This window comes from Oncorhynchus mykiss, chromosome 20, assembly GCF_013265735.2.
Source record: "Oncorhynchus mykiss isolate Arlee chromosome 20, USDA_OmykA_1.1, whole genome shotgun sequence".
Lineage (NCBI taxonomy): Eukaryota > Metazoa > Chordata > Actinopteri > Salmoniformes > Salmonidae > Oncorhynchus > Oncorhynchus mykiss.
Genome location: NC_048584.1, coordinates 35,828,177 through 36,116,534, shown reverse-complemented (window position 1 = coordinate 36,116,534; position 288,358 = coordinate 35,828,177). Strand labels below are relative to the sequence as shown.

General features: G+C 43.8%; 8 protein-coding genes, 3 long non-coding RNA genes, 3 other non-coding genes and 1 pseudogene across 26 annotated transcripts in view; 10 read left to right on the top strand and 5 right to left on the bottom strand.

Moving 5' to 3' along the window:
* LOC118942067 overlaps window positions 1-957 on the top strand; it is a 1,840-nt gene extending 883 nt beyond the window's left edge. The window contains exon 2 of the long non-coding RNA XR_005037993.1: window positions 1-957. This exon is cut by the window's left edge and continues 51 nt beyond it. This is a non-coding gene — a long non-coding RNA (uncharacterized LOC118942067).
* Window positions 958-6,694: 5,737 nt separating this feature from the next.
* LOC110499425 (alpha-N-acetylgalactosaminide alpha-2,6-sialyltransferase 2) lies at window positions 6,695-31,597 on the top strand. Its single transcript, XM_021576564.2, has 9 exons — window positions 6,695-6,984; window positions 8,066-8,426; window positions 8,598-8,763; window positions 17,223-17,382; window positions 27,633-27,771; window positions 29,800-29,903; window positions 29,996-30,079; window positions 30,598-30,697; window positions 31,020-31,597. Exons 1-9 carry the CDS (start codon window positions 6,881-6,883, stop codon window positions 31,230-31,232), a joined length of 1,431 nt encoding a protein of 476 aa, XP_021432239.2. The 5' UTR covers window positions 6,695-6,880; the 3' UTR covers window positions 31,233-31,597.
* LOC118942477 lies at window positions 30,155-30,282 on the top strand. The gene has a single exon (XR_005038413.1). It is a non-coding gene; the product is annotated as a U6atac minor spliceosomal RNA (small nuclear RNA).
* A 5,967-nt stretch (window positions 31,598-37,564) lies between the features above and the next one.
* LOC118942465 lies at window positions 37,565-37,680 on the top strand. Its single transcript, XR_005038402.1, has one exon. It is a non-coding gene; the product is annotated as a U5 spliceosomal RNA (small nuclear RNA).
* A 2,666-nt stretch (window positions 37,681-40,346) lies between these two features.
* Window positions 40,347-40,417, top strand: LOC118942470 (annotated as a pseudogene).
* Window positions 40,418-43,408: 2,991 nt separating this feature from the next.
* LOC110499424 (probable E3 ubiquitin-protein ligase TRIM8) lies at window positions 43,409-69,458 on the top strand. Of its 2 annotated transcripts, XR_005037992.1 has the most exons (6): window positions 43,409-46,235; window positions 60,589-60,684; window positions 66,258-66,523; window positions 66,941-67,056; window positions 67,190-67,908; window positions 67,983-69,458. XR_005037992.1 is itself a non-coding variant. In XM_036956270.1 (5 exons), the coding sequence occupies exons 1-5, from the start codon at window positions 45,615-45,617 to the stop codon at window positions 67,852-67,854; spliced, it is 1,764 nt and encodes a 587-aa protein (XP_036812165.1). In that variant the 5' UTR covers window positions 43,410-45,614; the 3' UTR covers window positions 67,855-69,454. The 2 variants fall into 2 exon arrangements, 1 of the variants encoding a protein (XP_036812165.1); XM_036956270.1 differs by having other exon boundaries at window positions 43,410-46,235; window positions 67,190-69,454.
* Window positions 69,459-70,457: 999 nt separating this feature from the next.
* LOC110499422 (ADP-ribosylation factor-like protein 3) lies at window positions 70,458-78,813 on the bottom strand. The gene is made up of 6 exons (XM_021576562.2): window positions 78,683-78,813; window positions 78,010-78,153; window positions 77,798-77,914; window positions 74,372-74,422; window positions 74,086-74,271; window positions 70,458-73,999 (listed from the first exon to the last, which is right to left on the bottom strand). Exons 1-6 carry the CDS (start codon window positions 78,683-78,685, stop codon window positions 73,952-73,954), a joined length of 549 nt encoding a protein of 182 aa, XP_021432237.1. The 5' UTR covers window positions 78,686-78,813; the 3' UTR covers window positions 70,458-73,951.
* Window positions 78,814-78,823: 10 nt separating this feature from the next.
* LOC110499423 lies at window positions 78,824-85,104 on the top strand. Of its 5 annotated transcripts, none has more exons than XR_002469953.2 (7): window positions 78,824-78,936; window positions 79,070-79,141; window positions 81,247-81,548; window positions 82,699-82,774; window positions 83,029-83,728; window positions 83,970-84,017; window positions 84,629-85,104. It is a non-coding gene; the product is annotated as an uncharacterized LOC110499423 (long non-coding RNA). The 5 variants fall into 5 exon arrangements; XR_002469950.2 differs by having other exon boundaries at window positions 79,070-79,146; XR_002469948.2 differs by having other exon boundaries at window positions 78,908-79,146; window positions 83,029-83,089; window positions 83,679-83,728.
* Window positions 85,105-88,288: 3,184 nt separating this feature from the next.
* On the bottom strand, window positions 88,289-95,436 carry LOC110499421 (metalloproteinase inhibitor 2). 2 transcript variants are annotated; one of them, XM_021576561.2, is made up of 5 exons: window positions 94,918-95,436; window positions 92,022-92,122; window positions 91,811-91,919; window positions 91,104-91,228; window positions 88,289-90,998 (listed from the first exon to the last, which is right to left on the bottom strand). In XM_021576561.2, exons 1-5 carry the CDS (start codon window positions 95,045-95,047, stop codon window positions 90,801-90,803), a joined length of 663 nt encoding a protein of 220 aa, XP_021432236.1. In that variant the 5' UTR covers window positions 95,048-95,436; the 3' UTR covers window positions 88,289-90,800. The 2 variants fall into 2 exon arrangements, with proteins under 2 accessions (XP_021432236.1, XP_021432235.2); XM_021576560.2 differs by lacking the exon at window positions 94,918-95,436 and adding an exon at window positions 94,306-94,507.
* Window positions 95,437-122,912: 27,476 nt separating this feature from the next.
* LOC110499420 lies at window positions 122,913-130,024 on the top strand. The gene is made up of 3 exons (XM_021576559.2): window positions 122,913-123,039; window positions 129,289-129,582; window positions 129,870-130,024. The coding sequence occupies exons 1-3, from the start codon at window positions 123,033-123,035 to the stop codon at window positions 129,884-129,886; spliced, it is 318 nt and encodes a 105-aa protein (XP_021432234.2). The 5' UTR covers window positions 122,913-123,032; the 3' UTR covers window positions 129,887-130,024.
* A 1,287-nt stretch (window positions 130,025-131,311) lies between these two features.
* On the top strand, window positions 131,312-164,962 carry LOC110499419 (cytohesin-1). Of its 6 annotated transcripts, none has more exons than XM_036956267.1 (13): window positions 131,312-131,466; window positions 145,063-145,145; window positions 151,410-151,474; window positions 159,192-159,258; window positions 159,363-159,481; window positions 160,269-160,349; window positions 160,434-160,546; window positions 160,644-160,792; window positions 161,883-161,994; window positions 162,967-163,043; window positions 163,127-163,198; window positions 163,313-163,467; window positions 163,769-164,962. In XM_036956267.1, exons 1-13 carry the CDS (start codon window positions 131,436-131,438, stop codon window positions 163,845-163,847), a joined length of 1,203 nt encoding a protein of 400 aa, XP_036812162.1. In that variant the 5' UTR covers window positions 131,312-131,435; the 3' UTR covers window positions 163,848-164,962. The 6 variants fall into 6 exon arrangements, with proteins under 6 accessions (XP_036812162.1, XP_036812163.1, XP_021432229.2 ...); XM_021576554.2 differs by lacking the exon at window positions 131,312-131,466 and adding an exon at window positions 136,664-137,169 and having other exon boundaries at window positions 161,883-161,995; window positions 162,965-163,043; XM_021576556.2 differs by lacking the exon at window positions 131,312-131,466 and adding an exon at window positions 137,191-137,343 and having other exon boundaries at window positions 161,883-161,995; window positions 162,965-163,043.
* Window positions 141,115-145,311, bottom strand: LOC118942065. Its single transcript, XR_005037991.1, has 3 exons — window positions 144,094-145,311; window positions 143,165-143,970; window positions 141,115-142,957 (listed from the first exon to the last, which is right to left on the bottom strand). It is a non-coding gene; the product is annotated as an uncharacterized LOC118942065 (long non-coding RNA).
* A 157-nt stretch (window positions 164,963-165,119) lies between the features above and the next one.
* Window positions 165,120-251,884, top strand: LOC110499416 (dynein heavy chain 17, axonemal). The gene is made up of 77 exons (XM_021576549.2): window positions 165,120-165,739; window positions 166,419-166,609; window positions 166,703-166,895; window positions 170,879-170,978; window positions 171,077-171,162; window positions 171,253-171,378; window positions 171,578-171,730; window positions 171,850-171,936; window positions 172,023-172,190; window positions 172,633-172,749; window positions 172,842-173,110; window positions 173,323-173,518; window positions 173,743-173,889; window positions 174,018-174,126; window positions 174,211-174,314; window positions 174,405-174,542; window positions 175,156-175,299; window positions 175,392-175,577; window positions 175,707-175,961; window positions 176,332-176,501; window positions 176,645-176,867; window positions 177,066-177,182; window positions 177,302-177,388; window positions 177,477-177,629; window positions 177,865-178,113; window positions 178,363-178,485; window positions 178,613-178,735; window positions 178,968-179,284; window positions 179,396-179,522; window positions 179,621-179,773; window positions 179,893-180,018; window positions 180,986-181,225; window positions 186,862-187,022; window positions 187,226-187,382; window positions 187,495-187,599; window positions 187,741-187,898; window positions 188,080-188,218; window positions 188,372-188,599; window positions 189,065-189,202; window positions 189,398-189,530; window positions 199,206-199,333; window positions 199,477-199,625; window positions 201,498-201,780; window positions 202,170-202,343; window positions 203,491-203,864; window positions 203,984-204,086; window positions 204,258-204,405; window positions 204,606-204,697; window positions 204,911-205,072; window positions 205,206-205,370; window positions 205,549-205,740; window positions 205,856-206,122; window positions 213,009-213,170; window positions 213,293-213,526; window positions 218,359-218,619; window positions 219,042-219,259; window positions 219,416-219,623; window positions 223,082-223,197; window positions 223,452-223,644; window positions 223,753-223,988; window positions 224,088-224,210; window positions 224,575-224,779; window positions 229,837-230,001; window positions 230,091-230,231; window positions 230,353-230,523; window positions 230,749-230,871; window positions 233,613-233,806; window positions 233,891-234,039; window positions 234,145-234,272; window positions 240,596-240,823; window positions 242,002-242,193; window positions 242,557-242,736; window positions 242,819-243,001; window positions 243,109-243,291; window positions 245,760-245,903; window positions 249,376-249,601; window positions 250,600-251,884. Exons 1-77 carry the CDS (start codon window positions 165,401-165,403, stop codon window positions 250,845-250,847), a joined length of 13,383 nt encoding a protein of 4,460 aa, XP_021432224.1. The 5' UTR covers window positions 165,120-165,400; the 3' UTR covers window positions 250,848-251,884.
* LOC118942471 lies at window positions 232,302-232,355 on the bottom strand. Its single transcript, XR_005038407.1, has one exon. It is a non-coding gene; the product is annotated as a U7 small nuclear RNA (small nuclear RNA).
* On the bottom strand, window positions 249,686-279,212 carry LOC110499417 (CDP-diacylglycerol--glycerol-3-phosphate 3-phosphatidyltransferase, mitochondrial). Of its 2 annotated transcripts, none has more exons than XM_021576550.2 (10): window positions 279,057-279,212; window positions 270,789-270,999; window positions 270,444-270,618; window positions 270,159-270,348; window positions 269,862-270,040; window positions 266,567-266,772; window positions 266,056-266,347; window positions 264,710-264,858; window positions 264,314-264,452; window positions 249,686-250,832 (listed from the first exon to the last, which is right to left on the bottom strand). In XM_021576550.2, the coding sequence occupies exons 1-9, from the start codon at window positions 279,170-279,172 to the stop codon at window positions 264,333-264,335; spliced, it is 1,638 nt and encodes a 545-aa protein (XP_021432225.2). In that variant the 5' UTR covers window positions 279,173-279,212; the 3' UTR covers window positions 249,686-250,832; window positions 264,314-264,332. The 2 variants fall into 2 exon arrangements, with proteins under 2 accessions (XP_021432225.2, XP_021432226.2); XM_021576551.2 differs by lacking the exon at window positions 249,686-250,832 and adding an exon at window positions 262,614-264,192.
* Between the last annotated feature and the right edge of the window lie 9,146 nt (window positions 279,213-288,358).

Sequence of the window (288,358 nt, the reverse complement as noted above, 5' to 3'; positions counted from 1 at the left end):
GGAGACGTTTGGGGAGGTGTCAGAGAGAGACGTGGAGGATCAACTCTACTCCATCTAAACCCCTAGTCTACTCACAGTCGACTGTACTACGTCTAACTCTACTTTCCCCAAACTCTACTCTATGTTAATCCCACATAAAGCTCACAGTCAAGATTAAGGTGCATTCACATGGTCCACTGGGTTTCAAAGGGGGTGTTGTTTCAAAGGTCCACTCTGTTTTGAGGCACATACTCTTCTCTAAAGATTCTGGGGTGATGGCAAATCAGGCTTTGGATAGTTGGGCCTGAGTGATTTGATTGGTCTGATAAAATACGAGGTTCTTATATCGTACACACCCATGAAAGCCAACAGTTTCAGCAAGCCTCACATCAAACTCTTATCTGAACAGATCTTTATCCTTTCAGCTATTCCCTGCCTTGCCTCGGCCGTATCCTTATCTTGTCCATTGCTATCTCTCCTCACCCTTTCCCACGGAGCACCCTTTCCCACGGAGCACCCTTTCCCACGGAGCACCCTTTCCCACGGAGCACCCTTTCCCACGGAGCACCCTTTCCCACGGAGCACCCTTTCCCACGGAGCACCCTTTCCCACGGAGCACCCTTTCCCACGGAGCACCCTTTCCCACGGAGCACCCTTTCCCACGGAGCACCCTTTTCCACGGAGCACCCTTTCCCACGGAGCACCCTTTCCCACGGAGCACCCTTTCCCACGGAGCACCCTTTCCCACGGAGCACCCTTTCCCACGGAGCACCCTTTCCCACGGAGCACCCTTTCCCACGGAGCACCCTTTCCCATGGAGCACCCTTTCCCTCTAGACGCCTCTGTTTGAACAAACACATCATTGGTGCGAACACAAACATGTACATTAGATACTCCAACACGGCGTCTGCTGTTTATTACTTTTATATACCATTCAAAGCAATAAACACTGTGTATTTGATACAAGTAATGGCATCATCGTTGTGTCAAGTCTGGATTTTGTTGTCTCCCCTGTGTGTGCAAGTGTGGCTGGCAATGTAATCTGACTAAATGTCTGTAATAATAATAATAATAATGAATAATAGATTTTATTTGTAGAGACCTTTTCGTTTACAGACAGAAATCAAAGCTGTGCAGAGTTGCACACTTACTGCATTCATACTGCATGCTTTTTACACCAAGTTTGAAACGGTTTTTGAAGAAGCAACGGATGACATCAGCCATCCATTCCATGAAGGATTGTGCAACATCTTCTCCAAAGACAATAAGACGCATCTACAGTAAGGCTTTATTGAGCTTACACATTAAATGTATTGCTAACGCTTTTGGGATTTTAAATGTTTCTCCTAAAATGTCTTTACATGTCACATGCCTATGCATTTATTTATTAGTGGTGTACAGTACTTAAGTAGTTTTTTGGGGCATCTTTACTATTTATATTTTTGACAACTTTTACTTCACTACATTCCTAAAGAAAATTATGTACTTTTTATTCCATACATTTTTCCCTGACACCCAAAAGGACTCATTACATTTTGAATGCTTAGCAGGACAGGAATATTGTCTAATTCACACTCTTATCAAGAGAACGTCCCTGGTCATCCCTACTACCTCTGATCTGGCGGACTCACTAAACACATGCTTCGCTTGTAAATTATCAAATAAATAAAAAATTGTCACCTGCGCCGAATACAACAGTGAAATGCTTACTTACAAGCCCTTAACCAACAATGGGGCTATATACAGGGGGTACCGGTGTCGAAGTAATTGAGGTAATATGTACATCTAGGTAGAGTTATTAAAGTGACTATGCACAGATAATAATAGGGAGTAGCAGCAGCGTAGAAGAGGTGGTGGCAAGGCAATTAGTCTGGGAAGCCATTTGATTATCTGTTCAGGAGTCTTATGGCTTGGGGTAGAAGCTGTTCAGAAGCCTCTTGGACCTAGACTTAGCGCTCCGGTACCGCTTGTTGTGCGGTAGCAGAGAGAACAGTCTATGGCTAGGATGGCTGCAGTCTTTGACAATTTTTAGGGCCTTCCTCTGACACCACCTGGTATAGAGGTCCTGGATGGCAGGAAGCTTGACCCCAGTGATGTACTGGGCCATACTCGCTACCCTCTGTAGTGCCTTGCGGTCGGAGGCCGAGCAGTTGCCGTACCAGGCAGTGATGCAACCCGTCAGGATGCTTTCGATGGTGCAGCTGTAAAACCTTTTGAGGATCTGAGAACCCGTGTCAAATCTTTTCAGTCTCCTGGGGGGGAATAGGTTTTGTCGTGCCCTCTTCACGACTGTCTTGGTGTGCTTGGACCATGTTAGTTTGTTGGTGATGTGGATGCCAAGGAACTTGAATCTCTCAACCTGCTCCACTACAGCCCAGTCGATGAGAATGGGGCGTGCTTGGTCCTCCTTTTCCTGAAGTCCACAATCATCTCCTTTGTCTTGATCACGTTGAGGGAAAGGTTGTTATCCTGGCACAACACAGCCAGGTCTCTGACCTCCCTATAGGCTGTCTCATCGTTTTCGGTGATCAGGCCTATTGTGTCATCAGCCAACTTAATGATAGTGTTGGAGTCGTGCCTGGCCATGCAGTCATGAGTGAACAAGGAGTACAGGAGGGGACTGAGCACGCACCCCTGAGGGGCCCCTGTGTTGAGGATCAGCGTGGAGGATGTGTTGTTACCTACCCTTTCCACTTGAGGGCGGCCCGTCAGGAAGTCCAGGATCCAGTTGCAGAGGGAGGTGTTTAGTCCCAGGGTCCTTGGTTTAGTGATGAGGTTTGAGGGCACTTTGGTGTTGAACGCTGAGCTGTAGTCAATGAATAGCATTCTCACATTGTTGTTCCTTTTGTCCAGGTGTGAAAGGGCAGTGTGGAGTGCAATAGCGATTGCAGCATCTGTGGATCTGTTGGTGTGGTATGCAAATTGGAGTGGGTCTCGGGTCCCTGGCATAATGGTGTTGATGTGAGCCATGACCAGCCTTTCAAAGCATTTCCTGGCTACAGACGTGAGTGCTATGGGTCGGTAGCCATTTAGGCAAGTTACCTTAGTGTTCTTGGGCACAGGGACTATGATGGTCTGCTTGAAACATGTTGGTATTACAGATTCAGGCAGGGAGAGGTTGAAAATGTCAGTGAAGACACTTGCCAGTTGGTCAGCACATGCTTGGACTACACATCCTGGTAATCTGTCTGGCCCTGCGGCTTTGTGAATGTTGACCTGTTTAAAGGTCTTACTCACATCGGCTGTGGAGAGTGTGATCACACAGTCATCTGGAACAGCTGATGCTCTCATGCATGTTTCAGTGTTACTTGCCTCGAAGCGAGCATAGAAGTTATTTAGCTCATCTGGTAGGCTTGTGTCACTGGGCAGCTCTCGTCTGTGCTTCCCTTTGTAGTCTGTAATAGTTTGCAAGCCCTGCCACATCGACACGCATCGGAGCTGGCAAGTTGGAGGGCATAGCGGGATTTCTTATAAGCTTCTTGAAAGCAGCAGCTCTACTCTTTGGCTCAGTGCGGATGTTGCCTGTAATCCGTGGCTTCTAGTTGGGGTATGTACATTCTGTCACTTTGGGGACGAAGTCCTCGATGCGCTTATTGATAAAGCCAGTGACTGATGTGGTGTACTACTCAATGCCATCAGAAGAATCCTGGGAACATTTTCCAGTCTGTGCTTGCAAAACAATCCTGTAGTTTAGCATCTGCTTCATCTGACCACTTTTTTTATTGACTTGAGTCATTGGTGCTTCCTGCTTTAACCTCTACAGGATCGGTGGGGTCCCCCGCAGGACGGTTGAGCTAAGGTAGGCTAATGCGATTAGTATGAGATTGTAAGTAACAAGAACATTTCCCAGGACATAGACATATTGGATATTGGCAGAAAACTTCCATTTGTGTTAATCTAACTACACTGTCCAATTTACAGTAGCTGTAGTGGAATAATACCATTCTATTGTTTGAGGAGAGTGCACAATTATGAACTTGAAAATGTATTAATAAACCAATTAGGAACATTCGGGCAGTCTTGATACAACATTTTGAACAGAAATGCAATGATCCATTGGATCAGTCTAAAAATTTGCACATACACTGCTCTAGTGGCCAAAATCTAAATTGCACCTGGGCTGGAATTTTTAATTTAATTTTATTTCACCATTATTTAACCAGGTAGGCTAGTTGAGAATAAGTTCTCATTTGCAACTGCGACCTGGCTAAGATAAAGCAAAGCAGTTTGACACATACAACAACACAGAGTTACACATGGAATAAACAAACATACAAACAATAATACAGTAGAAAAATCTATATACAGCATGTGCAAATGAGGTAGGATAAGAGAGGTAAGGCAATAAATAGGCCATGGTGGCGAAGTAATTAAAATATAGCAATTAAGCACTGGACTGGTAGAATGTGCAGAAGATGTATATGCAAGTAGAGATACTGGGGTGCAAAGGAGCAAGATAAATAAACAAATACGGTATGTGGATGAGGTCAATTGGATGGGCTAATTTACAGATGAGCTATGTACAGGTGCAGTGATCTGTGAGCTGCTCTGACAGCTGGTGCTTAAAGCTAGTGAGGGAGGTAAGAGTCTCCAGCTTCAGTGATTTTTGCAGTTCGTTCCAGTCATTGGCAGCAGAGAACTGGAAGGAAAGGCGGCCAAAGGAAGAATTGGCTTTGGGGGTGACCAGTGAGATATACCTGCTACAGCGTGTGCTACGGCTGGGTGCTGCTATGGTGACCAGTGAGCTAACATAAGGTGGGGCTAGCAGAGACTTGTAGATGACCTGGAGCCAGTGAGTTTGGCGACGAGTATGAAGCGAGGGCCAGCCAATAGAGAGTGTACAGGTCGCAGTGGTGGGTAGTATATGGGACTTTGGTGACAAAACAGATGGCACTGTGATAGACTGCATCCAATTTGTTGAGTAGAGTGTTGGAGGCTATTTTGTAAATGACATCGCTGAAGTCGAGGATCGGTAGGATGGTCAGTTTTACGAGGGTATGTTTGGCTGCATGAGTGAAGGATGCTTTGTTGCGAAATAGGAAGCCAATTCTAGATTTCATTTTGGATTGGAGATGTTTAATGTGAGTCTGGAAGGAGAGTTTACAGTCTAACCAGACACCTATGTATTTGTAGTTGTTCACATATTCTAAGTCAGAACCGTCCAGAGTAGTGATGCTGGACGGGCTGGCAGTTGCGGGCAGCAATTGGTTGAAGAGCATGCATTTAGTTTTACTAGCATTTAAGAGCAGTTGGAGGCCACGGAAGGAGAGTTGTGTGGCATTGAAGCTCATCTGGAGGTTTGTTAACACAGTGTCCAAAGAAGGGCCAGAAGTATACAGAATGGTGTCGTCTGCGTTGAGGTGGATCAGAGAATCACCAGCAGCAAGAGCGACATCATTGATGTATACAGAAGAGAGTCGGCCCGAGAATTGAACCCTGTGGCACCCCCATAGAGACTGCCAGAGGTCCGAACCACAGGCCCTCCGATTTGACATACTGAACTCTATCAGAGAAGTAGTTGGTGAACCAAGCGAGGCAGTCATTTGAGAAACCAAGTCTGTTGAGTCTGCCAATAAGAATGTTGTGAATAATTATGGCCTTTCTCTTGTATTTCAAAGATGATGGTACAAAAAATATACAAAAAAAATCATGTTTTTTTCTAAGTATTATCTTTTACCAGATCTAATGTGTTATATTCTCCTACATTAATTTCACATTTCCACAAACTTCAAAGTGTTTCCTTTCAAATGGAATCTAGAATATGCACATCCTTGCTTCAGGTCCTGCAGGCAGTTAGATTTGGGTATGTCATTTTAGGCGAAAATTGGAAAAAAGGGGCGTATCCTTTTTGCTTGTAAGCAGGAATCAGGAAGACAGAATTATGGTCAGATATAAATGGAGGGCGAGGGAGAGCTTTGTACGCGTCTCTGTGTGTGGGGTAAAGGTGGTCTAGAATTGTTTTTCCTCTGGTTGCACATTTAACATGCTGATAGAAATGAGGTAAAACTGATTTAAGTTTCCCTGCATTAAAGTCCCCGGCCACTAGGACCGTCGCCTCTGGATGAGAGTTTTCCTGTTTGGTTATGGCGGTATACAGTTCATTGAGTGCGGTTTTAGTGCCAGCATCTTACTTATGTCTGAGTGTTGGAGTGTGCCCTCTGGCTGTCTGTAAGTAAATAAAAAACTATAAAATGTGGCCGTCTGCTTTGCTTAATATAAGGAATTAGAAATGATTTATACTTGCACTTGTACTTTTGATACTTAAGTATATTTTAGGAATTATATTTACTTTTGAGACTTAAGTATACTTAAAACCAAATACTTTTACTCAAGTTGTATTTTACTGGGTGACTTTCACTTTTACTTGAGTCATTTTCTATTAAGGTATCTTTACTTTTACTCAAGTATGACAATTGGGTACTTTTTCCACCACTGTTTATTAGTTAATTAGTCACACAGTAGCCTAATCCCAATCAAACCGTCTGCTGGGCCTGTATTAATTATATTGTGCTTAGCTTTTTGTAATGTGTTATGTTTTGCTTTTGAAAGCCATAAACTTTTCAAATACTGCGCAACATTATTATTAACGATTAAAAAGATTACTCTAAGCTTAATTAGAGAACAGATTTTGGGGTTCGGAAGTACAGTAGTGTTTGAGAGGTAAAATTACAAAGGTTTTCAACCAACCTATTTTCTGGCCACTTGATGCGTCGTTACGCACCATGGCCCATGACTGGCGCACACGTGAAACCTGGCAAGTGGCCAAGGGGGCAAGAGAGAGGCAAAACAGTTCAGCGCAAAACAGTTCAGCGCATCCCACCACGACCAAATACTTCTTTCATTATATTGCTATAGTCCGTTTTCAGTGTACCTAGGTAGATCCTCTTTCTCTCTCTTGGAAATGACAGCTCGACTACGGAGAGTTATGCCCTTGGCGCTGGTGGTTGTCATGTGCGCACTGATCTATGTGCTTCTGTATGGACACATCTCTGAAGACAGCATCGGGTATGTATTCTGCACCAACAAATGGCAACATATTTGACTTGTTGAGTTAGTCAAAGCACGGTATTCAGCCTTTAGTATTTTTTTTTAAACTGTGGGGAACATTCACAACAAGAATAAAAAACTGAAACTCCAAAATATATTTTTTCTTGTTGCAATTGTTGTATTTGGTGCCCATTGTAGGTATTTGACCCAAATACAAGTTAAGAAAACAGTTTACATTACAGTGCAGTTATTACCGTGTAATTACATGTAGTTATTCACACACTATTCAGTCTTACACTGTAATTACATTTATACCTACTTACATAGTAATAAAGACAGTGATGTAATGTTTTTATGGAAACGGATAATAATCACTTTTAATCAAAATGCTCCAAAAGCTCTGATTATTGAAAAGTGGTAGAATTGTGAAGCGGAAGGGAAATTGGTTTTTATCTGAAAATATATATATATTTTTAAACAAATAAAAGAACACTGAAGTGCTGTTTTTTTGTTTGTAATTATTGTGTGTCTGAATCCTATAGGGTCAAATCCTAGATTCCACTTAAGTAAAACATTTTTTTATCAATGCATAACTAAGTGAAAATTACACTTCAGTGGAAGTTAGGCTTTGCTTCATAGTCTGTAACTTGTTGAAATTGGCCAGTTAAAAGGGACACTTCACCACTTTTTGACATCATATTAAAAATGATAGATGACATCATATGGGGTTTTCTTATCTTTTTTTAATGCAGAACATCCTTGTTTTTTCCCCCACACTTATACAGACACTGGTATGGTGCTGGATGTATAGGTGTCTGTATAAGTGAGAGTAAAAAGAACAAGATGTTATGTATTAAAAAAAGATCAGAAAACCCCCTATGATGTCATCTATCCTTTTTTTATTCAGCCATTTTCTAAAACTACAGCTACTTCCTATGGGACGGCATCTCCTATAGTAAAAATACAACAGATGTTTTTGGCACATTCATGAAGTATAGGCTTTTTTACCACTCTCAAATCAATCAATCAAAAGTTATTAAGGACATATTTAAATAATCCATTAACACACATTGTGTATATCTATCATTCTTGGGTCCAGGATCCGTTTCTACGGTGATGGAAACATTGTGGCTGTCTATGACACATCTAAAAGGTGGAGCTTGCCCGCATGGTTGAAAAACTTCCACTATGCCTCCAATGTGGACTTAAATATTAATATAACTGGGAAAACTGCAGCTGGTAACTTCACAGCAATCACAACCAAAGAAAAAAGTAATTCCGTGACGACTGACCCAACAACTTTAAAACAGACCGTAAAACAGACAAATGGATTAACAGGTGGACCCGGGTCTACACACAAGGAGACCCCTATGCTCCCCCTGCAAAAAAAGGACTTCGAGCAATATCCCGACTGGGATTTTGAGGATGTTTACATCCGGGACAAGCAACCGAGACAGACGGTAAGCCTATGTTTTTAGACAGTCACTGGTTAAGGATTTGCAAATATTAACAAACATCCCAAATAAACTCTATGTGTGTGTGTGTGTGTGTGTGTGTGCGCGTGCGTGCGTGCGTACGTGCGTGCGTGCGTGTGTGTGTGTGTGTGTGGTGTGTATGTTTGTGTGTGCCAGGCCTGTCCCCATTCTCTGCGGAACTCCAAGGACCCAGGCTTCAAGCAGGCCTTTATACCAGACGTCCAGTTGTACCTCCACGGTGAACTACTCAACGTGCCAGAGTGGAACAGGCTAGCTCACTTCAATAACCCCTTTGGCTTCATGGAATACACAAACTACACAGGTGTGTGAGTGTGAGTGTGAGCATGCGCACGCATGTGTGTGTGTTTCCAGGAGTATGGCTATCCAGGCTGTACCACAACCGGCCGTGATTGGGAGTCCCATAGGGCAGTGCACAATTGACCAGCGTCGTTAGGGTTTGGCCGTGGTAGACCATCATTGTAAATAAGAATTTGTTCTTAACTGACTTGCCTAGTTAAATAAAGGTTCAATTAAAACAATTTTAAAAATCCTTGGCAGGCAGCGCAGCTCGTATGGCCAACTCCCTCTTCAGCCATGTAGACTTTTGACACAATGACAAACTTTCATCCTTTAGTACACAGTAATACACGATTAAAGAGGGCGGGTCTACATTGGCTAAGGGTGTGCAATATCAGGAACATGGCATAAATCAAGAAACAGCAAGAGAAATGAGAAAGCAAGTGGAATTTGTGTCTCACTGCCATACTCAGCTACCCCAGGTTTAAATTAGAGCATTAGGAACAAACACGCATTACAAACAGGTTCTTAGTTTGGGTTTGACTGGCAGAATAATGAATTCCCAGACATGCATCAACTTCACAAGAGTCAATGCAAATTGAATTACTGAGGTTTTATTTTGAGACTGGCCAAAAAGGAGGACAAAGGTAACGCAATGATTTAATCAAGCAAAACAAAACACAGATTCTGGTGCATGGTTGAGGAAAGCACTAACTAAACAGTCATTTTACTTCTCAATATTACATGTATTTTTATTTTTTAAATGATCTGAAAATGAAGTCAGCAATTTACAACGTTAGACCACAGCTACATGGCAAACTTCCCTCTTAGCTGTACTTTCAAACTTAGAAAAGACAGGATTTAAAGGAAATGTCAATGAGAACAATGAATCAATCATTCAATTAGCAGTTGTTTTCTCAAACCAAGGTATACGCAAATGGAGGCTTATTGGGAGACTCTCATTTGGCCAAAAGACTGTCCTCTGCTCAACTCCTCCATCCTCTCTCCTCAGTGATAAGTGATTGAGGAGAGTGTCAATTCGTTGGTTCTATATGGAACCATAATGACTCAAAGAACCCTTAGAGCTCTTCAGTGGTTCTTTACAATTCAGAAAAGGGTTATTTCATCTTTTAGTGATAATTAAAATGTAGGTGCGCCCACTCATTCAAATATTTTGGGGCGGGGTTTGCTCTTTTTTGATAGCGTGACAAGCGAGAGTGTCATCCCAGTTGATCTAATTTGTTCTGTTATGTCAATGTATCTTAAATATAATTAGGCCCAATAACAGTATCTATTGAAAGACTCACGTAAGGCCTTGTGTCAATTGAGAACTGTTTACTAAATCAGTAGCCTCTTACAAATCCCCAACAACCTGATGTTCCGGTTTTCAGCAAAAATGGAAAGAGAGCCTGTGACCAGACTTCGGCTTTTGGACGTTAACAAGGTGCCGCTCCATCTTAACTCCTCCTCCACATTTACTGGATTGGTTGAACAGTGCAGAAGAGAACCTCCCCCGACAGTTGTTTTTCCTCCTATCAAGACCAGTCTGTAAAAGATCTAGCTTCAGGCGTTTCTTTTATGGCTGCTACGTTAGGTTACTAAAAAAAAAATCAGTGATACTCAATTCTCTCCTCAGGGACCCCCAGCTGTTCCAGAGATATACACCGGATTCAACTTGGGAATTAACACAATAGTAACACCTTTGGAATTTTAACAATGTAATACAGCTAATTACAATCATTAAAAAAGTTATTAAGTTAAAAGTTATTCAAAAGGTTCAATAAAGAACCAAAAATGGTTGTAACCAGTGGAGAACGACTGTCCCCGCTCATTGAGGATTTCAAGTTCCTGTGTCTAGTGCAGGCATTGTTTTCAGAAAACCGGATCCCCCATTATAGTGAATGAGAAAATAGCAAACTTCGTGGTCAATCACTGTATAAATAAAAAATGTTTTGAGGACAATCATGGTACCGATAATTACTTCTATTACACCATGTCCTTGAGATGGTTATTTTTAAATCACACACAGAAGAAGTTATAACGATCATTTCGTTGCTAATGGCTTTCAACTTGAGATACTCAATGAGCTAATGAAACACTGTTCTAGCCTGCAAAGTCACTTCCTAGAGTAGCTCAAACTGCGCATGCAATGTTTACAAAAACTCATCTCGGAAGCAAGATGGCAACACGCTGAAACGACACTTCACACTTCCTGATCTACAAATGTGCCACAGACTTCACATAGGAAACAATGGGGTGATGTCATCAATGGCTCCATTTTCTTTTACAGTCAATGGTTGAAACCATAGTGGAACCCTTTTTGGTGCTATATAGAACCTTTTTGTTATTGGTTCTCTATAGCACCATTGTCACGTTCTGACCATAGTTCTGTTGTTTTATTCTTTGTTTTAGTATGGTCAGGGCGTGAGTTGGGGTGGGCAGTCTGTTTGGTTTTTCTGTGTTGGTTTTTGTGTTCGGCCTCGTATGGTGGAAATCATTTTTTGAATAACGAGGAAATGTACGCCTACCATGTTGCACCTTGGTCCAGTCCTTCAGCCAGCCGTGACAGAACTTCCCACCATCATCGGACCAAGCAGCATGGTAAGGTGGACTCCTGGACATGGGAGGACGTTCTGGACGGCAAGGGAGTCTACACATGGGAGGAGATCCTGGCGGGAAGGGATCGCCTTCCATGGGAACAGGTGGAGGCAGCTAGGAGAGCAGAGGCAGCCGGAGAAAGGAACCAGCGGTATGTGGGAACACGGCTGGCAAGGAAGCCCAAGAGGCAAGGAGTGTGGCAGAGTCAGGAAGCAGACCTGAGCCAACTCCCTGTGCTTACCGTGGAGAGCATGGGACTGGTCAGGCCCCTTGCTATGGGGTGATGCTCACGGTGTCGAGGCGGAGCATTCACAGGCCGGTGTGCTCGGTGCCAGCGTCCCGCATTTGCCGGGTGGAAGCTGGCATCCAGCCAGAACGGGTGGGGCCAGCTCTGCGCTCGAGACCACCCGTGCGCCTCCACGGCCCAGTGTATCCGGTGCCTCGGCCAAGGAAGAGGCCTCCTGGATGTCTCCCCACCCCGTGAGTCCTGTGCCTGCTCCCAGAGCCAGGTCTCCTGTGTGTCTCCCCAGCCCGGTGAGTCCTGTGCCTGCCTCCTGTCTGGAGCTGCCAGAGTCTCCCTCCTGTCCGGAGCTGCCAGAGTCTCCCTCCTTTCCGGAGCTGCCAGAGTCTCCCTCCTGTCCGGAGCTGCCAGTCTCCCTCCTGTCCGGAGCTGCCAGAGTCTCCCTCCTGTCCGGGGCCCGCTACGAGGGTCCCCAGTCCGGGGTCGGCGGCGAGGGTCCCCGCTCTGGGGTCGGCGGCGAGGGTCCCTGCTCTAGAGGCGCCACCTAAGTGGGCCGAGCCAGAGGTGGAGCGGGGTTACGTCCCTCGCCAGAGCCGCCACTGTGGAGAAATGTCCACCCAGACCCTCTCCTGTAGGTTCAGATTTTGCAGCCGGAGTCCGCACCTTTAGGGGGTTAGGGGGTACTGTCAAGCCCTGACCGTAGAGAACGTTTTATGTCTCTATTGTGGTTTGGTCAGGGTGTGATTTGGGTGGGCCGTCTATGTTCTATGTTCTATGATTTTCTATTTCTAGGTGTTTGGCCGGGTGTGGTTCTCAATCAGAGGCAGCTGTCTATCGTTGTCTCTGATTGAGAACCATACTTTCCCCCCACCTGTTTTGTGGGAAGTTAACTTTTCTTCGTTCAGGGCACATAGCCCAAAGCTTCACGGTTGGGTTTTTGTTCTTCATTTTGTCGGCGTCATTTTTTGAATAACGAGGAAATGTACGCTTACGATGCTGCATCTTGGTCCAGTCCTTCAGCCAGCCGTGACAGTCACTAGCCGGCTATCACCCGCTACTCTACCCTGAACCTTAGAGACTGCTGCCCTATGTACATTGAGTCATTGAACACTGGTCACTAAAAATGTTTGTATAATCTTTATTGTTTTTAAATAATTTATGTAGTTAGAATTATTAGTTAGAAGCATTATTCTGTTGAGATGTAATTTGATCTCTGAGAAATTAAGATTTTTGATTGCACACTTTATATGTACATACTGTATTCTGGACATAGCTCACCCTACATAACTACTGCTGTACATACCGTATTCTGGACATAGCTCACCCTACATAACTACTGCTGTACATACTGTATTCTGGACATAGCTCACCCTACATAACTACTGCTGTACATACCGTATTCTGGACATAGCTCACCCTACATAACTACTGCTGTACATACTGTATTCTGGACATAGCTCACCCTACATAACTACTGCTGTACATACCGTATTCTGGACATAGCTCACCCTACATAACTACTGCTGTACATACTGTATTCTGGACATAGCTCACCCTACATAACTACTGCTGTACATACTGTATTCTGGACATAGCTCACCCTACATAACTACTGCTGTACATACTGTATTCTGGACATAGCTCACCCTACATAACTACTGCTGTACATACTGTATTCTGGACATAGCTCACCCTACATAACTACTGCTGTACATACTGTATTCTGGACATAGCTCACCCTACATAACTACTGCTGTACATACTGTATTCTGGACATAGCTCACCCTACATAACTACTGCTGTACATACTGTATTCTGGACATAGCTCACCCTACATAACTACTGCTGTACATACTGTATTCTGGACATAGCTCACCCTACATAACTACTGCTGTACATACTGTATTCTGGACATAGCTCACCCTACATAACTACTGCTGTACATACTGTATTCTGGACATAGCTCACCCTACATAACTACTGCTGTACATACTGTATTCTGGACATAGCTCACCCTACATAACTACTGCAGTACATACTGTATTCTGGACATAGCTCACCCTACATAACTACTGCTGTACATACTGTATTCTGGACATAGCTCACCCTACATAACTACTGCTGTACATACTGTATTCTGGACATAGCTCACCCTACATAACTACTGCTGTACATACTGTATTCTGGACATAGCTCACCCTACATAACTACTGCTGTACATACTGTATTCTGGACATAGCTCACCCTACATAACTACTGCTGTACATACTGTATTCTGGACATAGCTCACCCTACATAACTACTGCTGTACATACTGTATTCTGGACATAGCTCACCCTACATAACTACTGCTGTACATACTGTATTCTGGACATAGCTCACCGTACATAACTACTGATGTACATACTGTATTCTGGACATAGCTCATCCTACATAACTACTGCTGTACATACTGTATTCTGGACATAGCTCACCCTACATAACTACTGCTGTACATACCGTATTCTGGACATAGCTCACCCTACATAACTACTGCTGTACATACTGTATTCTGGACATAGCTCACCCTACATAACTACTGCTGTACATACTGTATTCTGGACATAGCTCACCCTACATAACTACTGCTGTACATACTGTATTCTGGACATAGCTCACCCTACATAACTACTGCTGTACATACTGTATTCTGGACATAGCTCACCCTACATAACTACTGCTGTACATACTGTATTCTGGACATAGCTCACCCTACATAACTACTGCTGTACATACTGTATTCTGGACATAGCTCACCCTACATAACTACTGCTGTACATACTGTATTCTGGACATAGCTCACCCTACATAACTACTGCTGTACATACTGTATTCTGGACATAGCTCACCCTACATAACTACTGCTGTACATACTGTATTCTGGACATAGCTCACCCTACATAACTACTGCTGTACCTACTGTATTCTGGACATAGCTCACCCTACATAACTACTGCTGTACATACTGTATTCTGGACATAGCTCACCGTACATAACTACTGCTGTACATACTGTATTCTGGACATAGCTCACCCTACATAACTACTGCTGTACATACTGTATTCTGGACATAGCTCACCCTACATAACTACTGCTGTACATACTGTATTCTGGACATAGCTCACCGTACATAACTACTGATGTACATACTGTATTCTGGACATAGCTCATCCTACATAACTACTGCTGTACATACTGTATTCTGGACATAGCTCACCCTACATAACTACTGCTGTACATACCGTATTCTGGACATAGCTCACCCTACATAACTACTGCTGTACATACTGTATTCTGGACATAGCTCACCCTACATAACTACTGCTGTACATACTGTATTCTGGACATAGCTCACCCTACATAACTACTGCTGTACATACTGTATTCTGGACATAGCTCACCCTACATAACTACTGCTGTACATACTGTATTCTGGACATAGCTCACCCTACATAACTACTGCTGTACATACTGTATTCTGGACATAGCTCACCCTACATAACTACTGCTGTACATACTGTATTCTGGACATAGCTCACCGTACATAACTACTGATGTACATACTGTATTCTGGACATAGCTCATCCTACATAACTACTGCTGTACATACTGTATTCTGGACATAGCTCACCCTACATAACTACTGCTGTACATACCGTATTCTGGACATAGCTCACCCTACATAACTACTGCTGTACATACTGTATTCTGGACATAGCTCACCCTACATAACTACTGCTGTACATACTGTATTCTGGACATAGCTCACCCTACATAACTACTGCTGTACATACTGTATTCTGGACATAGCTCACCCTACATAACTACTGCTGTACATACTGTATTCTGGACATAGCTCACCCTACATAACTACTGCTGTACATACTGTATTCTGGACATAGCTCACCCTACATAACTACTGCTGTACATACTGTATTCTGGACATAGCTCACCCTACATAACTACTGCTGTACATACTGTATTCTGGACATAGCTCACCCTACATAACTACTGCTGTACATACTGTATTCTGGACATAGCTCACCGTACATAACTACTGCTGTACATACTGTATTCTGGACATAGCTCACCCTACATAACTACTGCAGTACATACTGTATTCTGGACATAGCTCGCCCTACATAACTACTGCTGTACATACTGTATTCTGGACATAGCTCACCCTACATAACTACTGCTGTACATACTGTATTCTGGACATAGCTCGCCCTACATAACTACTGCTGTACATACTGTATTCTGGACATAGCTCACCCTACATAACTACTGCTGTACATACTGTATTCTGGACATAGCTCACCCTACATAACTACTGCTGTACATACTGTATTCTGGACATAGCTCACCCTACATAACTACTGCTGTACATACTGTATTCTGGACATAGCTCACCCTACATAACTACTGCTGTACATACTGTATTCTGGACATAGCTCACCCTACATAACTACTGCTGTACATACTGTATTCTGGACATAGCTCACCCTACATAACTACTGCTGTACATACTGTATTCTGGACATAGCTCACCCTACATAACTACTGCTGTACATACTGTATTCTGGACATAGTTAACCCTACATAACTACTGCTGTACATACTGTATTCTTGATTTACTACCATTTTATCTGGGCATTTTTATTGTTCAGAAATGTGGTGGTTACTCTCTTCGTTCGCTGGACTTTATCCTGCTAACTGTTCCAAATGTCTGAACTGAATTTGGTAAAAGGGCTTTTATGTACTCTGAGCCATCGTCTTGGAACACCTTACAAAATACTTTTAAACTGGAAGAACTTGTCCTGATTGGTGTTTTTAAATCACTGATGAAGTATTTTGAGGCTGATTCCTTGACCTGTCAATGATTTTAATGTGCTGTTTTATGATTTTGTTATACTCTTGTGAATTCTATGGTTTTTACTAGATTACTAGTTTTTACTAATGACTTGGTGCTGCCTATCTTGGCCAGGACGCTCTTGAAAAGAGATTTAAAATCTCATTGAGCCTTTCCTGGTTAAATAAAGGTTAAATAAAGAAATTTAAATAAATACAATTCTGTACATAGCTGATTCCTATGTATCTATTGCTGTACATACCTTTTTCCTACTTATATATTGTCCATACTGTCAACATACACCACACATTTATATTCTGACTTCAGACATTGAAATTTATCGTTCTGATATTTCTTAATTTATTGATTTCTTCAATTATTTTTCTTGTTTGGGGGGGATTATTTGTGTATTACAGTGGCGGTCGATACCATTTAAGATGGGGGGGGGGTGATTGATTTATTTGGAGCATTATTTATATTACAGCATATGACCGTCATTACCATTTTTAAAAAGTTTGCGTGGAGAGGACTTAGGAATTAGCAAAACCAATTTAGAATCTCCTGAAGGAAGTTCACTGCGAAAATATATTTTAAAAAAAAGGTCTACTTGGCCTGTTTTTGTGTGGTTACAATGTGTAGTAGTACAGTACTTCCTGATACTACCATTGACTGGTACCAAGTCAAGTGATGCTTTTGCTTTGTGGAATCCCAAAGACACAGACAAGTAAAACATACTGTGTGTGGTTGGTTACAGAGATCAAGGCAGTGGTGGACCTGATCCCCAAGCCAAGAGAAGCCCTGCTCCTGCCGCGGGGGAACCTCAAGTGTATTCGCTGTGCTGTGGTGGCCAACGGAGGAATACTCAATGGCTCTCGGATGGGGAAGGAGATCGATGCCCATGACTACGTGTTCCGGTCAGTGTGTGTGTGTTTGTGTGCGTGCGCGCCTGTGCATATTCCTATGACTGCATGCATCTGTGCATCACAATGATCAGGCAATTTTATTGAACCTTTATTAAGGCAGGGAGTCCCATAGAGACCAAAGTCGATTTTTCAATAATGTTTCAGCTGGAACCTATATTTGGTTCTGGTTCCGGAATGTGTGAGACAGATTCCTATGAGTTTAACCTGTGGTCAATTCCATGGTAATGGAATTATGAGTGTCTGATTTTTCACTTTAAAATGTATGCCAAAAAAAAGCTATTGATTTAACAAACCATACAACTCTATGCACAATGACTGCTTTGACCAATTTACACAGTAAATAAAGAATAATTTACTGAAAAAACTGTGCAAAATCTCCCTCAGTTTTATTCTGATACCAAAAGTTGTATCTGCACAGTTCTTCGTGTAAATGTGTTTTTGTTCAAATGTTCATTTGAAGTTGTTAAAAGCATTCCTTGTGCATAGAGTTGAAGAGTCTGTTCAAATGTTCATTTGAAATTGTTAAAAGCATTCCTTGTGCATAGAGTTGAAGAGTCTGTTCAACTTTGAAATCAATGGTTTTTGTTTGTGCCTTCAGAAAGTATTCACATTCCTTGACTGTCACGCTGGTATAAAGGATTTGGAGACGGGCGCAGGAATACACAATAAGGTTTTTTTAATACACCCAAAACAAGCACGTATACAAAAACACTGGGCTGTACCCAAACAAAAGAGCGAGGGTAAACCTTGGTGAACGACACGGGACGATACCCGTAATAATATATGTAGCACGCAGCATAACAGCTGCACCAACGCACAGGTACTCACACCACCAACGGACATGGGAACAATAACCGACAAAGACAGAGGGAACAGAGGACAAATATATGACATACTAATAGGGGAAATGGGAACCAGGTGTGTGTAATCAGACAAGACAGTGCGGGGTTGATGATAATGAATCTCGTTCAGTGAAGCCTAAAAAGCTGGTGACGTAGACCCCCCCTGGTGAAAATCCCTGGTCAGCGAAGCGTCCAGGATGTCCACCGCAGAAACCCAGCACCGCTCCTCTGGGCCGTAACCCTCCCAGTCGATGAGGTACTGGAGACCCCCCCCCCCCCCCGACACATTGAATCCCGGACCTCTCGGACAGAGTACGCCGGACATCCCTCGATGTCCAGAGGAGGAGGCGGGGCCTCACTGGGTCAGCCTCAGCGAGGGGACCAGGCACCACTGGCCTGAGGAGAGACACATGAAAGGTCAGGTTAATGCGGTAATCAACAGGGAGTTCTAGACGGTACGTTACCTCATTAACCCTCCTCAGGACTTTAAACGGCCCCACAAACCGCAGGCTCAGCTTCTGGCAGGACAGGCTGAGGGGCAGGTTATGGGTGGAGAGCCAGACCCGGTCACAAGGGGAGAAGACAGGCGCTTCACTGCGGTGGCGGTCGGCCTGCTCCTTGTGCCGACGCACGGCACGCTGGAGACGAGTGTGTGCAGCGTTCCAGAACTCCTCAGCACGCCGAAACCACTCGTCCACCGCAGGAGCCTCGGTCTGACTTGGATACCAAGGTGCCAGGGCCTGCTGATACCCCAACACGCACTGGAAAGGACTGAGGTTAGTAGAGGAATGGCGGAGGGAATTCTGTGCGTACTCCGCCCAAGGTACAAAATCTGCCCACTCCCCCTGCCGATCCTGACATTGAAATTTTTCACATTTTGTTGTGTTACGGCCTGAATTTAAAATGGATTAAAATGAGATTTTTTTTACAGTACATACAATACTCCATAATGTTTATCCTTATATTTTATAAATGTTTACAAATTAATAAAAAATGAAAAGCTGGAATGTCTTGAGTCAAAACCTTTGTTATGGCAAGCCTAAATAAGTTCAGGATTAAAAATGTGCTTAACAAATCACATAAGTTGCATCGACTCACTCTGTGTGCAATACTAGTTGTCAACATGATTTTTTAAATGACTATCTCGTCTCTGTACCCCACACATACAGTATAATATGTAAGGTCCCTCAGTCGAACAGTGAATTTCAAACACAGATTTATCCACAAAGACAAGGTAGGTTTTCCAATGCCTTGCAAAGAAGGGCACCTATTGGTAGCAGACATTGAATATCCCTTTGAACATGGTGAACTTATTAATTACACTTTGGATGGTGTATCAATACACCCAGTCACTACACAGATACAGGTGTCCTTCCTAACTCAGTTGCTGAGGAGGAATAAAAATCCTCAGGGATTTCCCCATGAGACCAATGGTGACTTGACAACAGTTACAGAGTTTAATGGCTGTGATAGGAGAAAACGAAGTATGGATCAACAACATTGTAGTTACTCCACAAAAATAACATATTTGACAGAGTAAAAAGAATGAAGCCTGTACAGAATAAAAATATTCCAAAACATGCATCCTGTTTGCAATAAGCCACTAAAATAATACTGCAACAGATGTTGCAAAGCAATTAACTTTTTGTCCTAAATACAAAGTGTTATGCTGGGGGAAAATCCAATACAACACATTACTGAGTACCACTCTCCATATTTTCAAGCATAGTGGTGGCTGCATCATGTTATTGGTATACGACTTGAGAGTTTTTCAGGATAAAAAAATAGAGACGGAAGCTAAGCACAGGCAAAATCCTAGAGGAAAACCTGATTCAGTCGGCTTTACCCCAGATACTGGGAGATGAATTCACCTTTCAGCAGGACAATAACCTAAAACACAAGTCCAAATCTACACTGGAGTTGTTTACCAAGAAGACAGTGATGATCAACAACCAATCTGACAGAGCTTGAATAATTTAGAAAAGAATAATGGGCAAATGTTGCACAATCCAGGTGTGGAAAGCTCTTAGAGACTTACCCAGGAAGACTCACAGCTGTAATCGCTGCCAAAGGTGCTTCTACAAAGTATTGACTCAGGGGTGTGAATACTTATGTAAATTAGATATTTCTGCATTTAATTTTCATGTTTTCACATTGTCATTATGGGGTATAGTGTGTAAATGGTTGATAAGAAAATCAATTGAATCCATTTTGAAATCATGCTATAACACAACAAAATGTGGAATAAGTCAAGGGGTATGAATATTTTCTGAAGGCATTGTACATTTTAAACTGAAAAATCAGTCTCAGCGTAATTCCGTTACCATGGAATTGAACCATTACCTTTGAGCTTTCCAGGAAAAGCTTGGCCAGCACTGTACTGGAGGTGTTTGTCCCAGTAAGGTTTTAGTCCAAGCAGGGTGAATTATTATAACACCAACAGGATAGTCAATGTACATGTATGATCTCTGCAGTACTGTTTGTGACAACGTCTTTGGCATCATAATTGGCTCCTCCAGTGTGTCGCAGACTTTTTCAACATCTAATATTTGTTGTACAATATTGTCTTAAGGTGTGGTTTCATGGAATGGGACTTATTCAACTCACACAGTGAAATTGAGAGAGACACCTCATTTCTGTATGTACTCTACTCTGACACGATGTATTAAGAGTAAATAAACCCCAACCACACAGTAGTGTTCCTTTCTGGTTCACCTGGTTGGACTTTGCAGGGGTTATAGGTGGTGGGCTCACGCAGAAAAAACGTGAGGTTGATCGATCCCCGTCGAGGGAGGGGTAGATATTTTATATATGACGGTAAAAGATTCTTATGACGATATCGTTTATTGGCACCTTCAATTCTCGCACATTTCCTCATAAAAATATATTTCAACATTCATGCCTGTCTGTACATCATGCCCTGAATCTATTCTTCCACGCCCATAAATCTGCGCCATTTATTCTCTCTCCCTAACGCACTACATGGCCAGTTTTGATAGACTTTAGCCATACCCTCCTACTCCTCCTCTGTTCCTTGGGTGATGTAGAGGTTAACCCAGGCCCTGTGTGTCCCCAGGCACTCTCATTTGTTGACTGTAACCGTAAAAGCCTTGCTTTCATGCATGTTAACATCAGAAGCCTCCTCCCTAAGTTTGTTTTACTCACTGCTTTAGCACACTCTGCCAACCCTGATGTACTTGCCGTGTCTGAATCCTGGCTTAGGAAGGCCACCAAAAATTCTGAGATTTCCATCCCCAACTACAACATTTTCCGTCAAGATAGAACTGCCAAAGGGGGTGGAGTTGCAATCTACTGCAGAGATAGCCTGCAAAGTTCTGTCACACTTTCCAGGTCTATCACCAAACAGTTTGAGCTTCTAATTTTAAAAATTAATCTCTCCAGAAATAAGTCTCACACTGTTTTTTATTTTTAATAAATTAGCAAAAATGTCTAAAACACTGTTTTTGCTTTGTCATTATGAGGTATTGTGTGTTGATTGATGAGAAAATAAAATGATTTAATACATTTTAGAATAAGGCTGTAACCTAAAACAATTTGGAAAAAGTAAAGAGGTCTACTTTCCGAAGGCACTTTGTATTAATGGATGCCAAGGGAAACCAGGCTTCACAAAAAAATGTCAAAAAGACAATTATGTATACTTCGTCTCTCTGTGTTTCATAATTTTCTTTCAATGTATCTCACCGGAGAAAGCATCCAAGTGTGCTAAACAGTGCCCCTCTGTCTCTGTATGTGTAGGCCATCTATCTGATGATGTCTAGTCCAAAAGAGTATGACATTGTTACCACCTGTAGCTTGAATTCAAGAGAAGCCAGCGAGCATTTGGCCTCCTTTTGATTAAAAAAACTATAAAATAATAGCCAATCAGCTTTGAGCTAAACTGAGTGAACTCGCTGTGATTGGTCCTGGTGCACCAACAAAAAGTGTCAAGGGAAGCCAGTTTGGATTTGGCTTCACACCAATTAAATCACATCGAGCGCAATACACCATTGACATAAACAACTTTAAATTGTTACATCTCGTTGTATTGTTGTCTTCCGGTGGCTAGCGAGCTAGCTAAAATGGCCTTTTCCTAAATGAGCCATGGATGGAGATGGGGATTTGGACTTTTGCTTCATTCTCTGTACTGGCCGATGATTATAACAGAGATTCTGATCCAACCAATGGTGCCCCTGGCCTGAGAGGATGGAAGTTCAATATGTAGCTCAATGTAGAAAGCTAATGTTAACTATCAAACATTGCTCATGAAAGGAAGACAGGCTAGCGAGCAAGCATTTTAGTCAGGTAGTTTAGGACAACAAAAAAGAAAAGCGTGTACTGTATGATAGTCATAGACCATTTCATCAACATGATAGAGAGGAGGATGGCACTTGCGTTTCTCTACAAGTAGGGTGAGTCAACATGTTGTTTCTACTTGCACGAAACGAACGCACCCACCCACAAAAGAGAGCCACGGACAGCCACATATTTAGTTTACATTGATTGGATTAAATTGTTTTTTGGTATATTTTAGTTGTCACTGTATTAGACTTGGCATACGTGATTTGAGAATGATGAAATGTTGAAATGGTGCTGGAATAGTGGAGGCAGCTCCCGTTTTCTTTGTGATACCTGTAACGGTTTTCTTCTATCTCCTCCTCTGATGAAGAGGTAGAACAAGGATCGAACCAAAATGCAGCGTGTCGATTGCGATTCATGTTTAATGAAAAAAACACACTAAACACAAACACTACAAAAACAATAAACGTAACGAAAACCTAAACAGCCTATCTGGTGAAAACACATAGACAGGAACAATCACCCACCAACACACAGTGAAACCCAGGCTACCTAAATATGGTTCCCAATCAGAGACAATGACGAACACCTGCCTCTGATTGAGAACCATATCAGGCCGAACATAGAACTGGACAAACTAGACATGTAACATAGAATGCCCACTCAGATCACACCCTGACCAACCAAAACATAGAAACATACAAAGTAAACTATGGTCAGGGTGTGACAATACCTCCGTGGTTCTAAATCAATAGTTGTTTAGTAGTCCAAAAATGTTGAAAACATTAACTTGCTTGACCATGCTGTAGGTCATTTAACAGTTTGTTACATGCAATATGCTTTGTGGACTTCACCAGACAGAAGTGGCTCTCCGGTTTTGTGATGAAATAAAGGTGTGGTTGAATTTATTCTGCTACTGTGACTTTTTATTGCCTCGGCCTTAGGCCTATAAATCACGGTCACACGGCATATGAACTAACAGGTTATAGAGCAAACAATTCAATTTTTTTTTGTACCTATATGGGGTGGGGTTTCCCAAACGGACTGCAAGGGTTGCACATTTCGTTTTTTGCCCTACCACTACACAGCTGATTCAAGTAATCAACTAATCATCCAGCTTTGATCATTTGAATAAGATGTGTAGTGTTAGGGGGGGAGAAAAATGTGCACCCCTTGGTTGATTGATTATATGATTGATATGAGGTAAAAAAAAATAACTGAAATTGTTAAAATTATAATTATGCCCTTTTTGTGTAAGAGCTGTTTAGAAAGAAAATGGCTAGAATTTCAGGGATAGAGTTTTTGGCCCACCACATAGCGTCACAAGGCGATCTGAGTGAGCTCCCGAGTGGCGCAGCAGTCTAAGGCACTGCTACAGACACCCTGGTTCGATTCCAGGCTATATCACAACCAGCCGTGGCAGGGTGGTGCACAATTGGCCCAGCGTTATCCGGGTTTGTCTGGTGTAGGCCGTCATTGTAAATAAGAACTTGTTCTTAACTGACTTGCCTAGTTAAATAACGGTCACAAATAAAATTTAAAAATCAGATTATAATAGACCAATGAATGTTTATTTGCTTATATCCTCCTAGTTCTGGTGCTGGTCCCGCCCAAAAGCAAGAGAGATTGTGCATTATGGCTGGCTGTCTTTGCACTGTCTTCCATCCGAACAATCACTTTGTCTTATTTGGCTTTGATTTATTTTTCATAATTAAGTGTCAGAAGAGTTCAGTCCGAACCTCTGCTAATGCACAGCACACTTCGCATCGGACAGCATTGCAAATCAGGCTAGATACACACAATAATTTCACAGCAGCTCCATCAAGGTCGTGATGCATGGATCTTGAAACCGGCAGCAACCATAACGTTGTTTCGGCTGGAACCTATTTTTGGTTCTGGATCAGGATTGTGTGAGATAGCATAATTCTGTTTAACGTGGAATTGACTGAGACTTATTTCACTTCAAAATGTATTCCAAACAACAACAACAAAAGGATTTCAAAGGTTAACAAACCATACAACTTATGCACAATGACTATTTTGAACAATTTACATACTAAATTTAAAAAAAAAACAGTTACTGCAAAAACTGTGCAAATGCAAAGTTTGGTAACAGAAGCACGGTAAAATCTACCTCAGTTACCAAACTTTGTATCTGCACATTTCTTTCTGTAAATGGGTTTTTGTCAAATGTTCAGTGGTAATTGTTAAAAGTAGTCCTCGTGCATAGTTACATTTTGAGATTAATCGTTTTTTTTGTTGGTATACCTTTTAAAGTGAGAAAGGCTGAGTCTCAGCGTAATTCCGTTGCCATGGAATTACCCCTGTCCCTTTGACCTTACCAGGTAAAGCTGCCTTACTCTTGGTCAGCACTGTACTGGAGGTGTTTGTCCCAGTAAGGTTTTAGTCCAAGCAGGGTGAATTATTGTAACACCAACAGGATAGTCAATGTACATGTATGATCTCTGCAGTACTGTTTGTGACAACGTCTTTGGCATCATAATTGGCTCCTCCAGTGTGTCACAGACCTTTTTCAACATCTAATATTTGTTGTACAATATTGTCTTAAGGTGTGGTTCCATGGAATGGGATTCATTCAGCAACCCACATAGAGAATGAGAGAGAGACACCTCATTTCTGTATGTACTGTAGTCTGACACAATGTATTAAGAATAAATAAACCCCAACCACACAGTAGTGTTTGAAGGGGTTATTAAAGGATGTGTGCTAAAGTCTGTGATCCTGTTCAAGTCCTGTTCAAATGGCTGAATAGACTAATTGACTATGAGCTTATGCAGTTGAAGTCGTAAGTTTACATACACCTTAGCCAAATACATTTAAACTCAGTTTTTCACAGTTCCTGACATTTAATCCTAGTAAAAAAATCCCTGTTTTCAGTCAGTTAGGATTACCACTTTATTTTAAGAATATGAAATGTCAGAATAATAGTAGAGAGAATTATTTCTTTCAACTTTTATTTCTTTCATCACATTCCCAGTGGCTCAGAAGTTTACATACACTCAATTGGTATTTGGTAGCATTGCCTTTAAATTGTTTAACTTGGGTCAAATGTTTCAGGTAGCCTTCCACAAGCTTCCCACAATAAGTTGGGTAATTTTGGCCCATTCCTCCTGACAGAGCTGGTGTAACTGAGTCAGGTTTGTAGGCCTCCTTGCTCGCACACGCTTTTTCAGTTCTGCCTACAGATTTTCTATAGGATTGAGGTCAGGGCTTTGTGATGGCCACTCCAATACCTTGACTTTGTTGTCCTTAAGCCATTTTGCCACAACTTTGGAAGTATGCTTGGGGTCATTGTTCATTTGGAAGACCCATTTGCGACCAAGCTTTAACTTCCTGACTGATGTCTTGAGATGTTGCTTCAATATATCCACATAATTTTCCTTTCCTCATGATGCCATCTATTTTGTGAAGTGCATCAGTCCCTCCTGCAGCAAAGCAACACCACAACATGGCCAACGCGGCCTTTCATGTGATGTCGATATAGGACATGTTTTACTGTGGATATAGATACTTTCGTACCTGTTTCCTCCAGCATCTTCACAAGGTCCTTTGCTGTTGTTCTGGGATTGATTTGCACTTTTCGCACCAAAGTACGTTCATCTCTAGGAGACAGAACGCGTCTCCTTCCTGAGCGGGATGACGGCTGCGTGGTCCCATGGTGTTTATACTTGCATACTATTGTTTGTACAGATGAAGGTGGTACCTTCAGGTGTTTGAAAATTGGTCTACCATTTTTTTTCTGAGGTCTTGGCTGATTTATTTTGATTTTCCCATGATGTCAAGCAAAGCGGCACTGAGTTTGAAGGTAGATCTTGAAATACATCCACAGATACACCTCCAATTGACTCAAAGGATGTCAATTAGCCTATCAGAAGCTTCTAAAGCCATTACATCATTTTCTGGAATTTTCCAAGCTGTTTAAAGGCACAGTCAACATAGTGTATGTAAACTTCTGACCTACTGGAATTGTGATACTGTGAATTATAAGTGAAATTGTCACGACTTCCACCGAAGGTTCCTCTCCCTCTCCGGGCGGCGCTCGGCGGTCGGCGTCGCTGGTCTACCAGCCATCACCGATCCCTTTTTCCTTTTCTGTTTGTTTTGTCTTTGGTTCTTTTCACACCTGGTTTCATTTGCCTTAATTTCTGTGTCTATATATTTACCTTGTTGCCTGCCTAGGTTTGTGCGGGATTATTATTTTATTGTGATGTAGCTCGGTGAGGTTATGCCCTATTTTTTGTTTTCACGGATTTAATAAGAGTGTGTTATTGTCGGAGCTTTGTTTGTTCCTCCGTGGGTTTGTACGGGTTCTCTGTTGTCGAGGGTGTTTGGCCTTTTTGATTGTGCCATACCTGCTCTCCTGCGCCTGACTCCTTCACCTACCTCCTTCACCTACCTCCTAACGCAACATTATCACAGAAATAATCTGTCTGTAAACAATTGTTGGAGAAATTACTTGTGTCATGCACAAAGAAGATGTCCTAACCGACTTGTCAAAAGTATAGTTTGTTAACAAGAAATTTGTCAGCTTGCAGGTGCCCGGCCCGCCACAAGGAGTCGTTAGAGCACGATGAGACAAGGACATCCCCTATTGAAACCCCGCCTCATGGGTTTCAATAGGAATTATGTATCACTTTGCAAGGCTTTGAAATGTGACTTTCAGTCCTGATGTGGCCTGTAAACCAGGAGTTTCCTACCACCGTGTTAGGATATAACTAGGCCCTGAAAGAAAGCTCTTACGATATATGAAATGTACTGTCATAAAAAATATGCAAATAAGGCTGGTAGAATCATTCATGGAGGGTTCTAGAAACAACCCTTCATAAAGGGTTCTAGGTAGAACCCTCTGTAAAGTGTTCTACCTAGCACCAAAAAGGGTTCTCATATGGGAACAAATGGAAGAACCCTAAATGGATCTACTTAGCACCCTTTTTTCAACGAGTGTACATACCAGTGACCATGATAATGTAATGGAGATTGCTCATGAAGAGTGATGAATGACTTTGTCTCTCTCTTTCCTCGTCTCTGTACCCGTCCCTGTCTCTCTTGCTGTATCTGTCCCATTTCCTGTCTCTGTGTTAGGATGAATGGTGCCGTAACCAAGGGTTATGAGGAGGATGTAGGTAATAGAACGTCGGTGTACATTCACACCGCCCACGCCATCACCGAGTCTCCTTATCTATTCCATGAATATGGCTACAACAATGCACCTCATGACGAGGTAGGTTACCACAGTCCTTCTGTTGTACTAGACCACAGCAAAATGTTTAAAGGCCCAGAGCAGTAAAAAGCTAGATTGTCCTGGTAGTTTGGTGATATCTATATGATTGATTATATGATTTATATGAGTTTGAAATAACACTCTGAAATTATGAAAATGTCCTTTTTGTGTAAGAGCCTTAAATTTCAGCCTCTTCAAGTGGGATGGAAATGGGATACCTAGTCAGTTGCATAACTGAATGGATTCAACCGAAATGGGGGGGGGGGGGGGTTGTTGTTAGGGGTTAACTGCCTTGCTCAAGGGTAGAACGGCATGGGAATTCGAACCAGTGACCTTTCAGTTACTGGCTCAACACTCTTAACCGCTAGGCTACCTGCCACGGAGTGTTTGGCCCGCCGCATGAAGTCACAAAGTGACTTGAACGTTCATTTGCATATATCCTAGTTCTGGTAGTGGTCCCGCCCAAAAGCAAGAGAGATTGTTCGGATGGAAGACAGTCATCTGATTTGGCTTCGATCAGCAGCAACCATTCATGAAGTAAATGTCGAGTTATTTTTCTATTATAAGTAAAGGACATGCTATTCATGGTTTGCATGCTTCTTCACATTTCTTTTTACGTTCTCTTGAGGATTGACGCCCGAATAAACTTTCTGATGGAGATTTAGTCTAAAGTGCATTATAGTGACATGGAAAAATTATGATATTTCAATTTGACAATAAACGGGAGCTAGTAAAAATATTTCTGGAAAATGTATTCTGATAAATTGTAAATAAATGATTGAATTGACGCGTCATTCAGGGCAGGTGGCGCAGAGCCTGTTTGGTGCCTCCTTTGCATGTTATTTTGGAATGAATACGTGTCACATGTCAGTTTGCTAACAATGTAAAAACCTATTACCATTGTTAATAAAGCTGCATGCAAATGGTCTGTTTTTTGCTTTCTTGAGTAAGGCAGCTCCAAAATGCATGCATTTCAGCCTAGCTCAGTGCTTTCTGTGGTGGTGGGGCAGCCAGGGGAAAATACGTAGTGTAGGGGTTGGTAATGTTTTCTAGTTGTGCCGTGATTGGCTCAGTGTTCTCTCACTCATGGGGACACTATGTCACCGCAAAATCTATGGGTAGAGCTCGAAAAATCAAGCCCCTTTGGTGCTGCCTTAGACTTACATTAGAAGTGCCCATCCAAGAAGGCTCAAGGTCATTGGCCACAGATAAAATGACATCAAAATCACATTTTATCTACTGTAGCTTTGATTGGTCTGATACTTTCAAAATCTTAGCTAGCAAGCTAGACATCATGCATCAAGTCGGCAATCTGCTGGCAAATCCTTTTAATCCTTGTCATATGAAGAGAAATTATAGATTAAATGCATCTGTGCTCATCGGCCACTGTACATGAACATTACACAACAAGTTGGAAATCGCAAATTCAACAATGAGTGCACTGCAGCCCGGGTTCAATCCCAGGCGTGTCATAGCCGGCTGTGACCGGGAGACCCATGAGGCGGCGTACAATTGGCCCAGCTTCACCCGGATTAGGTTTGGCCGGTCCGGGATGTCCTTCTCTCATCGTGCTCTAACGACTCCTTGTGGCGGGCCGGGCACCTGCAAGCTGACATTAGTCGTCATTTCAACAGTGTTTCCTCTGACACATTGATGCGTCTGGTTTCCGGGTTAGGGCCTCTGCCCTGTAGATAATCATGCCATGCTGCCCTGAATAGATGGCAGGCAGGGGGTGGGCTCCAATCAGGGCTGTATGTAAATATATAAACATATGTATACCTACGCCCACACAGCCGGACTGAGCAATTCAGTGGCCCAAGGAGGCAAAGGGAATTAAATCATATACATGTTTTTTTTTTGTTATATAAAAATAAACAGTGATTTATTAGACAAAGTGATGATTTAAAAATATAATAAAAGACTGCATGTGGGCTGTAAGAGTCATGACAGATGGTATTGTGTTCTCACACACACACACACACACACACACACACTCTGCTGACTGCTTAGTGTCTCTGTTCTGTGCAGGGTATAAAGTATGTGCTGATTCCAGAGGGGCTGAGGGATTTCCAGTGGCTACAGGGTCTATTTGGGAAGACACTAGTCTCTAAAGGACCCTACAAGGACAGACAGTAAGCCTGTGACGTGTAAGCCCCCCCCACACACACACACACACTCACTCCCTCTACACTGCTCAGTATTGTCTCTGCTGTCTTATCTGCAGGCCGTGGAAGGCCTACTCAGGACAATTTGATGAGACCCGCTTCTATGTTCTTCACCCTGACTTTCTCAGATACATCCGCAAAAGGTATAACAAAGTGTCTAATAATAATGATAATCATTTGGTGGGTGCTAATATTTGTCCTAACGTGTTGTCCAATAGGTGTTGTATGACAGGAGAGAAGGTTAGCACTCCCCTTGACAAGGATAGAAAAAGCCCTAGTCTACTGGCCTTCAACACACATATGGTTAAGGCACTTCGTGGCATCTTGAATGTGGTCCATTCTGGCTTAGTTGGTAGAGCACAGTATTTGCAACGCGATAATTGTGGGTTCGAATCCAGCTGGAACCACACATTTGAAAGTGTATGCACACATGACTGTAAATGGCTTTGGATAAAGTTGTCTGCTAAATGGCATATTTTATATTTAAGAAGACACACATGGGGCATTTCCCATAGAAATTACTAGTCAAGTTAGCTTAGCAAGGTCATAGCGCCAAGCTAGCTACGTAGAACCCTGTGATCACATTAAGTGCTTGCAGTGCAGGAGTCGCTTCCAAGTGACTTCTGAAATGAAACTGTGCGCGTGTGCTCCTCATCTGTAGGTTCATGTGGTCCCAGGAGATGAAGAGTTCATTGTGGTCTATATTCAGACCTACTAACGGAGCATTCACACTCTTCCTGGCCCTGCACACCTGTGACATGGTGAGTCTGTACGCCACGGACACACACAATGGAGGAGACATTAATGTGATCACCATTGAATTATTTGATGGCCTTATGTGGGTTCGATTCCAGTTGGAACCACCCATACGAAAGTGTGTGCACGCATGGCTGCAAATCGTTTGGATAAAGTTGTCTGCTTAAATGGCATTTATTTAATTTAAGAAGACACACAACATGGGGTAGTGTACCATAGAAATGACTAGGTACATTAGCTCTTTATTGAACTTGGGGGCTACAGTCTACATATAGGTCACATGGTGTCATCGGAGATCCTCTTCTCTCTCCCTCTTTCCCCTCTCAGGTGGATGCGTATGGATTTATCACAGAGGACCACGATAAATATCCCAACTACTATGTTGAGAGGAACTCTAAAACCAAAGTCATCTTCTACTCTAATCACGACTACAACCTAGAGATTAAGACCTGGAAGAAACTACATGACACCAAGATCATCTGGCTTTATCAGAGACAGGAGGACCCAGAGGGAAAGACAGGCAAAACAAAACAACCATAAAACCCTGTCTGTCTGCAGAGGTGGACAAAGATACATCAAAATGTGTCTGTTACAAAATACCCTAAAGAACAATTGTAATGGGGAAATGTAAGATCAATAACGTTCATATTTAGTTGTGTGGTTAACACAATGTTAACAAATTGATATATTGTTCCTTTCTGTAATATACATGATTTCCAGTGTTCTGTTTGTGAATCTCGGGTTGATGGTGGTCACTAGACTCCATGCTGTATGTTATGGATTAAACTCATAATAGTCAACCCAGGGACTGTGGTTGAAAATTAGCCGGCTGGCTAAACCTGCAATTTCACTGAAACGTTGATTATTAATGTGCACTATCCTTGTAAAAAAAATTAAAAATATAAAACTCAAATAATTGTTAATAGTGACTGACGCCAGACTGGAGGTACAAGGACTCAAGACACACTGATTATTATTGTATTGTGTGAAACACTGTGATTATGAAGCAGCTGGCAAAGCCACTACGTTTTGTTCCCATTTCCTATCTCTATGGTCTTCCAAGTCTTGTCTTTCGGAAATGGTGGCCGTGAGGCTTGCCACGGTACAAGCCATGATTCTATGTTACAAGCACTGTTTCTATGTTATTTGTACGGAGGTCTAAATATTTACACAAATACAGTCGTTTGGAACTACTAAGCATCAGGGAGAAATCGTATAAGTGTTTCTGATCCACAACATCGTTCTTTACCTGTGGAATTGACTAACAACGTACCTGGTCACTGCCTACAGGTGAGAATACACCCGGACATGGAAGGTGAGCTGGCCCCCTCTGCCTGCCTTACTACTATCGAATGTCCGATCACAAAATTGATGAACTCCTGCTTTTGATCCGAACTAAGAGATTACGGGGAATTGCTTTGCCATCTGCCTGACTGAGACATGGCTGGATCAATCTTTTATTTTTTTTTACCCCAAATGGTAGTTAGTCTTGGACCTTCGCTGCCACTTCCCTATGGACTCAGGATAGGCAAAGGTCGAGAGCCATGCGTCCTCCGAAACACGACCTGCCAAGCCACACTGCTTCTTGACACACTGCTGGCTTAATCCGGAAGCCAGCCGCACCAATGTGTCGGAGGAAACACCGTCCAGCTGGCAACTAAAGTCAGCTTGCAGGCGCCCTGCCCGCCACAAGGAGTCGCAAGAGCGCGATGGGACAATAAGCAAAGTTCAAATGCCAAGACTCAGAGATCATTGAGTGCTTTTGAAATCTGTAGCCTATCTCTGCTGCGCTGTATCAGCACAATGGACAACGCCCTACAGCAAGGCCATTTTGGTAATGCATACAGGCTACAAGATAGATTGGCAAATGCACCTATTACAAACAACCTATGTGAATGCAGTTGCACACACAACCGTCTTACCAAAATAATGCAAATAAAATGCTGAAAGTAGTAGCCTAGTTATTTTTGCAAACAAAAATACTGAACTGCAGTTTGGCTTAGAATACCGACACAACCGCGAATTGGAACGAATGAATGCAAACAGAACAAAACCGGGGATCCAAATAACCAAAACAGCCTATTAAATGAATGTTTTTGGACAAAAATCCTGCGGGCGGCTAGGGTAGGATTCTAGGCTAACCTGGGCTGGCTCCTCTGTTCCAAGATGATCAGAAAAAGTTGGAGGAGGAGCGATTATCCTGGCGCGACTTGTGGAAGGGTGGGTAGGCTCTGCACACGGAGCTAGCTGGAGCTTGGCGGCGGCCTCGTGGTGTGATGCTGCTGCTGCTCATCACTCTCCTTTGTTTGGGTACTTTGGTGAAGCCAATTTCTGATATCCATCATGGCAGATTAGCTGGTTCGAGATAGCTAAATAGGCTAAGGCTAATAACAATAATGCTTTTTTAAAGCTAGCTAAGAAACTAACTAAACTTGGTAGTGTTGGGGTGTGAGGCAGAGTTGAGTGAAGCAGCTTCAACGGTAAACTTGACCCCGCCCTTATAAATCAAAATCAAATATTACAGCGTAGGAGTATCAAGTTATTCACTAAGCCTACCACCGAGATGAGAGATGTGAACCGCTTTTTCCCACTTTTTATGGAAACCCAAAGGATTCATACCTAACCTCCCCGTGGCTTTCCATAGCCCCCCTACAAACAACGCGCACTGTCCATTGTGCTGACACAGCGCAGCGGAGATACAGAATTTATGGCGTCAGCCTGTCACTCAATCATGTTAACTTTTCATTGTAACCTTTCGGCTATTTTTTTTTTTATATGGGGACATAAAACAAAAACTGATGGGGCTCAAATTTGAACTGAGGGGGCTAAGCCCCCGTTAGCCCCCTCGTGGAGCCTGGTCCGGGTATACTTGTTATCGGCGGGGAAGTTTGTCAGGATCAAAATACATATGAAATGAGCAAAGCCCAGTTAAAAAGTTTGAGGAAAACACGCCATAGGATAGTTTTATTTTTCAGCAGGACAATTGCACAAATTGTAATGCCAAAGACACACCAGAATTGCTTTCCAGGAGGTGTTGAGTGTGAATATTGCTGTCCATCAATGATTCCTAACCAGATTTACTGAGCTTGAGAGATTTTGACAAAAACAATGGCTACAGTATACTGTATGTTTTCCTAAGAGTTGTGAAAAATTGGTAGAATGTTATTCAAAATGATTCACAGCTGAAATGGCTGCCAAGGTGTTCGCAGCGAGTATTAACTCTGGGGTGTGAAGACATATTCAATCAAGACATTTCATTTTTTTTACATTTATTTAACCTTTATTTAACTAGGCAAGTCAGGTAAGAACAAATTCTTATTTACAATGACGGCCTACCAAAAGGCAAAATGCCTTCTGCAGGGATGCGGGCTTGGATTAAAAATTAAAATATAGGACAAAACACACATCACAACAAGAGAGACACCACAACACTACATATGGGCTCCCGAGTGGCTCAGCGGTCTAAGGCACTAACTACATCTCAGTGCTAGAGGCGTCACTACAGATCCTGGTTTGATTTGGCCAGCTGTATCACAACCGGCCGTGATTGGGAGTCCCATAGGGCGGCGCAAAATTGGCCCAGTGTCGTCCGGGTTAGGCCAGGGTAGGCCATCATTGTAAATAATATTTTTTTCTTAACTGACCTGCCTAGTTAAATAAAGGTTAAATAAAAATAATAAAAAACATAAAAGAGAGACCTAAGACAACAACAACATATGACAACACAGCCTAGTAGCAATACAACATGACAACAACATGGTAGCAACACAGCCTAGTAGCAATACAACATGACAACAACATGGTAGCAACACAACTTGGCAGGAGAACAACATTGTAGCAGTACAAAACATGGCACAAACATTATAGGGCAAAGACAACACAAAGGGCCAGAAGGTAGAGACAACAATACATCAGGTGAAGCAGCCACAACTGTCAGTAAGAAAGTCTATGATTGAATCTTTGAATGAAGAGATGGAGATAAAACTGTCCCGTTTGAGTGTTTTTTTGCAGCTTGTTCCAGTCGCTAGCTGCAGCGAACTGAAAAGACCCAGGGATCAAATCAAAAATCAAATCAAATTGCACGTGTGTGCTTTGGGGACCTTTAACAGAATGTGACTGGCAGAACGGATGTTGTATGTGGAGGATGAGGGCTGCAGTAGATATCTCAGATAGGGGGAACTAGGCACTGTATGTACAGTGCAGAGGTTACTTACTTACGGGTGTTGATGCCTCTTTATGCGCCATCAACACCCGGGATCAGTAGTAATGATGCTTTCAAGACAACTGGGAACTCTGAAAAATATGAGGTCAAATCATGACATTAGTGATCTTCAGGTAGGAAAGACGGAGCTCCAGAATGTGGCCCGAGTTCCCGACTTGAAATTCCAAGGCTACGGTCCAAACACTTAAAAGACACACCCTCGTCCATTTACCCTCGCCTTATGCCCTTTGGGGAATCCCCGTCACCACCTTGGTGGGCGGTCCAAATGATTAGCCAAGCAAGGGAAGTTTGAAACGTAAGCCCCTCAGCCCTCGTATTTAGTTGGCTTTGCGAGTGTACAATTATGTTCACTCTGGGGCTGAAACTCCCCATAATTCAATTCACGACAATTATACATGTGCTAAGAAAAGTCTGCGAAAACGTAAACAACATCAATGGAGACGTCAACATACAAGTGTAAGTAAAAACGAATGCAAATAAGTTAGAAATTGTGCTACTAATGCACATGACGGCATTTTACATGTCTGTAAAAGAAAATATGTTAATAAAACAGTTCCAGCTAGGCAGGCTAACATTAGTTAGCTAATTAATTTGCTAGCTATCAAACAGTAGGCGTATATTAATAATTATATATTTAATATAAGTAGATATGCACTGTAAGGCATATAAAGTTACCACCGGTGGCTGAAAACACAATCATTGGGGGATGAATGAGTGATTAATTTCCGGCCAAGGACTTTTAAAAATAATTCCTTCCTCCCTCGCCCCTTTCCCTGCAAGTGTATACTCGTCAGACGTCATGATATATCATCAGAAGTGTCCACTTAATTTGAGGGCTGAGGGGATAGGGTGTGTCTTTTAAGTGTTTGGACGGAAAGTCAGATGACCGTTCAAAACAAATTTTCCAGTCTGAAATTTGTTCCGAGTTCCCAGTTGTCTTGAACGCAGCATCAGTAATTGCCCGTGGACAGTTAGACTCCCTGCGACTGCCTCGCTGTGCTAGCTTCCACTACCACTGTGTGTCGCAATGGTTAATTTTCTCAGTGAGCCACTGTTGGTAGCTGTACTGTACTGTAGGATTTGGACTGGGCATGGATTAATGTCAAGCTTCTTTCAACAGACTTTTCTAGTACACGAAAAACGGACTCTTGGCGGCAGTAAGGAATCTATCACCGCCCATTCAACATAGCCTCGATTTACGTTTTTTTTTATTACTTAAACAAAATCACTTTTTGGGGTTCTCATACACTTACACCGATGTTTTTATTCTTGCTTTTACAGTCGCTAAGAATATATTTGTTTGTGATCTTTGTAAAATAGCTATTTTGGATGCATCAGTTGTAAGGTAGAATGCTAGCCACTGGTTTAAGTATAATGCAGTTGAATTGCGATGATGATACAAACATTATATTAAGCAGGACATTCATACGTGCCTTAAAATTGAATTACATTCCAAAACGAGTGTGAAATTAGGATTTGTTTTTGCTGGCGTTCTATAAGCACCCTTGTTCTGCCACTAATTCTGCGCCAATGTTTGCAAACACAGAAAGGTGTTAATGAAAGTCGATTTTTCTGCATGAGCGCTGTTGTCGCTTTCAGGTGTTTTCATGATTTGCTTTAAAAATAGTATATCTTTATTATTATTTCACTTTTTACTGTTTTTTTTGGGGGGGGGGGTTAATATTATGCATTGTACATTACCTCACATTTACATTATTACTTTTTATTTTAGCCTACTTGGTAAATATGTTCTTCTTCTTGAACTGCACTGTTGGTCAAGGGCTTGTATGTAAGCATTTCACAGTAAAGTCTACACTTGTTGTATTCGGAGCATGTGGCAAATAAAGTTTGATTTGAACCCCCCCCCCCAAACAAATTGTTAAGAGAATCAAAAGTCAAGAACGTCCCATTGTTCACCCGTTCCACCTTTCGTGTATGCGGTTCTTCTCCTTTCAAGTTCCGTTCTAATTTGTTTAAAAAAATGTTTTCGCTGGGAACCAATATATTTTCAATTCCGGTTTTCCATTATAGTACAAGCACATACTGTACTGTCTTTGGTACAAGTCTCTCGGAGCGACCAGGCTAAACTGATGTTCTCATGCCCGTGTATGTTTATTTCTACCTATAAGTAATACACCACCACAGTTTGAGCCATGATTGTAATGTACCTGTCTGTATTGAAGTTGTGCATTCCTCTTTGGCAAAGTAATATTTCAAGTTTGGGAAGTGTTTTTGAGCTGTGGGTGGGTCTAAACTGCGCATGCCTATTTGCCAAATCGGTGAAATCGGTGAAATGCAGACTACTCTTATAAAGTAAAAAAAAAAAAAAGTTTAATTTCGTTCAGTAGGTTTTTTTTTATTTGTAAACTGTGAAGCGCCATTCCAGACGTCAATGCTGTAACAATCAGGAAGTAGTGTATGCTATATTACCCAGAGTCCCCTTCGCATGTATATATGGAAACGGTATTTGATTTTTTTTTATCGTAATTTCACCCAAAATATTTACATATAGAGTTACATGAACATGGTAGTGGACGCCTTATTTATGCGTCTATATCCACACGTTATTGTTGTCGCAACAATATTAATCCGTTACCGGGAATGATAGTGCCGCGAATCTAGATGGTTTCACCCCCTTTACATCGGTAGTACACTCTGGTTTCTCTTCAGATCGCATAAATCTTTCGCCTTTTACTAAAGATTTCCGTGGAGAGGAACATTATGAGTATCAACTAATTTTTTGATGCCCGGCTTCACGGCTGGGCTTCCTACACTTGTTTAAATATAATCGTGATGCACGACACTTAAGAAGTTCGTCATGCTTGTAATTAGAGGCGTTGGACACTACATGCAATGCCATACGTTGTATTGGAGTGCAGTTTCATTCACAGTTTATCTACCTATAAAGAAATATGTGATTTGGAACACTTAATTAAGTAGCCAGAACGCTAGAGACATATAGTTGCTGAAAGTTATGTCTTGCTATATTTACTATGAGCGTGTAATAAATAAATTATGATAATATGATTTTTTTTTAAACAAATGAAACGCTGTGCCAATCGCGTTTTATTTGTTTAAAAAAATCATATTATCATTTATTTATTTAACCTTTATATAGCTAGGCAAGTGAGTTACGAACAAATCATTATTTTACAATGACGGCCTACCAAAAGGCCGGTTTAGAAACTCTGTGGTAATACCACTGCATTGAGGAATGCTGTCTTGCTGCTGTCCTCTGGATATCGGTTTTCACTAGTTACCATAGCCACAAAGGGGAAATGGTCTGTATCATGATTTTTTTAAATGTATTTGATTTATTTCACCTTTATTTAACCAGGTAGGCAAGTTGAGAACAAGTTCTCATTTACAATTGCGACCTGGCCAAGATAAAGCAAAGCAGTTCGACACATACAACAACACACATGGAGTAAAACAAACATACAGTCAATAATACAGTATAAACAAGTCTATATACGATGTGAGCAAATGAGGTGAGATAAGGGAGGTAAAGGCAAAAAGGCCATGGTGGCAAAGTAAATACAATATAGCAAGTAAAACACTGGAATGGTAGATTTGCAATGGGAGAATGTGCAAAGTAGAAATCAAAATAACGGGGTGCAAAGGAGCAAAATAAATAAATAAAATACAGTAGGGAAAGAGGTAGTTGTTTGGGCTAAATTATAGGTGGGCTATGTACAGGTGCAGTAATCTGTGAGCTGCTCTGACAGTTGGTGCTTAAAGCTAGTGAGGGAGATAAGTGTTTCCAGTTATCATGAAAATGAATGACAATCCAAATTATTTTTGGGGTCTTAATTTAAGGTTAGACCTCTGGGTCTAGGGCTCGCTTGTGTGTCTGCTTGCTCCTCCAGTTGTCCTTCCTCCCTTCTACAGACCCAGATCCCGACCCAGCACCTGCAGCAGCCCTAGTTCCCGGTTCTTGTTTTTTTCCTGGTCCCCAGCACCAACCGTTGACCTTCAGTCCCGGACCCAGCAAATGTACCAACCCAGGTTTTCCTGGTCCAAGCCCCAACACCAACACTGGATACAGCACAGCACAGACCAACCACAACTGCCAATTCCTTTCAGCACTAGTCTAGACCCCCCACCCATCTCCCAACATAAAGTCACAGACCTTTTGTTGACTGACTGAATGGACTGACAGATTTAACAGATTATTTTTGTATCTATTTTTTTTGAATTTTTACCCCTTTTTTTCTCCCCAATTTCGTGGTGTCCAATTGTTGTAGTAGCTACTATCTTGTCTCATCGCTACAACTCCCGTACGGGCTCGGGAGAGACGAAGGTTGAAAGTCGCGTCCTCCGATACACAACCCAACCTAGCCGCACTGCTTCTTAACACAGCGCGCATCCAACCCGAAGCCAATGCGTGGAGGAAACACCGTGCACCTGGCAACCTTGGTTAGCGCGTACTGCGCCCGGCCCGCCACAGGAGTCGCTAGTGCGCGATGAGACAAGGACATCCCTACCGACCAAGCCCTCCCTAACCCGGACGACGCTAGGCCAATTGTGCGTCGCCCATGGAACATAATAATGCTTATGTGAGATATGTCATTAGAATGTCTTCTTTTGGATAATACTGTTGGCAGTTTGCAGTTATCCCTTCTCTGCTAGGGCTTAGTCACTTGGGGCCCAGAGAGGGGAGAGGTCAGGCTTGTCTTCATATGTCAATGTATCTGTTAAACCATGTGAGGCTATGAAGAATATCAGAAGGGGAGGAGGACAGAATGGAGGCTTGTCTTCTTATGGGAATGTGTCTGTAACTATTGCATGTCCCCTCTGAGGTTGCCCTTATCTTGATCTAGTTTCTGACCTAAGAGGCTCACTGTCTTTTCTGATCTTGTCCAGGAGGGGGTGTATTTGAGATGGGAGTGTCTAGAAATTGACAATTGATATTTGCCATTGGATGAGGTAATGGTTTGGTACTATGTTGTACCAAGAACGAGATAAGAACTTTGTTTAGGAGACCAAACTGAACAATAATTTATAGCTAATGCTATCTGGCTATGGGATACTCCTCTTTAAAGTAAATAGGAACTTCACAAAGTGCCTTTATCTGTGGTTTGTCATGTCGACTAGGGGGTGGATCTTTGCTATAAAAGATCTCTATTGTCTTTTTGTAAACACTCTCAGAGAATTCATTTATAGACACTGAATTGATCTGAGAGTCAAACAGGGCTATGGTGAAGCTCATATAATTAAAGATGGACTTTATAATATAACTCTGACTTGTGTGTGGTTTGCTCTCTCAATGTTTAGTAATACAGGAAATTACCACGACACCGGGCCCAGTGGGTGGTTGTAGTGAGGTGTAGCCCTTCTCATAGCCCTTCTCTGATTAGGCAGCAGAGGGCACACATCAGCACAACATATTACCCTCTACTGGAAATCCTGGTGCTGCCAGTGCCAACAATCTGGTTTCTCTTCATATGGAATAAATATTTTGCCTTTTACTTAAGATTTCCATGAACAGGAACCACTGAAGGCTGGTGGGAGGCGCTATAGGAGGACGGGATTTCAAGCTTTTACTGCTAACCTACAAAGCATTACATGGGCTTGCTCCTACCTATCTTTCCGATTTGGTCCTTCAGTACATACCTACACGTACGCTATGGTCACAAGATGCAGGCCTCCTTACTGTTCCAAGAATTTCTAAGAGGTAGGGCTTTCTCCTATAGAGCTCAGAGTTGGTCTCGACCTTTTAGTCTTTATGGAAGACTCATCTCTTCAGTAGGTCCTATGATTGACTGTGTAGTCTGGTCCAGGGGTGTGAAGGTGAACGGAAAGGCACTGGAGCGACGAACCACCCTTGCTGTCTCTGCCTGGCCGGTTCCCCTCTCTCTACTGGGATTCTCTGCCTCTAACCCTATTACAGGGGCTGAGTCACTGGCTTACTGGTGCTCTTCCATGCCGTCCCTAGGAGTGGTGCGTCACTTGAGTGGGTTGAGTCACTAACGTGATCTTCCTGTCCGGGTTGGTGCACCCCTCGGGTTCGTGCATCTCTTTGTGGGCTATACTTGGCCTTGTCTAAGTTGGTGGTTGAAGATATCCCTCTAGTGGTGTGGGGGCTGTGCGTTGGCAAAGTGGGTGGGGTTATACCCTGCCTGTTTGGCCCTGTCTGGGGGTATCGTAGGACAGGGCCACAGTGTGTCCCGACCCCTCCTGTCTCAGCCTCCAGTATTTATGCTGCAATAGTTTGTGTCAGGAGGCTAAGGTCAGTCTGTTATATCTGGAGTATTTCTCATGTCTCATCTGGTGTCCTGTGTGAATTTAAGTATGCTCCCTCTATGCCTCAGGACTACCTGCCCTGATGACTCCTTGCTGTCCCCAGTCCACCTGGTCATGCTGCTGCTCCAGTTTCAACTGTTCTGCCTGCAGCTATGGAACCCTGGCCTGTTCACTGGACGTGCTACCTTGTGCCAGACCTGCTGTTTTGGACCCTCTCTCTACCGCACCTGCTGTCTCTAACTCTGAATGATCAGCTATGACCTGTTGCACCCTCTACAACCACTGTGATTATCGTTATCTGACCCTGCAGGTCATCTATGAACGTTTGAACATCTTGGCCATGTTCTGTTATAATCTCCACCCGGCACAGCCAGAAGAAGACTGGCCACCCCTCTCTAGGTTTCTTCCTAGGTTCCAGCCTTTCTAGGGAGTTTTTCCTAGCCACCGTGCTTCTTCATCTGCATTGCTTGCTGTTTGGGGTTTTAGGTTGGGTTTCTGTATAACACTTTGTGACATCGGCTGATATAAAAAGGGCTTTATAAATAAATGTGATTGATTGATGGGCTCATTGTAATGGCTGGAATGGAATCCATGAAACGGTATCGAACAGATCAAACATATGGAAACCACGTTTTACCCCGTTCCACCTATTCCATTCCAGCCATTCCAATGAGCCCGTCCTCCTATAGCTCATCCCACCAGCCTCCTCTGAGAGGAACATTATGAGTATCAGCAAAAAAAAATGTCTTCCTATATGCCTCTTTATCTTAATATTTATTTCAATATCAGTGGAAGCTCCTCAGAGGAGGAAGGCGAGGAACGTCCTCCTCAGTGAATTTCATAAAATAAAAAAACATTTAAAAAGTGATCCTTTTTAGATAAGACTATACTAAATACACTACATGACCAAAAGTATGTGGACCTCTTCTCGTCGAACCTCTCATCCCAAAATCATGGGCATTCATATGGAGTGGGTCCCCCTTTGCTGCTATAACAGCATCCACTCTTCTTGGAAGGCTTTCCACTAGATGTTGGAACACTGCTGCAGGGTGCTGATGCTTGGCATTGCGCATGGTAATCTTAGGCTTGTGTGTGGCTGCTCGGCCTTGGAAACCCATTACACAAAGCTCCCGACTAACAGTTTTTATGCTGAAGTTGCTCACAGAGGCAGAAGTGAGTGTTGCAACCGAGGACAGACGATTATACGTGCTACGTGCTCCAGCGCTTGGTGGCTCCTAGATGTTTCCACTTCATAATAACAGCACTTACAGTTGACAGGGGCAGCTCTAGCAAAGAAATGTGAGGAACAGACTTGTTGGAAAGATGGCATCCTATGACGGTGGTGCCACATTGAATGTCACTGATCCCGCCTGTAAGGCCACTCTACTGCTAATGTTTGTCTATGGAGATTGCATGGCTGTGTGCTCGATTTCATACACCTTTCAGCAACGGGTGTGGCTGAAATAGCCGAATCCACTAATTTGAAGGGTTGTCCATATACTTTTGTAAATATAGTGTATATTCACATCCCCAAATAATTGATTAAAACACACTGTTTTGCAATTAAGGTCTACAGTAGTCTCAGGAGCACTAGGGTAGCTTCTGTCCTCTTCTAGGTATATTGACTTCAAAACAAAACCTAGGAGGCTCATGGTTGTCACATAGACTTAAACAGTAATTATGACAACTTCCAGAGGTAATTCTTCAACCTGTCCACCCAATCAAAGTATCAAAGAATGGATCTAGTTCTGAAAGCATTAACTACAGCTAGCACTGCAGTGCATAACATGTGGTGAGTAGTTGACTCGAAGAGTAAGAAATACAATATTTGAACAAATTAATTTCTTCCAAAATTAAGAAGCAAGTGAGAGAGAGCTTGCTATATCTTTTTTTTCTCTCTCTTAGCTAGCAAATACAGGTACCTAGTTTAGCCTACTCAAACACCCGGCTCAAAAAAGTAGAGGGGCGCTTACTATGGCTATCCAACACTGGAACTTTTCCAAGTCAAGGTAACGTTAAGCATTTGGTTTTATGAATTTACTCTAACTGCTAAACAGCTTTCTGACTGTACTGCATGATTGCGTGTCACACACACAATGTATCAGGTCTGATGGACGTGAACAATGCAACAAATATTTAGCCTTTTAAAAGCCAGTCTCTCCCGCGCCGCTTTTCTCTTCTCCCCAACTCCTTCCGTTAACGTGACACACATCGGTTGTGTGACAGGTCACGTGGCGGTGGAGGAGGAACGGGACCAACCGGAAGGAGGGGGAGCCGATGTTTAGTCCGATTGAACGACTAGTCTAGCTAGCCAGCATTCCTCTTCTCCCCGACGCTCCCCTAGAAAGAAGGAGAGAGCGATTTTAAAAACGAGGGTCACAAATTATAATTCAGATACAGGTTGGATTTGTATGATCAAGACAATTTGCCGTGGACTCGGCTATAAACAACAACGCGACAGAAGGCCTCGAAAATGGCCACATATACACCGCTGGATCTGAAAGAACTGGCGAGGCGTGTTTGAACGCGACGGATTCTTTTTGTTTCGGTGTGATCAGCAAACCAAACGAGTTTTGTGATTAACCAAGGCCCTGTATGGATTCTTTCTAGCTTTTTTTTTTTTAAATGAGGAGTGCAAGATGGCTGATGACAGCTACATTTTAATAAGGCCAGAATAGCGACGCCCTCTTTAAGTTAAGATTAGAAGGGTGTTATATATAAATATATATATACTTTTTTATACACATTAGATAGAATATTGGATGTAAATGTTAAATCTGTGGTAGTCGTAAATATTCTTGCTTATCCTTTATTTATGCGTTGTGCAGCGGCAGAACATAGTGATGTGACGTCTCAGATAATTGAAACGATTTAATTAAGCTTACGAAGTAAGTGGAGAGATGTTTGTTTTTTTCGAAATGTGAGTTGATAATAGTCATGATCCGTCTCTGATTAAACCAAAGGAATGAAGCCAGGACATTTTGGGTCTGGAGACGTTTTGATGGTCTGTGTTTCTGATCTGAATGCTCGCCACAGCAGCCAACATTCCAGTGTATTCTAAAAACCCTTTGTTTTGTGCGTATGAACTGGAGTCGGCTATTAAACTATGCAGTACATAGCCATCTAACGAAGTATTTGTATGATATTTTTTGATCAAGTCTTTATTGGCCAACAACCGAGAGGAAAGAGTATTTGGTGAGAAACGTCGAGGCCTTGTGTGCAGATATGCGATCGTTGCCTGTGGAGGCTTCATAGCTGACGACATTACACATCAAACAAACGGGCTGTTATTTTGTCGCTATCGTGAGGATCAAAGTCCGTCGCAACGTAATACAATGTTTATTGAAGGGCTAAGGACACTTGTCATATGTAACTGATTTGCAAATCAGAATAAATATTTTTTAGTTAGAGCCTACTTAGAAAAAGCTGTCACGAGCAAAATCCTATTAATTGTGAATGCACCTAAAATAGTCTGTTCATTTTTGGAGGACAAAAGAACATAATTAATATTCTCTTCATTGGAACATCGGCGTTTTAGTAACCTTGGGCAAGCTTGATCGATTTACAAATCGCTTTACTCAGGGTGTGGGTATAGGAATAAATTCGGAAACGTAATATTTTCCTTATGTTCATTGCTGGACTTCAATCGATTGAGGAACAAACAAACATAAACCGACGAGGAAGTCGAAGCTAAGTCGTCAAGCTAAAGTAAGACCTACGCAGAAGGGGAGAGGAATGGGTGAGCGTTGAAGTCTTTCATCAGCTGTATAGAAATCAATTCAAGCTTGACGGTGATGTAACCATCTAAACGGCCCTAATTTAGACCGATTCGGTGTAATGTCTGAACCGTATTGCTCGGTAGATCTCTGTGCCTTCATTGCTATCATACCGTAGCTTATACGTGTAGCTATCTGGAAATACGAACAATTGAGGTGTCAGAAATAGGCATATATTACGCACAAAGTCAGACGTTTCTTGCCTAACTCGTGTGATTTAAGATAAACGGGAAGGACCTTTACGGTAAGGTAATATGCATAAGGTCAGCCCGGACTGTGTGTTGTAATCACCGAGGTGTTGTCCGGAGGCCTTTTCTGACAGCGCCTGCCGCTAAGGAATCTGCCTACCTGCTCTGCCCCACAGGATGTGCACTGCTGCCTGGATTTAAAGCAATAGCAGGGAGCTGACGGACATTCACAAGACTCACTGACAGTGTCATCAGTCGGTTGGACTAAACTGGTTGACGGTGCTGGTGATTAAAAATAACCCTTCATTGCTACGTTTTGGCGCTTGCACAATAGACAATTATCCCTCAAGGACTAACATATTGGACTAGAGTATTTCATTATACAGTCCTCAGGACATTTTAACTATAGTCAAGGGGCTTAGTATATGGCTATAGAGCCATAGGATTGTTATTTTTTTTCATGTGAGAAGCTTGTCGTTGTCGTGTGTCTATGTCCGCCACTCCCAACATGGCCTCCAACATGGCGACCTCCGATCTGTCCGAGACGTGGAGGAACTGTTTTGAAGAGGAGCTGATCTGCCCCATCTGCCTGCACGTCTTCTCTGAGCCCATCCAGCTGCCCTGCAAGCACAACTTCTGCCGGGGCTGCATCTCAGAGGCCTGGGCTAAAGACTCTTCCCTGGTCCGCTGCCCCGAGTGCAACCATGCCTACAGTCAGAAGCCCGCTCTGGAGAAGAACCACAAGCTGTCCAACATCGTGGACAAGTTTAACGCGTTGTCTGTAGAGAAGGCGGCCTCGCCGGTGCTGCAGTGTATTCTGTGCCGCCGTGGGCCACCACTCCCGGCCGTGAAGGTGTGCCTACGATGTAGCGCCCCCTGTTGTCAGAGCCACGTCCAGACACACCTGCAGCAGCCCTGCTCCGCTCTGGGACACCTGCTGGTGGAGGCTGAGGCGGTCAAGGCCTGGACGTGTCCGCAGCACGACGAGTACAGACTCTACCACTGTGAGGCAGAACAGACAGCCGTGTGTCAGTACTGCTGCTTCACGCGATGTCATCCCAGTCACGGACACGGGGTCACCGACGTTGAGCTACGACGCAACGATATACGGGTACAATTTAAGATCTATTATGTCTCTTACACCCTTTCCTTTAGTTAAGGACAAAGCTGCTCAAATTGGGAAAAATATTGTGTGTGTGTGTCAGGGCTTCCGTTAGGAAAATGTGGCACCTCACATTGGACCGGCAGCATTTTAATTTTCAGGACATTTTAAGAAATTTACCGGACCCTTATGCATTGGCTAGGCTACTTTTGAAGCAAGCTAAGATATGCCTCATAATATGTAGTAAAATGTTGAGGTTTCAGACAATGTAAGTATTTTTTGTTTTTAAAATGCATACTGCCCTGCAGCTCATTTCAAAGTGTTGTGTGACACGTTGAAGCCGGCCTAGTTGCCTGTACACTTGACTGGCGAATGGGAAGAGACCTTCAATTACCAGTTGAGAAATGAAAATAGCTCTTTTTGAATTGTGGCCATCAAAAGTTTAACACGTGATTGCATTTAGAATTGTTGTGCAATGATTGGGCTTATAAAAGCACGTTTTACTCCAGCGGCAATGAATGCCCTGTTGCAGCAGCTCTCGCGCTACATCGACTGGTATTTCAATCAGTGAACCGGCTAAAATGCATTATTTCGCAATGGGAATTTTCTCTTGTCCTGGACAATTGGCCGGCGGTAATTTATCGTCTTTTTCCTTTTTTTAATCGGCCAAAAGCCGGCTATTACCGGCTAACAGGAAAACCTGGTGTGTGACGTGAGCCTATACTGAATGCATTTCTCTATTTTGATCCATTCCAACCCCCACTCATCTGTTGAGAGTGACAAACAATGTGTTGGAGGGGTGGAACAATGAGGGGTTTCAGCCAGCCTTATCTCCTCAGCACAGGTGCATCCTCGCCTGGGTACACAGGCCGGGAGAAGGGGGTGGTATGGGGGGGGGGGGGGGGTGGTGAAGTGAGATTCTTCACTCCATTCTGTGGTAGAAAAGGATGACGAATGGTTGTTTATGGTTTCCTTTTTGTTTTCTTGTGAATCTCTTTATTTCCTGGTTTCTAGTAAGGAAAGCTGTGGTTGGTTTAAAAACGACAAACTATCCCCAGATTTGGGATATCAGATAGGGGCTAGTCAGTCATACAAGCTTTTCTCCTCACTCATATTGGTGACTACTTCTGGTCTCTGACTCAATAGTATGTTAGTACTCTTGTGTGTAGGTGGATGGGTGTGTTTTTGGGGAACTGCCACATTGGAATGGTTAGGAGGACATTATGTTTTGTATAACAACCTACAGTGTGAATTCCTATCCTCTGATTGTTGCTGTGACTACCATCTCCATATGTGATGAGTGACTTCGGGAACCCGGGGCTAATGCACTGATGCTTAAGTGCGTCTGGTGGAGTTGGTCGTGACGGGGGTAGAGATGCCCTGCAGCCTTCCCCCAAATCATCCCTCCCTACTGGGAGTCCTCGTGGAAAAGATGTTGAATGAGAGGGAGACCTGTTCCAATTGGATGTGTGTATAGTCAGACCCATTCCGCAAAAAGGCCCGTGGAAAAACAGACCTGTGCTGGTCCCGAACCGAGAGGCCCGTTCAGATCCGGGAGTAGAAAGATTGAGCGAAAGAAACCAACTGGGCATTGCCAGCGCCATAAATAAACAATATTTTTGGGGGGGCCAAATGATCCACAATTAAGTGTCCTTAAACTGCCTAGAACAGATATATTTTAGATCTGTAGTATATTCAAAACTTTTTATAGCCTGTTTTATTGGTTTTTACTTTCCTAAACAATAATTGTCCACTTTTACGGTTCCGCTGTCAGAGGTTTGAGCACTAAATGCATCAGGACATTGCAGGTTAGGGGTCCACTGTATGATATTAATATGACCTAAATTATATAAAGAAAGAGAAGCTTAGGCTAGCCCTAAAAGAAGCAGAGAGAAAGATTTTTGATCATAAAATTCATAATATTTTTAGATTATAGGAGTAAATCTGGTAGGCCTAAAACATTCTTCATGACCTCAAGTTCTACTGTCGCTTGTACGCAATGCCTTTATAGCGCTGCAGTAGCTAAACCTAATAATAGCCAAACCAAACATTTTTATTAGGGTAATATCAAAAGCCATTGTTTATAGGGAAAGTACGAACAGGTGGCATTTAGTTTCATCTCTCCTCGTTGGTTTTTCCTTTTCATGGTTTGAGTGGGAGTAGCCAGTGGGAGTAGCCAGTGGGAGTAGCCAGTGGGAGTAGCCAGTGCGAGTAGCCAGTGCGAGTTGCCATTGGGCTACCGGTAATTCTATTATATTGCGGCAAACCCGACATTAGTTGGAACATAATCTGGCCTAAGAAAATTACTTAACAGAATTAAACAAAACACATGTTGCGTATTTTTATGCACAGTCATTCTGAAAATGACTTTTTCTCACATGGCTAACTACCAGGAAGTTGGAAAAGACCGTCTGAGTGGTCAGGGAGCTTATATCCATGAGCTCACCTTGACTAACAGCTCTTTGAAACGCCTATGTCAAACAACTTGTCAAACAACTTGGACACAGTGAGCAGTGTTGCAGTCAAATCATCTCAAGCTAATTTGGTGATCAACAAAGCAACTCGAAGAACATTGAAATTGCATCAATTATATCTATATATTTATCTCCCGTTTGTCCTGTCTGTTGTGATGCGGTTCACAGCAGCACTGACGGATGTTTTGACTTGACAACTGTGTCAGTTTTGAACTATCCTTTTGTTCCAGTAACTACTTAACATGCTCGCTGAAGACCTAGCTAGCCAGTAACTACTTAACATGCTCGCTGAAGACCTAGCTAGCCAGTAACTACTTAACATGCTCGCTGAAGACCTAGCTAGCCAGTAACTACTTAACATGCTCGCTGAAGACCTAGCTAGCCAGTAACTACTTAACATGCTCGCTGAAGACCTAGCTAGCCAGTAACTACTTAACATGCTCGCTGAAGACCTAGCTAGCCAGTAACTACTTAACATGCTCGCTGAAGACCTAGCTAGCCAGTAACTACTTAACATGCTCGCTGAAGACCTAGCTAGCCAGTAACTACTTAACATGCTCGCTGAAGACCTAGCTAGCCAGTAACTACTTAACATGCTCGCTGAAGACCTAGCTAGCCAGTAACTACTTAACATGCTCGCTGAAGACCTAGCTAGCCAGTAACTACTTAACATGCTCGCTGAAGACCTAGCTAGCCAGTAACTACTTAACATGCTCGCTGAAGACCTAGCTAGCCAGTAACTACTTAACACCAGACACAGATTAAAGGGGAAACGTATGCCTTTTCCATTGATAAATAGGGTAAACCTTTTATTATATTTGACACCCTACCGTCTAATTTTGGCACCAGTAGAGTAGCTATATAAACCACACCCCTCTGCAAACACTCCCTCAATGTTGGTTATAAGCAGTGTACAAGCACTGAGCATATTTCAGGTCTGCTTAGCACAAATTTGAACGTTAAAGTGATGTGCAACTTCCAGTGCGCGTTTACTGTGAACACTGAGGCTGTACCCACTAAGTTAGCCACAGTAGCCTACATGGCCACTGTTAATACTATTTGATCATAATGTAGGCTTACCAGAGTGGCCTACCATCAAAAACAATGGAGAAAATACATCCCATATCATTTTAACATGGAAATAGCTGTTCTGTCATTCAGCGTACAATAGCAGCCAATGTGTGGTGTTCAATGTAGGCCTACATTCCATGAGACTTTTGGAAAAAATGTGCAGGGCTTGACATTAACCTGTTTAACCACTTGTCCTTCAGACAAGGAGGTGACTGAAATTGTTTCATGCAAGAATAATTCAGAATAAATGCATTATTATTCCTGTACCATTTTTATTACAGAGAATCAAACAAATTATGTTACCCTCTGTCTATTGGCTACTTAGCTTATTCAAGCCTGTCTCAAAATATGAAACTGCTCCTTTTAAGGCAAAAAAAAAAGAAGCTCTTTACCTGACTCGCTTTTTCAAAAAGCTCTTGTAGGAAGCAATCACTCCCCTTGGGTAAGATGCGGAAGACACGTTTAAGTTGAATGCATTCAGATGTACAACAGACTAGGTATTTCCCTTTCCCTATTGCTGACTACAAATGATTTATAACTGGGTTAATACCTCATGAACTAGCAAAGGATATGAACAAAATGTGCACACATGCAGCTTTCGCTTTGATCTCAAAACAAGCTCATGCTGTAAGCACAGTCCAGTTCAAAGTACATGGCACAGAGCCATATATGGCAATGGTCTATTTACTTATAGGCCTCCTGTACCTCTGCTTGTTTATGCCACACAAGTCTTTGTAGAGTACGGGCTGAGTAGTGCATGTCAATGCAATAGAATCCTACTCCAATGCATTCTGCCTAGGGTTGCAAAGGGTCTGAAACTTAACAGTACATTTACAGACATTTTCAGTGGGAAGTTAAGCCCGGGAATTTTGCTTAAATTCATTAAAGTTGGCTTATGACAGGGAACCTTTTTTTTGTGGGATACACAGTGCAATTCTAGGACTTATGGCATATTTTGGTTAAACTATCCCCAATTCAATGGATTTGCAAACCTCTGCATGCACAGTGCTTTCTTCCATCACATGTACACCTGATTCTCAACATCTTGCTCACTGAGATGCTATTGAGCCCACGCTACTACACTATCTGAGCCATTTACATGCTTTCTGGTAAGTTTTGATTACAATACTGGGTGGGGAAAATATATTATATGACATGATTTTTTGTTAACAAGTAAATAGTAGCCTACATCAACGTGTGTTTAAAACATTTCTAACTTGTTAACAATTTCTGCAAGTTAGTTTTTGCAAATAGTTAATGCAAATAGTCCGGATAACCATTTGGTTACCTGTTCAGGAGTCTTATGGCTTGGGGGTAAAAACTGTTGAGAAGCCTTTTTGTCCTAGACTTGGCACTCTGGTACAGCTTGCCATGTGGAAGTAGAGAGAACAGTCTATGACTGGGGTGGCTGGGGTCTTTGACAATTCTTAGGGCCTTCCTCTGACACCGCCTGGTATAGAGGTCTTGGATGGCAGGCAGCTTGGCCCCAGTGATGTACTGGGCCGTACGCACTACCCTCTGTAGTGCCTTGCGGTCGGAGGCCTAGCATCTGCCGTACCAGGCAGTGATGCAACCGGTCAGGATGCTTTCGATGTTGCAGCTGTAGAACCTTTTGAGGATCTCAGGACCCATGGTGTGTTTGGACCATTGTAGTTTGTTGTTGATGTGGACACCAAGGAACTTGAAGCTCTCAACCTGCTCCACGACAGCCCCGTCGATGAGAATGGGGGCGTGCTCGGTGCACCTTTTCCTGTAGTCCACAATCATCTCCTTAGTCTTGGTTATGTTGAGGGAAAGGTTGTTATTCTGGCACCACCCGGCCAGGTCTCTGACCTCCCTCTTGGCTGTCTCGTCATTGTTGGTGATCAGGCCTACTACAACTGTTGTGTCGTCTGCAAACTTAATGATGGTGTTGGAGTCGTGCCTGGCCATGCAGTCGTGGGTGAACAATGTTGATGACAACGATGCAGTTGCCACTTTGCTTCTTAATATACATCTACTAACTAGCATTCTATAATTACACTATTAGCTTGTGTTTCTTACATCTGCAAACAGCTAGTTTGTCTTTTCTTAGCAAGTTGTTCCAAAATCTTGTTAGCCACTGATTGTTAGCTGCTAATCGCTAGGTAGCTAATAAATGTACTGAGTAAGAGCAAGCGTAATTAGCTACAAAGCCTGATAATACCAGTGATGGTGTTGACTTAAATCATCTTGTTTGCGCAACAGTGTCTTCTAAATTAGAGGTAAACGCAAAGCAAGAATGTTAGCAACATGAAGTAGCTAAGAGAACATTCAATGTAGCCAAAGCTTATAGGGTCCCCTAGGAAACACCTATCAACACTTTAGTTCTTACCCTGTCACAATAGCTCCTCGCTGGCATTTCCATTTGTTGTCATGTCAAACAACACTGTATTCAAAGTGCCCACTATTATATTCTAACTATATAATTAGAGTATACATTCTATTTCCATGATTCCAACAGTTAACACAAGTGTTTTGCTCTAAATCGCAATTCAAATTGCATCATTTGGTAAAGAATAAGGCCCAGATTGCTTGCCCATATCGTGTAGCCCTATGTGGTAGTGTAGAAATGGTCTGAACAGTATAAAACAATCAGAATGGAGAAAGACCCATTGAAATAATTTAGAATATGTGTTGCCACCTAAGGGTCACACACTACTCATAAAGCAAATGTAGAACTTTTATTATTAAACATAAAATACCGTCAGTTTTTAAATATATATATATAGATTTTTTTTCTAGTTTTTCCCCCTAATCTTTACAGGAAAATGCCACAGGCACTATCTGATGTGTGGAAATATTTCACTGCAGCTAATGTAGAAGGAACATCTGTGTACATTTGCAAATACTGTGCCAAATCATTTGTGTAGAATGCAACAAATATACAGAATAATCTGGCCAAGTGCATAAAGTTCCCTCAGCGCTCACAACAAGCAACCTCTGACAAAAGTGCCTCTACTTCTATTTAAGGTGAAAATTAGTCAGAGAAATGCTGATGAATGTCTTGCTCGAGCTGTGTATGGACCTGGTTCACATCTGATGCGCACAGGCAATGTCTATTGGATGAGATGTTATTCGCCCAGCATACACCCCTCATACCATACATGCTTTATCTACTCATTTGCCAGATGTAGAGTTCAACAGAGTTCTAGTGACAGTCAAGCAAACCGTAGAGAAAGCAGACTGTATTGCAATCATCTCTGATGGGTGGTCGAATGTTCTTGGGCAAGGAATAATTAACTAAATATCCACCTCTCAACCAGTATTCTACAAGAGCACAGACACAAGGGACAACAGACACACTGGTCTCTACATTGCAGATGTGCTGAAGGCAGTCATCAATGACCTTGGACCACAGAAGGTATTTGCACTGGTGACAGACAGTGCTGAGAACGTGATGGCTGATTGGTCTAAAGTGGAGGAGTCCTACCTTCGCATCACACCCATTGGCTGTGCTGCTCATGCATTGAATCTGCTCCTCCACGAGGTCATGGCACTGAAAACAATGGTATGTGAAGGGTCATCAAGTTATAACAGCCATCTACCTCACCTAGCAAAGTGAGAAGAATAATAGAACCACATTGAAGCTGCCCAGCAATACCCGTTGGGGTGGTGTCAGCATGTTTGACAGTCTCCCGGAGAGGAAGGAGTCTCCAAGAAATGGCCATAACACAGTCTGCCGATATGAACAGCCCCATCAAGAGGATCCTCCTGGATGATGTATTTTGGGAGAGAGTGGTAAGCAGCCTGAAACACCAGAAACCTATAGCAGTAGCCATTGCATGGATTGAGGGAGACAATGCCATCCTGTCTGATGTTAAGTAAAATAATAAATCCGTACTGCCCTGCCCACTTCACTGTTGCTCCAAGCAGAGGAAACTGCAGTGCTGAAATGCATCAAAAAGCGTGAAGACTTCTGCCTGAAGCCCATACACGCCGCAGCATACATGTTGGACCCCAAGTATGCTGGCAAGAGCATCCTGCCTGTATGAGTGCAAGGTTCTTGGCAGTCTGGCGAGTACACTTCCAAGCAAGGGCTTTGCGATTGAGATGCAATATGGCAGTCATGCCAACATATCTCATCAGCCACCTGGTGGAAGGGACTTTGGATCTGAGGCTCTCTCCCCTGTTGCCTCCATCATCCTCCAAATCCCACCAACATCGGCCGCCTCAGAGCGCAACTGGTCCTTGTTTGGGAACACAAACACCAAAGCACGCAACAGGCTGACCAGTACAAGGGTTGAAAAATTGGTGGTCATCTGGGCAAATGAGGCTTTTTGAGCCTGACAAAGAGCCATCTTCAACAAGGTTGGAAAGGGACCGTGAAGATGAGGCTTCAGTCTGATGTTCAAGAGGTGAACATTGAGGAGGTCCAGGGAGAAGACATGGAAGCCTGAGAGGAAGACAGTCTAGAAACTAAAGCTTTTGTTATCATTTTACAGATTGTTATGTTGCATTGAAAGTGGCTAATATTGCTTTGATTCGATCACAATTGCATCAGTAAAGGGAAACGTTGATGTTGTTAACTTCTTACGGCTGAAATCCCATTAACATTATCGATTTGACAACAGCCAGTGAAATTGCAGGGCGCCAAATTCAAACAGAAATCTCATTAAAATTCCTCAAACATACAAGTATTATACACCATTTTAAAGATAAACTTGTTGTTAATCCCACCACAGTGTCCGACTTCAAAAAGGCTGTACAGCGAAAGCACACCATATGATTGTTAGGTCAGCACCTAGTCACAAAAAAACACCAATTTTTCCAGCCAAAGTGAGGAGTCACAAAAAGCAGAAATAGAGAAAATGAATCACTAACCTTTGATCTTCATCAGATGACACTCATATGACTTCATGTTACACAATACATGTATGTTTTGTTCGATAAAGTTCATATTTATATCCAAAAATCTCAGTTTACATTGGCGCGTTATGTTCAGTAATGTTTTGCTTCCAAAACATCTGGTGATTTTGCAGAGAGCCACATCAATTTACAGAAATAATCATCATAAATGTTGATGAAAATACAAGTGTTATACATGGAATTAAAGATATACCTCTCCTTAATGCAACCGCTGTGTCAGATTTTCAAAAAAGCTTTACGAAAAAAGCACACCATGCAATAATCTGAGAACAGCGCTCAGAGACCAAAACAAGCCATACAGATACCCGCCGTGTTGTAGAGTCAACAGAAGTCAGAAATAGCATTATAAATATTAACTTACCTTTGATCTTCATTGGAATGCACTCCCAGGAATCCCAGTTCCACAATAAATGTTTGTTTTGTTCGATAAAGTCTATATATGTCCAAATACCTCCCTTTTTGTTCGCGTTTAGTTCACAAATCCAAATTCACAAGGTGCAGGCTCTTAGTTCAGACGACAGTTCCATTACAGTTCGTAGAAACATGTCAAACGATGTATAGAATCCATCTTCAATAATAGTCCAACCGGACAATTCCTTTGTCTTTAGAAATGAAAAGAAACGCAGCTAGCTCTCACGGCCGCGCGCATGACTTAGCTCATGGCATTCTGCCAGCCCCCTGACTCAAACAGCTCTTATTCGTTCCCCCTTCACAGTAGAAGCCTGAAACAAGGTTCTAAAGACGGTTGCCATCTAGTGGAAGCCTTAGGAAGTGCAACCGGACCAAATTTTATACTGTAAATTGGATAGGCAAAGACTTAACCTACAAACCTCAGATTTCCCACTTCCTGGTTGGATTTTTTTCTCAGGTTTTTGCCTGCCATATGAGTTCTGTTATACTCAGCATTCAAACAGTTTTAGAAACTACAGAGTGTTTTCTATCCAAATCTACTAATTATATGCATATCTTAGCTTCTGGGCCTGAGTAGCAGGCAGTTTACTCTGGACACCTTATTCATCCTAGCTCCTCAATTCTGCCCCCCAGCCATAAGAAGTCTAGAACAGCGGTAACCAACCTTTTGAGTCAAGATCACCTTCTGAGTCAAAATGCAAGCTGAGTTCTACCGTTCATATTTTCTTTTAACATGACTTAAACGTAAGCCTATACAACATTAACCAATTAAAAAAACAGTACTGGTTTGTTAGAGGCCCAATACATTACCACTGCATATTGGCTTTGCTGGAATTGCCCTGACAATGCATTGTTGTTCGGGCCTTTTAAAAAAAAAAAATTCATCTGTTTCAAAATTTGAGGTAGGCTGTATGATCACACCGGTAATAGATCCGTTTTGTATTACTTGTGAAGCACAGCTGAGTGAGCATACATTTAAATCAACCACTTTCAGCTGGACATAAACTATATGTTTTGAGTTGCAATTGACTGACACAGATAACAAGCTTGTGCAGTTCTCATCACCTCACACATTATCTTAACAGAGGATGTGTCCAGAAACACATGGCAGTTATATCGGACCAGACCCCAGTCAGAATTTAGGACCCCGGACCTGCTCAAGTCCTGGGTCGGATCTTGGAATTTCGGGTCTCTTGGACCTGTGAAGAACTCCTAGAATTCAGATCACAGACCTCCACTGTGTGTGTGAAGATGCTAAAGGAGGAGTGAATTGCCCTACTTATAACCTTTCCCCCAGGAAGTGGAATGTTCCAATTTCTGTCTTGTTTCCTCTGCTGAATCCCAAATCAAAATCCTACATTTCAGATCCAGAGAGGATCCTAGGGAGTAAAGGCTAGAACTCTCTATTTGGGATTGGGAAGTCTGGGAATTCCTTATCTTGTGTTTTTGGCCTTAGTTTGGCGTCAGTTGTGCCGGCTGGCCTGGTACTCTGGTTTGGCCAATCTGAGCGTGTGTGTTGTAGCCATGCTAACGCCAGCCCAGAATAACCAGTGTTGTGACAACGGTATCATGAGTGGGCCTAATGTGTGTTTGTGGGGCTCAGAAAGAGTATTGAGGAAGAGGTGAGGAGCAGCAGGAGAAAATCTCTCACTCTCTGCCCCCCAGTTGCTCTCCCGCTCGCCTTTCTCTCCACCCTTGGGATGGGCTCGGTTATTCAAATATCCAAACTGACGTTAATATTCGAATAGTTGTGAATACAAAAAACAAAAAAAATAATCGGTTTATTTCAACAATGAAAAGTCTTTGTCTCAATTGAAATGATCTTTGTGACATTGCCACACACAGCTCTATACCATGACATTTGACAGCTCTATACCATGACATTTGACAGCTCTATACCATGACATTTGACAGCTCTATACCATGACGTTTGACAGCTCTATACCATGACATTTGACAGCTCTATACCATGACATTTGACAGCTCTATACCATGACATTTGACAGCTCTATACCATGACGTTTGACAGCTCTATACCATGACGTTTGACAGCTCTATACCATGACGTTTGACAGCTCTATACCATGACGTTTGACAGCTCTATACCATGACGTTTGACAGCTCTATACCATGACGTTTGACAGCTCTATACCATGACGTTTGACAGCTCTATACCATGACGTTTGACAGCTCTATACCATGACGTTTGACAGCTCTATACCATGACATTTGACAGCTCTATACCATGACATTTGACAGCTCTATACCATGACATTTGACAGCTCTATACCATGACATTTGACAGCTCTATACCATGACATTTGACAGCTCTATACCATGACATTTGACAGCTCTATACCATGACATTTGACAGCTCTATACCATGACATTTGACAGCTCTATACCATGACATTTGACATTCTTAATTCAATAATCCAACACACTTTTGAATGTAGATTTATTGACGTGTGCCCCATATAAAGACTGTGTAGCCTACATAGGTTCATGCGTGTATCTTGTTGTTGGCACCAGTCAGAGGCTCCATGTGTAGCAACGTGACGTGGGAGATCTCTAAATCAGTGTAAAATATAATTAAAATGACGGAATTAAATTGGCTAAATGAGGATTAGACTACAACGAGCAACCGACAGGTAGTCTGTTTAATCCGAATGGAGTTGTCAAAATATCCTCAACTAGCTAACCTTAGCTTCTTTACATTGATTTGATACAGTAAATCAAATCAAATCAAATGTATTTATATAGCCTTTCGTACATCAGCTGATATCTCAAAGTGCTGTACAGAAACCCAACCTTAAAACCCCAAACAGCAAGCAATGCAGGTGTAGAAGCACGGTGGCTAGGAAAAACTCCCTAGAAAGGCCAAAACCTAGGAAGAAACCTAGAGAGGAACCAGGCTATGAGGGGTGGCCAGTCCTCTTCTGGCTGTGCCGGGTGGAGATTATAACAGAACATGGCCAAGATTTTCAAATATTCATAAATGACCAGCATGGTCCAATAATAATAAGGCATAACAGTTGAAACTGGAGCAGCAGCACGGCCAGGTGAACTGGGGACAGCAAGGAGGTATCACGTCAGGTAGTCCTGAGGCATGGTCCTAGGGCTCAGGTCCTCCGAGAGAGAGAGAGAGAGAGAGAGAGAGAGAATTAGAGAGAGCACACTTAAATTCACACAGGACACTGAATAGGACAGGAGAAGTACTCCAGATATAACAAACTGACCCTAGCCCCCCGACACATAAACTACTGCAGCATAAATACTGGAGGCTGAGACGGGAGGGGTCAGGAGACACTGTGGCCCCATCCGAGGACACCCCCGGACAGGGTCAAACAGGATGGATATAACCCCACCCACTTTGCCAAAGCACAGCCCCCACACCACTAGAGGGACATCTTCAACCACCAACTTACCATCCTGAGACAAGGCCGAGTATAGCCCACAAAGATCTCCGCCACGGCACAACCCAAGGGGGGGCGCCAACCCAGACAGTAAGATCACATCAGTGACTCAACCCACTCAAGTGACGCACCCCTCCTAGGGACGGTATGAAAGAGCCCCAGTAAGCCAGTGACTCAGCCCCTGTAATAGGGTTAGAGGCAGAGAATCCCAGTGGAAAGAGGGGAACCGGCCAGGCAGAGACAGCAAGGGCGGTTCGTTGCTCCAGAGCTTTTCCGTTCACCTTCCCACTCCTGGGCCAGACTACACTCAATCATATGACCCACTGAAGAGATGAATCTTCAGTAAAGACTTAAAGGTTGAGACCGAGTTTGCGTCTCTTACATGGGTAGGCAGACCATTCCATAAAAACGGAGCTCTATAGGAGAAAGCCCTGCCTCCAGCTGTTTGCTTAGAAATTCTAGGGACAATTAGGAGGCCTGCGTCTTGTGACCGTAGCGTACGTGTAGGTATGTACGGCAGGACCAAATCAGAGAGATGGGTAGGAGCAAGCCCATGTAATGCTTTGTAGGTTAGCAGTAAAACCTTGAAATCAGCCCCTTGCCTTGACAGGAAGCCAGTGTAGGGAGGCTAGCACTGGAGTAATATGATCACATTTTTTGGTTCTAGTCAGGATTCTAGCAGCCGTATTTAGCACGAACTGAAGTTTATTTAGTGCTTTATCCGGGTAGCCGGAAAGTAGAGCATTGCAGTAGTCTAACCTAGAAGTGACAAAAGCATGGATTAGTAAAGACAGCCACATATTTTTTTAACCAGGTAAGTTGACTGAACACGTTCTCTTTTACAACAACAACCTGGAGAATACTAACAGGGAAAAGGGTGAATGAGCCAATTGGAAATGATTACATGGCCATGATGGTCAGATTAGGAATTTAACCACGACACCACCCCTACAATAAGTGCCATGGGATCCACAGAGTCAGAACACCTAATTTTAACATTCCATCCAAAAGAAGTTGAGTGAACACGTTCTCTTTTACAACAACAACCTGGAGAATACTAACAGGGAAAAGGGTGAATGAGCCAATTGGAAATGATTACATGGCCATGATGGTCAGATTAGGAATTTAACCACGACACCACCCCTACAATAAGTGCCATGGGATCCACAGAGTCAGAACACCTAATTTTAACATTCCATCCAAAAGACAGCACCTTACACAGGGCAATGTCCCCAATCACTGCCTTGGGGCATTGAGATTTGTTTTTTAGCCCAGAGGTAAGAGTGCCTCCTACTGGCCCTCCAACACCACTTCTAGCAGCCTCTGGTCTCCCATCCAGGGACCAACCCTGCTTATCTTCCAAGGCAAGCCAGCAGTGGGATACAGGGTGGTATACTGCTGACAAATGGGATGATAGATTAACCTATGGCATTTATAAGTTTGTCTAACTATCATGAGTCAGTGGCTACTTTTTCTCTCCCTCCCATGTCAACATACCACCAGTCCCTGCCCATCCCCCGCCCTGCTGCAGTGCGCACCCTCTCTCCTGAGTCGTGCAGGCTGCGCAGCAAACAGGTGTCCAAGCTTAAACAAAGAGCTCCCGAGTGGCGCAGTGGTCTAAGGCACTGCATCTCAGTGCAAGAGGCTTCACTGCAGTACCTGGTTCAAATCCAGGCTGCATCACATCCGGCCGTGTTTGGGAGTCCCATAGGGCGGTGCACAATTAGCCTAGCGTCATCCGGGGTAGGCCGTCATTGTAAATAATAATTTGTTCTTAAATTATTTTTTTAAATAGTCCATTATCTGGCTATCCCCCCAGTTCATCCCTTCATACCTCACACACATGCAACCATAAAATATATATTGGTTGCCATGACAGCCCCCTTCCTCCCCTTAAATGGCGTGTTTGTTAGATGGAGCCTAAATTAGCTGGCTCAGTCTGCTGGAGGCTTGGTAGTGGGCTGGTGGAGTTTGTCTTCACTCATCATATTGATTTGTTCAGAGTTATCGAACCAAACTATGAACTTACCATTTCTCGTTCTCTCCCACTTTCGCTCTCTCTATCTCATCGCTCTCTCCCTCCCCCTTCTCCCCTTTCCACAGCAAAATCTATTGCGGCAGCAGGAGAGGGTGGAGGAGAGAGTTCAGGACATCGATGAGCAGCTCTGTAAACTGGACTCTGACAAGTGTGTGGTAGAGGTACGTCTGATTTCTCAAACTCTCTCTCTGTGTGTATGTATGTATGTGTGTATATCTATGATCTATCTGTCATCTATCCATACACAGAGTACCAGTCAAAAGTTTTGGACACACCTACTCATTCCAGGGTTTTTCTTTATTTTTACTATTTTCTACATTGTGAAATAATAGCGACGACATCAAAACTATGAAATAACACATATGGAATCTTGTAGTAACCAAAAAATTATTCAACAAATCAATATATATTTGAGATTCTTTAAAGTAGCCACCCTTTGCCTTGATAACAGCTTGGCATGATCTCAACCAGCTCCATGAGATAGTCACCTGGAATGCATTTCAATTAACAGGTGTGCCTTTGTTAAAAGTTAATTTGTGGAATTTCTTTCCTTATTTGAGCCAATCAGTTGTGTTGTGACAAGGTAGGGGTGGTATACAGAAGATAGCCCTATTTGGTAAAAGACCAAGTACATATTATAGCAAGAACAGCTCAAATAAGCAAAGAGAAAGGACAGTCCATCATTACAATAAGACATGAATGTCAGTCAATCTGGAAAATTGCAAGAACTTTGAACGTTTCTTCAAGTGCAGTCGCAAAAACCATCAAGCGCTATGATGAAACTGGCTCTCATGAAGACCGCCAGAGGAAAGGAAGACCCAGAGTTATGGCTGCTGCAGAGGATACGTTCATTAGAGTTACCAGCCTCAGAAGTTGCAGTCCAAATAAATGCTTCACAGAGATCAAGTAACAGACACATCTCAACATCAACTGTTCAGAGGAGACTGCGTGTATCAGGCCTTCATGGTTGAATTGCTGCAAGGAAACCACTACTAACGGCCACCAATAAAAAGAGACTTGCTTGGGCTAAGAAACACGAGCAATGGACATTAGACTGGTGGAAATCTGTCCTCAGAATCTGACTCAAAATTTGAGCTTTTTTGGTTCCAACTGCTGTCTTTGTGAGACTCAGAGTAGGTGAACGGATGATCTCCGCATGTGTGGTTCCCACCGTGCTAAGAAACACGAGCAATGGACATTAGACTGGTGGAAATCTGTCCTCAGAATCTGACTCAAAATTTGAGCTTTTTGGTTCCAACTGCTGTCTTTGTGAGACTCAGAGTAGGTGAACGGATGATCTCCGCATGTGTGGTTCCCACCGTGAAGCATGGAGGAGGAGGTGTGATGGTGTGGGGGTGCTTTGCTGGTGACACTCTGTGGTTTATTTCTAATTCATGGGCTCACTTAACCAGCATGGCTACCACAGCATTCTGCAGCGATACGCCATCCCATCTGGATTGCGCTTAGTGGTGCTATTTGTTTCTCAACAGGACAACGACCGACATCTCACCTCCAGGCTGTGTATGAGCTATTTGACCAAGAAGAAGATTGATGGAGTGCTGCATCCGATAACCTGGCCTCTTCAATCACCCGACCTCAACCCAATTGAGATGGTTTGGGATGAGTTGGACCGCAGAGTGAAGGAAAAGTAGCCAACAAGTGTTCAGCATATATGTGGGCACTCCTTCAAGACTACTGTTGGAAAAGCATTCCTCATGAAGCTGGTTGAGAGAATGCCAGGAGTGTGCAAAGCTGACATTGAGGCAAAGGGTGGTTACTTTGAAGAATCTCAAATATAAAATATATTTTGATTTAACACTTTTTTTGGTTACTACGCGATTCCATATGTGTTATTTCCTACTTTTGATGTATTCACTATTATTCTACAATGTAGACAATAGTGAAAATAAAAACTCTTGAATGAGTAGGTGTGTAGGTGTTCTAAAACTCTTGAATGAGTAGGTGTTCTAAAACTCTTGAATGAGTAGGTGTTCTAAAACTCTTGAATGAGTAGGTGTTCTAAAACTCTTGAATGAGTAGGTGTTCTAAAACTCTTGAATGAGTAGGTGTTCTAAAACTCTTGAATGAGTAGGTGTTCTAAAACTCTTGAATGAGTAGGTGTTCTAAAACTCTTGAATGAGTAGGTGTTCTAAAACTCTTGAATGAGTAGGTGTTCTAAAACTCTTGAATGAGTAGGTGTTCTAAAACTCTTGAATGAGTAGGTGTTCTAAAACTCTTGAATGAGTAGGTGTTCTAAAACTCTTGAATGAGTAGGTGTTCTAAAACTTTTGACTGGTACCGTTAAAAAATTTGGGGTCACTCAGAAATGTCCTTGTTTTTGAATGAAAATAACTTTTTTTCTCCAATTAAAATAACATCAAATTGATCAGAAATACAGTGTAGACATTGGTAATGTTGTAATTGCCTATTGTAGCTGGAAACGGCTGAATTTGTTTTATTTTTATGTCATATCTACATAGGCATACAGAGGCCCATTATCAGCAACCATTACTCCTGTGTTCCAATGGCACGTTGTTAGCTAATCCACGTTTATCCTTTTAAAAGGCTAATTAGACAACACTTTTGCAATTATGTTAGCACAGCTGAAAACTGTTCTGATTTAAAGAAGCAATAAAACTGGCCTTCTTTAGACTAGTTAAGTACAGTGCCTTGTGAAAGTATTCGGCCCCCTTGAACTTTGCGACCTTTTGCCACATTTCAGGCTTCAAACATAAAGATATAAAACTGTATTTTTTTGTGAAGAATCAACAACAAGTGGGACACAATCATGAAGTGGAACGACATTTATTGGATATTTCAAACTTTTTTAACAAATCAAAAACTGAAAAATTGGGCGTGCAAAATTATTCAGCCCCTTTACTTTCAGTGTAGCAAACTCTCTCCAGAAGTTCAGTGAGGATCTCTGAATGATCCAATGTTGACCTAAATGACTAATGATGATAAATACAATCCACCTGTGTGTAATCAAGTCTCCATATAAATGCACCTGCACTGTGATAGTCTCAGAGGTCCGTTAAAAGCGCAAAGAGCATCATGAAGAACAAGGAACACACCAGGCAGGTCCGAGATACTGTTGTGAAGAAGTTTAAAGCCGGATTTGGATACAAAAAGATTTCCCAAGCTTTAAACATCCCAAGGAGCACTTGTCGTGGAAATTTCCTCTTTTTACCAAATCATGGGAGCAAACCACACACACAAGTCAGAGTTAGTTATCAAAGTCCATCTTTAATTATATGAGCTCTATCACAACCCTGTGACTCTCAGATTGATTCAGTGTCTCCCAGTGAATCCTCTGAGAGCCCCCTTACAATGCAACTGAGTTCCTTTAATAGCAAAGACACATAGTCAGACAGCATAGACATAACTCATCGTTCAGCTTTGTCTCCTTTCCCAAACCCGTGAAACCATAAACCAATCATCCATATCAACAGGCATATATCAAATTGTCATTTAGATACAACCCACTCTAAATACAAACTCCTGGACAAACTCACGGAGAGGAGGGTGAGGCTATAGTTTAAGATAGAAACAACACTGCAACCCTTCTTTCCCCACTAGAAAAGGTAGGGAGTAAAAGATATGTTTACACATGATGACACTTTGACCTCTCCCCTCTCAGCGGCCCAGGCAACTTAGTTTTGACATAGAACAGATAACTGCAACCTCACCACAGAATTACACAAAAATACCATTCTGATGAGAATTAACTTACACATATTTGATGAATATAAAACATCTTACATATGTTACCAACAAATTCTGAATCTTCCCTAACACACTGTGCAAGCGATAATATTGAAATGGAAGGAGTATCAGACCACTGCAAATCTACCAAGACCTGGCCGTCCCTCTAAACTTTCAGCTCATACAAGGAGAAGACTGATCAGAGATGCAGCCAAGAGGCCCATGATCACTCTGGATGAACTGCAGAGATCTACAGCTGAGGTGGGAGACTCTGTCCATAGGACAACAATCAGTCGTATATTGCACAAATCTGGCCTTTATGGAAGAGTGGCAAGAAGAAAGCCATTTCTTAAAGATATCCATAAAAGTGTAGTTTAAAGTTTGCCACAAGCCACCTGGGAGACACACCAAACATGTGGAAGAAGGTGCTCTGGTCAGATGAAACCAAAATTGAACTTTTTGGCAACAATGCAAGATGTTATGTTTGGCGTAAAAGCAACACAGCTCATCACCCTGAACACACCATCCCCACTGTCAAACATGGTGGTGGCAGCATCATGGTTTGGGCCTGCTTTTCTTCAGCAGGGACAGGGAAGATGGTTAAAATTGATGGGAAGATGGATGGAGCCAAATACAGGACCATTCTGGAAGAAAACCTAATGGAGTCTGCAAAAGACCTGAGACTGGGACGGAGATTTGTCTTCCAACAAGACAATGATCCAAAACATAAAGCAACATCTACAATGGAATGGTTCAAAAATAAACATATCCAGGTGTTAGAATGGCCAAGTCAAAGTCCAGACCTGAATCCAATCGAGAATCTGTGGAAAGAACTGAAAACTGCTGTTCACAAATGCTCTCCATCCAACCTCACTGAGCACGAGCTGTTTTGCAAGGAGGAATGGGAAAAAATGTCAGTCTCTCGATGTGCAAAACTGATAGAGACATACCCCAAGCGACTTACAGCTGTAATCGCAGCAAAAGGTGGCGCTACAAAGTATTAACTTAAGGGGGCTGAATAATTTTGCACGCCCAATTTTTCAGTTTTTGATTTGTTAAAAAAGTTTGAAATATCCAATAAATGTCGTTCCACTTCATGATTGTGTCCCACTTGTTGTTGATTCTTCACAAAAAAATACAGTTTTATATCTTTATGTTTGAAGCCTGAAATGTGGCAAAAGGTCGCAAAGTTCAAGGGGGCCGAATACTTTCGCAAGGCACTGTATCTGGTGCATCAGCGTTCGTGGGTTTGATTACAGGTTCAAAATGGCTACAATCGAAGAACTTTCTTCTGGAACTCGTCAGTCTATTTTTATTCTGAGAAATAATGGCTATTCCATGCGAGAAATTGCCAAAAAGCTGAAGATCTCGTACAGCGCTGTGTACTACTCCCTTCACAGAAAACAGTGCAAACTGGCTCTAACCAGTATAAAAAGAGTGTGAGGCCCTGGTGCACAACTGAGCAAGAGGACAAGTACATTAGTGTCTAGTTTGAGAAACAATACGCCTCACAAGTCCTCAACTGGCAGCTTCTTTACCTGCGGAGGTCCTGGGCTGGCGTAGTTTCACGTGGTCTGCGGTTGTGAGGCCGTTTGGACGTACTGCCAAACTCTGTAAAATGATGGAGGCGGCTTATAGTAGATAAATGAACATTCAATTCTCTGGCAACAGCTCTGGTGGACATTCCTACAGTCAGCATGCCAATTGCACACTCCCTCAACTTGAGAAATATATGGCCTTTTATTGTCCCCAGCACAAGGTGCACTTGTGTAATGATCATGCTGTTTAATCAGCTTCTTGATGTGCCACACCTGTCAGGTGGATGGATTATCTTGGCAAGGGAGAAATGTTCAATAACAGGGATGTAAACAAAAATAAGCTTTAGTGTGTATGGAAAACGTCTGCCATCTTTTATTTAAGCTCTTGAAACATGGGACCAACACTTGACATGTTGCATTTTATATTTCAGTTCAGTATATAACCATAGAGATAATGATGTGTGTCTAACAGTATGTGTTCTCTCCTACAGGACAGAGTGTGTGAGCTGAAAGAGGAGGTGCGTGTGCAGTATCTGCGGATGCAGCACTTCTTGGAAGAAGACTTGTCCCGTACGCTGGAGGTTCTAGAGCGGGCGCGTTCTAGGTTCTGCCAGGAAAACGCGGGCCAGGTTCTAGCTTTGGGAGAACAGAGACACGAGGCCCAGAAGCTGCTCAGCTCAGTCCACACGGCCTTTGGCAAATCTGAGGAGCTGGGCTTCATGAAGAACACCAAGCCTGTCCAGGTCCTCATGGAGCGGTGAGAGACAGGACCATTGCAAACATGTTATTACAGATACAAAAAGGAGATTACACACTTTAACACTGTAATCATATTAGAATGGTCATGCTTGTTACACACATTGCAACTATAGGTACAGTAGTGGGAGGTGTGGTGAAGTTCCAGACTCCTTATATGTTTTTATTACAGGATATGAGCAGTAGCAGCAGAAATGCGCAGGGCTCATTCAAGGATTGAACTGGGATCCTCGCCACAGGGGGAATCGTATGGTCCCGGAGTCAAGAGTGTTAACCACTCATCTAGACTCCGGTCCCGCAACTATACTTTTAATGGAGCGCTAAGATACCAGGCTTGTTACATTCATATTTGTGTGTGTGTGTGTGTGTGTGTGTGTGTGTGTGTGTGTGTGTGTGTGTGTGTGTGTGTGTATTGCAGGTCTCAAGGGTGCGTGGGCAGTGCACTCCCTCCCTACAAGGTGGGAAGTCTCAACTCTAAGCTGTTCCTGTCAGAACTCTCCAAAAGAGAGAAGAGCCTACGGAAAACAATGGAAGGTAGGATTGAGAGAATTATCTTTACAGAACCATCACAGCCTTATCTGGTTTGTCTTAGTGGATCAAGGTAATTCTGATCCCCTCTTCTCTTTCCTCTTCCTCTACCTCTCTCACCCCCCCCCCCCCCCTCCAGCCCCCCTAACCCCTCCCTCCTCATTCCTCCAGTCCGTCCCTGCGTCTCCCAGCGGCCTTGGATCGGGGGTGGAGAAACGCAAACACTCCTCGGCATTCCCAGAAGGCAACGGGAAAAACACTGCTTCCGGGTTCAAGGACTCCTCATCTTCCTCCTCTAAGCAGCCCTACCAGGGCCCAAACTCCGCCCCCGGAGAGGGCCAATCCTCGAATCAGCAGCCTCTGGGTCCCTGTGGCCCCTCCCACATGAACGAAGGTGGCGGAACAGGAAGTGGAAGTGGCTCTCTGACCAATCACCATTCAGGGTCTGTGTTCGGTCCCTCTCACTTCCCCCCTGCCGGCAGTAGCTCCTCCCATTCTTCCCAGCAGGCTGTGCTCCCCCAGTATGGCGGGCGTAAGATCCTGGTGTGTACCATGGATAACTGCTACTGCTCCGGGGTACCCTCCGTGTCGGGGCACCGCGGCCACCCGCCCTACCCACGTTCAGGCTCCTTTCCCTGGGTAAGCGCCCAGGACTATCCCCATCCCCCTGGCCTAGCCTCTGGAGCTCCAGCCATGCAAGGGCTTGCTGTCAGAGACTGGATAGACGCACAGCAGACGCACCGACACACAGACTTCTATGGGCTGTATGGGCAGCCCTCCACCAAGCACTATGTCACCAGTTAACACACACATTTCTACAAGCAATTAGGTCTCCGGTTAGCACTGCGCTACTAGTTAACACACACACACACACACACACACACACACACACACACACACACACACACACACACACACACACACACACACACACACACACACACACACACACACACACAATTAGATGCACTTACAGAGATACACACATTCGGAACATGTATACCGCTACACACACAGAAGTACACTTCTACTGGTTATACGGACAATCCTCTGCTTAGCACCATGTTACAACTCAGACGCATTTACGCACACACCACACTCGGGGGCAGGGTTGATATATTAGTTTTCTATGTTTTCTTCGTCAGACAGACAGACAGTGTTACTGTATGATGATTATATGTGTGTTTGTGCAGCAACTGTTGACGCTGAAGCATTTCGGCTCAACTAAAATGTTTTAGCGACATCTCCCTCCCTGTCGTAGTGAGATCGATTAGCCTTATAATATTGTTATTACTGTTCTGATTATTTTCTGTCTGTTGGACATGGGGTATCTGATGGATGTGTGAAGAGAAGGATGGTTTATTACTGTTAAAGCTCTGGTTTTGTTGCAGCACTTTTGTCTCCTCTCCTTGCTGAGTTCAGGAATGTACTGTACAGCTTGAACACACACACTCATGCTTCCAGGTTCTCTTCTGTGTGTGTGTGTGGGACTCCCTCCATGCACTTTGGGGGTGTTGGGATTTCGCTCTGTGTAGAAGTTGCCCTGATCGTAGACACAGGTCTACAATCAGTTTACCCGCGCCCCCCCCAATCCTAACCTTAAACATCATAGGGTCAAATGACAGAGACTGACCCTAGATCAGGATGTAGGGGTAACTGTAAGCCTCCTCCGTTTATAGACCTTCTCTGTTCCTTTTCTCTATGCCCATCTCACTGGAAAGGGGATCCACACCCCTTCCCTCCTCCTGTCAGGCTTCCCCTCGGATTAAATTCTTCCGTCTGAAAGACTAAGAGACTGTCTCCTTTTATTTTCTAGTTATTAATATACGAATCATGACACGTGAGTTATTGCCATATGAGTAATAACCCCATATGAGCAGGTTTCATGTTTGTCTTAAAGCTAGTTGGCCTGGTAGACACGACTGAGGCTCTCCGAGCCACTATATGGCCTGGGCTGGACTGGACAGACCAAACAAATCAGCTCAAGCATCCAGGGGTGTGACGGTGACGATGCGCTAATGATGTACTTCCTGCAGGGTGATGTCACGTCCTTTCAACAAGCACACAAGCTCTCTGCTTCAAGTTTGCGGCTGTAAGCATGCGGGGAAGAGTTTTATAAAGCACTCTGGAATATTACAAAACAAAAAGATCAGTAACCGTTTTAAAAAGGATGAGCGAAAGTACTGGTTGAGGGTTTTTTCATGAACTTTTTCTAAAGAGGAACTGGACTGCCTGACGTATCCATTGGTCAAAAACGCTGGAAAGGAACCATTGTTACAAGAACAGTCGACCAATATAAAAAATTTAAAAAAAGGAAAACTATCTTTTTTGTAAATATTTTGTGAAATGAAAAATTAAGGACATGTCATTTGGAGGAGGGTTCCAAATAAATGAAATAATTTAATTCAGTTTTCCATTTGTTGTCATCATAGCCCAAGAGGCTTCTTACTTTTCTCTCCCATTCAGCCTTTGTATTCATATATGTTAATAATACACAACTGAACTAAATGTCATGTAGTGGGTTGAAGGGAGAATCCCATAAGAATACAACCAACACCCATATGGGAAGACATCCAACTAAGTAAGGGTGTTAGTCTGAGAGTAAAAACCCTGTGGTGAGAGGTGGGAGAAAAACACAGTCAAAGTTGTCCTCTTTCTCTGGTGAAGAGTCAGAGGTGGGAGCCCCCCCCCCCCCCCCCCCCCCCACTCGTTCACTCAATCTCACACTCTGGAGAAGGTCCTTCTGCTCTGTCTTTCTGTGGAGGCTGGGTTGGGGATGTTGGTAATATCTTGAGGAGAGAGCGGAGTTCCAGTAAACAAGCTGAGTTCCAGCTCTCCATCTGAGAAGTCAGCTGATTTGAGGCGAGGTTGGGGGCCGGGTGGCTGAATCTGGGTCAGTCTTACCTTCGCTGTCCGCCCCCTCAACCCTACAGCTCACACACACAGTCATCTGTTAACTCGAGAAATGAGTCAAAAGAGAAACTGAGATCCTGCTCCCACCAACAAAACGACATACTAACATCAGCAGTACAATATCCCTAGGTTTCTATTGCAGTGGAAACGTAATGTGTAGTGGCAGCACATCAGAGAGAGGAAGATGTCTATCTGGGTGGGGTTCGCTGGTGTTGGTTTTTGTGTGTGTGAGAATATTACAATACTATCGCCTCGTTGTCGATAAGGTTTGGCTTGACTAAAATGTTTCTTTAAACCCATAGTCCGTGCTAGGCCATGTGCAGGTTCACTCATCTCTCCATCAGCACCTTGATAACTAGCTCTGGTCCAGGGTGTTGTTACGGCTTGCTAACACTGAGCTCAGTTTTAGCAAGCCCCACTTAATGCCCTGGACCAGAGCTAGTTGATGCGTGAGGATGGCGAGGTGATTTGTAGACAAAAGTCAACAAAAGGACTGATTTTCAAACATTTATTTAATTAAGGCATGGTTTCTTTCACAAGTTCACCTTTTCAGGGTGGCCTCTGGCCCGGGAACATATTCACAACCATGCAACTTAAAACATACCAAAAACACAAAGGAAGCAAAAAGCCCAGGAGACCGGTGGGAAAGACAATGGACACGTCTTCACTCACAAGACTCCATTACCCCCAAGACTGTATTACCACTAAACAATGAGTGTATGGTTTGATTTATCTTAACACACTTTAAAGTGATGCACATTCTTATGTATTCACCTTCTGCGCAACGCCCACCTCTTTACTATCTGTTGACGGGATACGAAATCTGTTTCTTGTCTCATCTGTCATCATAGTAACTCAGCCATGGTGAGTTGAAGAGAAAGGAGGGGCCTGTGTGAAGCGTGGTGATTGGTTTCTCTCTTTCTCTCAAACACACACAGCTGTCGAACAGCTGTCTGAATCACAAGGAGAAAAAAGGCAGCAATCCTGTCGCCTCACAAAGATAGGCATCACACTCCCCCGTCTGGCTCCTCGCGTTGCCCACACACACACACACACACACACACACACACACACACACACGACTTCTATGCACAGATAAAACAACCACAGAACTTTGAAAGCTCTGAATGAGAGAACACAAACAGACTTGTGTAGAAGATAACAGGCCTTAGATTTCTCCCTGGCTCTGTGCCCAAATGGCACTCTATTCCCTTTGTCGTGCACAACTTTTGACCAGAACCCATAGGGTTGGACATCGGGTGCTATTTGGGACGTAGCCTCTCTGTGCCCAGAGATTTAAAGACATGTTGATTAACGTCTCTAAGCAAACAATAAAGATCTCATTTATCAGACACTTTGATGGAAAGTCACATTCAGTTAGCAGCATATAAAATCACACAGTGCCTGTGGCCCATGTAGGAATCGAGAGGAGGCGAGAGAAAGAAGAGTTTCACAATGAGTCTTTGTAAGAGCAGAGACATTTTATAGTCCCACAGCCACAGGCCCTCAGAATGCATTTCTCGCTCACACACAGCTGGACGCCAGTGTTTTATGGCCAGTGCTCTCTCCCCTGTAGCAGATGTGACACACCCACAACTATGTGCAGCAGGCCTGAACCAACCAAAAAACAGCTATGGTCTGACTTTAGTACTTAAACATAGGCCTGTAGGAGTCAAATGTGGTAGAGTGGTTAGGCTAACTGTAAAGGCTGCGAGCCACGACAAACACACACTCACACAGAGAGAGCAGGCCCATTCATGGGCCCGACCAGCTGGGCCCTGTAAATGTCAAAATCAGCTGACCCCACCTGCCGTGTGTGTGGCACTAGTGTTTTGGAGAGGGCTCTGGTGTGGGGTCTCCAGGGACTGGCAATGACATGGGTCTGGGCAGGTGGCGGTGTTGTTTGGGGTAAAGTGGTGGAGTCCTCCACAGGACATCTCACAGAACTATGTGTGTTTTGGCTGAGGCCTCTTTATACTACCACTCTACAGCCAGGTCAGAAAACAATGCTCTCTTTTTTCCCCCTCACATTTTATTCACGTACCTTCAATCCTTGGACAGATCACATTCAAAAGGAAAAAGCCTTTTGTGAAAATGCCCTCTAAAACCAAAGACAATGCATCACACGAGAAAAACTTTGTCATACACCCTGTTAAAATCGATCAACACCTATGACATATGCAGATATGATAGATTACATAGTACAGGTCTAATACGCACTCTACTATATGCACATAACATATGAATAGGGGTTATATACAATTATAAACGGGGTGGTTTGAGCCCTAAATGCTGATTGGCTGACAGCCATGGTATATCAGACTGTATACCACGGGTATGACAAAACATGTATTTTTACTGCTCTAATCACGTTGGTAACCAGTTTATAACAGCAATAAGGCACCTCGGGGGTTTGTGGTATATGGCCAATACTCTGCGATGCGTCGTGCCTAAGAACAGCCCTAAGCAGTGGTATATTGTCCATATACCACACCCCTTCGTGCTTTATTGCTTAATTGATCATCAAAATTGTTTTATTTTTTCCATTTGATTGAATAGGCTTTGTCCGAAATGGCACACTATTCGCTGTGTAGAGCTCTACTCAAATGCGCTGTGGCCGAACCTAGTTCATTGTTTAGGTAACAGGGTGCCATTTCAGATTAGCCCTAAAGTGTGTTTATTTGTCTTGTTATATATCTTATTTATTTATTTTTGAATATTTTATTTATTTTTTTACATATTAACACGCGTAACCCTAACCCTAACCCTTTACACAGGGGAGTAAAGCACAGTATTCAATGTTTCCCTGTCGTCCTAGTAACCACACACTGTTTCTGTTGTTTGCGAGCATCTCACAGTACGCTATTACCCTCTACTTCACCATAAATAAAGAATTACAAAAATATACCTCACTTCAAAACAGAACTGCAGAAAGAAAGGAGCTTGTCATGGAATTAAAAACAACAACTGAATGAAGTAGAATATGAGGGAGAGAGTGATGAGAAAGAATGAGAGGGGGAGAAAGGTAGTCTGGATAACAGTCTCTTTGGCTATCAATCCAGTCCTGTCATGCTTTGGAATATGACACAGAGTACAAGGAGAGGAATGTAAGCTAACGAGACTGGCACCCAAGCTAGGAGAGAGAGAGAAGAGAGAGCTGGGTTTCCAGGGCAACCTGTAAAGAGTGAGTGAATAGGCTAATATTGTGGTGAAGGACAGTATCAAGATCTGGAATGTCTTAGGGTGGAGTGTCTTGAAGGGGTGGAGGTGGGAAGGTTAGGCTGGGGTGGAGTGTCTTGAAGGGGTGGAGGTGGGATGGTTAGGCTGGGGTGGAATGTCTTGACAGAGTGGAGGTGGGATGGTTAGGCTGAGGTGGAATGTCTTGAAAGGGTGGAGGTGGGATGGTTAGGCTGGGGTGGAATGTCTTGACAGAGTGGAGGTGGGATGGTTAGGCTGAGGTGGAATGTCTTGACAGGGTGGAGGTGGGAAGGTTAGGCTGAGGTGGAGTGTCTTGACAGGCTGGAGGTGGGATGGTTAGGCTGGGGTGGAATGTCTTGACAGGGTGGAGGTGGGATGGTTAGGCTGGGGTGGAATGTCTTGAAAGGGTGGAGGTGGGATGGTTAGGCTGAGGTGGAATGTCTTGACAGGGTGGAGGTGGGATGGTTAGGCTGAGGTGGAATGTCTTGACAGGGTGGAGGTGGGATGGTTAGGCTGGGGTGGAATGTCTTGACAGGGTGGAGGTGGGATGGTTAGGACGGGGAGGGGCGTCTCTGGTCTCCTGGGATGAGTTCCCTTTGTACCCCCACTCAATTTTGAAGAGCAACATGGAAGTTGTAGTTCTAGCGAGAGTTGTAGTTTAGTAAACAATGTGTAGAGGCCAGCCAGGCGGTTAAAAACTCTCTTCAAGTCCATGTTGATGTAGTGTGTACATTCACAGGTACACCCTGTCCTCCCAAAGGCTCAGGGTGTGTGAAAACGGACATCTGTGCTACTTCTTCTTAGCATTGACACTCTTGCAGAGCCAGTTCATTCCGTCCTAAAAATAGATGGGAGGAAAATTACATTCCAATCAACTTCCTGAATTGAAAACACAAATTGCCCCTAAACTCTGTTGCATCTCACCTGTACCCCCTCCCCGGTGAGGGCAGAGCAGGACTGGATCTGCCAGACGCGGTCCCGGATGGTGTGCAGGTTAAGTCCCTCAGCGATCTCAGAGGCTGGGGCTGCAGTCAACAGGTCCTGCTTGTTGGCAAATATCAGCACTGGAACCCCACTCAGCTTCTCCTCATCCAACAGCTCAGCCAGCTCCTAGAACACACACATCAACATGGGATCCCAATATAAACCTGTGTGTATGTAGAATATGCACATTACACAGCACACAAACATCACTTGAGGCAAGACTCACCTGCCCCGTCTCCTCAAATCTTTTTCTGTCTGCACTGTCGATGACGTAAATCTGAAACGCAATAATGTTTCCATTCAAAAGTATTAGTAGCACACTTCTGGTGGTGTGTAAGTGTGTGTGTGTGTGTGTATACAGTACCAGTCAAAAGTTTGGACACACCTACTCATTCAAGGGTTTTTCTTTATTTGTACTATTTTCCATAATATAGAATAATAGTGAGGACATCAAAACTATGAAATAACACATGTAGAATCATGTAATAACCAAAAAAGTGTTAAACAAATCAAAATATATTTTAGATTATTCAAAGTAGCCACCCTTTGCCTTGATGACAGCTTTGCACACTTGGCATTCTCTTAACCAGCTTTATGAGGTAGTCACCTGGAATGCATTTCAATAAAAGGTGTGCCTTATTAAAAGTTAATTTGTGGAAATTGCTTTCCTTCTTAATGCATTTGAGCCAATCGGTTGTGTTGTGACAAGGTAGGGGTGGTATACAGAAGAGAGCCCCATTTGGTAAAAGACCAAGTCCAAATTATGTGAAGAACAGCTCAAATAAGCAAAGAAAACAACAGTCCATCATTACTTGAAGACATGAAGGTCAGTCAATCCGGAAAATTGCAAGAACTTTGAAAGTTTCTTCAAGTGCAGTCGTAAAAACCATCAAGCGCTATGATGAAACTGGCTCTCATGAGGACCGCCACAGAAAAGGAAGATCCAGAGTTACCTCTGCTGCAGAGGATACGTTCATTAGAGTTACCAGCCTCAGAAATTGCAGCCCAAATAAATGCTTCACAGATTTCAAGTAACAGACATCTCAACAACAACTGTTCAGAGGAGACTGCATGAATCAGGCCTTCATGGTCGAATTGCTGCAAAGAAACCACTAACAGCCACCAATAAGAAGGAGACTTTCTTGGGCCAAGAAACACGAGCAATGGACATTAGATGGGTGGAAATCTGTCCTTTGGTCTGATGAGTCCAAATTTGAGCTTTTTGGTTCCAACTGCTGTCTTTGTGAGACGCAGAGTAGGTGAACGGATGATCTCTGCATGTGTGGTTCCAACTGTGAAGCATGGAGGAGGATGTTTGATGGTGTTTTGCTGGTAACACTATCAGTGATCTATTTAGAATTCAAGGCAGACTGAACCGGCATGACTACTACAGCATTCTGTTCTGGGGGTTACTACATGACTCCATATGTGTTATTTCATAGTTTTGATGTCTTCACTATTATTCTACAATGTAGAAAATAGTACAAATAAAGGAAAACCATTGAATGAGTAGGTGTGACTGGTATATATATATATATATACAGTGCCTTGCGAAAGTATTCGGCCAACCTCACTGAGCTCGAGCTGTTTTGCAAGGAGGAATGGGAAAAAATGTCAGTCTCTCGATGTGCAAAACTGATAGAGACATACCCCAAGCGACTTACAGCTGTAATCGCAGCAAAAGGTGGCGCTACAAAGTATTAACTTAAGGGGGCTGAATAATTTTGCACGCCCAATTTTTCAGTTTTTGATTTGTTAAAGTTTGAAATATCCAATAAATGTCGTTCCACTTCATGATTGTGTCCCACTTGTTGTTGATTCTTCACAAAAAAATACAGTTTTATATCTTTAACTTTGAAGCCTGAAATGTGGCAAAAGGTCGCAAAGTTCAAGGGGGCCGAATACTTTCGCAAGGCACTGTATATATACACATATGTACATACAGTTGAAGTCGAAGTTTACATACACCTTAGCCAAATACATTTAAACTCAGTTTTTAACCATGCCTGACATTTAATCATTGTAAAAATTCCCTGTCTTAGGTCAGTTAGGTTCACCACTTTATTTTAAGAATGTGAAATGTCAGAATAATAGTAGAGAGAATTATTTATTTAGGCTTTTATTTCTTTCATCACATTCCCAGTGGGTCAGAAGTTTACATACACTCAATTAGTATTTAGTAGCATTGTCTTTAAATTGTTTACCTTGGGTCAAACGTTTCAGGTAGCCTTCCACAAGCTTCCCACAATAATTTGGGTGAATTTTGTCCCATTCCTCCTGACAGAGCTGGTGTAACTGAGTCAGGTTTGTAGGCCTCTTTGCTCGCACACGCTTTTTCAGTTCTGCCCACAAATGTTCTATAGGATTGAAGTCAGGGCTTTGTGATGGCCACTCCAACACCTTGACTTTGTTGTCCTTAAGCCATTTTGACACAACTTTGGAAGTATGCTTGGGGTCATTGTCCACTTGGAAGACCCATTTGTGACCAAGTTTTAACTTTAACTGATGTCTTGAGATGTTGCTTCAATATATCCACATAATTTTCGTTCTCATGATGCCATCTATTTTGTGAAGTGCATCAGTCCCTCCTGCAGCAAAGCACCACCACAACATGATGCTGCCACCCCCGTGCTTCACGGTTGGGATGGTGTTCTTCGGCTTGCAAGCCTCCCCCTTTTTCCTCCAAACATAATGATGGTCATTATGGCCAAGCAGTTATATTTTTGTTTGACCAGAGGACATTTCTCCAAAAGGTATGATCTTTGTCCCCATGTGCAGTTGCAAAACGTAGTATGTTTTTTTTATGGCGGTTTTGGAGCAGTGGCTTCTTCCTTGCAGAGTGGCCTTTCAGGTTATGTTGATATAGGCCTCGTTTTACTGTGGATATAGATACTTTTGTCACTGTTCCTCCACAATCTTCACAAGGTCCTTTGCTGTTGTTCTGGGATTAATTTGCACTTTTCGCACCAAAGTACGTTAATCTCTAGGAGGCTGAACGCGTCTCCTTCCTGAGCGTATGACGGCTGCGTGGTCCCATGGTGTTTATACTTGCGGTCTGTACAGATGAACGTGGTACCTTCAGGCGTTTGGAAATTTCTCCCAAGGATGAACCAGACTTTCTGAGGTCTCGGCTGATTTCTTTTGATTTTTCCATGATTTCAAGCAAAAGGGCACTGAGTTTGAAGGTAGGCTTTGAAATACATCCACAGGTACACCTCCAATTGACTCAAATGATGTCAATTAGCATATCAGAAGCTTCTAAAGCCATGACATCATTTTCTGGAATTTTCCGAGCTGTTCAAAAGGCACAGTCAACATAGTGTGAACATAATGTAAACTTCTGACCCACTGGAATTGTGATACAGTGAATGATAAAATAAATAATCTGTCTGTAAACAATTGTTGGAAAAATTACTTGTGTCATGCACAAAGTAGATGTCCTAACCGACTTGCCATAACTATAGTTTGTTAACAAGAAATTTGTGGAGTGGTTGAAAAACAAGTTTTAATGACTCCAACCTAAGTGCATGTATACTTCTGACTTCAACTGTGTGTGTGTGTGTGTGTGTGTGTGTGTGTGTGTGTGTGTGTGTGTGTGTATATATAAATAAATGGGTACCCCCATGAAGGAAGCTATGGTTAAGCCACTCACCAGCACATCAGTGTTCTCAAAGTAGTTTCTCCAGTAGGGTCTGATCTTCCTCTGTCCCCCAATGTCCCACACATTCAACTTAAAACCCTGAGACTGAACACTCTTTATGTTGAAGCCCTGGAGAGAGAGAGTGTTTTAAGTGATAGTCTAGCACAAATAACACCCCCCAAACCCCTAGTGATGTGCGTATGTGTTCCCCAGTAGTACTGTACCTGTGTGGGGGTGATGTGACTGATGTCCTCGGAGGCCAGTTGTTTCAGCAGAGTGGTCTTTCCCCCGTTATCCAAACCCAGCAACAAGATCCGAACCTCCTGATCTGGTGTGCTCTTTAGCTTCCGAAGGATTGACAGCAAACCCTGTAACATATCAAACCCCGATCCGTTATCCCAACTCGTGACATGAGCAATGGAGCAGCAACAGGAGCATACCTGCGTTCTAAATGAGCTAACTACAGTAACTAGCGATCTGGCTATTCGCATCCCTCCACAACAGGCTGATCAATTGCCTGCGACTCGAGCCTCAAGGATGCGCAGAGAGGAACACAGAAAATAGAAGATAATTCTCGAACTAATTATTCTCTCTCTAGAAATTCACGGTGGTTACAAATAGGGAAAGCGTTCTGAATCCGACTGAGCTAACTAATTATGTCGCTAGCAACAGTTTCAAAGGGTTTAGCTATGCTAGGCTGCTAATCTCATGATAAACCAACAGAGGAACAAGACCGCTGCAGTCAGCTTTCCCCCCCAAAATCTTTATGTTTCACCAATTTATGAATGTCTTAGAAGGTACAGTGGCAACATTTTAGAACAATCGTATTGTTAATTATGCCTTTATTTGATTCGATCTACATTATAATAGCTATTTATCGCAATAAATTGAACTCACCATCTTGTTGCTTTATCTCTCCAAGACGCCACCGATGTTACTAGGGCCCCTAGTAGGGGGCGATGACGTGGGACACAAGTTCACGCGAGAACACAACAGGTGTGGGCGTAAACTAGGGCACGCCACTTAGCATTATAATTAGCCACTTTAGCTATTAACTAAAGCTCTGTCAACTAACAATTCCCCACGTAAATTGGTCCCACGATTGAAATACATTGTGTACTAACGGAGGCATAAATAACAACACCGCAAATGTATGATAATGGGTTCTTATTTGCAATGTATTTTGTGTTTAATTTAGAAAGAGAAAAGTCAAGATCTGCTGCGTGCATATTTTAAAGGATGAGATGACATAAAGTTCATATAATAATTGATTTATTCCTTAAGTTATTTTTCTAGAGAGAGTGATCTGCCCCGGTCTGCGGAGGAGGCAACATTTTTGCAGTTCAGCTCTGAAATGTAACGTATGTGTTCAGTTGGTTTGTTTGCATTTATTGATACAGTACGATTGTTTCGCTCTATGTTTTGCACCGTTTCGTAATTCTGGGCGTGCTTGTTGGACACAGCTGCTATTGTCCATGCTTCGCAAAATGCGGCTAACTTGACAGGCAAGTTGTATCGGGCTGTTGAATGACAGTTTTACGGTGATTCCAAGAATGTCCCCACAATATGTGATGGTCCAATTCATATGTGAGTGCATCTGTTCTAGACATGAAATCGCAGATGCACTTGGCAAAGGATCGATGTCAACAATTATTCTCTACAGTTTTGTAAGATTGCATTGCATGTAAGTTAGATAGGTACTTGTTTCCTGCTGCATTTGAAGTTAATTGCCTTTTTATGGTAGTTTCTCTACCTTTCGTGGTTGAACTGTTATGACCCATTAGTAAACAGTACCTTAATTTCCTAGTCTGCTTCCCCTCATGTGCTACAGTTCTGCAGAACAGGTTTCACACCCTGTGTTTTTAGATCAGTGCAGATGAAGGAAGAGACAAGGAGAGGGGTTTTTGAGATGCAGAGGTAGATGATTGACATCCAGTCTAACTAGACTGTCCTGTGGAAAATTAATATTTGTGGTTGATCATAGCCTTGCCTCAGACAAGTCTCAACCTCATCACATCACATGCTTTAAGGCTTCTCTTCGACTCTCTCACCCCCTCTTAGTCATTCACATCTTTCTCCCTGCACCTTTCTCTCCCTCTGCCCTAACTCTCTAATTCTCTTCACACAATACCAAACGTTTGCTAATTAATTAATTTATATGTTTTTTCATATGTTGATGTACCAGATGCTAAGATGCTATTCTGCTCAGTCAGTGTGCAGCTGCAGCAGAGAGAGTACACACCATGACCCTGCTGTTCAAACAAACAGCTCTGGTTCCAGCCTGCTTCTAGCTTTCCCTGGGCCTGTGTGCATCTCAAAAGTCTTGACTGGCCTCCTCTCCTCCTCCCCGCCTGATATCCTATCTCTGGCTGTTTGAAATATGCAGGAAATGCTCCTTTGAATAACTTTGGAAGGGTGGATGATTAATTAATTGATTATAAATGAAATCATTGGTCAGTTCACTTTGTTGCGTGAGCGATAGAAACACACTGCAGGTACCACAGGGATGTCTGTCCCTGGGTTGGGTTCAAAGGTTATGGCTAACTGGTCAGAGCAGGTTTGATTGGTTGGAAAGTAGGTTACCCACTGAACTCTGGGATGGGAGATAGTTTTTACAAAGGAAAATGTGAACGATATGATACTGTAATAATATAAGTTGTCTCAAGATTAGACCTACGCTTTAGTCAGCTGGCCCTCGCTACATATTCGTCGCCAGACCCACTGGCGCCAGGTCATCTATAAGTCTATGCTAGGTAAAGCTCTGCCTTATCTCAGCACACTGGTCACGATAACAACACCCTCACGTAGCACGCGCTCCAGCAGGTATATATCTCACTGGTCATCCCCAAAGCCAACACCTCCTTTGGCTGCCTTTCCTTCCAGTTCTCTGCTGGTAATGACTGGATGAATTGCAAAAATTGCTGAAGCTGGAGACTTACATTTCCCTCACTAACTTTAAACATCAGCTATCTGAGCAGCTAACCGATCTCTGCAGCTGTACATAGTCCATCTGTAAATAGCCCACCCAATCTACCTACCTCATCCCCATATTGTTTTTATTTACTTTGCTGCTCTTTTGCACACCAGTATCACTACTTACACACCATCATCTGCTCATCTATCACTCCAGTGTTAATTTGCTAAATTGTAATTACCTTGCTACTATGGCCTATTTATTGCCTTACCTCCTCACGCCATTTGCACACACTGTATATAGACTTTCTTTTTCCTATTGTGTTATTGACTGTACGCTTGTTTATTCCATGTAACTCTGTGTTGTTGTTTCTGTCGCACTGCTTTGCTTTATCTTGGCCAGGTCGCAGTTGTAAATGAGAACTTGTTCTCAACTAGCTTACCTGGTTAAATAAATATTTTAATTTTAAATTAGGCCTATACTAAAGGGGGCTATTCTAACAACTGAAAACAAGAAAAATAATCAACATGTCTTTTTGTTCTTCCAGGGAAAGGCGGAGGGGCTGATTGGACCACGTTGATGTTGGTACAGGACCAAAGAGCTAAACGGTGACTGCAGACTCAACTCAGTTTGGGAGGTGGTTTGGAGACCTTGTTTGTGACTTTAGACCTAGGTGGTGAGGCGGAGGGTTACGATGGCTGTGAGCAGGTTTGACATAGATGCGCCGCGGTGGGATCAGTCCACGTTTATTGGCAGACTGAAGCACTTTGTCAACATCACAGACTGGAGGACAGCACTACTGCCAGACTCACGACTGGACGAGTCTAAAGCACTGGTGGAGAACTGAAGGTAATGCACACACACACACACCACTGTGAAGTACACACACACACACAGATACCTCGAGGTTAGAGTGGTGGGCCAATAACCGTAAGGTCGCTGGTTCGAATTCCTTGAGCAAGGCCCTATTTGCTCCAGGAACGCTGGTTAAATAGTGGACCCTGGCTCTGACCCCAACTCTCTGCATGAGTCTCGGAGTTGTGATATGCTAGAAACACACTTGTAAGTGTGTTATAGGACAAATATAATTAAGCACCCACCAAATTATATAATAATTATTATAAACTGGGTGGTTCGCTCACTAAATGCTGTTTGGCTGACAGCCATGGTATATCAGACCGTATCTAGAAGAAAAAGAAACGCACACCTATTAAGACGAGGTGCTGGCTAGCGGAGTAGAAACTTGAAAATAAAAGAGAGCCGCACACTCTAGGAGCTCAGATGCAAAAATGTAATTACCAACGTTTCGACAGCCAAGCTGTCTTCGTCAGGGTATAATCACAAACACTGCGGGATGACTCGTTTATATAGTGTCAAAAGACACAGGTGTCTGTAATCATGGCCAAGAGTGGCCTAACACCATTGGTTAATAATCAAATATTAAAATGTACAAAAAACAGCATACAAACAAATGGATAGCATACGATCATAGATTAATTTAACTACACAAGTTTACAAACAATTACAATGGCAAAGTCACAATAATCACAAGAATGGCTTCAGATCAAAGTCTACGTTGAGACCGAAGGGAGCAAGGGTCTTTAAGTTAAAGATCCAGGCAGCCTCTCGTTTTAACAATAAATGATCAAGGTCAGACCGTATACCACGGGTATGACAAAACATGTATTTTTACTGCTCTAATCACGTTGGTAACCAGTTTATAACAGCAATAAGGCACCTCGGGGGTTTGTGATATATGGCCAATATACCACAGCTAAGGGCTGTATCCAGGCACTCCGCATTGCGCCGTGCTTAAGAACAGCTCTTAGCCGTGGTATATTGGCCATATACCACAAACCCTCGAGGTGCCTTATTGCTTAATTATACCACTGTGAAGTAGTAATTTCTCTGCAGTGTTATATCTACAGTTGTTGTTCCTTATGGTGAGAACCTGGAGAATATCAAGAGCTATTTAAATATCTCTGCTCTCCCTCTTCAGTCAGATAGGAGTGGCCTATTTAACTGCAACTAGAACTGCACTAGCTACTGCTGTGGGACTCAACCTCTACACAAAGGTACAGTTTGATGCACAGACACACTGGTTTGATTGATTACATGTTCCACTTCCCCTTCCTGTCTTGTCTCTGCCCCTTCCTGTTGAAAGCTCCTCCCCTGGTGGCGCCCTGGGTTCCATTTGCGGCGGTGGCGTCAGCTAACTGTGTCAATATCCCAATGATGAGGCAACAGGGAGTTCATCTGTGCTCCTGGTGTATTAGCATCCCCATGAAGACAACAGTGAGTTGTTGACCTTCTCCTTCTCTCCTCTCAGAGAGTTCCTGAATGGCATCGCTCTAACAGATGAGAATGGAAACAAACTGGGTCATTCCAAGGTAATGTCTGAATAATTAAATATTCTACTAAATATCGTATTTCTGACTGTTATACAAGAGCAGAAAAATTAAAAATGTCCTCTTCCTCGCGACAGAAAGCAGCTGTGAAGGGCATCACCCAGGTGGTCATTTCCCAGGTTACCATGGCAGCACCGGGCATGAGTAGTGTCAGAGGTTTAAGAGGGAGGGCTGTAGAATTTGAGATCAGTCCTCGCTCCATAGACAATGGAAAGTGGAGCGTGATCCTGTTACTCCCTACAATGACTCATTCCTCTCCTTCTTTTTCCACTTGCCACTCCTTTATCTACTTTCTCTCCTCCTGTGCACCCTCTCTTCTCCTAGTCATTCTCCCCATCATCATGCAGAGACTGGAGTATAACAAGTTTATGCAGTTGGGCCTTTAATCAAAACACCAAGTTCTGCTACTAGACATGCATAGGCTAACTAGCTACAATGTTATCGAATAAACATCCAGAGTTACAGTTCTGTTGACTAAATATCCAGTTACATTGTTCTTGACTAAGTGTGCTTAGAGTGCAGATTGAGGTGCTGTTTGGAGCGATAACCAGCCCTGTCTTTCTGTTAACAGAGGATCACCTTTGTCCACGGACCTTAACAAGTGATAATGGTGGGAGTGTTGTAAGTAGGACTGTTTAGGAGCTTTCACCATGAAGATTGTTGTTTGGTACTACATTTCTCAGGGTTTGCCAAATGGCACCCTATCCCCTATATAGTGCACTACTTTTAACTAGAGCCCTATGGGGCCCTAGCCAAAAGTAGTGCGCCATGTAGTAGGGAATAGGTTACCATTTGGGACGCAAACGTACTTGTCTCTGTCTTACTGGGCACAGTCACCTAACACTCCAAGTCTGTTTTGCAGCCTGGTCTTCATGGTGCCGGCAGCCTGGTCCCTGTTCTCTCAGCAATGGTAAGTAGCTTGTCGACTGGGCAGCGTTCAGTAGGGCCCCTCCATGATGTAGTAGCTGTTTTAGCATCTCATCTTCACGATCAGCTAAGGCATGTTGTAGGTGTTGTGGAAATTCTTACACAGGGACACTCAAAGTCGATCTTAAATGAATCATTGTTTATTGTCAGCGCACTGAAGGGGTTCCAACAAACCTGATGGACCATAATGAACGTCAGGCAGAAGCTCTAACGGGGCAGTCCCCTTAGTTCTCGTACATACTGCAGGGCAAGTCATATTTACATGATTTAGCTTATTCAAAGTTAATTCATCATTAACGTTTGCTTCATTCATGTGACTGACCAATACCTCACGAGGCTTCTTCTCTCTAAGCTGAGACCTTGACACTGAAATATCTTTCGTTCTCAAAACAAGGTCTGGGCGTACTGCCAAATTGCAGATATTGATAAGTGAGGATTTGTTCAATAAGTCACTTGCGTGAACACAGAAATGAGTTATTAGAAAAGCACAAGTATAACATTTCCATCACATAGGATAGTGCTCAAGATCACACCTACAGTAACATATTAGACTTGGTTTGGATCTCACTCTGTCTTCCTCTCACTTTCTTTCAGCTCCATGGGCAGTGTACAATATGTCTACTTCAACAAGGGCCTCTGAACACACACACCTGCCTTCTTAATCATCAGCCAAACAGGGAGAGCATCTGAAGAATAAAAAAAATACAAAATGAGCCAATCAGCATCCTCGGCGATGTCCAATAGGAACGCTTGTAGGAGAAATAGCTTTCTCCTGGTTTATCTTTGTTTATTTTCAACAAATCTTTGTGATTGAAGTGGAGATGTTCTCCAGAAGATAGAGATGTGCCACTGTACTCCAAACGGTGCCTTTATCCACGCTGGAGTACAGTGGCACATCCCATCCCTGCATTGAGGTGCGTTTTTGACCCATATCTCATGACGGCTCCACGTGTCTTAATGTAACCATGACTGCATTCTGACACCAGTGCAGCTCGGTTTAAACAAGTGTAACGCTAGGGTCAGTCTCTTCTGGCAATTAAGTGTGTGTAATTAATAAATATATATATATATTCTCTTTTTATGCTTCTGTCCATAATGTTAATTTGCATACAGTGTATGATTCAAGTGACGCTACTAACCATGTACAGTTTGTGCTGTCTGAATCTTCAATCACACATTTCAACCTCCTTTAGAAAACTGTCTGGAAGGACAATGACCCTTTGGACATTGTGTGTCCCAAATATCATTTGCGTCACAAATGCCACTCTATTTCCTACATAGTGCACTTCTTTTGACCAGAGCCCTTTGGGTCCCATTCAGAAGCAGCCTGTGTTAGTTTAATCTGAGGTCAAGAGTCACTATAACCAACTGTGTGTGTGTGTGTGTGTGTGTGTGTGTGTGTGTGTGTGTGTGTGTGTGTGTGTGTGTGTGTGTGTGTGTGTGTGTGTGTGTGTGTGTGTGTGTGTGTGTGTGTGTGTGTGTGTGTGTGTGTACACGTGCAAATAAAGTGTAGTGTATTGCCCAAACAATGTGATGCCATATCAGGAATAGACGTTTACTAAAGCCATCATGCAGGTGTTCTATAGATGGTTCTGTGGTTTTGCCCTAAGATCTATGCATCAGTGTTCTGAGACTATGGTTCCACAGTTTAGTGTTCTAGAATGCTTGTGTTCACATACGCTGAAGTGAAGCGAGCCTAGCCAATGTACGTTTGGCTGAGTGGTGAAGAAGTCATTGGTACCACCAGATTTCTATTGACAAGTATAATTCTCATTGACTAAACTGTCTTGGTGAATTTTGTTTCAGGATTCTAGTTCCACCCTCCCTGTACTGCAGTCAGTCAAGAACTGAAAGACTGGGATATACATGGGTATTATACACTGTGATTATTCTCTAATGGAATTAGCCTCTGCCAAGTCCTCAACAACTGGATGTTCCAGATTTCAGGGGAAATGGAAAGAGCTTGTGACGCGACTTCCGTTTTTGGACGTTAACAAGGCGACACTCAACTTAACTCCGTAACATTTACTGTATTGGTTGCAGTGGAGAAGAGAACCTCTCCCGTCATTTTTCTTCTCTCATCAAGATCAGATTTGCCTTGTACAAAACAACTGGGAACTCGTAAATCTCCGACTTCAGTATGTTCAAGACAACTGGGAACTCGGAGACAAACGAGCTCCGACTGGGAAAAATTGATTTGAACGTCCGTCCTGCTCGGAATTCCAAGTTGGAAACTCTTGCATCTCTCCACAGCTCCGAGCCGAAGATCACCGACGTCATGATTTGACCATGGTTATTTCCGAGTTCCCAGTTGTCTCTAAAGCACCATAAGTCAGGGATCACTGGCGCTTTCGAGACAACTGGGAACTGGGGGGGGGAAAACTAGGTCAAATCATGACTTCAGTGATCTTCAGGTCGGGAAGTCAGAGCTGTAGAAAGATGCCGGAGTTTACGATCTTGAATTACGAGTTAGATGACAGTTCAAAAATGATTTGTCAGTTGGAGCTCATTTTTTTCCCTAAAGAATTAAGAAGTCCGAATTCCCAGGTGGTTTTTGGACGCAGCCCTAGTTTAAGGCGTTTCTTTTACGCCTGCTATGTTAGGTTACATCCTTACTGATGTAGAAGATGTGGTAATACAAACATACCACCAGGGGACAATGTCTTCTTGACAGAGAGCAACAGAAACTGAAACGCCCGCTTCCCAGATGCAGCCCTATTCCCTATATTAAAAAGGAATTTAACTAGGCAAGTCCGTTAAGAACACATTCTTATTTACAATGACAGCCTTCCCCGGGCCAAATGTGCACCGCCCTATGGGACTCCCAATCACAGCCAGATGTGACACAGCCCGGATTCAAACCAGGGAGTGTAGTAATGCCCAACTCAACTCTGGACCTTGAAGCCTGTGACCCTTTTCTTTTCATTGTTTCCCTCTAATTAGGTTTTGATTTAGACCTGGGACACCAGGTGTGCAATTTATCAGGTAGAACAGAAAACCAGCAGGCTCTGGACCTCAGGCGGAGTTAAACACTATAGTGTTCTGCTATTGACCAGAGCCCTATATAGCCTGCTCAAGTTGTACAACTGATGTATATGGCATTTGGCGGTTGTAATAAAGGTGTTCTGAACAAAAATAACTTTGAGGTAGTATTTGAACCAGGCTAGGACCTGAGGGGGATACTACAAGGTAGGTTCAATGAGTTAGCCAGATAACTTTGTTAAACAAGCTGAAATAAACATTTTCTGGTTCATGAACAAAGCTAAATGTAGCTGTTTATGGTTGAGTTAAGCTTTAAATGGGCATGGTCTGCCTTATCTTTCAAATAAACCCAAGTTATTTCAGAAGTGGAGGCTGCCTCACATTAACCAGGCAAGTAAGTTATGAACAAATTTACATTGTCAGCCCAGGGATTCGATCTAGCAACCTGTCGGTTACTGGCCCAAATGCTCTAACCAGTGCCACCCCATAATGTCTCAAACTCCTCTTAATGTCTGAAAAGGAGTAAATGGAAGGGCATCAAACACATGGAAACCTTATTCCACATTACCTTGAGCCCATCCTCCCCAATTAAGGTGCCACCAACCTGTGTATTTCAGAATATTTAGGCATGTTAGCAGGTTAAATCTTTGAACCTTCTTTGTAGTATACCCCTCTGGGCCAGTGAGACCAACGAGCAGCTCTAGTCTCTCTTTGCATTGGCTAACATTTCCATATTATTTTGTCAGATAAAACACTGATCACTTTCAACATTTCCAGACTGTAGCTATTGAGTCAGTCAATTTCCTGCGCAGGAAATGTCTTTAATAGGTTGTAATCGATGTTAGCATTTTCATTGTGATGCATTGCCAATAAGCAGTAATCTTCAGAACGCCACATTGTTGACCACAGCAGGGATAACAGTCAGCCCATTAAAATTAAAATGTGGTATCCTTTATGCTCAACATCAAGCATACTCAAGTCCAAATGTCACTCCCTGTACTTGAAAGTTCATTCAACAGGCAAAGTACTTCAAGTACACTGTGCAATTTGGGAAGCAGGCTGGTTCTCTATTTAGTCAGCACCCTTCAGTCAGGTAACCACAGGAGGTTGGTGGCAACTTAATTAGGGAGGATAGGCTTGTGGTAATGGCATCAACTGAGATGCCATTCACTCCTTTCCAGACATTATGAGCCATCCTCCCTCCAGCAGCCTCCACTGGTGCAACACTTAAATCAAGGATTGATACTACCAGCAGCACAGACACAGAGAAAGTTATTTCAAAAGGTTTGGTTTTATTTGATAATACTGTCGTATATTTTTGTACAGCAACTGAACGTCCACAAAGGATTAAACATGCATAGTCTGGATGTACTCAAACTCAACCCCTTTATCTCCCACACAACCCCCCCTCCATACGATGTGTACATCAGAAAGCATTGGATAAGGTAGAAGAAATATGGTATTACCAAGGCATTGAAAAGAGAAGTCTAAAAGACAAGTCTGTTTATATCTAGCCAAGCTTCTTTAGATCTATGCAAGTGCCTTCCTTGCAAGTAGGTGGATAGGAGTGAAATTCTCTCACGTGCTCCCAGCGAAAGATATTCACCACTTCATTATTCTTATTTTTAAAGAGACTCGATAGGGAGAAACAATCTATATGTAAACAAAATGGAAAACAGCCCACTCTTAAATTATGCTTCTGATACTTTAAATCCAAATGATATATAGCATTATTTTGAGATGTTAGGAGTCTGTGTCCATCTAAGACACTATATCCTATTGACATGGTTTCCTGATAAGTTACACTTCTCCAGGCATTGGGGATTTGATCTTGCAACCCTTCGGTTACTAGTCCAACGCTCTAACCACTAGGCTACCTGCCGCAATGTAAGATCTGAACATTTGCACACCGCAACGGGCTGCAGTTAAGACTGCCTGGAACGCGGCTGTCTGGTTGTGTCCTGTAAGCGGCTGTCTGGTTGTGTCCTGTAAGGCACCCTATTTCCTATGTAGTGTGCTACTTTTGACCAAGACCCATATAGTGCACTATAATGGAATAGGGTGCCATTTGGGATACACATCTTCCTGTCTGGGGTACTATATTAAGAACACTACAGAGAATCACACGGTTCTACCTCTACTGGAATTCCTCTTCAAAAAGTATAAAATTGACTTCTAATGACAGAAATAATTATAAAAAGTATATGCGTAACTCCTCCCACAGCCTCCAATGAGGCATAGGTACCATACAGCAGTGGAGGCTGGTGGGAGCAGCTGTAGGAGAAAAGGCTTATTGTAACGACTGGAATCAAACATGTGGAAGCCACATTTAACTCCGTTCCATTAATTCCAGTCCAGCCATTACAATGAGCCTATAGCGCCTACCACCAGCCTCCACTGCTGTATAGCCATCAAGGGAGAGAAGGGGTAGTGGGTGGAGACAGATGGGGGTGTTGAGTCTAGAAGGACTGTCGAGGGGAGGGCGGCATAGGGGTGAGGGTTATGGAGAGTGGGGAATGACAGGGGTAAAATGTGATACCATCATCTCACATTCACCAGCCCAGTCTTTGGTGTGACACGCATACTAGAAGGTTTTAAAATGTTATTCACAGATCTGTCTCTGACTGGGATGCTTAAGAGTTCAGACAAAATGAACGCAACCACTTATAAAAACTAAACTATTTTCTTTCCAAATGTCGATTACAATAATCTGGGAAGTCCCGCCTCACCATCAATCTGATTGGTGATAACATGGGCATGAGAAGCAACATCAAATAGCATTTAACTAGAGAAAAAATAATAATAAAAAAGGCAACTTGGAATATGACTTGAATCAAACCAAATGAAACATTGTCTAGCCATCATTGAATAGATATGGGGTTGTTCGTACCTGGGTAGTTTGAGAGGTAGGAGTTTAGGGGCAAAGAGTTACACTTGATTTAGACACCAACCCAACAGGTGGGGGCAGCCATTCCATACAGTAGGTCAAGAGGTAAGTTCTCTGCCCAGGAGGTGCACAAAAGGAATTAAATCAAGTGCACCTCTCTCTTTCAGGGTTCTGTCCAAAATGGCACCCTATTCCCTAGAGAGTGCACTACCTGGGCGCTGGTAAAAAAAATTAAGTAGTGCACTCTATAGGGAATAGGGTGCCATTTGAGACACCCATAGTTTAAAGAATCAGTCCTCCTGACGCCAGCCTCAGGGGGATGTGAAAAATCACTCGACAAGTCAGTCTCACGACCCTAAATCGCTACAAACACCCTGAGCCAGTCTGGCTCCTTCCCCTAGCCTCTAAACCATCTGTTTGATGACCTGAAGGAACCAAGTATGTGTAAGCAATTTGACAAAATGAACCTTCAGAGAGCTATGTGGATCGATTACCCAGGAGGATGCAGAGGGGAGGACAGCTCATGTCTGGAATGGAGTCAATGGAATGGTATCATTTATTCCGTTCCAGCCATTACAACGAGCCAGTCCTCCCCAATTATGGTGTCACCAACCTCCTGTGAAAGCCATCACCATACTATGAATACATCAGGTCCCTTTAGATCTGCAGACAGAAGGGGATAGTAGCTAGGAGTTGTTTTTGAACCAGTAAACAATTTCACTGATCTCACTCAAATCAATCAGCTTTGCCTCGTTATATTTTATGTGTATCATATTAATCTTGCCCTTTCACACAACTTATTTTCTCCTAATATTTCACCAAATTGTTTAGATGTAATTTTCTTTAAAAATAAAAAAAACAAATCAGGCTTTGCAGTGGGCAGCTGGAAGGAAGTGACTAGGGGTCCTCGATGTCCAGGAACTCCTTCTTGGGTGGAGCATTACCGCGGTACCAGGAACAGGAGCCATCGGCCCTCTTGACGCAGGCATAGTGGTTGGCTTGGCGACCGTACACCTGCTTCTCCATCATCAGGTCTGTCCACAGACACTCCTCTGGAGCGGAGATGGCACAGGGCAGGGAGGGGCAGCGCACAATCTACACAGAGAGACACACACACCAGGTTAAGACAAGTCACAGGAGATGTTTCTCTACCAATCTACCTCCTCCAAATCCCCATCCTGCTCCCCACCACCTCCATACCTTGCAGTCACAGCCCATCTGATAGCGCTGAGTCAGACTCTTCTTCTGAGTGGGGCTCATAGACTCCCAGGGAGTGATGTAGTCACACAGGGTCACATGCATCTTCCCACCTGCCTCCACCTTGCCTGCAGAAGAAAAGATAAGGCAGGGAAGAGATCCTCTTTTAAAAAAACAAAATGTGGTTCTGAAACACAAAATCAGACATGCTTTTCTCTTCCTCCCCCTTCCTTAGATGGGGACAGACAGCAGTTAGAAAAGGGAGAGGATGTGAGGGTGAGGAGTAGAATGAGGAGAGGGGTGAGTCATTGAACAGCTAGTCTTACAGAAAATGGTTATCACCATGACGAGGTACATTGGGAATTCTAAAGGAGGAAACACTAGCCTCAGCAGTCCCTGGCCTGGTGTTCCCTGTAATTAGGCTGTGTGTGTGAAAGAACAAGTAGGGAAACCAGAGCACGCATGATCTAATGTCCCTCTGTCTCGCTTTACATCTAGCCCATGTCTGCTCCAGTTGTGCTCACTCTGCACCTTCTGACACAGCCTGATCCCAGATCTGTTTGTGCTGTCTTGCCTACTCTTACAGTTAGTGTTATAAGGAGTTGGCAAGGCAGCACAAACAGCTCTGGGATCAGGCTACTTTTAGCACAGAGCGGAGGAAGATTAACTACGCCATCAGTGTGTGGTAAGGTCCAACAGACTATCCTCACCTGAGATCAGGTACTCCTTCTTGCCACTGGTATCGAAGGTAACGCCACACACAGCGGAGACCGGAGCAGTGAAGACCTCCTCAATGTCCTGGTCAGGACCCTTATACATCTACAACTCAACAACAGGTCAGGGTTAGATGAACACAGGTCTCATATCTTACACAACCACAGGTGACATGTTAGAGGTCAGAGGTCGTGGATGTAGTCTCACCTTGATCTGTTTGATGTCATACTGCATCCTGGTGATGGGGTTACCATAGATATCATTCCCAGTATCTATCTCCTTCTCCCCCACCACCTTCGCTCGGATCACTGCAGGGAGACAGGATCAGAGGACATTAACACACACAAGTCCCAAAAACAAAGCTTCTGTTTGAATTCCTTCTCCCACCACATCTAGTTAACCACCTGCAGATGGTGCCCAGTCAGCCTGAACAGCCTGGCGTTCCTACAGCACAGTAATAAACCAACAACCCACAATACACGGAGTCAAAACAGCCTTTGTTGTTTTGACCGTTTCAGGATGTGAACAGGCTGCCAGTAACATTCCAGATGTTCATGCCCCAGATCACATCACGATTTGTTAGCACATATGGATAGGGAGAGATGTTTCGGTCAGTGAGACCACAAGGCTGTGATTTAGGCAGATTATCGAGAGACAGAGAGACAAAACATAGTGACACTGAAGGATAGAGGACAGACCTAGTATGATAAAGTATAAGCTGTAGTTCCTGTGTTTTAAAAGCCTCACAAACTACATCATGCTTTAGCCATGGGAAGGGAAAATATGAGCAATACAAAAGAACGCAAAAATCACAGAAGTAAAAAATACAATGTACACACACTCCACAGGGCCCTGTCCCCTCGGGTTCCCTTTCTGGCGTGAAACAGAAGCAGACATGGGAGGGGTTCACTGCAGAGTTACTGTCCGACTCCCTCATCTCTCCCCTGGTCCAGGTCGCATGCTTTTCTGCACATGTAACCACATCCCAAGTTCATAGAGGGAGCTCACGGTGGGTGATGCAAACACACCGAGCACCAGCATAAGAACCTGGCTGGCCCAGTCTCCTGCATTCTGTGGAGTTCCTCCCTCTTGCTTCCTGACCTCATTCAGACCCAGAAGCTAATGAGCACTAAGGACACTAGGAATAGAACAGGGTAGACAGCACGCTCAGCTCAGGGAAACAGTGATTTGGGACTGCTGCCGGTTTAATGGCTTTTCCAGAATCATGTTTTCCTAAATAGGCTCCATTCCCCCATGCTACTTCTTAACTAGGTCATATGATCATCCACATTGAGAGCAGAAACTCTTAGGGGGACAGAGAGGTTCACACCTCAAGCCAACCATAGCTATGCAGAAAACATATACATGCATATCACCAGATCTACACATTTTTTCCATGAAAACCCCCATATGAACACATACCACATCCTGAGTTCCTTCTAACCCTCCACTTCATTATCCACCACACTAAATGAATGGACAAAGCCAGCGATCATGTGACTCCATTCCTTCCTATGTGAAGACTCAATAGTGCCTTTGAAGCCCAGGAAGTCAGTTAAGATGTCTCATTTGGGATATTTATGTAGACATAACATGAGCAGTTTGAACTACTCCAGGAAGTGACATTGCAGCCTAGCTCAGTGTTGCGCATTCTATGGTAAGCATCTCAAGTTGAAGACCGACTGGGTACTGCAGGCTGCCATTAGCTACTATAAATTATCCTTATATCCGGTGTGGTATTTTAAAATAATTGGATCAAGGACATACATCTAGTGTAATAGAAGCAATTATTGGTATCGTCGCCATCGTCGAGATGTGCATTTACATGAAGATTGGCCTGCCTTCCAATTGTGCACCGCCCTATGGGACTCCCAATCACCACCGGTTGTGATACAGCCTGGAATCAAACCAGGGTCTGTAGTGCCTTAGACCATTGCGCCACTCGGGAGCCCTAAACTTAGTGGGACTGCGACACCAAGAGGTACTTGTAGGTATGCAGTCACTAGTTAGAGTGACCAGGAAGCAGATGACTTCTGAGGAGTGAATACTGTTGACAAAGTCAGAGGATCCCACCCTGTAAGTCAACTCTGTGTGTGTCCCTATTCTCATGGATACCGTGTATATTTGTGAGAGGTCCTTAACTGTCATAGCTTTTTCCTTTTTGAGTACCCAGAACTGACAGCCAGATGTCATACGCTGCCAGATGGACGCATTCGTATGTGACTGAGAGAAGGCTATACATCACAGTGGTGTGTACTGTACGTCTGTGCAGTCTCCGTGTGTTGCACCTGAGTCTCTTTGAAGTGGTGTGTGTGTCTGTGTTACTATCCTGCTACATTAGGTCGGTGCAGAGCAGGAAAACCCCAGAAACATTCCTGTCATTCCTCACAGCTACACCCCTCAGAGGAAGAGAGAGAAAGAGGAAAGAGAGGAGAGAGAAACTGGTGTGACAGACTTGTTCACAGAGGGATTCGAGCAGAATTTATACTACCTTGCTTATTCCATCCTAGTTTCCCCTGCTCTCTCCCCCTCTTTATGGCTTCCTCTCCTTCATTTTCTATTTGCTGTGCCACGTCCACAAGCCAGACTGTACTCCTAGCCCCACAGCAGATCCCAAAGCACTGTAAACTCATAGGGGACTGTGTGTGTGTGTCCTCTATTTTACGGTACATGGCTGCAGCATAGTCAGGTGGAGACAAGCCTTCAGATCTCAGGCAAAGTTAATCATGCGAACCAACCACCTCAGTTACACATTTCCTGTTGTATCGTGAAACAGGAAACAGCCAGTGTGCAAATGTATAAGCAAAGAACACTTTGTTTGCGTCCCAAATGGCACCATATCACCTACGTGAACAAATTGCAGTATGAACGAACGAACTACAATGTGAACGTACAAACTGACACGTCCATCATACGTATAGGCCTAAACCTGAGAGAATGCATAAGCGACCAACTGACTTATCCCACCGCTGGCACCAATGTCGCGACAGAGCTGGCAAGCACACTACTACCTGCCATGAAGGACCAGACCTCTTGACAGAGGCTGTAGTAGAGAAACAACAAGGTGCACGTGAGGGCGTAGCCGTTCCCGGTCTATACTCACCTACGTCCGCGTTACAGAACGCCTGTTGTGGGTGCACGGGGGCACAGCTGCAGGCTTCAACGAGCTCCTCCGCCTGCCACAGAATCAGCACCGTCAGAGTGCAGAGTACGCCGTTAATTGATAACGGCATTTTCTCCAGCTGTGTCTCGGTTGTTTACCGTATAGAGAGTGAAATTCGTCGAGTGGGCTGTAGGTGTGTGTCTGTGTGGGTAGGCTATGTGTCAACAGCTACAATGACCGTTAACCAAGATCAAATAACGGAAGAAAAGCCCCAGTCAGCTAGTTGTCCCTCGCAGGGAAAAAACAAGTGTGTGACCTTCACTTTGAGTCGTTGCGCGTTTCTATCTTTTGGGTGTGTTTTCATTTCTCCGTGATTAGGCGGCTTTTAAGGCTGCTGCAGGATGGACTCCTCCCCTCTCGGTGACGATTTGTCCAGCGGTAAGCGCTCGAGCCCTGGGTTAAAAGTTTTCATATTCTCTTTGCCTGCCCACCCGCCCAAACTCCTTGCTCCGGCCGAACGCTACGCCACGCCTATGGACGTAGTTTTTTTTCCACATTGAGGGGGTTCGATTAATCTCGCACGGGCGCCCGTGTAAGCGTGTTTTGCAACGACAGAAAGTTGATTGCATTCGATTTGGAACCTGCGAAGTCAGCTCAAAACAAAAGTGATGTAATTAAGCACATGTAGTAATTAGTAGGATTCAGTGTTTTCCTATGCAAAAGTGATAGCGTAGACAGACAGACAGACAGACAGATAGATATGATGAAAATGTTTTACAAATATAACATAGTAGGGCTAGGCTAGACAGTAGACCTAACCTACTAGGCATACTTGGGTTACAGATACAGTATAATAATAATACACATTTACTTGTGTAGTGCTTAAAAAACAAACAATAACACGTTTATTTATATATATATATATTACACTTTATCTGCCTTCCCAATGAAAACTAGTTAGAAAACTCAAACATTTATTTTGTGGAAAAGAGATGTATGTTTCTGGACAATGCAATATGCTGCCTTGTTGACAGAATGGCACAAATAACTGTTTGATTTGAGAAGGGCGCTCCTCCATCACTTTTGCCCTATGACATGATGGGCCTTTTCAACCCCGGCCAGTCTAAAATAACTTCCTCATTGAGTCTGGATCTGAGTACCTTCTCAAGGAGTTCTAGAAACTATCTGATTGGTCCCAGGAACCGATCGATTAGGCCAGAGCCAGAATACAGGTGGTAAAGCAGTGTTTGAAAAGTCGTCATTGGCTTTGATACTCTGATTGGTTAAAGATGATCCAATGACTGATGACTTTGTTTTGTACTGGAGGCGAAAGAAACGCACACCTGTTTAGGAGAGGTGCTGGCTAGCGGAGTAGAACACCTGTTTAGGCGAGGTGCTGACCGGCGGATAGAACACCTGTTTAGGAGAGGTGCTGGCCAGCGGAGTAGAACACCTGTTTAGGAGAGGTGCTGGCTAGCGGAGTAGAACACCTGTTTAGGCGAGGTGCTGGCTAGCGGAGTAGAACACCTGTTTAGCGGAGGTGCTGGCTAGCGGAGTAGAACACCTGTTTAGGAGAGGTGCTGGCTAGCGGAGTAGAACACCTGTTTAGGAGAGGTGCTGGCCAGCGGAGTAGAACACCTGTTTAGGAGAGGTGCTGGCTAGCGGAGAAGAAAACCTGTTTAGGGGAGGTGCTGGCTAGCGGAGTAGAACACCTGTTTAGGGGATGTGCTGGCTAGCGGAGTAGAACACCTGTTTAGGGGAGGTGCTGGCTAGCGGAGTAGAACACCTGTTTAGGAGAGGTGCTGGCTAGCGGAGTAGAACACCTGTTTAGGCGAGGTGCTGGCTAGCGGAGTAGAACACCTGTTTAGGGGAGGTGCTGGCTAGCGGAGTAGAACACCTGTTTAGGAGAGGTGCTGGCTAGCGGAGTAGAACACCTGTTTAGGAGAGGTGCTGGCTAGCGGAGTAGAACACCTGTTTAGGGGAGGTGCTGGCTAGAGGAGTAAAACACCTGTTTAGGCGAGGTGCTGGCTAGAGGAGTAAAACACCTGTTTAGGCGAGGTGCTGGCTAGAGGAGTAGAACACCTGTTTAGGCGAGGTGCTGGCTAGAGGAGTAGAACACCTGTTTAGGCGAGGTGCTGGCTAGAGGAGTAGAACACCTGTTTAGGCGAGGTGCTGGCTAGCGGAGTAGAACACCTGTTTAGGCGAGGTGCTGGCTAGAGGAGTAGAACACCTGTTTAGGCGAGGTGCTGGCTAGAGGAGTAGAACACCTGTTTAGGCGAGGGTGTCGTGTCCATGCCGGTATAACGTAGGGACGAAATCAAGTGGTTTGCTTCCAAAAAGTAGGCCGCAACTGGGTACGTCGAGTTTTTGCAGCTAATGGTGCTATGATGCTCCAAAATTTGTACTTTTAATGCTTTGTTTTGTACAACACACCTCATTTTGACCCTGACACAAACACCTTCAATAATGGCAGTCTCAGACTGAAATATGTAGCGAACAATAAAGCAGGGGAATAGTTCAGTTTGAGTCGTCAGGCAACTATTCTCCTCTCCTCTTCTCTGTTTTGAATCGCATCCTCTTCTCTGTCCAGTAGAGCTGCTGACCTTATTCGCATGTTGAGCGAGAGAAGGAGAAGGAGAGAATGAGGACTTGATAGAGAGAGGAGGGAGAGAGAGAGAGACCTTGCCCTCTGAAAGGTCAGAATAGTTTTATTTTGACCCCACTGTGCGAGGTCAAGAGGTCAGGATGATTTATATCAGGCTTTTTATGCTGTGACTGTTGGTCACCAGAGTTGGGATTTTACAACTGACAGTTGACCTTTTCAAACAGAATATGTTGAAGTACATCTATGACAACAGTTGCATGTATGGGGGCAACCTCTGAAAGTGACACACGAGATATAGACAGTATGACAGATAGTTCAGAAGTTCAAACGTGTGTCACTGTCACCATGGAAACCCCAAAAGCGGTCAGTCAACCCAATCCGGACAAATAACCTTATAACCTTGTGGAATTTGTCCATCCCTTTTGCAAACACTCACACAAACATTTCCGTGCTTGTGTTTATGAGTGTTCTATAACAATGCACTACCAACTGAATGTCTCCGTTGGTGCAGTTGATGTTGTACATTTCAGGGGTAAACATGTATGACATTGGATTTGTGTATATAATACTGATGTGGGATTTTATGGGACTTTCAATTGATTATGTATTTCTTTGTTTACTTTCGTTTCCATAAAAGCCCATTTGGACGGTTGTTGAAAATTAGTGCAAGCTAGAAACAATATAGTGCAATGCATCAGACGATTGTTTGTTCAATGTGTCAATGTGTTTGTACTTGTCCCTATCCGAAAATATGAGCAGGGTGTGTGTGTTTGTGAGAGAGAGAGAGACAGGGAGAGACAGAGAGAGAGAGAGAGAGAGAGAGGAACGGACGGACAGACAACTGTACTTTAATGGATGTGGTGACCAACACAACTGGGAAAACATGTAGAGAATGTGCAGCATGTGCCCAGATCTGGTGGTTTAGTCATCTCTGTGCTCTCCTCTATCTCGCTTTGAAATGACCCCAGAACAAGACGGCTGCTCTGTAGTCAAGTTATCATAGACCATTTGTAAAGATCAGCACTATCATCATCACCACAGGCAGTTAACCATCATGATGATAATGTAGATGTGTGTGATAAAGTATACCAACCGGTGTGGAGGCAAAAGGCAAGGCTCATCATCGTATGAGGCTGTGGCTTTGCACACTTCCTCTGTCATTTCTGCTTTCTGGTAGGTTGTTACGGGGTGAGGATGTTACACAGAAGTTGTTCCCAGAAGAACGACGTGTAGCAATGGCCAGGGCTGAGAATTGTGAAAGTGACAGCTGAGTTGGTACACACTCATACAGTGGGGCAAAAACGTATTTAGTCAGCCACCAATTGTGCAAGTTCTCCCACTTAAAAAAATGAGAGAGGCCTGTAATTTTCATCATAGGTACACTTCAACTATGATAGACAAAATGAGAATTTTTTTCTCCAGAAAATCACATTAAGGGATTTTTAATGAATTTATTTTTCAAATTATGGTGGAAAATAAGTATTTGGTCAATAACAAAAGTTGTTTTGGGGCTGTTGCTGGGCAACACGGACTTTCAACTCCCTCCAAAGATTTTCTATGGGGTTGAGATCTGGAGACTGGCTAGGCCACTCCAGGACCTTGAAATGCTTCTTACGAAGCCACTCCTTCATTGCCCGGGCGGTGTGTTTGGGATCATTGTCATGCTGAAATACCCAGCCACGTTTCATCTTCAATGCCCTTGCTGATGGAAGGAGGTTTTCACTCAAAATCTCACGATACATGGCCCCATTCATTCTTTCCTTTACACGAATCAGTCGTCCTGGTCCCTTTGCAGAAAAACAGCCCCAAAGCATGATGTTTCCACCCCCATGCTTCACAGTAGGTATGGTGTTCTTTGGATGCAACTCAGCATTCTTTGTCCTCCAAACAAGACGAGTTGAGTTTTTACCAAAAAGTTATATTTTGGTTTCATCTGACCATATGACATTCTCCCAATCTTCTTCTGGATCATCCGAATGCTCTCTAGCAAACTTCAGACGGGCCTGGACAAGTACTGGCTTAAGCATGGGGACACGTCTGGCACTGCAGGATTTGAGTCCCTGGCGGCGTAGTGTGTTACTGATGGTAGGCTTTGTTACTTTGGTCCCAGCTCTCTGCAGGTCATTCACTAGGTCCCCTGTGTGGTTCTGGGATTTTTGCTCACCGTTCTTGTGATCATTTTGACCCCACGGGGTGAGATCTTGAGTGGAGCCCCAGATCGAGGGAGATTATCAGTGGTCTTGTATGTCTTCCATTTCCTAATAATTGCTCCCACAGTTCATTTCTTCAAACCAAGCTGCTTACCTATTGCAGATTCAGTCTTCCCAGCCTGGTGCAGGTCTACCATTTTGTTTCTGGTGTCCTTTGACAGCTCTTTGGTCTTGGCCATAGTGGAGTTTGGAGTGTGACTGTTTGAGGTTGTGGACAGGTGTTTTTTATACTGATAACAAGTTCAAACAGGTGCCATTAATACAGGCAACGAGTGGAGGACAGAGGAGCCTCTTAAAGAAGAAGTTACAGGTCTGTGAGAGCCAGAAATCTTGCTTGTTTGTAGGTGACCAAATACTTATTTTCCACCACAATTTGCAAATAAATTCATTAAAAACCCTACAATGTGATTTTCTGGATTTCTTTCTTCTAATTTTGTCTGTCATAGTTGAAAATTACAGGCCTCTCTCATATTTTTAAGTGGGAGAACTTGCACAATTGGTGGCTGACTAAATACTTTTTTGCCCCACTGCATATAGCCATGTTATTTTCTACCTACTATATAAAGCCAATGTGCAGCCTGGAGGGGCTGCAGACAATCTCAAGGACATGTGAAATAGATCAGGGTGTGACACTGATAACCCCAAATGCTCTTCCACATACTTCCAGGTGGAGTTCTCCATCTGCACACAGCGTTTAATAGCCTGCGGCTGTGGCATCAGACAAATGATCTGTCCATCAGAGTACCAACAAATATCTTCCTTTGGACTTGGCCAGAAGAATTTGTTGATGCAATTCCGGTGCATGATGTTCCTCTACATCCATGATGATGCCAGGGTATCCTTCATGGTCATAATTGACAACACACCACTCCCCTATGTGATTAAGTTCAATGGTGTCAGGTCGCCATGTGGTGTCAGCCTTGTCATGAGATGCAGGGAGCTGGTTCGATGCTGCAGGGTCACTCAGAGTTGCCTCTTTGAGCTGTAAACAAGGACAGTCCAACATGTCACTATCCTTCTTGCACATACAGGTAATATCCCTGTATTTTATCTGGCCTGGTGAGAAACTGATAACCTGATGACTCTTCATCGTTCCTTTAATGGCATCTAAGGCAGGCATCTGAGGTGGGAAGAGCTAGCTTATGTTAAGATATAGATTTAAATACTCAACCAGCTACTGTACAAGAGAAATGTATGTTTGTATGGGGAGGAAGGAGGGTTACCTCCGGCCCAGGCTGATTTTCAGCAGTTGAGAGGGGTGTTTGGGACTGCAGCAACGCCCATGGCTATGAGTATCCTTTTTGGATCTCTCCATCTCTTCCTTTCTGCACGCTGCACTCTGTCACCGAGTTCAGCTATTGCCTTCTTCCCTGTCTCTTTATCTTTCCTCCATTTCTCCCTCTCTTTCTCTAGATACTTTCTCCTTCTTTCTGGGTCAGCATTACATCGTTCTCTGTATTGCCGCCGTCTTTCAGCTGCACTAAGAGGAGGTGTCATTCATTCAGAAAGACCTGATTCAATTGATATTTATGTATTCTTAAAATACTATACATGCTATATATACTGTAATTATGTTACACAATTTATGAAAAAAAAAAAATATTTTGAAACACATTACTGCAAGATATCCATTTGTCCACCTGTTACGTGTACATGGATAACAGGGTGGACAATAACAGGGTGGACATTTTTTGTTGTGTTTTTGTTGTTGAATTTTACCCCCTTTTCTCCCCAATTTCGTGGTATCCAATTGTTAGTAGTTACAGTCTTGTCTCATCGCTACAACTCCCGTACGGGCTCGGGAGAGACGAAGTTCGAAAGACATGCGTCCTCCGAAACACAACCCAACCAAGCCGCACTGCTTCTTAACACAGCGCGCATCCAACCCGGAAGCCAGCCGCACCAATGTGTCGGAGGAAACACCTGGCGACCTGGTTGGCGTGCCCTGCCCCCGGCCCGCCACGGGAGTCGATAGTGCACGATGAGACAAGGATATCCCTACCGGCCAAACCCTACCTAACCCGGACGACGCAATGCCAATTGTGCGTCGCCCCACGGACCTCCCGGTCTCTGGTGGCACAGCGATGTTGTGCCCTAGACCACTGCGTAGGGTGGACATTTTGAGCGAAAATTAGCGACTATGCTCCAAGTGATCGCGATGAAGCTAGGATAATGGCTATCCTCTTGAAAAGGAATTTACATTGTATGACAAATACATTTTGAAACTATTAAATTCAATTAACGTCTTTTGTATTTTTGCTTAACAGGGTGGACATGTTGTGCTTTCCCACATCACATCACCAACATGTGATGATGAAAATGTAATAGTATGAAATCTAGATACTCACCAGGTCCACCACAGTAGCTTTTTTCACCAAGGAAGTGACATAATATCCTATTTGTAATGTCATTGTAGAAAATATATATTTTCTTAAAGTGCCAGTAACCACAATGTAACAGGGTGGACAACGTACAGAAAACGTACAGAAAATAGTAAATATTCTTATAAAAAGTGCAGCATTTAACATTAAAAGACTATACATAAGATAACATTTAATGAAAAAAAAAATATATATATATTTTTTTAAATGTTTAATTTTATTCCTAATTATTCTCGTTGAAGTTGATTGAGCAGCAATTTGCAGGTCACTGTTCAGTGTGACCAGTTCTGACCTGTTCTGATGACCTGTTCTGACCTGATGACATGTTCAGTGTGACCTGTTCTGACCTGTTGACCTGTTCTGATCTGATGACCTGTTCTGACCTGATGACCTGTTCTGACCTGTTCAGTGTAACCTGTTCTGACCAGTTCTGATGACCTGTTCAGTGTGACCTGTTCTGATGACCTGTTTGGTGTGACCTGTTCTGATGACCTGTTCAGTGTGACCTGTTCCGACCTGTTGACCTGTTCTGATGACCTGTTCTGACCTGTTGACCTGTTCAGTGTGACTTGTTCTGACCTGTTGACCTGGTCTGATGATCTGTTCTGACCTGTTGACCTGTTCAGTGTGACCTGTTCTGATCACCTGTTCAGTGTTACCTGTTCTGACCTGATCCGATGACCTGTTCTGACCTGTTGACATGTTCTGATGACCTGTTCTGATCTGTTGACATGTTCTGATGACCTGCTCAGTGTGACCTGTTCTGACCTGTTCTGATGACCTTTTATGACTTGTTGACCTGTTCAGTGTGACCTGTTCTGACCTGTTGACCTGTTTTGATGACCTGTTAGGGTGTGACCTGTTCCGACCTGGTGACCTGTTCTGATGACCTGTTCTGACCTGATAACCTGTTCTAATTACCTGTTCTGACCTGTTCAGTGTGACCTGTTCTGACCTGTTGACCTGTTCAGTGTGACCTGTTCTGACCTGTTGACCTGTTCAGTGTGATCTGTTCTGACCTGGTGACCTGTTCAGTGTGATCTGTTCTGATGACCTATTCTGACCTGGTGACCTGTTCTGATGACCTGTTCTGACCTGATAACCTGTTCTAATTACCTGTTTAGTGTGACCAGTTCTGACCTGTTGACCTGTTCTGATGACCTGTTCTGACCTGTTGACCTGTTCAGTGTGACCTGTTCTGACCTGTTGACCTGTTCTGATGACCTGTTCTGACCTGTTCAGTGTGACCTGTTCTGACCTGTTGACCTGTTCAGTGTGACCTGTTCTGACCTGTTGACCTGTTCTGACCTGTTGACCTGTTCTGACCTGTTCAGTGTGAGCTGTTCTGACCTTTTCTGATGACCTGTTCAGTGTGACCTGTTCTGACCTGTTGACCTGTTTTTATGATCTGTCCTGTTGACCTGTTCTGACCTGTTCAGTGTGACCTGTTCTGACCTGTTGACCTGTTCTGACCTGTTGACCTGTTCTGACCTGTTCAGTGTGACCTGTTGACCTGTTTTTATGATCTGTCCTGTTGACCTGTTCTGACTTGATGACCTGTTCAGTATGACTTGTTCTGATGACCTGTTCTGACCTGTTGACCTGTTCTGACCTGTTCTGATGACCTGTTCTGACCTGATGACCTGTTCAGTGTGACCCGTTCTGATGACCTGTTCTGATGACCTGTTCTAATGACCTGTTCTGACCTGTTGACCTGTTCAGTGTGACCTGTTCTGACCTGTTGACCTGTTCTGATGACCTGTTCTGACCTGTTGACCTGTTCTGATGACCTGTTCAGTGTGACCTGTTCTGATGACCTGTTCAGTGTGACTTGTTCTGATGACCTGTTCTGATGACCTGTTCTGGCCTGTTGACCTGTTCTGATGACATGTTCTGACGTTTCACCTATTCTGATGACCTGTTCTGACCTGTTCTGATGACCTGTTCTGATGACCTGTTTTGAGCTGTTGACTTGTTCAGTGTGACCTGTTCTGACCTGATGACCTGTTCCGTTGTCCTGTTCAGTGTGACCTCTTCTGATGACCTGTTCAGTGTGACCTGTTCTGACCTGTTGACCTGTTTAGTGTGACCTGTTCTGACCTGTTGACCTGTTCAGTGTGACCTGTTCTGACCTGTTTAGTGTGGCCTGTTCTGACCTGTTGACCTGTTCAGTGTGACCTGTTCTGACCTGTTGACCTGTTCAGTGTGATTTGTTCTGACCTTTTGACCTGTTCAGTGTGAGCTGTTCTGATGACCTGTTGACCTGTTCATTATGACTTGTTCTGATGACTTGTTCTGACCTGTTCAGTGTGACCTGTTCAGTGTGACCTGTTCAGTGTGACCTGTTCTGCTGACCTGTTCTGATGACCTGTTCAGTGTGACCTGTTCTGACCTGTTGACCTGTTCTGACCTGTTTACTTTTTCTGATGACCTGTTCTGATGACCTGTTGACCTGTTCTGATGACCTGTTCAGTGTGACCTGTTCTGGTGACCTGTTAACCTGTTCAGTGTGACCTGTTCTGACTTGTGGACCTGTTCTGATGACCTGTTCTGACCTGTTGACCTGTTTTGATGACCTGTTAGGGTGTGACCTGTTCTGACCTGTTCTGTTCTACCTGTTTAGTGTGACCTGTTGTGATGACCTGTTCAGTGTGACTTGTTCTGACCTGTTGAACTGTTCAGTGTGACCTTTTGACTTGTTCTGACCTGTTCTGATGACCTTTTCAGACCCGATGACCTGTTCAGTGTGACCTGTTTAGTGTGACCTGTTTAGTGTGACCTGTTCAGTGTGACCTGTTCAGTGTGAGCTGTTCAGTGTGACCTGTTCAGTGTGACCTGTTCAGTGTGAGCTGTTCAGTGTGAGCTGTTCAGTGTGAGCTGTTCAGTGTGAGCTGTTCAGTGTGACCTGTTCAGTGTGACCTGTTCAGTGTGACCTGTTCAGTGTGAGCTGTTCAGTGTGACCTGTTCAGTGTGACCTGTTCAGTGTGACCTGTTCAGTGTGACCTGTTCAGTGTGACCTGTTCTGTTTTTATGATCTGTTCTGACCTGTTGACCTGTTCTGACCTGTTGACCTGTTCTGACCTGTTGTCCTATTCTGACCTGTTGACCTGTTCTGACCTGTTCAGTGTGACATGTTCTGACCTGTTGACCTGTCCTGATGACCATTTCTGATGACCTGTTGACCTGTTCTGATGACCTGTTTTGACCTGTTCAGTGTGACATGTTCTGACCTGTTGACCTGTCCTGATGACCATTTCTGATGACCTGTTGACCTGTTCTGATGACCTGTTGACCTTTTTTGATGACCTGTTCAGTATGACTTGTTCTGATGACCTGTTCTGATGACCTGTTTAGTTTGACCTGTTCTGACCTGTTAACCTGTTCTGATGACCCGTTCAGTGTTCTTTCCTGTTATGTTTTTGTTTGTTTAGTATTTTACTTCAGTTGGATTAATAAAACTCAGTTGAATTCAAATGTATATTTATTGATATCATTACATGGTTATATCTATGAAATACAATGGTTTATATGTTTAAATCTTGGAGTGAATTTTAGAGAAAACAAAACCAATTTATATGGAATCCGTATTTGTCTCTTCAGGCCTGTTACCCTAGTCTCAACCCTGTTACCCTATTCTCAACCCTGTTACCCTAGTCTCAACCCTGTTACCCTAGTCTCAACCCTGTTACCCTAGTCTCAACCCTGTTACCCTATTCTCAACCCTGTTACCCTAGTCTCAACCCTGTTACCCTAGTCTCAACCCTGTTACCCTATTCTCAACCCTGTTACCCTAGTCTCAACCCTGTTACTCTAGTCCAACCCTGTTACATGACCATTTTGTGACACCATTTTGGAAAGGTTATGAAATATGGAGTTAATGTTTGTTGAGCTCAGTCTGAAATGTTTAGAACAATCATGAGAATATAGATTTTAGTTCAAATTCTGAAGTGAAACTATATATATTTTTACAATTGAGGTCACTTCACACAGTGTCCATTTCAGGCTTGAGTATAGAAAAAGTATGAGATATTATGTACATTTTATATTTGCAATTGCTGAATTAGTTTGAGGGACATATGATTAAAAGGGAAATGTAGATTTTATTACAAGTATCTTTTATAATCATATTCAGACAACTGTCAGATAATAATAGGGTTTGGATGCCTGAGATGAGAAAAAATGTCCTTTATGTTGTGGGGTGTTCAGAAAAATGATTTATTTTTGTAAAAAAATATATATAAAAATGTCAAAGCCCAAATATGACCCATGAAACATCTATGAAAATATGTTTTAAAATGAATATATTGTTGAGGGGGAAAGCTTGTCACTTGGAGCAATAGCAGCACCGTGTGGCATACAGGACAGGGTGCTGATACCTTTTTGCACTAGTCTGGTTGCAAGAGAGTTGGCTAAAACAGAAATGGCAACCAGGCCAGTGTATAAAATCCTCTGGTTTTAGCGAGTCATGTGTTATCCAGACAAAGATGGAGACTTCTAGAAAGATTTAAAAAATAATCAGAATCATAGTATGATTTGATCTGCAAGCACACAGGTCACACACTCATCATTCCACACGTGCACACACACACACACACACACACACAGAGCTAATGTGGATCCATAATAAATACAAATACACACACACATCCTACTACACCGGCTCTCTATGACCCAGTCTGTAATATCTACAGTACATGTTTCAACCACCATAGTCCCTGTGCCCAAGAACTGAAAGGTAACCTCATAGCACTCACATCTGTAGCCATGAAATGTTTTGAAAGGCTGGTCATGGCTCACATCAACACCATCATCCCAGACACTCTGGACACACTCCAATTCACATACCGCCCCAACAGATCCACAGATGAATCAATCTCTATTGCACTCCACACTGCACTTTCCCACCAGGAGAAAAGGAACACTTTCGTGAGAATGCGGTTTATTGACTACAGCTCAGCGTTCAACACCATAGTGCTCTCGAAGCTCAACACTAAGCTAAGGACCCTGGAATTAAGCACCTCGCTCTACAACTGGATCCTGGACATCCTGATGGGTGCCCCAGGCCCCAGGCGGTAGGTAACAACACATCCGCCACGCTGACCCTCAACACTGGGGCCCCTCAGGGGTGCGTGCTTAGTCCCCTCCTGTACTCCCTGTTTACCCACAACTGTGTGGCCGCACACGACTCAAACACCATCATTAAGTTTGCTGACGACACAACTGTGATAGGCCTGATCACCGACGACGATGAAACAACCTACATGGAAGAGGTCAGAGACCTGGCAGTGTGGTGCCAGGACAACAACCTCTCCCTCAACGTCAGCAAAATATATGAGCTGATCGTGGACTACAGGAAATGGAGGGCCAAGCACACACCCATTCACATCGATAGGGCTTTAGTGGAGCAGGTCGAGAGCTTTAAAACTTATTTGGGATAGGGGGCAGCATTTTCACTTTTGGATGAATAGCGTGCCCAGAGTGAACTGCCTCCTACTCAGTCCCAGATGCTAATATATGCATATTATTATTAGTATTGGATAGAAAACACTCTGAAGTTTCGAAAACTGTTTGAATTATGTCTGTGAGTATAACAGAACTCATATGACAGGTAAAAAAAACTGAGAAAAAAATCCAAACAGGAAGTGGGAAATCTGAGGTTTGTAGTTTTGAACTCAGCCCCTATCGAATTCACAGTGGGATATGGGTTATGTTGCACTTCCCAAGGCTTCCACTAGATGTCAACCGTCTTTAGAACGTTGTTTCAGGCTCCTCATGTGAAGGGGGGCCGGATGGGAGCTGTTTGACTAAGGGGTCTGCCAGCAGCTTCGTTCTCAGTCACGCGCATTTCGCATGAGAGGTATCTCTTGTTCCATTGCTTTTCTACAGACAATGGAATTCTCCGGTTGGAACATGATTGAACATTTATGATAAAAACATCCCAAAGATTGATTCTATACTTAGTTTGACAAGTTTCTTCGACCTGTAATATAACTTTTTGAACTTTTTGTCCGACTGGACCTGAACGCGCTTTTGGATTTAACACCAAATGCCCTAACAAAAGAAGCCATTTGGACATAAATGGACATAAATGATGGACATTATCAAACAAAACAAACATTTATTGTGGAATTGCGATTCCTGGGAGTGCATTCTGATGAAGATCATCAAAGGTAAGTTAATATTTATAATGCTATTTATGACTAATGTTGACTGCGCAACATGGCGGATATTTCTATTGGCTGGTTTGGACTCTGAGCGCCGTTCTCAGATTATGCTTTTTACGTTTTTCGGAAATCTGACACAGCGGTTGCATTAAGGAGAAGTGTATCTAAAGTTCCATGTATAACACTTGAATTTTCATCAACATTTATGAGTATTTCTGTGAACTCATGTGGCTCTCTGCAATATCACTGCATGTTTTGGAACTATTGAACATAACACACCAATGTAAAATAAGATTTTTGGATATAAATATGAACTTTACCAAACAAAACATACATGTATTGTGTAACATGAAGTCCTATGAGTGTCATCTGATGAAGATCATCAAAGGTTAGTGATGAATTTGATCTCTATTTGTGCTTTTTGTGACACCTCTCTTTGGCTGGAAAAATGGCTGGGTTTTTGGTGGTGAGTTGGTGGTGACCTAACATAATCGTTTGTGGAGATTTCGCTGTAAAGCATTTTTGAAATCAGACACTGTGGCTGGATTAATGAGAATTTTATCTTTAAAATGGTGCCTAATACTTGTATGTTTGAGAAATTTGATTTACGAGATTTCTGTTGATTTGTATTTGGCACCCTGCAATTTCATTGGCTGTTGGCGAGGTTTAGCATGGGTCTTCAGATCCTCAAAACGTTCTACAGCTGCACAATTGAGAGCATTTTGACTGGCTGCATCACCACTTGGTATGGCAACTGTTTGGCATCTGGACTGCAAGGAACTACAGAGGGTAGAGCTCCCTGCCATCCATGAATTCTATACCAGAGGAATAGTGTCAGAGCAAGTGCCTAAAAATGGTCAAAGACTCCAGCCTCCTAAGTCACAGACTGTTCTCTCTGCTACCACACGACAAGCGGTACCGGAGCGCCAAGTCTGGAACAAAAAGGCAACAGCTTCTACACACAAGCCAAAAGACTACACTTGTTGTGTTCGACGCATGTGAGAAATACATTTTTATTATAATTTCATTTGAAATTCCAATCATCTGAGTGAAGGAGTAAATTTGAATGATCTCTCTCGACAAAAGTAATCTCTGCCTTTCAACTGTGTTGGTTGGCATGACAACTAGGCTTGATGCATTTGTGAGAAGTGTCTGGGGTGGATGGATGGGTGAAAGAGAGAGGGGGAGAAAGAGAGAGGTAGAGAGAGAGGGAGATAGAGAGCTTGTGCTCACTTTCAGGGCCACTTACTGTATATTAGAGTAAAAATGTCTCTGTAATCTGGAAACAGACACACAATAACTTTTATAAGATAGCAGCGCTGAGGATGGTGCACGTCTTGACGGTTCTTGTTGGACTTTGCTTTTTTTTCACCCCTTTTTTCTCCCCAATTTCGTGGTATCCAATTGGTCGTAGTTACAGTCTTGTCTCATCGCTGCAACTCCCGTACGGACTCGGGAGAGGTGAAGGTCAAGAGCCATGTGTCCTCCAAAACACAACCCAACCAAGACGCACTGCTTCTTAACACAGTGCCCATCCAACCCGGAAGCCAGCCGCACTAATGTGTCGGAGGAAACACAGTACACCTGGCGACCGTGTCAGTGTGCACTGCGCCCGGCCCGCTGCAGGAGTTGCTAGTGCGCGATGAGACAAGGATATCCCTGCCAGCCAAACCCTCACCTAAACCGGACAACGCTGGGCCAATTGTGCGCTGCCCCATGGTCCTTCCGGTCGCGGCCGGCTGTGACAGAGCTTGGACTCGAACCCAGAATCTCTAGTGGTATAGCTCCCCACTGCGCCACTCGGGAGGCCCTGGACTTTGCTTTTTTTATTACTATTTATGCATGAATTATTACTTTGTTTGCTCAGAATGTTCGTGCAATAATTTCCTACGACCGACAAACACTTCTGGATCATGAATCAGAAGTTACATACTTATCTCTCAGCCTCCCAGATCTGGAAATACTACATTCACTCCTTTGTTCCACCTCGTGTCCTTTTTCAAGGCGCCATAGATCACCAACACAGAGGATTGGAGTGATCCAATATCTCTAATATCTCTAATAACTGTGGTGATACATAACCTTAATTACGTAGTACTACGTTGGATCACTCCAATATGGTATCACAATAACAGATTCATCGGGGAACTAGCTAAGGGTCAGACAGAGAACAAAGTCCTGCAGGACTGAGCTCAGGGCAGTTACAGTTGCTGTGTCCCTCCATTCCCACTCAGGGAAATGGAGGCAACACCCAGCACATCCATCCCAATCTCAATGTTGGGGGCAACTTGACTCGATAGTACCTAGAAAAGGCTCTAGAAGATGCCCAACTGGCCGAGGCGCAAATGTCATTGAGGGGAACTCCTCACAGCAAGGCCCACGATGTAGCTACTCCTCTAGTAGAATGTGTCACTACGGCAGAGGCCAGCTGGCCAGTCGATATGCTGTAGTAATAGTGTCCACAATCCAATGTGAGAGACTTTGCATCGATTGGCTCTGGCCCAGAACTCTCTCACCATAACAAATGAATAACCAATCAGACATATTGCCTGTGTCTGTGTAATGTCGGCCCTGATCTGACACAGAACACTTGGGGAAAAACACCCAGCAGTCGCGGGAGGGGCATATGCAGAAATATGTAAGGGCCAGTCCTCTTAGTGGAAGTAATAGCCAACAAGAATGACACCTTTCTGTATAGGTGCTTCAAAGACATCGACTCTAAGTGCTCGAGGGCGGCTTAGCAAGCGCTGACGGCACCACGTCAAGGTTCCATCTTGGCACTGAATGGGTCACTGCTGGACACAGAAGTCGAATTCCCTTCAGACATTTGGAGAGCAATGGGTAGCCAGCCATGGGTCCCTCTTGGCAGTCGTAATGCCTGCCGAGATAGTGGCTAAACACATTCTCCATGTGGATGCCACTTGGCCCGCATTGAGCACTGATTGTGAAAATCATTTGCACGTATGACTCTCACATCAGGTACAGAACATGCCCTACCGCATTTGATATGATGCATTGGTGGAAGAACACATTCTTAGTTTGTAAATTATCTCTGAGTGTTGGAGTGTTCCCCTGGCTATCTGTATATGATCTCTGAGTGTTGGAGTGTTCCCCTGGCTATTTGTAAATGATCTCTGAGTGTTGGAGTGTTCCCCTGGCTATCTGTAAATGATCTCTGAGTGTTGGAGTGTTCCCCTGGCTATCTGTAAATGATCTCTGTGTGTTGGAGTGTTCCCCTGGCTATCTGTAAATAAAAATAAAAAATGTGGCCGTCTGCATTGCTTAATGTAAAGGAATTTGTAGTGATTTAGACTTGCACTTTTGATACTTAAGTATATTTTAGGAATCACATTAACTTTTTAAACTTAAGTATATTTAAAATTAAATACTTTTAGACTTTTACTCAAAGTGTATTTTTTGGGGTAACTCATTTTCTATTAAGGTATCTTTACTTTTACTGAAGTATCACAATTGGATATTTTTTCCACCACTGTTGGGGACAGTAACATTAGTCCTTGTCACGTCCTGACCATAAAAAGCCTTTATTTTCTATGGTGGAGTAGGTCAGGGTGTGACTGGGGGGTGTTCTAGTTTATTATTTCTATGTGTAGTCTAGTTTTTGTATTTCTATGTTGGCCTGGTATGGTTCCCAATCAGAGGCAGCTGTCTATCGTTGTCTCTGATTGGGGATCATATTTAGGCAGCCTTTTCCCACCTGTTGTTTGTGGGATCTTGTTTTTGTATTGTTGCTTTTGAGCCCTACAAGGCTGTACGTTTGTTTCTCTTTATTGTTTTGTTGCTGGTTCACATTTAAATAAAATATGATGAACCCAAATCACGCTGCGCCTTGGTCTACCCATTTCAACGAGCGTTACAGTCCTTTAAAAAATATATGCTTTAAGGAAAATGTTTTAATATGTTTTATTTTTTTATTTGTATGTTTAGCTCACACTATACCATTTAAAAGTATACATTAAGGTGTCTGTAATATTACAAACTATAAATGTAGACATTTATAAATACATTTCTATAGCTTCCATAATCTTTTTTTACAATGATCTACATCAATGGGACTGCATTAGAGAGCAGGGAGTTTTACATCACTGAGTACTTTTTTTTATTTTTAACCCCCTGACCAGTTGCATTACGGCCTAGTACGGGAATTACTCCATCCACAACCGCAAGTCCCTCCAGCAGGTGGTGAAGACGGCCCAGTACATCACTGGGGCCGTGTTCCCACCCATCCAGGACATCCAGTGGAGGAAAATGTACCCAATTGTAATACTTCAGTAAAAGTAAACAAACCGTAAAATAAAATGACTCAAGTAAAAGGGAAAGTCCCCCAGTAAAATACTACTTGAGTAAAAGTCTAAAAGTATTTGGTTTTAAATATACTTAAGTATCAAAAGTAAAATAATAAATCATTTCAAATTCCTTAAATTAAGCAACCCAGATGGCACGATTTTCTTGTTTTCTGAACTTACGGATAGCCAGGGGCAAGCATCAACAGTCAGACATCATTTACATACAAAGTATTTGTGTTTAGTGAATCTGCCAGATCAGAGGCAGTAGGGATAACCAGGGATGTTCTCTTGACAAGTGCGTGAATTAGACAATATTTGTGTCCTGCTAAGCACTCAAAATGTAACGAGTTTTGGGAGTCAGGGAAAATATAAGGAGTAAAAAGTGCATTATTTTCTTTAGGAAGGTAGTGAAGTAAAAGTAAAAGTTGTAAAAAATATAAATAGTAAAGTAAAGTACAGATACTACTGAAGTAGTACTTTAAAGTATTTTTTACTTAAGTACTGTACACCACTGAGGACATCTACTTGAAACGGTGCGCAAGGAAGTCCTTCAGCATCAACAACGACCACATACACCCCAGCATGAGGTCACTTCCTGTTCATTCCCGTACCATGGCCCAGACAGTATTGGAGCAAGAGGTCTAATACCAACAATCTCAGAGACAGTTTCTATCTATCAGCCATTAAACTGCTGAACACTTGAACTGGACTGACCACCTGCACTGACTCTCCACACCTTAGCACACATGCACACACATGCATGCATACACACACACACACACACACACACACACACACACACACACACACACACACACACACACACACACACACACACACACACAGACTTTTATGTACTATTGCTAACAGTTTAAACACTCGCCCCCAAACTCCCCCCTTTCCTGATATATGTGTAAATATTGGAATATACATTTTGCCTTCCTGTATTATAAGAGGAAGACTAATAAAACTTGAGACTTAAAACACGCTCACAGTGCCTCATTGAAACAGGCGACCAGGCCAGTGGTAACTGTTGTTTGTCGTTACTGTCTTGTCTCATAACTACAACTCCCGTACGGGCTCGGGAGAGATGAAGGTCAAGAGCCATGCGTTCTCCGAAACACAACCCAACCAAGCCGCACTGCTTCTTAACACAGCGCGCATCCAACCCGGAAGCCAGCCGCACCAATGTGTCGGAGGAAACACCGTACGCCTTGCGACCTGGTCAGCCTGCACTGCGCCCGGCCCGCCACAGGAGTCGCTAATGAGCGATGAGACAAGGATATCCCTACCGGCCAAACCCTCCCTATCCCGGACGACGCTAGGCCAGTTGTGCCTCTCCCCATGGACCGCCCGGTCGCGGCCAGCTGCGACAGAGCCTGGGCTCGAACCCAGAGGCTCTGGTGGCACAGCTTAAACATTGCCTTTTAAAGGTGCATAGCCGACAAAATATGGTCAGATTTGATCCCAGGCTGACTCTGTATGTGTGTGTGTGTGTGTGTGTGTGTGTGTGTGTGTGTGTCTTTGTGTGTGTGTGTGTGTGTGTGTGTGTGTGTGTGTGTGTGTGTGTGTGTGTGTGTGTGAAATGTTCTTAAAGAAAGTGTCACTGTCCTTGAAAGCGAAAGTAAACAAATAAACCAAATTTCAAAGGCTTCACCCCCCCACCCCCCACCCACCAAATTATGAATGAGTCTGTTGTTAGCAAGCAACTCCACGAGTGAGATAGACACAGAGATTTAATTAGCGATAGAAAATATATTTACTCTGAGAAAAAGATTGAGGCCTTGAGGCCCAAGCAGGTCCCCCATTCGTATGTTTGTGTGTGTGTCTGCTCTCATCCTTTCCTCCCCCTATGTCAAACTGTTAATTTCAGAAGTTGGCTCTCTAGAGATGAAACCTAGAGCCTTAGGCATGTAAACGCCAAGGTCAGTCTTAGTTAGTCAAGGTCAGGGGCAGTAAAGGGTGGTGGTTGAGACAGGTTGAACATGGTCAGAGAGGAACTGCAATAGATATCAGAACTAATTAGAATAAATAGGAAAGGAGAGGTGAAGAAGAGAAAGGAGAAAATAAGAAGAAGAAGAAGAAGAATAGAAAAGAGAGAAGAAGAACAGAGAGAAGAGAGAGAGGGTTGAGCAACAAAGGGCAAACAAAGAACGAACAAATAACAGAAAAGAGAATGAGAGGCAAGGATTTAGAGAGAAAAGGGAGGGAGAGCAGAAGACAAGACACTTGGAAAAAGTGAACCATTAAATCAAATAATATAAAAAGTTATTTGTCAAATGCTAAGTAAATACCAGGTGTACTGTGAAATGCTTACGTATGGGCTCTTCCCAACAATGCAGGGACAAAGAAAATGGAGAAACAATAGAAAAGTAAAATGCGTATTAATAAAAGTAATAATAAATACACTTAATGGTTATAATAACTTGTCTATATACACAGGGTACCACTACTGAGTCGATGTGCAGTGGTACGAGGTTATTGAGGTACACACACTACATGGTCAAAAGTATGTAGACACCTGGTCGTGGAACATTCAGCCACAAGAGCATTAGTGAAGTCTGGCACCGATGTTGGGCGATCAGGCCTGGCTCGCAGTCGGTGTTCCAATTCATCCCAAAGGTGTTCGATAGGGTTGAAGTCAGGGCTCTATACAGGACAGTCAAGTTCTTCCACACAAAAATGGTTTGTCGAGATCGCTTTGTGCACAAGGGCATTGCTTTGTGCACAAGGGAATTGTCATGCTGAAACAGGAAAGGGACTTCCATAAACTGTTGCCACAAAGTTGGAAGCACAGAATCGTCTAGAATGTCATTGTATACTGTTGCGTTAATATTTCCCTTCACTGGACGTAAGGGGCCTAGACCAAACCATGAAAAACAGTCCCAGACCATTATTCATCCTCCACCAAACTTTACAGTTGACACTATGTATTGGGGCAGGTAGCGTTCTCCTGGCATCCGCCAAACTCAGATTCATCCGTTAGAGTGCAAGATGGTGAAGCGTGATTCATCACTCCAGAGAACACATATCCATTGGTGAAAATGAGCTTCCCCAAACTTGAAACTCATGCGCTACATATGTAAGCCAAATAGGCTCTACACCTGCTGTAAAGCGGATTAATGTGCTTCATTTTAAGTAGTTATTTGGCCACTTTAGTTGTGATTACAATCCTTATCAAAACATATTGGCCTATGGGCTATGCTACATGAGGTGCTATGATTTGAAAAAGTCTAAAAAAGAAACATGCGCTGTTTGCGTTAAGCTGGGCATCATTCACAAGTGATAGGCTAATATTGTCACCGATCACACTATTCTTGATTTAATCTTGTCTTTACATATACTAAATTATATATATTTTAATTGAATTTTAATTTAGAATGGACCATTATCATGCACCTGTCGGGAAACAGGCAGAGGGGAAAGAAAATGTAAACTATGCATTTAAATAGCGAATGGAGGATGCTTTTCCTGTGGTTTATTTTCATGCCAGCTAGGTAGGCTAAACTCCTGTTTGAAAGATAAGAAATGTTTTTAATATTAGGAAGGTTTAAAAATAAATATAGTAGGCCTAGCCTATAGAATGCTGATGGCATCCTCTTCTTTTTAATAGAGGCCATCACTCTGTTTTCTTGCATAGCCTGTAGAAATGTTGCGCAAAATGAGCTTATGGGCTCTCATTAAGTGTTTGATCCGTTTTTTGATTACATTTTCATTGATGTCAGAGTGATTAGAGGGACAATAGAGTGCCGAGTACCAGGCAGTTGGCAGGTTTGCTAGGCTACAAATGACCAGCAGCAGATTCAGAGCTCGGAGAAGCCTAATTACCGTGACTATACGGTCACATGGAATTTGACTGCCATCATGAATAGTGACTGCCTGTGTGGTGGTAATACCGTCACCGTAACAGCCCTAGATGTGAGCCATGACCAGACTTTCAAAGCCGTTCATGGCTATAGATGTGAGTCCTACGAGGCAATAGTCATTTAGACAGGTTACCTTTGCGTTCTTCGGCACAGTGACTATGGTGGTCTGCTTGAAACATGTAGGAAACATTATAAAGGGCGTTGTTGGTGGGAATGCTACTAGGAGATAGCATTATAAAGGGTATTGTTGGTATTGCTACTAGGAAATAGCCTTATAAAGGGTGTTGTTGGTGGGAATGCTACTTAGAGATAGCATTTTAAAGAGTGTTGTTGACGGCAATGGTACTAGGAGATGGCATTATGCAGGGTGTTGTTGGGAATGCTACCAGGAGATAGCATTATAAAGGGTGTTGTTGGTGGGAATGCTACTATGAGATAGCATCATAAAGGGTGTTGTTGGTAGGAATGCTTCCAGGAGATAGCATTATAAAGAGTGTTGTTGATGGGAATGCTACTAGGAGATAGCATTATAAAGGGTGTTGTTGGTGGGAATGTTTCCAGGAGATAGCATTATAAAGAGTGTTGTTGGTGGGAATGTTTCCAGGAGATAGCATTATAAAGAGTGTTGTTGATGAGAATGCTACTAGGAGATAGCATTATAAAGGGTGTTGTTGGTGGGAATGTTTCCAGGAGATAGCATTATAAAGAGTGTTGTTGGTGGGAATGTTTCCAGGAGATAGCATCATAAAGGGTGTTGTTGATGAGAATGCTACTAGGAGATAGCATTATAAAGGGTGTTGTTGGTGGGAATGTTTCCAGGAGATAGCATTATAAAGAGTGTTGTTGATGAGAATGCTACTAGGAGATAGCATTATAAAGGGTGTTGTTGGTGGGAATGCTTCCAGGAGATAGCATTATAAAGAGTGTTGTTGATGGGAATGCTACTAGGAGATAGCATTATAAAGGGTGTTGTTGGTGGGAATGTTTCCAGGAGATAGCATTATAAAGAGTGTTGTTGATGAGAATGCTACTAGGAGATAGCATTATAAAGGGTGTTGTTGGTGGGAATGCTTCCAGGAGATAGCATTATAAAGAGTGTTGTTGATGGGAATGCTACTAGGAGATAGCATTATAAAGGGTGTTGTTGGTGGGAATGTTTCCAGGAGATAGCATTATAAAGAGTGTTGTTGATGAGAATGCTACTAGGAGATAGCATTATAAAGGGTGTTGTTGGTGGGAATGCTTCCAGGAGATAGCATTATAAAGAGTGTTGTTGATGGGAATGCTACTAGGAGATAGCATTATAAAGGGTGTTGTTGGTGGGAATGTTTCCAGGAGATAGCATTATAAAGAGTGTTGTTGATGAGAATGCTACTAGGAGATAGCATTATAAAGTGTATGAATTAATGGTTGGATTAGAATCGCCGTTAGAATCATTGGCCAGTATAGAGAATTAAGTAAAACCAAGAGAGTGAGTAAGAGAGTGAGTAAGCAGCAAACTGGAAAACTGGCAGCAAACTGGAAAAATAGAGGAGGGAGGTCAAGTAAATGACTGACAGTGAAGAGGAGAGAGAGTGGGGGGGGGGGGAGAGAGAAAAGAGAGCACTCATAGGGGAGTGAATTAGTGTTTGGCAGAGGACAGGAGAGAGCACTGGAGGTTGGATCATTCAGGGGAGCGCCTAGTGAGCTGAACCCAGGAACTGCGCCTCGACGGTGGGATTGATAAACCTGTGTGTGGAGCGGTGCTGCCTGTAGGGACAGACAGAGTCACAAGACAAGAAGAGAGAGACAGTGAAGAAAGAAGAGGACAGAGAAAAGAGGAAAGACGCTAAGAACATCGGAACACAGCTTCAACACCTAGCTCAACACTCACACACACAGACACAGTGTAATGATGGGGACTGTTAGTGAGCTGTGTGCTTCCAGTTTCCAGGCATTTCTTTGTCCAACAGTCAGACCTGCAGCAACTAAAGGTAGGTCACCTCTAATCATCCAAGATAACAGAAACAAGTTTATTTCCTGGCAAAACAAGAGGACCACAATGGAAACTAGATAGTAATTTTCCATGAAGAAAAATTGATGGGACTTGCTTTAACTCTTTACAAGTATGTTTGTGGTAGAGGAAGAAGTATAAAACGTTTTACTTAAGCCAAGAAGTTAAATATAGTCAAAGTTAATTTAGTAAAATAAATGGTCTGATTACTTTGAAAGACCTATCAACCTTATTACTTCGGAATGTGGGGGCAGTTAGATCACTTATTTCATCACAAACAACTAGACTCAGACTAGCCTACTACACTCTTATACACCATCCTACTAGAATACCACAGGATATGCAAACTGTAATAACAGAGTAGGAGGCAATTGTAAAACTGTATTTTATCCCAAGCATTTATCCCTTACTTCAACCATACATTCATTTCTTAATCAAAGGATAAAGATGTTAAAAGGAAGTTATGACTGGATAGATCAATACATAGGATAGATAAATAAATAGAATATATACATACATGGATAGATAGATAAATAAAGTAAGGATACAGGGTTAGAGAAGACCTAATGGATGGAGGGATGAAGGGATAAAATGAGGATAAGTTGGACTGATTTGGTATGATAAAATAATTCATGTATGGCTGAAGATATAGATATGCTCCCCCATTGTTATAATTTAAATGTTTTTAGAAGTTTCATGGTAGGTAATTCAACAGTGGGAAGTTAGCTAAATTAGTTGAAGTGGTTACTAAAAACAGCTGTACCTCTTTTAATAGATATTTATGTTCTTATTTCCATATTTTAATAGCATAGAAGTAGACCAAGATGCCATACCCTTTAATACGTTTTTGTCTAAAGTGCTGGGAAAGTGGTCAAAATGGCAGCTGTTTCAAAAAATGAAGATGAAAGTTGTTCATGCCGTTACTAAAACAGTTGTATCTGTACAATATATTTATGTTCCAATTCCAGATATGAATAGCAGCGAAGTAGACCAAGATGTCATACCCTCCAAATTTTTTGTCAAACTTTTTGGTTAAGTGAAATTGAAATTGGCACAAATGCACAAACCCCGGGTTTGGCCCGGGGTAGGCCGTCATTGTAAATAATAATTTGTTCTTAACTGACTTTCCTAGTTAAATAACGTTTACATTTATTTTATTTTATTAAAAAGTGGTCAAAACTGCAGTTGTAAGGAAAAAGTTGGTAAAAATGCGTTAATGCAGTTCCTAAAACAGTTCTATCGTTAGATCTGTATCGGATATTTTTGGACAGCAGAGAAGTAGACGAAGATGCCATACCCTCTAACATTTTGTCTAACTTGTTCGAAAAGTGGCCAAAATGTCAGTTATTTATAAAAAAGCGACAGAAAATGTTTTTGAGACTTGAACAGCTGTAATGTTTGATTGGTACCAGATAATTATGTTATTACTTCAGATTTGAATAGCAGAGAAGTAGAGGAAGATGTTATACCCTCTAATGTTTTGTGTAAGTGTTTGGCAAAGTCAGTACAAAGTGGCTGATTTGTGTCAGAAGTTGCATTGTTGCATTTACAGTGATGGATGTTAGAAGTAATGATGTCACAATGGGAGCTTTAGAATGTTGAAAAAAGTCACATTAAAGTGGATCTGACAGCATTTTAGTGAGCACTTAGATATGGTCATTTTCACATTTTCATACATTTTCTGAATGTTTGGGAATTTTGGCAATTTCTCACATGGAATAGCCTTCATTTCTCAGAACAAGAATAGAACCCACAAATGCTGATGCTCCAGATACTCAACTAGTCTAAAGAAGGCCAGTTGTATTGCTTCTTTAATCAAAACAACAGTTTTCAGGTGTGCTAACATAATTGCAAAAGGTTTTTCGAATGATCAATTAGCCTTTTAAAATGATAAACTTGGATTAGTTAACACAACGTGCCATTGAAACACAGGAGTAATGGTTGCTGATAATGGGCCTCTGTACGCCTATGTAGATATTCAATTAAAAATCAGCCATTTCCAGCTACAATAGTCATTTACAACATTAACAATGTCTACACTGTATTTCTGATCAATTTGATGTTATTTTAATGGACAAAGAATGAGCTTTTGTTTAAAAAACAAGGACATTTCTAAGTGACCCCAAACGTTTGAACGGTAGTGTATGTAGATATGCTAGCCTATTAGCCACATTAGGGCTGACTTGCGATCATTGTCCATACTAGTTTAACTGTACTGACATTCCCAGACTTAGTTACATTTGTCAGTTTTCCCCCAAATATTGAGTCATTGAAACTTAAACAGTGCACCCTGAATGGAGGCAGCAAACAATGTGCCAGGCCAGCTGTGATTAACAACCTCATAGCAGTATTTTTTGGACTACCAAGAAATGTATTGGTGAATTATATTAATCATGCATTGAACTGCATCCATCTATTCTCCAACAATGCCTTAGTGTACGTTATGGAATGTAGAGTCAAAAATAACCTATTTTTAAAACCTATAAAGTTGCATTGGTAGTATAAACTAGGAATTGTATATTTTTTGCTGATATTATGATTGTTTGTTTCTTTCATAACTGCAAAGTGGATCAAACACGGTCAGTTCCACTTTAAAGTGAATGTAGAAGGACAAAAAATACAATAGTATATCAGAAAGTTGTATACAAGCAGACTATTCCAGACCAGTCTGCACATTTTTAATGGTGTTTCTAGCTTAAACAGTTATAAGAGGAGTAACGTGCAGAAGAAGTATGACAAAGATTTAAAGTCAGGACTTTTGCTTTACAAGTCCCATCTAATAAGTTGCTAAACTCTTTTGTGTTGTCCTCAATGATTTGAAATGCATTGTCTTCAGATGTGTGGTTGAATTGGAAAATAAATCATCACAAACATCAACATCCCTCTACTGTGACCCTTAACAAATATACAAAGATTGATGTTGTGTCACAGACAGTTCCATATCAACGTTCTGTTGCCGTGGTGATTTCTAGAATTCAATGAAACTCCTCAGGTTGATGTGCTCTGTGCTAATGTGGGGGGGGGGGGGGGGGGGGTGACATTTCATGAGAGAGAGAAAGTGTGTGTGGGTGTGAGATGAGTGGACTGACACGTTTTGAGCCTCTTGTGGACCATGATCTTTCTTCCTCTATCTCACTCTTCTCATTTGCTTGCATTTTCCATTATTCTACCACTCTATCCAATCTGTCCCTCTCCCTTTCCTCCTCTCTACTTTTCTCAATCTTTCTCTCGTTCTCTCCCTTCCTCTGTTTTGACTCCTCTCATGCCACTGTGGTTAATTCCCCATTCACCATGGCTTAAATCAAATTTACTGATAAACTCCTTAAGCAGAAAGTCAGATTTACTATTTATATACCTTACTTTCAGAGGCTTAATCATATATATTTTATTATATTTTCAGTTTTACTCCTTCATTTCAGAAGCTCTACCTCTCACTGTTCTCATACTCATTTTAGTTTCCACGTCTCCCCAACTCCCCCTCTCTCCTGTTCTTTACGATATATTTTCTTTCTCCGAAGTCAAACTCAGCTAATAAAGTTCTAATTCAAGCACACAGCTGCTAAGTCCCTCTCTACTTCCATCCTGTTTATCTGTCTCGCTTCTCTGTGTGTTGCCTCTTTAAAAAGAACAGCTCAACTATACTATTTTCACATTTCTATGCCAAGCTAAACCAAGTCAGACCAAGCTGTACTGAATCCATCATAGTTGCTGGAACTGTGCTGGAAAGGACAATCTGTAAATATAATATTATAATCTGCACGGTACAGTTCTGGTTCGCATGATAGTGTCATCTTCCTTCATTTTCTACATTTTTTATCAAACTTGTTTGTCCATGACTGGGCTGCGACATGGTGTCATACACTTTAAATTATGTAACGAGAATTGTTAACTCACTATAATGACAACTGGTTTACTGGCCAAGTTATTGTTTTATATTGTTTAAACCTGCCTTGTCTTGGGTTTCCACTAGATGGGCCAGCGGCAAAGTCAAAATTGTCTATTTTGTAAAAATTCGTCAAATTTTTTGTTTGTTGTCTTAATTTAAGGTTAGGCATAAGGTTAGCAGTGTGATTAAAGCAAAAATCCACCCTAAAACTATATTATGGTATTTGTTTCATTAGTCCACTGTTGATAAAGTCTGAAAATGTTTTACATGTCAGAAATCAAGTTTAAGATCATACTGGCTGTATTTCTATATATTGAAAGTTAAACTTTCTTGAAAACTTGATTGCTGACATGCAAAACATTTTCGGACTATATCAACAGTGGACTAATGAAGCAAAATACCAAAATATAGTTTTCCTTTAATCACACTTCTAACCTTATGCTTAACCCTAACCTTAAATTCAATTGAAAAAGCACATTTTGGTTTTAATGAATTTTTATGATGTAGACCGTTTTTGGGTGGAATTTTCCTTTAAGGTTAGGGTAAGATTTACAATCAGATTATAAAAAGAGAAGTTACAGAAATAGGCGGGGTTATGACTTTGCCTCTGGCCCAGGTAGTGACAACCAGTCTTGAGTAAAACTGTCTAACTTTCTCTTTCGTTTTCTTGCGTGCACACAAGGCATTTTCAGATTTTCAACAGAGTATGGCAGGTAACTATTAGTATTTTAATACAGAATGAATGTGATATGTTGCTGGGAACAACAATTTCTATAATTTGTGTGTACTGTATCATAGTATTGTAAAGAGAGTGCACTCACTCCTCTTGCCTAAACAAATGATTGGGTGCTTGGAAGCTGAGGACAACAAATTATCACATCAAAAGTGAAAAAGGCCAGCACTCACTTGGATTATGTTGCCATGAGAGAAAGTAAAACAACATTTAAATTGTAATTTATATATTAGTGAGTGCTGGCCTTTTTTGTATTTTGTTGTATCATAGCAACCTGTTCTACTTGTTTTTGTGGTAAATATGTGTGCACCACTCCTATCATCGCTAAAATGAAAGAGTTAAAAAGTGTACAACTTGTTTTTAGTAAAGTAATGAAGTTACTTCGGTCAACCAGCCATCACACAGCAACATATTCTTGCTTCATGATTGGTTTTCGTTCTCTGAAGTTAAAAGGGAGACGAATATGACAATATTACGGACGACACATTTAAATACTTATAGTATTATGCCGTGTACAGGGCTGTAGCTACGGTATGAGTAGTGATGGGAAACCGAGTTTTTCTGAAGGCTTCGGTTGATTACGCAGAGCTACATAATATGTTCATAATGCACATTAGTGACATCTGCTGGTCAACAATAAATAGCAGTGTGTGATTATCAGATATACTTTATTTTTTTTTGTCTACTGTCTTCATCAAATCTCTGTGGCGCGGTGGTAAATCGTTGGCTTTAATGGTCAGTCAATAATCAGTTGTAGGATCAGGTTCGCATCTCATGCTTCCCTTTTTTTGCCTTCATGTTTACTAATGTTCAACAACGGAATCTATGCCATTATTTTGGGTGCTTAACACAGATGCTTATACAATACCAAATAAAACAAATTATTTGAACAGTGCAGAAAGTGTGGTTTCACATTAAACCATTTTCAAAACAGTGTGCCTTCCACGGAATTCGACCTCATACCCTCACGTCCCTGAATGTTCCAGAGTTCCCTTCTCTACCTGCGATAAAATTAACCGTACAAAATGCTTAATATTTTTGTAAGTAGAGGTCGGTGTTAGAAAGTAGCGTGGAATCAAAGAAAGCACCGGAACCACGTCCAGTAGAGGTCGGTGTTAGAAAGCAGCTTGGAATCGACGAAAGCACCGGAACCACGGCGAATTAAGTGGGATCTCGTTTTGAAAACGCACGGGATCAAACACGTTCTTCTAATAAAGAGATACAGGCATCCATCCACACGCTGCTTTGAATTTATGCTGCGTTCAAAACAACTGGGAACTCGGAAATCTATGACTTCTGACTCCAGTGCGTTCAAAACAACTGGGAACTCGGAAAAACGAGCCCCGACTGAAGAAAATGTGAAGGGTCATCCAACTCGGAATTCCAACTCAGGAACTCTGCCCTCTTTCTAGAGCTCCAACTTTCCGACCTGAAGATCACTGACGCCATGATTTGACCTCATATTTTTCCGAATTCCCAGTTGTTTGGAACGCGGCATATGCCAATTCCCATCGTGACGTATTTCATTAGGCCGTATGACATCTTCACAGACGCCTCCCCAGTGATGCCAATTTAGCATTTTTGTTGCTAGATTTAGCAACTTTTCAGACTACCCTGGCAACTTGTTTTTTCAAATCAGCACCTAGCAACAAATTTAGTTACTTTTACAAATTTATTTTGAACTTTTAGCAACTTTTGAAACGTGAATCAAACGCTAAAATGCACGCATTTCCCTCTAAATGACATAAAAAAACATTTTCTCTGTCACACACTCAGTCACAACACACGTGCCTGGCTGCAAAAGTGCATTGTGCGTGACGTCAGCAGAAGGCCTGCAGCAATTGAAGAAAATTGCAAATCACGAGCCAAACCCAATGAATATAGTTGGTCACGAATGTTTGATCTTGAACAGAACTTACAACATAAATCAACATGTCTCAATCAAAATTGTACAGACAAAAGTACAGAGAAGAGTGGGAGTCTGTACCTGAACAAATGTCAAACCATATTTTTTGCCGAGATGGCCAGTCAATTTGAGTAACGTTATTGTGGATTCTACGTAATGATGCAGTTTACGTTATCACGCAATGACATCACAACTCCATTTAGCAACAAATCAACCTGCCGCTAGCAACTTACCCTGAAAATTAGTTGGCAACACTGCGCCTCGCTCGATCAGTCTTGCCTTGTTACTGAACGGACAAGTGTAGTGTTTCCTTTCCGAAAAAAAGATTGCAGTTGGAGTGCAGTATAACTGCAGTATGCTACAAATGCTGCATTGTTTTTTACTGCAGTTTTGTTTAGTTACGTTTTTCTCAACTTGTTTCTCTAACTTTATTGCAAGTCAAGCTAGCTATCAACCCCCACCTAACAATTATCATCAAAAAAAAAAACGTCATTACCATTAGAGCCCGATCAATAGGAGATTTTAGGGAGGCAAAAGTCACTGATTACAATATATCTGCCAATATATGGGTTTTTAGAAGTGGAATGACAAACAAACAAACATCTCACAAATTGTGCTCCAAAGGACTAACATACTCTAAATGAGGATTTCTTCAATAATGATTAAAATGTATATTATTTAAGAACATTGTAGTGACTAAATGTTACAATTAACATTATTCAAGAACACTATTTAAGAACAAGATAACCACCAAAAAGCAATTATATCCTCTATAAATACGAAAGTACAGTTGAAGTCAGAAGTTTACAATACACTTAGGTTGGAGGCATTAAAACTCGTTTTTCAACCACTCCACAAATGTATTGTTAACTAACTTTAGTTTTGGCAAGTTGGTTAGGACATCTACTTTGTGCTTGACACAAGTAATTTTCCCAACAATTCTTTACAGATTATTTCACATATAATTCACTGTATCACAATTCCAGTGGGTCAGAAGTTTACATACACTAAGTTGACTGTGCCTTTAAACAGCTTGGAAAATTCCAGAAAATTATGTCATGCCTTTAGAAGCTTCTGATGGGCGAATTGACTTCTGATGGGAGAATTGACATAATATAACTGTTTGGCCATAATGACCATCGTTATATTTGGAGGAAAAAGGGGGAGGTTTGCAAGCCGAAGAACACCATCCCAACCGTGAAGCACAGGGGTGGCAGCCTCATGCTGTGGGGGTGCTTTGCTGCAGGAGGGACTGATGCACTTCACAAAATAGATGGCATCATGAGGAAAGGAAAATGATGTGGATATATTGAAGCAACATCTCAAGACATCGCAAATGGGTCTTCCAAATGGACAATGACCCCAAGCATATGTAACGGATGTGAAACGGCTAGCTTAGTTAGCAGTGTGCGCTAAATAGCGTTTCAATCGGTGACGTCACTTGCTCTGAGACCTTGAAGTAGTAGTTCCCCTTGCTCTGCAAGGGCTGTGGCTTTTGTGGCGCGATGGGTAACGATGCTTCATGGGTGACTGTTGTTGATGTGTGCAGAGGGTCCCTGGTTCGCGCCCGGGTATGGGCGAGGGGACGGTTTAAACTTATACTGTTACATACAGTGCCTTGCGAAAGTATTCGGCCCCCTTGAACTTTGCGACCTTTTGCCACATTTCAGGCTTCAAACATAAAGATATAAAACTGTATTTTTTTGTGAAGAATCAATAACAAGTGGGACACAATCATGAAGTGGAACGACATTTATTGAATATTTCAAACTTTTTTAACATATCAAAAATTGCTAAATGATTCAGCCCCTTTTACTTTCAGTGCAGCAAACTCTCTCCAGAAGTTCAGTAAGGATCTCTGTTTTTTTTTTGATCTCTGACTGCCCAATGTTGACCTAAATGACTAATGATGATAAATACAATCCACCTGTGTGTAATCAAGTCTCCGTATAAATGCACCTGCACTGTGATAGTCTCAGAGGTCCGTTAAAAGCGCAAAGAGCATCATGAAGAACAAGGAACACACCAGGCAGGTCCGAGATACTGTTGTGAAGAAGTTTAAAGCCGGATTTGGATACAAAAAGATTTCCCAAGCTTTAAACATCCCAAGGAGCACTGGAGCATCCCAAGGTCCCAAGGAGCACTGTGCAAGCGATAATATTGAAATGGAAGGAGTATCAGACCACTGCAAATCTACCAAGACCTGGCCGTCCCTCTAAACTTTCAGCTCATACAAGGAGAAGACTGATCAGAGATGCAGCCAAGAGGCTGGAAGAAAACCTGATGGAGTCTGCAAAAGACCTGAGACTGGGACAGAGATTTGTCTTCCAACAAGACAATGATCCAAAACATAAAGCAAAATCTACAATGGAATGGTTAAAAAATAAACATATCCAGGTGTTAGAATGGCCAAGTCAAAGTCCAGACCTGAATCCAATCGAGAATCTGTGGAAAGAACTGAAAACTGCTGTTCACAAATGCTCTCCATCCAACCTCACTGAGCTCGAGCTGTTTTGCAAAGAGGAATGGGAAAAATTTCAGTCTCTCGATGTGCAAAACTGATAGAGACATACCCCAAGTGACTTACAGCTGTAATCGCAGCAAAAGGTGGCGCTACATAGTATTAACTTAAGGGGGCTGAATAATTTTGCACGCCCAATTTTTCAGTTTTTGATTTGTTAAAAAAGTTTGAAATATCCAATAAATGTCGTTCCACTTCATGATTGTGTCCCACTTGTTGTTGATTCTTCACAAAAAAATACAGTTTTATATCTTTATGTTTGAAGCCTGAAATGTGGCAAAAGGTCGCAAAGTTCAAGGGGGCCGAATACTTTCGCAAGGCACTGTATGTTCACAGATGAAAGTTAATGTTTATGTTTTTTTCTGACGATCCTAACAATTTCCGTATGGATTTTCTTACGATCCTAAAGAAATGTACGTTAAACCTTTTGGCAGGTATCCGGCTCCATAAAACTCCATTGGAATCGTATTAACACCCATTATGCATGTTTCCCTTGCATCATCAATGGACCGTGCAGTGCATTCCTTGTCCCACAATCGTGCAGAATGCACTGCACGGTCCAATGATCTAAATGTGTAGTAATCATGGCCCAATTACCGACCGGGCACACAGGGCATGTGGCCATGGGCAGTAACTTCTGGGGCCCCCATCCATTCATTAAATTATAGTTTTTAATCACGGTGCTGAGTTAATGTGATTTTTTTGCGTAGTGGCTAATTTTATTGCTAATAGGCTGTGTTTGTAGAGTGACTGAGATAAATGAAGCTACAGCAACCAATGTGATAATGGCAGGGGTAATTTTTGCTTGTTTTTGCTGGTCTCCAAATAACATTCTAGAGTTTTTAAATTGTTTAGAAATTCAGTAAAATGTGGTTCAACTTTCTGTCTAGACTTGACAGTTCATGCAGCTTTAGTATTCTGATCATGGAATTCTGAACGTGTCATGCGTCTACACTTCTACCGTGTCCACAGTGTTTCCGGAATCCCTTTTCCCGTGCTATATTCAAATGCCAGTTTGCGTTCTACAAATGGTGGAACCCTTACGAAAAAAAAAAAAAAAAAAATATATATATATATATATATGATTCTAAATATTAGCTAGCTGGCTAGCATTTATGAGGCTAACAAAAACGTTCCTCACACGCTAGGAACTTATTTCTTCCAATGTTATAATGAAAAGGTGCCTCGGTCCCAAAGCACACGTTTTCTGGAGACTTGTGGGAGGAGTGCTGATGACTTCGCCCACTGTATGTGCTTTCGGTAGCCTGATAGCATCCAGACAGAAGAAATCCACACACAATGCATCCCTAACCACCTCCTGAAATGCTCAGCCAGATCTGAACATAGTCAGACCACAAAGCGACTTTTGAGAGTCTAGACTCTCTTTTCAATGCAATCTTCCTATTCTGATAGTAGAAGTCGCATGCAAGTCTCCTGGATACGTTAGAGTGCAGTATAACTGCAGTATGCTGAAAATACTGCATCAAAAATAACTGTTTTTTTTTACTGCAGTAATTTTGTAGTGTAACTGCAGTTAGAGTGCAGAATAACTGCATTAATTCTGAAATGACTGCGTCCAAAATACTACAGTCGACTGCAGTTACTGCACTTTTACTGCAGTTTCAAAACGGCAATCTTTTTTTGTAAGGGGTAGTCTGTTTCTACATGCTCTAGTGCTTAATGCTGATTCAGGCGGCTTCAGGAATTTGTTTGTTACAGAGACTGACGGTATCAAACATATGATTGTCAATAACCATTCTCTAATAATCATTCTCATGTTCTCTTTCTTTCAATTTGGACAGCCGAAATATTGGACAGGGAAAGGGGGAACCTTGTGAAGAGATTAAACGAGGCCAACATCAAACGTCTAGTAGATATACTCTTTAGCCAAAACGTGATCAATCAATTTGAGAAGGAAACCATAATGGAGACACATGGGCGGGCAGATAAAGCACGCGTCCTTGTGGACATTACCTATGCCAAAGGTGAACGTGCGTCTGAGCTCATGATCACCCAACTAAAGGATGTTGACCTCATGCTGTACAATGACATCTTTTTAAAAATGGATTCCATGGATTGCATGGATGGATCTCCAGGTAAGGAAGGATAAAAGTTATTTCAGCCAACACATAGTTATTCCAGCCCACTGGGTTTACAAAATTCTGATAACGTTCCCAAAATTCCCAGGTTTTTGAGAAATCCTGGTTGAAGGATTCCGGATTTCCTGCTTATTCCCTCCTGATTCCAGGAATCTTCCCACCAGATGTTCTGGAAAACATGAACATTTTGGGAAAGTTGTCAGAATTGTGCTACCCTACCTAATGTGTAATTTCAAACTAGTGTAATACTGCAGTTGTGACATGCTCTATTTTTCTCTCTGTAGTTTTCAACTTGAGATGATGTGAGATGACGGAAGAGGAGAAAATAGCCACCTTTTAATACCACAATCCGGAGCCTGTAGATTTTTCTGTTGTTTATACCTTATCATATCATCCTTTCAAGGTTAAAAAGCATTGTCAATAAATAATCTACATTGAAGGTGTTTTTGTCGTTTTTGTTTTTGTTGTTTTTGTCCCTTCCTCTGTTTTTGTCCTCTCCTGCCACTGTGGTTAATTCCCCATTCACCACGGCTTAAATAATTTTACTGATAAACTCCTTAAACAGAAAGTCAGATTTACTATTTATATACCTTCTTTTCAGAGGCTTATATATATATATAGACATATACCTTCTTTTCAGAAACTCTTCCTCCTTGGTTCTGCAGATATCAGTGGCATATCCTGTAATGCTCTCTCTCTCACAGCATATCCTGTTTTCCTCTCTCTGTGGCCAAACTTAGTGAATGAAGCTCTGATTCAAGCACACAGCTGTGCTTTAAAACCCTCTCTCCCTCTTGTGTCCCATTTTGCCCCTACTCTTCACATCTCTTCTTTCTCTTCCTCTCTTGTCTACCCACATCATTTTCTGTCTCTCTCTCTGCCCTTGTATACTCTCACATCTTTGCACTCTCGCTCTATCTCTCTCTCTCGCTTTCATTGCTATGATGGAGAGTTAAAAAGGTCCTTTAGCCTGTCATCACGTCATTCACCATTCAGAGGTCAAGCTCTATAAATCTGTCATCACTAGTTACCACAGCCACAAAGTCATAAACCCCTTCCATTTCTACAATTGTTCTTCTTAAAATTTGAATTTAAACGCTACCCTTACCTTAACCACACTGCTAACTTTATGCCTAACACTAACCTTAAATTAAGATAAAAAAAAAGCTAATGTTTCCAATGTGACTTTGTGACTGTGGTAACTAGTGGACACTATAAACTGAGTGCACAAAATATTATCCAAGACAGACTGACCAGGTGAATCCAGGTGAAAGCTATGATCCCTGATTGATGTCACTTGTTTAAATCAAAGACAGGTTAAATCATTATTTTCAAGCCTTGAGACATGAATTGTGTGTGTGCCATTCATGGGCAAGACAAAATATTTAAGTTCCTTTGAACAGGGTATGGTAGAAATGCAACGCTGCTGGTTTCCCATGCTTCCCATGTGTATCAAGAATGGTCCACCACCAAAAGGACATCCAGGCAACTTGACCGTTGCCACAACTGTGGGAAGCATTGGAGTCAACATGGGCAGCAAGGGTGCTTGTGTGTGTGTGCATGTGTGACTTCTGGGGGTGGAGCTTAGCGAATATCGGGGTAGCAAAGCTTCTGATTGGCTGCCCAGTAGCAAGTATTACTAAACCACGCCTTGTTTCACCGCATGGTACGCCCAAGTTCTGAGTCAATTCACAGCCTTTACACGTCATTTTAAGATAGAAAGTCAACCTCTAAATATATATATATATATATATATATATATATATATCTGAGCGCTCCAATTAATAGTTGCTACGTGAGCAGCAATTTGTAAAGTTTTTGAAAGGATTCGTAGTTTACAGAAAGGCTACATGATGGTTCTGAAGTCGGCAGACGGAGTGGGTAAGTAGCACCAGACTTAATTAGCCAATGCTATTTGATGTAGGACTTAGCTTTATAAACAGTTAATACCTGTATGCTATTTATTTTTCATCTAAGTTATTGCTACCTTGTTTCTGTTGGCTATTAGTAACATGTTTTCGCCGTACCTTTTACGGTTGACTGGCTAAAATAACTTACTCAGCCTGCAATAGCGCAACAGGTCATATGCTAATTTCCAGACGACCTTAGAACAAAAGGTTCATTTAGCGGACTGAGTTGAGGCCATGCAGCGGTGTGTGCACTGTGTATCACTGAAATCATAATGCGTGTGTGTCTACGATACATCGTTCCTACATCAGCCGAAGACGTAAGATGCGTTTTCCAAAACACCACGCAGCGAGAGTGTTTGCTAAGTGCATTGTTGAGGCATGTGTCGATACTAATTGGATCAAAAGAAAAGCAGTGCTGCTCTGATCAGCTTTCTCCATTCAAATCTTACCATAAAGAGCAACTGAAGGCAATAAAACGACTTACTTTATGTTCGTATTCCTATCTTTATTTATTATTGTTGCATTGTCGAAAAGGAACCTGCAAGTAAGCATTTAGTTGGACGATGTATTCCATGCCTATCCAGAACATACGAATAATAAACTTAAAACAACTTCTCTGGTAGAAAACAGCAGTTGTGGACTCAAGTCACATGACAAATGTGAATACTTTAGACTTGAAAATAAAATTACTTGACTTGAGACTGACTTGAAATTACAAATACTTTGTAGTCTGCAAATTGACCGCAAGACTTCCAAACAGATACAATATTTAACTAAAACATAATTTCAAACCTTGCATACATTTGCAGGGTTTCTTCTGGATCAAAATGTGTCTTAGGTGGTGGGGGCGTGGCAGTCGGCATGGCCAACAGTGCTGTCGCCAACTGAACATTTTAAAAAGCCATCCTGTTGGCAGCAGTGACAAAAGTATCCAGTTTTAGAGCTCATTTCCTGCAATTATACACATTTTGCAGTGAGGCTGAGAGAGAAATGCTAATTTATGCCTGGATTCACCTAGCTAGTCTATGTCATGGAAGGAGCAAGTGTTGGGGGGGAAATAAAATCACGGGCTGCCAGTTGGGGAATCCTGGTGTACGTGGCTTAATCTATACACAGCCAGAGACAGTAGCCACAGCATCGCCCTTGGAAAATGAAAAAAAAAAACCACTGCAACAGATTGGCTAGTGAAACGCACACTCTGCACTCTGATTGGACCTTCAAACTGTCAATCAACACAGGTCGGTTGAGCTAGAGAACAGATTGTTGATTTGCTGTACAGATATAGAATCGGGTGCAGTGCAAACGTCAAATTGTAGAAAGAGAGGATTGCCATAATAAATAAATATGCAGCTCCCTTTTCGAGCTTGTCTCATCGCTGCAACTCCCCAATGGGCTCCTCCAAAACATGACCCGCAAAACAGCGCATCTTAACACCAGCCCGCTAAACCCGGAAGCCAGCCGCACCAATGTGTTTGAGGAAACATGTTAGACTCATGACCAAGGTCAGCCTGCAGGTGCCCGTCCCGCCACAAGGAGTCGCCAGAGTCAAGTATTTGAAATATTTGCTTTTGCTTTCACACGTTTCTAATACTACAATAATTGCTAGTGTTTCATAATTCCATTACCTTACTGTTTATTGCAACACGTAGACATTTCTGTTTCTTGTTTGAAACTCGGTTGTACAGTCGTCTGGAAAAAAACCTCACCGTTTCTCTAGACATTGATCTCTTTGACGAACATATCAATAGCTCCCAATAGCTATTGATATGTTCGTCAAAGAGATCAATGTCTAGAGAAACGGTGAGGTTTTTTTCCAGACGACTGTACAACCGATTTAATTGGCAAATCCAACAGCAGAACATTTTGTTTCTTGGGACCTAGAACTAGCATCTCTGTTTTGTCTGAGTTTCAAAGTAAAAAATGTGCCTTCATCTCTCTTTATGTCTGAAAGACAGGCTTCCAGGGTAGGCAATTTTGGGGCTTCATCATGTTTCATCGAAATATACAGCTGTGTGTCGTCCGAATAGCAGTGAAAGTTGAGTGTGTTTCCGAGTGACATCACCAAGAGGTAGAATATATAGTGAAAACAATAGTGGTCCTAAACTGGAATCTTGAGGAAAGGTGACACTTACAATTGATTTGTCAGAGGACAAACCATCCACAGAGGCGAACAGATCTTTCTGACAGATAAGATCTAAACCAGGCAATAACTTGTCCTTGTAGACCAATTTAGGGTTTCTAATCTCTCCAAAATAATGTGGTGATGGATGGAGTCAAAGCAGCACTACGGTCTAGGAGCACGAGGACAGATGTAGAGCCTTGGTCTGACGCCATTAAAAAGTCATTTACCACCTTCACGAGTGCAGTCTCAGTGCTATTTTTTTTTTTGTGTGTTATTATTTACAAATATTTTCTGGGTCAAGGTTTGGCTTTTTCAAGAGGCTTTATTACTGCCACTAAAAAAGTGAGTTTGGTACACAGTATAATGCTTGACAGTTTAGAGGCCATGACTACAGTGCCTTGCGAAAGTATTCGGCCCCCTTGAACTTTGCGACCTTTTGCCTCATTTCAGGCTTCAAACATAAAGATATAAAACTGTATTTTTTTTGTGAAGAATCAACAACAAGTGGGACACAATCATGAAGTGGAACGACATTTATTGGATATTTCAAACGTTTTTAACAAATCAAAAACTGAAAAATTGGGCGTGCAAAATGATTCAGCCCCTTTACTTTCAGTGCAGCAAACTCTCTCCAGAAGTTCAGTGAGGATCTCTGAATGATCCAATGTTGACCTAAATGACTAATGATGATAAATACAATCCACCTGTGTGTAATCAAGTCTCCGTATAAATGCACCTGCACTGTGATAGTCTCAGAGGTCCGTTAAAAGCGCAAAGAGCATCATGAAGAACAAGGCGCACACCAGGCAGGTCCGAGATACTGTTGTGAAGAAGTTTAAAGCCGGATTTGGATACAAAAAGATTTCCCAAGCTTTAAACATCCCAAGGAGCACTGTGCAAGCGATAATATTGAAATGGAAGGAGTATCAGACCACTGCAAATCTACCAAGACCTGGCCGTGTCTCTAAACTTTCAGCTCATACAAGGAGAAGACTGATCAGAGATGCAGCCAAGAGGCCCATGATCACTCTGGATGAACTGCAGAGATCTACAGCTGAGGTGGGAGACTCTGTCCATAGGACAACAATCAGTCGTATATTGCACAAATCTGGCATTTATGGAAGAGTGGCAAGAAGAAAGCCATTTCTTAAAGATATCCATAAAAAGTGTCGTTTAAAGTTTGCCACAAGCCACCTGGGAGACACACCAAACATGTGGAAGAAGGTGCTCTGGTCAGATGAAACCAAAATTGAACTTTTTGGCAACAATGCAAAACATTATGTTTGGCGTAAAAGCAACACAGCTGAACACACCATCCCCACTGTCAAACATGGTGGTGGCAGCATCATGGTTTGGGCCTGCTTTTCTTCAGCAGGGACAGGGAAGATGGTTAAAATTGATGGGAAGATGGATGGAGCCAAATACAGGACCATTCTGGAAGAAAACCTGATGGAGTCTGCAAAAGACCTGAGACTGGGACGGAGATTTGTCTTCCAACAAGATAATGATCCAAAACATAAAGCAAAATCTACAATGGAATGGTTCAAAAATAAACATATCCAGGTGGTAGAATGGCCAAGTCAAAGTCCAGACTTGAATCCAATCGAGAATCTGTGGAAAGAACTGAAAACTGCTGTTCACAAATGCTCTCCATCCAACCTCACTGAGCTCGAGCTGTTTTGCAAGGAGGAATGGGAAAAAATTTCAGTCTCTCGATGTGCAAAACTGATAGAGACATACCCCAAGCGACTTACAGCTGTAATCGCAGCAAAAGGTGGCGCTACAAAGTATTAACTTAAGGGGGCTGAATAATTTTGCACGCCCAATTTTTCAGTTTTTGATTTGTTAAAAAAGTTTGAAATATCCAATAAATGTCGTTCCACTTCATGATTGTGTCCCACTTGTTGTTGATTCTTCACAAAAAAAGAGTTTTATATCTTTATGTTTGAAGCCTGAAATGTGGCAAAAGGTCGCAAAGTTCAAGGGGGCCGAATACTTTCGCAAGACACTGTATTTCCATGAATCTGTCGATACAGGATTAAAAAACTTGAGCATCTCCATTGATCCAGGGCCTGGCAGTTCTGTGCTTCTTGTTAATCCAGCCGCTTTGTCAGATTTCAAAAAGGCTTTACGGTGAAGGCGCCCTTCATACAAAACCATGAAAAACATTTTCCAACCAAACAGATGCATAACGAAAGTCAGAAATAGCAATAAAATTAAATTAAACGGAATAATCTGTTTCCAATACCAAAGAAAAACGAGGAGTGCACTCCTGTTCACACACACCAAAAGACTAGAGTCCTTCTGAGTGACACATGGAAAGAATAGGACTACTTCTTCATTTCTCAAAAGAAAAACATCGAACAATTTCTAAAGACTGTTGACATCTAGTGGAAGCCATAGGAACTGCAATTTGGATCCTAATAAATTGGGTTTCCCACATTGCCTGCCAAATCAGTTCTGTTATACTCACAGACATTATCGTAACAGTTTTAGAAACTTTAGAGTGTATGCATATCCTGGCTTCTGGACCTGAGTAACAGGCAGTTTACTTTGGGCACGCTTTTAATCCGGATGTCAAAATACTGCCCCCTAGCCTTAAGTAGTTGATGCTTTTGGGAAACTGGGATCAGGTCTGTCCAAAGGTTCTTTGCATCAACTTAGTATCAGTAACTGAAACTGTAGCTAATGGACTCGCAGCAGTCCAACCCGGAAGCACACATTGAGTAATAGACTCACTGAGATTTATGTACTGTAGCATCTCTTAGAGGACAAGTTGTTTATGTTGCCAGATTTAAAAAAGAAAAGTGAAATAATTGGACAGAGTGCCCCTTGTTGCATAATGGTTTGTTTATCATTAAGTCCGAGATCATATTCAGTGCTGGAGGTCATTGGTGTACAGTCCGACAGTCATGAGTACACATACCTAGGGCTATGTGTGAGAGTCCACGGGGTGGAGACTGTGTATAATGCTTGGAGGGAAAGAGGGAGGAGTTGCGGGGGAGGGTTCCCCCCCCTGTCATGTCAGTGATTTCTCAACAAATGGTAGAGTGATTGAGCTGAACACTCCTCTGGTTCACACACACTTGCTCTCTCGTGCTCTTCCTCACGCCCTCTGTGGTGTGGTGGAGCAGCTAGCCTGTTACCTTGCTCGCTCTCTCATTACAAGTTTGTAGTAGTGTAGTGATGTGAAAGACAGATGGTAAGCTTGGCAGGTAATTAAGGGTTAAGGACAGTCTGCCTGGTTGCAGGGGAGAGGGGGGCAGTGTTGGTTATTTTAGTATTGTACCACGGGATTGGAGGGCTCAGAGGGACTGGTATTGTCTGGGTTATACTGCTTGGCTGGACTGGGGTACTGGTGGGTTACACTGGGACAGAAGAACCAGGCTGGTCTGCTGTACTGGGAGAGAAGTCTGGACTATATTATTGAGAGACTACTACTGCCAGACTGGATTAGACAAAGACTGGACTTTATTTTTTTGAGCTGAAGTTTTTCTGGGCTGGACTGTGTGAGAAGTGTCTGGTACTGGACCTGGGAAAGTCATTCTACAGGTACAGTAGACAAGACTGGAGTGTGTGTGTTTGTGTGTGTGGTGTGTGTGAGTGGGCTCTGTGGAGACTGGTAGACGGACTAAAGGGTGAAGCAAGTGTTCTGGGAGAGACCTGCATCTGGACCTGTGTTATACTGGTAACAGTGGAAGGACTGGAAATGACAAACTCGCTCAGGTAGGAACACTACACGCTGTGTGTCTACCCCTTTTCCCGCTCATATTATCGTCACACTGCTAGGAAACAGCCACCTCTTGACATCAGGAAACACACAGCAAAAATATAGTACATGCTGTATCAGCTGATAACGCAATGTGTGTGTTAAGGTCTGATTGAGAGATGCAACAGTAACTGCATGCTCTTATCAGTGCGTGGGCAGAACAGTGCATGCGTGTGTCTGTTTGGGTGGACAAGACTTCACAATGTAACCAAACTCTCCCTCCCAAGCCTTCTCAATACCCACCCGAAACATTGAACTGCTGTCATATACTGGTAGCTAGTTTTAACAAATTTATCAGGTCAATGCTGATTGGTAAAATATCCACAATACAAAATATGATTCTTCGTTGTTTTAAATGTGTTTATTGATAGAAGTAAGAGGAGCCATTTAGACTCCAAGTGGCCTTAACATAGACTCTTTACCATTACAGCACTAGTTAACCCATTGATTACAGCACTAGTTAACCCATTGATTACAGCACTATTTATCCCATTGATTACAGCACTATTTAACCCATTTGATTACAGCACTAGTTAACCCATTGATTACAGCACTATTTATCCCATTGATTACAGCACTAGTTAACCCATTGATTACAGCACTATTTAACCCATTTGATTACAGCACTAGTTAACCCATTGATTACAGCACTATTTATCCCATTGATTACAGCACTATTTATCCCATTTGATTAAAGCACTATTTAACCCATTGATTACAACACTAGTTAACCCATTGATTACAGCTCTAGTTAACCCATTGATTACAGCACTAGTTAACCCATTGGTTACAGCACTAGTTAACCCGTTAAACCAATCATTACAGCATTCATGGTGTTGTCACAGATACACCTTTCACCACATTTTTCCGCCAACTTTAGCATCCCACCTTCTTTGTGTCCGCTTTCTTTTATATATGAAAGGTATTGCTGGCAACAAAGCCATGCACGACCTAGTCATGATTGACGTAAATTCCTGCCTACGGCTTTTAAATTCCTGCCTACGTGCTGTCTAGGTTGCTTAATATAAGTGTAACAGTTTAGCTTTCGTCCGTCCCCTCGCCCCTACCCGGGCTCGAACCAGGGACCCTCTGCACACATAGACAACTGACACCCACGAAGCATCGTTACCCATCGCTCCAAAAATCCCGCGGCCCTTGCCAAGCAAGGGGAACCACTACTTCAAGGTCTCAGAGCGAGTGAGGCCACCGATTGAAACGCTATTAGCGCGCACCACCGCTAACTAGCAAGCCATTTCACATCGGTTACATAAGGAATTTGAAATTATTTATACTTTTACTTTTGATACTTAAATATACTTAACCAAATAATTTCACTCCAGTAGTATTTTACTGGTTGACTTTTACTCGAGTAATTTTCTTTTAAGGTATTTTTACTTTTACTCAAGTATGACAATTGGGTACTTTTTCCACTACTGACTATTTCTGCACCGTTTCACGCTGCTTTGAGACAAGCATGGGGACATGCTCAATCAATGTTAGATTTTTCTTTCCACTGAATCTCCGTTTGGATATTGGTTGGGCCAGAATTAGGCTTTGGAAATGTTAGCTGAGGTGAGTGCTGCTCATGATCATCTTGTCTAGGTGGCTCATTTATTTACACTGATCAGAACATTTAGCCAGGATGTTGTGTAGCTTAACAAGCGGATTATTTTGCTCTTCACTTGCAGTTGCTCAGTAGCCTACGCCTACTCCCAACCAAACGCCTGTGACTTGTCTTAATCAATCCATTGTGATTTTGTTTCACTGAACCTCTATGTATATTTGGTTAATTCTCTGGATGGGCAAATAAGTGGAAGTGGTATAGCTCATCTATTTGTTTGCTGATCTATCACTGATTATAAACTGGGTGGTTCGATCCCTGAATGCTGATTGGCTGACAGCCGTGGTATATCAGACCGTATACCACGGGTATGACACAACATATAATTTTTTTTTGCTCTAATTACGTTGATAACCAGTTTATAATAGCAATAAGGCACGAGGAGGTGTGGTACAGCAGTTCCTCCTTTAAAAGTTGCGAGCTTACACTGCGGGACTTGGAGGTACCCAGCATCACAGCTTCATTGCTCCAGACCTCCGCAAGGGAGAGTTAGTGCTCATTATGCATTTGGGTCCCAAGCTTTTTATATTACCAATCATACATATTGAGACAAATTTGACGCGAGCCACTCATCCCTGGTGAAATTCTTCAGCAAAGATGGCTGACAAAACATTACGGTGGAAGCAAATGTTAGGAATTATAACGTTATAACGAGTCAAGCAAAAAATGTACAATTTAGAGGAATATGTTAATTAATGTAGAGACAAACGATTGTGCATATTGTTTTTGTCATAAAGTAAATGTACGAAAATCGCTATTTAGCAAGTTAGCTGACTAGCTAACATTAGCCAGCTAGCTAGCTAATGTTATGACATGAGTATGACATTGTAATTCAGGTTGATTTAATGTTTTAGGGACTCCTGAGAACCAGCAAACCAGGCTGTCGTCTTGTGACACAGTGGATGTAAAGAATCTAGCTAGCTAAAGCTTTTACTGCACGTTGAATGTACAACTATTTATTTTCTTATTGTGTAGTGGATGATGAAAGTAGCTATGCCTATGGATGTGTAGCTAGCTACATTATGTAGCTGATCTGTGTATGGAACCTAAAACGTTAGCTTCTGAACTAATATTCATACCAATGAACCTCAGCTATCATAGTTGTATCAAGTTCAAGTCTGAATGGCATTAATGAAGCCTATGGATTGAGTGGAATATAATCACTTGATTGTGCCAAGGATGCAAGTCCTATATACATGTACTGTAGTTATTACCAAGCATGAGATGCCCACAGTGTAGCCTGTACATTGAATATATTCACTGATCATGTATTCTACCTTGGCAATAAAGGTGGGGTTCAGGTATGAATCTCTGAGACATTCTTTTTCAGTCATATCCAATACCAGGTGTATCAAACTCAATTCTTTGAATGATGCCATGACTGCATGTATGTATTACAGATATACACTTCAACAGTGTTTACCACTCCTGCTCCTGGGACATCAATGATTACACATTGTAACTATGCAATAGACTAGAAACATGATTTAAGCAAAAGCTGATTTTGTAATTCATATATACAGACAAAAAACAGTACAACTACACTGCCTATGCATATCTAAGTCCCTTCATCTGCATTAATCTGAGGACACAGGATAGGTGTAGTATTTCAGTGAGATATTTAACTTCAACCAGTGGAGAATGTGAAACGCTTTATTGAAAGTTAGTTATCCAGGTGTTATTAATACATACATTATAATTATAATATTATAAAGTTCAATCAGTTCTTCAATGCACATATGGTGTACATTATAAAGAAAGAGGAGGTTGGGAGAGAGGTGTAGAAGACAGAACTATATACCTAGGTGTCATCTAAAATAACCCTAATTTATAAGACTGTTCTTAATTGATTAATGGTGGTGTTATCATCTATGTGAAGCTAGCCACAATAGTGGACTTTGCGGTTAGCCTTCAAAATAAAAGTATGGCATGATTCTATTTGTATACATTTGCATTACTGTCAATGACACTTTTTTTTTATTTTGAAGGCAAACCACAAATTCCACTTGTGGCTAGCTTCACAACACATAACCCGGTCCGGTCGAGCCTCACTAGCCAGATGAAGCAAGCTGGCTGCTTATAACATTAGCTTTGGACAACAGGGTTAAGTAGCTAGCTAGCTAGCTATTTATTTCCATGAACTGAAGTTCAATTTCAATAGGTGAACAACAAGTGGCAACCTAGCTAATACTTACTCACAAGGATTCCTAAATCATTGCTAACAATAATGAAAATTACTGTAGCTTCTACCGGTCATTGTTTTCAGGCTGATTGTTTTATACTGTTCAATACAATCAGAATGGAGAAAGACCCATTGAAATAATTTAGAATATATGTGTTGCCACCCTAGGGTCACACACTACTTATAAAGCAAATGTAGAACTTTTATTAATCAAAAGCATAAAATACTTAAATGCCATATGATATTTTGGCCATATTGCCCAGCCCTAGTCTGAAGACGTCGGGAGATGGATGTGGAAACCGGCCACTAGGGGCAACAGTGAACGCCGTTACCTACAAGTTTTTGGTTTTGCGTTGTGGACGGGGATGGCGGATGGGTGTTTGGAATCAGAGGCAGATGCTAAGGTTGTATTTATGAGTCCAGCAAATAGAAAGTAGTTTTTCATATTTTTGCTTTAAGCCTACCCCAAATCTTAATCCTTACTTTAACCATTCGGAGTGATTGCCTAACCTTAAGAATTCTGAGTTAATGCCTAGACTTAACACTAACCTTTAAAAATTGGGATTTAACGCCTAAATTTAAACTTAAACACTTCTAACTTTGACGTTTGGAACAACTTCTAAATTTGACGTTTGAGAAACGTCTGACGTGAGACAGAGCTTGTGTACATTATTTTACTTGATCGTGTATAGGCATCTCCAAAAGCCCACGGAGGTTGTGAAATATGAAGATGAATATGAATATGTGAAATATGAAGATGAATATGAATATGAATATGTGAAATATGAATATGTGAAATATGAAGATGAATATGAATATGTGAAATATGAAGATGAGACTTGCATGCTTTTGAAATCTAGATGATTCTTTTCTATGGGTATCATGATGAGGATACTCTCAATGTAAGACCCCCACGCCTGCTCCCTAACAAAGTGGAGTGAGGGTTGGAAAGAGATTAAACGTGGATGAAAAAGAAATGGGCTTGGGCTCTGTTTCAAAGTATCACTTTTTTTATATAGGACAGTGGTTCCACATGTTGCTGTGACGCAAATGTGGAAAAATATTATTTTGTATTTTTTTCTGTTATTCATTATATTCTTAGTCTACTATAAAAATGTGTTGACTGTGATCGGTGTAGCCTAAGTGTCGTCTGTTTTAATGAACAAAACAACGTTTGATTTCCTGTGCATGGCACAGCCATGTAGCCGATAGACTACACAGACCAGTAACATCATTAAACAACAAAAAATTACATTATTTTGAAATGACATTTCATTAGTCGTATAATGTTTTCTAGGACCTGCCTAAAACGCATGTAAAATGGATTTCTTTGTAATATATATGTATATTCAATGGATTGATTAAAATGGATGTCCGCCCACATAGGCCCACGACTACTTCCTCTCCTAAATGTGCAGGCATGTGCACGGGCTTATCCTGGCAAGAATGTGGTAAAAATGTGTTCTAAAATACATTGCCAGACAGTTATTTTTTTTTACAGGCAGCATACCGTAAAGTTTGTCTGTAAAAGGTAACGGTGAAGCCTCCTGCCTGACGGGAGACTCAAGAATATCGCATCCCCCTCTTTCAGCTCTAGAGTGGCTGCATTATTTACATACTCATAACCTCCACTATCAGGGTGAATCACATTTACACTTTCCCTCCATTCTTATACATAGTTACACCTGTGTGTTTGAAGGGTAGATAATCACAGGCAGTGGATCGGAAGTAGTACACTCCTTTCACTTGTGCTGTGAAGATGCAGTACCTGCAGCAGAGGACGAGAAGAGGATAAACTTTTTCCGTGAAATTATGCTCTCTTTTCACACACTAATAAACACCTCCAAAATCAGAAACAATTACAGTAGGCTATATTGCTGTCTACACCTCCTACCCAAACCTCTCAGATTTGCTAGTGGTAGTCACAATGATTAGTGGGTTGTTTTGAAATGGACCAGTGAGTGTAGATTATTACCTGTATCTGGGTTGTAGGCCTTGCTGATGTTTGTAAAGATTTTGGGCTGGACCACTATGGTTTCAGCAGTAGTGAGGGGTCCTACAATATCAGCCAGTGAAGCAGAGAAGGTCACCTTTGGTCTGGCTGTGAACACAGAAGAGAAAATGAAATGCATAGTATAAACTGCATAGTCTAAACCAGGGTTTCCTAAACTTAGTCCTGGGGCCCCACCCGGGTGCACGTTTTGGTTTTTGCCTTAGCACTACACATCTGACTCAAACAATCAAATGTTTGCAATGAGTTGGTAGCGAGCGCTAGGGCAAAAACCAAAAATGCACCCGGGGTGGGTGGGGGAGGGGGCAGGCACGAGTTTTGGAAACCCTGGTCTACTGCCAGAAGATTAGAAATGGGCCATTTTCTACTTTTCAACTGAGGTAAACAACCAATACTAGCCTGGATTGTGTCCCACCACCCGCCAACCCCTCTTTACGCTACTGCTGCTCTCTGTTCATCATATATGCATAGTCACTTTAACCATATCTACATGTACATACTACCTTAATCAGCCTGACTAACCGGTGTCTGTATAGCCTTGTTACTTTTATAGCCTCGCTACTGTTTTTTACTGTTGTTTTTATTTCTTTACTTACCTATTGTTCACCTAATACCTTTTTTTGCACTGTTGGTTAGAGCCTGTAAGTAAGCATTTCACTGTAAGGTCTCTACACCTGTTGTATTCGGCGCACTTGACAAACTTTGATGTTCTGGAGGTCTCTCTCTTCAGCACCTCCACCTCTCCCTCGCTGTTACTTTGGCCCCCAGGGCTGAAAAACCACGAAAAGAATCATCAGTGAACATTCAATCTACCATAGGTTTAAAAAATGTGAAATAGAAAGGTTAACTAGAAAGACTAACTATTTCCTTTTTAAGTAAATGTTAATCATTACCTGCATTCTCCGTCTCACTGGTTGTCACTCTGGCCCCCATGGTTGACAGTTCGCTGCTTGGGCTGAAATTATGGACATTTTTAATGCTCACATAAGCCAGATAATTTATTTTATCCCCCTTTTCCCAATTTCAGTTACGATCTTGTGTCATTGTTGCAACTCTCCAATGGGCTCAGGAGAGGCGAAGGTCAAGTCATGCGTCCTCTGAAACATGACCCGCCATATCGCACTCACCTGCCCGCTTAACCCGGAAGCCAGCTGCACCAATGTGTCTGAGGAAACACTGTTCAACTGACGACCGCAGTCAGCCTGCAGCCACCTGGCCAGCCACAAGGAGTGGTTAGAATGTGATGAGCCAAGTAAAGCCCCCCCCCGGCCAAAACCTCACCTAACCCGGAACTCCCGGTCATGGCCAGTGGTGATACAGCCTGGGATCGAACACGGGTCTGTAGTGATGCCTCTAACACTGCGGAGGGGGGAAGCGAGGGAGAAAAATAAATACCCCCCCCCTCTCCTCCTCTGATGAAATATCACATGGATTTTGGGAGTGTGTGTGCTCGCGGAAGTGATGTTATTCTCAGCTTCAATGTTAAAATGGGAGCTGATAGTTTGGTCCCCTGCTCCAGCCTACTTCAGCTGCCCTATGGTGTAATGGGTGTGTCCTTTCTTCCTCCCCGATGGACATGTGGTTCCCTCTTTCTCTTATCTTTGTACTGCATATATTGTTCAGGCTTGTGTGGGCGTCTGGAAGGTTTTGGTTGGTCTTGTGAGTGCTTGCGGGATGGGGAGAGGGTGGGATGGAGAGAGAGGGATGTGGCTGGTTTGTAGTGTGTGTGTGTGTCACCCCAGTCAGTGGCTAGGAGGGTGTTGGGGAGGTATTATTTTGATTGATCTAGGCTATGTTGCCATGGTGACCCAGAGCACTGTTATTCTCACCTCCCCCCTCGCTCTCTCTCTCCCCCCTCTTAGTACCTGATGATCTGAGTCCTGAGGAGAGACAGGAGTTGGAGAGCATCCGCCGTAGGAAACAAGAACTACTGCAGGACATACAGGTAACACACACAGAGTAGCAAACCGCTGGAACTTTCAAACCATTACTGCCAAATGCAAAGCAGCTGATTCTGTTATGTAATGTCAACTTTCTCTCTCTGCGGTTTCAATTGCTTAGTGAAATGTGAAATCCAAGAACTGCATGTCCAAAGACTTAGGACCTCCTTCTCCCCTACACTTGACCCCTAATTACTGCAGTGCACAGTATGCCTCTTCACTAACCAGTCATGAGAGAGGGAGACAAAGAGAAGGAAGAAAGGGGGAGAAGGAAGAGAATGCATTATGTCCACTAGAGCGTTACACTCTTTCATGATAGATGAGGCTCTGTCTAGGGCTGTGTTTGTGTGTTTCTGTCTAGCCTAGTACTGCACTTCCCCCATACCCAGCATTTACCCTCTGATCTGGAAGAATTCGATCCTACAATGGGATTGTGTGTGTATGTGCATACAGTACCAGTCAAAAGTTTGGACACAGCTACTCATTCCAGGGTTTTTCTTTATTTTTCTACAATGCAGAAAATAGACTATGAAGTAACACATGGAATCATGTAGTAACCAAAAAAAGTTGAACAAATTAAAATATATTTTCTATTTTTCGAAGTAGCCAATCTTTGCCTCGATGACAGCTTTGCACACTCTTGGCATCCTCTCAACCAGCTTCATGGGGAATGCTTTTCCAACAGCCTTGAATGAGTTCCAACATATGCTGATCACTTGTTGGCTGCTTTTCCTTCACTCTGTGTTCCAACTCATCCCAAACCCTCTCAATTGGGTTGAGAGCGGGTGATTGTGGAAGCTAGGTCATCTGATCTGTGGTGGAAAAAGTACCCAATTGTCATACTTGAGTAAAAGTATAGATACCTTAATAGAAAGTTACTCAAGTCAGCCAGTAAAATACCACTTGAGTAAAAGTATTTGGTTTTAAATATACTCATGTATCAAAAGTTAATTTAAACATAATTTATAATTCCTTATATTAAGTGTGACTGGATAGCCAGGGTCACACTCAAACATTATTTACAAAAGATGCATTTGTGTTTAGTGAGTCCGCCAGACCCGAGGCAGTAGGGATGGCCACGTGTTCTCTTGATAAGTGCGTGAATTTGGCTATTTTCCTGTCCTGTTAAGCATTCAAAATGTAATGAGTTGTCAGGGAAAATGTATGGAGTAAAAAGTACAACATTTTCTTTAGGAATGTAGTCCAATATAAATAGTAAAGTACAGATATCCAAAAAAGCTACTTAAGTAGTAGTTTATCTTCTTTGGGACTGGGGGGCAGTATTGAATAGCTTGGCTGAATAAGGTGCCCAGAGTAAACTGCCTGCTACTCAGGCCCAGAAGCTAGAATATGCATATAATTAGTATGCTGTTTGAATGATGTCTGTGAGTATAACAGAACTCAGAATAACAGAACTCAGGGCAGGCAAAAACCAAAAAAATTCAACCAGGAAGTGGGAATTCTGAGGTTTGAATACAGTGTAAATGGGGCCAGAATTCACTTCCTAAGGCTTCCACTAGTCAGCGGTCTTTAGAACCTTGTTTCAGGCTTCTACTGTGAAGGGGGAGCAAATGAGAGCTGTTTGAGTCAGCTGTTTGTGTCTGGCAGAATGCCATGAGCTAAGTCCGTGCAGGCCGTGAGTGCGAGCTGCGTTCCCTTTCATTTCTAAAGACAAAGGAGTTGTCCGGTTGGAATATTATTGAAGATTTATGATAACATCCTAAAGATTGATTATATACATTGTTTGACATGTTTCTATGAACTGTAATGGAACTGTTTTGAGTTTTTGTCTGGACTAAGTGCCTGCGCCTTGTGAATTTGGATTTGTGAACTAAACGCGTGAACAAAAGGAGGTATTTGGACATAAATGATGGACTTTACTGAACAAAACAAACATTTATTGTGGACCTGGGATTCCTGGGAGTGCATTCCGATGAAGATCATCAAAGGTAAGTGACTATTTATAATGCTATTTCAGAGTTTTGTGACATCTCTACTTGGTTGAAAAATGGCAATGTTTTCTGTGGCTAGGTGCTGACCTAACATAATTGCATGGTGTGCTTTTACTGTAAAGTATTTTTGAAATCAGGCACTGTGGCTGGATTAACAAGAATGTTATCTTTAAAATGGTGTATAGTACTTGTATGTTTGAGGAATTTTAATTATGAGATTTCTGTTTGAGTTTGGCGCCCTGCAATTTCACTGGCTTTTGGCGAGGTGGGACACTAGCGTCCCACATATCCCAGAGAGGTCAAATTATTTTTACCTATGTACTTTACACCACTGCATCTGATGCAGCACTCCGTTTCTCTCCTTCTTGGTCAAATAGCCGTTATACAGCCTGGAGGTTGTTGAAAAAAAAATGATAGTCCCACTAAGCGCAAACCAGATGGCTGCACAATGCTGTGGTAGTCATGATGGTTAAGTGTGCCTTGAATTCTAAATAAATCAGACGGTCACCAGCAAAGCACCCCCACACATCACGCCTCCTCCGTGCTTCACGGTGGGAACCACACATGAGGAGACCATCCGTTCACCTACTCTGCGTCTCAAAGACACGGCAGTTGGAACCAAAAATCGAATTTTCACTCATCAGACCAAAGGACAGATTTCCACCCGTTTAATGTCCATTGCTCGTGTTTCTTGGCCCAAAAAGTCTCCTTCTTATTGGTGGCTGTTAGTGGTTTCTTTGCAGCAATTCGACCATGAAGGCCTGATTCACGCAGTCTCCTCTAAACAGTTGATGTTGAGATGTGTCTGTTACTTGAACTCGGTGAAGCATTTATTTGGGCTGCAATTCCTGAGGCTGGTAACTTTTTAATGAACTTATCCTCTGCAGCAGAGGTAACTCTGGGTCTTCCTTTCCTGTGGCGGTCTTCATGAGGGCCAGTTTCATCATAGCACTTGATGGTTTTTGCGGCTGCACATAAAGAAACTTTCAAAGTTCTTGACATGTTCTGTATTGACTGACCTTCATGTCTTAAAGTAATGATGAATTCTCGTTCCTTTGCTTATTTGAGCCGTTTTTGAAATAATATGGAATAATATGGACTTACCAAATAGGGATATATTCTGTATACCTTGTCCCAACACAACTGATTGACTCAAACGCATTAAGAAGGAAAGAAATTCCACCAATTTAACTTTTAGCAAGGCACATCTGTTAATTGAAATGCATTCCAGGTGACTACCTCATGAAGCTGGTTGAGAGAATTCCAAGAGTGTGCAAAGCTGTCCTCAAGGCAAGGGTGGTTACTTTAAAGAATCTATAATATAACATATATTTTGTTAAATAAATCACTTTTTTGGTTACTACATGTTTCCATATGTTATTTTATAGTTTTGATGTCTAAACTATTCTACAATGTCGAAAATAATACAAATAATGAAAAACCCTTGAATGAGTAGGTGTCAACTTTTGACTGGTACTCTATATACAGCGCATTTGGAAAGTTTTCAGACCCATTGACTTCTTCCACATTTTTTAACGTTAGCCTTATTCTAAAATGTATTAAATTGTTTTTTCTCCCTTCAATCTACACGCAATGCCCCATAATGACAAAGCAAAATCTGGTTAACACATTTTTTGCTAATTTATAAAATACATTTAAAAAAAACGGCAATATTACATTTACTTAAGTATTCAGACCCTTTACTCAGTACTTTGTTGAAGCACCTTTGGCAGCGATTACAGCCTCGAGTCGTCTTTGGTATGACGCTACAAGCTTGGCACACCTGTATTTGGGGAGTTCCTCCCATTCTTCTCTGCAGATCCTCTCAACCTCTGTCAGGTTGGATGGGGAGTGTTACTGCATTTTCAGGTCTCTCCAGAGATGTTCAATTCCAGGCTCTGGCTGGGTCACTCAAGGACATTATTCAGAGACTTTTCCCAAAGCCACAGCTGCGTTGTCTTGGCTGTGTGCTTGGGTCAGCTTTCTCTCGATCCTGACTAGTCTCCCAGTCCTTGTCGCTGAAAAACATCCCCACAGCATGATGTTGCCACCACCTTGCTCCACCATAGGGATGGTGCCAGGTTTCTTCCAGACATGACACTTTGCATTCAAGCCAAATAGTTTTTATTTGGGTTAATCAGACCAAAGAATCTTGTTTCTCATGGTCTGAGAGGTGTCTTTTGACAAACTTCAAGCGGGCTGTCATGTGCTTTTTTTGCTGAGGATTGTCTTCTGTCTGGTCACTCTACCATAATGGCCTGATTGGTGGAGTCCTGCAGAGATTGTTGTCCATCTGGAAGATTCTCCCATCTCCACAGAGGAACTCTAGAGCCCTGTCAGAGTGACCATCGGGTTCTTGGTCACCTCCCTGACTTGACCAAGGCCCTTTTCCCCCGATTGCTCAGTTTGGCCGGACCGCCAGCTCTAGGAAGAGTCTTGGTGGTTCCAAACTTCTTCCATTTAAGAATGATGGAGGCCACTGTGTTCTTGGAGACCTTCAATGCTGCAGACATTTTTTTGGTACCCTTCCCCAGATCTGTGCCTCGACACAATCCTGTCTCGGAGCTCTACGGACAATTCCTTCAACCTCATTGCTTGGTTTTTGCTCTGACATGCACTGTCAACTGTGGGACCTTATATACACAGGTGTGTGCCATTCCAAATCATGTCCAATCAATTGAATATACCACAGGTGGACTCCAATCAAGTTGTAGAAACGTAGAAAAAGTTTGATATTTAAAAAAAAAACGCCATTTCTAAGTGACCCCAAACTTTTGAACGTGTGTGTGTGTGTGTGTGTGTTTAATTGTTTTTATATATATATATATATATATATAACACACACACACTGAACAAAACTACAGTTCATATAAGGAAACCAATCAATTTAAATAAATTAATAATTTCCAAATATTTGGATTTCACATGACTGAGCAGGGGCGCAGCCATGGGTGTGCCTGGGAGGGCATAGGCCCAACCACTTAGGAGCTAGGCTGACCCACTTGGGAGCCAGGCCCAGCCAATCAGGAGTTTTTCCCCACAAAAGGGCTTTATTACAGACAAATACTCCTACAGTACATATAAGGAAATTCGTCAATTGAAATGCATTTATTAGGCCGTAATCTATGGATTTCACATGGATGGTCAGGGGCGCAGCCATTGGTGGGCCTGGGAGGGCATATGTAAGTATGTCACACCTGCTCCAGTTCCCCGTCCCTGGCGCTCGAGGGCGCCAGGGTACCCGTCATATGCGTCTGTTACCATCATTACGCGCAGCTGCGCTCATTGGACTCACCTGGACTCCCCCTCCTTGTTGATTTGTCCCTGCATATATGTCTGTTCCTCTGTGTTCCCTGTAGTAGTATTGTTTGTTGTGTTTATGTCCAGACGCTTTCCTTGTTCCGCTGCATGTCCGTCTATATTAAATAGTTCTCTCCCTGTGCCTGCTTCTCATCTCCTGCGTTGAGCGTTACAAAGTAAGTACGTACATACGCACATGTCTGGATCTGAATGCGGGAGTGTGTGCTGCTCTCTGCACGTACACGGCTTTGAGGATTAGGAGAGTATGTATGAGAAACAAGCCACACTACCAACCCCCAATTCACACATCCCCCTCTGCCCAGTGCTGCTGTGTAAAGAGATTGATTGAGTTCATTAGTGGGTTTGACTGCCTCCCCCCTTTGTTTCATCTCTCTGTTTCTGTGTCTTTGATCTTAGCGGCTCTGATTAGCCAATCAGGGGCTTAGATTTTGACCTGCCCCCTCCTAACCTGACCCTGAAAGGGAGAGCGAGAGTGCATATGAAAGAGAGAGAAAAAATATGTTAAACTGGTGTCAAGGGCAAAGAAGGCAGGGGATTGTAGATCTGGGTCAGGTGAAGAGAAGGTGGCGGGAGGGAGGGTTGGTCTGGTTTGACCCCAGCTAGCAGAAGGTGCACCAGTTACTTGTGGGGGACCATCTGTAGAAGATTCACCCACTCTGCACACAACCCATAGGACTGCCTAGACGTAACATATCTTACACAACATATCAACATACCTGTGTGTCTCCTGTCAGAACGCTGGAAACCTCCTTGTTCAGAAGCAGATATTTCCCAGTTGGTGAAATACACCAATTACACGCTCTCTCGCCTTTATTCCTCCCTCCCTTTTAGTGCCTTGGGTATTAGTATTATCTGAAGCTGGATCAAAGCCGCTCCTTGAGATTGAGGGAGGGTCAGATTTCTCTTGTGTGTGATTAAGTGACTGATCAAATAGATTTAACTGTACCATGCACTCATCCTCGTTCTCGTTCTCTCTCTCTTACTCACTCCATCTAGAGGCTGAAGGGTGAGATAGCAGAGGTGACAAATGAAATTGACAACCTAGGCATAACCGACGAAAGGTGTGTGTGTGTTTCCATGTCCTGTTATTGCCTTAGTATTTGATTGTGTGCAACTCTACTGAGTAATGTACTGTATGTACTTTGTGTGGTGATGGTGTTGGGGGAGGGTGTAGACACCATGGTGATGGCGGTGGGTGTTGGGGGAGGGAGTAAACACCATGGTGATGGCGGTGGGTGTTGGGGGAGGGAGTAGACACCATGGTGTTGGGGGAGGGAGTAAACACCATGGTGATGGTGGTGGGTGTTGGGGGAGGGAGTAGAATCATCCTTAGTGAAGTGTCCCCAACCTCCCCACCCACTGACCCATAGTATTGGTAATGATGTGATGATGTCAGTGATCGTGTGTGCTTCTCTCATTGAAGACGCTGATGGGTCTGGGACACTGGTCGCCCCAAGGCTACAGACACTTAAATGGGTTAATGGGGCTGTTCATTGCATGTATGATGTCTTTGGAGAGCATAATATAACTCTATATATTATGAGCTCTAAAGACTCTAAAAAGCCTTTGTAAACCATTCATAAAGTTTTTATACACCTTATACCCTTTCTACATTTTATAGGGCATAGACACTGAGTGTACAAAACATTAGGAACGCTTTCACTTGGTCAGTCTATGATTCCTTATTGATGTCACTTGTTAAATCCACTTCAATCAGTGTAGATTAAGGTGGAGGAGACAGGTTAAAAAATGATTTTTTTTAAAGCCTTGAGACAATTGAGACATGGATTGTGTGTGCCATTGAGGGTGAATGGGCAAGACAAAATATTGAAGTGCCTTTTTGAACGGGGTTTGGTAGTAGGTGCTATTTGAACGGGGTTTGGTAGTAGGGGCCATTTGAACGGGGTTTGGTAGTAGGGGCCATTTGAACGGGGTTTGGTAGTAGGTGCTATTTGAACGGGGTTTGGTAGTAGGGGCCATTTGAACGGGGTTTGGTAGTAGGTGCCATTTGAACGGGGTATGGTAGTAGGGGCCATTTGAACGGGGTATGGTAGTAGGGGCCATTTGAACGGGGTATGGTAGTAGGGGCCATTTGAACGGGGTTTGGTAGTAGGTGCTATTTGAACGGGGTTTGGTAGTAGGGGCCATTTGAACGGGGTATGGTAGTAGGTGCTATTTGAACGGGGTTTGGTAGTAGGTGCTATTTGAACGGGGTTTGGTAGTAGGGGCCATTTGAACGGGGTATGGTAGTAGGTGCTATTTGAACGGGGTTTGGTAGTAGGTGCTATTTGAACGGGGTATGGTAGTAGGTGCTATTTGAACGGGGTATGGTAGTAGGTGCCATTTGAACGGGGTTTGGTAGTAGGTGCCATTTGAACGGGGTTTGGTAGTAGGTGCCATTTGAACGGGGTATGGTAGTAGGTGCCATTTGAACGGGGTTTGGTAGTAGGGGCCATTTGAACGGGGTTTGGTAGTAGGTGCCATTTGAACGGGGTTTGGTAGTAGGGGCCATTTGAACGGGGTTTGGTAGTAGGTGCTATTTGAACGGGGTTTGGTAGTAGGTGCTATTTGAACGGGGTTTGGTAGTAGGTGCTATTTGAACGGGGTTTGGTAGTAGGGGCCATTTGAACGGGGTATGGTAGTAGGTGCTATTTGAACGGGGTTTGGTAGTAGGGGCCATTTGAACGGGGTTTGGTAGTAGGGGCCATTTGAACGGGGTATGGTAGTAGGTGCTATTTGAACGGGGTTTGGTAGTAGGTGCTATTTGAACGGGGTTTGGTAGTAGGTGCTATTTGAACGGGGTTTGGTAGTAGGTGCCATTTGAACGGGGTTTGGTAGTAGGTGCCATTTGAACGGGGTTTGGTAGTAGGTGCTATTTGAACGGGGTTTGGTAGTAGGGGCCATTTGAACGGGGTTTGGTAGTAGGGGCCATTTGAACGGGGTTTGGTAGTAGGTGCTATTTGAACGGGGTTTGGTAGTAGGTGCTATTTGAACGGGGTTTGGTAGTAGGGGCCATTTGAACGGGGTTTGGTAGTAGGTGCTATTTGAACGGGGTTTGGTAGTAGGGGCCATTTGAACGGGGTTTGGTAGTAGGTGCCATTTGAACGGGGTATGGTAGTAGGGGCCATTTGAACGGGGTATGGTAGTAGGGGCCATTTGAACGGGGTATGGTAGTAGGGGCCATTTGAACGGGGTATGGTAGTAGGTGCTATTTGAACGGGGTTTGGTAGTAGGTGCTATTTGAACGGGGTTTGGTAGTAGGGGCCATTTGAACGGGGTATGGTAGTAGGTGCTATTTGAACGGGGTTTGGTAGTAGGTGCTATTTGAACGGGGTATGGTAGTAGGTGCTATTTGAACGGGGTATGGTAGTAGGTGCCATTTGAACGGGGTTTGGTAGTAGGTGCCATTTGAACGGGGTTTGGTAGTAGGTGCCATTTGAACGGGGTATGGTAGTAGGTGCCATTTGAACGGGGTTTGGTAGTAGGGGCCATTTGAACGGGGTTTGGTAGTAGGGGCCATTTGAACGGGGTTTGGTAGTAGGGGCCATTTGAACGGGGTTTGGTAGTAGGTGCTATTTGAACGGGGTTTGGTAGTAGGTGCCATTTGAACGGGGTTTGGTAGTAGGTGCTATTTGAACGGGGTTTGGTAGTAGGGGCCATTTGAACGGGGTTTGGTAGTAGGTGCTATTTGAACGGGGTTTGGTAGTAGGTGCTATTTGAACGGGGTTTGGTAGTAGGGGCCATTTGAACGGGGTTTGGTAGTAGGGGCCATTTGAACGGGGTTTGGTAGTAGGGGCCATTTGAACGGGGTTTGGTAGTAGGGGCCATTTGAACGGGGTTTGGTAGTAGGTGCCATTTGAACGGGGTATGGTAGTAGGGGCCATTTGAACGGGGTTTGGTAGTAGGTGCCATTTGAACGGGGTATGGTAGTAGGGGCCATTTGAACGGGGTATGGTAGTAGGGGCCATTTGAACGGGGTATGGTAGTAGGGGCCATTTGAACGGGGTTTGGTAGTAGGTGCTATTTGAACGGGGTTTGGTAGTAGGTGCCATTTGAACGGGGTTTGGTAGTAGGGGCCATTTGAACGGGGTATGGTAGTAGGTGCTATTTGAACGGGGTATGGTAGTAGGTGCTATTTGAACGGGGTTTGGTAGTAGGTGCTATTTGAACGGGGTTTGGTAGTAGGTGCTATTTGAACGGGGTTTGGTAGTAGGGGCCATTTGAACGGGGTATGGTAGTAGGTGCTATTTGAACGGGGTTTGGTAGTAGGGGCCATTTGAACGGGGTATGGTAGTAGGTGCTATTTGAACGGGGTTTGGTAGTAGGTGCTATTTGAACGGGGTTTGGTAGTAGGGGCCATTTGAACGGGGTTTGGTAGTAGGTGCTATTTGAACGGGGTTTGGTAGTAGGGGCCATTTGAACGGGGTTTGGTAGTAGGGGCCATTTGAACGGGGTATGGTAGTAGGGGCCATTTGAACGGGGTTTGGTAGTAGGGGCCATTTGAACGGGGTTTGGTAGTAGGTGCTATTTGAACGGGGTTTGGTAGTAGGGGCCATTTGAACGGGGTTTGGTAGTAGGGGCCATTTGAACGGGGTATGGTAGTAGGGGCCATTTGAACGGGGTTTGGTAGTAGGTGCCATTTGAACGGGGTATGGTAGTAGGTGCCATTTGAACGGGGTATGGTAGTAGGTGCCATTTGAACGGGGTATGGTAGTAGGTGCCATTTGAACGGGGTATGGTAGTAGGTGCCATTTGAACGGGGTTTGGTAGTAGGTGCCATTTGAACGGGGTTTGGTAGTAGGGGCCATTTGAACGGGGTATGGTAGTAGGTGCCATTTGAACGGGGTTTGGTAGTAGGTGCCATTTGAACGGGGTATGGTAGTAGGTGCCATTTGAACGGGGTTTGGTAGTAGGTGCCATTTGCACCGGTTTGTGTGCGTCTTAGAACTGCAACACTGCTGGGTTTTTCATGAATTGTCCACCACCCAAAGGACATCCAGTCAACTTGACATGGGAAGCATTGGAATCAACATGGGCAGCATCCCTTGTGGAATGCTTTTGACACCTTGTAGAGTCCATGCCCCGATGAATTGAGGGGGGGGGGGGGCGCGCGCGCAGGTGCGACTCAATATTAGAAAGGTGTCCTTAATGTTTTGTACACTCAGTCCTTTTGTACATTTTATAGGGCATTTACACTATAAAGTGTGTATAAAAGCCTTATGAATCGTTTACAAAGGTTTTTTCAACAGTTTACAAAGGTTTTTCAACAGTTTACAAAGGTTTTTCAACAGTTTACAAAGGCTTTTCAACAGTTTACAAAGGCGTTACAATGTTCTAAAGGCCTAGTGCTGAGCGATTCAGTTATTTTTGAAGTCTGTTTGGTTTGATTATTAATAAATAATCACCAATTTCTATTTTTGGTTCCGATCATTTAAAAAAAAACAACACTGATGCGTTATGTGGGTTGAATGCTTTAACAACCCATAATAAAAACTATTTCATAAAAGCCCATGATGGTAGTACCTGCTCATGATTTTTTACCTAGCAGGCGTAAAAAACCCAGACCAGACGGGTAACAGCACAATAGAGTATGATCGTTGTAGTTAGTTTAGTGGACAAAAGGTGATAATTATGTAGAACATTGGCCTGTTGGAAACTACATCTCACAGTTTGGACATGAGAATTACTCTAGAGAAACTACGGGGCATTGAGTTCACAATAAATTTTAAAAAATGCAATTCTAATAATTGAACCCGACTTCGGTCAATTAGTTGTTTTAAAAACAACTAGAAATAACCTACATTTCTGTTAATCGCTCAGCAATACAAAGGCCATTTGAGTTGTTTTCGAAGGCTCTATGCATGCGTTATATTGACTTCAAGTGGAACTGACAGCGTTTTAACTACTTTGCAGATATTATACAATCAAATCAGTCAAAAATATAACATTCCCTAGTTTGTTAAAAACAAACTTCATAAGAGTTTAAAAAAAATAGGTTCTATTTGACTCAAAATTCCATGATTTACAGTAAGGCATTGTTGGAGAATAGATGGATGCAGTTCAATGCATGATGAATATAATTTTACAATACATTTCTTGGTAGTCCCCCAAAAATACTGAATTTGAACAACTAGTTAGGCAGAGTGAATTTACAAACTATGCTATCTACTCTGAATAATTTCAGAGCACCCTCTGAGTGTGCCAGAGTGCAGACTAACTGAGGAATTTAAGACCGCGCGACACCAGCTGAATATGACCGGTGTCAGTAAATTTGGGCAAAACAAGGTAAATCGTCTGGAACGCTACGTTCTTTTGTTTGAGTCTGGAAGTAGCTAGCAAGCTAGCCAACTTTAGCCAGTTAGCTTGGGTGCTTGACGGCCGTTATGAGGAACGTTCAGATTAACCCTACTCCTCGGGCCAGTGTCCGGTGTTAATCGTGCAGTGTACGCTCGGAGAGCGACACACTCTGTCTGTAAATTCAATCTGATAATGCTCTGAATTTACGAATGACTCCGAACACACTGGAGGCAGAGGCAATCTATGAATGCACCCTTAGCTAGTTGTGTTAGAGTTGCGTCAATTCGAATCTGGTATCAGGATAAATATGACATTGAGTTACCGATTTGTATACTATGTATTTTTTATTAGCTAAGCAATAAGTGGTAAACAGAGAACTAACTTGTTCTTGACAAAGATATTATAAATATACTCTGACAGAAAAAGTTCCTGCTTCCGAGCCGGCCTGTCAGAGTAGAGACTGGGCGGGGTTTAGACTCACCCAGCCTATCGTTGATTGTTGTCGTACGAGCTGGTACCAGCCCCCGGGCGCTCCAGTTGATAGATGTAACTTGCTGTGTCGAGTATCTATGCGCTCATTCCCTAGATACCGTTATCACATATCTGGTTTCTGTTATTGTTAAGTTTGAGTTCTAACAAAAAACAGTCTGTGGTTTGCTACACTATGTTCTGTATGTGTCCGTTTTTATGTTATTCTGTATTTTTACATGGTTGTTTGATCAATAGGACTGTAAAGTTCCCAAATGTAAGAGGACTCTTGTGATATTACACCGAACAAAAATATAAGTGCAACATGCAACAATTTCAAAGATTTTACTTCGTTACAGTTCATATAAGAAAAATCTGTCAATTGAAATAAATAAATTGGGCCCTAATCATCTATGGATTTCACATGACTGGGAATACAGATACCTTAAAAACAAGGTACTGTAGGGGTGTGGAACAGAAAACCAGTTAGTATCTGGTGTGACCACCACTTGCCTCATGCAGCTCGACACATCTCCTTTGCATAGAATTGATTCAACGGATGTGCGAAGTTACTGGATATTGGTGGGAACTGGAACAAGCTGTCGTACATGTCGATACAGAGCATCCTATCAGGCTCTCGTCAAGGTATCTCTGTGCATTCGTTGTCTGTAGCTTATGCCTGCCCATACCATAACCCCACCGTCACCATCTCTGACATCCAGCAAACCACTTGCCCACACGGCGCCATACACGCTGCCATACACGCTATCTGCCCCATACAGTTGAAACCGGGATTCATCTGTGAAGAGCTCTCTACCGCACCTGCTGTCTCGAACTCTGAATGATCGGCTATGAAAAGCCAACTAACACTGACCTGTTGCACCCTTTACAACCACTGTGATTATTATTATTATTATTATTTATGAACATTTGAACATCTTGGCCATGTACTGTTATAATCTTCACCCGGCACAGCCAGAAGAGGACTGGCCACCCCTCAGAGAGAGCCTGATTCCTCTCTAGGTTTCTTCCTAGGTTTCTGCTTTTCTAGGGAGTTTTTCCTAGTCACTGTGCTTCTAAATCTGCATCGCTTTCTGTTTGGGGTTTTAGGCTGGCATGGTTACATGTTGTGAGGCTGGTTGGACATACTGCCAAATTCTCTAAAAAGATGTTGGAGGCTGTTTATGGTAGAGAAATGAACATTAAATTCCCTGGCAACAGCTCTGGTGGACAGTCCTGCAGTCTTCATGCCAATTGCACGCGCCATAACCCATTGACATCTGTGACATTGTGTTGTGTGACAAAACTGCACATGTGAGAGAGACCATTTATTGTCCCTGCACAAGGTGCACCTGTGTAATGATCATGCTGTTTAATCAGCTTCTTTATATACCATACCTGTCAGGTGGATGGATTATCTTGGCAATGGAGAAATGCTCACTAACAGGGATGCAAACACATTTGTGCACAACATTTCTGGGATCTTTTATTTCAGGCTAAAGTGGGACCAAAACTTTACATGTTGGGTTTTTATATTTTTGTTCAGTGTACATATTTGCAGTAATCCGTTTATGTTTATTTTGTGGCTTTTGGCGAATGCGCTGAAGTCGCCCTTTTGCTACTGCCTGCAAACACACAGTCCAGTTCAAAGTGAAGGATGGCAGGCCCGTATGGCAAAGGCTTGTTTGCATAAAGGCCTAGTGTAGATCTGATTGGACTCCGGTCCTGGATGAGACAGATGGTTTTATTACCTGCAGTGTCTAATTGTCCAACCCACGGCTGCTTTCCCACTCTATATTGCTATAGAATTTTCACAAATGCCTTACTATACGTCATTCCCGAACATTCAAAGAAATTATGGAAATGTGAAACTGACCATATTTAAGCACTTGCTTGTCAGAAAATGTAAAAAAAGGTGTCATTCTTGCAGGGGGTATATATGAACAGATTTGAATAAGATTTAATGTTGCTAAAACACTGTCAGTTCCACCTTAATGACTGTTGTGTCTGTAGGAAAAGCATGCAGAGAAACAAGCAGGTGTCCATGGGGTGCAAGAAGTTCAACATGGACCCAAAGAAGGTGAAGCCCAATCGTAAACCAGCCTCTATCACCCACTCTGTTCTGTGATTGGTGCTCTGGCTGTGGTTCTGTGTTTTGATTTGGCTGTGTGTACCATCAATCAGGGGATCCGGTTTTTGATTGACAGCGGTCTGCTGAAGAACACCAGTGATGACATCGCCCAGTTCCTCTATAAAGGGGAGGGGCTAAACAAGACCGCCATCGGAGACTTCCTGGGGGAGAGGTGAGAAACAGGAGAGTAAAAAGAGAGTGAGAGTGTGGGAGAGACATTGAAAGAGATTGATGGATGAGCTATTAGGTGGGTTAATGCAGGAATTCCCAAACTCGTTCCTGGCCCCTCCCCCCTGGGTGAACGCTTAGTTTTTTTGCCCTAGCACTACTCAGCTGACTCAAATAATCAATGCTTTATGATGAGTTGGTTATTTTTATCAAATCTAACTTTTATTTGTCACATGCGTCGAATACAACCAGACCTTATCGTGAAATTCTTAAATTCTTACAACCAGTCAAGCCCTTAACCAACAGTGCAGTTCCTGAAGAGTTAAGAAAATATTTAGCAAGAAACAGCTGTGTAGTGCTAGGGTAAAAAACTAAACTGGCACCAAGGGGAGGCTCCAGGACCAAGTTTGGGAAATTCTGGGTTAATGCATTCTCAACTCAGTGATATTAATTTTGCCCATTTCTTTCTGGACACACACACATGTGCTGGCCACAGAGAGGAGGCAAGGATTAGGAGATTATATATTTAATATATTAGATTGTATTTGGGTATGTTTCTGGTTTCATAGCTTTTCTCTGATAAATCTCTTTAACTTAACTAGGTCCTGTTCAGTTGGCATGAAACATTCGGATATGGAATGAAACATGAAGAAACCGCATTGAACTTGTCCAATAAGAAACACTACTTTTCGGTTTCAAAACGTTTAGCTACAGTATTCCCTACTGAACGCAACGCTGATCTAGTCGCTTTTATGACCATACACCTGAATACTGTTTATGTGTTTCTGTAGAGAGGATTTCAATCTTGAGGTTCTACAAGCCTTTGTGGAGCTGCATGAGTTTACTGACCTTAACCTGGTCCAGGCCCTCAGGTAACACATACACATATGCTCACCACACACACACACACACACACACACACGCACACACTCATGTTTGCATGTCCTCTCCCCCAGGCAGTTCCTGTGGAGTTTCCGGTTGCCAGGTGAAGCCCAGAAGATCGATCGCATGATGGAGGCGTTTGCCCAGAGATACTGTCACTGTAACCCTGGCGTCTTCCAGCACAGCGGTATAGAAAGGCGACCGCACACACACACTTGCATGCACACACATACGCAAGCAGGCTCACACACACACTAACTTCCCCGTCCATCTCTGTGTTCCAGATACGTGTTATGTGTTGTCGTTTGCTGTGATCATGCTGAACACCAGTCTCCATAACCCCAATGTGAAGGACAAACCCTCCCACCAGAGATTCACCACCATGAACAGAGGAATCAACGATGGCGGAGACTTACCTGAGGACCTACTCAGGGTATCTATCAATCTGTATCTCTCCCCATCACTCTCTCATCCCTCTGTTTTTCTACCAAGCTCTCTATTCCCCTCCCTTTTCCTTCTTCTTTAGCTGTCTCTTCCTCCCTCTGTCCATAGTATACTAGGATTGGCTGAGGACCTGAGCCCTATACTATGTACGTGGTTTGAGGACTTAGCAAGGTAACTTTGGTCAGTTCTGAGTTTAACTCTGGATAAATGGTACCATGAAAGTCGCTCACCTTTTAGCCAGGTCAATTTCTATGGCAACGAATCCTTCAGAACTAACCTGCTCCAGGGCGGGTTAGGGACTAAGAACGTTAGTTATCCGCTTTTGGCTAGATGCATCTGTGTGGTTCACCCATGCATCATCTATTAGCAGAATTACTGTCTTACCTCAATTAATCACGAAATCCCTAGTTTGAAAGCGACTGTTTTCTTGAAGCTGTGCCGTGCCATTTTCCCTGCATTTCCCCACACGTGGGCTGGCCCCCTAGCAATTTGAGTTCTAACCAATGAGCTTCAGCCCCTTGCATTTTCAGAGACAGCTTTTGGTGCTACTTACAGAACTACGGGCTAAAAAGTATACAAAAGTACTGGAGAATCTATTTTTAATACTTTTATTTAATAAAAAATGGTGCTCATGATAAGCACGCCAAAGACAGCATTAACGATACGTAATAAAAGAGACTGCTCTTCAACAAGCCTATATCACACTGAATTTGCTAGATGACTTTTCTTTCATTTTGATTTCGGCACAAATGAAAATGTGACATTGACTCACCCATGGATTGATGTTTCAGCATTGTCTCAATGAAGAGTTTGGCTTTCGACTAGCCACTTGTGACATGCATGCACAGTTACAAGCCTGCTAGAGTTAGCGGCAGGTGGACAATCAATATCCAACGTTGTAGTACGGATAAAGCCTGAGCTGAAATGTGAAGCTAACTGAAGCTGGTTAACATTAGAAAACCCTGAGTAGATCTAGCTTCAATTGTAGTGTACCCCCATTCTGTGTTTGCATCAAACGTCTTGTGATCTCTTTCTCGCCCTCTCGCTCTCTTTCTTTCCATTCCCTTCTCTCTTTGTAGAACCTGTATGAGAGTATAAAGAACGAACCCTTTAAGATCCCAGAGGATGATGGGAACGACCTCACACACACTTTCTTCAACCCCGACCGGGAGGGCTGGCTACTCAAACTAGGTAAGTGTCAACTTTGCAGTTTACATTAAGTGGAGAACAGGACAGCCAGTTTTACACGCAATTAAACAGCGTGTAACCACGCCAGCCAGGACCTCCACATCCGGCTTCTTCACCTGTGTGATTGTCTGAGAGCAGCCACCCGGACAGCTGATGAACTGAGGAGTATTTCAGTCTGTAATAAAGCCCTTTTGTGGAGAGAAACTCATACTGATTGGCTGGTCCTGGCCCACCCAGGGCTGCGCCCATGCCCAGTCATGTGAAATCCATAGATTACGGCCTAATACGTTTTATTTAAATTGTCTGATTTCATTATATGAACTGTAACTCAGTAAAATCGTTGCATGTTGCGTCTTAATATTTTTGTTCAGTATAGAATAGAGCCTAATTATGGTATAAAATGAGTAGAAATATTAATGGCTTAATGTAGTTTCTTTTTGTCTTTTTTTCTTCATTTGTTTTGTTTGTGTGATTTTGGTCTCCAGGAGGTATGTAAATAAATATGTCTGGATTGGAAACTTTACCCTCCCCATCCTGTATGTGCTTCGCTTCAGGGTGCTGCTTCCTTACTCCCCACCGCTCTGTCCAATTAAAATCTACTGTTAACTATGATTTCATTATAAAGAATGAAATGGTGTTTAACTGTTGGCAAGATGTGATTTATCTGCTCTGTGTTACTCATGCTGTGAGGTCTAAAGTTATCAACCTCTAAACGCAAACAACCTTTAAACGTAACCCTACCATCCAATCAACATGCCATCTAATGCATTGTGTTCATGGTCGACTTTGTTGTCGTCATGATGTGCCTTCTGAGAAGCATGACTGCATTAAAGATGACCTGGAACACGCCCATAGGCTCCTGCCTGGTACTGGCTGATGTCTGCGCTGCCGTCTGTCTGGAGTGCCTAGGGGCAACTTTAATCTTTGCATTTAGCTTCTGTGAATCCTGATTGAACTGACCTTTAACCCCCTCAGGAGGGCGTGTGAAGACGTGGAAGAGACGATGGTTCATCCTCACAGACAACTGCCTGTACTACTTTGAGTACACTACTGTGAGTTTTTCTTTTTCTGTCATGCTTTTTCTCCACTTGCTTTCTTTGTATCAATTATGAGCTATAACCTTCTCTCCCTCCAGGATAAGGAGCCTAGGGGTATCATCCCTCTGGAGAATCTTAGTATTAGAGAGGTGGACGACTCTAAGAAACCAGTAAGTTACTCTCTCTCCCTCTCTTTTCCTGTGCTCGTTCTCCTGCCATTCTCCCTGTTTCCTTTTAGAAGCCCCTGTCACCCCCTCCCCCTCCCCCCCTTCTCTCTCTCTCAGAACTGTTTTGAGCTGTTCATCCCGGACCACAGGGATCAGGTAATCAAGGCGTGTAAGACCGAGGCGGACGGACGCGTTGTCGAGGGCAATCACACCTTCTATCGAATCTCCGCCCCCACAGCTGAGGAGAAGGAAGAATGGATCACCAGCATCAAGTGAGATCTTGGCTGTCCAAATAACCTCTTCTTCTTTCTGAAGTGTACACACATTCACTACTTCGCACAAGTTTAAAAGCATTGGATTGGTGTAGACATGGGCTAGGGGGACTTATACCAGTAATATCCTTTCATATCCATGAAGGAAAGTGAAGAAGTGCACACTTTGGGAGAAAGGAGGGATATTTGGGACACAACCCTTCTCTTATTTCCATCCTGTCCTGTTCTTGATATGTACGATCCTGTTCTAGTCCCAAGCCAAATGTAAAATCAATATTGCTCTCCCCCCTCTTCCCTGTAGAAAAGCCATCAGCAGGGACCCCTTCTATGAGATGGTGGCAGCCCGGAAGAAGAAGGTGTCGGCTCTGACTAGCCCATAGAAAGGCCCCAGGCTCCAGCACTTCAGCAGGCAGACCTCACTCTACTCTAAGCCCAGTGTCTATGGACCTGAACTAAAGGAATTACTAAAGGAACTATAGAATTATGTACATAAGAAAGCAGAATGTCCCCACAATCTGAAAGGTGGAAGCTGTCATCATATTGATTACATGTTGCATTCTTCAGATACACAAACACTGGAGGGGAAGGATTTTGAAGGGGCACGGGTTTAGGATGGAGATCAGGATGCAGAGAGGATTGGACCTCCTTCAGCGCCCTCTACAGGAAGTTACATCAGGCAATATTTTGCTTTGATATAAAATGAACAGAGAAAGGTGCCATTAACCTCTTTTTACATAAACCTCTTCTCATAGTGCTGTCATTACTACAGAGCATCATCTCTTTCTGAATGGTTCCCATAACAAACCACCACTGTTTCCTCTCTCGCTCTCTCTTCCTCCCCTTACGGGTTGAGATGATACTTTGTTGTTTTGTTAAATGTTTCTGGGACATTGGCCTGTGTCAGTGATCCGGGGGGTGAGATATGGGAGCTGGGTCGGCACAATAGTTTTAAAAAATACTGTCTCGGCCGAAAGCCTTGTTATGCCATCACTGTGTTTAGTTCTGCTCTTAATTTAGTTTCTTGTTTTGATACCTCTGTTACTACAACTGCACAGTCATGTGGAAGGAGGTGGTATGGAGGGAGGGGAGAAAGAAATCAAGAAGGGGAGAGGGAAACAAAGGATCGTAATATATCACTACTCAGGTTGAAATATTCTGTCTCTTATTCTGATATTGTGATGAGTACTTTTGCAGAAGCAGTAAGTTTGCAGGGAAGGATCATTTTTATAAAGACCTTTCACAGTGTTATTATACAGTTGTATGCTGTCTGTTACAAATGTGTTGTCTTGTAAGATGCATTTCTGTCATCAATGACCCCTTTGGAGGGCTGTGTTTTTGTTTTTTATTGGCAGATAAATTAATCAGTAATTTTTGTTCACAATGCACTGTTTATGAAATGTAAATCAAGCTTGAATTATTTGTTTGTTTATCAATAATACATATAATTTCTTGTAAAGTTGTTTTGTATCATAAAGGTTTGTGCCTCTTTATGCCATCATATGTTTGTTTATTTGATTTCAGTTAACCAGATCTCAGATTTAACAAATCTCATGTTAATCTCATATTTGCTTTCTTTGTTTAATATTTGACTTGATAGGTGACGTTAACACAGAACTTTAGAGATGTTTTGCCATTGGATTTAACCACACAAGACAGAAATTGGAGACAGCCATAGAGATCCACCTATGGGCACAGCAATGAGAGGGTCCACATTCAATAGCTCGAGCCTTTAGCGCTGATTGACAGTCCAAACAAAAACCGTTAGGAATGGGTGAACACTCTGAGCACGAGGAACGTATTTCACATTTGATTTCCAACGTTTTGTCAGTTGTAGTTTAGCTTTGTAGCTAACGTTAGCTGGTAAGATTAACGTATACTGAACATTAAGGAATAGCTAGCAAATAGTTGACTGTGGCTGTCAAACTATGATAACATGGAGGGAGAAGATCAGAGGATCGTGTTTTTACAGAACGTGACTTTAAAGGCGCTAAAGTTGAAACCTGACAAATGGCAGAAGTTTATTGCCGGGGAGGAAACCCGAGCTTTGATCGGCAACTTCATTGAAAAATCCGACATCAATAGCCTTGTTATTTCTCTAAATGCTGCATCCCAACTTGTTTGCAGCCTTGAGTTTCCGCAAACAATTAAAAACAAAGCTGTATATTTTATCAAGAAAGATAAAGAAGTTATTACAAAAGACAATATAAAGAATGTATTTATTGGAGACGTCGCGAATTCCCCAGTGGACGCTACAATCGGCGCAATTGAGGGGGTGAGTAATGTTAGGCCAGGGCGCCTAGCTAGCCCAATGTCAACTAGTCCACAAGCTAATGCTTGACTTGGACTGAAATAGGTGCCGGTGTTGGTGCCGAACCCTTGACCTCAATCCAATAGAACATTTGTGGGCAGAACTGAAGAAGCGTGTGTGAGCAAGGAGGCCTAAAAAACCTGACTCAGTTACACCAGCTCTGTCAGGAGGAATGGGACAAAATTCACCCAATTTATTGTGTAAGGCTACCTGAAACATTAAACAATTTAAAGGCAATGCTACCAAATACTAATTGAGTGTATATAAACTTCTGACCCACTGGGAATGTCATGAAAGAAATAAAAGCTGAAATGAATAATTCTCTACTATTATTCTGACATTTCACATTCTTAAAATAAAGTGCTGATCCTAACTGACATAAAACAGGGCATTTTTACTAGGATTAAATGGCAGAAATTGTGAAAAACTGAGTATAAGTGTATTTGGCTAAGGTGTATGTAAACTTCCGACTTCCACTGTAGGTGCAGGAACTGCACAATATTTTTGAGCTAATATTCTAGCTACAAGAGGAATAGGATCTCAAGCAGTAGCTAGAACATTTGAGGTGCTTGTACTCAAGGGACTGGTTGTAGCTATTGATAAATTAAACGGTCGCTCATAAATTTAACAAGTGTTTCTCCAGATTGCTTACCCTCTACACACCAACAAAGACAACACCAGATGCTGGCCCAGGGTGGTTTCAGATGATGTGTCTCGCCATGCACACAAACTGAAGAATGAAGTGTTCGTCGTTGGAGGTCAAATCAAAGGCAGAACATTCCTGCCATTACCAGCAAACGCAGATGCTCTTGAAGATTCAGAATACACCTACCGGTATTAAACTGTTACCTCTCCTAATGTCTCAAATCGCATAATACATTGGCCGTTGAAAATAAACAGTGCATTGTCTCCTTTCCCCCAATGCAGGCTCTCTTGCTCCATTGACAGTAAGTTGATGCATGCCTTTGAGACGGTGATAATCGACTGGACTCACCAGGTGACAGAGGTTCTTAGTAAAGACTCTGCCCAGCCGATCCTGGATGGACTGAACCCACTGCCCAGAGTGGAGTTTGATTTCTGGAACAACAGACTCGTGAACCTGGAGTGTATTTATGCACAGGTACCCTATTTTACAATATTAAAGATGATATTGTTGTTTGAAACGTGTGTCTTTGTGCGCTGTCAGTGCTAGGAGCTGTCCATGGTTCTGATTGGGTTAGGCCAACAATAGGTGGTGTTGAATCGACAGCGAAAGGGGACCTGCATTAGCAGGTCAGGATTCAATCAGATCAAGCACTAATCTAGCCTCATGACTCACACTAAATTATTCCCCTGATCTGACATTCTATACATACTTTAGTCTGAGACTGCCATCATTGAAGTTGTTTGTGGTGACGAGGGGCGTTTGTATTGTCATAAGCGATTGTATTGTCTCTAACCGATCAGAGTATCAAAGCCAATGACACATTTTCAAACCGCCGCTTTACCCACGTGTGTTCTGGCTCTCTCCCAACCCATCGTTTTCTGTACCGATCAGACGGCCCCGAATGTGCTCGCATTCGGTGAAGGGTTGGGTAGGTACTCAGCTCTAGACTCATTGCGGAGAAGAAACTAACGTCCGTGGGTGTGGCGTAGCGTTTCGTCAGAGAAAGGAGTCTGGATAGCCAGTAATAACCAGTGTTAACCAGTGTTGGCTGACAGCTGCATAGCAGTAATGATGCACAACTCCAGGATTCGTGGAGATGACTCCGACTCCTGTTGTTGGAGTAAAAGGAGTCAACTCTTTCTCGACTCCGAGTCCTGTGATTGGAGTAAAAGGAGTCGACTCTTGCTCGACTCCGACTCCTGTGGGCGTAGTTGTAGGAGTCGACTCTTGCTCGACTCCCAAAACATTCTGAAGCAGATGCGCGTACATGTACACATCACCTCATTATTGCAGAGTCGTACTAGGAAGACTACATCTGCGTTCTAGAGGACTGACATGAGCATGATGCCGCCCACTTGCTCATCAACTTAGCCTATAAAGTGCCTATTTTGTTTGAATTTAGAAGGTGATGTCTAGGAACTAGAATAGTTCAGAGATATTTCTGCTGTGCGCAGGATCCCAGTGCAGACGTTGCACTCTATACTGATAAGCCTATTCTTTGCCATGTTATAGCCCTATTCAGACAGGTATTACTAGAGACGCTGGTTGAATGTTTACACAGTGTGTTCAATAAAGACATGAAAACGTATAATTGTTTGTGTGTTATTAGTTTAAGCACAAGTGTTTGTCTATTGTTGTGACTTAGATGAAGACCAGATAACATTTTATGACCAATTTATGCAGAAATCCAGGTAATTCCAAAGGGTTCACATACTTTTTCTTGCCACTGTAAATTGATGGTGTGATCATAATCATTATTTTAGCGATCCATGGTAGATGTCCTTCCTAATAACAATGTTCACATCCTGCTGACATGAGCTTCTGAAAACCTACAGGAAGGTAGCGCTCCAGGAACAGAGTTGGAGAACCCTGACCTAGGACATCAACAAGCAGCCAGGTTTTCATTAAATAAGCTTTAGGAAAAATACTTTTTTTTGCACATTTAGGCATAATTAAACTGATGCATTTGGCAACGTTCAACTTCAATTCGCTGGCACAATGAATAATAGTTTAGCCATACTCATTCATAGCCTGGTATATACTTTTAGTCAATTTACGAGGCATTGCAAGACAAGACGTTGCGAGATATACAGATTACCAAGATATAGCCTATGCGCACGGTTCCGACTGTCTGTCTACCTGCACCGATCCCCTCTCTCCCTCGCTGGCTCCCCTGCTCTTTCTTTTTGCTCTGAAAAACGCTAGTGTGTGTTTGGTGTTCGGTCTGTTGCGTGTAGAATAGCTCAGCCTACTCATTGATAGCCCCTACTTTAGTGAACTTGTGTGAGACATTGCAATAGTTCGACATTGCGATAGGCTACAGCATTGCGATAGCCAATACATCTTTTGATTACCGATGTACAGTTCTGACTGTCTGCCTGGTGGCTGTCATGCCTACCTATGGCTGTACCCTTCCCCTCTCTCTCCCTCCCTTTGCCAGTAAAGATGCAATAGTTTGTTCTCGGATGCAGACAATGGCAAATAGTTTCCTCTGTTGCAGAAATTCTGAATCTTATGAGGCGGAATCGAAGCTTGACACCCACAAATGGAAGTCGACACCGGGAGTCAGTGGGCAAGGAGTCGAAGAATTGATTATTTTGGAGTCGACTCCCCATCACTACATAGCAGATGTTTTGGTGGTGTCATTCACTTTCAATGGAAGGACAGCGATAGTGGGCGGCTGAACAGGACGGGACTCTCGAAATTAGAAACAATTAAATTGGCTAGTTCAGCTGTCAAGAAATGGGCGGGTTGTAACTTGATCCTACTGCTACGATTGGATAGAGCAAGGCTGTATCTCTGCTCCCTTTCACATCTCCCCATCGCTCATATACTTGTTTCTCATATCACTTGCTGCTGTTTACTGCTACTATGAGAACTAGCTCAATGGCGTAAAGCCACAAATGTGAATAATATTTAACAAGGAGAGCGAGAGTAGGAAAAAAGTTAAAACAATGATGCACGTTCTGTCTGAATGACTGAAATCTGCCCATAGTTTGAGAAGTGAGAACACACACACACACACACACTGTTCTTGGTCCATAAACATGTAGGAATATTCTTAGGTAGCTAACCCTATTGACAACCTTTATTTAGGCATTTTAAAACACTTTATTATTTCCCTATTATGACGATCATCTAATCTGACTATCAATTGTCAATTTACAGATACGATTGCGGCTGGTCGATTTTGGTCACTGTGTCAATTCATCCAGTTCTCAATACTGCACCTTTCTGTTGGATAATGATCTAGCTTGCTGCTGCAGATTTTTCCAGCTAGACATTCCTCTGCATTGTGCAGGTGGTGAGTGGCAGCTGGCATAGCAACAATTTCGCTATGTAGAGGGACTATCGGCCTAGCCGATAGAGAAAGGCCAAGAAAAGGTCAATATAGACTAGAAAAGGCCAATATCGGCCCGGCTGATTATCAGTCGTTCTCTTGTCCTTGGACCTTAAGGAGAAACGGTAACTTTAGCCAGCAGCATACCACCCTGCATCCCACTGCTGACTTGCTTCTGAAGCTAAGCAGGGTTGGTCCCTGGATGGGAGACCAGATGTTGCTAGAAGTGGTGTTGGAGGGCCAGTAGGAGGCACTCTGTTCTTAAAAATAAAATAAAACATAAAATAAAAAAGAAGCCATTTCCCTGTGTAGTGTGCTGTATTTTGGAGGGGTTGTTGAACAGGTGTCCTGACTGTCTGTGCTTATTAAAGATCCCATGGCACTTATTGTAAGAGTAGGGGTGTTAACCCTGGTGTCCTGGCTAAATTCACAATCTGTCTGTCATACCATCACAGTCATCTAACCATCCCAAGCTTACAATTGGCTCATTCATCTCCCCTGTAACTATTCCCCAGGTTGTTGCTGTAAATGAGAATGTGTTCTCAGTCAACTTACCTGGTAAAATCTTAAAAAATACATTTGGCTTCTTAAGAGTACATTCTGGGCTAGGTATGAGCTGACATATCGATGAGTTGCTGCTCCTGTGTGTCACAAACGACTCCCTTCCTTATTATACATACTGCGTTACAACTTCTAAACGGTGCTAGTAGAAATCGTAGGCTCTATCGATGTTAGCAATAATGACTCCAATGTCAAACCATTGATGTTAGGCTAATGCATGTTTTCATGTTAATTTGGATGGAGGATTTATGGCAATCAGTCTAATTTGAGTGTTTGAATTCGTAATGCAGCTGCATGAACTTCTAATGCGGCTGCGTGGGCTTTATCGGATTATAGTCTGTGTGGTTTAGTTGCATCCAATGGCAGTGTCCGTGATAAAGTAACGCAACAGGTCGCTTGTGGATTTGACAGCTCTAATGCAGTTCCGACACTTCCAAAACAACGCTATGTGGATGTCAATCTGATTGAATCTAGCCCTAACTCGAGCTGCGCTGCAGGTATCAGGAGTGTGAATACTGATAGGTCAATTGGTCATGGTCCTTTCTTTTTTCTGAAGTTGATGGAGCCAAAAGTGCGCAAGATGGCAGAAATTGTTGAAAAAGCATCAAGTACCTACTGGCCAGCACTGAAGAGTATCTACAGGGATGTCAATGAAGGTTAAACAACGTTTTCACTAACTCAGATTTCCCTGTTTGAACACAAATGGTCGTGGACCTGCATGCATTTTGTGTTATGCAACCCTCCTCCATTGTAGGTCGGACGGAAGCACGGGATATTGTTCTTTATCTGAAGCCACTGCAGAAGATACTTGATGAGATTGAACAGTTGGAGTACTCACAGGTGAAAACAGCTTCATGTGTCCATCCTATTAATTCAGATAATTATCTTTAAACCTTCACTTTACACCTTGTCCCTCTGTCCTATTTGCAGCTGCCAACCTACGTGGGAGCTGTGATGCACACAGTGTGTCTAACCTGGGCTAACTCTGAGCACTACAGCCACCCTGCTAGGATCATTGTCATCCTCCAAGAAATCTGCAACCTCTTCATTGATATGGTAATTGTCAGTGATGTTTTTTCAAAGTGCATGTCTTTTCAATGTCTTTTTAATAACTCCAATCAGAATATACTTACCCCCTAGCCCCCTTCCCTAGACACTTCTCAGACCTAGCCCCTACTACAAAAACACATTTCACCTAGTAAAGAAACTGCTACATACATTCATATTTTGGAGACTGTCCTCCTGTGTGCTGCAGACAAGGAACTTCCTGGGTCCAGAGGAGGTGATGAAGGGCCTTATGGGGGAGATCGACGAGATTCTGGGAAACATCAGGATGAGCATTGTCACCTTGGTAACCCTCAGAGAGACTTACAATCAGTGCAAAGTCGACATGGACAAATACTTCAAAGTCAGTATACATTTTTACACTCTCACCTATTTTACAACACTCAAGGCAACATTTCATCAAACCTTCAAGTGTTACAACTCTATGACTAAAGTCAATTATCTCTGTACATTTATGTCTAGAATGGAAACTCAAAGAACTGGGATTTCCCTTCACACCTGGTGTTTACCAGGCTGGATGCCTTCCTGCAGCGTCTACAGACCATAGAGGTACACACACACACACACACACACACACACACACACACACACACACACACACACACACACACACTGGGCTAACCTGCGTCTGGTAGGAGGTGTATGCGGTGTCAGTGGAGCTGCTAAAGCTGGAGAAGGTGGACATCCAGGGGGTCCGAGGCAGTGCCCTGGGAAACATGGTCTTCAGCGTCTACGAGGAGTTCCTTGATCTCATCAAAATATTTGCAGAGTGCAAATACGACGCCATCGACACAGGCAACAAGGTAACCAAACTTGGCTCTGGACAAAACTAGTGCGCTACTAGGGAATGAGGTGTAATGTCAGACGCAGAGCCAGCTGTGTTGTTCAGAGTAGTGCACTACTAGGGAGTAAGGTGTACTGTTAGGCGCAGAGCCAGTTGTGTTGTTCTGAGTAGTGCACTACTAGGGAGTAAGGTGTAATGTCAGACGCAGAGCCAGCTGTGTTGTTCAGAGAAGTGCACTACTAGGGAGTAAGGTGTAATGTCAGACGCAGAGCCAGCTGTGTTGTTCAGAGAAGTGCACTACTAGGGAGTAAGGTGTAATGTCAGACGCAGAGCCAGCTGTGTTGTTCAGAGAAGTGCACTACTAGGGAGTAAGGTGTAATGTCAGATGCAGAGCCAGCTGTGATGTTCAGAGTAGTGCACTACTAGGGAATCAGAGTTGCTCCTCTTTCCCTCTCCCTCAGAGCTTTGATGAGAACTTCAGGAAGTTCCAGGACCAGATCTTGGACTTTGAGAGACGGTTAGGCACCATCCTGTGCCAGGCTTTCGATGACTGTGCCTCCACAGAGTCTGCTGTCAAGGTCAGTCTAATGTAAGGTGTTCTGAAACCTAAAGTATGTACAGTAGTGAAAGTCACTCTTCAAAACCCCCTTCCATTTCCTCCTGCATGTAGATGTTGGACATGTTTGGCTTCATCCTGGAGCGCCCTCACATCCAGAACCAGATCTGTTCTAAGTACAAGGAGCTGGTGGAAATGTTCAGCTCAGAGCTGGACCACACCAAGCTGGTGTACGACGCCCAGATGGCAGCTGTGGAGACATGTAAAGGCGTCCCGCCCATTGCCAAAAACATGCCCCACGTTGCCGGGCAACTCAATTGGGCCAGGGAGGTACAAGACCGCATCCAGATTCCCATGAAGAACTTCAAGGCTATCCAACACCCGTACGTGCTGTATGGTCCGCCACTCATACTCTAGTATACACTACTGTCAGTGTCCTGGTTAACTATGCACAAAGCATCTGATTCTCCTCACCTTTTAACTTTTTTTTCTATGAATACGCATGTTGAAATTAAATGCATTAAAATGGCCTTGCAGACAGTTGCTGTCAGTGTGTATTGGAGGCTAACAGTCCTGTGTGTTGTGTTGTATCCAGGTGTATGGACACGGATGAGGCCAGGCTGGTGTTCCAGAAGTATGAAGAGATGATGGGGCTGCTGCACCAGTACTGTGTGAGTGTGTACACAGAGTGGACATCCCAGGTCGGCACTGACTGCCAGTTCAACCTGGAGCAGCCTCTGCTTCTACGCAACACCAAGAACAACGTCCTCAGTGTCAACTTCAACAAGCAGGTCTGGCTGGGAAACGCCCTCTAAACACACGCACACGCACACACACACACACACACACACACACACACACACACACACACACACACACACACTCTCTCTCTCTCCAAACACACACTCTGTCTTGACACTTTCTGTAGACTAAACAGACTATGCTAGAGTTAGCCATATCTCTGTGTGTCTGGTCTGTGAGGTGTGAAAGGAGTAACATGTTTATCTCGCTGCAGCTGGTGGCCGTTCTGAGGGAGGTGAAGTATCTGACCATCCAGGGCCAGCAGGATGTGCCTCCCAGCGCTGCTGAAGTCTTTTCCCAGAGTGAGACCTTCAGGAAATACGTGGGCAACCTGGACCTCATCGTCTCCTGGTACAACCAGGTACAGGACAGGACACTGGAAGGGAGGGCATAGACAGATACAAGGAGTGGAGTTTTAATTCTAAAACTGAAACTGAAAGACACAAACTCAGTGTAAAAACCTTCTGAGGTGGTATCTGTCATCCACAGATCCTAGCCACAGTCCTGCCAGTGGAGTTTCCACTGCTTGAGGAGGAGCTGAAGGGCATCGATGAGAAACTGGCCCTGGCTGAGAGCACTCTGAGCTGGCATGGGGAAGGTACTGGACTGAAGGCTGATGAGCACAACTTTACTAGTCATATTCATAACAGATGGTCATAATGGTCACTTATGTGTGTGCCAGGTGTGTGGGAGTACATCCAGCAGATGAGAGACAACTTGCATGACTTTGAGAGCAGAATCAACCAGGCTAAGACCAACGTGGAGGCCATGCACATAATCATGGAGGTTAGGACTGTCTGATACACACCTGCTTTCCCCTCTGTACTGTACCACTGGAGGGGAGATGTGATGGTTGGATTGTGATGTGACTGACAGGAGTGGTCTGTGAGCCCCATGTTTGAGAGGAAGGACAATAAGGACTCTCTGCTGGACCTGGATGGAAGACAAGCAGCCCTTAACAAGAAGTACGCTGCCATCAAAGAGTCTGGCGAGAAACTCCACCAACTGACACAGGTAAAGAAACAACTACTACATACAGTATGTAACAAACAGTGAATAAGTACACTTAGTGTACAAAACATTAAGAACACTTTCTATTGAGTTGCACCAGCCCTTTTGCCCTCAGAACAGCCTCAGTTCATCGGGGCATGGGCTCTACAAGGTGTCGAAAGCGTTCCACAGGGATGCTGGCCCATGTTGACTCCAATGCTTCCCACAGTTGTGTCAAGTTGACTGGATGTCCTTTGGGTGGTGGACCATTCTTGATACACACAGGAGAGTGTATCAGCAGAGTTGCAGTTCTTGACACAAACCGGTGTGCCTGGCACCTACTACCACATCCCGTTCAAAGGCACTTAAATATTTTGTCTTGCTCATTCCCCCTCTGAATGGCACATATGCACAATCCATGTCTCAAGTTTCTCAAGGCTTAAAATGGTTCTTTAAATTGTTTCCTTCCCTTCATCTACACTGATTGAAGTGGATTTAACAGGTGACATCAATAAGGAATCATAGTTTTCACCTGGTCAGTCTATGTCATGGAAAGAGCAGGTGTTCTTAATGTTTTGTAAAGTCAATGTTTGATAAGTGTGCCATGCTGAAGAGTCTGTGTATCTGGTGTCTGTAGGAGAATAAGAAGCTGTTTGGAGCAGATGAGAGCACTTACTCGTGGATGAACTACGTCGACTACATTGATGACAAAGTCCTGGACGGGTTCTACAAAGTCGTCAATGTGTCTCTCAAGTTCCTTGCTAGTAACATGCTCGCCAAGGTATAATTCATCTCGGAGACAAACCCTCACAGGTATCAGTCGTGTTAAATCCCTTTATGTGCTACTAACTGGCGTGTTGTGTTGACTTGCAGTCGAGTATAAACCCACTGTTTGAGGTGCGTTTTGAATTGGAGGATGGAGACACATCGTTCTACCCATCTTTGGTCTATGGCATATCTGATGGCTTTTACGACCTGGTCGAGAGTCTCATCCATGATGTGTACCAAGTTGCTGAACTAGTTCCTCGGATATCAATGACCAACAAAACGTGCTACGATGTGAGTACATCCCTGTGTGTGTGTGTGTGAGAATGAATGTTACCTATGTGTGTGTCCCATTTTGAACCATCTTACCCTGTGTAAACTATGGTGTGTGTCTTTGTATGTTTCTCCCATGTGTCCCTCAAGGTGGAGTTGGATGAGATGTCAGAGCTGTCAGACATGCGTGAGAATGTGTTGAACCAGGTGGTTGGGGCCATGAAAGAGGCCCAGGAGTATCGGGACGTGCTCTATAAATACGCCTACCTGTGGCAGGATGACAGGGATGACTTCATGGAACAGTTCCTCCTCTACGGCAAAGTCCTTTCCCCCGAGGAGATTGAAGCGCACGGAGAGGACAGCGTGCCCAAAAACCCCCCCACACTGAAAGATTTCAAGGAAGAGGTACAGAAAGAAGTCCCTGGCTGCATCCCAAATGACACCCTATTCCTGTAGGACTCCGGTCAAAAGTAATGTACTCTTTAGGGAAGAGTGTACCGTTTAGGATGCACCCCCTAAAACACAGTAGGGACTCTTAGCAATTTATGTGGGACATAGGACATTGGTGGCACCTTAATTGGGGAGAACGGGCTTGTAGTAATAGCTGGATTGGAATGATATCAATACATCAAACACATGGTTTCCATGTGTATGATGCCATTCTATTTACTCTGTTCTTGACATTATTATGAGTTGTCCTCCCCTCAGCAGCCTCCACTGAGTGTTAGGTTTTCCAGGGTTGGTCCCAATGAGTGCTGTGTGTGTTCCCCTACAGATCGATACGTATGAGAAACTGTACAAGGAGGTGAGCAACTTGGAGAACTCCCAGGTGCTGCAGCACTGGCTCCAGATTGACATCCGTCCCTTCAAACATGCCCTGCTCAACACCATCAAACGTTGGAGCCTCATGTTCAAACAGTTCCTCATAGACCGAGTCACCAACAGGTACAGACCAACAGTGACAGGACAATAGTACTGCTGGGTGTTGCGTTAAAGACCTGCAGAATGGGATTCATTGGTAGAATGAAGACTTTCTTCAACTGTTAATTGTCTGCTGCTGCTGTGTGGGTGTGTGTGTGTTCTCCTAGCCTGAGGGACCTGGACGGCTTCATCAAGGAGGTGAAGGATGGGCTGACCAAGACCGTGGAGGAAGGGGATTACCAGGGCCTGGTGGGGGTCATGGGTCACCTGATGAGGATGAAAGACAGACAGGCAGCCACAGACACCATGTTCTCCCCTCTCAAGGAAACCATCCAGTTCCTCAAAGACTTTGGAGAGGAGCTGCCTGACGAGGTCCATGCTCAGCTACAGGTAGGCGACACACAGATCTGACTCCAGGTAAAAGTGCCACCTTACTACAGATCTAAGATCACTAGAGATATTGTTTTATAGCAGCTCTTTAAGCAAGGGCAGAACCTCTTTACTGCATGGGTTTCCCTTGCTCAATAACAAAACAAGAAGCTGAGCTTTATTTAGCCTTTAAACATGAAACGATGTGTCTTGGTTTAGGATCTTCCAGAGCACTGGAATAATGTGAAAAAGACGTCCCTCCAAGTCAAACAGAACTTGGCTCCATTGCAAGCACATGAAGTCAACATCGTCCGAAGGAAATGCCAGCAATTTGAGGTAATTTTTAACACATCGGTATATGTAGCTACATCTATATAAATCACATAGAGACGACGGATGAAGAGAGAGATACTGTATGGGCATGGTGTGAAGCTGTGTGCCCTGTGTGTCCACAGATCAAACAGTATGAGTTTAGAGAGAAGTTCAGACAGCAGCCCTTCTTCCAATTCGCTTTTGAAAACCCACACGGGGCTCTCGATGATGTGAGTAGTTCAAAATCTTTTGTGGATATAATTTAAGCTCTGTGTTGAGTATAAACCCTAACCCTTCCAATACGGTGGGTAACCACAGATTCAGATGGATATCATGGGCTTGGAGGAAGAGATGGAGGGCCTGTCAAACTCGGCCGGTCTGTTTGAGGTGAATGTTCCCGACTACAAACAGCTCAAAACCTGCCGCAAGGAGATCATCCTGCTCAAAGAACTCTGGGACATGATCCTGCTGGTAAGACCACAGCTCACAGGCATACTGGTGTTTTCAAAAAAGGCATAAACATAATGGGGGATAAATCTGAATGCATGCAATAGTGTCACTCTGGTTAATATATATTTTTTTATTCATCTTGTTTGTATTCTCTACTCTGATCTTATGCTGACCTGAGCCAATGGTTAGATAATCAATGAGACTGATTCAATAGATTGACGGACAGTGAGTGACTGTGTGCTTGTTGTGGCTGCAGGTGAGCGGGAACATGGATGACTGGAAGACCACCCTGTGGAAGGACATCAACGTGGATGAGATGGATATGGACACCAAGAAGTATGCCAAGGACATCAAGGGGCTGGACAAGGAAATGAGAGCCTGGGATGCCTTTACCGGATTGGACAGCATGGTGAAGAACATGATGACGTCACTGCGCGCCGTGGGAGAACTGCAGAACCCGGCCATCAGGGACCGCCACTGGCTGCAGCTCATGATGGCCACCAAGGTACAAGTCAGCTTCAGTCAAAGGCACCAATGGTCCGTGTCCCAAATGGCACCCTTTCCCCTTTATAGGACTATATAGGAAGTAGGATGCCATTAGGGATGCATCCAATGACATTGGAAAATGCTTCTCTCTATGTCCTTATTACATTCAGGACTGATGATGTGTCATAAAGAGCTGATATAGCTATCATATAGCTAAGAGCTAGGTTATAAAGCTTTTACTGAACCTGTAATCCATGTCCACCCCCAGGTGAAGTTTGATATGTCTGAGAAGACCACCTTTGAGGACCTGTTGAAGCTCAACCTGCACCAGTTTGAGGACGAGGTGCGCAGCATCGTGGACAAGGCCGTCAAGGAGTCTGGCATGGAGAAGGTGAGGACACATATAGAAACTATAGTGGTTAGGCTAGTGATTATAGGTTAGTGATTATAGTGAACAGGCCTTTTAGTCTCTCTCCCCCTACTAACCCCTGCCATGTGGTCTCCTTCCTTCCCCCCAGACTCTGGCTGAGCTGGACAGCACGTGGAGCTCCATGGTGTTTGAACACGAGCCTCATGGCCGGACAGGCACCATGCTGCTCAAACCCAACGAGGAGCTGGTGGAGACTCTGGAGGACAACCAGGTACACGACACACAACACACAACCACATCAAACAGAATTAGATAGGCAGTCATCACACTCATTTCATGCAGTGCCAGTAGTGCACTATAGAGTATCATTTGCGATCTGTCCATTGAGTTCCATTCACTGGGACCTCCATAATTTGGCTCCCTGTGCAGATGTACTTCCTGATGACTATGGAGATGTATGACATCAGTGACTAACCCCTGTTCTTCTTCTTTGGTGACCTCAGGTACAGCTGCAGACTCTGATGACCTCCAAGTACATCGCTCACTTCCTGGAGGAGGTGTCTGGCTGGCAGCATAGGCTGTCCACTGCAGACTCCGTTATCTCCATCTGGTTCACTGTGCAGCGCACCTGGACCCATCTGGAGAGCATCTTCATTGGCTCTGAGGACATCCGCTGCCAACTGCCCGAAGACTCCAAACGATTTGATGGCATCGACATGGACTTCAAGGAAATCATGGCTGAGGCAATGAAGGTTACCAACGTGGTGGAGTCCACCAATAAGAAAGGGCTTTTGGAGAAACTGGAGAGTTTGGAGACAGGGTAAAACAATGGCTTAGAACCAATATTATTATATAAGATTTCAATGTTGCCCTGGTTTGACCATGCCAATCAATGACTATAATGGTTATCTCCATGTGTGTTGCCCCTCAGACTGGCTATGTGTGAGAAGGCTCTGGCTGAGTACCTGGAGACCAAGCGTCTGGCCTTCCCCAGGTTCTACTTCGTCTCCTCTGCTGACCTGCTGGACATCCTGTCCAATGGAAATGACCCTGTGGAGGTATGCTTCCAGGCAGCCAGTACATCTACAGAAGACAGCAACAGACCACATATTATCCTAAATCTCCAGTGTGTGACTGCCTGTATTCCCATCTGCAGGTCAGCAAGCATTTGTCCAAGTTGTTTGACAGCCTGTCCAACCTCAAGTTCCAGCTGGACGAGAGTGGCAAGCCCATCAAGGTGGCCCTGGGAATGTGGAGTGAAGAGATTGAGTATGTCACCTTTGACAAGGACTGTGACTGCTCAGGACAGGTGTGGAAACAGTCTTATACTACTGTATAACTACGTGTGTAAATCTTACATTACGCCTCTGTATACTACAGTCAATGCTATGCTGTAGTTTTAGATGTTCCTTCTGTGTTTGTGTGCAGGTGGAGATGTGGCTGAACCGGGTGCTGGAGAGGATGTGTGCCACTCTGAGAGTGGAGTTTGGAGAGGCGGTCCAGGCCTACGAGGAGAAACCCAGAGAACAGTGGCTGTTTGACTACCCAGCCCAGGTATGTACTCTCACCTATCTCTTGGTTAAACATGATTTTAGAAATGTTCGCAAATGTATTGAAAATACAGAAATATCTCATTTACATAATTATTCATGCCCCTGAGTCAATACTAGAAATACCTTTGGCAGTGATTACAGCTGTGAGTTTTTCTGGGTAAGTCTCTAAGAGCTTTCCACACCTGGATTGTGCAATATTTGTCCATTATTCTTTTCTAAATTCTTCAAGGTCTGTCAAATTGGTTGTTGATCATTGCTAGACAACCATTTTCAAGTCTTGCCATAGATTTTCAAGTAGATTTAAGTCAAAACTGTAACTCCGCCACTCAGGAACATTCACTGTCTTCTTGCAACTCCAGTATAGCAACTCCAGTATAGATTTGCCCTTGTGATTTATGTTATTGTCCCGCTGAAAGGTGAATTAATCTTCCAGTGTCCAGTTGAAAGCAGACTGAACCAGGTTTTCCTCTAGGATTTTGCCTGTGCTTACCTCCTTTACATTTATTTTTTTATCCTGAAAAACGACCCAGTCCTTAATGAGTAGAAGCATACCCATAACATTAAGAAGCCACCACTATGCTTGAAAATATGGAGAGTGGCCTCTCTTAAATATGGCGTTTGCCTCTCTTGCGGCGTTGCTTCGTCTTTCGAGTCCCGGGGATTAGGGCCTGGTCCGGAGTAAGCAGAACGTCCAGAGCTGCCAACACGTTGAAGTAGAATTTTTCATCCAAATCAAGTTTTGTGATCGCTGTTCTGATGTCCAGAAGCTGTTTTCGGTCATAGGAAATGATGGAGAAGACATGTACAACTAAATTTAAGATCAGTGTAAAAAAACACACAAATTAGGAGCCCATGAAATGGCTGCTATCCACTGCAGCACCATCTTGATTTGTGTGCAGATAACTCAAATCATCACAATTTTTTTTGTTGCGAGTATGTATCTCAACATGTGTTGTGTTGTGTTCCAGATTGCCCTGGCCACCACTCAAATCTGGTGGACCACGGAGGTGGGCATAGCATTCGCCAGGCTGGAGGAGGGCTATGAGAACGCCCTCAAGGACTACTTCAAGAAACAGGTGACCCAGCTGAACACTCTGATCACGCTGCTGATTGGAGAGCTGTCCAGAGGAGACCGTCAGAAGATCATGACCATCTGTACTATCGACGTCCACGCTCGAGACGTAGTCTCCAAACTCATCAGCACCAAGGTAAGCCTAACCCTCTCTCTGTCGGGAACCACTGAACTAACAAGCAAAACAAAACTGGTCTAGGGTTAGAGTTATTTTTTTAATTATTCATTTCGATATCTCAAATGTGGGATTCTCCAGAATCTCAGAAGCTCGAAGAACCAATCACACACGTATGTCAGAGACAGACAGGTCAAGTAGCGAACAAGGTGAGCCCCTCCCCTCATCGTAAGGAGTCACTCGCCCGCCCTCTGGTCTTCTCACCTCTCTTCCTCACGAAGAGTACTACTCTAAGTGCTCCTTAGCACGACTTGTTCTATTTTCATGTTAAACTGTTCACAGGTGTGACATGAGGTTACAATGCCGAGCACATGTTTTCAGCTTTCGTCTTCTGTTGGCTGACTTTGCCGAAAGGAACGTTTTCACTTCAGGCAAGAATTTGCTTTTATGCTTTTTCTTACCATTGTCTCCTTTGGTAGCTAGTGTCACATGGCTTGGCTAGCTTAGCTGCAAGGCTTAGCTAACCTGGCTAGCTCGCCACAAGGCTTGCTATGCTACCGACTAGTTTTCTACCCGGAAGGGTAAAATTAATAGCTTTCTCTCTCACTAAGCTCAACCCACTACCGTGCCGCAGTGACTAGATCGACGTCCTAGCTTCACTGCTTATTGGTAGAGAGCCATGCTTTTGTTCGTCGCAAGACCAACAAAGCGTTAGCTTCCTTTGGCTAACATTGTGCTAACTAGCTAGGCTACTTACCCATGAGGTGAACGCTAGCTATGTTTCACTTTGTTCTCGGATTAGGTGTTTTCTGGAGCCATGGAGCCTGCTAACTCGACCCAAGGAGTACCGAGCAAGGCTCCTGCCCGAGCAGGGTCAACCATATCAGGCAAAAACACGCACACCTTGGATTTTGTCTGCCTGGGTCTCGAACACTCGCAAGCAATGTTCGATTACCCCCAGTCATGCGTCCACTCCCCTCTCTCACCGTCCCAGGCAAGCAACTCCTTCCAGCTATCCCAGCTTGCGTGGCGGAAGCCAAATGTAATTGGGACAAACCCCAAACTAGATTAACTTCACAGGGTGGTGAAAGTGCATGATTATCGATGCTTGGCTGCCGTTTGACAAATACAAATAATCTCTCTCTTTTGTCCATAATAATCTCGTCATGTAGGCTATACGTGCGCTCTAGCCAACAGCGAGTAGACTGTATCTGCACGTGCCAATACCAGAGTGGGCACATTCACTATGTAAAGGTATTTTTATGTGCACTACGTCATCACGCATAGCCTTTCATCTGCAACAAGTCAATTTGATGGAAACACATCTCTGGTGGGAAAATGTGCATATTGTTTTTATGTGGATTTTAGAATATTCTCATGAAAATCTGTCGCAAATTGGATGGAAACCGTATGTACTGTACTGTATGGTACAGTACTGCACTCTACTCAGGGCTTGACATTAACTTTTTTAGCCACTTGTCATTCAGACAAGTATGACAGATTTTTTTTACTGAAGTCACTTGCCCCCCCCCCCCCCCCCCCCCAAAAAAAAAGTCTAACACCATCATCCAAAAGTATGACTGAAAATGAATGAAGTACATAGGAGGAAACTTAAATAATTTAGCCTAGGCGCAGATGGAAAAAGTGACACTGTCACGCTCTGATCTGTTTCACCTGTCCTTGTGATTGCCTCCACCCCCTCCAGGTGTTGCTGATTTTCCCCCGTGTATTTATCCCTGTGTTTCCTGTCTCTCTGTGCCAGTTCGTCTTGTATGTTTTTCCAAGTCAACCTGCAGTTTTCCCGTTCTCCTGGTTTTTGCTATTCTCCCTTTTCTAGTCCTCCCGGTTTTGACACTTGCCTGTCTGCCACTCTGTACCTCCTAGACTCTGTACCCTCCTGCCTGTCCATTCTGCCTGTCTTGACCACGAGCCTGTCTGCCACTCTGTACCTCCTAGACTCTGTACCCTCCTGCCTGTCCATTCTGCCTGCCTTGACCATGAGCCTGTCTGCCACTCTGTACCTCCTAGACTCTGTACCCTCCTGCCTGTCCATTCTGCCTGCCTTGACCATGAGCCTGTCTGCCACTCTGTACCTCCTAGACTCTGTACCCTCCTGCCTGACCATTCTGCCTGCCTTGACAATGAGCCTGTCTGCCACTCTGTACCTCCTAGACTCTGTACCCTCCTGCCTGTCCATTCTGCCAGCCTTGACCATGAGCCTGTCTGCCACTCTGTACCTCCTAGACTCTGTACCCTCCTGCCTGTCCATTCTGTCTGCCTTGACCATGAGCCTGTCTGCCACTCTGTACTTCCTGGACTCTGTACCCTCCTGCCTGACCATTCTGTCTGCCTTGACCATGAGCCTGTCTGCCACTCTGTACCTCCTAGACTCTGTACCCTCCTGCCTGACCATTCTGTCTGCCTTGACCATGAGCCTGTCTGCCACTCTGTACCTCCTGGACTCTGTACCCTCCTGCCTGACCATTCTGTCTGCCTTGACCACGAGCCTGTCTGCCACTCTGTACCTCCTAGACTCTGTACCCTCCTGCCTGACCATTCTGCCTGCCTTGACCATGAGCCTGTCTGCCACTCTGTACCTCCTGGACTCTGTACCCTCCTGCCTGACCATTCTGTCTGCCTTGACCACGAGCCTGTCTGCCACTCTGTACCTCCTAGACTGATCTGGTTTTGACCTTTTGCCTGTCCACTACCATTCTCTTGCCTACTCCTTTTGGATTAATAAACATTGTAAGACTCCAACCATCTGCCTCCTGTGTCTGCATCTGGGTCTCGCCTTATGTCATGATAGACACAGTCAAAGAGCCCATCATCATGGGCTGCAGAGCAACTCTGCTGTCCTCAGAACTGCATAATTATAAATGAATTTGCATTTTTTTCCCTCCTCTCTTTTACATTTTTTTTTATTTCACCTTTATTTAACCAGGTAGGCCATTTGAGAACAAGTTTTCATTTTCAACTGCGACCTGGCCAAGATAAAGCAAAGCAGTGCGACAAAAACACAGAGTTACACATGGGATAAACAAACGTACAGTCAATAACACAATAGAAAATCAGTATACAGTGTGTGCAAATGTAGTAAGGAGGTAACGCAATAAATAGGCCGTCGAAATAATAATAGGTGTCGAAATAAGTCCAATTTAGCAATTAACACTCTTATTAGGCCTAGGCTACTATATTTGTTGTAGGTAGGTTGCACATTGCTAGAATAATATGGCAATAGGCCTAGGCCAACTACGCAGTTATTTCATAAGGTTTCCTCAGCTGTAGCCTAAGTTTTCTTTTGACTCTTCATTAGATTTTTCCATCCATTGTTTAATCAATATCACTATGGCCTAAAATATTTCTAATTCAACATAAATCTGTGAATGAGAATAGCATTGACACCACGGCTTTCATAATGATTCCCATTTAAAAGCTGCAACTTTAGGACATTAAACACTTTATTAGAATAGTTTGGAAAATACTCTTCATAACTTTAATTTGTCTTAATGCTTTTATGCTATTTCAGTTAGTAGGATTAGGCTTTTGGTAGTTTGGTTCTCAATGGCAAGGAAGGATGCTTTGCTCAACTGTCAGATTTTTATATCTTGCTAATGTTTCTTCTATCTCTCATTATTACCTTAGGCCTCCCATGTTTTGGGGTTCAAAAACAACTTAAAAGTTTCTGAGCTAGCCGAGAACTCTGTTAGATTCATTAATTGTTTGATCATGAAATAGCACGGCAGAAGAAATGTAGCATGCATTAAACTGAAACAGTGGCTTAACAGGCCAAGTCATTTTCATATCAAGTGTAGAGAAAATGTAACATTTGGGCTTATGCAACAATAAGACAACAGAGTTTCCGTGATATAAAAATAGTATTTGGCTATTGGCCCAGATCGTTTGGGAGAGAGAAAAAAAACACAAGGTATTTTCTGACCAGATATTTTGCGCTGCTTTGGTGAGACTCTTAGCTCTGTCTACATTGTTCTCTTGCTTTGTGTAAATATAACATTTATTGAAATAGGCTATAGCAAATAGGAATATAGGCAATTCACTCAGAATGTCAACCATGCCCTGCTGTGCGCTGTAGCAACGCCGCTGCCTGATCCTATTCTGATCTAAGTAACTGTTTGATATTGTGATTTTTTTTACTTGTCCATTCGGACAAATTAAATCTATATTCTGGTTGTCCGACTGGACAAGTGGACAGGTGGACAAGCCTTGGACAAGTGGACAAGCCTTAATGTCGAGTCCTGCTACTGTACTGTGCTGTACTATACTGTGCTGTTCAAACTTGGGAAACATAGACGTCTATGATTGGTTCAGATTTGGTCCAGTCCGTAGTGGCCTTAATTTGACCCCAAAAAATACATCTATGATTGGTTCATATTTGGTCCGGTCTGGACTGGCCTTGCTCCTTGAACCCTTCCCATTCTCATGCGTTCGCTCACAAGGAAGACGGAGGGAATCGACTCTAACCCCTGAGTGTGCCCTTTGTGCCACGGCTCTCCCCCCGGCACTAGTTCAAGCACTAGGGGAAGGCATCGTCCATCTCAGTAGTACCTCTTGGCCTACTGAGGATGAGAACGGATGAGAAACGCTGGGTGTTTGCCCAACGTGTTTGCACAACATGTTTTCCCAACATCTGTGTACACGGCGTAACCTCAATCGTCAGATTGTCTCTTGGCTCTCAGTCACTGGAAGAGCCCCTCGATCTTCGTTTCTGGCACTCCGCTAGGGGTATTGGTGACGACAGATGCATCACTCACGGGCTGAGGCGCAGTTCACGAGGGGAATGCAATAAACAGAGTGTGAACTCCACATTGCTCACATAAATTACCTCGAATTGCTGACAGTGTTTCTTTCACTGAGACTGAGACACTCCCTTCGGAATTGCCACGTCTTGATCAGAACGGACACTACGACTGTGGTCACTTGCATCCAACTCTTTGTGTCCTGGGTGCCTCCCTGCGAGGGAAGGCCCCTCACTCGTCAACGGTTATCACATTGGATTGTGGAAGCTATTAGATTGGCCTATAATAGCAAGAGGTTACAGCTTCCGAAAGGCCTGGGGGCTCACTGAACCAGAGGTATAGCTACATCTAGAGCACTGTTCAAGGGCATCTCCTTGCAGGATATTTGCAATGTGGCTTTTTGGGCATCCCCTCATACTTTTTTGAGGTTCTACTGGCTAGACGTCACTGCGCGTTCTTTGGTGCCTAGTGTTCTCAGTGTCGGGGCCTCTGAGGGTTGATACGATGAGACTATCTGGCTTTGGAAAGAGAGCACGTTTGCGATATAGGAGTTGGTGAGATATCGAAACAAATAATTGAAAGATAATTTAAGATTATTTGCGTAACCCTGGTTCTCTGATATTATGAGTGAGATATCTCACCGCATTCCCCTACTTGCAAGAGTGTGAGGAAGTTCGGCATGCTCGGGAATGACCAGAGGGCGTGCGAATTGCTTCTTATGATGAGGGGAGGGGCTCAACTTGTTCACCACTCAATGTTTTGACCAGGGTCTCTGGTGTTTTGTCTAGGGTCTCTGGTGTTTTGACTAGGGTCTCTGTGGTTTTGACTAGGGTCTCTGGTGTTTTTACTAGGGTCTCTAGTGTTTTGACTATATGCTCTGTCTCTGTCTTTTTGTTCCAGATTGATAACGTCGGGGCATTCATGTGGCAGTCTCAGCTGAGGCATCGCTGGGACGACCATAACAAGCACTGCTTCGCCAACATCTGTGATGCCCTGTTCAGATACTCCTACGAGTACCTGGGAAACACCCCACGATTGGTCATCACCCCTCTGACTGACAGGTGCACAGACCAATCACAGCTCAGCTCATATGAATTCTATCTAATCCATCAAAATATATATTTTCACATTTGATCTTGACAGGATGTTACCACTTCAATACTAATTTTGTCCCAAAAATGACAAACTGACATTATGTCTCACTCCGTTCTGTTCAGTTCTGTTGTGTGAGCGATCATGTAAAGAGTTTCTGTCTGCCCCCCAGGTGTTACATCACTCTGACCCAGTCTCTCCATCTCATCATGGGAGGGGCTCCGGCCGGTCCTGCCGGTACCGGGAAGACCGAGACCACCAAGGATTTGGGCCGAGCCCTCGGCATCATGGTCTATGTATTCAACTGCTCTGAGCAGATGGATTACAAGGTGAATCTGTTGCTCAGACTTCTTATATTGCCAAAAAATGTCATCTTATTCAAGCATACAATATATTCTGCTGTGGTTTCTGATTGGGCCTCATGTTGTCCTGTCTTTCCAGTCTTGTGGAGACATCTATAAGGGTCTGGCTCAGACTGGGGCCTGGGGCTGCTTTGACGAGTTCAACCGAATCTCTGTGGAGGTGTTGTCTGTCATCGCTGTACAGGTAAGTTATTCCTCTATTTCTACACCACAAACCTTGATCGTGATCTCTCTCCCCCCCCTCTTTCTTTCCCCCATCTCACTCCCTCCTCTATCTCTCTCTCTCTTTCTCTCTCATGGTGACACTGACCCTACTCCCCCCCAGGTGAAGTCTGTTCAGGACGCTATCAGAGATAAGAAGATCATCTTTAACTTCCTGGGTGAGACCATCAAGCTGATCCCCACCGTGGGAGCCTTCATCACCATGAACCCAGGATACGCCGGCCGTGCAGAGCTACCGGAGAACCTCAAGGCTCTGTTCAGGTACCATACACATAGTGGATCTTTCTCTCTGCCTGTCTATCTCGCAAACTCTCTCCATCTGTCAGCCTCACCATCTCTTTATCTTCTTTCTCCCTCTTTTTTGCAGACTGTTTCTCTCTGTCACCGTCTCTTTCTCTCTTGCCCTTACTTGTCTTCATACCTGAGTGTCTCTCTCCTGTAGGCCATGCGCCATGGTGGTGCCAGACTTTGAGTTAATCTGTGAGATCATGTTGGTGGCTGAAGGCTTCATTGACGCCAGAGTCCTGGCCAGGAAGTTCATCACCCTCTACACCCTCTGCAAAGAGCTGCTTTCCAAACAGGTACAGTAGCTACCTCACTGCTTTAATACACTGTCACTCTCACCCTATTCACCCAGACTTGCTGTCTGCTCACAACCACAGAGATTTTACATTCTCACCATCTCTTTAAAACATCTTCATATAGTTTCCTTTGTGTTGTGTTTGTGTGTACAGGACCACTATGACTGGGGTCTTCGTGCCATTAAGTCTGTGTTGGTGGTGGCCGGCTCTTTGAAGAGAGGAGACCCGGGTCGCCCGGAGGACCAGGTCCTGATGAGAGCTCTAAGAGACTTCAACGTCCCCAAGATCGTGATGGACGACTCGCCTGTGTTCCTGGGACTGATTGGAGACCTGTTCCCTGCTTTGGATGTCCCCAGGAAGAGAAACCTGGACTTTGAGAAGGTCGGACACGCACAAACACACACACATATACACACTTGCCTCTCCTTAACTAGACAGAACACAGGACAGAGGTGGGAAGGGCAGAAGTAACATGAGCACTCAAATAAATGTACACCTGTGTTTATACTGTATCTGTCTATCATCTGAAGTAAAAAACGGTTGTCTTTGTTAAAAAAGTAGTTTCTGATGCTACATCGTAATTTATCACCCTGTTGCAGGAGAACTTTTATGCAATGCAGGAAATGTAAAACTTGTAGTGTATTTGTGGTTTAAAAAGGCTTCTGAAATTTGTAATTTCTACATAGAAATTTCAGACTTGATTTTCCCTTACGAAAAATGTATCATCAAATGTAAAAATGTAATTTCCTGATGCTTCAGGATTATTTTCCTTGCTGTAGCGAACTGCCTCAAATTAACATCTTACATCTGTAACTGAGGTATTTGTTGTGTGGGTGTGTATCTCAGGTAGTGAAGAAGTCAGTGCTGGACCTGAATCTGCAGGCGGAGGACAGTTTTATTCTGAAGGTGGTTCAGCTGGAAGAGCTGCTGGCCGTCCGACACTCCGTCTTCATCATCGGTAATGCCGGCACCGGCAAGTCCAAGGTACCATAAATCCTCATCCCTCTAACATCTATTGTGCTTTTCTGACTCCAGTTGTCTGGGAAGAGTCTGCATTTCAAATGCCACCCTATGGGCCCTGGTCAAAAGTAATGCACTAAAAAGGGAATAGGGTGCCATTTTGGATAGAGCCAAATGTTCTGTTTGGTTAGAAGCCAAACTATTGTGTTGTGTCTCCAGGTGATGCGCTCGTTGAATAAGACCTATCAGACCATGAAGAGGAAGCCGGTGATCGTGGATCTGGACCCCAAGGCTGTCACCTGTGACGAGCTGTTTGGCATCATCAACCCTGCCACCCGAGAATGGAAGGACGGTACGATGGAACTAGTTAGGCTAAAATATAGTTGAAACGTGTAGTCAATGAAGCCCTAACAACACAATAAGTCAAGCAGCTTTGCATCTGGACTTCTCTCTCTAGTTCTAGTCACAATGCCCCATCTGTACAACCTGAGTTAATAGTATTGAAGTGTTTTTGAGTAATGTTGCATGGTATACCGGTACCACATTAATATCACGGTACTAAAACGTCATGATACTTATGATACCAATATTTTAGAATACCGTAGTACCGTTTCATATGATACTACCGACTTTTTCATCCTTACCGATCTAAAGAACATACTGGCGTCTGTTATAAAATGTTTATGAAGTCAGTTTTGTTTATGCATTCAGTTGAATTTAAGCAACAGCCACTAGTGTCTTGTATGCGCATGTCCAATAATATCCACTTATCACGTGTGGCAGCTATAATCAATCAGCCTCATCCTCTACCAGCCTTCACTCACCTGCTTCTCTCCATTCGCTCTTCACATCCCCTACCAGCCCTCACTCACCTGCTTCTCTCCATTTACTCTTCACATCCCCTACCAGCCCTCACTCACCTGCATCTCTCCATTCGCTCTTCACATCCCCTACCAGCCCTCACTCACCTGCTTCTCTCCATCCGCTCTTCACATCCCCTACCAGCCCTCACTTACCTGCTTCTCTCCATTCGCTCTTCACATCCCCTACCAGCCCTCACTCACCTGCTTCTCTCCATCCGCTCTTCACATCCCCTACCAGCCCTCACTTACCTGCTTCTCTCCATCCTCTCTTCACGCCCGTCTATTCTTCTGTCAGTTTTTTAAAATATAATTTAGCCATGATGGCGAGCCGGGATACAGACCCTGATGAGTCTTCTGTTGTTAGATTTGTACGTGTGTGTTACGTCCGTCGTTAGATGAATGAGACCAGAGCGCAGCGTGGAAAGTGTTCATGATTTTTAATACTGAACTCCGACAAAACAACAAAATACAAAACCGAATGTCAAGTTCTGCAGGGCTAGACGGCAACTATGCTAAAACAAGATCCCACAATCTAAGGTGGGAAAAAGGGCTGCCTAAGTATGATCCCCAATCAGAGACAACGAATGACAGCTGCCTCTGATTGGGAACCATACCCATAGGTCGGGGTTTGTGGTGCCAACAAAGAAATAGAAAAACTAGAATGCCCACCCAAATCACACCCCGTCCTAACCAAATAGAGAAATAAAAAGGCTCTCTAAGGTCAGGGCGTGACAGTACCCCCCCCAAAGGTGCGGACTCCGGCAAAACCTGACTCCATGGGGGAGGGTCCGGGTGGGCATCTAGCCTCGGTGGCGGCTCCGGTTCGGGATGTAGACCCCGCTCTGCTTGCTGATCCCTCCACTTCTGTGGAACCGGACCGTGGATTGTCTCCGGAGGCTCCGGACCGTGGATCGTCGCCGGGGACTCCGGACCTTAGATTGTCGCCGGAGGCTCCGGACCGTAGATCGTCGCCGGAGGCTCCGGACTGGGAACCCTCGCAGGAGGCTCTGGACCGCCGACCGTCGGACCGTCGCTGGAGGCTCTGTACCTGGAGTGCTGAGCCGGCACAATCCGTCCTGGCTGAATGCCCACTTTAGCACGGCAAATGCGGGGAGCTGGCAAAGAGCGCACCGGGCTGTGGATGCGTACCGGAGATACAGTCCGTGTAACCACAAAGCATGGTGCCTGAAGGGTCACACGCTCCTCAAAGCGACTGTCTTGCTCCAGACTCCAACCCCTCCAAACTCTTTCATCCCTCTCCACTGCCAACCACTCCTCACTCAAACGGTCCAAGAATTCCTCCTCGGTCTCGGACTCACCCCTCAGCACCGACGCCCACGTCATCTGGGGGGGTTCCGTTTTGTCCTCTCCTCCTGACCACGCTGCTTGGTTCGTTTGTGGTGGGATCTTACATTGGAGCAGCATGCAAAGTGAGCAATGTTGATACATTGTATAATTTTATCGCCTGTTATAACCAATAGCACAGACCAGTCTGAGTAGACTTTGCAAGTTCAGTGTCATGCAGCCTCTGAGTGTCAGAGTGGGAAAATTTAGCACCGCTTCGCAACAGGCATGCTTGCAGCTTTACAGCAAAGAAAACGGCTTGTCTCTAGCCTAAATGGTTCAATGTGACCCATATTACCAGAGGTCTTGTCTCTAGCCTAAATGGTTCAATGTGACCCATATTGCCAGAGGTCTTGTCTCTAGCCTAAATGGTTCAATGCGACCCATATTACCAGAGGTCTTGTCTCTAGCCTAAATGGTTCAATGTGACCCATATTACCAGAGGTCTTGTCTCTAGCCTAAACGGTTCAATGTGACCCATATTACCAGAGGTCTTGTCTCTAGCCTAAATGGTTCAATGTGACCCATATTACCAGAGGTCTTGTGTCATGTATTGTCATGTTGTGTCTTGTTTCTGTCCTTTCCCTTCACCCTGTCTCCCTCTGCTGGTCGTTATTAGGTTACCTTTTCTCCCCCTCTTTCCCCCAGCTGTTCCTTGTCTCCTCCTAACTACCTCGTCACCCCTTTTCCCACCTGTTCCCTTTTTCCCTCTGATTAGTCCTCTATATCTCTCTCTGTTTTTGTTTCTGTCTTTGTCGGATTCTTGTTTGTGTTATTCATGCCTGAACCAGACTATCGTCATGTTTGCTGCAACCTTGTCCTGTCCTGTCGGAATCTGCCGGTCCATCTGAGCCTACGTTTGTTTTGTTATTAAAGAAGCTCTGTTTACGTTAATTCGCTTTTGGGTCCTCATTCACGCACCTAACAGAAGAATCCGACCAAGAATGGACCCAGCGACTTCGGATCCTCTCCACTCAGCCGTCGAGATCCAGGGAGCGATGCTAGGCAGACACGAGCAGGAATTGTCTGCTGCTCGACATGCCGTTGAGACCCTGGCCACCCAAGTCTCCAACCTCACAGAACAGGTTCACCATCTCCGCCTCGATCCACCGGCCACTTCCAGGGCTTTCGAATCTCCGGAGCCCAGAATCAATAACCCGCCGTGTTACTCTGGGGAGCCCACTGAATGCCGCTCGTTCCTCACCCAGTGTGATATTGTGTTTTCTCTCCAGCCCAACACTTACTCCAGGAGCACTGCTCGTGTCGCCTACGTCATATCTCTCCTTACTGGACGGGCTCGTGAGTGGGGCACGGCAATCTGGGAGGCAAGGGCTGAGTGTACTAACCAGTATCAGGACTTTAAGGAGGAGATGATATGGGTTTTTGATCGATCTGTTTTTGGGGAGGAGGCTTCCAGGGTCCTGTCTTCCCTATGTCAAGGTAATCGATCCATAACAGACTACTCTATTGAGTTTCGCACTCTTGCTGCCTCCAGTGGCTGGAACGAGCCGGCTTTGCTCGCTCGTTTTCTGGAGGGTCTCCGCGCAGAGGTAAAGGATGAGATTCTCTCCCGGGAGGTTCCTTCCAGCGTGGATTCCTTGATTGAACTCGCTATTCGCATTGAGCGACGGGTTGATCTTCGTCACCGAGCTCGTGGAAAGGAGCTCGCGTTCTCCGTTGCCCCCCTCTCCGCATCACTACCATCTTCCTCTGCCGGCTCGGGTGCTGAGCCTATGCAGCTGGGAGGTATCCGCATCTCGACTAAGGAGAGGGAACGGAGAATCACCAACCGCCTCTGTCTCTATTGCGGTTCTGCTGGTCATTTTGTCACTTCATGTCCAGTAAAAGCCAGAGCTCATCAGTAAGCGGAGGGCTACTGGTGAGCGCTACTACTCCTGTCTCTCCTTCAAGATCCTGCACTACCTTGTCGGTCCATCTACGCTGGACCGGTTCGTCAGCTTCCTGCAGTGCCTTAATAGACTCTGGGGCGGAGGGCTGTTTTATGGACGAGACCTGGGCTCGGGAACATGACATTCCTCTCAGACAGTTAAGGGAGTCCACGGCCTTGTTCGCCCTGGATGGTAGTCCTCTCCCCAGGATTCAGCGTGAGACGCTACCTTTAACCCTCACTGTTTCTGGTAATCATAGCGAAACCATTTCTTTTTTAATTTTTCGTTCACCTTTTACACCTGTTGTTTTGGGCCATCCCTGGCTAGTTTGTCATAATCCTTCTATTAATTGGTCTAGTAATTCTATCCTCTCCTGGAACGTCTCTTGTCATGTGAAATGTTTAATGTCTGCTATCCCTCCTGTTTCCTCTATCTCTTCTTCACAGGAGGAGCCTGGTGATTTGACAGGGGTGCCGGAGGAATATCACGATCTGCGCACGGTGTTCAGTCGGTCCAGGGCACCTCTCTTCCTCCACACCGGTCGTATGATTGTAGTATTGATCTCCTTCCGGGAACCACTCCCCCCCGGGGTAGATTATACTCTCTGTCGGCTCCCGAACGTAAGGCTCTCGAAGATTATTTGTCTGTAGCTCTTGCCGCCGGTACCATAGTCCCCTCCTCCTCTCCCGCCGGAGCGGGGTTTTTTTTGTTAAGAAGAAGGACGGGTCCCTGCGCCCCTGCATAGATTATCGAGGGCTGAATGACATAACAGTGAAGAATCGTTATCCGCTTCCTCTTATGTCTTCAGCCTTCGAGATCCTGCAGGGAGCCAGGTTTTTCACTAAGTTGGACCTTCGTAACGCTTACCATCTCGTGCGCATCAGGGAGGGGGACGAGTGGAAGACGGCGTTTAACACTCCGTTAGGGCACTTTGAATACCGGGTTCTTCCTTTCGGTCTCGCTAACGCTCCAGCTGTCTTTCAGGCATTAGTCAATGATGTCCTGAGAGACATGCTGAACATCTTTGTTTTCGTTTACCTTGACGATATCCTGATTTTTTCACCGTCACTCCAGATTCATGTTCAGCACGTTCGACGTGTCCTCCAGCGCCTTTTAGAGAATTGTCTTTTTGTGAAGGCTGAGAAGTGCACTTTTCATGCCTCCTCCGTCACATTTCTCGGTTCTGTTATTTCCGCTGAAGGCATTAAGATGGATCCCGCTAAGGTCCAAGCTGTCATTGATTGGCCCGTCCCTAAGTCACGCGTCGAGCTGCAGCGCTTTCTCGGCTTCGCGAACTTCTATCGTCGTTTCATCCGTAATTTCGGTCAGGTGGCAGCTCCTCTCACAGCCCTTACTTCTGTCAAGACGTGCTTTAAGTGGTCCGTTTCCGCCCAGGGAGCTTTTGATCTCCTCAAGAATCGTTTTACATCCGCACCTATCCTTGTTACACCTGACGTCTCTAGACAGTTCGTTGTCGAGGTTGACGCGTCAGAGGTGGGCGTGGGAGCCATTCTTTCTCAGCGCTCCCTCTCTGACGACAAGGTCCACCCTTGCGCGTATTTTTCTCATCGCCTGTCGCCGTCGGAACGTAACTATGATGTGGGAAACCGCGAACTGCTCGCCATCCGCTTAGCCCTAGGTGAATGGCGACAGTGGTTGGAGGGGGCGACCGTTCCTTTTGTCGTTTGGACCGACCATAGGAACCTTGAGTACATCCGTTCTGCCAAACGACTTAATGTGCGTCAGGCGCGCTGGGCGCTGTTTTTCGCTCGTTTCGAGTTTGTGATTTCTTATCGTCCGGGCTCTAAGAACACCAAGCCTGATGCTTTATCTCGTCTCTTCAGTTCTTCAGTAGCCTCCACTGACCCCGAGGGGATTCTCCCTGAGGGGCGTGTTGTCGGGTTGACTGTCTGGGGAATTGAGAGGCAGGTAAAGCAAGCACTCACTCACACTCAGTCGCCGCGCGCTTGTCCTAGGAACCTTCTTTTCGTTCCCGTTCCTACTCGTCTGGCCGTTCTTCAGTGGGCTCACTCTGCCAAGTTAGCCGGCCACCCTGGCGTTCGGGGTACGCTTGCTTCCATTCGCCAGCGTTTTTGGTGGCCCACCCGGGAGCATGACACGCGTCGTTTCGTGGCTGCTTGTTCGGTCTGCGCGCAGACTAAGTCCGGTAACTCTCCTCCTGCCGGCCGTCTCAGGCCGCTTCCCATTCCCTCTCAACCGTGGTCTCACATCGCCTTAGATTTTGTCACCGGACTGCCTTCGTCAGCGGGGAAGACTGTTATTCTTACGGTTGTCGACAGGTTCTCTAAGGCGGCTCATTTTATTCCCCTTGCTAAGCTTCCTTCTGCTAAAGAGACGGCACAAATCATCATCGAGAATGTTTTCAGAATTCATGGCCTTCCGTCAGACGTCGTTTCGGACAGAGGTCCGCAATTCACGTCTCAATTTTGGAGGGAGTTTTGCCGTTTGATTGGGGCTTCCGTCAGTCTCTCTTCCGGCTTTCACCCCCAGTCTAACGGTCAAGCAGAACGGGCCAATCAGACTATTGGTCGCATCTTATGCAGTCTTTCTTTTCGCAACCCTGCGTCTTGGTCAGAACAGCTCCCCTGGGCAGAATACGCCCACAACTCGCTTCCTTCGTCTGCGACCGGGCTATCTCCTTTTCAGAGTAGCCTCGGGTACCAGCCTCCGCTGTTCTCATCTCAGTTCGCCGAGTCCAGCGTCCCCTCCGCTCAGGCTTTTGTCCAACGTTGCGAGCGCACCTGGAAGAGGGTCAGGTCTGCACTTTGCCGTTATAGGGCGCAGACTGTGAGGGCTGCTAATAAGCGTAGAACTAAGAGTCCTAGATATTGTCGCGGTCAGAGAGTTTGGCTCTCCACTCAGAACCTTCCCCTTAAGACCGCTTCTCGCAAGTTGACCCCGCGGTTCATTGGTCCGTTCCGTATTTCTCAGATCATTAATCCTGTCGCAGTTCGACTTCTTCTTCCGCGATATCTTCGTCGCGTCCACCCGGTCTTCCATGTCTCCTGTGTCAAGCCCGTTCTTCGCGCCCCCGCTCGTCTCCCCCCCCCCCCCCCCCCCCCATCCTTGTCGAGGGCGCACCCATCTACAGGGTCCGTAGGATTTTGGACATGCGTCCTCGGGGCCGTGGTCATCAGTACCTAGTAGATTGGGAGGGGTACGGTCCTGAGGAGAGGAGTTGGGTTCCCTCTCGGGACGTGCTGGACCGTGCGCTGATCGATGATTTCCTCCGTTGCCGCCAGGTTTCCTCCTCGAGTGCGCCAGGAGGCGCTCGGTGAGTGGGGGGGTACTGTCATGTATTGTCATGTTGTGTTTTGTTTCTGTCCTTTCCCTTCACCCTGTCTCCCTCTGCTGGTCGTTATTAGGTTACCTTTTCTCCCCCTCTTTCCCCCAGCTGTTCCTTGTCTCCTCCTAACTACCTCGTCACCCCTTTTCCCACCTGTTCCCTTTTTCCCTCTGATTAGTCCTCTATATCTCTCTCTGTTTTTGTTTCTGTCTTTGTCGGATTCTTGTTTGTGTTATTCATGCCTGAACCAGACTATCGTCATGTTTGCTGCAACCTTGTCCTGTCCTGTCGGAATCTGACGGTCCATCTGAGCCTACGTTTGTTTTGTTATTAAAGAAGCTCTGTTTACGTTAATTCGCTTTTGGGTCCTCATTCACGCACCTAACATCTTGTCTCTAGCCTAAATGGTTCAATGTGACCCATATTACCAGAGGTCTTGTCTCTAGCCTAAACGGTTCAATGTGATCCATATTACCAGAGGTCTTGTCTCTAGCCTAAATGGTTCAATGTGACCCATATTACCAGAGGTCTTGTCTCTAGCCTAAACGGTTCAATGTGACCCATATTACCAGAGGTCTTGTCTCTAGCCTAAACGGTTCAATGTGACCCATATTACCAGAGGTCTTGTCTCTAGCCTAAACGGTTCAATGTGACCCATATTACCAGAGGTCTTGTTTCTAGCCTAAACGGTTCAATGTGACCCATATTACCAGAGGTCTTGTCTCTAGCCTAAATGGTTCAATGTGACCCATATTACCAGAGGTCTTGTCTCTAGCCTAAACGGTTCAATGTGACCCATATTACCAGAGGTCTTGTCTCTAGCCTAAACGGTTCAATGTGACCCATATTACCAGAGGTCTTGTCTCTAGCCTAAACGGTTCAATGTGACCCATATTACCAGAGGTCTTGTCTCTAGCCTAAACGGTTCAATTTGACCCATATTACCAGAGGTCTTGTCTCTAGCCTAAACGGTTCAATGTGACCCATATTACCAGAGGTCTTGTCTCTAGCCTAAACGGTTCAATGTGACCCATATTACCAGAGGTCTTGTCTCTAGCCTAAACGGTTCAATGTGACCCATATTACCAGAGGTCTTGTTTCTTGCCTAAACGGTTCAATGTGACCCATATTACCAGAGGTCTTGTCTCTAGCCTAAACGGTTCAATGTGACCCATATTACCAGAGGTCTTGTCTCTAGCCTAAATGGTTCAATGTGACCCATATTACCAGAGGTCTTGTCTCTAGCCTAAACGGTTCAATGTGACCCATATTACCAGAGGTCTTGTCTCTAGCCTAAATGGTTCAATGTGACCCATATTACCAGAGGTCTTATCTCTAGCCTAAACGGTTCAATGTGACCCATATTACCAGAGGTCTTGTCTCTAGCCTAAACGGTTCAATGTGACCCATATTACCAGAGGTCTTGTCTCTAGCCTAAACGGTTCAATGTGACCCATATTACCAGAGGTCTTGTCTCTAGCCTAAATGGTTCAATGTGACCCATATTACCAGAGGTCTTGTCTCTAGCCTAAACGGTTCAATGTGACCCATATTACCAGATATGCCTTTTTTTTCTATCGGGATTTGTACGCATTTTATATCAGTTCACAAACCATGTCGCGGGGCGTTTTAAACTAATCCTGGGTCGCTAATTATTGGTTTGATAACAAACAACGTTGTTCAGTCATGTTAGCTAGCTAGCTAACAACCTTGTAACTTGACAGTAGGTTTAGGTAAATTTGATGGGCACAGGAAGAAAGGAAAAGGGTCTGCTACTCATGAGATGTGCTTCAAAAGGTATGATTCATATAGGCCTAATGGAAGCCTAAACTATATCAAAAATCTATTTCTTTCTGGTGCACCTTAAATTCTGTTTGGTGCCTAACATATTAAAAGTTGGGAGCAGTGTGTGTGTGTGTGTGTGTGTTTTTACGAGAGTGAGGGAGACAGAGACAGTGTGTGTGTCTGTGTTAACTGAAGAGTAAACAAGGTTTCATGCAGTGTTCTCCCCTTACTGACACAATGACATGCAGATCATTATGCATATATCTCACAGGAGGTTGGTGGCAGACACACACAAACACACATACACAGACCTTAATTGGGGAGGACGGGCTCGTGGTAATGTCTGAAGCAGAATCAGTGGAATGGTATCAAACACGGTTTCTAGGTGTTTGATGCCATTCCATTTGTGCCGTTCCAGCCATTATTATGAGCCGTCCTCCCTTCAGCAGCCTCCACTGATGTACTGTTTATTCCTTCCTCCCATTCCTCCAGCCAAATCACAGCTAGGCCTTTGCAAATATGAGCAATCAGCCATTCTATGCAGTATTCTATTATACGCTGATCAGTGTGACGTTAAATTCAATGTGTTGTATTGAGTCGAAGTGTACATTTCAGTGAGAAGTTTTTGGAGAGCGTTTATAAAACGTGAACAAGTGTTGGGGGAAGGGGCGAACAGGATGCTAGGCCACGGATTTTTTTCCACCGTGGTATCGTGATACTACTTGGTATCGTGATACTTGGCCTGCTATCATATCATTTGTAAAATGTTGATATCGTGACAAGCCTATTTTTGAGTCTGTCTGGTTGTTGTGTAATGTTGTGTGCCACGCTGGTTGCAGGTCTTTTCTCCTGTGTGATGAGAGATTTGGCCCTCATCAGCCATGACGGGCCCAAGTGGATCGTACTGGACGGAGACATCGACCCTATGTGGATCGAATCCCTCAATACTGTCATGGACGACAACAAGGTCTGTGTGTGTTTGTGTGTGTGTACCTTGACCTCAGGGTGATCTGGAACACCTCCAGGTTGGGGATTTTGGCAGCGAGGTGAGACGGAGACTGCTTGTGTGTGTATGTTTGTATGGTCCTAACCCCGTGTGTGTCTGTGTAGGTGTTGACTCTGGCCAGTAACGAACGCATCCCTCTTAACTCCACCATGCGTCTGGTGTTTGAGATTAAGGACCTGCGGACGGCCACTCCAGCCACCGTGTCCCGGGCTGGAATCCTCTTCATCAACTCTGCTGACCTGGGATGGAGCCCGTCAGTACCTCCCTACACATACACTATATATACAAAAGTATGTGTACACCCTTTCAAATTAGTGGATTTGGCTATTTCAGCCATACCTGTTGCTGACAGGTGTATAAAATCGAGCACACAGTCAATTCATCCCCATAGACAAACTTCATCCCCATAGACAAACATTGGCAGTGAAATTGCTCGTACTGACGAGCTCAGTGACTTTCAACGTGGCACCGTCATAGGATGCCACCTTTCCAACAAGTCAGTTCATCAAATTTCTGCCCTTCTAGAGCTGCCCCGGTCAACTGTAAGTGCTGTTATTGTGAAGTGGAAACGTCTAGGAGCAACAGTGGCTCAGCTGTGAAGTGGTAGGCCACACAAGCTCACAGAACGGGACCGCGGAATGCTGAAGTGCGTAGCACGTTAAAATCGTCTGTCCTTGGTTGCAACACTCATTACCGAGTTCCAAACTGACTCTGGAAGCAACGTCAGCACGAACTGTTTGTCGGGGCCTTCATGAAATGGGTTTTCATGGCTGAGCAGCCGCACACATGCCTAAGATGCGCAATGCCAAGTGTCGGCGGGAGTGGTGTAAAGCTCACCGTCATTAGACTCAGGTGCAGTGGAAACGCGTTCTCTGGAGTGATGAATCATGCTTCACCATCTGGTAGTCCGACGGATACATTTCGGTTTGGCAGATGCCAGGAGAACACTACCTACCCGAATGCATAGTGCCCACTGTAAAGTTTGGTGGAGGAGGAATAATGATCTGGGGCTGATTTTCATGGTTTGGGCTTGGCCCCTTAGTTCCAGTAAAGGGGAATCGTAATGATACAGCATACAATGACATTCTAGACAATTCTGTGCTTCCAACCTTGGCTACAGTTTGAGGAAGGTCCTTTCCTGTTTCAGCATGACAATACTCCCCTGCACAAAGACAGGTCCATAAAGAAATGGTTTATCAAGATTGGTGTGGTAGAACTTGACTCGTCTGTACAGAGCCCTGACCTCAAACCCATTGACCACCTTTGAGATGAATTGGAACGCCGACTGCGAGCCAGGCATAATCGCTCAACATCAGTACCTGACCTCACTGATGCTCTTGTGGCTGAATGGAAGTCTCTGCTGCAATGTTCCAACATCTAGTGGAAAGCCTTCCCAGAAGAGTGGAGGCTGTTATAGCAGCAAAGGGAGGACCAACTCCATATTAATGCCCGTGATTTTGGAATGAGATGTTCGACGAACAGGTGTCCACATACTTTTGGTCATATAGTGTACATTAAATCGAACACCTCGGTGGTGTCCCATATGACACCCTATTCCCTATATAGTGCACTACTTTTGAACAGGGACAATTGGACACTTTAGGGTTGGTGTCAATTACAATTTCATTTGAAATTCCAATAAAATTATTGAATTCACTCATGAAGTGGAGAATTTATGTTGAATTCAATTAGAATTTCAACAATCTTCAAGTTATAGAATTGGAATTCAAGTTTGAATTGGAATTGTAAAAATAATAATATTTGGAATTGATTTGAATTGGAATTCAATATTTGTACATTTTCCAGTTGATGGAATTAATGCATTTATTATAAGAAATGGACTGCAATTTGTATTTCTATAGTTCCAGTATAGCTATGCTGACTGAACAGTGACATGATCAGCCTAAAATGTAATTATTGGATTTTACCTAACATTGGAATTCAGAGGAATTTAATTATCTCTGAATTCAATGTCTGACCTGGAATTTGAGTTGATTTCTATGGAATTTACAGGGAAAGAAAATTGAATTAGAATCCATTAATTTGTGGAATTAACCCCTAACCTGCAACACATATTTATTGACCTGAGTGACCATGTGTCCTGTCTGTTATTGTGTTCCTTCAGGGTGGTGACCAGCTGGATCGAGAAGCGAGAGGTCCAGTCGGAGAAAGCCAACCTGTTCATCCTGTTTGACAAGTACCTGCCTACCTGTCTGGAGAAGCTCAAGTTCGGCTTCAAGAAAATCACTCCTATCCCAGAGGTCACACTGGTCCAAACCCTGCTCCACTTCATGGAGTTTCTACTGGTGCCTGAGAACACCCCGCCCGACTCCAACAAAGAACTCTACGAGCTCTACTTTGTGTTCGCCTGCATCTGGGCCTTCGGAGGGGCCATGTTCCAGGACCAGGTAGCTACCCCCTCAGGACTACGTTCATCCTCAAGGGGTGCAGGGTTCTCCCCAAATACTGTAAGAGGGGTGCTGTGCCACCTTGTGGACTATGTAAAATAAAAATAAAGTAAAAAGATTGCAGATAGTGGCAGTTACAGGTGTTTAAAAACGCTAAAATCTCTTGAGTCCAAAGGGGGTCACTGCATCCCTCTAGGGCCCTGGTCAAAAGTAGTGCACTATATAGGGAATAACATGCCATTTCAGAGGCAGCCAGGGTAATATTTTCACTGTGTGAAATGCAGACTTTCCATGAAGTGAAGGAAAGTGACAGTCAGATTCTGCTAAGTTCAGACTAACTTAACTTCTCTCTCTCTGTCTGTGTGTGTGTGTGTGTGTTTGGTCGGTAGCTGACAGACTACCGTGTGGAGTTCAGTAAGTGGTGGGTGAATGAGTTCAAGACCATCAAGTTCCCATCTGCAGGGACTGTGTTTGACTACTACATCGACAGAGACTCCAAGAAGTTCCAGCCCTGGACGGAGTTAGTCCCCAAGTTCCAGCTGGATCCAGACCTCCCACTGCAGGTCAGAGTCCTGTCTGTCTGCCTAGCAACTCACCCAATTAATGAATGACACAGTGGACTAACTCTTAGCTTCCAAGACTCTTAGGACATTGTAGTTTGTCTTTGTTAGGAGGTGCTCTGCAACAGTGTTGTAGTAAGACGTTTCTCTCAAATAAATTGGGATTTTGGAGAGTTAATTGAGCTGACAGCCATTTTGCGTTGTTTCGCTTTGGCTTCAGTCATCAATCTAGCAAGAGGGCAATATTTTATTGATGTAGTAGTGTGTCCCCCCCACCCCTAGAAAGCTATGACCTTTGGCTTTCACCTGGAATAGTTTATTTATGTCTGACAAAAAAAAAAAAACTTTTCAACCCATATGATCTAATACACAATAAAAGTACAATTAAACATATACAAATGTGATGATATGTGACCCGTTTCAGGAAACTAGGCGTATGTCGCAAGTCACGACTTCACAGGAGAGGGGTTATAATAAATAAAAAAATGTGAATGAAAAGGCCTTTTCATACTTTCGTCAAAATGTGTTACATTTGTGAACGTCTAACATTTGGGCCATTTATACAGCATGTGTACCGCCTACAGACAAGGGGAGAAGGGATATGTAAAGGGCTTGATTCTGTTGTTCTGAGCAAATGCAATGTGTCTGCCTCCGATGAAAAACAAATGTTTGACTTCCACACACAATTACTTCTTTACTTATTTTAGGTTTAAGAAAGTGTGTAGATCGCATTCTTTATCATAATGCTATGAAAGTTATGTATTTAGATCCGCCTGCCTGAGACAAATTCAACGATTGCTTTGCCATGTCTGTGGCATGAAGCAGCCGAGCTGGATAAATGTTTTTCTAAGGGCTGCCCTTTTGATGTAATGTTGCAGTGAAGTGGAATAAATCGATGTAATGATGCAGTCAAACACCAGAGGGAGGCAAATACAAGTTTATTTGACAGAGGACATTTACATGCTCCTAGGAAAGTCTAGATTGCTGTCTTCTGACTTATAAAACAGTGAGAAATCGATCAAATAAGTCATGTAAACATCTACATGTTTTTTAAAGGAATTCTAGTGCCCGATTTCAGTGACAGTCAGCTTAAGAGGATTGTTAAGCACCAGATTCTGGAGAGTTACTCTCTGTCTCCTGTTCCTCTCAGGCGTCTCTGGTTCACACGGCTGAGACCATCCGTATCCGCTACTTCATGGACAAACTGATGGAGAGGAAGTGTCCTGTGATGTTGGTGGGCAACGCGGGCAGTGGCAAGTCAGTCCTGATGGGAGACAAGCTCCGCAGCCTCAGCACTGATTACTATGTGGTCCAGTCTGTCCCCTTCAACTTCTACACAACCTCGGCCATGCTGCAGGCCATACTGGAGAAACCCCTGGAGAAGAAGGCAGGCCGGAACTACGGCCCCCCCGGCAGCAAGAGTCTCATCTACTTCATAGACGACATGAACATGCCTGAGGTCGACAAGTACTTCACTGTGGCTCCGCACACACTCATCCGCCAGCACATGGACCACGGACACTGGTACGATCACAGCCATTGACTAGTCAACCACTACACAACCACAACATAACTACAATCACTGTTTTGATCCCTCTATCTCTCTCTCCCTTTCATCCCCCTCTCCCTGCCTCCCGTCCCAGGTATGACAGAGCCAAGCTGACTCTGAAGGACATCCATAACTGCCAGTACGTGGCCTGTATGAACCCTACAGCTGGCAGCTTCACCATCGACCCCCGACTGCAGGTACTCACCAGACTAACGCTACACACAAGGCTGGAGAATAAGCATAGTAGAAGAAACCTCTCTAGTCGTTCTGTTTTAGACTGCTCTTGACCCTCTGCATCCCATAGTTGCCTTATGTATGGTAATATACTGTAAACCTGCTCTCTCTCTCTCTCTCTCTCTCTCTCTCAGAGGCACTTCTGTGTCTTTGCGGTGAGTTTCCCAGGCCAGGACGCACTCCAAAGCATCTACAACTCCATCTTCTCCCAACATCTGGACATGAATGGCTTTCTCCCCGCCGTCAAGAAGTTCTGCTCTACGCTGGTCACCTCCGCAATCAGTAAGAACACTACCTAGAAACACTGAGATAATCATCATGTCAAACTGAAAATGTAATGACTTAATTCAACATCTCATCCATCTAATTTGATGACATTGAACTAGAGTCAGAGATGGGGGAAACCAATGCATTATATAGGCCTACAGTATTTTCCCTGTTTCCATGTTCTTACCTGTCTGTGTGTATATTTTCTTCTCCAGTGTTCCACCAAAGGATCTCCACCTCCTTCCTTCCCACGGCAGTCAAGTTCCACTACGTCTTTAACCTCAGAGACCTCTCCAACATCTTCCAGGTAAACCCTTCTCCCTTACATCTATCTATATGATGGGCATCTTGATCATACATCATAAAGTTGGTTTGAGACACTTTGTTATGGATTACTGAGGAGAGGAAGTAGATATCTTGCTGTCTGTGTGTGTAAATGTGGTGAGAGTTCACCATCATGTTAGTGCCTGTGTGTGAGATGTTCAATTCGTCCCTCTGTGTCTCTCCTGTCTGCTGCCAGGGTCTTCTGTTCTCCATGCCAGAGTGTGTGAGGGCTCCTGCTGAGCTGGTGAGACTGTGGCTTCATGAGTGTGACCGTGTGTACGGAGACAAGCTGGTGGAGGAGAAGGACATGGTGCTGTTTGCCAAGATTGAGGGAGAGATCTGCAAGAAGTGCTTTGAAGTAAGACTTAACACACACACACACACACACATATTGTCTGATATTGAGAAAAAATCTAAACCAATGTTGAATAAAGTTATTAACAGTAGATTTCTCATTGTCCATATTGGTGTGTATTTTCCTCTGTCTGCAGGAAATGGATGCAGGTTTCCTCTTTGAGAAGCCCAACATCTTTTGCCACTTTGCCCAAGGCATCGGCGAGCCCAAATACTTCCCTATTCCAGACTGGGTGGTTCTGAACAAGCTGCTACTGGAGGGCCTGGACAGCTACAACGAAATCAACGCTGTCATGAACCTGGTGAGTCCACTATGACACACTACAAAAGCAAATACCTTGTGTTGGCATTGCGTCATCACTGGATAGTACCCAGAGTAGTTAAAAACCTGATTGAGATGAAGAGAGAGTCTAGTCCTAGACCTTCCTGTTGTGACCCTGTTTGTTTGTGTGTGTGCGTGCATATGTGTTTGTTCTTCAGGTGCTGTTTGAGGATGCAATGTCCCATATCTGCCGTATCAACCGTATCCTGGAGTCTCCTCGCGGTAACGCCCTGCTGGTCGGGGTGGGCGGCAGCGGCAAGCAGTCTCTGTCTCGCCTCGCTGCCAGCATCGCCAACCTGGAGGTGTTCCAGATCACCCTGAGGAAAGGCTATGGCATCCCCGACCTCAAGGTGTGATGCTATGCTCTGGACACCTGTTAACCTCTGTTAAGATGCTAACACACATCTCCCTTGCCCTCCTCTCTCCTCCTCCTCTCCCCACCCTTCTCCCTCTGTCTCCTGGTAGTTGGACGTGGCTGCCCAGTACATGAAGGCTGGGGTGAAGAACATAGGGACGGTGTTCCTGATGACCGACAGCCAGGTGGCCGAGGAGGAGTTCCTGGTGCTGATCAATGATCTGCTGGCGTCGGGGGAGATCCCTGGTCTGTTCCAAGACGATGAGGTGGAGAACATCATTGTTGCCATGAGGAACGAGGTCAAGGCTGTGGGCCTGCCAGACTCACGCGAAAACTGCTGGAAGTTCTTCATCGACAGAGTCCGCAAACAGCTCAAGGTGATACTCAGTGTGGCCAGTCTGGCTTGTCATTGGGGGCTGTTGAGGGTTTTGGTCTGTTTTTTCAGCAGCATTACAGAGGGGTCACCCAGCTAGCACATAACATTCTGAGAACCATATGTTTCTTAGAGCTTGGTTAAAGCGTGGTTGTCAATCAATGAAATGTATTTATAAAGCCATTTTTACATCAGCAGTGTGTTTATACAGAAACCCAGCCTCAAACCCCAAAGAGAAGGAATGTAGATGTAGAAGCACAGTGGCTAGGAAAAACTCCTTAGAAAGGCAGGAATCTAGGAAGAAGTCTAGAGAAGAACCAGGCCCTGAGGGGTAGCCAGTCCTCTTCTGGCTGTGCCCGGTGGAGATTATAAGAGTACATGGCCATTAAGGCCAGATCATTCTTTAAGATGTTCAAACGTTCATAGATGACCAGCAGTGTCAAATAATAATCACAGTGGTTATAGAGGGTGCAACAGGTCAGCACCTCAGAAGTAAATGTCAGTTGGCTTTTCAATGCCATGCATTCAGAGTAGTAGTGTGTACCGGTAGTGTGTTCGGTGAACAGGTCAGGATTCCATAGCCGCAGGCCGAACAGCTGAAACTGGAGCAGCAGCACAATATACTGGGTACGGGGACAGCCAGGAGTCATCAGGCCAGGTAGTCCTGAGGCATAGTCCTAGGGCTCAGGTCCTCTGGGAGGGGAGAGTTAGAGGCAGCATACTTAAGATCACACAGGACACCAGATAAGACAGGAGAATTACACCAGATAGGACAGACTGACCCTAGCCCCCCGGCACATAGACTATTGCAGCATAAATAGTGGCGACTTACTATCCTGAGACAAGACGGAGTATAGCCCACGAAGATCTCCCCCGCCACACGAGCCCGGGGGGGTGCAAAACCAGACTGGAAGATCAGTGACTCAACAAGAAAAAAAAGGCTTGCATGATGTGATGCACCCCTCCTAGGGACGGAATAGGAGAGCACCAGCAAGCCAGTGACTCAGCTCCTGTAATAGGGTCAGGGGCAGAGAATCCCAGTGGAGAGAGGGGAGCCGGCCAGGGAGAGACAGCAAGGGTGGTTTGTCACTCCAGTGCCTTGTCATTCACCTTCGCACCCCTGGGCCAGACTACACGCAATCACAGGACCTACTGAGGAAATTAGTCTTCAGTAAAGACTTGCAAACGTAATAAGACGGTGGTCCGATGGTCCAGGATAATGAGGACTTTTTTAAAGATCCACAATATCGGTTCCACGGGACAAAACTAGATCCAGGCTATGATTGTGGCAATGCGTAGGTCTGGAGACATGTTGGACAAAACCCACTGAGTCGATGATGGTTCCGATAGCCTTTTGGAATGGGTCTGTGGACTTCTCCATGTGAATATTGAAGTCACCAAACTTTTTTATATTACATGCCATGACTACAAGGTGCGATAGGAATTCAGGGAACTCGGCGGGGAACACTGTATACGGTCCAGGAGGCCTTTAAACAGTAGAGTCGGCTGCATAGATTTCATGACTAGAAGCTCAAAATTCGAAAACAATCTTTTTTTTTTCTTGTAAATTGAAATTTGCTGTCATAAATGTTAGCATCACCTCCACCTTTGCGGGATGAGAGAGGGATGTGGTCATTAGTGTAACCAGCAGGAGAGGCCTCATTAAACGCAGTAAATTCATCATGCTTGAGCCATGTTTCAGTCAGGCCAATCACATCAGGTTTATGATCAGTGAAGGATCTAACATGAAGTATTATCACAATCTCTTTCAGTAATGGCTAACAGCCTGCTGCCTGCACCCTATCTCATTGTGGAGCTAGATGAGTTAGAGCCTTGTCTATGTTGATAAGATCAGAGCACCCCTCCAGCTAGGATGGATTCTGTCACTCTTTAGCAGGTCCTGTTTTTTGGTGAGTCTCAGAATGTGTTCCAGTTATCCACAAATTCGAAAAACTGTTTTCAACCAGCGATTTGTGTGAGTCGGGCTGTAAAACTCGTCACTCCCCCTAACTGGGAGGGGGCCAGAGACAATTACTAGATATCAACACATCTTTCTAGCTAAGTTACACGCTCAAGTTATGTTGCACGTGGTGACCTATGAATGTTACCTATGAATGCTGCTGACGTGGATAACAATATCCCTATAACATTTACACCAGTGTTCCCCAACTGGCGACCTGCGGGCCAAATTTGTTATCTGAGCTAAAACCCAAACTTTTTTTTGTGTGTGGAATTGTCATTGTTGGACATAAATGACTGTAAAAAAAAAACACCAGGAAATCAGCTCCAATTGATTTTAATTTAAGAAATCGGTTTCCAAGTATCAATAATCAATATCAATGTAATACTATAAAAAAAATGTAAAAAACATGAGAAATAAGAAATACACTATATATACAAAAGTATGTGGACAACCCTTCAAATTAGTGGATCTGGCTATTTTAACCACCCCCGTTGCTGACAGGTGTATACATTCGAGGACACAGCCATGTAATCTCCATAGACAAACTTTGGCTGTATAGCCGATAGCCACGCTAGTGGCTCGTTTCTTAAAAGTTCAAACATGGTTACATTTAATTACATTTTTGGTAATATTCTAGGAGCGTTCTCCAAATGGTATGGCTTTGGGAATGTTCTCAAATAGTTCAGAGAACGTTAAGAAACAACGTGCTTCTGTGGGATTTTCTGTACTCTAGCAGAACTTTTCCTAGAGATTTCCTCATGGTTCTATTTAAAGTCATGTTCTCAAATTGTTCAGAGAACACTGGCGGTCACTGGTAGTTACAAGTCATGAAGGCAGTCAAATTCCACGTGACCTTTTAGTCATGGTAATTAGGCTTCTCAAAGCTCTGATGCTGCTGCAGTATAGTATTTAGTATTTGTAAATACAAGATTAAATCAAGATGGGTGACAATATTAGCCTATCACTTGTGAATTATATATTATCACCTGTGAATGATGCCCAGCATAAGAAACAATGCCTTTTTTTGCGACTTTTTCAAATCATAGTCGGACACCTCATGTAGCCTAGCCCATAGGCGAATATGTTTTAATAAGGTTTGTATCATAACTAAAGTGGCCAAATAAGTTTTGCTTTACAAGGGGTGTAGAGCCTAACTGACATACATAAGCAGCACTTAAGTTTGGGGAAGATAACTTCCTCCATAAAAATGCACCTTTATAACAAAAGCATTGCATGCATAATTGCATTTGCGGCCACTTTTGATAATGTTGTTTTCCACTAATGGAACATTTGCGCTTATAACCTACTGCCGTGTGCGCATTTCTACGCTTATAATGTGAAGAAATAGCTTAATAGTTTATCAACATTTTAAGCTAAAAGTTCTGATCTGTTGTGTTAGCCCCATTGCGTAATTATTTTTTTGTTGATGCTAGTGGTTGTATTAATTTGGGATCTATCGCATCCCACAACTGTCCCAGACTATTTCTGGAATAATTATTTCTCGCAATTGCAATTGGATAAGAACGCGTGCAATTGCATCCCCGATGTGTCTGTCTTCACTTGTAGCCTGTGAGAAATACCCGATCACGTGATGGAGCATGCAGCACTCAGGGAGAAGGGCAAAACGGCTACTGGCTGCAAAAGGCATGGATCTTTTACGGTGCATTACGGCCACACAAAGGAGATACCGCCGTGAAATTCTAGGTGTTATTAAGTGATCAAATTGTGAATGAATGACTAATGTAGTGTGTACAGCCTGTGCAAAACACAAAGCAGAGGTCATGCCTTTCAAGCGACTTTAAAAAAATCATCATTAGAGTTGCATCATGCAGCCTTACAATGTATTAAACATAAAAAAATATAGCCCAATGTTTGTAGAACAACTAAAGTTACATTAATAACTAAATTAAGCATATAGGAATACCTATTTATTTGTTAACCGCTCAAATCGTTTGGAGAAAATATTATTTCTATTTTATTTAGCTTTGTTCAATTGTATTCTTAACTATAAAATAATAATGAAATTCTAAGCAAATCTTGTTGTCACGTTCTGACCTTAGTTCTTTTGTTATGTCTTTGTTTTAGTATGGTCAGGGCGTGAGTTGGGTGGGTAGTCTATGTTCTTTTTTCTATGTTGTGGTTTTGTGTTTGGCCTGGTATGGTTCTCAATCAGAGGCAGGTGTCGTTCGTTGTCTCTGATTGAGAATCATACTTAGGTAGCCTTTTCCCACCTGTGTGGTGTGGGTGATTATTTTCTGTTTAGTGTGTTTTGCACCTGACGGAGCTGTTTCGGTTGTGCTTCTTTGTTTGATAGTGTTCAGTTTAAATAGATAACATGAACAAGTACCACGCTGCGCTTTGGTCCTCACCTACTTCCACTGACGACTGTTACACTTGTCTGCTAAATGAACTAGTGTAGCCCACAGCCATTTGGCATAGCCAGATGAGGACCTCACATAAGGACAACTCAGAGTATGCTATTCTGTTCTTCTGAAATAGACTACATCTTCTTGATTTCATGCTTCTTTAGACCTGTTGTAACGGCTTTCTTCCTGGGAAGGAGAGGCGGACCAAAACGCAGCATTGTTAGAGTTCATGTTATTTTAATAAGGTAACTCAACATGAACAGAATACAAAACAATAAACGTGAAAACCGAAACAGTCCTAACTGGTACAGAAAACACAAAGACAGGAAACAATCACCCACAAACCCCAACACAAAACAAGCTACCTAAATATGGTTCCCAATCAGAGACAATGACTAACACCTGCCTCTGATTGAGAACCATATCAGGCCAAACACAGAAAGACAAACTAGACACACAACATAGAATGCCCACCCAGCTCACGTTCTGACCAACACTAAAACAAGGAAAACACACAAGAACTATGGTCAGAACGTGACACCTGTCTAAAATAAATAATGGATTTATTGTGAAGGCTATATTACATGGGTTTATTAGACTTTTTAAAATGTAGTTGTTCCAAAGGTCAGCATCAGTGGATGTGCAAAGAGATGATATATTAGTTTGTTAATTAACGTTGAATTACAGTGAGACCGACAGTTATTTGCTTGACAATCACCGGCTGACGAAATTGCGTGACCGCCAGAGCCCTAGTGGTGCGGTCTACCCAACGCATCACCAGGGGCACACTGCCTGCCCTCCAGGACACCTACTGTACAGCACCCGTCACAGGAAGGCCAAAAAAGTCATCAAGGACATCAACCACTTGAGCCACTGCCTGTTCACCCCGCTACCATCCAGAAGGCGAGGTCAATACAGGTGCATCAAAGGGACCAAGACTGAAAAACAGCTTCTATCTCAAGCCCATCAGACTGTTAAATAGCCATCACTAGCCAGCCTCCACCCAGTACCCTGCCCTGAACTTAAGTCACTGTCACTAGCCGGCTACCACCCAGTTACTCAACCCTGCACGTTAGAGGCTGCTGCTCTATGTACATAGTGTAATGAAACAGCAGGGAGCAGGTCTCGAACCCTCAACCTTCGAGCCCGAGGTCCGGCGCGCTATCGACTGTGCCGCAAAAGCATGCTCAAGCGGCAGAGTCGACTTCCGCGCTTATACACCCAGGGTCGTTACACTACTCCCTCCTTTCAAAGAGCGCGTCCTCGCGCTAGCTTGCGACTCTACGTCTTACAGGAACGCGCTCACCGGCCAAGCACACGCACTGTTGTGGATGCAAGGTCCGATCACTTCTGACACCAATGTAATGAAACAGCAGGGAGCAGGTCTCGAACCCTCGACCTTCGAGCCAGAGGTCCGGCGCGCTATTGACTGTGCCGCAAAAGCATGCTGGAACGGCAGAATCGATTTCCGCGCTTATAAACCCAGGGTCGTTACAATAGACATGGAATCACCGGTCACTTTAAATGGAACACTAGTTACTTTAATAATGTTTACATACTGTTTTACTAATTTTATATGTATATACTGTATTCTACTGTATCTTAGTCAATGCCACTCATCCTATTATTTATATATTTCTTAATTCCATTATTTTACTTTTAGATTTGTGTGTATTGTTGCGAATTGTTAGATACTACTGCACTGTTGGAGCTAGAAGCACAAGTATTTAGCTACACTCACAACTCACAATATCTTAGTCAATGCCACTCATCCTATTATTTATATATTTCTTAATTCCATTATTTTACTTTTAGATTTGTGTGTATTGTTGCGAATTGTTAGATACTACTGCACTGTTGGAGCTAGAAGCACAAGTATTTAGCTACACTCACAATAACATCTGCTAAATATGTGGATGTGACTAATAAAATTACATTTCACTAGATCCATGGATAGATAACAGAAGACCACAGGATTTTGGATTATCACTGATGCCGTGTCACAATAAATTAAATGCATGATTAATGCATGAGAAAATACATTTCCATGTGTCCTATCTGTGTTTGGAGTTCAAAAAAGTTTCCCCAAAATAGTTAGGGATAGTGATGAGGTATTAAAAGTATTATTGAAACATTAAGTGAAAGGTTTAAGGAAGTTAGTTAAAAACCTACAAATAACCTTTAGATTCCATTCTTAGAGTGTTAAAAAGTTCAATAATAACCATAAAACATTTTGAGAATGTTCGCATAATGTTATTTAATTACCTTCAAATAATTTCCGTTCTCAGAGCGTTAATAAAACCTCCCAGGCAAACTTTCAGGGAACCAGAGTAAAACATTCTCAGAACCTTCCTGCAACCTAAAAATTAACATTCCCAGATCAGGCTACATTTTCACTTCTGTTTTCAGAGCATTTAAAAAGCGTTTAGTTTTACCGGTCAGGAAACGTATGGCTTCATTGCCACAACCAATGTGAAACCAAAAACATACATTCCCACAACTTCCAAGGAACCAAATATGCTAGCTGGGTAAAGTGTGTGCGCTTGTGTGTCGTCCTGTAGGTGATCCTGTGTTTCTCTCCTGTGGGATCCACTCTGAGGGTGCGAGCCAGGAAGTTCCCTGCCGTGGTCAACTGCACCTCCATTGACTGGTTCCACGAGTGGCCAGAGGAGGCGCTGGTGTCTGTCAGTGCTCGCTTCCTCTCCGAGACAGAGGGCATCATGGTGAGGAAGACACGTTATACACCCCTCAACCCCCTTCCAAAACAATCCCTAGCCCCTTCCCTGAGTTGCCTCATCTAGCTTTTACTGTATTCCTGTGTGTACGATTTTCTCTCTCCCCCCAGCCCGAGGTGAAGGACTCTCTGAGTCAGTTCATGGCCTTTGTCCATAAGACAGTGAATGAGATGTCCAAGTCCTACCTGCTGTCAGACCGTCGCTACAACTACACCACGCCGAAGACCTTCCTGGAGCAGATCAAACTCTACCAGAACCTCCTGGCCGTCAAGAGGAGCGAGCTGCTGTCCAAGATGGAGCGCCTGGAGAACGGATTAACCAAACTGGAGAACACCTCTGCTCAGGTCAGATATACAGTATACCACCACTCACGCGGTCTGGGAGTTAGTTATCCACCTGCACTAAATGTAACACAAACAGGCTATTACATTTTATACTGTATCAATATCATATCTTAATTTTAAGATTTCTATATCATTTGTGCCCGTTCCATCTCTATCCGACTGTGTTGGGAAAGCTACTCATTCAAATTAGTGGATTCAGCTATTTCAGCTACACTCGTTGCTGACAGGTGTACTGTATAAAATCGAGCACATGGCCATGCAATCTCCATAGACAAACATTGGCAGTGGAATGGCCTTAATGAAGTGCTCAGAGACTTTCAACGTGGCACCGTCATCGGATGCCACCTTTCCAACAAGTCAGTTCGTCAATTGTGTGCCCTGCTAGAGCTGCCCCTGTCAACTGTAAGTGCTGTTATTGTGAAGTGGAAATGTCTAGGAGCAACCACAGCTCAGCCGCGAAGTGGTAGGCCACACAAGCTCACAGAACGGGACCGCCGAATGCTGAATTGCGTAGCGTGAAAACATTGTCTGTCCTCGGTTGCAATACAACACTCACTACTGAGTTCCAAACTGCATCTGGAAGCAACATCAGCACAATAAACTGTTCGTCGGGAACTTCATGAAATGGGTTTCCATGGCTGAGCAGCCGCACACAAGCCTAAGATCACCATGCGCAATACCAAGCGTCAGCTGGAGTCATGTAAAACCCACTGCTTTGGACTCTGGAGCAGTGGAAACACGTTCTCTGTAGTGATGAATCACACTTCACTATCTGGCAGTCCAACGGATGAATCTGGGTTTGGCGGATGCCAGGAAAACGCTACCTGCCCCGATGCATAATACCAACTGTAAAGTTTGGTGGAGGAAGAATAATGGTCTGGGGCTGTTTTTCATGGTCCGGGCTAGGCCCCTTAGTTCCAGTGGAAGGGAAATCTTAACAGCATACAATGACATTCTAGATGATTCTGTGCTTCCAACTTTGAGGCAACTGTTTGCGAGGTCCATACAGAAATGGTTTGTCGAGATTGGTGTGGAATAACTTGATTGGCCTGCCCAACATCAATGCCCGGCCTCACTAATACTCTTAGAGTGACGGGGTGGAACTAGTTATGGTGTTGAAAGCGGCATGGAGAGAGAGAGCGGAGAGGAAGGACTCAAGTAGCGGAGTAAACTATACAAATGGACATTACACATGGCGTATCACATTTAACAAACCAAACATTCAAATACCATTACTGTGAAACAAACAAGAAATAGGACAGAAAAACAGAAAACTTGAGCGTGCATAACTATTCACCCCCCCCTAAAGTCAATACTTTGTAGAGCCACGTTTTGCAGTAATTACAGCTGCAAGTCCCTTGGGTTATGTCTCTATAAACTTAGCACATCTAGCCACTGGGATTTTTGCCCATTCTTCAAGGCAAAACTGCTCCAGCTCCTTCAAGTTGGATGGGTTCTGATGGTGCAATCTTTAAGTCATTCCACAGATTCTCAATTGGATTGAGGTCTGGGCTTTGACTAGGCCTTTCCAAGACATTTAAATGTTTCCCCTTAAACCACTCAAGTGTTGCTTTAGCAGTATGCTTAGGGTCATATTCCTGCTGGAAGGTGAACCAGTCTCTAATCTCTGGAAGTCTGAAACAGGTTTCCCTCAAGAATTTCCCTGTATTTAAAGCCATCCATCATTCCTTCAATTGTGACCAGTTTCCCAGCCCCTGCCGATGAAAATCATCCCCACAGCACGATGCTGCTACCAACATGCTTCACTGTGAGGATGGTGTTCTCTGGGTGATGAGAAATGTTGGGTTTCCGCCACACATAGCGTTATCCTTGATGGCCAAAAAGCTCAATTTTAGTCTCATCTGACCAGAGTACTTTCTTCCATATGTTTGGGGAGTCTCCCACATGCCTTTCATGAACACCAAACATGTTTGCTTATTTATTTCTGGACACTCTTCTGTAAAGCCCAGCTCTGTGGAGTGTACGGCTTAAAGTGGTCCTATGGATAGATACTCCAATTTCCACTGTGGAGCTTTGCAGCTCCTTCGGGGTTATCGTTTGTCTTTTTGTTGCCTCTCTGATTAATTCCATTGAATAATGAATTTAATGGTGCGCCGTGGGATGTTCAAAGTTTCGGATATTTTTTATAACCCAACCCTGATCTGTACTTCTGATCTGTACCACAACCGTTTGGAGAGCTCCTTGGTCTTCATAGTGCCGCTTGCTTGGTAGTGCCCCTTGCTTAGTGGTGTTGCAGACTCTGGGGCCTTTCAGAACAGGTGTATATATACTGAGATCAGGTGACAGATCATGTGACACTTAGATTGCACACAGGTGGACTTTATTTAACAAATTATGTGACTTCTGAAGGTAATCGGTTGCACCAGATCTTATTTAGGGGCTTCATAGCAAAGGGGGTGAATACATATGCATGCACAACTTTTCCGTTTTTTCAAATGATTTTTTGAAACAAGTTCTTTTTTTTCATTTCACTTCACCAATTTGGACTATTTTGTGTATGTCCATTACCTGAAATCCAAATAAAAATCAAATTAAATTATAGGTTATACTGCAACAAAATAGGAAAAATGCCAAGGGGGTGAATATTTTTGCAAGGCACTGTACTTGGCTTGCTGACTAGCTGGGGTTGTGGGGTTAGGCAACGTTAACTAAAGCAAAAATATCCAGTTGCCTAACTGCAAACATGTTTGTTAAAACCAGATGAAGTGTGCACAAGTATTAACTAAAGAATGTAAAGAACACATGTATGGCACAACAACTATTAGCTTTCTTACAATGTGAGAAAGTTTTCCACCAGCAGTTGTCTGTTGCCTTCTACTTTGTTCCATCACCATTGTTTGCTATAAGGTGAGGGTGGTTGACTCGTGAAGAAACAAATAAATGTATGGATGAAACATGAAATACATTGTGGCCATAAGGATTATCTTGCAAGTTTTGACAACATTTTTGTTTGATTAGAGTTAGCAAGCTAGTCCCATGTGTAACGATTGTCTTCCACTTCTGATGAGGAATAAGAAGGATCGGACCAATACGCAGCGTGGTAAGTGTCCATGTTAAATTTATTCAATAACTGAACACTGAAACACAACCGAAATACATAGAAATACAAAACCTAGACTACAAAACATAGAATGCCAACCCCAACTCACGCCCTGACCAAACTAAAACAGAGACATAAAAAAGGAACTAAGGTCAGGACGTGACAGTACCCCCCCCAAAGGTGCGGACTCTGGACGCAAAACCTAAACCCATAGGGGAGGGTCTGGGTGGGCATCTGTCCGCGGTGGCGGTTCTGGCGCGGGACGTGGACCCCACTCCACTTTAGTCTGGGCCCACTTAGTTGGCGCCTTTGGAGCGGCGACCCCGGACTGGGGACCCTTTCAGCGGGCCCCGAATAGACGGGAGACTCTGGCAGCGCCGGAGTGAAGGTCGACTCTGGCAGCGCCGGTGTGAAGGGCGCACCCAGCCTGGTGCGTGGGGCTGCCACAGGAGGCCTGGTGCGTGGAGGAGGCACCGGAAGGACCGGACCGTGGAGGCTCACTGGAGGTCTCGAGCACCGAGCCTGCATAACCTGTCCTGGCTGGATACCCTCTGTAGCCCGGCAAGTGCGGCGGGGTGGAACAGACCGCACTGGGCTGTGCTGGCGAACCGGGGACACCGTGCGTAGGGCTGGTGCCATATAACCCGGGCCGAGGAGACGCACTGGAGACCAGATGCGCGGAGCCGGCTTCATTATTCCTGGCTCGATGCTGGGGACACCGTGCGCCTCACGGCATAACACGGTGCCTGCCCGGTCAACCTCTCGCCACGGTAAGCACGGGGAGTTGGCTCAGGTCTCCTACCTGACTTAGCCACACTCCCCGTGTGCTCCCCCCAATACATTTTTGGGGCTGCCTCTCGTCCCTGTTGCGCTGCCGTGCTAACTCCTCATATCGCCGCCACTCGGCTTTAGCTGCCTCCAGATCTTCCCTGGGGCGGCGATATTTCCCAGCCTGTGCCCAGGGTCCCTTACTGTCCAAAATCTCCTCCCAAGTCCAGGAGTCCAGAACCCTCTGCTCCAGGTTACCAAGCTGCTTGTTCCTTTTTTGGTGGGTAGTTCTGTAACAGTTGTCGTTGGTGGAAGAAGGAGAGGACCAAGGTGCAGCGTGGTACGTGTTCATGATCTTTTAATTACACTGAACACTAGAACAAAACGCAACAAACGAAACAGTCCTGTCTGGAACAGAGACAGAGACAGAAAACAACTACCCACCAAAAAAGGACCAATCAGCGTGGTAACCTGGAGCAGATTGGGAACCATACCAGGCCAAACACATAGAAATACAAAACCTAGACTACAAAACATAGAATGCCCACCCCAACTCACGCCCTGACCAAACTAAAACAGAGACATAAATAAGGAACTAAGGTCAGGACGTGACACCATGGGTGAGCCCATGCTATGTCTTTGCTCTGCTAGCCATACGCCGAGTGCGGCAGGAAATGCTGGTGCGTTTATTTATTTTTACAAAAGAGTGTAGAAAGCGGGTAAAATAAGTATTAAACAATATCATGCCTACGTCATATCGATATCAAACGAAATCGATATCATCGAATTATCGATATTGGTGCCCACCACTAGTCATTACTGTATTAGGCATTGGTACATTTATAACCCACCAAACTTGAATTTACCAATGAAGTTGACTAAGAACATATTCTCCTTTACACCAATGATGAACAACCTGCAGAAGTGTTGCACAGCGTTGTCTTCTGTCTCTGATGTGTGTGTAGTTGTGTTCTGTTTCTGATGTGTGTGTTCCCTCCACCAGGTGGATGATCTGAAGGCCAAGCTGGCCGTGCAGGAGGTGGAGCTCAAGCAGAAGAATGAGGATGCTGACAAGCTCATCGAGGTGGTCGGTGTGGAAACAGAGAAAGTGTCCAAGGAGAAGGTCATAGCCAACGATGAGGAGCTCAAAGTGCAAGTAATTGCCAAGAATGTGGGAGAGAAACAGAGGTCTTGTGAAGAGGACTTGGCCAAAGCAGAACCTGCCCTGTTGGCTGCCCAGGAGGCTCTCAACACTCTCAACAAGGTCTGGATGTGTGTGTGTGTGTGGGTTTTGGTTTCTAAAATCCCCAAATGTCCCCACAAGGATAAAACAAGGAAAATTCTCCCGGAGGGGCCATTTCCCACGTCCCCATGAGGACAAGGGCTATTTTAAGTTTAGGGGTTTGGGTTAGAATTAGAGTTGGGGTAAAGAGTTAGTGGTTATAGTTAAGTTTAGGGAATTTGAATGGAAATTCATTTTAGGGCCCCACGGTGATAGAACATAACGTGTGTGTGTATGTATGTATAGAGCTTTCAACACATTCTAGGATAGTTAACAAGAGGAAGGAATCGAGCATTGAAACTCCTGCAGTGAGCCGAAAATGCTGAAGAGTGTATGTATGTGTTGTTCAGTGAGTTAAGTGACTCTGTGTGTCGCATAACCGCTCTGTTCCCCCTGTACTGCAGAACAACCTGACAGAGTTGAAGTCGTTTGGCTCACCTCCGGAGGCGGTGGTGAACGTGATGGGTGCTGTGATGATCCTGATGGCCCCCGGAGGGAAAGTGCCTAAAGACAAGAGCTGGAAGGCTGCCAAGAACATCATGGCTAAGGTGGACGCCTTCCTGGATGCCCTGATCAACTACAACAAGGAGAACATCCCTGACACCTGCATTAAGGCCTTCCAGTGAGAAACACAAACCTAGCTGACATCCAAACACTTTAGCTGATTCATCAGGAAATCCTTATTTCTCTGAAGATTTGAGTCCCTTTTCCCCTTATTTTCTTTTATATCTTGTTGATGATAGATTTTGTGTGTATCTTCTTTTTATTCTCTGTGCAGACCGTTTAAGAACGACCCCACATTCGAGCCAGAATACATCCGCTCTAAGTCACTTGCTGCTGCAGGTCTGTGTTCGTGGTGCATCAACATTGTGATGTTCTACGAGGTGTACTGTGATGTGGAGCCCAAACGCCAGACTCTGGCCCAGGCCAATGCTGAGCTAGCCGCTGCCTTGGACAAACTCTCCATCATCAAGACCAAGATCAATGTGAGAGAATACAATAGAATTGTTACAAAACCGATTAACTAGCCTTCTAATATAGTTGCACTCGCTAAATCTAGGGGTCTTAGGCCTAGTTAACTGGTCTGTAACCTGATTTAAGATGTGCATCTACAGTGAGCTTCAAAAGTATTGGGACAGTGACATTTTTGGGGGACTCTTTACTCCAGCACTTTGGATTTGAAATGATACAATGACTAAAAGGTTAGAGTGCAGACTGTCAGTTTTAATTTGAGGGTATTTTCATCGATATCAGGGGAACTTTTTAGAAATTACAGCACTTTTTGGACATAATCTCCCCATTTTAGGGGACCAAAAGTATTTGGCGAATTCACTTATATATGACCGATCGGCTCGATTTGAAATGGTGTTTTTTACATTGGATAAAAGGAGAGACTCAGAGCTAGGACATGGTATATCATACACTACAGTGGGAACAATGGGAAAGTAATTCTGCATTGAAAGTTGATAAACGTGTAACCTCACTTTTGAAAAAATGGCCCTATCTATGTTTTGGTACCTACTGGAGAGCTCTTCTTTGTCTACACCCATTCAGCATCATTCCCACCCTCTTAAAAGCTTTAGCCCCACCCCTCTCTTTAAGGATTCACATGTGAGGCTATGTAGTAAACAACCAAAGATTTCAAGACTAAAGGCTGGCTTATACTATGGGTTTGTTCTAGAGTGTGCTCTGGGTGTTCGTAAATTCAGAGCGTTTCGCCTCTTGGAGCGTTCAGAGCGCACACTGGAAGCTCTGGCCAAAAAGTAGGGTTGGTCTGAGCTTTCTGACCCAACAACAGCAGTCAAGCACCCAAGCTAACTGGCTAACGTTGGCTAGCCTGCTAGCTACTTCCAGACAGAAATGAGAGAACAGCTCACTGACCATTTTACTCGCCCTAGACCTGGTTAGGCTGTTTTTATGTTATCCAGAGCGTTGGTGAATGTATCTGTGCTGCTGGCAACAATTTAATTATGCATTTTTTTGCCAATGTTTACACACAGCCATATTTAACGTTCGTAAATTCGTCAGTTATTCTGCGCTCTGGCACACTCAGATGAGAGTGCTCTGAAATCGGAGTAGATAGCCAGAGCGAATTTACCAGCCACGGCTATCAGTGACATCATAAACATTCTAGTGAAATAGTTACTTGCATAGTGGAGTCTTTTGTTTAGACATGTAGCTAGCTAGCTAAACAATTAACCATAATCCCAACTCATAACATTACTACCCTGCATGAATCTGCAGGTAGCTAACCAACCAGGTTCAATGTTAGCTAGCTAACATTAGGCTATAACTAGCAATGCAAATGGCTCTGAGATACAAATAATATTACTACACAGATCATACACGTAACGTTAGCTAGCTAGCCAGCCAGCTAACGTTAGCTAGCTAGCTAACAGTACACTTTAACTTGAAATTAAAACGACTTTCTGACAAAATTAGAAAAGCGTAATATCTGAAAATGTAGCTTGCTAGACTCTCTTACCCGTATACATGGATGGATGCTTCTCCCTCTCTTTGTCACGGTTGCCTTTAGTTGGAAGATGTAATCCGGAGATGTAATCCAAGCAGACCACCATAGTCCCTGTGCCCAAGAACACCAGGGTAACCTGCCTAAATGTTTACCGACCCGTAGCACTCACGTCTGTAGTCATGAAGTGCTTTGAAAAGCTGGTCATGGCTCACATCAACACTATAATCCCAGGAACGCTAGACCCACTTCAATTTGCATACTGCCCCAACAGATCCACAGATGACGCAATCTCTATTGCACTCCACACTGCCCTTTCCCATCTGGACAAAAGGAACACCTACGTGAGAATGCTATTCATTAACTGCAGCTCAGCGTTCAACACCATAGTGACCTCAAAGTTCATTACTAAGCTAAGGATCCTGGGACTAAACACCTCCCTCTGCAACTGGATCCTGGACTTCCTGACGGGCCGCCCCCAGGTGGTAAGGGTCGGTAACAACACATCTGCCACACTGATCCTCAACATAGGGGCCCCTCAGGGGTCAGTCCCCTCCTGTACTCCCTGTTTACCCATGACTGCATGGCCAAGCACGACTCCAACGCCATCATTAAGTTTGCCGACGACACAACAGATGTAGGCCTGATCACCAACAACAATGAGACAGCTTATAGGGAGGAGGTCAGAGACCTGACAGTGTGGTGCCAGGATAACAACCTCTCCCTCAACGTGATCATGGACTACAGGAAAAGTAAGGGCCAAGCACGGCCCCATTCTCATCAACAGGGCTGTAGTGAAGCAGGTTGAGAGGTTCCTTGGTGTCCAAATCACAGCCTGGTATGGCAACTGCTCAGCCTCAACAGCAAGGCACTACAGCGGGTACTGCATACGGCACAGTACATCACCGGGGCCAAGCTTCCTGCCAGCCAGGACCTCTATACCAGGCGGTGTCAGAGGAAGGCCCTAAAAATTGCCAAAGACTCCAGCCACCCTAGTCATAGACTGTTCTCTCTGCTACCGCATGGCAAGCTGTACCGGAGCGCCAAGTCTAGGATTAAAAGGCAGCTTCTAATGGCTACCCCCCCATTTCTACGCTTCTGCTACTCTCTGTTAATTTACCTCTACCTACATGTACATACTACCTCGACTAACCTGTGCCCCTGCACATTGACTCTTTCCCGGTACCCCCTGTATATAGCCTCATTACTGTTATTTTATTGTTGTTCTTTAATTATTTGTTATTTTTCCATTTTTAATTTTTAATTTGTTTACTTCAGTTTATTAAATACTTTCTTAAAACTTATTTTTCTTAACTGCATTGTTGGTTAAGGGCTTGTAAGTAATCATTTCACTGTAAGGTTGTATTCGGCACATGTGACAAATACAATTGTATTTTATAAAATTTTTGCTCAGTGTGAGTTGAATTTGAAATCCTGCAACACAAATAGCTGAGTTGATCCCACAATAGAGTTTAGTTTGCTGAGACCCGCAACGTAAAAATATTTATTATAGTTCATCCAACTTCGGTTCTCTTGGCGTAATGGCTAAGGTATTGGGTTGACCGTCGCTGGACCAGGTCGGGGCTACCCATCGAATTCGCTACATTGGTCCATGGAGCTTAAATAATTTAGCTGATGATATCCTTGCATTGTTAAATTGAGAGGACTAGAAATCAAAAGTTGAGTCAACTTTAAAAAATCAAGGCAACCAGCTACAATACGATTTCTAGTTTACTCAACTTTGACAAATGTGTTGAGACAATCCAGGAATGTATGTTAGCAGAACTTTCTTATTAAGTTGAGTGAACTAGAAATCATATTGCAGCTGGTTTCTTTGATTTGACTCAAGTTGACATAAACTTACAGTGTAGAATAGAATAATTCCATTGTGAAACAGAAATGTTGCTGTCTTTCTATTCTCACCCTCCCGGTCTTATTATCCATGAAAGAGGGATGTTGTTGTCTTGTATTTAGCAACTGAATGCTAACCTGGCCAAACTGACATCGGAGTTTGAGAAGGCCACATCGGACAAGCTGAGGTGTCAACAGGAAGCAGACGCCACCAATCAGACCATCTCCCTGGCCAACAGGTGACGTGCAGCTACAGTACAGTACAGCACTGCACCACAAAACACAACCACAGACATGGGATGACACTCACTGCCTGTGCCTTCCTGGTTTAAATTCAAACTGTGTCTTTGAACATTTGATTCAGTATAAGTATAGAGATATTTTAATATTTTTAGAATTTGAAATTATATCTTTGATTTAATAAGATTTAGTCTACCATCTTTGATAACTGTCATATTGACACCTGGTGTGACTGTGTCTCTCTCTCTGGCAGGCTGGTGGGAGGTCTGGCCTCAGAGAAGGTGCGTTGGTCAGAGTCGGTGGCCCAGTTTAAGATCCAGGAGAAGACTTTGAGTGGGGACGTCATGCTCATCTCTGCCTTCGTCTCCTACGTGGGCTACTTCACCAAGAAGTACCGCATTGAGCTCATGGACAAGTACTGGCTGCCCTACCTCAAAGAGCTCAAGGTACACCACACACTCCTAACACTACCTCAGAGAGTTCAAGGTAACCAGCAAAGTGATGCAGATGTAGTATACTGTAGTAATCTCCTGTTCCAACCCTCCCTCTCCCAGGTCCCCATCCCGATCACAGAGGGTCTGGACCCCCTGATGCTGCTGACAGATGACGCAGACATCGCTGCCTGGAGCAACCAGGGCTTGCCTAGTGACCGCATGTCCATTGAGAACGCCACCATCCTGTGCAACACGGAACGCTGGCCGCTCATCGTGGATGCCCAGCTCCAGGGAATCAAGTGGATCAAAAGGAAATACGGAGACAACCTTAAAGTCATCCGGCTGGGACAGAAAGGGTCAGTCCTTCTCACACACAGTCCTGATAGAGTAGCCAGTGTGTGGTCTTGTTGACCAGGCATTGATATACTACCTATCCTGTGTGTGTGTGTGTGCAGGTACCTGGACAGCATCGAGAGCGCTGTGTCTAACGGAGACACTCTGCTGTTAGAGAACATCAGTGAGAATGTAGAACCCGTCCTGGACCCTTTACTGGGCAGGAACACCATCAAGAAGGGCAAGTAAGTCATCATCACCTCTATATACCACTTACAGCCCTCTGACACCCCTCCCTGGGCCACTATGACTCCTCACAATGTCTGCATCCCATATTCCCTATTTAGTGCACTACTTTTGACCTGGTACTAATGCGATATATATTATTTTGACCAGTAAAAAGTAGTCCACTGCTTAGGGAATACAGTGCCATTTCGGACACACACAATAACTCCACATAGGGCAGGGATGTCAAACACATTTTCCTTGAGGACCACATTCGGTCTTCACTGAGGTCCGGAGGGCCACACCTAAAATGTATTATATTTCTTTGCCATCCAATAAAAACAAAATTGTCCTCCAGTCTCTCTCATGCATTCTGTCTGGCAGGTACATCCGGATAGGAGACAAGGAGGTAGAGTACAGCCCTAGCTTCCGTCTCATCCTGCACACTAAGTACTTCAACCCTCACTACAAGCCTGAGATGCAGGCTCAGTGTACGCTCATCAACTTCCTGGTTACCAGAGACGGGCTGGAGGACCAGCTGCTAGCCGCCGTGGTCGCTAAGGAACGGCCAGACCTGGAAGAGCTCAAGGTGACAGAAGCCGTTTTTATACCTAGAGCTAGCATGCGTCCTTTGTTCTGATCTGATCTACATTCTGATTGTAGCTGTTGCATCTACACATGGTAGTAAAATGTCTCTTATCCGTCCACTGTGTCCACATTGTGACCAGATATCCTCCCTGTATGCAAATTATTTGACAGGTATTCTTCTACTCTTGTAAGCTTGCGTTTATACAAGCAGCCCAATTCTGATATTTCTTTACACTAATTGGTCTTTTGACCAATCACATCAGATCTTTTAACATCAGATCTTTTTCAAATCTGATTGGTCAAAATACCAATTAGTGAAAAAAATTTCAATTTGGCCGCCTGTATAAACGCAGCCTAAGATATCTCACAATGCCTGTCTGCCTACTTTCGGACGTGGTTGGGAACATCTAATCACAATGTCTTTTAGTTGTCTACACCTGTAGACAGGGGTGTAGAGTGTGGGGGAGTGGTGCTCCCTTACTTTTTCCAATTTGAGAATACTTAGAGGTGGCAAAACTATTTCTGGAAAAGTATTCTGATAAATTCCAAATCAAATATATTAAATAACCACTCAAATTCCATTAAAAATGAGAGAATGACAAACCAAATAAATATTTATAGCAGCATAGAGTTAGGTAAATGATGGTTTTTTCTCCCTGTCTTCTCTCTGGCGGTGGGGAGAAGAATAAAGAACTGTAGGCTATGGCGGAGGCCATGCTGGGTGGCGAGCTCTTTCGGTCTAACTTCGAAGCGCACTTTGAGCAGGCCAAATCCAACTTAACAAGAACAGCAACAGACAGAAAACTCTATGAGGGGTTTGTTAAAACGGCTGTCCTCAAAACGGTTTGTTATGGACTTGGGCCGTCTTGTCTTAAATTCAGTTTTCAATGGTCTTAAAAAATGTGACCGGAGATGAATACAGTGTTTCCTCTATGTTGTACAGCTGCTTAATTGTTGCCACCAAGACAACATCTGGGGAAAAAATGAACATCAAATCATAGCTTACTCCTACCGAGGCGTATTTTCAAGGTGCTAAAGAGCTCCCACATGTAGCCTACAACTCTGTGTGTGCATGTACCACTGTAAGTCTGCTGTTGCCAGATGAGAGAGCACAGAGAGTAAGGTAGGCTACTTCAAGGTCTCAGAGCGAGTGACGTCACCAATTGAAACGCTATTAGCGCGCACCCCGCTAACTAGCTAGCCATTTCACACCGTTAACACTAGGATGGCAACACATACATTCTAAGTGATTTCAATGAGCCTTTCTCCAATCTTATTGTTTTATACTGTTCAATTAAACTTCAACCAAAACAAGTTTCAGCACTTCTGCATTTCCTGCACTCAGTTGCAGTGGTGGAAAAAGTACCCAATTGACATACTTGAGTAAAAGTAAAGATACGTTCATAGAAAATTGTAAAAGTGAAAGTCACCCAGTAAAATTCTACTTGAGTAGAAGTCTAAAAGTATTTGATTTTAAATATACTTAAGTATCAAAAGTAAACGTAATTGATCAAATGTACTTAAGTATCAAAAGTAAAAGTATAAATAATTTCAAATTCCTTATATTAAGCAAACCAGATGGCACCATTTTCTTGTTTTTTTTTTTCATTTACAGATAGCCAGGGGCACACTCCAACACTCAGACATAATTTACAAACAAAGCATTTGTGTTTAGTGAGTCCTCCAGATCAGAGGCAGTAGATGACCAGGGATATTGGGGCGGCAGGGTAGCCTAGTGGTTAGAGCGTTGGACTAGTAACCGGAAGGTTGCAAGTTCAAACCCCAAGGTACAAATCTGTCGTTCTGCTCCTGAACAGGCAGTTAACCCGCTGTTCCTAGGCTGTCATTGAAAATAAGAATTTGTTCTTTACTGACTTGCCTAGTTAAATAAAGGTAAAAAAAAATATATATATATTTTTTTTTTTACCTTTATTTAACTAGGCAAACCTTTATTTAACTAGGCAAGTCAGTAAAGAACAAATTCTTATTTTCAATGACAGCCTAGGAACAGCGGGTTAACTGCCTGTTCCTGTTTTTTTTTTCTTGACAAGTGTGTGAATTGAACCATTTTCCTGTCCTGATAAGCATTCAAAATGTAACGAGTACTTTTAGGTGTCAGGGAAAATGTATGGAGTAAAAAGTACAGTATTTTCTTTAGGAATATAGTGAAGTAAAAGTAGTCAAAAAACAAACCCAAAAAAGTACAGATACCAAAAAATAAAATACTTAAGTATGTATTTTTACTTAAATACTTTACACCACTGCTCAATTGAGATAATGTCCACACTGCCACATAGGGCTACATGGACAAATAATCTGGTACATATTTTTAACCAAATGTTGCAATTGCGATTTGACTTGCGATTTCAAGAAAAACTGTTGGAATCATGGAAATAGAATGACTATTCTAATTCTATAGTTAGGATATAATAGTGAGCACTTTTAGTAGTGTTTTAGTAGTTTTAGTAGTAGTAGTAGTTGTTTGAGATGACAACGAATTAAAATGCCAGGGAGGTTATTGTGACAGGGTAGGAAATAAAGTGTTTCCTAGGGGACCCTATAAGCTTTGGCTACATTGCATGTTTTCTCTTAGTTACTTCATGTAGCTAACATATTCTTGCTTTGGATATTCCTCTTTGATTTAGAAGATACTGTTGCATAAACCACATGCCGATTTAGGTCTACACCATCACTAGTATTTTCAGGCTGTATTAGCTAGCTACGTTTGCTCTTACTCAGTACATTTATTAGCTAGCTAGCTATTAGCATTAGCGACTAACAATTATCATCTCACAAGATTTAGGGCAACTTGCTAAGAAAAGACGAACTAGCTGTTTGCTGATGTAAGAAACACAAGCTAATAGTGTCATTGTAGAACACTAGTGGATTTATAAAAAAAACAGCATTGTTATCAACATTTTTGCATGTGCTGCATTGACCATGCAGACTAAACGTGTCTCGTGGTTGAGGAACATCAAATGCGCTCCTTGAGTGACAGGGGGCATGGCTAGGTCTGTGTGGAAAGTGGCGCGAAGAGAGATGACTGAAGTAGCGAAGTAAACTATAAACATTGACATTACACATGGCATATCACATTTAACAACCAAATATTAAAATACCGGTATAGAAGGTAAAGTAAAAATCCAAACCGGTCCATGCATCAATACCGGTATATCATAAAATATGGTATACTGCCTACATGGTTCTCACCCCCTTCCATAGACTTATACAGTAATTATGATAACTTCTGGAGGACATTCTCCAACCTATTAGAACTTTTGCAGCATGAACTGACATATTGTCCACCCAATCAAAGGGTCAGAGAATTAATCTAGTACTGAAAGCATAAACTACAGCTTCTAACATTGTGGCAACAGTTTGGGGAAGGCCCTTTCCTATTTCAGCATGACAATGCCCCTGTGCACAAAGCGAAGTCCATACAGAAATGTTTTTTCGAGATCGGTGTGGAAGAACTTGGCTGGCCTGCACAGAGCCCTGACTTCAACCCCAATGAACACCTTTGTGATGAATTGGAACGCCGACTGCGAGCCAGGCCTAATCGCCTAACATCATTGCACAACCTCACTAACGCTCTTGTGGCTGAATGGAATCAAGTCCCTCGCAGCAATGTTCCAACATCTAGTGAAAAGTCTTCACAGAAGGGTGGAGGCTGTTATAGCAGCAAAGGGAGGACCAACTCCATAAAACCCATGATTTTGGAATGATATGTTCAATGAGCACGTGTCCACATACTTTTGGTCATATAATGTATCTGCAAATCAAATTTTGCAACAATATGATCCATAAGGAAGGCTACTACATTCACCGTATTCTTATCGGCAGACTCAACAGCCTTGGTTTCTCAAATGACTGCCTCGCCTGGTTCACCAACTACTTCTCAGATAGAGTTAAGTGTGTCAAATCAGATGGCCTGTTGTCCGGACCTCTGGCAGTCTCAATGGGGGTACCACAGGGTTCAATTCTCGGGGAGACTCTTTTCTCTGTTTATATCAATGATGTCACTCTTGCTGCGGGTGATTCCTTGATCCACCTCTACGCAGACAACATCATTCTGTATACATCTGGCCCTTCTTTGGACACTGTGTTAACAAACCTCCAAATGAGCTTCAATGCCATACAACACTCCTTCCGTGGCCTCCAACTGCTCTTAAACGCCAGTAAAACTAAATACATGCTTTTCAACCGATCGCTGCCCGCACCCGCCTGCCCAACTAGCATCACTACTCTGGACGGTTCTGACTTAGAATATGTGGACAACTACAAATACCTAGGTGTCTGGCTAGACTGTAAACTCTCCTTCCAGACTCACATTAAGCATCTCCAGTCCAAAATTAAATCTAGAATCGGCTTCCAATTTCACAACAAAGCCTCCTTTACTTACAAATAGAACTAAATGATTTTTACAATTTAACATGGCTAACCAAAATAAAAACTGTATGGTTCTTCAAAAGGTTCTTTGTAGAACCTTTGAGATCGAGAAAGGTTATTTATAGAACCATTTTCATAAAGGTAAAGAACCCTTTGCTAGAACCGTTTTTTAATGATTCTTTGTCGTTTAGGAAAGGGTTCTTTATTGCACAATAAAGGTTTATTTTAGAACCTTATGAGCATGGTTCTTTATAGTACCTTCAAATAAGGGTTCTATATAGCACTCCAAAAGGGATCCGCTATGGTTACAAGCCAAATAACCCTTATTTGGCACTGCAGAACTATTTTTGTGTGTGTGGAGAGGGCAAGCCAAATCAAGCAATGAAAAATGATATCCAATATAATTGATATGGTTTGTGACACAAAAAAAAGTCAGTTCCCCTGTCTTCAAGTGGATTTCTTCAGGATGAGTGGTAGGTGGTGTGGCTCCGGGGTGAAGTGTTGGGAACCACACAACCTGATCTAGGATCAGCTTCTACATTCCCCAACCGTTTTAACCATTAGTGGGGAAAATGCAAAACTGACCCAAGATCAGCATCTAAGCGCACCTTTAATCTACTCCGGGTGCTGTGACTAACCTGTCCCCGTTGCTCTGCGATGTGTATATAGGCTGAGCTGACCAAGCAGCAAAACAACTTTAAGATTGTGCTGAAGCAGCTGGAGGACTCTCTGTTGGCTCGCCTCTCGGCTGCCTCCGGAAACTTTTTGGGAGACACCGCCCTCGTAGAGAACCTGGAAATCACCAAGGCAACCGCCACCGAGATCGAGGAGAAGGTACACACACACGCAAACACACTTACCTCTAATGATGGTCTATTATGGTGTGAAGGTGAGTGGAGAATGTTTGGGTTTGTGGCCTTCAGGTGCGCGAAGCGAAGATAACAGAGGTTAAGATCAACGAGGCCAGAGAGAACTACAGACCTGCATCAATACGAGCTGCCCTGCTCTACTTTATCCTCAACGACCTGAACAAAATTAACCCCATCTACCAGTTCTCCCTCAAGGTAACACTTCACAGGACTTTAGAATCACACTCTCAATACTCAATACTTTATTATCAACCTCTAAGTACTAATATTTGATGAAAACTTGGTTTTGTGTGTGTGTGTCTGTCTGTGTGTGTAGGCTTTCAGTGTTGTGTTTGAGGTGGCCATCATGCTTACAGAGCCGGCGGACGAGGTGAAACACAGAGTGAACAACCTGATAGACCAGATCACCTACTCTGTGTTCATGTACACCAACCGCAGCCTGTTTGAGAGGGACAAGCTTACCTTCATCGCTCAGGTTGCATTCCAGGTCAGAAAACACACCAGACAGACTAGTGAATAGGGTGCCCTATGAGCCCTGGTCAAAATTAGAGCACTAAATAGGGAATAGGGTACCATTTGGGATGCAGACAGAATGACTTTTGACAAAATAGGAACTTACAGAATCAAAGTGACATTTGGTGACACACATAGGCCCATATACTTACGTAGAACATTTCTGCTTGGTGGATGAGAATACTATTTATTTGTGTAGATCTTGCTGATGAAGAAGGAGATCAACCCTACTGAGCTGGACTTCCTCCTGAGGTTCCCGTACAAAGCTGGCCTGGGCTCTCCGGTTGACTTCTTGGCCAACCAGGGCTGGGGTGGCATCAAGGTGGGCACAGCGCAAACACACACACTCTACACTCTCAGAAGAAAGAGTACGGTTAGAGTACAGTATTGTAAACAGGGGTACAAAAATATCAACATTTGCATAATGTCCTTTCAGAGGTACACATATAATCTCACATGGTACTGTGCTGTACCTTTTAGGTTACATGTGCTGATAATCTATTATAATAGTGTATAATTTTTGTACCCAATATTTTGAATATAAAGGTACAGTCATCACACACACTCAAAAGCCTCACCCATTATTATAATATTTCCCAGCATGCTCTATTGCAAGTACATTTTTTAGAATTGTTTGTTTCAATGTGTGTTTTTGCATGCACATTGATTGATCTTATGCTACACAAAGATAAATGAGAAAAGAGAAGGGACCCCACACTGCTCTTGATAGGATCACTGCTCTTTAATAAGCTTTACGTAACAGCCTGAAAAGCCCTGACGAAGGCCGTAAGGCCGATACATAAAGCTTATTAAAGATCATTGATACAATCAAGGGCAGTGTGCGGGTTCCTGCTTTTTTCTCATCTTATTCAACTGTTAACATGCACCTGCAAAAAAGATAGCTCTCCACAGTAAGTGGAGCTTCATAAGTAAATTATCAATATGAAGCAATTGTTACATACCAAAAGACCAGTAGACCTATGCTAGTAATTTTTACCACCATTGCTGGTGAGCTTGAAAAGTAATGTGTTCATTTTCTTAATCACCACATTTTTTTGGAGCTGCATATTTATTTATTATGGCAATCCTCTTTCACGACATGTTGACGTTTGTGCTGCACCGGAACCTATAGCTGTACAGCAAATCAACAATCTGTTGCTAGCTCACCCCTGTGTTGATTGACAGTTTGCTGGTCCAATCAGAGTGCCCAGTGTGCGTTTCACTTGCCAATCTGTAGCGTTTTTTTTGCAAGGGCGATGCTGCTGCTACTGGCTCTGGCTGCGTGTAGATTAATCCACGTAGCCAAACCATATACTTGATGAATCTATTATGATCAAGATGAACAATCAAGCATGGAGCAATCAACTATTCAGTGACCACTCGTGCCCTGTGGGTTGGGGCATTGTTATCCAATGGGGACATAGCTATGGTAGCCAAAATAATGGCCTGCCCAGCATTTTTGTACATGACCCAAAGCATCCCAAATGAAAATATACTATAGTATACAATGGTATTAATTCTATAGTATTTACTGTAGTGTTTTTGTGGAATTTACTGTAGGATTCACTGTATAGTTTTTTAATACTGTAGTATTTACAGTTAATTATAGTAGAACTACTGTAGTAAGAGCTGAAGTATATACTATAGTAATTAATGTAGTGTTTTTGCGGATTGTAGTGTACTGTAGTATTTTTGCAGACATTACTGTAGTATTTACTATAGTGTTTTTGTTTTATTATCTTTGACATATAAGTGGGCTTTCTCCTTCAGGAAACCTACTGGAGAAATACTAAAAGAGTAAAATTTCCAGACTGTAGGTAGGTAGGTAGGTAGGTTATACTGGGGTCTGAACAGATAGTTCCGAGCTTCTGCTCTTTTCTATAACCTGTAGGGAACACAATCTATGGTCAATACTTGGCATTTAGCTTTCTCACTTATGGGTGGCACAAATTGTGAAATGGGGGAGGGGAATGGGCATGGTATATGCAAATTAAATACTGTAGTATTTACTATATTTAAAAAAGTGTAGTGTTTTTGCTGACTATAGTATACTACAGATTGCTTGTCACGGTCGTCGTATGAATGAGACCAAGGCGCAGCGTTCCACATATTTTAATAAACGGAAACTCACTAAACAAAACAAATAAAGAACAAACAAAACGCTATACAAAATAGTGCTGACAGGCAACTACACATAGTCAAGATCCCACACTAGAAAGTGGGAAAAAGGGGTGCCTAAATATGATCCCCAATCAGAGACAACGATAAACAGCTGTCTCTGATTGGGAACCATATCAGGCCAACATAGACATACAAAAACCCCTAGACCTACAAAACCCCTAGACATACAAAAACTAGAGTACCCACCCTAGTCACACCCTGACCTAACCAAAATATATAGAAAACAGAGATATCTAAGGTCATGGCTGACATTGCTATAGAATTCTATAGTAATTACTGTAGTATTCTATAGTAAACTGTATTATTTCATGTGGGATGATGGGGTGTTAATTGCTTAATTAACTCAGGAACCACACCTGTGTGGAAGCACCTGCTTTCAATATACTTTGTGTCCCTCATTTACTGAAGTGTTTCCATTATTTTGTCAGTTACCTGTATGTAATGTGTTGTCATAAAGAGTTTAATTTCAATGATCAAATATTAACTTAGTGAAGGCTACAGAACTGAAAGCCACAACCATGTCTCAGTCACTAGCAAAAACAGTTATGGGTGGTACTGGTAACTCAGATTTACTTGAAAGACATCCTGGGAAATATGCAAAAAGCCTTTACACCCTACAGTGTTAAAACAACACCCAAAAACCTTTTTGCCACTTAAAAGGAACAAATTACCTTGTCAATGTGGTGGTACCCTAAAAGGGCAAGGGTACGTTGATGTACCTATAACTAAATATACAAATTACATACCACTACAGTGACAACCATTTGTACACCTTTATTTCTGAGAGTGTACAGACAATCACACACACACACTCTACTGACACACACTATCCACCTGCATAGCTGAGTAATAGAGGTTTGTGTATGTATGTGTGTGTGTCAGGCCCTGTCGGAGTTTGATGAGTTTAAGAACCTGGACCGGGACATGGAGGGATCTGCAAAGCGCTGGAAGAAGTTTGTTGAGTCGGAGGCTCCGGAGAAGGAAAAGTTTCCTCAGGAGTGGAAGAACAAGACGGGCCTCCAGAAACTCTGCATGATGAGGTGTATGAGACCGGACCGGATGTCCTACGCAGTCAGGTACAAGACACACACACATACACCAGTGTAAAGGAAGCAGATGTTTGTTCTGGTAATGTTGAGTGTTTGTTCTGTGTGTTGTAGTACTTTTGTGGAGGAGAAGATGGGTACAAAGTACGTGGAAGGGAGGAGCGTGGAGTTCGCTGTATCATTTGAGGAGAGCAGCTCGTCTACTCCCATGTTCTTCATCCTCTCCCCGGGAGTCGACCCCCTCAAAGATGTGGAAGCTCTAGGTATGTGCACGCACGCACACACACACACACACACACAAACTTGCTGTAGGACCTTGAACCCTAATCTGTTTCATGTCTAACCTGCCATCCTGTCATTTGGTCCAGGTAAGAAGATGGGTTTCACCTTTGACAACGGGAAGTTCCACAACGTGTCTCTGGGTCAGGGCCAGGAGGTGGTGGCCGAGGCTGCTCTGAACATGGCAGCTAGAGAAGGACACTGGGTTATACTGCAGGTACACTGAATGGGCACCACTTACTCCTTACTCACAGGCTGGAGTTTAAACAGCGTGCAAGTTATTGTCTTCATCTCAAATCGAACCCTATTCAACTACAGTGGGGCAAAAAAGTATTTAGTCAGCCACCAATTGTGCAAGTTCTCCCACTTAAAAAGATGAGAGGCCTGTAATTTTCATCATAGGTACACTTCAACTATGACAGACAAAATGAGAAAAAAAAATACAGAAAATCACATTGTAGGATTTTTAATGAATTTATTTGCAAATTATGGTGGAAAATAAGTATTTGGTCAATAACAAAAGTTAACCTCAATACTTTGTTATATACCCTTTGTTGGAAATGACAGAGGTCAAACGTTTTCAGTAAGTCTTCACACACTGTTGCTGGTATTTTGGCCCATTCCTCCATGCAGATCTCCTCTAGAGCAGTGATGTTTTGGGGCTGTTGCTGGGCAACACGGACTTTCAACTCCCTCCAAAGATTTTCTATGGGATTGAGATCTGGAGACTGGCTAGGCCACTCCAGGACCTTGAAATGCTTCTTACGAAGCCACTCCTTCATTGCCCGGGCGGTGTGTTTGGGATCATTGTCATGCTGAAAGACCCAGCCACGTTTCATCTTCAATGCCCTTGCTGATGGAAGGAGGTTTTCACTCAAAATCTCACGATACATGGCCCCATTCATTATTTTCTTTACACGGATCAGTCGTCCTGGTCCCTTTGCAGAAAAACAGCCCCAAAGCATGATGTTTCCACCCCCATGCTTCACAGTAGGTATGGTGTTCTTTGGATGCAACTCAGCAGTCTTTGTCCTCCAAACACGACGATTTGAGTTTTTACCAAAAAGTTATATTTTGGTTTCATGTGACCATATGACATTCTCCCAATCTTCTTCTGGATCATCCAAATGCTCTCTAGCAAACTTCAGACGGGCCTGGACATGTACTGGCTTAAGTAGGGGGACACGTCTGGCACTGCAGGATTTGAGTCCCTGGCGGCGTAGTGTGTTACTGATGGTAGGCTTTGTTACTTTGGTCCCAGCTCTCTGCAGGTCATTCACTAGGTCCCCCCGTGTGGTTCTGGGATTTTTGCTCACCGTTCTTGTGATCATTTTGACCCCACGGGGTGAGATCTTGCGTGGAGCCCCAAATCAAGGGAGATTATCAGTGGTCTTGTATGTCTTCCATTTCCTAATAATTGCTCCCACTGTTGATTTCTTCAAACCAAGCTGCTTACCTACTGCAGATTCAGTCTTCCCAGCCTGGAGCAGGTCTACAATTTTGTTTCTGGTGTCCTTTGACAGCTCTTTGGTCTTGGCCATAGTGGAGTTTGGACTGTGACTGTTTGAGGTTGTGGACAGGTGTCTTTTATACTGGTAACAAGTTCAAACAGGTGCCATTAATACAGGTAACGAGTGGAGGACAGAGGAGCCTCTTAAAGAAGAAGTTACAGGTCTGTGAGAGCCAGAAATCTTGCTTGTTTGTAGGTGACCAAATACTTATTTTCCACCATAATTTGCAAATAAATTCATAAAAAAATCCTACAATGTGATTTTCTCGATTTTTTTTTTCATTTTGTCTGTCATAGTTGAAGTGTACCTATGATGAAAATTACAGGCCTCTCTCATCTTTTTCATCTTTTTAAGTGGGAGAACTTGCACAATTGGTGGCTGACTAAATCATTTTTTGCCCCACTGTATATAGGCCGGAGAATAGTAGGTTCTTATGTAAATGTTTTATTTTTTGCCTAATTCCATACATTTTTTTCCCCCAAATTCCATTTTCTCCATTTAGTTTTTTCAGGTTTTCACTCTCAAAATCACACTTTTTTAATAGAAAAACAACAACATTGTCTGTTCTAAGTCCACAACCATACTTAAACCAGATCAGGAGACCTCTTTTGAGGTTTGGGAAAAATCTAAGAAATGTTCATTTTTGGATGTTGATGCCCTTTAATTCAAGTGTGCACCAGCAAGTTACTTGTTTGGTTAGTGGTGTTTCTGTAGTGCACATGTAATTGCAGAGTTTGATAAACAAATCGCCACTGCATTGATGCAAATAATCATAATATTGTTCTGTCAGGCCCACATAGACTACTCTGTAGTTAACATTTAATTGTTGAAGGTTATCATTGGCATCATCACTAAAGGCTACTAGCCAGCAGATCCGACCCTCTTGCTTACAGCTAGATTTGGCCAGGCTTCCTGTGTATTATGAAATCAAATCAAATGTATTTATATAGCCCTTCGTACATCAGCTGATATCTCAAAGTGCTGTACAGAAACCCAGCCTAAAACCCCAAACAGCAAGCAATGCAGGTGTGAAGCACGGTGGCTAGGAAAAACTCCCTAGAAAGGCCAAAACCTAGGAAGAAACCTAGAGAGGAACCAGGCTATGTGGGGTGGCCAGTCCTCTTCTGGCTGTGCCGGGTGGAGATTATAACAGAACATGGTCAAGATGTTCAAATGTTCATAAATAACCAGCATGGTCGAATAATAATAAGGCAGAACAGTTGAAACTGGAGCAGCAGCACAGTCAGATGGACTGGGGACAGCAAGGAGTCATCATGTCAAGTATTCCTGGGGCATGGTCCTAGGGCTCAGGTCCTCCGAGAGAGAGAAAGAAAGAGAGAATTAGAGAGCATATGTGGGATGGCCAGTCTTCTTCTGGCTGTGCCGGGTGGAGATTATAACAGAACATGGCCAAGATGTTCAAATGTTCATAAATGACCAGCATGGTCGAATAATAATAAGGCAGAACAGTTGAAACTGGAGCAGCAGCACGGCCAGGTGGACTGGGGACAGCAAGGAGTCATCATGTCAGGTAGTCCTGGGGCATGGTCCTAGGGCTCAGGTCCTCCGAGAGAGAGAAAGAGAGAAGGAGAGAATTAGAGAACGCACACTTAGATTCACACAGGACACCGAATAGGACAGGAGAAGTACTCCAGATATAACAAACTGACCCTAGCCCCCCGACACATAAACTACTGCAGCATAAATACTGGAGGCTGAGACAGGAGGGGTCAGGAGACACTGTGGCCCCATCCGAGGACACCCCCGGACAGGGCCAAACAGGAAGGATATAACCCCACCCACTTTGCCAAAGCACAGCCCCCACACCACTAGAGGGATATCTTCAACCACCATCTTACCATCCTGAGACAAGGCCGAGTATAGCCCACAAAGATCTCCGCCACGGCACAACCCAAGGGGGGGCGCCAACCCAGACAGTAAGATCACATCAGTGACTCAACCCACTCAAGTGACGCACCCCTCCTAGGGACGGTATGAAAGAGCCCCAGTAAGCCAGTGACTCAGCCCCTGTAATAGGGTTAGAGGCAGAGAATCCCAGTGGAAAGAGGGGAACCGGCCAGGCAGAGACAGCAAGAGCGGTTCGTTGCTCCAGAGCCTTTCCGTTCACCCTCCCACTCCTGGGCCAGACTACACTCAATCATATGACCCACTGAAGAGATGAGTCTTCAGTAGAGACTTAAAGGTTGAGACCGAGTTTGCGTCTCTGACATGGGTAGGCAGACCATTCCATAAAAATGGAGCTCTATAGGAGAAAGCCCTGCCTCCAGCTGTTTGCTTAGAAATTCTAGGGACAATTAGGAGGCCTGCGTCTTGTGACCGTAGCGTACGTGTAGGTATGTACGGCAGGACCAAATCAGAGAGATAGGTAGGAGCAAGCCCATGTAATGCTTTGTAGGTTAGCAGTAAAACCTTGAAATCAGCCCTTGCTTTGACAGGAAGCCAGTGTAGAGAGGCTAGCACTGGAGTAATATGATAAAAATGTTTGGTTCTAGTCAGGATTCTAGCAGCCGTATTTAGCACTAACTGAAGTTTATTTAGTGCTTTATCCGGGTAGCCGGAAAGTAGAGCATTGCGGTAGTCTAACCTAGAAGTGACAAAAGCATGGATTAATTTTTCTGCATCATTTTTGGTCAGAAAGTTTCTGATTTTTGCAATGTTACGTAGATGGAAAAAAGCTGTCCTTGAAATGGTCTTGATATGTTCTTCAAAAGAGAGATCAGGGTCCAGAGTAACGCCGAGGTCCTTCACAGTTTTATTTGTGACGACTGTACAACCATTAAGATTAATTGTCAGATTCAACAGAAGATCTCTTTGTTTCTTGGGACCTAGAACAAGCATCTCTGTTTTGTCCGAGTTTAAAAGTAGAAAGTTTGCAGCCATCCACTTCCTTATGTCTGAAACACATTCTTCTAGCAATTTTGGGGCTTCACCATGTTTCATTGAAATGTACAGCTGTGTGTCATCCGCATAGCAGTGAAAGTTAACATTATGTTTTCGAATAACATCCCCAAGAGGTAAAATATATAGTGAAAACAATAGTGGTCCTAAAACGGAACCTTGAGGAACACCGAAATTTACAGTTGATTTGTCAGAGGACAAACCATTCACAGAGACAAACTGATATCTTTCAGCTATTATTGGATTAAGACACCGCAGTTTACTTAAAAGACTAGCTGTCGTTCAATCTTCTCGGTGTGACAGTGTAAAACAGAGAGGGTCATTCCTGCATTGCCTATTCAGAAAGTTGAAGGAAAATAGGAATAAATTATGTATTTTGTTAATCTCTTATGATAATCTAGGGCAAATTCATACATTTTCTAATAAATTCAATATATTTAGTTGATTTCCTACTAAGTTCAATACATTTTTGAATATTGTTGAATTCCTGTTTTAATGTCTGAATTCCATGATTCTGTCTGCGTTCTCCGCATGGCAGATTTGATAGGGTCCTATAATACAGGTGCCATTTGGGACGCATCCATTGTCATGTAATATTTTGTTCCAACGTGAAGGATATTTTTGCCTATTGCTTTATATGGCTCTGGTTGTTATTAAACTGCAATTGTAACCTCATATAGACTAGTTGTAGACCAACAACAATGAGCAAAAATCTAAACGCAACATATAAAGTTTTGGTCCCATGTTTCATGAGCTGAAATTAAAGATCCCAGATAATGTTCGATACGCACAAAAAGCTTATTTCTCTCAAATTATGTGGACAAATATGTTTACATCCCTGTTAGTAAGCATTTCTCCTTTTCCAAGATAATCCATCCACCTGACAGGTGTGGCATATCAAGAAGCTGATTAAAGAGCATGATCATTACACAGGTGCACCTTGTGCTGAGTACAATAAAAGGCCACTCTAAAATGTGCAGTTTTGTCACACAACACCATGCCACAGCTGTCTCAAGCTTTGAGGGATTGCAATTGGCATGCTGACTGCAGAAAGTCTACGAGAGCTGTTGCCAGATAGTTGAATGTTCATTTCTCTACCTTAAGCCGTCTCCAACGTTGTTTTAGAGAATTTGGCAGTACGTCCAACTGGCCTTACAACCGCAGACCATGTGTAACCACGCCAGCCCTGGACCTCCACATCTGAGACCAGCCACTGGACAGCTGATGAAACTGTGGGTTTCCACAACTGAAGAATTTCTACACAAACTGTCAGAAACCGTCTCAGGGAGGCTCATCTGCATGCATGTCGTCCTCACCAGGGTCTTTACCTGACTGTGCTCTTTACAGATGAATCCTGGTTTCAACTGTACCGGGCAGATGGCAGACAGTGTGTGTGTGGTGTTGTGTGTGCGAGTGATTTTGTGATGTCAACGTTGTGAACAGAGTGCCCCATGGTGGCAGTGGGGTTATGGTATGGGCAGTCAAAAGCTATGGACAACAAACACAATTGCATTTTATCAATGGCAATTTGAATGCACAGAGATACCGTGACAAGATCCTGAGGCCCATTGTCGGGCCATTCTTCCACCGCCATCACCTCATGTTTCAGCATGATAATGCACGGCCCCATGTCGCAAGGATCTGTACGCACTTCCTGGTGGCTGAAAATGTCCCAGTTCTTCCATGGCCTGTATACTCAACAAACATGTCATCCATTGAGCATGTTTGGGATGTTCTGGATCGACTATTTGTTCCAGTTCCCAACAATATCCATCAACTTCGCACAGTCATTGAAAAGGAGTGGGACAACTTTCCACAGGCCACAATCAACAGCCTGATCAACTCTATGCGAAGGAGATACTGACTGGTATTCTGATCCACGCCCCTACCTTTTTTTAAGGTATCTGTGACCAGAAGATGCATATCGGTTTTCCCAGTCATGTGAAATCCATAGACAAGGGCCTAATGAATTTATTTGAATTGACTGATTTCCATACATGAACGGAAACTCTGTAAAATCTTTGAAATTGCTGAATGTTCAGTTTATATTTTTGTTCCGTGTATATAGACTACTCGCCAGGTATTCAATAATAAACCCTCCCCTTTGTAGAACATCCACCTGGTGGCCAAGTGGCTGGGCAGCCTGGATAAACTAGTGGAGCGCTACAGCATAGGTAGCCATGATGACTATCGCGTGTACATGTCAGCTGAGCCTTCGCCTACGCCAGAGTCGCACTACATCCCCCAAGGCCTGCTGGAGAATGGAATTAAGATCACCAACGAACCGCCCACCGGCATGCAAGCTAACCTGCACAAGGCCCTGTATCTCTTCAACCAGGTAACACATATGTACACTCACACACAAACACTGACTTTACAAAACATTAAGAATGCGTAAAGGCTCTTCAAACCCGTTTTAAATAATTCATGCATACTTTCCTAACCCTAAAATGTGCCTAAACAATCTACAAGATCAGAGTAATTTTACCAGTTGGTGCTGAAACAGAGACAACTATACTTATACACTGAGTTTACAAAACATGCTCTTTCCATGACCGACTGACCAGGTGAATCCAAGTGAAAGCTAGGATCCCTTATTGATTCCACTTGTTAAATCCACTTCAATCAGTGTAGATGAAGGGGAGGAGACAGGTTAAAGAAGGATTTTTAAGCCTTGAGACATGTGTGCCATTCAGAGGGTGAATGGGCAAGACAAAAGATGTATGTGCCTTTGAACGGGGTATGGTAGTAGGTGCCAGGCGCACCGGTTTGTGTCAAGAACTGCAACGCTGCTGGGTTTTTCATGCTCAACCGTTTCCCGTGTGTATCAAGAATGGTCCACCACCCAGGGCCTCTCGGGTGGCGCAGTGGTTAAGGGCCACCAGAGACTCTGGGTTCGCGCCCAGGCTCTGTCGTAGTAACCTGCTGCGACCGGGAGGTCCGTGGGGCGACGCACAATTGGCATAGCGTCGTCCGGGTTAGGGAGGGATTGGCCGGTAGGGATATCCTTGTCTCATCGCGCACCAGCGACTCCTGTGGCGGGCCGGGCGCAGTGCATGCTAACCAAGGTTGCCAGGTGCACAGTGTTTCCTCCGACACATTGGTGCGGCTGGCTTCCGGGTTGGATGCGTGCTGTGTTAAGAAGCAGTGCGGCTTGGTTGAGTTGTGTATCGGAGGACGCATGACTTTCAACCTTCGTCTCTCCCGAGCCCATACGGGAGTTGTAGCGGTGAGACAAGATAGTAGTTACTAACAATTGGATACCACGAAATTGGGGAGAAAAAAGGGGGTAACATTTAAAAAAAAGAATGGTCCACCACCTAAAGGACATCGAGCCAACTTGACACAACTGTGGGAAGCATTGGAGTCAACATGGGCCAGCATCCCTAGGGGGGTGCAACTCAATATTAGGAATGTGTTCCTAATGTTTGGTGTACTCAGTGTACAGTACATGCACACACTTAAATTGAATTTGAGTTGAATGTAATCTCTTCCCTATCTCTACGTTTGTGTTAGGACACTCTGGAAATGTGCTCTAAAGAGTCTGAGTTCAAGGTGATTCTGTTCGCATTGTGCTACTTCCACGCTGTGGTGGCTGAGAGGAGGAAGTTTGGAGCTCAGGGCTGGAACAGATCTTACCCCTTCAACAACGGAGACCTCACCATCTCCGTCAACGTCCTCTACAACTACCTGGAGGCCAACTCCAAGGTGAGTGAGTTTGTGACTGGCATCACCAACTACCTGGAGGCCAACTACAATGTGAATGAACGTGTGACTGACATCACCATCTCTCAAATCAGCCTAGAGCTTTATGGCCCTGCTGCAACACAGCCATCAGCCATTGAGGGACTGCTTCCTTTGAAATCAATGAAAGCTGCTATACTGTTTGCATTGCATCATGTACAATGTCAGCGTCCAAGCTCAAGAATCGCTGAGGTTCAATGCTCGATGGCTGACGTGCGCATTCATTCTAATCAAATAAGTTGATTTTGGTTGGTTTCTGTGCAGCAGGGCACATTGGTGGCGATGCTTCTCTCCCTCCATTCTCTCACCCCACCTCCCTCTCTCCAGGTGCCATGGGACGACCTGCGCTATCTGTTTGGGGAGATCATGTACGGTGGCCACATCACAGACGACTGGGACAGGAAGTTGTGTCGTACCTATCTGGAGGAGTATGTCAGACCTGAGATGCTGGAGGGAGAGCTGTACCTCGCACCCAGCTTCCCTGTACCACCCAACTCTGACTACAAGGTTTGGAACACACACACACGACAACACCCTTGAAAACTAAAAATATTGTTACCTATCAGTAACCCTCAGTGTGTGTGTCCAGGGCTACCATATGTACATAGATGAGGTGTTGCCTCCAGAGAGCCCCTACTTGTACGGCCTCCACCCCAACGCTGAGATTGGCTTCCTCACCATCACGTCAGAGAAGCTGTTCCGCACCGTGCTGGAGATGCAGCCCAAAGAGTCAGACGCAGCTGGGGGAGGAGGGGTGTCCAGAGAGGAGAAGGTATGAAAAACACTATCACCACACCTCAGAGCCTTTAATTAACCCCCACTAGAGTGATGACCTGTGTGTGTGTATGCCACTGTGTTTGCCTGTGTTTTCCCCTAAAGGTGAAGGGCATCCTGGATGAGATCCTGGAGAAGCTGCCAGATGGTTTCAACATGATAGAGATAATGGCCAAGGTGGAGGAGAGAACTCCCTACATAATCGTGGCCTTCCAGGAGTGTGAGAGGATGAACTTCCTCACCAAGGAGATCACGCGCTCTCTCAAAGAGCTCAACCTCGGACTCAAGGTACGGGAGAGACAGAGTGTGTGTGTGTGTGACATCACAGTGGTTGTCTGTAGTCAAACTGAAAGGAGTGTACAGCGAATGGTGTGACCAATGTTCCCGCAAATTCTTTCCAGCACTGAGCAAATTTCAGGTCTGCTGAGCGCAAACATGAACGTTGTGAAAATACTTCCAGCGTACATTTACAGTGAACACAGAGGCTGTACCCACTTTAAGTTACAGTTTTAACAGTGGTCAAGTAGGCTACTGTGGCTATTTGATCATAACGTAGGCCTACCAGTGGCTTACCATCAAAAACAATGGATAAAATACATCCCATAACATTTTAACATGGAAAATGTCTGTTCTATCATTCAGCCTACAGTAGTAGCCAATGTGTGGTGTTCAATGTAGGCCTACATTCTAAGAGTCTTTTGAAAAAAACATGCAGGGCTTTACATTAACCTGTTTATCTACCGGTCCTTCAGACAAGGAGGTGACTGAAAATGCTGTTGTGTTTGATGCAAGAAACCACTTTACAAAATACAATGCTTTATTATTCTCATAACATTATTACAGATAATCAGACAAATTATGCTACCCTCTGCCTATTGGCTACTCTCAAAACAACACTGCTCCTTTTAGACAAAAAAAAAGCTCTTTACCTGACTCGCTTTTCAAAGATGACTAGAAATGTACATGTTTTGTGTTCTTGTGGGAAGCAATCACTCCCCCATTGCTGACTACAAATGATCTATAACTGGGCTAATAACTCACTAGCAAAGGATATGAACAAAATGTGCATCTCTCGCTTTCATCTCAAAACAAGCGCATCTACTCACGATCACTCGTACTGTAAATAAAGTCCAGTTCAAAGTAAATGGCACAGATCCATACTGTATATGTCAATGGTCTATTTGTATATACAGTAGCCCTACTGCAGCTCTGATTGTTTATGCCACACCGGTCTGTGTAGAGTACGGGCTGAGTAATGCGTGCCAATGCAATAGAATCCTACTCCGATGCGTTCTGCCTACAACAAAATCTCTTGCATAGTTCATTTTGTTTCAATATGTTGCATTGAAAGTGGCTAATATTGCGTTGATCCGATCACAATTGCCACAGTAAAGGGAAACATTGATAGTGTTAACAGGGAAAACTCTAGAACAGTAGTCAACCTTTTCCGAGTCAAGATCACCGAGTCAAAATGCAAGCCGAGATCTACCGCTTAGATTTTTAAGCCTATGCAACATTAACCAATTAAAAACAGTACTGTATCAATGAGGTTTGTGCAGTAAGCTATAGGCCCAATACATTATCACCGCATATTAGTTTTGTTTGAATTACCCAATGCATTGTTGTTTCAAATTTTGAGGTAGGCTATATGATCATACCGGTAATAGATCCGTTGTTGTATTGTGAGGCATAGCTGAGTGAGCATACATTTAAATAATTGTTTTATTATTGGGCTGATGGTGCCTGCATCTGATGGTCAGTCTCAGTGGAGGGAGAGCGCAGCAGACTGAGGGTCTGCCTCTTAACACCCCTACGCTCTCTCTTTCCTCAACTGACACTGACCATAAAGGAACACCATCTTCTAGCTGATGGCAAAATACGTATAGCATCTGTTAGGTTCTAAAAACTGAAGGACAACTATGAAAAGCTAAAACCAAGTTTATTCACCCAATGTGTCAGACATGTTCCCACCAGCACAAGTATATATACCCCAGTTTAGTTGAAGTCTCCTCCTTCCCTCTAAACATTACATATTTATTGCTAGGCAGGAAGTTAAGTGATGTGGGTATTAATCTGTTCCTTCTCCATTACTGTGACCTGACCTCGGCCCCTATTCCTCACTAATCCACAGCTCTCCAACTTTATCAGTGCCTGTCACTTACTTAGTAACATTCCAAGCCCCTGGCTCATATCCAACCTTAATTGACTCCCTCATATACATTCCTCCTACAGAAAACCATTTAACTTTCCATAGGATACCTGATGATTAACAATATTACAAGTTTAGAAGTCAGAACCCATCACACTGCACTATTTCTGCCTCATGCACAAATTCATGTTTTTACTCCAATGAACGGAGAGTGGAAGTTATTTTATGCCTGCTACTTACTACAGACACGGTAGTCTGAGCAATCCGATTGGCCAGCACTAGGCCTATAGTGCACTTGATTTGCTCACTGGGCCCGCCGGGAAGGCAGAGTGTGTACCTTCAGACAAATGAAATGGCAACAGTTCGCCTACCGCCAACAGCCCAAGACTAATAAAAATAATAATAGGAACAAGGATTTTTAAAGAAATGTTTCAAATGGAAAAGAAATGCCTTGGAGATCAATTGATTGATGACCACTACTCTATAAAGTTCAATCTCCTGATTCTCTCTGTGGGCTGATATTTCTGCAAGGCAGTCCCGGGGGATACTGTGTGCAGCTCAGATGGAACATTGGGTGGGACATTGTCTTGTCTGTCCGTCTCTGTAGGGTGAGTTGACAATCACAACCGACATGGAGGAGCTGGGTAACGCTCTGTTCCTGGACACGGTGCCAGAGTCCTGGACCAAGCTCGCCTACCCCTCCCTGCAGGGCCTGGGGGGTTGGTATGCAGACCTGCTGCTTAGGATCAAGGTACAACACCATAATATACTCTCTGATCAGGAGACATTTTTGCCCTCAGAACAGCCTCAATTCATCGGGCCATGTACTCTACAAGGTGTCGAAAGCATTCCACAGGGATGCTGGCCCATGTTGACAGTTGTGTCAAGTTGTCAGGATGTCCTTTTGGTGGTGGACCATTCTTGATACAACGAGAAACTGTTGAGGATGAAAAACCAAGCAGTGTTGCAGTTCTTGACACAAAACTGCTGCACCTGGCACCTACAGTTGAAGTCAGAAGTTGACATACATTTAAACTGTTTCACAATTCCTGACATTTAATCCTAGTAAAAATAAATCCCTGTTTTAGGTTAGTTAGTATCACCATTTTATTTTAAGAATGAATTCCCAGTGTGTCTCAAGTGTACATGCACTCAATTAGTATTTGGTAGCATTGCCTTTAAATTGTTTAACTTGAGTAAAACATTTCGGTTAGCCTTCCACAAGCTTCCCACAATAAGTTGGGTGAATTTTGGCCCATTCCTCCTGACAGAGCTGATGTAACTGAGTCAGGTTTGTAGGCCTCCTTGCTCGCACACGCTTTTTCAGTTCTGCCCACACATTTTCTATGGGATTGAGGTCAGTTCTTTCCGATGGTCACTCCAACACCTTGACTTTGTTGTCCTTAAGCCATTTTGCCACAACTTTGGAAGTATGCTTGGGGTCATTGTCCATTTGGAAGACCCATTTGCGACCAAAGCTTTAACTTCCAGAATGTCTTGAGATGTTTCTTCAATATATTAACAATTTCACTTCCTCATGATGCCATCTATTTTGGGAAGTACACCAGTCCCTCCTGCAGCAAACCACCCCCACAACATGATGCTGCCATGCTTCACGGTCAGGATGGTGTTCTTCGGCTTGCAAGCATCTCCCTTTTTCCTCCAAATATAACGATGGTCATTATGGCCAAACAGTTCCATTTTTGTTGTTTCATCAGACCAGAGGACATTAATCCAAAAAGTACGAGCTTTGTCCCCATGTGCAGTTGCAAACCATAGTCTGGCTTTTTTTTTAATGGCGGTTTTGGAGCAGTGGATTCTTCCTTGCTGAGCGGCCTTTCAGGTTATGTCGATATAGGACTGGTTTTACTGTGGATATAGATACTTTTGTACCCGTTTCCTCCAGCATCTTCACATGGTCCTTTTCTGCTGTTCTGGGATTGATTTGCACTTTTCGTTCCAAAGTACGTTCATCTCTAGGAGACAGAACGTGTCTCCTTCCTGAGTGACGGCTGCGTGGTCCCATGGTGTTTATACTTGCGTACTAATTGTTTGTACAGATGAATGTGGTACCTTCAGGCGTTTGGAAATTGCTCGCAAGGATGAACTAGATTTGTGGAGGTCTACAATTTTTTCTGAGGTCTTGGCTGATTTATTTTGATTTTCCCGTGATCTCAAGCAAAGAGACTGCGTTTGAAGGTAGTCCTTGAAATACATCCACAGGTTCACCTCCAATTGACTCAAATTATGTCAATTAGCCTATCAGAAGCTTCTAAAGCCATGACATCATTTTCTGGAATTTTCCAAGCAGTTTAAAGGCACAATCAACTTAGTGTATGTAAACTTCTGACCCACTGGAATTGTGATACAGTGAATTATAAGTGAAATAATCTGTCTAAATGTAACGGATGTGAAACGGCTAGCTTAGTTAGCGGTGGTTCGCGCTAAATAGCGTTTCAATCGGTGACGTCACTTGCTCTGAGACCTTGAAGTAGTGGTTCCCCTTGCTCTGCAAGGGCCATGGCTTTTGTGGAGCGATGGGTAACGATGCTTCGTGGGTGACTGTTGTTGACGTGTGCAGAGGGTCCCTGGGCGAGGGGACGGTCTAAAGTTATACTGTTACATAAACAATTGTTGGAAAAATGACTTCTCATGCAAAGTAGATGTCCTAACCGACTTTCCAAAACTATAGTTTGTTAACAAGAAATGTGTGGAGTGGTTGAAAAACGAGTTTTAAAGACTCCAACCTAAGTGTATGTAAACTTCCGACTTCAACTGTACTACCATACCCCGTTCAAAAGGCACTTAAATCGTTTGTCATGCCCATACACAATCCATATCTCAATTGCCTCCAGGCTTACACATTATTCTTTAACCTGTCTCTTCATCTAAACTGATAGATGTGGATTTAACAGGTGACATCAATATGGGATCATAGCTTTCACCTGGTCAGTCTCATGGAAAGATCATGTTTTGTACACTCAATGTATATGCATAGAGAAAAGTGCATAAAAAAAGGGAATTGCGTTCCATTTACATGTGCTTAACTCAGGTCAGAATTCCCCCCAACTGCGTGATGAGGCAAACATTTATTATTGTCAAAATTTACTACACAGTGGAAATATGATAATTGGTCATAAAGTCAGTCTCGTCCAAAACTGAGATTTGCGAGAGAATTTGGAAAAACGTGTATGTCACAGAATGAAGGGTACCGTAACAGTTTCTTGGGTTGGCAGGGTTCTCCCCAGGATTTTTAAAAAGGTGGTGCTGCTGAGTATGTTGGCGGGGAGAGTCCCGGAGAGGGCAGTGCTTCCGCCCTTTGGACTCAGATTTGCCATTTTCTGCTATCTAGAGGAAAAACTGGCCATACATACATATATATATATATATATATATATATATCATACTTTTTTCCCCCCCTCTCTTCTTCTACAGTGCACAGCACCCCTCTTACATTCTTTGGGGAGAATCCTGGTTGGGTTTATTTCAATCCTGCCCACAGCACCCAATTAATCAAATTCAGAGCGCATCTGCACGCAACCCAATTGTAATGCCTATGGTCAATATGGTTTGACATATATCCCTATGGGGATTACACAATGTACATGGGACAATATTTTTTTTAAATGCCAATAGCTCAAAATTTCAATGACTTAACCGCAAACTAACTTTAAAATTGTAGAATTTAATGAGACAACTAGGTGTGCAACATGAAAATATTGTTCCATTTACATTGTGTAATTTATTGGACCTAACTAGCCCCAAAGTTTGGATAGCCTAAGTCAAACCAACTTTGCCACGGTCGCACACAGGCCGGCTGAAGCTAAATTGGGCGAAAGAAGTCGGCTAGCTTGCTTGCTAGTCTAGGCGACTTCGATACAAAACCTGGTTAGACTGTTTCAAGTTAACTAGAAGGGTGAGTGACTGTACGGTTTTGACAGAGTTAAAGTACAAACGCTTCACACATTTGAACACAAACACATCAAAGCACAGCTCCAAAACCCAGATGTTCTGTCGCATTCCCTAATGAGAATTGAACCGATGCTAAATCAGGAAGTTCAGCTCCCCTTTAAAGCCAGGTAATTTTCAATTGAGCCGACATAGCGTTTACCGAGAATAAGATCTCCGCGAACATTGTATTCGAAAGACGCATTAACGATAACATGCGATCGTATTGAATATTCTGTCCATACATACTGTGCTGATCGCTTTTGTCTGTGTAGGAATTGGAGTCATGGACAGCAGACTTCGCTCTCCCCACCACGGTGTGGCTGGCAGGGTTCTTCAACCCCCAGTCGTTCCTGACAGCTATCATGCAGTCCATGGCCAGGAAGAACGAGTGGCCTCTGGACAGGATGTGTCTGTCTGTAGAGGTGACCAAGAAGAACCGCGAGGACATGACCAGTCCACCCAGGGAGGGGGCCTACGTCTACGGACTCTATATGGAGGGTACGGGTTATCATCTTGGTTGCATTCTAAAAATGGCATCCTGTTCCCTATGTAGTAAAACACACACACACACACACACAAAAATGCCATGCCGGATTTTTTTTAATCTCCAAAGTGATACACTGTATAACACTTTGCGGCAATTTTATCCATTAGCATCCATCTCCTGGAGAGGAAGTCAGTCAATAACACACATCAGGTGCAGTCAAACCTTTAAACCATTAACAAAAAAACAAAACAAATAATCATAATGATCTTTTAGGTTACAGAGTCATCCATCCACACACACACAGTGCCCAGTTCAGTTTCTGGGGTGCCTCACTGTGAGCTGGTTAGCACAGGAGTTCCCAAATATTACAATAAAATCTATGGGCTAGTTGATCTGGACATTTCTGAATAAATGGCTGTCTAAGATATGGAATGACTGACATGACAAGAGGAACTGATGCACTACCCAATTTCTAAATCGCACCTTGTGCATTCTACTATTCCAACTTACTTTCAAGTTCAGTTCCTGGGATGACTCACTGGATGAGCTGGTTAGAATACCATAGTAAACACTGCTAGATCAGTTCTCCTCTCAACTGTTCTTAAGGTTCCTCCAAGGATCTCAAAACTCCACAGATAGCGGGCTGTCTAGTCACCGTCACACACACAGTTTGTGTCTTCACCTTCAGACCCACACACTACTCTCATCATGTACCAGATTCCATTGTCAATACAAAACTAATGGATATGGAATGTACAAAACATCCTGTAGTAACGTTCCTCCTGCTGACAACATGTACTCAGCATATTAATGTTTGTAGTTAATGGAAAACTAGTTTCCACCACAAAAACACTGCTTTTTCTCAGGCATTAATAACTAAGTGGTCCATTTGTACAGTACTGTAGATATACACAACCATACAGTCTCATTGTGGAGAGATGACGTTTTTATATGTTTAGAGTTAAACTTTTTACAGTAGGTATGTGTGTGTCTGGTTGTGTATGTACAGGGGCACGCTGGGACACACAGACAGGGGTGATAGCGGATGCTCGTCTGAAGGAGCTGACCCCCAACATGCCGGTGATCTTCATCAAGGCGGTACCGGTGGACCGACAGGAGACCAAGAACGTGTATGAGTGTCCCGTCTACAAGACCCGCATGAGGGGTCCCACCTTCATCTGGACCTTCAACCTCAAGACCAAGGAGAAGCCTGCCAAGTGGGTACTGGCCGCTGTCTGCCTCCTGCTCAGTGTGTAAGAGAGAGGCAAGAGAAAACACAGAAACACTCATCTGAAATACCTTTTTCATTAATAAAAAGCATCAATGTTGCACAAAAATAATTACAGATTTGTCATCTGTCTATTGGAGGAATGTGATGAACACAGACAGACATCGGTGAGGTAAGAGAAAGATGTGTGTTGAGCTTGGAAATGGCATGAAACAACTCCACTGTATCATAGTACAGCTTTCTCACTGTCCCAGTGTTCCTAGGAAGGTCCACTAGGGGGCAGCCTGTACAAGCATGGTTAGGACACACAGATGCAAAGAACGGTACAATACAAGCATGCACACACAAACCTCAGGTGATAACCTTTTGAATGGGAAAGTGAGGTGTGATTATTGGAAGGCTTCCAGCCTGTTGTCAGTACAGTAACAATAAACATTCTGTAGATAATATCCATTTTTAACCACTCAGCTATTGTTAGAGCTAAGCTTTTTTTTTTCTTTTTTTCTCCCCTCTTTGGCAGATAACAGCTACAGTAAGTACTTACTTCAACCACAGACTTATATAACCACGTTTAACTTTTATTCTGGGAAACTGCACCATGAGGGTGTACCTGTGAAACCACATGGAGATGGTATTGATACTAGCGCTGGCGTACCGGACACCCTCACAGCCAGTGGAGCTTACTCAGGTGTTTAAAATCACATATTAGACCGAGAACCTAATGGTTCTTAGGTAGTTCTTTATGAGTTTTAGTTTAGAAAAAGATCGCAGAAATGACAGTTACAGGGATGGTAAAAAAATTAGCTTGATTGCCATAGCAACATCAGGGAAACTAGACAGAAGGGAGTTGTAGTTCTGTAACATTTTTAATTTAGCCTCTCATTCTCCTTAAAGCCGGGCTCAACACATTACAGAAAATATTAACTGTATAGGAAGCTCTGGGGACAGGTCGTCTGGATACTGGGCTGCCAGTATATTGGCAGATGCAAACAGATCAAATCCAATTTTGTCACATGCACTGAATACAACAGGTGGAGGGCGAAATGCTTACTTATAAGCCCTTAACCAAAAATGCATGTTAAGTATTTACCCCAAAAAATTAAAGAGCAACAATAAAATAACAGTATTGAGGCTATATACACGGAGTACCACCAGTACAGAGTCAATGTGCGGGGGGACAGGTTAGTCGAGGTAATATGTACATGTAGGTAGATGTAAAGTGACTATGCATAGATAATAAACAGTAGCAGCACCGTAAAAAAAAATGTGTGTGGGGGTGTCAATACAAATAGTCCAGGTAGCCATTTGTTTAGCTTTTCAGGAGTCTTATTGTTTGGGGGTAGAAGCTGTTATTAAGAAGCCTTTTGGACCTAGACTTGGCGCTCGGGTACCGCTTGCAGTGCGGTAGCAGAGAGAACAATATGACTAGGGTGGCTGGAGTCTTTGGCAATTTTAAGGGCCTTTCTCTGACATCTGCCTGGTATAGAGGTCCTGGATGGCAGGAAGCTTGGCCCCGGTGATGTACTGGGCCGTACACACTACCCTCTGTTGTGCCTTGCGGTCAGAGGTCGAGCAGTTTCCATTCCAGGCGGTAATGCAACCAGTCAGGATGCTCTCGATGGTGCGGCTGTAGAACTTTAAGAGGATCTGAGGACCCATGCCAAATCTTTTCAGTCTCTTAAGGGGAAATAGTCGTGAAGAGGGCACGCCGAAGCCTGTCTTGGTGTGTTTGGACCATGATCGTTTGTTGGTGATGTGGACACCAAGTAACTCAAAGCTCTCAACCTGCTCCACTACAGCCCCGTCGATGAGAATGGGGGCGTGTTCGGCCTTTTCAATGACAGCCTAGGAACAGTGGGTTAACTGCCTTGTTCAGGGGCAGAATGACAGATTTACACCTTGTCAGCTCGGGGATTTGATCTTGCAACCTTTTGGTTACTTGTCCAATGCTCTAACCACTAGGCGACCAGCCTATAGGCTGTCTGATCATTGTCGGTGATCAGGCCTACACTGTTACGTCATCTGAAAACTTGATGGTGGTGTTGGGATCGTACTTGGCCATGCAGCCATGGGTGAACAGGAGGGGACTAAGCATGCACCCCTGAGTTGAGGATCAGCATGGCAGATGTGTTATCTACACTTACCACCTGAGGGTGGCCCGTCAGGAAGTCCAGGATCCAGTTGCAGAGGGAGGTGTTTAGTCCCAGGGTCCTTAGCTTAGTGATGAGCTATGAGGGCAATATGGCAATGGACGCTGAGCTGTAGTCAATGAATAGCATTTTTTACGTAAGCGTTTCCTTTTGTCCAGGTGCAATAGAGATTGTCTCATCTGTGGGGCGGTGTGCAAATTGGAGTGGGTCTAGGGTTTCTGGGATAATGGCTACAGTTGTAAGTGCTACGGGTTGGTAGTCATTTAGGCAGGTTTCCTTGGTGTTCTTGGGCACAGGGACTATCGTGGTCTGCTTGAAACATGTTGGTATTACAGACTCGGTCAGGGAGAGGTTGAAAATGTCCGTGAAAACACTTGCCAGTTGGTCAGCAAATGCTCGGAGTACAATTCTTGGTAATCTGTCTGGCCATGCAGCCTTGTGAATGTTGACCTGTTTAAAGGTCTTACTCACATCGGCTACGGAGAAGGTGATCACACAGTCATCTGGAACAGCTGGTGCTCTCATGCATGCTTCAGTGTTGCTTGCCTCGAAGTGCCCATAGTCATTTAGCTCGTCTGGTAGGCTCGTGTCACTGGGCAGCTCGCGGCTGTGCTTCCCCATGTAGTCTGTAATAGTTTGCAAGCCCTGCCACATCCGATGAGCGTTGGAGCCGGTGTAGTAGGATTCAATCTTAGTCCTGTATTGACGCTTTGCCTGTTTGATGGTTCGTTGTAGGGCATAGTGTGATTTCTTCTAAACGTCTGGGTTAGAGTCCTGCTCCTTGAAAGCGGCAGCTTTCAGCTCCCTTTAGCTCAGTGTGGATGTTGCTTGTAATCCATGGCCTCTGGTTGGGGTATGTACGTACGTACGGTCATTGTGGGGACAACATCATCGACGCAGTTATTGATGAAGCCGATGACTGATGTGGTGATCAACTTTAGTAGAAAAACAGTTCTTGAGGGCTGTTTGCGATTTCGTTCATACTGGTGAACCGGTGTTTGAGTTGGGTGGTTGCAATATCAACAGTCCCTTATCTCTGGTATATCTTGGCATCATTCAAAAAAAAAAAAAAAGTTTATATTGTATAATGCGTAATGTCTCAGGAAAGGTTGGCAATACTCAGTATAGAAAACAGTCAGCCCACAACCTGCAAGGACTTGTAGAGGATACTAACCTCAACATTAAAAAAAGTCATTCCAGGTCACAATTCCATACCTAAAACCTTGATTTTGGGCAAAATGACCTGATTGGACTACTATCACCAAGGACTATCAAGAAAAACTAAAACTTCAAACAAGCCAAAAACCTGCAGAAGAAACACAGCAGAACATGGAAATACCATCCAACACAACATTGAGTGAGTAATGTTCAGTCTGAACCTACTTTCTGAAGCCAAAAAGTAAAAGACAATCTTTAGATAATTTTGTTATATAAAGCTTCTTAAATAAGGCTATCAAACTGCTAGGAAAGAATCTGACTGAAATTAGCACTGAAGTGAGGTGTGAAAACTCGAGCCTAACAATGGCAGGAGACTTTCACAGCCCCCCCACCCTCCCCCAAATGCAGAGGCCTTTGAAGCCCCTCCATCTGTGCAGAGAATATATCCTCCACAGAATCCCCAAAATATAGCAGCCACAGAACAACTTTGGTTTGGACGTCGTAAAATGACCATGTCGCCAACACTTTAAAAAAATATATAGCTAGCTAATGACCTTTTCCCACGTGGAAAAGACAGTTGCTAGCTGGGATTTTCTACAAGGAATCTGCCTCCCGAGATAAGTTTCTCCCAAGTGGTTGTGACACCTATTCCCATTGCCTGGATTCCGCATGGCAATCTGTAAACTGTCTGCCCTGGCCCATCTCCCCGTCTGGTGTAGGTACCCCCCTCTCTCCAGAGCTTTCAGTCACCTCCAGCACACATGCACTGTTAAGGCGAGTGACTCTGAACTTACAATGGCTAGCCCCAAGTTGTTATACACTGCTCAAAAAAATAAAGGGAACACTAAAATAACACATCCTAGATCTGAATGAATTAAATATTCTTATTAAATACATAGTTGAATGTGCTGACAAAAATAACGCAAAAATTATCAATGGAAATCAAATTTATCAACCCATGGAGGTCTGGATTTGGAGTCACTCAAAATTAAAGTGGAAAACCACACTACAGGCTGATCCAACTTTGATGTAATGTCCTTAAAACAAGTCAAAATGAGGCTCAGTAGTGTGTGTGGCCTCCACGTGCCTGTATGACCTCCCTACAACGCCTGGGCATGCTCCTGATGAGGTGGTGGATGGTCTCCTGAGGGATCTCCTCCCAGACCTGGACTAAAGCATCCGCCAACTCCTGGACAGTCTGTGGTGCAACGTGGCGTTGGTGGATGGAGCGAGACATGATGTCCCAGATGTGCTCAATTGGATTCAGGTCTGGGGAACAGGGGGGCCAGTCCATAGCATCAATGCCTTCCTCTTGCAGGAACTGCTGACACACACCAGTCACATGAGGTCTAGCATTGTCTTGCATTAGGAGGAACCCAGGGCCAACCGCACCAGCATATGGTCTCACAGGGGGTCTGAGGATCTCATCTCGGTACCTAATGGCAGTCAGGCTACCTCTGGCGAGCACATGGAGGGCTGTGCGGCCCCCCAAAGAAATGCCACTCCACACCATGACTGACCCACCACCAAACCGGTCATGCTGGAGGATGTTGCAGGCAGCAGAACGTTCTCCACGGCGTCTCCAGACTGTCACGTGCTCAGTGTGAACCTGCTTTCATCTGTGAAGAGCACAGGGCGCCAGTGGCGAATTTGCCAATCTTGGTGTTCTCTGGCAAATGCCAAACGTCCTGCACGGTGTTGGGCTGTAAGCACAACCCCCACCTGTGGACGTCAGGCCCTCATACCACCCTCATGGAGTCTGTTTCTGACCGTTTGAGCAGACACATGCACATTTGTGGCCTGCTGGAGGTCATTTTGCAGGGCTCTGGCAGTGCTCCTCCTGCTCCTCCTTGCACAAAGGCGGAGGTAGCGGTCCTGCTGCTGGGTTGTTGCCCTCCTACGGCCTCCTCCACGTCTCCTGGCCTGTCTCCTGGTAGCACCTCCATGCTCAAATCAAATCAAATTTTATTTGTCACATACACATGGTTAGCAGATGTTAATGCGAGTGTAGCGAAATGCTTGTGCTTCTAGTTCCGACAATGCAGTAATAACCAACAAGTAATCTAACTAACAATTCCAAAACTACTGTCTTGTACACAGTGTAAGGGGATAAAGAATATGTACATAAGGATATATGAATGAGTGATGGTACAGAGCAGCATAGGCAAGATACAGTAGATGGTATCGAGTACAGTATGTACAAATGAGATGAGTATGTAAACAAAGTGGCATAGTTTAAAGTGGCTAGTGATACATGTATTACATAAGGATACAGTCGATGATATAGAGTACAGTATATACGTATGCATATGAGATGAATAATGTAGGGTAAGTAACATTATATAAGGTAGCATTGTTTAAAGTGGCTAGTGATATATTTACATCATTTCCCATCAATTCCCATTATTAAAGTGGCTGGAGTTGAGTCAGTGTCAGTGTGTTGGCAGCAGCCACTCAATGTTAGTGGTGGCTGTTTAACAGTCTGATGGCCTTGAGATAGAAGCTGTTTTTCAGTCTCTCGGTCCCAGCTTTGATGCACCTGTACTGACCTCGCCTTCTGGATGATAGCGGGGTGAACAGGCAGTGGCTCGGGTGGTTGATGTCCTTGATGATCTTTATGGCCTTCCTGTGACATCGGGTGGTGTAGGTGTCCTGGAGGGCAGGTAGTTTGCCCCCGGTGATGCGTTGTGCAGACCTCACCACCCTCTGGAGAGCCTTACGCTCTGGACACTACGCTGACAGACACAGCAAACCTTCTTGCCACAGCTCGCATTGATGTGCCATCCTGGATGAGCTGCACTACCTAAGCCACTTGTGGGTTGTAGACTCCGTCTCATGCTACCACTAGAGTGAAAGCACCGCCAGCATTCAAAAGTGACCAAAACATCAGCCAGGAAGCATAGGAACTGAGAAGTGGTCTGTGGTCCCCACCTGCAGAACCACTCCTTTATTGGGGGTGTCTTGCTAATTGCCTATAATGTTCACCTGTTGTCTATTCCATTTGCACAACAGCATGTGAAATTTATTGTCAATCAGTGTTGCTTCCAAAGTGGACAGTTTGATTTCACAGAAGTGTGATTGACTTGGAGTTACATTGTGTTGTTTAAGTGTTCCCTTTATTTTTTTGAGCAGTGTATTTCTCTCTTGTGCTTTATGCCATTTGCCTCATGCGTGGTATATTGACTTTGAACTTGCTTGTTTACCCAACCGTGGGACAGTCGGTTTATTCCCACACTTGGGACTCGGACTCCATTGGTTACACAGACTCTTGGCCTCCCATCTTATTCTAACCACCTCTCACCGGCTTTGTATTCATGTTACCTGTACAATATGATTAAAATGTTATAAATCAACACTGCAGAGCGCTCCCTGTCCTCTGCCGTGCCCCGATTGTATTACTGCGGATTATATCTGGAAAATGTGCATGTACACCGTGGCCCATCTACGGTTGCTAACCCCAAATCTGAATTGTGCTCTGCTTCACTGATTACTGCACGTTAACAGTAGAAACGTATTACCTAAAATGTACCAATTGAAAGTGTGGGTTCACAGCTCCAATCCATATGTGTTGGTCATTACTGAGACTTGGTTAAGAAAGAGTGTTTTGAACACCGATGTTAACCTTTCTGCTTATAACCTTTTTCTGCAAGAGATCTTCCAAAGGTGGTGGAGTGGCAGTCTTTACCAAGGAACACCTTCAGTGCTCAGTTGTCTCCACCAAGTCTGCCCCCAAACAATTTGATTTGCCAGTTTTACACATTAAAACGTTCAATTAATTGCTGGTTATTATCGGCCACCATCAGCACCTACCTGCCTGTGCCCTAAGCTCTTTCTTGGCCCCTTACACTAAGTCTGAATTTGTCCTGCTATGTGACCTAAATTAGGGACATGCTTAAACTACCTGACCAGACCTAAAGCAATGACACTCCCTAAATCTCTCTCATATTCAAGGTATGACTCAAAACACCCAGAAAAGGCTACTCCCATTAATTCTATCCTTACAGGTCATTACAGAAAACACCAGACTGATACCTTAGTGATGACCGTTTTACAGCCTGTGTTTGTAATGGCTGCTCAGTGAAACGACCTGTCCTGACTTGTCAGACGCTTGCGAAAAAAAAACCTTTAATGAGCAAGACTTCCTTCACAATCTGGCCTCTGTAAATTGGTATAGAATCAGCTTGATCCCCTCTGTCAAACACTTGGAAGACTTTTTATATATTTTCAGTGGTATCGTTAACAAATACAAGCCCATAAAGAAAATGAAAAAAATAAAAAACGGGTTCAGCCCCTGATCTGGCAGTTACTCCGCCTCAAGAATTCCATTTGGCAAATCGCTCGGCACACGCATACTGACAGGCTGACTGGCTCTCGTTCATGCAAATTATAAATAAGTGCATTCAGGCTATCCGGAAGGCCAAAGTTAAAGTAACTAAGGAGCAGTTCGCTTTGTGGGTCTAACCCCAAGAAGTTCTGGAAAACAGTTAAAGACCTGGAAAATTAACCCTCCTCACAGCTGCCCATGTCACTTAATGTTAATGTGGTTGTTACTGACAAGGAGCACATGGCTGAGCTCTTTAAAAATCACCACTTCATTAAGTCGAGTCCTATGTGACTCAGCCATGCCTCCTTGCCCGTCCAACATTTCCTCATCTCCCACCCCTTCTAATGTGACTACCCGACGCTCCTCCCTCTTTTTCCCCTGCCCGCTACAAACTTTCTCCCTGCAGGCGGTCACTGAGTCCGAGGTGCTAAAGGAGCTCCTTAAACTTGACCCCCCAAAAAACATCTGGTTTAGATCCTTTTTTTAAGGTCGCTGCCCCCATCATCGCCAAACCGCTCCCCCCAAATCTGGGGAGGTTCCCATTGCTTGGAAGGCAGCCACGGTGCAGCCTTCATTAAAAAGGGGAGATCAAGCTCACCCTAACTGTTACAGGCCAATTTTTATTTTGCCCTGTTTATCAAAAGTGTTGGAAAAACTAGTAAATAATTAACTGACTGGGTTTAGTATTCTCTTGGGTATGTAATCTGGTTTCCGCTCAGGTTATGGATGTGTCACTACAACCTTAAAAAGGTTCTAAATGAAGTCACCATTGCCCTAGATTTTAAGCAATGTTGTGCTGCTATTTTTATTGACTTGGCCAAAGCTTTTGATACGGTAGACCATTCTATTCTTGTGGACCGGCTAAGGAGTACTGGTGTCTCTGAGGGGTCTTTAGCCTGGTTTGCAAACTACCTCCAAGAGTGCAGTGTATAAAGTCAGAACATCATCTGTCTCAGCCAATGTCTGTCACCAAGGGAGTACCCCAAGGCTTGATCCTAGGCACCACGCTCTTCTCACTTTACAGCAACAGCTCAAGCAGTAGGAAGCTCTCTCATCCATTTATATGCAGATGATAGTCATACTCAGCTGGCCCCTCCCCGAATTGTGTTAAACGCTCTACATCAAAGCTTTGTGTGTCCAACAAGCTCTCTACCCTTAACCTTGTTCTGAACACCTCCAAAACAAAAAGGTCATGTGGTTTGGTAAGAAGAATGCCCCTCTCCCCACCGGTGTGATTACTACCTCTGAGGGTTTAGAGCTTGAGGTAGTCAGCTCATACAAGTACTTGGGAGTATGGCTAGACGGTACACTGTCCTTCTCTCAGCACATAGCAAAGCTGCAGGCTAAGGTTAAATCTAGACTTGGTTTCCTCTATCGTAATTACTCCTCTTTCACCACAGCTCCCAAACTAACCCTGATTCAGATGACCATCCTACCCATAATAGATTATGGAGGCATAATTTATAGATCGGCAGGTAAGGGTGCTTTCGAGCGGTTAGATGTTCTTTACCATTAGGCCATCAGATTTGCCACCAATGCTCCTTATAGGACACGTCACTGCACTCAATACTCTGTAAACTGGTCATCTCTGTATACCCGTCACAAGACACACTGGTTGATGCTTATTTATAAAACCCTCTTTGGCCTCACTCCCCCTTATCCGAGATATCTATTGCAGCCCTCATCCTCCACATACAAAACCCGTTCTGCCAGTCACATTCTGTTAAAAAGATCCCCATAACACACATCCCTGGGACACTCCACTTTTCAGTTCACTGCACCAAGTGAAAAACTCAAACTGGACCGTTTTATCACCATTTCTTCCTTCAAAGACTCATGGACACTCTTACTGACAGTTGCTACTTTGCGTGATGTATTGTTGTCTCTACCCTCTTGCCCTTTGTGCGGTTGTCTGTGCCATGTGTTGATACCATGTTGTCTTAAGTCTCTATGTAGTGTTGTCTCTTGTCGGTGTGGGTTTGTCCTATTTTATTTTTACAATTTTTATCATAGCCCCCATCCCTGCAGGAGGCCTTTTGTCTTCTGGTAGGCCATCATTGTAAATAATAATTTGTTCTTAACCGACTTGCCTAGTTAGGGTCGAACCCTTTTTAACATTTTGCCTAAAATGACATACAAATCTAACTGTCTGTAGCTCAGGACATGCATATTCTTTACACCATTTGAAATGAAACACTTTGAAGTTTGGAAATGTGAAATTAATGTAGGAGAAAATAAAACACAGATCTGGTAAAAGATGTTTAAAAACATGCGTTTCTTTGTCTTTTCTATCCCCCCATCTTTGAAATGCAAGAGAAAGGCCATTATATCACTTCGGAGTCTAGGCACAATTTAGTTTAACCACCAGATGACAGCAGTGTATGTGCAAAGTTTAAGACTGATCCAATGAACCATTGTATTACTGTTCAAAATGTTGTACCAAGTCTTCCCAATGTGCCAAATTGGTCAATTGATACATTTAAGTACATAACTATAGAGAACATAGAATTTTTGTATGTAAATTTAAAAATAAGTTTACACTTATTAAGGATAATTAGCTTCCCTACAGAAAAGACACTAACCGTCACACATTAGATGTGTATTGTTTGATAAAATTGATTTTATCAAACAAAACTCTGCTACACTGTATTTCTGGGATCCTCAAGATGACAAGTCAGAGCAAGATTACTGAATGTAAGTACATTATGTACCTTTATAGGTGAATGTATCAAACCAGTTTCCGTGATAAGTTGTGCACTCTCCTCAAATGATAGCATTGTATTCTTTCACTGTAATAGCTACTGTAAATTGGACAGTGCAGTTAGATTAACAATAATGTAACCTTTCTGCCCATATAAGACATGATTATGTCCTGGAAAGTTCACGTTATTTACAACGTCATGCTAATCACGTTAGTTCAACCATCCCGCGGGAGGGACACCGATCCCATAAAGGTTACACAAAAACCTGGACCTACAGGCTTTGGTAAACATTTGCACACAAAAAAACGACTTCATGACACCAGGGGAATCTCTCCAGTTAAATGTAAATTATTTTATTTAAACTTGAATTATTGCAGCCTATTTGTGTATGGGCTGCAATATTCAAAAGTGGCTGAACTTATCCCCAACTCTACAACTTTTTTCCTCATTGTTAGGCTATTTGATGTGACATTTTTATGAATAGCAGATAAATACGTTATATGCAGTGCCTCGAAAGTATTCAGACCTCGACTTTTTCCAAAATTTTTTGTTACGTTACAGCCTTATTCTAAAATGGGTTTAACATTTTTTTTTAATATACCTTATTTACACAAGTATTCAGACCCTTTGCTATGGGACTCTAAATTGAGCGCAGGTGCACCCTGTTTCCATTGATCATCCTCAATGTTTCTATAACTTGAAGTCCATCTGTGGTAAATTAAATTGATTGGACATGATTTGGAAAGACACACACCCTCAGTTGACAGTGCATGTCAAAGCAAAAACCAAGCCATGAGGTCAAAGGCATTGTCTATAGAGCTTCAAGAATGGATTGTGTCGAGGCACAGATCTGGGGAAGGGTACCAAAAAAAAATTTCCTCAGCATTGAAAGTCCAAGAACACAGTGGCCTCCATCATTCTTAAAATGGAAGAAGTTTGGAACCAGACTCTTCCTAGAGCTGGCGGTCCGGCCAAACTGAACAATCGGGAGAGAAGGGCCTTGGTCAGGGAGGTGACCTTCCAATAGGACAACAACCCTAACCACACAGCCAAGACAACGCAGGAGTGGCTTCGGGACAAGTCTCTGAATGTTCTTGAGTGGCCCAGCCAGAGCCCGGAATTGAACCCAATCGAACATCTCTGGAGAGACCTGAAAATAGCTGTGCAGCAACACTCCCCATCCAACCTGACAGAGCTTGAAGATGTTTATTTAACCTTTAACTAGGCAAGTCAGCTAAGAACAAATTCTTATTTACTATGACGGCCTGCACAGGCCAAATCTGGGCCATTTGTGCACCGCCCTATGGAACTCCCAATCATGGCCGGTTGTAATACAGCCTGGATTCAAACAAAGGGTGTCTGTAGTGACGCCTCTAGCACTGAGATGCAGTTCCTGAGACCGCTGTGCCACTCATGAGCCCATCTGCAGAGAATGGGAGAAACTCCCCAAATACAGACGTGCCAAACTTGTAGCATCATACCCAAGAAGACTAGAGGCTGTTATCACTGCCAAAGATGATTCAACAAAGTACTGAGTAAAGGGTCTGAATACTTACGTAAATATGATTTCCTTTATTTGTAATATATTAGCAAACGTCTAAAAACCTTATGGGGTAGCGTGTGTAGATTGAGGGGTATAAAAAAACGAATAAGGCTGTAACGTAACAAAATGTGGAAAAAGTCAAAGGGTCTGAATACTTTCCGAAGGCACTGTAAAGCTATAGATAGTACACTGCATAATGAAACAATCCCTAGTAAGCTAGTGTTTTGAAGGTGGACCAACTATCATTTTGGCATCAAGACTGGTTTTACGCACAACTTTCTATCCAAGCTAGGAGAGAGTACAAGGAGGGTTCATGTCATGCAGATTCAGGTAGCCTATACAGGACAGTTGTATAATCAAATATATATATATATATATATATATATATATATATATATGGTAGCTGATTAGTATGCGGTTTCATCAAACATTTATAATTTTACAGAATAAGTAATTATATTGCCACCAGCCAGCAAGCTACAAATGGCAGCATTGTGACAGCGTGCTTAACGTGAGAAAATGACAACCAAATAGGCCTACCAGTAAACATTTATACATTAGCTAAAGCAAAGTTACGCCATGGCACCACAGAAACCCTATAAAATCGTTTCAATAAGCATCCATCCGTATAGACATGTCGCAATTTAATCACCGTGGACGGTATTCTATACTTTGATATACTTTTACTTTATACTTTGGGGGGGGGGGGGCTCTGACTTTACAGGGGGGTTCCAGAGAAACTGCGTTACGCCAGTGGATACTAGGGCTGTTTCTGGGTGGCAGGAAGGAGGATGGATGTTCATCTATAGATGACTGACCTGGTCCGGGACACGGGGTTAACAGACCCTGATCCCACCTCACATGCTCAGTGAGAGTGTGTATGTCCACTGTAAGTGTGTGTTTTAATTTCCATTTCTAAAATGTGTTCATTTACAAGAACAACACAGTAACAAAAACAAACTATAGATAGATAACATCTTTGTTCATGTATTTGGATGCTTGTGGAGTATGACGAGGAATGTGTGGCCCCATCCGTCATCGTTCCCTCACGGCAGCTGATCACACACTGACATTTAGTGGCCATTTGTCTCACTGAGTAACATTGTGGTGACGAGACACCTCCGCCTCAGCATTTACCGTCACCATAAAAAGAAAATACTTCCTGTAAGGCAAGTCTACATCCCTGTTAGAACACACACAATAAGCCACCCTTCCCCCGTCTAAGCCACCTTTGACCCCACTGCCTAGTACACCGCCTACTCTAGCCGTCAGCAGAATGACTTCTCTCACACTCACCCGAATGGGTCCAGATGCTGACTACAGAATGTTGATGCTGAGGGGTCAAAGGCCAGATGGGTCCGACAGTTTCTCTCAGAGAGACGGGACGTTGAGGAGGAGGGGGGAGTAAAGTGGAGAAAGGTAGCTGGGTTCAGCTTCTGAGGTTGATGCGGCCGTGGGCTAGGTTGAGGGCTGGTACACATAGCAGTGGCAAGGGACCTTTTGGAGAAACCCAAGTTCCGCCATTCTATAAAAAGCATCTGTACTTCTGTGTGTGACTAGGAGACGATCGTTCAGAGGTGTGGGTGTGGTACCTGTGGCGTGTGAGAGGGAGCGTTACCTTTGTTTGGCTGTTTCTCTCAGAAGAACTTCTTGATGAGGGGAGTGACCAATTTGACCCACAGCTTGACATGGCGATCTGGCTGCTGGAACGTAGAGCTGGACACCTCTGTAGACCTCTGGTACAACATCTCCTGCTCCTGTAACACAGACGAGAGAGAGAGTAATTGTGTGAGAGTGGGAATGAGTTTGTGTACACATGAGACACACAGCAGGTTTCCCTGCTTGCTCGCTCAACCTACTTTGCATATTATTACCAGCTTCACATAGTTCCTGAGATCATGAGCTATCAAATTAGTTGCATTTTGTAGACAGGCCTTTTGGTTGAGAGCTGTATAAAACAGAACCATAGTATCAAGTCTGTTTAAATAAATTTGTGTTGGTTTGAATGGCCTACTTCCTGCAAGTGGGCCTGTAGTTCCTGGTTCTCTGTTACTATGGCGATCTGGGCCTCCAGGTCCCGGTGCACCGAGCGGTAGCCAAAGTTTGGAGAGCCAATTAGAGTCAGGCACGGCCGCACATGCCCCCGCAAGTAGTACCACAGCCCTGCAGAGAGCGAGAGAGAGAAGGATGAGGGAAAAGGGGGGAGGAGAAGGGGATTGGTGGAGGAAGGAAAGAGGGAGGAGAGAGAGAAAGAGAGCAGTTTCCCAACATCAGTGATTTGTTCTGCAGCTGGGGGTCAGGGTCAACTCTAATGGTCATTGATTCTCTCCAGGCTGGGTGCTGTGTGATTTCTCCCGTGCAGTGTGTGCTGTGATTACGGGAAATGGCCAGCCCGCCCTGCTTTATCTAATAAATGGGACTTCTACGATCGTGTGAAATTACATTCCACTGACGCTGCTTCACTGTGTGTTCATTTCCCCCCCTCTCTCGCAGTGGCTCAATCTGGCTTTTGAAGAAAAAAACAACAAGAATTTACCTAGCTACTAATGCACCACTAACATTTCAGTTGTTTAGAATATTTTTTGGGACACATTACCATTTTATTCTATAAATGAAGTATCAGCGAAAGGTTGATAGTAATTCAGATATAATTCCTTAGAGCATTTTGTCATGTTTAAATGTGGTTCTCGTTGACCATATCCACAACTATAAAGGAAACACTAAAGCACACAGAAACCCCCAACGTCTATCCAAACCCAGTAGTGACTGTTTCCTTGGCTCGGGGCTAAAGGTGAATTTAAAAACTTTAACTAGGCAAGTCAGTTAAGAACAATTTCTTAGTTACAATGACGGCCTAGAAACAGTGGGTTAACTGCCTTGTTCAGGGGCAGAACGACAGATTTTTACCTTGTCAGCTCAGGGATTCGATCTAGCAACCTTTTAGTTACTGGTTCAACATTCTAACCACTATGCTACCTGCCTCCCCAACTTGACAAGGCATCATCTCTCAAGCAACACGTCTGGGTTAACAGATGGACAGAACAGCAGAGCCAGAGAACAGTACAACCGTCTGTCAGGTTGGAATTGGCCCCATGAGTGAGTCCCAAATGGCACCCAATTCCCCAATACCTATAGTGTACTACTTTTGACCAGGACCCATAGGGCTCTGTTAAACAAATGTAGCGCACAATATAGGTAATAGGGTGTCGTTTAGGATGCTCACTGTCTGACCATGGAACGTCACTACCAGTCACAACTCACAGCCAAACAGAACTAACCACAATAGAGTAGAACCATCCAGAATCAATCTAGGCTCTAAGGCCAAGGATTATATTGTGTGTGTGTGTGTGTGTGTCCCACCCTTGGCGTGGAAGGTCCAGTGTGCTCTGTGGTACTCGTGGAGGTGAACTCTCTCCTGCTGTCCCAGCTGACACACTTTGCTGTAGAACTGTCTGGCAATGTGGATGTAGGCCGCTGGAATCTCCCTGGCAATGCCCTTGGCGCCGAAAAACCCGTTGACCTCCGGGGAGGCGGTGAGGATCCGATAGTCGGCGCCCACCCCCAGAACCAGCGACATGTAGGCCCTTGTCAGGTTGAAATACCCCGACGTCAGAAACACAGTTGCACCGGGACCCGCATCTGTCAGCAAACGCTACAAGGAAATAAGATGCTCAGATGTAGTGTCCTCTCACTAAAACACCACATTTTTACATTTAAGTCAACATTTATAAATAAATACACACACACACACACACACACACACACACACATATATATATATAAAATAATAAACACATGCGATGGGAGTTATTTTGTTCAATATTAGTTGGTGAGGGTAGTGGTGTCCGTGTGTGTGTGTGTGTGTAACTACCTGTGTGATCTCCTCATCCACCTGTATTCCCAGAGGTTTCATCTGAACCAGAGGAAAAACCCAAGTGTCCTCCTTCCCTCCCCCTTCTTCACCCTTGCTCTCCCGCGTCAAACGTTCCGAGTTGGCGATGTCTTGGCGCATACGAGCAGTGTTCACCACCTCCATGATGTGTTGCCGGGCCGACGCCGAGAAATCATCCCGGTTACCTGGTGACAAAATAATGTAGGGATGTAAGAGAGGAAAACAGACCGACCTGGTTAAAACTAGAACCCTTAGTTGCTACATCCATTTTTGGACTTGTAAATGAATGATATATATACACACCAATGAATTCTTGAAGAATATAACTTAGAAATGCCTCATGAGCTTAGTGCAACGGTCACATCCCAATCGGAACCCAAAATATAAGCTTGTTTTTGTCCCATGTTCGTAAACAATATAAATGTAAACAATGTATAGCCTCAAAACGCAGTTAATACTATAAATGTTAGCATGGATGGTCAGTCCTTGCCTCCATAGCTCTGTCCATCCCTCAGCTTTTTAACCAAAGAGGCGAGGTGCCCGCTTTCTTATTTTTGCAATGAACAATTCTAGCTTTAACCACACAAACTCTATCTCCCCTCTCACACACACAGTATGTGGTGCAGTAGAGCAGGTGAGTGTGTAAAGTTAGTTCTGGGCATTACGGCTATGGGTCAATATCTGGACTACGCCGGCCGGCTGGCGCCACACACGGCCGTGACACACAGAGAGAGTCAGAGAGAGAGACAGACAGAGAGACAGCGAGAGATACCTGCAAGCCTCAGCATGAGTTCATTCTAAAGATGTGCTTTTACTGTAAAGTTTGCCCTCTTCCAGCAGGAGAACTTCATTCACTAATGATTAGAGTGTGTGCGCGCGCATCTTCCCTCTGTGTTTACCAGCAACTCCGTGACTTCACTGCTCTATTTCTGGTCTCTGTGACAACTGTGGTCCGGTTCTGCAGACATGATGTCATTTAGCACCAGACCCAACATCCTGACTGAATGTTCTCTGGTTACACACTCACACTATTTTTCTTTCTGTCCGTCTACCTCTCCTGACTCTCTCGCTCTTTCATTCACACACCAGTTCTCTGATTTCACTGTGTGTCTGAGCTGGAACAAGCTACACTTTCAACTAATCCGATTCCAAGGACCTTTCCAAGAACAACGCATTACACTACATTTACAACTTGCCAGCCAAGCTGAGCAAAGCGTTAAGCACCTAGGGACCGTGTGTGTGTTACCTCTGTAGATGTGTGTGTGTTACTTATGTGCTATGAACAGTACATTCTGAAAGTATTCAGACCCCTTCACCTTTTGTTACGTTAGCCTTATTCTAAAATGTATTAAATAAAAACCATTTACTCAATGCCCCATAATGACTAAGTGTGAACAGATTTTTAGAAATGTTTGGAGGTGTATTAAAAATAAGTATTCAGACCTTTTGCTATGAGACTCAAAATTGAGCTCAGGTGCATCCTGTTTGCATTGATCATCCTTGAGATGTTTCAACCTGTGGTAAATTCAATTGATTGGACATGATTTGGAAAGGCACACACCTGTCTATATAAGGTCCCACAGTTGACAGTGCATGTCAAAGCAAAAACCAGGCCATGAGGTCGAAGGACTTGCTCGTAGAGCTCAGAGACAGGATTGTGTCGAGGCACAGATCAGGGGAAGGGTACCAAGAACATTCTGCAGCATTGAAGGTCCAAGAACACAGTGGCCTTCATCATTCTGAAATCAAAGAAGTTTGGAACCACCAAGACTCTTCCTAGAGCTGGCCGCCCGGCCTAACGGAGCAATCGGGGGAGAAGGGCCTTGGTCAGGGAGGTGAGCAAGAACCCAATGATCACTCTGACAGAGCTCTAGAGTTCCTCTGTGGACATGGGAGAACCTTCCAGAAGGACAACCATCTCTGCAGAACTCCACCAATCAGACCTTTAATGGTAGCGTGGCCAGATGGAAGCCACTCCGCAGTAAAAGGCACATGACAGCCCATTTGGATGGACTTGACACCTAATGGACTCTCAGGCCATGAGAAAAAAGATGATCTGGTCTGATTAAACCAAGACTGAACACCTTGGCCTGAATGCCAAGTCTGGAGGAAACAAGGCACCACTCATCACCTGGCCAATACCATCCCTACGGTGAAGCATGGTGGTGGCAGCATCATGCTGTGGGGATGTTTTCCAGTGGCAGGGACTGAGGGACTAGTGAAGCATGGTGGTGGCAGTATCCCTACGGTGAAGAATGGTGGTGGCAGCATCACGCTGTGGGGATGTTTTCCAGTGGCAGGGACCGAGGGACTAGTCAGGATCGAGGGAAAGATGAAAGGAGCAAAGTACAGAGACATCCTTAATGAAAACCTGCTCCAGAGCGCTCAGGACCTCAGACTGGGGCGAAGGTTCACCTTCCAACAGGACAACAACCTTAGCACACAGCCAAGACAACGCAGGAGTGGCTTCGGAACAAGTCTCTGAGCTCGGATTTGAAGCCGATCGAACATCTCTGGAGAGACCTGAAAATAGTTGTTGTACGGGGAGCATCACTGCACCTGACGGAGAGGATCTGCAGAGAAGAATGGGAGAAACTCCCCAAATACATGAGTGCCAAGCTGGTAGCGTCATACCCAAGAAGACTCCAGGCTGTAATTGTAGCGTCATACCCAAGAAGACTCCAGGCTGTAATTGTAGCGTCATACCCAAGAAGACTCCAGGCTGTAATTGTAGCGTCATACCCAAGAAGACTCCAGGCTGTAATTGTAGCGTCATACCCAAGAAGACTCCAGGCTGTAATTGTAGCGTCATACCCAAGAAGACTTCAGGCTGTAATTGTAGCGTCATACCCAAGAAGACTCCAGGCTGTAATTGTAGCGTCATACCCAAGAAGACTCCAGGCTGTAATTGTAGCGTCATACCCAAGAAGACTCCAGGCTGTAATTGTAGCGTCATACCCAAGAAGACTCCAGGCTGTAATTGTAGCGTCATACCCAAGAAGACTCCAGGCTGTAATTGTAGCGTCATACCCAAGAAGACTCAGGCTGTAATCGCTGCCAAAGGTGCTTCAACAGGGTAGTAAAACATTTGCTAAAATCAAAAAAAAAAGCTGTTTTGATTTGTCATTATGGGATATTGTGTGTAAATTGAGAGAAAACAAAAAAACTATTTCAGAATAAGGCCGTAATGTAACAAAATATGGAAAAGGTGAAGGGGTCTGAATACTTCCCGAATGCACCGTATGTATTGGTGTGTTACACATGTGTTTTATACCTCTGTAGGGGTGCACCATGTTTTCCATCATGCTGACAGAGTTGTCAGGCTGTAGCTGTAATGACACGTCTCCCACGGCACCCACCAGATCAGAGAAGAAGTCTGCCACCTCCCAACAGTTCTCCAGGAGCACATAGCGGTCCTGTCTGTTGGTGAAGTACGAGTCACTCAGGTTGGCCCTACGGAGGGAGGGGTGGGAGAGACCGGTAAAAAGGCTGAGATACCAAGCAGCATCAACTGTATGAGAAAAACACCAACAACTACAACAATGGTGTGTGTGTGTGTGCGCGCGTGTACCCGCTGATGATGAGGTCATCGTCAAACAGGTAGGCTTTTATGTGCTGTACCCCGATGGTCTCGTTGAAGCGCTGTGGGACCAGGAGCCGGAGCAACCCTCTCAGATCAGGGGTATGGTACAGAGACACACGCATCTGACTGCTGTACTGCTGCAGCAACGGCAGCAACATGGTCCTAGAGTTAGTCTGACCTAGACACACAGAGACAGAGGGAGGTCACAGACACCCATTGAGCTTGGTAAGAGTTAAAACATTTTCCCTCTCACATACACAGAACCCCTCCTACCTCGTGAGCCGCGTGTGAAGTCTAATAGAATGGAGACCTGCAGGTCGGAGTTGTCAACCTCCCGTGAACGCTGCAGAGCTTCCTGCATACAGTCCACCAGGTCCTGTTCCAGGGGTCCTGTACCCAGATACAGAGAGGCCATCACCACTCTCCTCTTAGCCGTCTTTATTCGAGCCTGAACAGAAAAAACAAGAAATTACAGTTTGAATCCGGTATTACAGGACACAAACAAGGAGGCTTTACCCCCAAAAAAGTGATTTTCATCATTTTTGGTGGAATGTTTAGTACATCACATGACTTAGGGAAAGCTCCACACCCTCTCACTCACACACACACACACCGTACCTTCATTGCCTGGTAAAACTGGTCAGGGGAGGTGAGGATGTGGATGTGTGTGCCAGGCACCCTGAAGGCGGGCACATGTTCTGCCATCCAAAGGAAGCGGGCATGGAGGCCATCGGTGCCCTGAGCTCCAGTCGACCCGGGGGATCTGAAGAGAGGAAGGGGAGAGGAGTCGGCCTCTGCTAGGAGAGGGGCTAGGAGCAACAAAGATGACCTGGGGGGGGGGGCATGGAGAGGAAGAGAGAAAGGGATAGGGAAGAAGAATTACTTCCATGGAAGCCTACAGCTGGAGTGGTAATTGCCTCCTATAGATAAACAACAAATGGCAGCCGATGAATGGCATGACAACGGGCTTCAGGATCATGTCACTGCATCTGTGCATTCAAATTGCATTGATAAAATGCAATTGTTCGTTGTCTGTAGCTTATGCCTGCCCATAACATTACCCCACCATGGGACACTCTGTCCACTACGTTGACATCAGCAAACCGCTCGCCCACACAACGCCAGACACATTGTCTGCCATCTGTCCGGTACAGTTGATTAATCCGTGAAGAGCAGTGGCCATAGTGTGCCAGTAGCAATAGGTGAGCATTTGCCCACTGAAGTCAGTTACAACGTTGAACTGCAGTCAGCTCAAGACCCTGGTGAGGACGACAAGCAAGCCGATGAGCTTCCCTGAGATGGTTTCTAACAGTCGGTGCAGGAATTCTTTGGTTGTGCAAACCCAGTTTCGTCAGCTGTCTCAGACGATCCCCCGGGGAAGAAGCCGGATGTGGAGGTCCCGAGCTGGCATGGTTACAAGTGCTCTGCAGTTGGACGTACTGCCAAATTCCCTAAAACTATGTTGGAGGCGGCTTATGCTAGAGAAATGACATTTTTTGTTCAGTATACAAACATTTGCGACGCGTACAAAGCCATCCCCCGCCCCCACTTCGGCCAATCAGATCACATCTCTGTTCCTACAGCCTACAAGCAGCAACTCAAGGGAGGGAGCCATCAAAACAGAGAATAATAAAGTGATGGACAGAGGCAGATGCTGCAGTACTATTTTGAGAATATTCATTGGAATATGTTCAAAGATTCATCCCACCAGGACTCATCCATCAACATTGAGGAATATCAGTCACAGGCTTCATTAGGAAATGTGTTGATGATGTACCCACAATAACAATTGTCGTCAAGTTGCTATCATGCCGTGTTGTCTTAGGTCTCTTTATGTAGTGCGTTGCTCGTTGCGATGTGTGTTTTGTCCTATATTTTTAATCCCAGACCCCCCTCCCCACAGGAGGCCTTTTGCTAGGCAGTCATTGTAAATAAGAATTTGTTCTTAACTTTCCTAGTTAAATCAAAAATAAAAGTACCAAAACCCCTGGATGAACGTAGATATCCGTGCCATGCTGAGACTATATTGCAGCATTTATTGTCAGCACAACAAAACCCGATGACTCTGTGGCGCACGACGAGTATAAGACAAGCAGGTACCAGCTCGGAATCCATTAGGGACGCAAAAAAGATTGACAAATTGATGCCTGACAACTCAGACTCACGACGCATGTGGCAAGGACTACAACCGATCACAGACTACAAAGCCAAAACCAGCTGTGTGGTGCCCACGAAGCCTACCTCCCACACGAGGTAGGCTTCATGGGCTTTGAGACAGACAGAGCCATCCAGGAAGAGAATCGCTGCTCCAGACAACCAGGTGCTTTCGCTCACCAAAGCTGACGCGAGGAAAACTCTCAAAGAGTGAATACTCAAAGCCGCCGGCCCAGATGGCATCCCTGGCCGCGTCCTCAGTGTGTGCTGACCAGCTGGCAGGCGTCGTCTCTGACATTGTCAACCTGTCCCAGGCTGTAGTCGCCACCTGCTTCAAGGAGACGACCATCGTACCAATGGCCAAGAAAAACAAGGTGACATGCCCAAATGACTATCACCCTGTCGCGCTCACCCCGGTCATCATGAAGTGCTTCGAGAGGCTGATGAAGGCCCACATCAAGGCCAGCATGCTAGGCACCCTGGACCCACGCCAACAGATCCACGGAAGACGCCATTTCATCGCTATTAACACGGCTGTAACACATCTGGACAAGAGGAACACATGTGGGAATTCTGTTAGTTGACTACAGTTCAGATCAGCATTGAACACCATCGTTCGCTCCAAGCTTAGAGCCCTGGGTCTGGACACCATCCTCTGCAACTGGATCCTGGTCTTCCTGACGGGCAGACCACAGGCTGTGAGGATTGGCAACACCACCTCCTCCACATTGACTCTTAACACTGGGACCCACAGGGGTGTGTCCTCCCTGTTCGACCGAGTGGCTTTGCACGACACCAACTCCATTGTCAACTTTGCTGATGACACTACGTTTGTAAGACTGATAACCAACAACGACAAGTCAGCCTGTAGGGATGGAAGTGAACTGGCATTGCAGTGCCAGAACAACCTCTTACTCAACATCAGCAAAACAAAAGGAATTGATTGTTGAATTCAGGAAGCAGAGAAGGGAACATGCCCCGATCCACATCAACGGGACTGCAGTAGAGTCATCAGTTAAGTTCCTCAGCGACCACATCATTGAGGACTTGACATGGACCAACACCACCCCTTGTCAAGAGGGCACAACAGCATCTCTACTAGGGTTGCAAATGGTCAGACACTTTCAGGTAGTTTTCCATGGGAAGTTAAGCCTGGGAATTTTGCTTAAATGAATCAAAAAAGTTCTTATTACAGGGAAAAAATAATTAGTGGGATACACAAAAGGCAATTCTAGGTCTTGTGGCATATTCTGGTTAAACTATCCCCAATTCAATGGAATTGCAACCCTCTGCATGCACAGTGCTTTCTTCCATCACATGTACAGCTGATTCTCAAGATCTTGCACACTAATGAGATGCTATTGAGCCCACACTACTACACTATCTGAGCCAAGGACTACATGCTTTCTGGTAAGTTTTGAAACTGAAACAATGGATACACTCTACAAGAGAGGCAAGGAAAAGGTTAGGTATGTGAAGGGTCATCAAGTTATCGCAGCAATCTACCTCACCAAGAAAAGTGAAGAATAAGAGCACCACATTGAAGCTGCCCAGCAACACCCGTTGGGGTGGTGTTGTCATGTTTGAAGGTTTCCTGGAGGGGAGTCTTGCCAAGAAATGACCATATCAGTCAGTCGATATAGACAGCCCCATCAAGAGGATCCTTCTGGATGATGTATTTTGGGAGAGAGTGGTAAGCAGCCTGAAACCTACAGTAGCAATTGCACAGATTGAGGGAAACAATACCATCCTGTCTGATGTTCAGACTCTGCTTGTAAGAGAAGAAATCCGTACTGCCCTGCTCACTTCACTGTTGCTCCAAGCAGAGGAAACTGCAGTTCTCAAATACATCAATAAGCGTGAAGATTTCTACCTGAAGCCCATACACGCCACAGAGTACATGTTGGACCCAAAGTATGCTGGCAAGTGCATCCTGTCTGGTGCAGAGATCAACAAGGCCTATGGTGTAATCACTACCGTGTCTCAACAGGGCAAGGTTCTTGGCAGTCTGGCAAAGTACACTCCCAAGCAAGGGCTTTGGAATGGAGATGCAATATGGCAGTCGTGCCAACATCTCATCAGCCACCTGGTGGAAGGGACTTTGTGGATCCGAGGCTCTTTCCCCCCTCTTGCCTCCATCAACCTCCAAATCCCACCAACATCAGCCGCCTCAGAGCGCAACTGGTCCTTGTTTGGGAACACACACACCAAAGCACGCAACAGGCTGATCAATACAAGGGTTGAAAAATTGGTAGCCATCTGGGCAAATGAGGCTTTTTGAGCCTGACAACGAGCCATCCTCAACAAGGTTGGAAAGTGAGTGAAGATGAGGCTTCAAGGAGGTGGATATTGAGGAGGTCCAGGGAGAAGACATGGAAGCCTGAGAGGAAGACCGTCTAGAAACGAAAGCTTTTGTTGTCATTTTACAGATGTGTGTTTTAAACATTTTTGGGATTTGCGATGGATCATTGGGGATCATTCAATATTCCATTTATTTTGTTGTCCAGTGAAATCATCCCATGTGAAGAGTCAACTCATTTAATTAAAGTTCAAGTCGTAACTAAAGTTGTTTTTATTTCTATTGGAAGGATTTAATCATTTGTAAGTATGTCTACTTATGATGAGGTAAAAGGTTTATGTTTCTGTATGTCTACTTATGATAAGGTACAAGGTTTATGTTTGTCTCATATGATATGGTAAATATATCCAATGCAAAAAACATCTACATTTAAATGGTATTAATATTAATTTGAAAATATTTCCATTAATTCCCACAGAAAGTTTTCACCTCTGAATATTCCCCAAAACGTGCAACCCTAGTCTCTACATCCTAATGCAGCTGAAGAAATTTGGCATGCCACCCAGGGTCCTCTCCAAATACTACTGCATCAAGAGCATCCTGACTGGTTGCATCAGGACCTGGTACCAGACGTGCGCTATCCACGAGAGCAAGGCCCTCCAGTAAGTGGTAAAGACGGCCCAGTACGTCACTGGGACCGTGTTCCCACCCATCCAGGACATCTACTCAAAACGGTGCGTGAGGAAGGTCCGTAGCATCATCAAGGAACCCACACACCCCAGCCACACCTGTTCACTTACTTCCCATCAGGCAGATCGTGTCGGAGCATGAAGTCTGATAACTGTCTCAGAGACAGGTTTCTATCTACAAGCCATCAAAGTGCTGAACACTTGAACTGGAATGACCATCTGCTCTCATTCGCCGCATCATAGCGCACACACCAGAACTACTGCTACCAGTATCACATCCGGCCATGATTGGGAGTCCCATAGGGTGGTGCACAATTGGCCCAGCGTCGTCTGGGTTAGGCCGTCATTGTAAATAACAGTTTGTTCTTAACCGACTTACCTAGTTAAATAAAAAAACTGCGTGTCCCTTTATCTCATTGGACACATTCCTCTGCCCAGACGTTGCGGACGTATGCCAGATCTTATAAGGCCTGGATAGGCATTTTTAGTATCCTATCCACAGCATATAGCAATTTGCCAGTTGATGATGTGGCACTCAACCATAGGTTGATTCATGCAACATCTGAGCAAGGGAATGCGACCATTATGCTGTCAAACACACAAGTCTGGAGAGATGATCATCTTCCTCAAAAGTGAGCAACAAATTCTACTAGATGAAAAGCCGAAATTTGTATAACATTTGCATTTAAAAGTACTCGATTTTTGACATTTCAAATTCTATAAAAATGTTATATTTTCACATACCTAAAATGCATACTATTTAGAACACAAGTCTAGGTATTCGGACACATAGCCAATATGTACCGGAGACAGCGTAGTAAAGACAAGCCATTTCAGTTGTGAGAACATGGTTGCCTTGTGTATTTGTATGAGTCCTCGAGGGTGAATTCAGATCATTTACACAGTTTCTTATTACAACCAAGTCTACGGCAACACAATCCTCCCCTCTTCTACCTCGCAGTCAGGAGGCCATTGACAGACGTGTCTTTCATTTCCTATTAGGCATTAAACGGAAGAAAACAGATTGAAACATGGAGGGACTACTTGGAACTCAATTTCAACTTCAAAACGTTTTGCTACGGTGTGCCCTAATGAATATTACCCTGAATACATGCAAGCGTCTCCCTCCCCTCTGTAGCCTTTCCCATTCCTCTATCTCTTGGCTAAGTAAATGGAGCACTGACACTGTGTAGCCAAGCCTCTATGTGCCATGACCAATCTGTCTACAACCATTATATAGCCTAGCTAGTGTAGGTGATGATGATGGCCTCCTCAGGTCTTTCGGATGAAGATAAAGCGCAAAGTCGTAAGCTCACAGTCACTCTGGTAGCTACTAAAGATGTGAAACTGAGGCATGTGACTATACGCAGGTGTGGACAGACTGTCTGTCGTACAGACAGACGGCAGTTGTTGCAACTTCAGGTTTTCAGGAAACCACAAAAAAACCCAAGAGAGATTTCCTCATGCTGAGAATTTCTGAGCTAGTCTTACTCTACACACAGAGACTTGACAACACAAGGAAACGCAAATAGGAATTCACAGATGAAAGCAAGCCTAAATCAACCAGAAGCTTATGGAAGGGAAGACATACACTATATACACAAAAGTATGTGGACATCCCTTCAAATTAGTGGATGCAGCCATTTCAGCCACACCCGTTGCTGACAGGTGTATAAAATCAAGCACGCCGCCATGCAATCTCCATAGACAAACATTGGCAGTAGAATGGCCTTACTGAAGAGCTCAGTGACTTTAAAACATGGCACAGTCATAGGATGCCACCTTTCCAACAAGTCAGTTTGTTAAATTTATACCCTGGTCAACTGTAAGTGCTGTTATTGTGAAGTGGAAAAAACAATTGTCTGTCCTCAGTTGCAACACTCATTACAGAGTTTCAAACTGCCTCTGGAAGCAACGTCAGCATAAGAACTGTTCGGCGGGAGCTTCATGAAATGTTTCCAGGGCCGAGCAGCCGCACACTGGCCTGCACAGAGCTCTGACCTCAACCCCATGGAACACCTTTGGGATGAATTGGAACGCCGACTGTGAGCCAGGGTCAACGTCAGTGCCCGACCTCACGAATGCTCTTGAGGCTGAATGGAAGCAAGTCCCCGCAGTGATGTTCCAACCTCTAGTGGAAAGCCTTCCCAGAAGAGTAGAGGCTGTTACATCAGCAAAGGTGGGGCAACTCCATATTAATGCCCATCATTTTGGAATGAGATGTTGGATGAGCAGGTGTCCACATACCTTTGGTCATGTAGTGCATCTGGCTAGTTAGCTACATCTACAGATCATGTTCGAGATAAAACTGTTCTTTGGTTAGCGCAGTGCACGCTAAACAAGGTTGCCAGGTGCACGGTGTTTCCTCCGACACATTGGTGCGGCTGGCTTCCGGGTTGGAGGCGTGCTGTGTTAAGAAGCAGTGCGGCTTGGTTGGGTTGTGTATTGGCGGACGCATGACTTGCAACCTTCGTCTCTCCCGAGCCCGTACGGGTGTTGTAGCGATGAGACAAGATATTAGCTACTAAACAATTGGATACCATGAAATTGGGGAGAAAAAGGGGTCAAATTCAAAAATACATATATTTAAAAATAAAAATAGATGAAACTGTTCCGTCTCTACGGCCATTAGTCCCATCGCCTAGCTAGTCTACTTAGGTTATGGGGTTGAGGATAAAGCTCAAAGGTGTGTCCCAAATGGCCCCATATTCCCCCCTCGGTGAACTACTTGCCCTGGTCAAATGTAGTACAGTATATAGGGAATATGGGGCCATTTGGGAGACAGCTCTAGTCTGAATGAGGAGTAGACTGCCCAGGGTTGATCTCCCCCTTGTGGATGACATCCTCCAGACGAGTAGTCTGTGTATTGGTTGGACCACCAGAACGGTGCAGAACTCAGGGAGTTCAACCAAAACACAGACTACGTTGTGTCCCAAAGCTACCTCCAGAACCGACCTTGGCACTCCCAGTTAAGCCTAGACCAGAGACAGAGACAGACTCAGAACTCAGTGCGTGTGTGTGTGTGTCGCAATAACTCAGAGCTCAGTGTGTGTGTGTCGCTCTATGGTAGATAATAAAGATGTGAAACTGAGGCACGTGACTATATGCAGGTGTGGACAGACTGACTGGCAGACAGATATCTGGCAGTTGTTGCAACTTCAGGTTTTCAGGAAACCACAAAACGACCCGAGAGAGATTTCCTCATTCTGAGAATTTCTGAGTTACTGTTAACGTTACCCTACACAGAGACTTGACAACACATGAGGTGGAAATTTAAATTCACAAATAAAAGTACGCCTAAGCAACCGGAAGAAAATTCAAGGGGAGATAATGTTTTGCAACGCTTACATGTGCTGGCTGAACTTGCACGCTTATGTTTATTAGGTAACCTTCGCTATGACTACTATGACTATTATCAAATTACATTATTAAACTATTCGCAAGCAACAATCAGATTACAACAGAAAACATGTGGCAATATTATTTGACGCATGCTAGAACAATGACAACATAGTTTTTTTCCCCTACATTATGAAAGAACACGGAAACATTGTGTAAGTAAAGACTGGCTGCACGCATACATCTTTGCCACGACAAGTGGTTGGCTAGCCGAGTTGTTCTCATCGTGGAGTTGACATACCCAGCTAGAGGTTGTCATGTGAGCGCTGTCATTACGTCTGACAAAGAAAAACAGTGGTCTCTCCTTTTCTTCTCCACTTAAGTTCCACAACAGTCGTATCTTACCCTCTCCTCCGATCGCGTGTACGGAAGAATCGGTCTGATATTCGAGTGAAAACCCCAGCCAGGGCCGGCGTGGACACACAGTATCGCAGCCTCCTCCACGTTATGGGAGCCGCCATCTTTACAGCCGTTCTTCTTCTTCGGTGGGGTTTATCAGCGGTTGGCATCCAACGTTATGGTGCATTACCGCCACCTACTGTACTGGAGTGTGGGCCAGAGACACGGAGAAACTAAACCCTACCTGCCAGCCAAGTTGCTCTTAAAAAAATATAAATATTTGAGACTATATCTAAGGACGATCTACTCAATATAATCTTTAAACTAATCTATTGTATCCCCTTCTCCCTCATACTAGATCTCAGCCTCTCTCTTTCCCTCTGATACTGTAGCAATACATGCTCCACAGTCTCTGTTTCCTGGCAATAATCACACTTTCCTGTTGGATGCTTTCCTATCACATTTAAGGACTTATTCAACTGGCTGTGTCCCACCCTAAAAAAAAAAATTGCCTCCTCTCCTCTGTCCCTTCCTGCCGTCCTCTCCCCAACTTTCCTCTGTACTAGAAATAAATGCCTTCCCTTAGTTTCTCTCTTCCCCTGCTCCCGCCATCTCTGCACCATCGCTGTCCATATCAGGCTTTTTGCCTCTGCCTTGTTCATTGAAACCATAACCTCAACATCCCCACTTCTAAGTGCTTGTTAAGCCAGTACATCAACTGAGATCTAGCCTTTCCAATGAGGTCTGAGCTGCCGAACCATACGCTATACTGCCATAGTCTATTACAGATTGGATCAATGCAACATACATGGTCATCAATGAGGAACGCCCATCCCTCGACTCCTTCCCTGCCAGACAGCGCATCACATATAGCACCTTCTTACACGTTCCCACCACTCTCTCAATGTGTTCTGCCCAGGTCAGTCTAGTGTCAAAGTATACCCCAAGGAATCTGAATGCCCCCACCCTCTCCAAGTTTCTCCCATATAACCTCAAGCATACCTCATCTCACACCTTCCTCCTGGTAAAGAACACTGTCTGAGTTTTCTTTACAGAGAACCTAAATCCCCACCGCTCTACCTCATCAATTGTGTCACGTTCTGACCATAGTTCTTGTGTGTTTTCCTTGTTTTAGTGTTGGTCAGGACGTGAGCTGGGTGGGCATTCTATGTTGTGTCTAGTTTGGCTGTTGCTGTGGTTGGCCTGATATGGTTCTCAATCAGAGGCAGGTGTTAGTCATTGTCTCTGATTGGGAACCATATTTAGGTAGCTTGTTTTGTGTTGGTGTTTGTGGGTGATTGTTTCCTGTCTTTGTGTTTTGGTTTTCACGTTTATTGTTTTGTAGTTAGTTCATGTTAAGTGTCTCTTATTAAAGAACCATGAACTATAACCACGCTGCGTTTTGGTCCGCCTCTCCTTCACAGGAAGAAAGCCGTTACAGAATCATCCTCCAACCAAGGACCAAGCGGCGTGGTAAACAGAGGCAGCAGCAAAAGCAGCAGCAGGAGAAGCAGCAGGAGCAACAGCAGCAAAAGCAGCAGCAGGAGAAGCAACAGAGGCAGCAGCAGCAGTGGGAGAGGCAGCACTATTTGGAAAAATGGACTTGGGAGAGGATCCTAGACGGGAAAGGACCCTGGGCAGAGCCAGGGGAATATTGCCGCCCCAAAGCCCGAGCTGGAGGCAGCGAAAGCAGAGAGGCGGCATTATGAGGAGCTAGCACGGCAGAGCGGCTGGAAGCCCGAGAGGCAGCCCCAAAAATGTATTGGGGGGGGCACAGGGAAAGTGTGGCGGAGTCAGGAGCCAGACCTGAGCCAACTCCCCCTGTTTACCGTAAGGAGCCATGGATGTTATCGGAGCTATCGGCGAAGCTGAGGGCTGAGTCTGAGAGGGTCGAGGAATTATTGGACAGAATGGAGGAGAGTGAACGGATGGGAGATGAGGAGACACTCGAGGAGGTGTTAATAGAATTGGGGGAGTGTGAAGAGAGAGAGCAGTTGAGTTGGCAAAGTATGCAAGGCATTCGCCCTGAGGTGCGTGTCCACAGCCCGGTACCACCAGTGCCGGCACCCCGTACCAGGCTGTCTCTCCGTCCCATCAATACAGGTGCTCCCGCCTGTCCGGCGCTACCAGAGTTTCCGCCCCTCAGTCCAGAGGCACCAGAGCCCCTCAGTCCAGAGGCGCCAGAGCCCCTCAGTCCAGAGGCGCCAGAGCTCCTCAGTCCAGAGGCGCCAGAGCTCCTCTGTCCAGCGCGGCCAGAGCCTTCCTCCTCTCCAGCGTTGCCGGAGTCTCCAGTCTGCCCAGCGCTGCCTGAGCTGCCGTCTGTTCGGAGCCGCTAGAGTCTCCCGTCTGTCCGGAGCCGCTAGAGTCTCCCGTCTGTCCGGAGCCGCTAGAGTCTCCCGTCTGTCCGGAGCCGCCAGAGCCGCCAGTCAGCATGGAGCCGCCAGAGCCGCCAGTCAGCCAGGATCCGCCAGAGCCGGCAGTCAGCCAGGATCCGCCAGAGCCGGCAGTCAGCCAGGATCCGCCAGAGCCGGCAGTCAGCCAGGATCCGCCAGAGCCGGCAGTCAGCCAGGATCCGCCAGAGCCGCCAGTCAGCCAGGATCCGCCAGAGCCGCCAGTCAGCCAGGATCCGCCAGTCAGCATGGAGCCGCCAGAGCCGCCAGTCAGCCAGGATCCTCCAGAGCCGCCAGTCAGCCAGGATCCGCCAGAGCCGCCAGTCAGCCAGGATCCGCCAGTCAGCCAGGATCCGCCAGAGCCGCCAGAGCCGTCAACCAGCCTGAGCTGCCCCTCGGTCCCGAGCTGCCCCTCGGTCCCGAGCTGCCCCTCGGTCCCGAGCTGCCCCTCGGTCCCGAGCTGCCCCTCGGTCCCGAGCTGCCCCTCGGTCCCGAGCTGCCCCTCAGTCCAGTGGGGCCCTTTGTTAGGGTTCCTAGGCCAAGGTCGGCGGCGAGGGTCGCCACTCAAAGGACGCTAAGGAGGTGGACTAAGGCAATTATGGAGTGGGGTCCACGTCCAGCGCCAGAGCCGCCACCGCGGACAGATGCCCACCCAGACCCTCCCCCATAGGTTTAGGTTGTGCGGTCGGAGTCCGCACCTTGGGGGGGAGGGGTACTGTCATGTTCTGACCATAGTTCTTGTGTGTTTTCCTTGTTTTAGTGTTGGTCAGGACGTGAGCTGGGTGGGCATTCTATGTTGTGTCTAGTTTGTCTGTTTCTGTGGTTGGCCTGATATGGTTCTCAATCAGAGGCAGGTGTTGGTCATTGTCTCTGATTGGGAACCATATTTAGGTAGCTTGTTTTGTGTTGGTGTTTGTGGGTGATTGTTTCCTGTCTTTGTCTTTTCTGCACCAGTTAGGACTGTTTCGGTTTTCACGTTTATTGTTTTGTAGTTAGTTCATGTTAAATGTCTCTTATTAAAGAACCATGAACTATAACCACGCTGCGTTTTGGTCCGCCTCTCCTTACCAAGAAGAAAGCCGTTACAAATTGCTTCCTGTAACTTCCTGACTATGTATGGCACATTTCTTCCCCACTTCCAAAAGGCCCCATCATCTGCAAATAACGACCTCCCAAAATCCGTCTGTACCTGAGCGTAAACATCATTGATCATGACTGAGAACAACAGAGGACTAATCACGTACCCCTGCGGTGTACCGTTATCCACCAGATAGAGATAGAGACATCCCAACCCTCACCTGGATAGAACTCCAAACAGGAAATCCTTTATCCAGTTGTACGTTCTTCCTCCAACCCCCATAATATCAAGCTTGATTAACAACGCCTCCTTCCATATCATATCATACGCCTTCTCCACATCAAAAAAGACAGCTACAACAGTCTCTGTTCACTTGAGCCTTCCTGAACTCTGCTTCTAAGCAGATCACTGGGTCCATAGTTCCCCTCCCCTTCCATAATCTTACATACATGTTATGTTAAAGCTATTGGCCAATTACTTGGTCTCGTTGGGTCCTTCCCTGGCTTCCGGATTGGTACAACTACTGCCTCCTTCCAGATGCCTTGTACTTTTCACTCCTCACACACTCTGTTGTACAACACCAATACCTTATCCAGTTCCTCATCACTAAGATGGGCCAACATAACATAGCACACCTCATCTGTCCCAGGTGAAGTTAACCCAGCCTTACCTATTGTCCTTTTCATCTCTACCATGGTAAATGGTTAATTCAACTCATCATTTACATCCTCCCTCCTATCCAGCACTCCATGGTGTTCCTCTCTCGTTCCCTCTCTCCCCCTCAGCCCCTCCTCTGACACATTTGCCGAGCTATGCACTTGGGCCATCATCTCTGCCTTCTCCTCATCTGTTACTGCCACATCCTCCCCACTCGCCAACACTGGATAATCCCACTCCCTTCTGACCCCACTTATCCTCTTAATTATTCCCCACAATTCTCCCACAGGTGTTGCCCTTCCAAATGGTGTCACAGAACCAATGCCAACATGCCCTCTTTGCCTGACGGATAGTTATCCTCACCAGGGCCTGCTTAAACTGAATGAGATGTTGGACGTTATGCGTCCTTTTCAGTACTTTAAATGCCTTGTTCTTACTCCGCACCATTTCCCCACACTCCTCCGTCCACCGTGGGACTGCTTTCCTCCTCCTCCTCCCTGAACTCTTAGGTATAGCCTCAGTAGCTGCCCCCACTAAAGCTGTTCTCACTCAGTTATTCATACAATCCACATCCCCTCTCATATTCACCGAGCCATCTCACTCAGCTCCTGAAACCGATCCCACTTTGCCCTTCCAAACATCCACCTGCCTACTCCATCCACTGACACCTCCACTTCACTCCCGCCTACTGTTCATACTATGGGGTAATGATCACTCCCTACTGTCAACTCCTCCCATAACTCCCACTCACAGTTTCCTGCCATCGCACTAGATACCAGAGTGAGGGCCAAGGCAGATTCTTTCCTTGTGGCTACATCAATCCTGGTCCCTCGGCCATCATTCAGGCGCCCAAGATCTTTAATTTCTATCATACTTTCCATCACTTGGCCATTTCCATCCGTTTCACCTTCCCCCAGAGCGTGTTGTGGGCATTAAAATCCCCACACCACATTACATTACTTCTATCCGGCCCTCCACCCTCTCCAGCACTTCCAGGTCCAATATCTGACACAGATTATAGTAGTTCCACTATCACCCCTCCTCTCAGCCACACCTTCACCACCATATATTCCTGTTCAATACCTTTGCCTAGCATCCTGTAGGGAAGTCCCCCCCACACATCTCTGTCCCTACGAATCAATACATATACCTGTATAATAAGCCATGTTTCCTGCACACAAATCACATCAGGCTTAGCTGGAATAGCCACAATGAACTGCTTGAACTCCTGCCCATTAGCCAACATACTTCGAGCATTCCATTCCACAATACTGTCTACAAGGAGCAAAGTGATCATGCTGTTTTTACATGGGTATTGTGAAAGTGAACTGTGTTTGCGTGTGATCGGGGGTGTATTCATTCCTCCAATTCTGTTGAAAAACATTTCTTAAACGGAAGCAAACGGAACGGGATAAACATACCTGAATTTATCAAATGGAAACTCAAATGTGTAACTGTTAGACTAATGATTACGCCCTAGATCAGCTAGATGCAGGCAAGAGTATACAAGGCGGTATTAAATGTGTCACTGGCTGTCACCTTGATTACTCAAAATTCTCTCAACCTGTGCACATAGAAGGCCAGCACCCCGGAATCGCTTCTTCACTGTTGACGTTGAGACTGGTGTTTTGCGGGTACTATTTAATGAAGCTGGCAGTTGAGGACTTGTGAGGCGTCTGTTTCTCAAACTAGACACTCTAATGTACTTGTCCTCTTGCTCAGTTGTGCACCGGGGCCTCCCACTCCACTTTTTATTCTGGTTAGAGCCAGTTTGCACTGTTCTGTGAAGGGAGTAGTACACAGCGTTGTACGAGATCTTCAGTTTCTTGGCAATTTCTCGCAAGGAATAAGAATAGACTGACGAGTTTCAGAAGAAATGTCTTTGTTTCTGTCCATTTTGAGCCCGTAATCGAACCCACAAATGCGGATGCTCCAGATACTCAACTAGTCTAAAGGCCAGTTTTATTGCTTCTTTAATCAGAACAACAGTTTTCAGCTGTGTTAACATAATTGCAAAAAAGGTTTTCTAATGATCAATTAGCCTTTTAAAATTATAAACTTGGATTAGCTAACACAGCGTGCCATTGGAACACAGGAATGATGGTTGCTGATACTGGGCCTCTGTACGTCTATGTAGATATTCCATTTTAAAAATCTGCGGTTTCCAGCTACAGTAGTCATTTACAACATTAACAATGTCTACGCTGTATTTCTGATCAATTTGATGTTATTTTAATTGACAAAAAAACTAGCTTTTCTTTCAAAAACAAGGATATTTCTAAGTGACACCAAACTTTTGAACAGTAGTGTACGTTGTAAACTTTCCTTCAAAGGCCAGGTTGTAGTAACATCACAATGGGTAGGGTATAGGGAACATCTGAGTGTCATTCAGTAATCTAAACCTATCGATGTTACATTGAGCTGGGTGAATGGAATATGAATGACAGTCATCCAATATGCTGACATAGAAAATAAGGCCATGCTCATAATAGTAAAAAACAGCATCCTCGTTAATCATAAACGGCACCGACCGCCACTGACATATCTATGTGTAAACAAAAAATATAAATGCAACATGCAATAATTGATATGATTTTATTGAGTTACAGTTCATATAAGTCAATTGAAATAAATTCATTGGGCCCTAATCTATGGATTTCACATGACTGCAAATACAGATAAGCATCTCTTGGTCACAAATACCTTGGATCAGAAAACCAGTCAGTATCTGGTGTGACACATCTTCTTTGCATAGAGTTGATCAGGCTGTTGATTGTGGCCTGTGGAATGTTGTCCCACTCTTCTTCAATGGCTGTGCGAAGTTGCTGGATACTGGCGGGAATTGGAACACGTTGTCGTACACATTGATCCAAAGCATCCCAAACATGCTCAATGGGTGATATTTCTGGTGAGTATGCAGGTCATGGATAACTGGGATATTTTCAGCTTCCAGGAATTGTGTACAGGTCCTTGTGACACGGGGCCGTGCCGTATCATGCTGAGACATGAGTTGATTGCGGCCGATGAATGACATGACAATGGGCCACAGGATCTCCTCGCGGTATCTCTGTGCAGAGATACCGCGAGGATGCAAATGCAATTGAGTTTGTTGTCTGTAGCTTATTCTGGCCCATACCATAACCCCAACGCCACCAGTCTACGGTTGCAAACCCACAGTTTCATTAGCTGTCCGGGTGGCTGGTCTCAGACAATCCCGCAGGTAAAGAAACCAGATATGGAGGTCCTGGGCTGGTAAAGAAACCAGATATGGAGGTCCTGGGCTGGTAAAGAAACCGGGATATGGAGGTCCTGGGCTGGTAAAGAAACCAGATATGGAGGTCCTGGACTGGTAAAGAAACCAGATATGGAGGTCCTGGGCTGGCAAAGAAACTGGGATATAGAGGTCCTGGGCTGGTAAAGAAACCAGATATGGAGGTCCTGGGCTGGCAAAGAAACCGGGATATGGAGGTCCTGGGCTGGTAAAGAAACCAGATATGGAGGTCCTGGGCTGGCAAAGAAACCAGATATGGAGGTCCTGGACTGGTAAAGAAACCAGATATGGAGGTCCTGGGCTGGCAAAGAAACCGGGATATGGAGGTCCTGGGCTGGTAAAGAAACCAGATATGGAGGTCCTGGGCTGGTAAAGAAACCAGATATGGAGGTCCTGGGCTGGTAAAGAAACCAGATATGGAGGTCCTGGACTGGTAAAGAAACCAGATATGGAGGTCCTGGGCTGGCAAAGAAACCGGGATATGGAGGTCCTGGGCTGGCAAAGAAACCGGGATATGGAGGTCCTGGACTGGCATGGTTACACGTGGTCTGCAGTTGAGGCCGGTTGGATAAAATGGCGCAGGAAGAAATGGCAGCAGTTTGACGGGCGCCAAACCAATTGTGCTATTATGTGTTTTTCACGTTATTTGTAACTTATTTTGTACATAATGTTTCTGCAACCGTATCTTATGGCAAAAAAATATCTTCTGGATATCAGGACACTGATCACTCACCTCGGATTAGACTAAGATTTTTGCTTCAATAAGCCAGACGCACAGGACATTCTCCAAACACCCGACAGGGCCAACATCCCCGTTATTTGCAAGAGGAAGAAACGCAGGTACAGAGGACACAGAGCGGGATGCCTCGTGAGGACACGCAGCAGGCGAGTGGGAAAGCTGCCGTTACCGTTAATATTACTCGCCAATGTGCAATCATTGGACAATAAATTAGATGAGGTACGATCACGAATATCCTACCAACGGGACATAAAAAAACTGTAATATCCTATGTTTCACAGAATCATGGCTGAATGACAACATGGATATTCAGCTAGCGGGATACACGCTGCACCTCAGTGACTCGGTCAATAAAAAACTGGTCAGATGAAGCAGATGCTAAACTACAGGACTGTTTTGCTATCACAGACTGGAACATGTTCCGGGATTCTTCCAATGGCATTGAGGAGTACACCACATCAGTCACTGGCTTTATCAATAAGTGCATCGAAGACGTCGTCCCCACAGTGACTGTACGTACATACCCCAACCAGAAGTCATGGATTACTGGCAACATTCGCACTGAGCGAATTTGTAATACCAATATGTTTCAAGCAGACCACCATAGTCCCTGTGCCCAAGAACACAAAGGCAACCTGCCTAAATGACTACAGACCCGTAGCACTCACGTCCGTAGCCATGAAGTGCTTTGAAAGGCTGGTAATGGCTCACATCAACACCATTATCCCGCACATCTGTTTATAGAACCATGATGAAACCTGTAGGAAACGTTATGTTGAAGTACTAAAATTCCCACAGTAGAATGTTGCTTCTTAATGTTCTCTGAACCAACACACCTGAACACACTGTTAACAAAATATAGGATAGAGAGAGTTTTGTCGATGCTGAGAACGGAATGTATATGTTTCTAAATAACATTCTTAGAATATTCTCTGAATGTTACTAAAGTTCTTGTGTTTTTTAGGAAACATTTTCTTCACTTTCTGATAACAGAATGTATGTTTTTAAGTAACATTCTTAATTCAAAAGACACTCACACATCTGAGCAATCTTTTTTTCAGGTGCATGGTAACAGTTGAACAAGATTAAGGAAAAAGGAAACCGCACACTGATCTTGATAGTATCACTGCTCTTGATAGTATCACTGCTCTTGATAGTATCACTGATCTTTAA

Excerpts from the sequence above, each read along its gene's own strand:
- LOC110499425 (XM_021576564.2), top strand. The coding sequence starts at position 6,881 with ATGACAGCTCGACTACGGAGAGTTATGCCCTTGGCGCTGGTGGTTGTC. Across the intron at positions 6,985-8,065 it reads ATCTCTGAAGACAGCATCGG|GATCCGTTTCTACGGTGATG; the intron begins GTATGTATTCTG and ends TCTTGGGTCCAG. Across the intron at positions 27,772-29,799 it reads ACAATGCACCTCATGACGAG|GGTATAAAGTATGTGCTGAT; the intron begins GTAGGTTACCAC and ends TGTTCTGTGCAG.
- LOC110499424 (XM_036956270.1), top strand. The coding sequence starts at position 45,615 with ATGTCCGCCACTCCCAACATGGCCTCCAACATGGCGACCTCCGATCTG. Across the intron at positions 46,236-60,588 it reads TACGACGCAACGATATACGG|CAAAATCTATTGCGGCAGCA; the intron begins GTACAATTTAAG and ends CCCTTTCCACAG. Across the intron at positions 66,524-66,940 it reads GTCCAGGTCCTCATGGAGCG|GTCTCAAGGGTGCGTGGGCA; the intron begins GTGAGAGACAGG and ends TGTGTATTGCAG.
- LOC110499422 (XM_021576562.2), bottom strand. Across the intron at positions 74,272-74,371 it reads GATTTGAGGAGACGGGGCAG|GAGCTGGCTGAGCTGTTGGA; the intron begins GTGAGTCTTGCC and ends TGTGTGTTCTAG. Across the intron at positions 74,000-74,085 it reads TCACCGGGGAGGGGGTACAG|GACGGAATGAACTGGCTCTG; the intron begins GTGAGATGCAAC and ends ATCTATTTTTAG.
- LOC110499421 (XM_021576560.2), bottom strand. The coding sequence starts at position 94,486 with ATGTACCGTAAAATAGAGGACACACACACACAGTCCCCTATGAGTTTA. Across the intron at positions 92,123-94,305 it reads ACTAGGATGGAATAAGCAAG|TGATCCGAGCGAAGGTGGTG; the intron begins GTAGTATAAATT and ends GTCTCCCTGCAG. Across the intron at positions 91,229-91,810 it reads GAAGGAGTACCTGATCTCAG|GCAAGGTGGAGGCAGGTGGG; the intron begins GTGAGGATAGTC and ends TTTCTTCTGCAG.
- LOC110499419 (XM_036956267.1), top strand. The coding sequence starts at position 131,436 with ATGATGGTTCTGAAGTCGGCAGACGGAGTGG. Across the intron at positions 163,199-163,312 it reads TGGACGACTCTAAGAAACCA|AACTGTTTTGAGCTGTTCAT; the intron begins GTAAGTTACTCT and ends TCTCTCTCTCAG. Across the intron at positions 163,468-163,768 it reads GAATGGATCACCAGCATCAA|AAAAGCCATCAGCAGGGACC; the intron begins GTGAGATCTTGG and ends TCTTCCCTGTAG.
- LOC110499416 (XM_021576549.2), top strand. The coding sequence starts at position 165,401 with ATGGAGGGAGAAGATCAGAGGATCGTGTTTTTACAGAACGTGACTTTA. Across the intron at positions 173,519-173,742 it reads GTGTCAACTTCAACAAGCAG|CTGGTGGCCGTTCTGAGGGA; the intron begins GTCTGGCTGGGA and ends ATCTCGCTGCAG. Across the intron at positions 245,904-249,375 it reads ACCTGCTGCTTAGGATCAAG|GAATTGGAGTCATGGACAGC; the intron begins GTACAACACCAT and ends TTGTCTGTGTAG.
- LOC110499417 (XM_021576550.2), bottom strand. The coding sequence starts at position 279,172 with ATGGCGGCTCCCATAACGTGGAGGAGGCTGCGATACTGTGTGTCCACG. Across the intron at positions 271,000-279,056 it reads ACACGCGATCGGAGGAGAGG|GTCATCTTTGTTGCTCCTAG; the intron begins GTAAGATACGAC and ends CCCCCCCCCCAG. Across the intron at positions 270,349-270,443 it reads CTTCACACGCGGCTCACGAG|GTCAGACTAACTCTAGGACC; the intron begins GTAGGAGGGGTT and ends CTGTGTGTCTAG.